Below are 288,358 nucleotides of genomic sequence, written 5' to 3'. Positions count from 1 at the left end.
AACTCATCGCTCTTCATCTGTTGCATGCGATCAATGCTGGGTGAATTCAGGTGTGGAGCTGGTGCATTCCAGGCCGGTCTCTCATGGCCAACATTAGAACTCCAACAAGAAGCAAGAACCAACACCAAGTTGGTGCCAAGAACTCCAACATAAGCAAGCAGTAAGCCTGCCTACTTAAAACTGATGTCCATTAAATATCCAGCAACTTGTAGCAGGAGCAGTTTCCACCAAAAGAGTAAGAGGTAGCGTCAGGTTGTGTAACTTTTTGTGGGGGAAGGTATTTTTGCCAAAATCTTAAGTAAAGTTTTAAAATAGTGTGTCTGGCTGACCTCAAGAATGGCTCAGGATGCCAGTTCATCCCTGTCATCAGATCTAGTGCAGCACAATGGTTATTCTTCCTGGGAACAGCGGTTAAGGTCTTTGCCCAGGAACTGGTATCATCTTTTTGTGATTTTATTCTGGACACTTAATTTTGAAATCCTGTTTTAGACAGTTTCCTAGATATAATGTCAAATGTGACTGAAGGCAACAACTTGAAAGACCTGCATCACTGTTAACCCAGCACTCACAAGATGGTACAAACTGATAAATTCTATTGATATAATTGTCAGTTCTTAAGACATCTAGCCCGTTAAAACCACGTACAGGGTGCCTTCTGTGTGCATTTGTTCAAAGCAGGTGTCAAGACACTTCTATGTTCAATATCACCTGTTATTCAGGATTTATTAATTAAATTTTTTAAACAATGAAATACCTACCATCATGTCATCCGTTTACATGCAAATTATGGCAACTTTGGCTATGCATCAACTTGGTCTAGTGTCCTACTTGAAATCTTGTTATGTTTTTGTAGAAGGAATATTTCATTGGTAGTATTGCATCCTTAACCAAAGCATTTGGTAAGATGGCAACAGATCAAATAAAATGTTTTCTTTAAGTCAGCCAGAAAACCTGTTGTCTGAAACCTTGTACTGTTTCTTAGTGCCATTCCGTATAGAGCACACAGGCAAACAAAAGCCTTAAAAAAAAAAAAAAAAAGCTAGGATACTAGGATAGAGTACTTCTCTCATCAGATCACATTATTTCCTATAGTGCTATTGGGTTCTCAAAAAGTAATGTATCTCTATATATTAAAAAAAAACAGGCTGGTGTTTTTTGATTGTTTTTTTTTTAAAGCTTCTACTAATTTGCACCTTACAAGGCAGGAACTTCTGGGTCTAAATGAGATTTTTTTTTAACTCATTGAATGCCATAAAAAAACATGTTCATTGACTCTTACTAAAAATATGATGAGCCAAAAGCCAGGCACGTTTAAAGAATCTGATGAGGGGAGAAGGATGGAAAGAAATGAGACACAGAGAAACCTGCAATTATCAATAGGATGGATTTTCTTCCCTTTTTGACAGGGATAGAGTTACCAAACCTATTATTACATGGTCCTAATTACATATCTCTGCAATAGATCACTCAGTTAAGGAGAAATATCTACTGACTGGGAAACATCACTAATTGTTCCTTTTTTGTTGGCATACTATCTGATCGGAGTAATTATAGAGCTGCTTCCCCATTCTCTTTTGCTCTGAAGATTTTGAAGACATATTTCTTCAGAGATTGCATAGCATTAGCATCTTGAATCTCTTGATTTTGGCTTTTGTGTTCCTCTTTCCTACATTTTCTTCACTTAGAATATTGTTTATAGTGCTGTATGTGAAGAAACCTATTGCAACAATTTCAGCATCCCGTCATGCTATGCATTGTACATGCTACAGAAAGCCCTTGCTTTCAATTTTAATGACACTCTTCCACTAATTTTATAAAAGCTTTTCACTTCCAGAATTATCACACACAGAAGAGAGAAAAAAACCCCAAAACCCAGCCACCCCAAACCCAGAAATTTAGACCTATTAAGTGGCTTATCTCTTTAATATAAGTAGTTCACTAATTGGCTTTGATATACTGAAATAAAGTTTTGACTGTCTGGGAGATAACCATCTATGGCATGTCAGCAAATTATTCAACAAGAATGTGCAAACACAGCTATAGTTGCCATAGCGCACACTTTTAGATAGATCACACAGCAACACAAAAGCTAGTATAAAATCTCAATAAGAGCATACAGTAATATAATAAGGCCCTTTAATAGGCAGGACCTACAGATTTTTACTTATTCTTGTAAAGAGCCTCATAGCATTTGCCTTTCAAATAGAACTTAAAGAAAGACATTGCACCCTGACTGAAAGATCCAGAAGTGCTGAAGACCTGCAACCCCTTTTGATAGGTCTTTCCTACTTAACTTGACAGTTCTACATCCATCATTTATTGCCACCTTGAACTGAGATAAATTTAATCTTCTGACATATAAACTTTGCCAGCTGCAGCGCTTCTCACCCTGACTTGCACAGACCACACCGATCTTTACTGATACTCTTCAGGTCAAACCTTCTGCTCTCCTGCCATGATTTTTTGCTTTCCCTTCCCTGCTAAAAGAATTGAAATAGCAAGGAAAAGCTTTTTGCCAAACTTCCAGGTTTTCCTGTAGAAATGAATCAGAGTTAAAATCTCCAGCACTGTCAAGAGACTGTAATCTCCTGAATGGGTATCTCTGGAAGCTACCATTCCTCTGTACAATTAGATGCTTGAAGGGCAAGTACCCAAAGTTTGCTTTTACTGGCATGGGAGTTCATTTATTCCATGAAAAATCACCATGAGAAGCCGAAGTTCAGAAGCCCTCTGTTGTTCCCCTCATCCTGTACCATGGGCTTTAAAATGGATTAAAGATATTTTATTCATTCTATCCATCCCATGCAAAGTTTTCTCTCACCTGGGTCCTTCTATTCAGATATATACAAATGGAAGCAGCAGAAAAGAAATCCAAGTTTGGTTTTATTAAGCAGATCTTAAAACTAGATCCAAACCCCAGTCTAGTTAGAGGGAAGACTCCTTATAGCACACAGAGGCTGTGGCCAAGTCTCAAGTCTGGGACGATTTTGTTTGTTTACTCAACCTATCTCCTGTCTAACTAATGCTGTAAATTTTCCAAGCATCTATGTCACCTGATGACATGAAGTTCCTCTGTGAAGAGATGTGTTTCTTTGGAATAATGAATTTATCACGTGATTCAACTGTTGCCATGGTTACTACAGAAATTATTCAATAACAGAGCAAATTGGTATGTAAACAGTAACATTTATCTAACCTATTGGCACAAAAATAACCACTGACAAGTGCATTCCACACACTCCAAAGGCCCTGTCCAGCTCAAATGTACTTCCTTTTTCAGAGTCGTCCTTTATTCAGATCCTATTCCATATTTCGGTGAAGTACTTCTCAGCATCCTAAAAGACCCTGATAACACCAATATCAATAGTATTCAGCCACTAAAGGCATCTTTTTCCTTGGACTGGGGTTGAATGCCATCCAGACATCAAACACATGGAAATAATGTCCAAGTACTGCATCCCCTATCAATCTGATGTCAACAGTAGGCTATTCCTTATCAGATTAAATGCTAAACTGAGAAGACAATTGCTCAGAAGGTCAAATAACCTAAGCTTATTGACCCTCTTGGCTGGCATTTTTAATAAAGGATTCCTGGTGTTGAAAACAATGGTCAACAGAAACATAAATTCCTTCCCTCCTCCAGATAAGACTGGAAGCATCTCTACGTTAGAGGTCAGACCTTGTGTTCATAGAAATTCATATGGTCCCACTATGTTCAGATGGGTCACAGTCACTATAGCAAACAAGCATGTTCAGTTGTGAATGCTTGAAATTAATTTTCACAGGATAAATTATATAAGGCAACAACTATGCAGTTTAAGACCTGTCTTTTTCCACAGCTCACTGTGGAAACACCAGTGTGTGCTCTATAGCACTCTACATGCTGGATTGCTACCAGCCATTTCCATGCAATGCTGAAGGTGTGCGCACCTTGTTATTTCTTCTCAAATTACATGGATAGTTGGTTGTTTTGTTTGTTTTTTTTTTAAATTGTCTGCAAAAGCATGGCCAACTACTACCTTGGTAACTATCACATACATTACAAAGTTCTTTTTACCTTTAAGACTGCCTGTCCTTCCAGCAGAATTTATTAGCTTCTTTTTAAGAAATTATCCCTCAAAAAAATCCCAATTTTTTGTGTTTGTGCTGAGCTTCAACAGAAGACTGTAGAGTTTCATAAAGAAGCCTCTCTCAATTGCTCGAGCAGTGTTACATTTCAGAATACTATACCCAAATTCTTTGTTAACAGACTCCAAAAGACAAAGTTTTCTCAAAAATATACTTATCTGAATGCCCTGTTACCCTCCAACTTGGTCACTTCTGGGAACTTCCCTTCTACACTTCTTTCTTTTTAGGAAGGAGGATTATTCCTTTTTGTCCATTTCTCTCTAAGAACTTATATATGTAGGAACTAGTTTCCTAAAGAGCCAGAGAAGATAACACATTAACATTATGTCACGTTCTGTGATGCCTATACCAACCTGTACAAGGCGGGTGTAGCGCCAGCTAGCTGGAGTGGGATGGAACCATCTAGTCTTATGAACATGACATGACGTACCATACCAGGCAATGCTAAAGCCCATTTCAGCTGCTTTTCTATCCCTACTCCACTAAGAAGCCTGCATTTGATTACAAAACATCAAAGGTACCTAAAAAAGCATTGTGAAATTTTCCAGTGCAAGCTCCACAGAAAACCAAACCAAACCACCGTATGAAAATTTAACTGCTACAGGTATGTGTATATTCACAATAGGGATTTCTATAAATGACTGACTTGTAGCAGCCATTTCTGTGCAGTAACTTAAGTACACCTACAAGCTGGGTATACATGCAGTTGAGAATGTTATTTCTGTGTGTTGTGGTGGAAAAGGTAAAATTATTATGAAAGTGCAGGCCTTGACGGTGTTTTAACACCACTGTGCCTACCTGGCTGTTGCTGTCATTTTAAAATGAGATATCAAGAAAGTTACAATCTTTTTAATTTGTTGGAGGATTTAAGCAGCACTATAACAGAGCATGGCAGAGCTGATTAACTATTATCTTGTGCACATAAAGGTAGCACAGAAAATTTAAAGGTGAAGCCCAAGTTCAGACAAACTAAGATGTTTATTTCAACTGGATAAATTTAGACTGATGGGGTAATGAAAGGGGCATTGACAACCACTTGTGAGCTCCTTTAACATATCTATTTTCAGGAAATGTAACATCTGGTGTATACCACATCCATTATCCTATCTGTCCAACTTAAGTGCACACAAATAATATATGTGCATGACTGATTTCCCTGCTGATGTCTTTATTATTACTTTGAGCAGATGAAATCTAGACCAGTCTTTTACTGTTACATTTTGTTTTCTGCATTCCAATGTCAAATTGCTTAATTATGTGATATTTGGTCACACTCTGTACATGTTTCTTGCTGTAATTCTAGTGCCCGGTAGTTAGAACAACAAATAGAGAATCAAGACAAAGTGCAGAAACAAGAATTTTTTCAATTCAAAATTGTATCAGTTTGTAAACCACATTACTTACAAAAACCAGAAGCAAAATAATTCATGATTTGTCAGAGACACAGTAGCTAAAACTAGAAACTGCTTCCTGTGATTACTAGGCTAAGAGCAGGAAGGCCCATTCCTATCTCATAGCCCGACCACTTGCTCCCTCTGGGCCCTGGACTCCATCCCATCGTGTCTGCCTGGAGCCCATGATTTCTGGCTGCATTTTCACAACTCCTTTCAAAACCATCCAAACTTGATTAAGTAACTTCATTTGCCATAGAAACTACTCCAGCCCAGTGTGGCAGACTGCTCTGGTGATGCGATACCAGCATTGGTGAGCATAAACACTTTTACATCAACCTGGATCTATTAAGAAGTAGATGTTCCTGTAATTAGTAATAGAGAAAATCAGGGATCCTCACTTTGTCCTCGCAGATATTTTCCTGGATTGGAGAGAGAACAGTCTTAGACTACTGTTTTATCAAAACTGAAGGGAGCACTTGTTTGGCTTTATGGGACTTTATGCTCAGAGCATCTAAACTTCCATAGGACAGTGTTTCACATAGGAATAAGACCCTTAACATGAAAAAAACCCCACCAGCCCTAGGCTCATCTTGCCTTCTCCGGTAGCTACATGTTTGTATTTTGACAGGAAAACAGCACTTATAAGAAGCAACTGCTTTCAAATTTTCTCATGAAAACTGTGTTTGTCTCAAGTTTCTCAAGCTGGCAAAACTTACGTTTCACAGCAACCTTTATCACAATGGCACCTGAGGGCTCTCTTACTGCTCAACATGGGGGTGGGGGATGGGAAGCAGTTTTTAGAGTTGGTTAACCATGAGCAGCAGCATGCCGTCACCAGGATGCTCAGGACCCCGCTGCCCAGCAGGAAGGGAGAATGCAGCCTGTTGTTCCATCAACAGCACCTCCAGGCTGCAAACAGCATTTCTGAGCAGCACGTGAATATCACAGCCCAGCCCCTTGACAGCTTGCAGATGACACCGAGGTGCACACTGCGACTTGCTGTCTGCTCTGGCACCCCTAGAGACTCACATGGCAGCTCTGCTCCTCAAAAATCAGACTTGGAGATTAAGAACACTACTTTAAAAGTGCCCTGAAGGCCACACACAAACTTGGAAGCAGTACAATGCAAATTAAATGAGTGGGAGATGAAAGATTTTAATAAGCATTGAGAGTGGTATGATTGTGATTCAGTCACACCAGTCTTTTCCTGGCCATGGAACCGAGTGACAGAAAAAGAACAAGGAGCCTGAATCCTGGATGTCCATCAGACTCCCAGCATTTGAAAATAAATATCTGGAAGCAGAATATGGGGAAGTGAGCTGGTAAACAGCAGTGGTGAAAGTGTATGTGGACATAATTCAGGTGCCAAAGGGCTCCTGGATTTGAGTATTGCCATTTTTTTGGTAATCTTCACTCCCTGGACAATTGCTTCATCATAACTGTGGGTAGGAAAAGGGGAGAATGTATTGGGGGGAAGGAATGAAAACCTATAGGAGTCCTTACTAATGCTTCCCCTTTTGTTAGCAGGAAAAGGGGACCTACCCTTAAAGAAGCAGAGAGAGACTGGAGACAGAAAGGACGCAAGCAGTGAAAGAACACTGCATACTGAGCCTCTCCTTTGATAGATATGAGCATTGCCAAGGGACCAGAGGAAGCAGGACAAGAATTCTGGGCCATGTGTACACAGATACTTTAAAATTAAGACAAGGCAAACAGTCAATACCTAACACGATGTTCTAATGGGGTACCTAAAAGTACTCTGTCTTCCAAGCACTTAAGACATGGGAGCTCTGAGTCAGTTCATGGCAGCGTAATACAGGAGGACCACTAACACCTGGCCTGTTCTTACTGCAGGCTTATCAAAAGTTACTACTTCCAAAAGCCTTCTAAGACATTCCTTTCACTTATCGGCCATTGGGCTAAGAGTTACATACTCTATTTTGTTTTTCCTGAGACAAGCTATGAAAATCAGTCCTGAAACAAGATACACTTGATCTCTCAGGGTAGATACGTACCTGAAACCACATCTTTCTTGACAAGATTGAGAGAGTGAAGAAACAAGGCAGAAAATAAAAGAAAAAACCTGAAAACAATACCCACAGTGCTGCCCTAATTCATCCCTTCAAGCACACCTCAACACAGTGGGTATATTGCTCATATTCTACCATTGCAAATTGATGCTTTGGAACAGGATTCGGAAGCCCTGAAGGACAGGGCTGTCAGTCCTCTAGCTATAGCAGATTACAACAATAAACCTCCTTATGAGCTACCTACAAATGGTATGCATTTGCAGAATGGCAAGATGCAAATTTAATTCAAATTTCTGGGTTTTTTTCTCTCATTTTTTCATTCATTTCCTACCCATAAGACTTGACATCCTTGGCATCATAACTGCCCCCGTTTAATTTGGGACCAAGAGAAAGTATATCTCAATACAAAAAGGGAAAGCCCTTCTCAGAGCAAGAGCGAAAAACTCCTTCACCGCCAACAAATTGCACCACCATGGAATATGACATCACTAAGGAAGCATCAGAAACCTGGAATACATGTAGACAAAATATTGGAATTCTGGTTTTCAGAACGCCAAACAATGTCTTCCTCTCAGTCCTTCCTTCTTCACAAGCAGTTGTATTGACAATGCCCAAAAGCAAACTAACCCAGCTGACTGCGCCCGCAGGAGTGGAAAGACTTAGCATCATGTTGTAAACTTGACAGGTATCTTAAATCTATTTTTCTAGTTTCTCCTAAAAATCGGGTCTGTGTTACCTTAACTTGAGGAATTTGGAAACTTCAGTGAAGATATATTAATGTTTTGGACTATCGTAAGTCCTCTTTATGAACTCATATAGCATAATGTTAACTTTATGAACTATTTTTATCATCTATTTAAACCATTAAAATGGTTGGTTTGTGTGTTATATGACAAGAATAAAACAAAAGACTGGCTTCTGAAAATGGATCACAAATGTCCAGGTCACATGGTATTCCTCAAAATGTTTTTTTTTCATTTTAAAATAGTCTGAAAAGTGCCTTTGGAACAGTGTCACCTCTGCATAGGTGAAATGGCATTGAAAGAAGAAATCAAAAAAAATCAACATGCGCTGAATGTTGTAAGAAATCATGAGGACAGAAGGTTTCAAAACAGCAAACACTGGCCAAATACTTAAACAAATGTACTTGTATGTCATTACCAAAGCATCTAGTATAGATGCACAGCAAGCAAGAAGTCAGCTAAGTCTCCCCCACCTCCTTAATTAGTAATATGCATGGAATGTCGTTTTGTCTACCTCAATGAGATGAAGGGCAGCATGTGCAGAGATGCTATTCTGTGAACAAAGATGCTCCCAGCTCTGTGCTTCCAAACCCTAAATCAAAGAATGACCTGTATTAAAGTACAAGCACATACACAACAGTTGGAATTTTACACTGATGCAACATCCCCCATTTCCTTACTTGATACGGAAGCCAAAACAAATGTGGAGGATGAACATTAATATTTCAAGACGCACACAGAAACACAAAAACACACCAAATGAGCATGTTGAACACTGCTCTCAAGAAACCATTCAACTCTGTCCCACCCCCAATCACTCTTTCCGTATGAAGTTGCTATGGTGATGATAATTATTCTTGATCAGCAGGATACGGTAATTATTGCAATAAAAATCACATAAAGCTTGTCACTACATGTGTGAGACAGGGATTGTCTCTTCAATTATGCACCCTTCTCTGCCCTCCCCCACCTTTTAAGGTAGGGTGTTGGGGTATTTTTTGTTGCAATTATGAAGTGAAAGATATGAAATTCAATTACTTCTTGCTAATATCAACTTTGGCTGAGATGACAGGCAGTTGCTAGCAGGTGTTTGGATGATTCCACTAAGGCAGTCTCTGATCATTTCCACAACAAAGGAGGCAAACAGGATTTGGTTTGAGAGAATTTATCGCAAAAATGAAATGGCTTAGTATTTTGAAACATATGCTGATGGGTTTTAAATAGTGGCCTAAAGGTTAGCAACCAGCAAAGTCCCTCACTTCTGTTTGATGTTTAGTTCATGGATGCAGTAACTCAAACTCAGCAGAAGAGTCCCTGAAGTTCCCACTCACATACTGGCTACAGTTTCCTGCTGGATGCATTTGCAGTCTGGGTGGTGCCAATACAGCAGAAACCCTGGTTCTAGAGCAGCACAATGGACCCAGACTTAACAGTGGTTGTTCTTACCTCATCAGCTCTACAGCAACTTCCCCTAGGTCTTGTTTACCCCCTATTTGTCATTTTAATAGGTAGACCTTCATTTTCAAAGTAGTTGCAAAAATGATATGATTGATGGAGAGAGTAACATGATATCAATATTCTGAAGGCATCCATCATGAATACTAATCTTATATATAACTATACATTGAAGCCTTTCTAGAAATCAATCTTCTCTTTTGTGTGCCTAAGTGCACATAAAATGTTAACATATACATTTATACAAAAACACTTTGCTTTAGGATATCTGTTGTATGTTGAGCTGAAATAACCACAGATCAGCTGAGTAATTCGTGACTAGCTTTTGAGTATTTGGTGCTTTGGATATTGCTTACAAACTGTGTCAGACATATTGCCCAAATGTTTCTGTCTCCCCTGAGACCATAAACCGTGTCACTTTCATTACCCATGGATCAGGCAGAATCTATCTAAATTGCATTTTACAATATCTTGTTTCATCTCTGCATTTTGTAACTACTTCAAAAAAAGTAGAGGGAAAACAATATCACACAATATTTTCAGAAGGTCATACATTGGACAATAGCATAGCAAAAATCAATCAGCATTTCAGTAATGCAAACGTTTTAAAGAACAGAAAAAGTTGTTTGTGCTAGTGTAAGATCTGCTGAACCAACAGGTTTTTAAACACTGCCTTAGGAAGGTAACCGTGGTTGTTTTAGTACCTATATGACACAATCTTTTGTTATACTTCTATATGACATAATGTTCTGTAGTCATTAATATGGGGCTAATCTTACAGGCATCTCATCTGCTCTCAATGGCATGGGCACGGGGCCAGATTCTTAAGTATGCAAAAATCCAAGAAAAAGATTTATTTGTCTATCAACATGTATTCATTACACTAAAATTATTATTTGCTCACTATCAGAGTAACCAGCACTTCACAATGTATAGAAATTACACAGAATATCAAATAGGCATGGCAGGTTTAGAGGGGAAAAGAAGAATTCTGCCTCCCTTGAAAGTAAGTCAGGATGGACAAGCGAGCAGTCTAGGGTCTGTACAGGGAATGCAGCCGTGTTTTTTTTCCCATATTATAGGAGACAACAGAAAGGGATGTTTTGGTTTTTTTTTAAATTTTTTTTTAATTGCCTGCAAATGCTTTTGACAGGTCTGTTTGGTTCGTACATTTGGCCAGCTGCAATTTTGAAGTATGATAATTACAAGTCTCTTTCAAAGCAATGTATACTGGCATTTTAGATGCGGATCCTGGATCCAGGATTCATGGTCTACTGCCCACTTACCATGAGCTTTCCCGATTACCTTGACTGTACCTCTCAGGCTTAAATTTAAAGTCCAGTAATTTGAAGGGTTTCAATTTTGGGAGGCTTTGACAAGACCCCAGACCTTACTGCTGACACCCAAATGTCAACTGAAACCATGTCTGTGTCTTTCTTGACACATCACACATCTTACACATACAAACTACCCAAATGTTCATAAAATACTTCGGAATCACTTAATATACAAACTATCACAGCGTGAGTTCAGCATCATCTGAACAAATAAATGACTTTTGGGCAGGCTGACCACTAGGTGTTTCTGCTGTGTCTTCAAATGACATTTCCCAATTAGTTAACAAAATCTAAACTCATACGCACAGCACGTTTCCAGAATAAAGCCAAATACCACCTGAAGCTGAAGCCTTTCCATCACTTTGTTGTTTGTTGCCATCTGAAGTTACACTCAGAATGTTCTGTTTTCTGATAGCCTATTTCAAGAAAAATAATGTTTTTCTTGTCAAAGAAATCTACATATCTTTTGCGCACACATATGCAGATACCCTACACACTCACAAGCATACCCTAGGACTGGCTGGCCAAATAATTAACAGCTGCTTGGATAATATGCGTGTTGTTTTTTTTTTTTTTCTTCCCGTAGCACATCTTATTTTCCAAATTTTCCATCCAACACACCATACAGAAGGCGATCAGTGTTTTCCTTTCTATGTGAAGTATGCAGACCTCTCTGTCCCAACAAGACAATGTTTCACTTGTTCACCTTCCAAAAGGGATGGCTGGAAGATGCACCAGCCTTCCGCAAGGAGATCAAAGAGCTGCCAAGACATGCTGGTCAAGTATTTCCCTTTCATCTGAATATATTGTTTGTGACCGTATGCCATTCTTAAAGGGTGAAGAAGGTTTCTAATCATTGCAGGAAGAGCACTCAGAGATGACAGCAAGAGAAAAGGAAAGATTAAGAATTGCTTATAAGCAGGCTACTATACGGGAATAGCAGGTTACATATTTGGAGTAAACTGGATATAGGCTTGAGCAGCAACAAAAAATTAGAAATTCATGGAACATAAAAGAAATAATCGTTAAGCATTGATACTTTAAGATGTTACAGAGGTTGCTTTATTCCCAGTAGAAGTATTATATTGTTAGTTATGCAATTTGTTTTGCATTTCCAAGAATTAACACTGCACTACAATAAAAAGGACTTAAATTATTTGCAATACACTTAATAATTCTGCAGAACCAGAGAATCACCAAATTCATAAAGCAAAGTACTGCAAGAAAATTCACCTATGTTCTGACAAATTATATTAGAAAGAAATTGTACATGAGACACAATTTTCTAAACTGCAAAAAAGCCAGACTGCAGAAATTAAATTTATTGTAGTACAGCTTTTCTTTTACTTCAGCAATTCAGTTTTGAAACACTGAACTAAAATGTATCCAGATTTTACTTTGTTGTTAAATCACCTCTCATAACAAGGTGGGTCAAGCTCAACCTACAACTCATTTACCTTAAGGATGTGTCCTTTATCCCTAGAAGGGATCTAATAAGATTTCTGTAATTAAAACCATCAAAAGGGATAAGGATTTTTTTATTTCTAATTTTTTACACTGTGGCAGTAGTGAAGGAACAACCAGTGAGGAGCAGTCACTTAGCCAGAGCTTGGAAAAACTGCCAGCAATACCCTCTCACTGTGGCATGAGTGGAGTGAATAGTGAAGAACACGAGCAAGCCCCAGCAGAGCTGGTTGCAGCACAAGGATCCAAGAGCCTAAACCAACCACTGCCACTTCAGTACCCATTTTGTGTTGCCCAGCAGGTGATTGCAGAGGTGTGCGACATCGCAAGGTATCTGTGCTGAAATATGTTTGACCTCCAAGAATTCAAGCTCATTCAAATCCGCCAAGTGGTTTAAGTGCAACAAATGTACCGAATGAGGGCTAAGAGCAAGGGCTGCCGCATGCCTGACCTCCCCAGAAAGGAAAGAGGTAAAATCCTTGCGGTCTCACAGGTCCCCTGAGGCCAACCCCTTCCCAGAGCAACACTGTGTCAGTAGCCTACAGCTACAAGCTCCTCTAGGTTGTTGCTATTAGCGAAGTTCTACAGTGAATAATCAGTGAAACATGTTAAATCTCAAGAAGCAGATGGACCTGCTATGTGTAGGTGAGCTGCATCATATTTCTGTCCTGGTCTATTTTAATAGTAATATTTTTACTAGAACAAAATGAAAATAATCAGTATTAAGTACAAGTATCTCCTGTATAAATATTTATCTAAGGAAGAAAAAGTGTCCTTGTGTGCAACCGCAGGTGCACAGACAAACACTCAACACCAAATTCCGTAAAATAGCCTTTGGACAAAAAGCTGAGCAGTGTTTGGACAGATGGTTAGTTTTTCTATAAATGCTTCATTTTACTTATATTGTTTTTTTCGGGGCAAGGTGCTGTACTGAAAAAAAAAAATAATCTATAGCACCCTTTTCATTGAGTACTTCCCATGAATTGTACAAATAAGTTTACCACAGTCCGTGAATAAATTGCAAGGTCACTAAAACATTCAAGGTATGCCTTTCCACAGAATATATATAGCACTAAGCACAAGCTGTGGGAGTCCTGCTTGCAAAGAAGCAACTAGGAAAGTTGAAAGCCTCAGGGGTCCAAAACTGAAAGACTAGAAAGTCCCATAAAAACTGAGAGGCACATTTAAGAAAAAAAAAAAAAAAAAAAAGCTTCAGTGAAAAGTGTCAGTGAAATCTGAAATAAAGGAAAAAATTCTTTCAACTACTGTAGCTAGCTGAGGCAAGTTCCTTGGTATTTCTTAACTAGGAAGATTCTTCCCTTTGGCTATATAGCAACTCATACCTACAAGAGAGGAGAAAGCTGATAACTAGGATTAGGTGAACTGGTCTAGATAAAGAACTCACTTGAACCTCTGCCCAAGGTTTGAACCCAAGGCTTGCTTTTAAAATCAATATTAGGAGGTATTTTTTCTCCTTTCTTTTTTTTTTTTTTTTCTTGCTCCCCTTTCTCCACAACCTGCTCTTTTCAATTCCTGGTGAAATCAGAACTTGTGCTAGGATCTCACATCCTCAGTTTGACAGTCCTGTACATCCTGTAACTCCTTTCCAGCCTCCCAGTTTTCCAGATTTGAGAGATCTGCCTGAGAACAGAGCTCAATCACATTAATTGAAATTGCTGGTCTCACATCACACCACCACCTCTATCTCATCTTCTGCTTCTTCTGTAGCCAGCTAATGACACTTCAGACTTTATCACCAAGAAATCTTTGGATTAGAAGATTTACATAGAAGGTATCCAAGATATTCTTTGGCTAAGAAGTAGGAATAAAAGAAAGGTTTCCTAAACATATTAAGTAGAAGATCCAGGCAATATCAGATAAGAATTCATTTTGACATCAGCTACAGCACACACAGCACCACTGCCCTTGCTCTCTATAGGCAAGACACTGTGACAAACAAGCCAGCTAAGGGATGACTTTTTCCTCTTGCCACACAGTTGCTGTTGCCAGCCAAAGGTTTTTGTTCTTTTTTTAAAAAACTCTCTCCTTCCAGTTTTCAGTACAAGCTGCCCATCCTTTAAGAAGCAAAATGTTTATAAATGCGAAAAGTCCAACTACCACCAGTTTTGTGATATTAAAGCCCACACTTTTGACAAAGTGATAATGACATTTTTCAGTACTTAAACTGTGTAATTGTTCTCAGAATAGCAAGAACATTCATCAGGATATTTTTGTCCCAGTGACTTAGGAAAGCATCATATTTTTGCTGCAAATCTGTTCTCTCAGCTAACGCAGTGCCACCGATGGACAAAGCGGATCAGTCTCTCCTCATATCCCCATTACTTTCTGACTGTACTTCATCACACTGTAGCTCCATGTAGCACAACAGTCAGTCTCTGAAAGCAGCCAGAAGCAGGTGTTAAGCGGTTCTAGGAGGGGACATACTAGGAGCAAACAATTCATTTAGATTGTTATCTAGCAGATCCTCATCACTGGAACTCATATTTTTGTGATGCCCTGTGTCAAAAGTGTCATCTGTATTGCCCTGTTACTACCCAAAGTGGAAACACCATTCAGGAGTTCATCTATCAACTCTTTCAATTCTGCTCCCAATCTTCCCAAGACATGTCACCCAGCGGTTAGAAAAATACTATTCTATCTTTATCATCTCAGATTTTCTACGTTGCAAGCAAGTCCATTGTACAGGCTCTCCAGTGTTCTCCTGCTCCTTATCCCCTTGGCCAGACAAGACAGGACATGGGCGGCACTGCCATGCAACTCAAGTAGGGTTGTGGGACAAGAAAAGCAGTAGCTTTTAGAGCTGCCTGCATAAGTTGATCAAGCTGATGACAGTGGTGAAAAATCACCAGTGGGGGATGTCACCATGAATGCTAAATATTTTCCCATGAGGAAAGAACTAATAATAACCCATTAAATGGGAAAATTATAATTATGTGTGCTGATTTTCAAAGGTTTAGATCTCTGTTTTCCATCTTGGCTCAGAGTCATTACAGTAAAATGATGTTTTATGGTTTCTTGAAAGGTATTTGTTGAAATATTTCAAGCATCGGCAAAGAAACAATCCACTAACAGGCTAAGTCATTTCCAACAGGATTTTGTCTGATATGTCCAGGAAAACAACAGCCACCTCACCCTAGCATTGCTTTATTTGAAAAAACCCACCATGCCTGTAAAAAGAAAATCACTACATTTGGTGAAGTTTCCCTTCTAATTCACCTAGTTTTATTTGGCTACTTTATAATGGATGATATTAGCAAGACAGAGCTGCTTTCTCTAAAGCTTTGGGAATGAAAGTTCAGCACTAATGCAAGAAGAGCGATTCCTTAAAAACATTTATAATGCATACACTAATTTTGAAATATGAGGGTTAAAGATGGATGAATGTTAAAGAAATTTAGGTAGGAAAAAGGTACAACTGGAAGTCCTTGGCACAGTAAAGCATTTCTCTGGAAAATGTACTATCACTGATCTCGGAAAGATTAAGGAACCAAATGGGAGTGCCAAATGCCGTTGACAGGAATTTGTTTGGGCACCTGAAGTCTCCACAAGCAGTTTGGATACTTTGCAGATACACAAAACAGTTCAGCAATATGGGAGTATGAAAGCTGGTCCTATATCACAGGCATGCTGATCTTCATGTCAACTTTGGAAGCAATCTGCAGCTTGTACTGTGGCTCTCTCAATGCTCTAAATCCTAAAACCTCTGAAGAGGTTCTGGCATTCAAAGATCCTTAAATCATGGGATCATGATGGTAGGCTTCTTCAAAAAAATTGTAAGTAATCTGACATTTTTAGGGGCTTCTGTAGCTACAACATTCTCTGAACTGTATGTAGACTACATATCAATCGAATGCATGAAGCTATTGCATGTTTAAAAGCTTTCTTGAAAACATTTCACCAAATAGCCCAAGTACTGCTGATGGCCTCCAAAAATCACATGCTGAATGCAGTTTAAGAAAGCTGTTTCCTAAAGCTGCACTGGGTGGATATTGAGAAGAGAGAAACTTAGTATGTGAATGTACACTTAGAAAAATTTATAATATGCCAGTCAGACATCAAATATCTATCTGAAGATAGCCTCTTTTCTAAAGCCAAGCAGGTGGTATCAATAAAAAAAAAATATATATTTGTAAATGAAGTAGCCGTTCCTGCTCAATTCTTTAAATATTTAGCCAGTTTAGGAGAAAGGCGAGATTGAAATGCAGGATAATTAATACAAGCTAGCCCAAGGCTTACATTTTATCTGCCTTTTTGCCATTTCTCTTCCAAAATATAAGAAGATGATGAAATAGGCTTTAAAATTGAGCATACTTAATATACACTCAAACAGCTGAAACAAGCTCTTCAGCCCATTCTTTTAAAACGCAACTAATGTGTAATCTTTGTAACACTTAACATTCATTTGAATATGAAAAGACTTCAGGCTAGAGGTGCTAATAAGAACATCCCACACTTCAGATTTAGACAGACATGGCAATTTGTGTTTCAATAAGAAGAAAAAAAATCACTCTTCAGTCTTGAGGAAAGAAATACCTTCACTCTTACACTGCATCGTTCACAGCACTTACATGCACACATTTTAGCATCACTAATGCAAACCATGCTTCAGGAAGACAATTTAAATTGCCCTTCAAAAGGCAGAAAAAGAAACATATCATTAGCATGACACCTCTACTCCTGTTAAATGCATGAAAGGTTGGTTGTGCTACATAAAATTACAGGTAGGTGTAAATGAAAAAATACGTTCTGTACTTGGCGATAAGGAAAATGTGGAAGCAGACATGCCAGTGCGACAGATTGTCTTCTGCTTTTTCTCACTCTTGAGATCTGACAGCTTCAAACTGAAGCTCCATTGTAATAAGGTTGGAATCCTTTACCTGTTGGGAATGTAGTACACATATTTGCTGGTGACTTAAGGAAAAAAAACCTCAAACTATTTCATCACCAGCACTGCATCTTGTTCTTTCACTTCTTGTGAGCCACATCAACATTTTCTGTCATGTCAAAGAAAATTTTAAATGCTACAGGATGCAAAATGTTATGATGCTACCTTTATTTTAGCCAGATCTAACTTCATTTCCTATAGATAGAAGAAGGTACTGTAAGAAACCTGAATAAGTTTTGAAAACAAAATCCTCAAGAAAATCCAGTTTTAACTGTCTTGATTTTTTTATCTTATTGAATTATTACCTGAGTTTACCTAGAAGTCAGTAGGAAATCCAAGTAGAACACGTATTCACTTTTTTTATGAACTGCTTCTCTCATTTTTAACTCATCCAATCTCCAGTTTAATTGACAAATAGCTACTTCTAATAGCATACTAACAAAGTCGTCCCAGCAAAATCGCATGTCTGCAGTACATATGAACATTTGCTTTAAATACTAGAAATTCTCACTATGAGATACTGGAAACTTGGGGAAAAAAGTCAAGAGCATAAATTGCAATGAACATATCAGCATTACTCATTTTTCTCATGAGGTAACACAATTGATCTATCTTAATTGTTTTAGATTTGGTCATTGTAGATTCAGGGCACATTTTTGCTGACACTGTTCTTGGAAGTCAGACATCCCATTGGTGTTCTTAGGAAAAGAGGATAATATTTGCTGTATGAAAATCAGTGTAGGCTGTTATGGGAACACCTTAAGCAATTTCATGGAAAACCTTCTGAGCTGCCAAGCCAAGTTTTAGGCTACAAAGGGGAATGATAAAGATTAGGAGTTCTGAAAATAAGCTGTGGAAACAAAACTGCACAATAAACTCTGTGCTTCTTTCTATGAGCTAAAATAAGGAAAAACTGAAGCTTGTAAACAGTTCCTAATATTAGGTTTGCTGATACAAGGTACACGAGTTGCTAAAATCTTCCCTCTCTTCCTCATGCATGCATACTGATTTGATTACCTCCACAAACCTGGGTCTGAGATGTAAGAGTCTGCTGTTTCTTTCCTTTTTTTTGTGTGCAATTTTTTTTTTTTTCCCCAGCGACTTTTATGCTTTTGCCACTGTTCAAAAATATCTTCTAAAATCTGATATAATAAAGACAGAATTACATCCCTAGGCCCTCAGAAAAAATCAATAAGTAAGTTAATTTCCTGAGTGGCTATGCAGCTCCTGGTTTGTAAGAGAGGAAAAAGGACTAAAGGGCACAGAAATATGGGCCTAGAGAGAGACAGCTCCAGCAGCACATCTGATTCCCTGCAAATATAGACACCTGTGATTCTCAGGCTGAGTCAAGTCCCTTCTTTCACACTGAGACATATACGCATCTCTCAGAAGTAAGAAGCTTGTCCCATTCCTGGGGTAGCACCTTCTGGGACCTACAGTGGGGAGGAGGGGGAAGAGGAGAGAAGGACAGCAAGGGAGGAATAGACATCTGTGAGATGCCTCCTGCCTCCCCATAGTGTGGCCTAGTGCAACACAACCACACCTGCACCATAGAGCAGCCACATACCTCCTGTTCAGACTGACTACTACTGCCCTCACGGATGCTTATTTTGAGTGCCACGGAGAAAACAAAACTAAGCATAACTAAAGGGAAAGATGACCCTGGTGAGCAGTCACTCCACTATCCTCATTCCTGACCACAAGCAGGTAAGCACACCAGAAAAGGGGAGGATCACCAAATCCTCTTTATGAAGATATTCCTGAGCTTTCCCACACCTGCAAGACCAGCTCCTTTCCTCTATCCTCAGCTAAAAGCCTGCTTATGCAGCCTTCAGATGACAGACTCCAGCTGGGTCCTCTTCACTTGGGAACTGGACTAAGGTCACTGCAGAGAGCAGCCAGCACATCCCCGCTTTGATCTCAGTGCTGTTCTCAAACAGAAGCAAACACCACCACTTGCGTGGCTCACCAGTACCTCCTGCCTATCAGTTCTGTGACCCTCTTGACTCAGGGGAGGGCAGCCCTACCTGCGTTATTACAGATTTCTATGGCTGCACAAAAAGCTGAAGTGCTTTACTCAGTTTTCAACCTATCTACGCTGTTCTGCTAGCCAAGCGCGGTACTTGCATACACAGCTATCACCAGATAGAAGGCATCGGTTGCATCACTGCTGCTGTGGCTAATGGAGGTCTCACTGTTCCATTTAATCAGCAAGCTTCCCATAAGAATTTCAGTTTCATGTTCAATAAAAGATAAAATGTCAAGACAACAATATTTTCTTCAAAATTGTATAATATGGGGAACCTAATGCAACCACCGGCAAACTGTCAGCTACTTTCACAGTTAGAGGCTCAGTCTCAAATTGGTTCAGGTGGCTCCCAGCAACCGGTTCTATCCTCTGCATCAAACATTTCTCAGAGTCATGCCTTTTTTTTCTAGATTAGTGACAAAAAACAAGGTAGCACATGTCAAGTCTAGTAGGATTGCTTTGGAAACCCATTCATTCAATGATTACTTCCTAGTTTATAGTGAGGTCTCATCTGAGCAAATTTTAATTCATCTTGAATGCACAAACTCCTTCCTTGTTCCAATTTAACCCAGGAACACCCTACCCAAAAGGAAATGGTATTTCCTACTAGATACCTGGTTAACGAAGCTTGTTATGGCATACAAAGCTTATACCTCGGGCTATTTTCCTTAAAGCCACACTGATTGGCTGACACAGAAACATTCATCTATTCAAACACATAAATAATGTCTTCTGTTTGTGACATGCTCCATCTAGCAGGTCTACAGTTTCTTTTGTCATTCAGTTTGTGTATTGTTCGTATAAAGTCCTGGTGCAACTCCAGAACTTCCCAGTTTTCCCAGAGCTGGGGAGTGTGTGAGAATCAGGAAACTGCATCCCTTTTCCCAATAAGAACAGTTCAGGCTTCCTCGCTTAAGTCTTTGAAGGCTTTTGGAAATCTGGCATCTAAAGACACTATGTCATACTTGCTTTCTAGCACCTTGCTGTTTCCTGTTAAAAAAGTCAGTACTCCAGTGCCTCCCTACACATAAACATCTATTCTTCCAGCTGGGACTTATGACCTACCTGTCTGGATTGTCAATGATTCGATAATAATACTATAGTATAAGACTAAAATATAATCATAATTAATTTTGTTCATATTGCTCTCAGGAAAAAGGGATCTAACTTTACTTTCACTGGCCCCATATTGCTCCTCACTTCCTTTTGCTGCCCCCGGCAGTCATCCGGAGAGTATTCACTAACATCAGCCTCTTTGCAGCCACTTTCATTTCCCTTTCAGCTCAGGATTCCTCTTCACTTTAAAGGGAAAAACCAGCTCATCACAGTCTTTTCTCTCAACAACTTACTTGCTTTGTAAACGTCAGTTGAAGTATGGTTAAACAACTCCCTACTATCAGTTGTTTTTTTGTGTCAAATGCTTGCTTTCTCCCAGCGGATTTGGTTTACAGTTACTACTTTTCATTTTGTGGAGTCAACCCCATTAAAGTTTTTGATGCAGGAGGGAAAATAGAAGACTAAGGCTGTAGGTAAGCGAGAAAAATACTGGGATTGACAATGCAAGCACCTAACACAAGAGAACTTTAATTTTGTCTTGTTTGTAAAAAGGAGGCACCGGGACTGTTTCCCCCTAGACTGGTACCCTGCGGTATTGCAGCAAGAAAGGGGTTGTGGGGAAGTGAAGTGTTAGTAAAGAAAAGTTACTCACACTTGTGGCTGCTGGATATTAAGAAGGTTCATTTTTCCTGCACTGCAGTCACTAAAACTGGACACTCAGATAAAGAGTATTTTTCCAGGCTTCACGTAGCTTGCAGAACACCCAGAACCTATGAGACAGATACTGGCATGGAAAAGTGGAAAAGTCTTGTCTGTTGGTAGTTACTGCACACCTAGTCTTATCAAAACCCAGTTTAACTTGAGAACTGTCTGGAGCACCCAGCAGTTAAAGTTTATCATATTTGTCTGTGGAAGCGAGAATTCTAGAAATTGCCATCTGTGTACTTTTCAAGCAGGGAGCCTAATGAATGCTGAAAAAGCCCCATAATGTTAAATTTAAGGTAACACATACAGCTTCTGCACTGTTGCCTTATTTTTTTTTCAGTTTTCAAGGATCAAGTGTAGTATGTCAAAAGTTCTAAAAGTAATCGAATCCACTTTAATGGGTCTTTAGTATAAAGGATAACATGTATAAGCTTTCCTAAGCAGCCTAAAAAAAGTTTACATTCAAAGGTGTAACAGATACACAACTATGCTCAAATATTTTTATTTGTCTAACATATGAAATAAAACAAGTTACAGCAAAGCATGAAATCTGATGAGGATTCTACCTTAAGGAAAAAAAAATTTTCTTTTGTAATAACAAATAGTTGGAAACAGCGCATTGCTTCAGCGACATTGTTCCCTTCAAGACAAGTCTAAACTGTTCAACGTTATGAAAACTCTGCCTATTGCTTTGTACCAGAAAATTTATTACCCCCAAATCATTTACAACAGACAGCATGCATTCCAAAACTGATTTGTTACTTTAGGCCACAACAACTCACTTTCAAAGCTTAAAGAATCCATTATACTCTGCAAAGGAAAGAGCATGAACAAGATACGTATTAGAGAAGAGTTTAAATGGAATTCCATTAAAAAGTTTAGATTGAGGAAGCCTACAAAAATGGCCATACAATTAATTTAAAGCATTTTTGGTGCAGTGGGTTGGGGTAAAAGATTTAGTACAATTTTTATTTCATGAAGTGTGCAAGCATTTGTCACAATTTCAACAACCTGCTTTCTTGGTTGGGAGAAGGAAGCAAGCCAGTTAGAGAAGTCAAATATGATTAACACAGAAACTCTTCTGTTGGGGAGATGTTATTACCTTCTTACACTGTATGTGTCATTTATTTCACTTTGCTGTGGTGTAGGACATAGTACGTGTGTTCAGCAGTACTCTGTTTCTGTTATTCTACTATAAGCAACAACAGGCACTTGGGTCAGTGGGAGATATTCGACTGAAATGCCTTATATGTTTTCCAGCTATGGAGGCCACTGAAATTTAGCAACTAATTGCCTGGTCTAATCATTTTCCTAAGATCAGAGAGAGTAGCACAACTTGGGAGGCCAAACCAGCTCAAAGACGGTGGTAAGCCACTGAAGCCACAGAGAACCCGACCCTGCACCAGCCAGGCTGCCCAAGCCCGGCTTGAAGGGGCTGCAGGAGGCTGGTGCAGGTGCGCAGGGCAGAGGGTGCAGGGCACGGAACTGACGTACCAAAGGTGACACAGGGGCTCAGGTGTCAACTAACACTGGACTCCACTGTGGCACTGGGCTGAACATCTGCATTTAAAGATCAAAGGACTTACGTAGAAAGCCAAGATGTAGAAAGTTACCTACCTGCTTTATTTATAGCTTCTTTAATCACAAGAGACAATTCTTGGCATTCTTTTTTTGTAAATCACTGCAAATTCACATCATTAAGAGTCTTTTTCTACTGTTATCACAAAATTTGACAGTTAGCATAGAAACAGCATATAGAAATGATCCGTATTTGGTTAGCATTTTAAAGTGCTGTATTTCTTTGAGCTGCAGCATACCCAGACAGCTCAACCTAAAAATTGTGTGTAATTCTATATGACCAAAATACAGGCAAGTGCTTTGAAAACAAAACAAAACCATACAGCACAACTGTGAGGAATGGACTGTAGGCGCTTGGCTGCCTGCTGGGGTTAGCCCACAACAGCAGGTAACTGAGTTCTTTGCAGGTGACACTGTTGTTCTGAGTTTAAAGACATGGCTGTTTGCAACTTACTTTTCTATTCAAAGTCATAGGAAAAAGGAGCCCCAGCATCACAGCCTGGCTTGGTGCTCAAGCAGAGAAACCTCTCATAACCTGCTCAGGGACTGATCAAGCTAAAAACTGTGTTTCTTTATCCACTGTCACTCTCTCTGCCTGGAGTCACATCACATTCTAGTGACCCAGTTCTGTAATTCCTACTGCTGGAAATTCATTATTTCTTTTTTTTAAGCTGTTAAACATCTGTTCTTCCTTTAGCTTAAGCAATTCTTTTTTATTTTATTCAGAACTCACACCTTTGTTTTTCCTCCTCCCCCCCCCCCCTTCCCCCCCTGTCTCACTTGAAATATTGATTGTAAAAAACCTTAAAGTGGTCAAAACCAATCCATGCTATTCTGAGTATACTGACTGCAGAATGAAGCAGAGTATCATTATAGAACATTTAAACAATTTCCTTAAAGCTACCATTTAAGACCTGGGTCTTCTATGATCTTTATCCAAGAAGAATCAGCAGTGACCTTAATGAGATTTATTTAGGCAGGCAGATTACAGCATGAAGGTAACAGGGGATTTTATAATACATGGAACCAACTCTGTTACAGGTGAGCATTTACATTCATTAACAGCCAAAGGGGCTTTTGAACGAGCTTGTATCCAGCTGATTTTTTCTTTCCTAAAGTAACACCACTTAGTGAAGATAAAACATCCTCTAAGAAAATGCCTTGTTTTTTCATAATAACACGTTTGTATTTTTGTGTCTAGGTGAACATGTGCCCTATATATGTTTTATAACATGCCCATGTGTTATAAAAAAAAACATTTCTAGACAAGGGCAAGTAATGAACTGTAAATTGACTTAGAAACAGGAAAGCAGGCTGAGTCTAGTTCCAGAACACCAATTCCCTGAGTTTTGGGAATCCAAACACTGTGATTCAAGCACATGCAGCAACACAAAATACTACTAGAAAGCATCCAAACCCAAGGTAGTATACACCCCTGACTCCTGCTTTCCAGCCAATCTCTGCATAAAACCCTCCATGAGGTCAGATAAGGAAAATGCAGCAATGCTTCCAATAGAAATACAGCTTCCCGTTCTTACTTGCAATTTGTAGTGTCAAGTGTTCCGCATACCCCCTTTAACTCCATGACTAATGCTAAGCTGCAGTTTGTAAACCAAGAGTCAAAAGAGCATGTTTCTAGTTTCAAAAACAAACAAGTATGTAGAGAGCTTTTTTGCTTTTTAATAAGCAGGAGGCTGCTGACGGGTAGGCGGAGATCAGCACCACACAGTGCGATAGCACAAGGATCAGTCATCAGTCTTTGTTGCACCAAAGCCTTGCTAAAGCTAGGTGTTGAAAATACGGGTTAAAAAGGGCAACTTTTAAAGACCTGAATGGTGGTTCCCCCCCCCCCCCCCCCCCGATTTTTCTTCACATTTCTGGTCACTTAAGTGCTGTAGCAGAATAATGAAACCAAGAAGTTTTGATTACTCCCTTGGAGAAACCGTTTAATGAGACAAAAAAACCCTTCATAGTTCATCACAGTCACCTCTGGGTACCAAAAACTCTTGTATAGCTGGCTGTCTTGGTCCTCTGTGGTAGTTTAGGGCCACATCCTCATTAAATACATATGCACAAAGCAAAACTTTCAACTGCATGTACATGTGAGCACTATGGTAATAGAAGGGACCAATTTAGAGGATGCTGAAATGTAATTACATCATATACCCATTAGAAGGATGGTCTGCAGCTCCTAGAGAACTTGGCAGAGCATTAAAAGGCTGTCAAGGTTGACCACACAGTAACTGAAGGGGAGGAACAAAAAAAAAAACAAAACACTGCAAAAAAACTGAGAAAGGATTTCTAGTGTGCTTTTGCATTTTTCTTTGATCTAAAATAGAAGTAGTATTCTGGAAATATGCCTAAGACAAAAGAGTGAGAAAGTACCCAGCATACCTCCATCCCCACTTTGCTCACCCTGAAAAAAAGAGGGGTTCTTGGCAGAATCCTTTCCTCTCCGAGGACATCCCTATCATTCATGTTTCACCGGAAGGTGGGAGGCAGAGGTTCAAGATCCAGGAGTGGAAAAGCTCTTGCAGAACTGCTCCTGAAACCTTTTCCATTGAGAAGTCCCAACTAAGCATCCATCTTCATTTTAAATCTGCAAGTTGTTTTGAACTTCTGTTCAGAGATTCTTTTAGGTACAGAAAAGGTCATCCTTCTGACCAGCTTTAATTGCAATATAATAAATACAGATTTTGATCAACTCATACCCACATTGAGAGATTGTAGAAGTAAAGAAAAGCATCTTGCTCTCCTCTTCCAATTCCCATCTCTCAGTAGTATCCAGGCCAGTTTCAGAAACACAAGCTCAGATTTGGAAACTAAATTTGATATTTCCTTTGAGGATGCATATAGTAACTTGCTCAAACTTGTTAAGAGAAGCTCCTCTCCTGTTCAACTCTATCATTACTAAGAGGTTTGCCCATCTTCATGCAGTCCCTTTACAATGGTCTCCATTTACAGGACAGGTTTGTTTGGGATATTGCTGTTCTGGAAATTAAGAGGCTTATTTTGTGTGTCAAGTTCCCTTTCTCTTCAGTAAGGTGTCCCAGTTTCTGCTCAGAGAGCTTGCCTTCTGCTTTTCTCAATACCATCCCTCCTGTTTTCCTGGTACAAGAAATTTATGTTGGAGGAATAGATAGAGAGTAAAGAGAAAGTTTAAATCTAGAGCTACCTGACATTTATAAGTTCTAGAGGTTTTTTGGTTTGATTTCCTACATGGAAGTACAAGTTTGGTTAGATTTGAGGTTTATAGCTTAATAAATGGGACATGACTCTCATGCTGGAAAGCTAAGCCTTTCTGCTCAAGTTTTAATGGTGTTAGTCTGATTCTTCAGCTAACTTGGAACAAACCAGGTTCATGCCAGCATGGGCTCCAGCTTATACTTTGTGCTTTTACTGAAGTTTATTCTGAGCCTTCATCATCATGTTTGACTTGGAGAATACTCTGACACTTTTTTCAACCCTTATGGCTCTGTGCTGTACTTGAATAGATTTGATTTTCTAATCCCCTCCATTGATTTCTAGGCATGTTTTTTTAAACGTTAAATGATTTAGATCCTTCATTTGGAACAAAGGACCTGGCACAGGGCCTTCTCACAGTACAACCAAGCTACTGCAGAGTAGACTGAAAGAAAGTTGCAATGGTTATATCAAATCCATGAACTAAAAAAGATGTCTCGATAGCAGTATCCACCAGCCAGAGAGATAGGCTGACAACCAAACGCGTTTGTGGCTGAAGCTTACAGTTGTTTAACAAGTTACCAAGGCTTCTCAGCTAGCTTTTATAAGGGTCTCCAGGGACAGGGGAGTTAGAGTAAGGCCTGTTCTAAGGAACATTTATTTTTCTGCATCTTTTTGCCTGAAAAGAGTTTATGAAATCTAATTTTGCTGTCAGTCTCTGGGACTTTTGTGTGTGCAGGCAGCTACCCTTAGAAGAACAGAAGTCCTTAAAGAACTCAAAACTAGCTTTGAGATATTAATGAATGTTTTGTCATAAGCATCAGAGGGAGGAGGGCCAGATACTAAATGTGTCATGCCTGTAGATGACACAATTAACCACTTCTGTTTCTATTCCTTGATTTTACATGTTGATTCTTTATAGTATTTACTTAGAAGTGCCAATGTCAACTATATCCAGTACTTACTGGAATTTTCCTATAAAGACTGCATCTCCAACAAGCATCTTTTTCAAGCACAGAGGCAAGTTTTATTTTTAAATACACTTTTGAACAGGAATTATTTAATGATGGTTCACTGTCTTATTATTATTTAAAGCATTCATTGCCAGATAAGCTGGTCCAAAGGCTGCCCTCAAAAAACATACAGCCATCTCAATGTCATGATATACCTTGGAACACAGAAAACATACAGCATATATGAAATAAAAGAGATTCCCTGAAGTCTCTCCATTGCTGTCACAGAATGAAAGCCCAAAGCTGCAGAGTTATTCTGTCTGTAATAGTTCTTTTTCTGCAAGAGTGGAAAGGAAAGAATACCAGCCACTGCCTCTCTGTTCTTGTTGTAGACAGGATCAGAGAAGAGCCAATTTGGATCTGGAATACCAAATATTCTGGATGAAAAATAATAAATTAATATATCTGTTGGTAACTCCCCTGCTTTCTGTAAAGTAGGGGTTTATCCCAAGTATTACCACAGCTTTGTTACAGAACTGGCTTTCTTAAACATGAACAAGTATCCAAAAGAAACATGCATTAACAGCAATGCATTTTGAATTTTGTCTCAATACAAGATATCTCAGCTTTTTTGTGACAACACAACATAGAAATGTCGAGCAAGTTCCTCTCTGCATTAGTCTTAAAAATATAACAAATACAAAACAATGCTAAACCCCCCCAAAACTCAAAGTAAAAACTTCCAAACCACCCCATCCAAACACAGGTCTGTTCACCCACTGCATCTTCCAGCTGAGGAAATTGGTTTTCTGCCTCTGAGAAGCAATAAAAGACAAAGCCAGAACATTCAGTCTTTCTCACTGAAAGCTGGTATGGGTTCTGATCCAGATACTGCTGCATGTTCCTGATCCCCGTCCCCTACAGAAACAAAACCCCACAAACGTACATATCATTTTGCAGACACCAGCAATCTTTATAGAACCAAGATAATTAGCATGCTGTTAAATTAAAATAAAAACCAGCAAATGCACAACCAAGATGTCTTCATTACCTTACTAATTTTGTATTAGAACTGAAGTCGATTGGTATTGCACCGGAAAAGTAAACAAGACAACAAGATGCTTTGAATAAGTTTTGTATCAGCGTTTCGGAAGCAGAGGTGTTAGCAGGGATACTGAAACGTAACCGGCTCCACTAGATGGCAACAGGCAGCGTCAGCGTTCCCTGACCTCAGCACTAATACTGTGCATTTCTGACTCTTTCCCTGCTTCTGCTTACTGTCAAACGAATATTGATCTTTTAGGTGAAAAATAAAAAAAGACTTATTTAACTTATGTGCTTTTCATAACTAAAAACGTTGCCTAAAGTGACGTGGTATTCTGATCTCACCATGCTCCGTTTCTGCGGTTCTGCTTCCACTCAGAGGTTCACTCAACTCTCTCATGCAAATGGTCAAAAGGGTGAGAAAGACCCTTACATTAAATAGGGAAAGACCCGTATATTAATCAAGGGAAATACTTATATACTGATATATAAGCACTAGTAATATATGCTAATGTAAAGACTTCCATACAAATACTACTAATATACTAATAGTGTATTAAGTAGGTAATTGCACAAGAGTGGGTGTAGGTACAAAGCAAAAAAATCTATCACAGAAAGGTTGCCATATTCACACTCATCATGCATTGCTTCAGGAACAATCATTTTCCATACCCCAGTAACGCCAAAGCAGTACTATCTCACCCCTTAAATCAGTATTTTAATCTCCTTGCACTCACAACATGTAAACTCGCCTCAATGTGCCAGCTACAGTGCGAGTCAGCCGTGAAGGCTATCGCCAACAATAAAACTCATAACGAAGTTCTGATTCTTAACAATGCAAGAATCTCAGCCATATTCTGGGACGTTGCTGTAGTAAAATCTCCATCAAAAGTTTCAAAGCCAACTCTTCTTAGAACTGCAATCCATTTCCCTCCCATCACCACTTTAGAAAATCCAAAAATTAGGTTGGGTTATACTTCTAACATACTGACAATAATTTAATGTAATTCAATAAAGCTGCCTTCTTTTATTGCAAACCAGTATGTTCTACATTCAGGCAGAACTGCTTTATAGATTGTACTGCTTTTGATGTCATCTTTGATCAGACTTACTCCTTAACTTCAATAGAGCTATTTCAGAGCAGCACCTGCCCAGATGACATCAGAATCAAGACCAACACATTAACATTTTTTTAATTTGTGCATTGACCGAGAATATTTGTTCCTGATTGCAACAACCGTAAATGAGCAGATAAATGTCTTCCTAAAAATAGGCAAAGTGCAGCATTAGCAGCACATCCTTCCCACAAACTGAACTTTCGCTTGTTAAAAATTTATGATGTACAAAACTCACCCAGCATTGCACAAGACAAAACAGGACCCAGTCTCTGCCCCGAAGAGCTACCTCACAAGGTCTTTTGCAAGCAGTTATCTATGAACATTCAGCTCATGTGCTCCATTTCCCTGTCATAGGAAGACAAGCTGAGAAGAATTAACGGACACACAGAGAGATGAAATACCCATATGGATCATACGATCAGCAGAATAAGGAAGAGAACCAACCATTTTCGTTACCATGCTCCAGGACTAGCCTTGTGATCTCCTACGGGATGTAATTTAGACAGTGTCACTCCCACAGAAAGTGACAGTCTTGATCTGAACTGTTTTGTATATGTAAATACTTGCCTTTCGCTTTCAAAAGACCATCTTGACCATGGTCCCAGGAGCATACAGGATCATGACAGAAACTCACCCAGTACAACTGTGATTTCCAAGCATACATTCAAACTATCTCCTTTAAACTGCAACTTCAATGCAAACTATCACCAATCAACTATGATTATGTGCCAACAACATGCTGTCGAACATTTATTTTAATACAAAACTTTCCTTTTCTTTTTTTTGTGTGCTGTTCTAAGGAGGTTTACAATGACCAAAGGATGAAACAATTAAGTTGACGTAACAGATCTAGGAGTAGAAACCAGAATTAATCTGGCAGAGTTCCTAATGTCATCAACTCCAGGATTTCTTGCAAGCTTTTAGTCTGGGGTTGCACTGCCATAAGCAGTGTCGTTTCCTTTGCCACTACCACTCAGTCCTGCAGAGTGCAAGTTTATTAAGGGCTGCATTTTGACTAATGGTACATCATATAACGTTAAAAACATTTTCTGGTTTTGCAATATTTTTAAGAGAAGCAAGAGAATGCATTACAATCCAGGCCCCTCTGGTCATTACACTTTTGGTCTCTTCACAGTTCCAGTAGACTAGAAAATTAATACAGCTGATAAAAGACTGGCGTTAACTACCAAAGCTAGAAGGAATTTTTGATTTTTAAATCAAATTTCCTTGTGCCAGTAAACCTTCTGTTGGTTATCTCTCTCTCTCTTTTCCAGACAAATTCAACCTTAGCTGTCTTAGGCAGAGCTGGGTCTATGATCAGAATTCATTAGCAAGAAAAAAAGATTGTGTAGCATAGACTGATATTTCTTGAGTCAGAAAAGATTAGCTACATACAAGATGAGACTAGGAAAAAAGCAAATCCAAGAAAATTCCATAACCCCCAATGTATTCTTCAGTGATAGACTTTCTCAGAGGGGTACAAAACATCACACAAAAACCCAGCAAGCAATGTGCTTGGCAACTGAATAAATCTGCTGCTTTATTCCTCGATGCCTGAGAGAGATTTTTAGCTGGTGGTAGATTGTCATCTGCTGGCAAAGGAGAACAGGGATGCTCAGAACCTCAGCATGCCATTTTGCTTCACTACCATCCAAATCCCCTGTGAAGAACTGGACTTCAAGCGAAACAAAACCACAATTGTCTTAATATTTGCAGTGGAAGATTTGTAAAATGTAAAGCAAATTCTCCAAAGCTGGTAGGCAACATCATGATGAGATATGCTGTTAAAGCCTGCAGAAGACATATGGTAGAAAAAATGGTGTAACTCTTCAACATATCCAGATGAAGGAGGTGGGCAGATAGACACCCTTTACATAGCAGTTTCTGAACTATTCTTCAAAACAAGGTGTAGGGGAAGGGGCGAGGTTTTTGTCTATATGGGTGACAGCACCTTTTCAGTTTAATCCACTTGTACAGGAAAAGCAAATAACTTTTTTCACCACAAGAGTCTGCTTTTCCTGTCTCTTATTTTTCTAAACCTCTTTTGCTCCTATTATATCTGTAGGTGCACCTGGCACTTCTGTACACAGTGCCCTGAAAGCCCCTCAAACAGATTTGTTTTATCATTTGGAGAAGGACAGAATGAAAGACTTCTGCAATTTCTAGGTAAGAAGAAATTAATCTGTTTGCAGAATGACTCCATGGACATGTAATAACCTGAGGCATGACCAGGAAACACTGAGGCAGGATTTTGTCTTGTGGCAGAACCTCCACTAAAGAGCTGCCAGATAAAAGACTATCTTGAAAGGGAGAAAGAATGGGAGGAAGATTAATTAAAAAAAAAAAAAAAAAAAAAAAAAAAAAAAAGGTAAAATCCAGGAAACCATATTTATGGCTAAATGGAAAAGAAACACCTGATTTTGCCTTATTTTTACAATGGAGTGATGATACGGAAAAGACCAAGACCTGCTACTGGTTAAGTGAAGGATCAGGAGATCCAGACAGAGAAACTGGGAGGAAACACTCCACAGCTATCCTCTCTGGAGGCAGCAAAATAGCGATAAACCCGTCTTTACACATATCCTGATTATGTCCATCTAAACCCACAGTGTTTAGAGTGAGAAACTTGCCAGAGGTAAGTGTTCTGACCGGGAAGGCATTGGTGTGCCTCTGCCTGTGCACGTACAGTGCTGGACTGACGAGCGAGAATGCCACAGGACAGCACGCAATGCAGCTGGCACATCATTACTTCAACGCATGTGCAGGGAGGTGATAAACCATTTAGAGCTTCAGGGATTAGGGACTCCTGCCAAACCCTCAAAAATGCCTGAAACTTGATAAGAAAGAAACAAAGAAAAAGCCAATACTATGTAAGCTCTATTTCTCTAACTTGGGCCATATTAAATAATACTAACAAAAAATATCAGAGTATTTTATACCATTTAGCCCATGCTTCATTATTGTGCACAATCTGGAAAAAGACTGAATAAGACTGATATTAAATCCCAAGTTTGTGCATCCAATTATTTTATTGAAATGAGATGGTTTATATGCAGAAGTTGCCCTTTATGATTTTCCTGCTATCATGACAAGGGAAATGGGATGCTTGTTACATAATCTTGACACCAATTCTAATTCCATTAAGATAATTTTCAAACTGCTTTCAAAATTGAAATAAACAAGGACTCCTGAACTGGCCAAAGCAGCAACAACTTGTTTTGCTAGAAAAGCTCCATTTTTTTTTTCTACCGAAGCCGAAGAGTTATGTTAGGGGATACCTGAGCAAACCAGCTTACCGCTGGTCACATTCGCGCTATTCTGTTCAGTTAGCAGGAACGCTCTTGTCCCTCATCTGCAATCTTCTAGTATAGCTTATACAATTCAGTGTGAACTCCCTGTTTGGCATCTGTTAAAACTCGATGTTCAGGTATATAGACAAGTCCTGTTTAGCCATATGCTTGACTGACACTATAACATGTAAGTAATATTGCAGTGCTTGTAAGTCACAGTTTCACTTGCTGGCAGGCAAAACCACAAAAATTCAGGCTCAAGCTTGGCAGTCAGAGCCCCTAAACAAGGTGTGAAATGCCCGGTGGTTCTGGCCAAGGTTCTGTTTAGTTTGGTATTATCTCTCCAACTGTGGCAAAAGGAAGCGTTACCTAGACAAAACATGCAAGCCCAGCCGCCCAGCCACTTTCTACAGGCTGTTCCCCTTGTACATCCCTGACATCCACAACCGTTGTGTTGAAGCTGTTAAGCAGCCATCTCTGCCATGTCCCCAGTGGCTTGTCCATGAATTTGTCTTTGCAAAATAGCTGATGCTGTTTGTCTCCGCTATTGCTTTGGGCAGCCAGTTCCAGCAGGTCGCTACCTGCTGCGTAGAGAAGCAGTCTCCCTTTCAGTTGTTTTAAGTTGGTCTTACCGCATTTTCATCAGGTGTTTCCTAGCACTAGTGCTGCAAGATTTGGTGAACAGTTCCACACTTGAATCATCCACCACAATTCAGGATGTCCTTCTGGGATGAGAAATCTCTTCACAAAAGAATCCATGGAAAGCACAGCAGAACATGCAAGTGACAGGAGCTCCTATGATCCTTGCCCAAGTCATATACAATATTAATTCCATAAGACATTCCAGCTCAGGAAATAAACATATTTAAGTTCTTCTGTGTCTGCTAACATGCAGTGGAAGCTGTGATCACAATCTACTGATATTTGGCCAAGAGGTCAGCTCCCAAAAGTCATTGTTGAGGATTATTTACACACAAGAAACACAAGAAAAATTCAGTTCCAAAAGAAGTACCCAACATGTAGTTTTATATATTCTAGCATTAAAGAAAATGAAGTCCATGACTGCTGCAGCAGCTTTTGACAAAAATTGCACTCTGTTATGCAGTGTAAAGAGCTATCCTCTCACATGTAAAATACACATGCCTTCCATGAACACTTGAATTAGAGAGTCAAGCTTTCCAGAGCCCTACTATGCATAACAGCCTACCTTAGCCATGCAGTCTGGTACTTGCCAGCACATCAAGCAACCTGACAGAGGGACTTGTCACACTGCTGAAAACCTTGTCCTGCCCGCATGTCTGTGGAGAAACTGCTGCATCTTTTCAAAGTAATTATTTGCCCCATCCCATAAAAGCAAAAAGAAAGTGAAGATAAAAAATAGATTTAAAAAGTGGAAATTAAAACTGTAGTAAAGCAATTAGAAAGCATGACGTTGCTTAAGGCATAGGAACAAAGCGGCAAATCCTATCTGGATCACTAGCAAAACCAAGGTAATGTTGCAGCTCTGCACCTATGAAACAGCTGCCTGGCAAGTAAAGAATGCAAACACCACTGCTACAGTCTGCTGGTCTTTTGAATAGAAGGCACACGAGGCTTTAGGTTCTGCCATAAAATGTCTTTATAACTCCCTTGATTTCCAATCCCAAACCAACTTCAGAGGCCAGAGCCCTGACTCACAGTGATAATTTGTTCTGCTACTAAGAGATTTTGTTTTTTCTGCTCTTTCCACACCCACACATGTACTCTTTAGGCTGACTCATTTGAGGCTGGTAACTAAGCGCTATCTGGACTCTGCACTGGCCACATACAGTTGAGTGACCACATATCTTTATTCCATTTAATCTAATAAAACCCCAAATTCCTTAGATTTCCTTCAACATCCTCTTCCTTAGAAGAGCACACTTCAGCAGCCAAGACACTAAAGCAGAGGTCTGTTTAGCCTCAGGAAAGCGCGTACAATACCTGCCTGCCTCCCAACTTGCTTGAGCTTGTGCTGTTTTCCTCTGTGGTCATGAAATAAAATTAAAGATCAATTTAACCGCCTGGAAGAAACAAACCTATAAATAAGTAGTCATAAAACCTAGAAGACAAGACAGGAAGAAACAAAATCTAACGAACAAGAATAGAGGCTGAAAATTTAATTCCAGAACTAACTGAAGAAAAAGCAAACTTACTATTGAATAGTTCTGGGAAAAAAAAAAAAAAAAAAAAGTAATTTACAGTTTTTTCCTGGAAGCACTTGTCAGTTATACATATACCCTGAAAAAGGCAGATTCATTTTTCTTAGGCTCTGATTTGTTCACTTCTATGAAAACTAGGAGTCCCTTCCCTGAAGAGTTTACAGTCTAAGGATGCGTTCATACTGCTGTCATCGATGTGACACTTTCTGGTACAGACTTCTAAAGAAACAATATTTCATTAGTCAACATCTACATACATAATTAAACATTCTCCAAAAACTCCTGAGGATAACATGGCCCAATAAATTATGACACGAACTCCGTATTTGCAAAAACTTGCAAGTGCTAGAAGAAGTTCTTACTCAACCTGTTCTAATTCAGACTGTAAAACCATCATAGAAGAGGTACAAAGGAACTGACCTGTAACTCAAACGTTTTGGGGGAAAAATGCTGAATGGGATATACTTAAATATTTTTTTTCATTCTAGATTATAAGAAAACATACGTTGCCGAGCTAAAAGCATTGTTTCATTAAGTCAGTGACAAAGTTCCTATCAACTTCACTAGAACCAGGATTCATTCTCATGAAAGTAGCATAAGAAGCTTGCCCAAAATTCAGGTTATTAATAAACAGTAACGACTAATAAAGACAGAAAGGCAACTCACTGCTGCCAAAAAGAAAATATATAGTGGAACCCTACATGCATATCCTTCTTCAGGACAGCAATTACAGTCTTGCGATGGATTAAGCAATATGTTCAAAGGGTGAGGAAGAGGGAAATCACAATATTACTCAATTCTTCTGCAGAGCAACTTCTTTTCTCTAGTTCTCAATGTTTATTTTAGAGATTTAATATCAGACATTCCAAACTGCAGTTCTGGTGCTTCTTGAACTTCATGCATAACTTATTAATCAGCTAGATAGAAAATTTTTTAACCTCAAATAAAAAACTGGATTGGCTGATTTCTTGATTGGCTTACTGCCTGTATTTCAAGTCAAGCTAAACTTGTACGCATAGACCTTGAAGTGTCTACTCATTTTGGGTGGGGAATTCTCTCCAGAGTACATATCCCAAGGGGTAAACATTTGTTGCTGTTTTTACTGCTTGCTGAGTGAGTTTTCTTCATTGCTGATTTGCAACATGACAAAAAACAAAGAATAACTCAGAATAAGAAGTACCAAGACAGAAACAACTTCTGTCTCTTTCCTTAGGGTAACACCGTGTCTTGACTGTTCACTAAACACTGAGGCTGTAAAGCATCAAGATTTTATATAGATGCTTTGCTGATTCAAAAGAATCTTTTAATGTCACTTTCAAGTGACGCTCAAAATGCCTCTGTCTGATACACTGACGTTTATTTTTTTCTCACCAAGAAAAAATTAAATCCTTACAAATAGACCAGAATTTCTTCCTAAGTGTAATGTTTTGGCAAAAGAAAAAAAAAAAAGGGGGAGGGGGGAGAAGAGTAAAAAGGAAAGAAAATCGGGAATTTTTCTTCATCTTAAAGAGAATCCATACCCCCAGGTAGGTGGCACTGTGTGGTAGCAATAAGAAGAGACAATTTATTAGGATTCCTTCAGGACTGTTTCTTCAGATGTTTCACCTGATTAAAAAAAATAAAATAAAAAATGGCCCGCTCCTTCAAAGTTTGTCAAGCAGTGACTTTGTCTTTTGGCATTCTGTTATAAGATCCTAACAACTATGGGAAAAAATGAAATAACAAAAAGACTTTAAGTGCAAGAAGAAATAAATGTTTGTATGTGGTTCTTGTCCTGTCGCTTACTAGAGTTCAGCTATTGGTCACAAACAATAAGAAAAAGGAACTAGGAAACACAGTGCCATTGGAACTTTGCATTTAGATAATCCTGATCCCAGAAGACTCCTTCCATGCCAGGCTCCTAAGCCAGCACAGATACAACCTTATCCCACAGTATTTAGCTGTAAAAAAAGATAGAAAAGTCACAAGTGTATCACAAAACCCTTCTGTGCAAATGGGAGAAACGTCCTCAAAATAAGGTACCCCTGGTAAATGATCTAGGGAAAAATCTATGCACAGAAGAAAGAAACCAAATCTATGCATCTAATGCAGAAAACAGCAAAACCATCTTTTTGATTATGGGATGAACTGTCACTTCTGGTTGTCAGCTCTGAGCAACTTAGTCAACGTTTGAAATAAACAACAAATAATTATCAAAGGATTCATCCATAGACCATGGTACCTTAAAGTAGTTCTCAAATCATCATGTCTACAGATTCTTGTATTTGAAGTACCAAGAACCTGTTTTTATTCAAACACCAAACAAGTTTTGTCTTCGTAGAAAAATAACTTGGTTTGGTTTTTAAATTTTGTTCTTCCATCACACTCCAACACTCCCACCAGCCCTGCTGCATCTTCTCGCAACCTCCCCAGGGGTGCACACAGCTGAGCCACAAGAAGCCTGCAGACTCTACAAGGCTATTGAAGAAGAGGCATATCCCTGCTGCTGGACTTAGCAGTTCCTCAAACACTGATTCTTTGACCTGTGCAAAACTGCAATTTTATAAAGTCATCTTAAGACAGAACTTAAGTTACTTATAGACAGAATAGAACTTCTTTCAGAATATTTGTTCACCTATCTATCTATATTTATGAAAGCAGAGGTGAGACTAAGGAGGGGCAGGGGAACTTCAAAGCTCCAAACCACAGGTCTCTGAGATTTCTGCAAAAAACACCTGAGGAAATATGTCAAGCGGTGGGTGTTATGGAGTGATTTTTCATTAATTTTATTTACTGTCATTCTATAGGATAGTGAGCATCCTCAGTCTTTCGCCTCCAAATTGCACTGGGATTTATGCCAAATTTCTTCTCCCTCTTTGGTTCCCTCAAGCAGTATTTAGTAATGGAAGTGCTTTAACATGTTTAAATAAGAGTGTAAATGCCAAACACTTCTGAATGAGAAGGAACCTGTATCTTAAATGGCCTATGAAGCCTTATTCATAATTCTATAAACTAAAAACCTGGACTATTTGGGATCGAATAAAAGACTTGATCAGGCTTGAGAAGAGAGTAGATGGAATATCCACATTTAAAGAAAAGGAAAACAAAACAGAAAGCAACTCTAATTTTTCATAATTATTAGTAGTGCATACTGCAGCTGAAGGCAGAGACAAAACCCCACAATCAATTCCCTTGACAGTAGCTTATTGTTTTACTTTAAAATAATACAATATGGTATACATCAGATTTGCAATACAGGTAATACTACTACTACTAATAATAATAATTCTAATACTAATAATAGCAGTACTAGTATAGTCCTGGCTTCCTTAAGCCATGATGACTCCATATCCTATTCTCCTCTTACATCCCCCAAGAACCATATAAGATCTGCTTTTCAAACTCAGGTATCTTTATTGCACTGCTTATTTTCAGATAAATCAGTCTGACAGTGCAGAGCATTCACAATGACCTATGTTTGGAGCTAGCCAGACATGAGCCATGGCCAAACCAGAAGTAGCACAGCCATGTTAGCATGGTTTAGAACCCAGATTAGGTGCCTCCTAGAAGGTTAGTAAAAAAAACCCCACAAACAGTGAAAAAGAAACTGGCAAACCAGAAGTATCACCTTGGGAATGATCATTAATGTGTTGAGAACAAGATCTTACTGGTTTGTGAAGTAAAGTTTTCATTAAAGCATGAATGCTAACTGGGAAGCTGAGAGGCAGCAGCCCCAACACTTCAAATTTCCTATTCTGCCACTTGAATAGCAGCTGATGGGGCAGAGATGGCAATTCCATGTTAATTAGAAGCATCTCATGATAGCTGTGGTGTAGTTGCCAAAATAGAGATTTTCTTTTCCAAAAAGCATTTTTTGGTGAAGATTCAAATGAGGCTTTCATACAGGTTTGCTTCATCAAGCACTGCAAACAATTATTCCCCAACATAAAGCAGAGTCAGAATGTATGTTTCTCCATTACAGTCAGTTTACCTTCAGAGACATTCCCCACTTCTAACGAAGTCTAATGAACAAACATCCACTAGTTTTCCTTAGCTTTCCATAGTTAACCAAAAAGCAACTCACCATTTCCACCACCACCCCCAGTTTATATTCTTCCACACCCACAAGTGGAGCTCACCCACAAGCTCAGTCATTTTTCATGTTAACAAATGTCAGTAGAAAGGGAAATCCCTTCCACCCTCCACAAAAAAGCACCAGCTTGGGATCTTAGGTAAATGCACCTACATTATCTTCTCAAAGCTTTCCCAGTCCAAGGGAGCCCTTCATCTATACCTCTTAACTCCCTTTATAGAAAGACTCCAGAAAAACTGCCTGGCCCCAGGCTTGTTTGGCTCCACCTTCCCCAGTTCTCCTGTTCAATTTAGGCAAAAAGCAGTTGTGTCCAGACCCTGGGCTTTCACAACACCTTTTGCTCAACGTTTCCTACAAAAAGACTGAAGACCTCCCTCTCCATCTGAACAGGAGGGTTTGGTTTTCCTTTCTTTTTCTGGGGCATGTGTGCATGTCTCTGCATGTGTTTGGGGTTTGTGTGCATGCCCTGTCCCCCCAGCTGCAAAGTTCTCCCTGCATAACCACCAGCTCGAGGAAATCTGCCACTGGGTAATTAGACAGTCTCTTTGTGGTACCGTTTTCCTGCAGGTACTCAAAATCTCAGGGGACAGAAAGTGAAATGTTGGGAGCAAATGTGTGCTGGAGACTATGCAGGGACCTAAATTTAACAGATACATCCAAGGCCGAGTTACAACTAAATTACAGAACTAGCCTTCAGTGTTCAGAATGAAGATATTAGAAGTGATTTTCCCTTCACTCTCTAATATGAAGTTGGTTTTCACCTATAAAGTCTATCTCGTTGTCTTGAAAATAAGTTCAGTTATTTTAAATTCAGTTTAAATTCATTAACTAGGACTGTGTAGCGGAAGGAGTTAGTAAGCGCACAATACCAGTGTCATGGATACATTGTCCTTCCTTCTTACGCTGCCATTAGTACTTTAAATCACCCCAAATGGATTTGGCCCAAAATCTCCTTTGATTTCTGTCTGATTTAGAACAGTTATATCTAGCCAAACTCCACGATGTACCACATGGGTCTGTCACAGCTTCCAGGCTGCATGGTACATTGCAGCAAGGCCCTGGTTGCACATCTTTGAAGATGGAAGATAATAAGTTGATCAGGGTAGTTTATGGTAATCACAGAAAGGGAAAGCCAACAGAACAGGGGTCTGGGAAAAGCAATGAATGCTTTCATGCAGTGGAGCGCTGTCACTTCTGGTATTTAAATTGATATCTGATTTGAATTTCTGTCTTTAAATTGAAATCCCATCCAAAGACAGAACTTATATTGCTTGGGGGTGGAAAAACCTCACAATTCAAAGCAACTGCAATCCTCACCCCCCACCTCCCATTTCAATCATAGCTTTATTTTTCATATTTTTGGCCAAAAAACAGTGGAAAATGAGTTGAAATGAATTTGTTTAAAATAAAAGTTCTGTGTTTGGTGTGTATGTGTAATGATTCCATTTAAAAAAAAAATCAGAGGGCTATTTTATTTTATAACAGAAACTATAACAACTAACCTGAAAAGTTTTGGAATTATTACTTTTTGACCCTTCTAAAGGTTTACTGGTGTCAGTTCTTGGATGAAATACTTGAAACTATTGAATCTAGCTGTGGTCTGTGTGTTGAAGTGTCCCTTTGGGATGCATTTAATTCTGGTCACACCAGAATTTCGGCTTTGTTACTTGCTAGGTCCGATTATGGTCTTCAAGAGTGACGCGTTTTTAACACCAAAAGGAAGGAAGATAATAGTATAATGAGGAACTGGAAATTCTTAAAGACATAGCCACAGAGTACAAGACATTCATGAAGATCTAGAGTGGCATACAATAGCAATGTGTCTGAGATATTAGATATAAAACAATGAAGTCTGCATTATAAAGAAACAGATCAGGACTTTTTAAGAGGGTACAGGAAGAACAGAAGTAACCTCTGTGTTCTCTTTGGGTCACATTTGATAATGCAGAAAGGAATTTTCTGTAGAGAGAGGTTACTTCACTATGCAAGCATTCCATATGATTATGTGGTAGTCAGTGTAATATTTAAATTGCACAAGCTGGACCTGAAATTTTTCTGTGTTTTTAAGTATTAAAAAGGTAATGCAGAAGCAGCACAGAGAATACCATTACCTTCCCCCATTCTTATGCTGTTCTCTTATTTTGTAACAGTTTCCACACAGATTCACAGATAAAACATTAATGAGAATTCTTCATATTCACTTTATCAACAGTATAAACTCTTGCACTAATGGGGAGCACAGAGTGTTTTTATACCAAGCTGTGGTGTTTGTTTACCTTTGCATGACACATTACAGCCCAACCTCCGAGAAATATAACAAGGTCACTCCTTTCCTGGTATTCTCTGTAGTTGTTTGGCACTGAGATTTGGACATGTGAAGAGATGCATCTTTCAGCATCAGCAGATTTAGAGAATACATGCTCTGCTTTGAAATATGGGAAAATTGATCCTGCAGGGCTGTTTACTTCATCAACACACCTTTAAGTGCTATCAGGGCACCTGCATGTTGCGTAATTGCTATTTCTTTCTCAACCAAACATCAGCAAAATTTGTAGTAAAGGTGTAATCACAGGGAGTGCTACAGCCAATTTTCACAGTTCATATTTTAAAAAAAAACAACCAAAACTAATTAGCAAGATCTGTTCTGGAGCCTACCTGCTCTCTTCCTTTATTACATGCCCTCTGAACCAAAATTATCTTTGGTAAGGTAGCTTATTTGAGCACACGTGATAAGCTGGTACATACATATATTTTCCTTAAGCTTTCACGCAAACACTCAGATTGAGAATTATTCAGAAATACTCAGTCTTCTCCACTATTTTGTGAAAGTTAGATTTGTCTGCATGGTTTTGGTACAGAAGAACAAAGCAAAGCAGTCCGAACCATAGTATGTTGCCCTTCATAATTTTTTTTTTTTATCCAGCTCTCCTAGCTCAGTTAATTAGGCCTTGAAGTTTCACAGCTGTTTAGAAAAAAAAAAAAAAACAAAAACCAAAACCAACAAAACACCTTCTCTTCCCACTGAAGGCAGCTTTGAGTTGAGTTTGTGACTATGCAGTTAAGCCAGTGACCAGGCAGTTAACTTATGCCCAGTCACCAGTGGTATCAAACAAGGATTAAAAACCACATCAGCCCTCATTAGTTGTCAGAAGATTGCAGATTACCTGCATTGAAGCAAAACAGTGTCAGGTCAACACACACCACCACCAGATAGAAAATGTTTCCTAGAAGTTACATATTTCATAAGGACTTAAGTTTTTTTAAAAAAGTAACAGTTAGTAGACCACCCTACATTCAAGATCACAGATCTTAGAAGAGGCATTAAGCATTGCTACCCCCATTTATGGCTAAGCAAATCCATAAAGCACAAACACATGGAAAGATTTATCTGTAGTCACCTTACTGACTCGCGATAGATTTTGAAATAGTACCAGGTCTTCAGCCTCACAGTTTAACTCAAAAGGCCTGAGCGACACTATGTCACTTGACACGGCCACTGAGGGTAGGTATTCAACAGACATGTACTCAATTTTATTTTCCTGAGCTCTTAAAATAGCTTTTTTAAGATTCATTTGATTTTACGTCCATGCCTCCAAAGTTTGACTGTGCTATTATATATGTTCTACTTCCTTGACTTTAACAAAGATATTCCTCTACTTACTGTGATCTACAAACAGATCCTTCCTATCGCCACAAGTTACAGGCTCATTTTCTCCAAGCAGGAGTCAAAGCTAGCACAGCAGCAGTCACTCTGCTAGGAACGCTTCCTTTGCATGAAATGCTATATTTTCACAGCATGATTAAACTCCACTGGCAAGACTTGAGCTTCCTTTGCTCTTTCAGCATGCCCATCACCTCTCACATTTCTTTGCAATGCCATGCCATGTTCTGTACTGTATTGATCTATACATAACGAAAACTAGTACAGCTCCTCTAGAAAGACAAATGCAGTAAGAGTTCATCGGGAAATTAATTTCTTCAATACATTTCCCCAAAAAAACTATGCAAACCTTATAATTCTTTGTTCAGAAGACTTCTCCCCTCTCACTTTTTGACTTACATTAATATAACTTCCTTGACCTGACCTTGTCCAACTGTTCTTTTTAAAACCCACTGTGGTAGAATACAACATGCAGCAGTGTTGTCTTTCCAAAAAAGACCCTGATCTTCATCTGTGGACAAGTTTATGCTGTGTTTTCTGTACCCATAAGACAAAAGCTTTAGGAAAAAAAAACATCAGAACATTACTCTGGAACAAGAATATAAGCCTACTTTTTTTGAAGGACCTCATAAATCTTTCCTTTCACTACTTCCTTCTACTCCTCATGAAATTATTAAAAAACCCCAAACAACAACAAACCAACCCAAACCTACAAAATAAACCCCAAATTCTGAAAAGATTGAGAACCAGCACAACTCCTCCTATCATCACACTCCAGGCTGAATGCTATGACCCAGTTTATCAGTCTCAGAATTTAGGCTCAGTGTCTGGCTTCAGGTGCATCTTCAATTGCACATAGATAAGATGCTGCCTAACTACTAAAATAATGAGCCATAGTTTAACACTATACATAATACAGCAGTGGAAAGTACATAGCACTTGCCAGAATGACTGTATGGATGAATAAGGATGCTTCAGGGTATGCAACATTAAATAGATATTTCTCATGTGACTGATCAGAGTGAAAACTATACTCCAGTTTATTACATAGCCTCCAGACATAAAATTGAATAGTGATTGTTTGAACTAGATTCAGCAATACCTACCACAATCCACTAATGAAAAAGACCTGTGTTGTCTTGCACTTTTGGATTAAGATTGTTGAATAGAGTGTATTTTTAGAACAGCAATAAGGATTTTTACACTGATCATGGAACACAAAAGTTTAACCAGGTAGAACAACTAGTCTGGCCAGTAAAGAACTACCACACAAGAAAAGCTGGGGGTAATTCAGCTTCTACATGGCACAAGAGAGAAGCCTGCAGTCTTAATTCAAGGCTGTTCTGAGTCAATAGAGGACTCGCACTGGTTTCACTGGATTTTAGTTGAGTCTATACTGAAGCCATTTAAGAAAATTACCAAATTAGTCTCTATGGAACAGTTTTGTGATTTTTTTTTTTTTAAACCTGGTCCTGCTTTCCCCTGGAAGTCCCTTTACAACAACAACTATTTCATATGGTTGTGTAACATATAAAAGAGCCAGATAAAAAAAATAGTACAGATTTCCACCTCATAAAATGTTTTGGGAATGACTATAGGAAATCCGTACAACCTTAACATCTAGCAAGAATGTATGCAAAGACTGGCAAACTTCTTCAGGAGTAACTGATGCAGAACAACACCTGATGAAGTCTCTGGCTTCACAATCTGCTATTAACACCAAAGCACAAGAACGTAAGCATGACGGCCAACACACATCAACTTTATTATCTAGGTAAAGCAGAACATGCATTTATCATGGGCAGCACTGACACATCAAAGTACTGATTATATGCTACTGTAGGCTACCCAAACTTAATTGCTCCATGGTTGTTCAACATCAATATTGCAAAAATGTTGCAGACAGACCTCTGTTGCTTCAAAGAAAAAGACATAGCTTGTTACATCAATGATGAGGCTGCTGGACCAGAGAGAAAAAAGCAAGCAAGCAGTACCAGGAAAACAAACAAACAAATTACCTCAGCAGTTTTAACTTCTTCCCTGCCTATTCTGTGCAGGTCTTGTTCTTACTAGCAAATAATGCCTTAAAGAAAGTGGGGAGCAAAGCAAATGGACAGTACAGGGAAGGCACTAGAGTGTCACTGTGGACTAGTTCTGGTTACACCCAAATCATGCTGAAGAAGAAAAAGCAGGAGCAGGATAGAAAGATCTGAGCTACCCTATCATGCTGAAGGTTGCTCAGTTTTCTTTTAACAGTTACCATTCATATCACTCATTAAGATTAATTATGTTTCAGAAGGAAATAAATAAAGGAAAATCCCAAACAACAAGTGTCATGCATTGATTTATCACTTCCCAGCCACCAAACCCACAGCACATATCCAGAAACCAGACAAAGAGGCAACATTAGCCAGGAAGAAACCTCCAAAACAACAACCAACCACCACCACCAAAAAATCCACAAAAAAAGCAAGGTAGTATGGAAAAGTGAACTCTTTTATGGCTATAGCACTTCAGAAATTATGCAGGCCTCCATAACTGTATGGCAGATAAGTAAAGAACAGTATTATAGTCTTCACATTACTTATTTCCTAAGCATCATTATTTGATGCAAAATCACAATCATAAGAAAAGACTCAGTGCGGAGAAACCTCTCCCTTCCCACATACTGTAATACATACATAATACTTGGAACCTTAGCCATGAACCTCAACAACTGCTGTTTTTCCCCCTCTTGAAGGACAGGAATAATTGGAGGTTTTAATACAGTCAGAACAGAAAGCTTCCCTGAACTACAGCTGGCTAACAGAACTGCAAAAATAACCCCATAACACTGAATAACCCAATACCTTCACTTTATTTCCACTCTCAACAGGTTCAGGTTTAAGTGTCAGTTAACAGATGGGCTTACTCACAGCTGTGGGTAAATAAGGGTAGGGTAGACCACAGAAAGGGTGAGCAACCTTTTCTAACCCCAAAGAATGTCTGGCAGTCAAGGCTCTTTCTCTAAAACACACAACAGCAGCTCAAAACCAGAGAAACCAACTGCAGGACATTCTTGCTCTACCACCACCACCATGATGAGTGGACCACAGGAAGGCATGAGGTTGCTGGGATGAGCCTGCCTTGAGCATGGGAGGTGCCTGCCCTGCCCTGGTAACCCCCATTTTGAAGGACAGCCGAGGCAGGGATGAAGCACTAATTTTCACTTGCACCCAGCAGCACCTGTGCCAAGAGTCCACCACAGCCCCAGGCCTCTCCAGGTGCTTTATGTATTTACATCCTCTTGGCTTTCTTTTAAGGAGGCTGACAGAAATGTTTTTCTCACAACAATAACAAAGAAGTAAAAGTAAGGGAGTGTAATAAAATATCATGTGCAGAGGCATATTTTTTTTCTCTCCCTATACCTAGTGGCTTCATTAAAGTCACTCTTCACTTAACATGAGAGCAGCGGGGTTCTTATTGAAAGTACTAAGAAATATTTTGTCTTAAAACCAAAACTGATACACAGCTCAAGGCTGCTTACTACTAGGCCTCGGAGCCCTTGCAAACTATACACTTTTGTGAGACATGGAAAGAACATAAGTGACCATTTTTCAAATAGTTTTTTTTGGTTTTTATAGTTCAGTTGGGATTCTGGACTGAACTACAATTTAGATTCTGCTCAAATTCTTGCATCTGTAAATGTACAAGATCTGACAGGGAATGCCTAACATCTGAGTGAGCCAATTATTTTTAGAAGCAGCATTGCTAGGAATTAATATGCATAGTTATTTTCTAAAGGAAAAGATGCACTCGGATCTATCACTTTATTGTCACTTACACATAGCTTGTAGCATGGCATGAGCTGCAGAGTAAAATTCAGTGAGGGGAGGAGAGTAACGACAATATGATAACAACAGAATATGGAGTGTAACTGAGTGCTCTCCTTTCTTACACAACTTATTCTGTACCTTACGAGCTCCTTTCCCAGCAAAGGCGAATTCACGCTAACAGATTTATTTTTTTTTTTTTTTTTTGTAGGAGCCAAATAACAGATTCACATACTGTCAGGAGTATCTGTCAGCCACATTTGACCCAGTGGATGTGGTTGCTGCCTGTAAGGAATTCTTGGCAAAATCCAGGAGTGTGTGGCTGTCCCCGGATGGGTTTGTATTTCCTGGATTTAAGGGCAGCAAATCTCAGATGCCTGAGCACCTGAGCGGTATCATATTGTGCAGTATCCTTACACAGTACAACACAACACTGCGCTTGAGGCATAACATCGTGCTAAGGTTTTACCTCTTTGTTATGGCTCCCGAGATGGAGCAGGAACTACTCTCTGTAGTACGTTTATTGTGGTTACAAACACCAATGAAATGCTTAAAGAAAGTCTTATTACTTTACACAATAAGTCTATGTAAAATACGTAAATGATGTATTTCTAGTTCCAAAAGTCAGATCAATCATGAGATTAATTAGGCAAGGCTTGATTATTCAAAGCTTTAGTATCCAATGCTATAAACCTTTTTACTGAAGTCCAAGACTGACACCAATGAAGTCCTTGATAAGATTACCACAGCAGCAGTCATAGGGTTTAGCTGTGACTGTTTTCATGTTCATGCCTAATAAAATGGGATTAGGATGACTGATAATGAATCATGGCATTTGAAATATTTTGTTGGCTATTGATTACACACTATTTAGTCTTCCAGTGTGTTTTGGGAGAAATCCATTATCCCTGTACTTTTGCAATGGTCAAGGAACATTTTACAAACTAGTTGCCTTTCCAAATTTGTTTGTAACACCTTGTAAGTGCCCCAGAATGATATTTTCCACTCTGTTGAAGAGCTGCTTTCCCTTTCTCACTCATTGGTGACACATTTCCGAGTGATTTACTTGTTGGCAACCCCTGCACTGATGAGGTGCAGCAGAAAAACAACAAAGGTGTTTTGCTACTGAGTCAAAGGTATAAATTTGAGCTTTGCAATAAACTGGTTCAAAAAGTCATACCCAGGCAAGTCCAGTCCTTATCAGCACAGGACTATTACGTCCGGGAGTCCAGGCTGCCAAATACACCCTTGGCTGCATTAGATCCTTGCATTAAAGTAGATAAAAAACCTGGTGTCTCTAAATTAAGTTAACCTTGTGGACCACCAGGTGCTTGACCCTGATCAATAACATCATCTCTCCAAGTTTAATAACACATGGTTAACTTTTCAGGTGCTACAATTCTACTATGTTTTGTAGCACAAACAGAAGCCTTTGGTATTTTCAAAGTGAAAATACTTCAGGTTTGGGTGGTTTTTGTAGAAACTTTTGTTCATAGAGGGAAATAAGATCATAAAGCAACAGGTATGATGCAAAATACATGGTTTGGGCAATTTTCTACACAAGAAATGTGTCAATAAGAACACATTCTCAGTCACACACCCAGGACAGATATATATCTTACTAAGCTCAGGACATGGACAAAAAGTCTCCAGCAAAGGATCTGTTCATTTGCATTGACAATGATAAGTACTTATGCAGCAGTATTCTCTCAACTTTCTCCAAGTTATTTAGACCATAAAGAGATTCAGGAGCAGAGAACAAGAAAAACTCCAGTGAGTAGAATTGTAGTAGCTTGAAAATTGCCTTGTCAGCTTGTATTCTTCAGCACCATTGCCTGGAGAAGCAGCACTTGTAGTGCATCAGGGAGAGCAGCTGAAGCCAGAATGTCACTACAATCTGGTGTGTGACCATTGCATGCAGATTAGCTATAGAAACGGGTGTCTGCAGCCACCACATCACTGAAGTCAACCTCCCACAAGTATGCTAGGATTTGACTGGGTCTCTGAATTTTGCGATGTAGTAAGGAACACTTACATTTTCTATTTACAAGAGCTGGACTAGTCAGCTCTGTTTAGCAAAAAATTGATGGAAAACATGGAGTTGAAATGTAATTTCTGAACTGATTGCTTTCCTATAAGACTTTCATTCAGGGTACCTGTGCTTTAATTTTGGAGGGTTCCCCCCCCCGTTTCATTAGGTGCCTCTTAATTGCAAACACTGTGTCAAATCTATGGGGCTCAACAGAACTGATGTTGTTTGCATCAGTGCTTGAGAGCAGTATCCACCTGAGACCTCACATAACAGTAGTAACAGTTGCTAAGAGATCTCAAAGGGAAAACACCCTTTTGATTGCAGTGGGGGTTGTGGGGAAGCTGACGAGCAGATGAAGAAGGCTGAGAAGGAAACATTGAAGATGATATGGCTATGAAAAAGAGGTTCCCATTCCTTTAGCACATTCAAACTTGCAATCGTATCTCACTTAATTTGTAGGAAGCTGGAGAGCTACACGCCCTGTTATAAACATGGACATGAAACTTCCAGTGACATTGCATCAGAAGACATTTGTCAGTGGAAACAGGAGCCTTTCCTAAGGACAAGGGAATCTGGAGTCTATTGCAAAAGACTGGCTGCAGACTGGAAAGAGAACTCTGGAGTATGGGAGAGGTGGGCTGTCATGCCACTATGTTAAACTGCTGTCTTTAGGAATGCAATTCCTAGCATTCTGATTCTCCCCGCCCCCCCCCCCCCCCCCCCCCCCCCCCCCCCCCCCGTTAATCCAGGTCTGTTATCAAGGAAGAAAAATATATACTGACTCTTTTTTTTCTTTTGTTTGTTCTGGCTCTTGTACCTCCATGCCAGTGCCTGTCTCCTGTGTTAAACATGCTGCTCCTCCCTACGCAGCAATGCTCTTTGTTGCTACCTTTTCACTTGTTCCTGGCACTTGTGCTAATGTAATCACACTCCAAACAAAGCAAGGGCGACACTGGGACACCCCTACCTAGTTTTCAAACAGACAAACTCCCAACCAGGTCTAGGAACTTGCAGATTGCTAGCAGCATCATGCCAGCGGCAGCAGGAGGAAAACACCCCCGATTTGCCCTGGTAGCAGGGGGAGGAGTGAAGCCAATACCAGCAGTGTCCCACACGTGCAAGGTCTGGATAACCACAGGGCTCTCTCAGGCTTACACACAGAACTGCCTCCCACAGTCCAGCTGAGGACATTTTCTGCAGTAAAGTAGGAAGTGGGCAATAGAACAAAACATGGGGTGATCCAGGTTACTTGCCCTTGAGGCTTTGTGACTCATTTTGCGTACGGCTTAGAGAAAAGTTTGCTGCCATTCAGCTTCTCCATCTATAAGCCAGGTATAGTGATATTCATCTCTGTAGCAAGCAACGAGGGGCGTATTTTCATAATCTGCACTGGAATTTTCACAAGAGGGCTGTTAGTACATCAGCTACATTCCATTTACATCTGGTTGTGAAGGGAGATACAGGAAAAATTAAAAAAAAGTGTTAATCAAGTGCAAATCTTGCTGCTAATTATTTTAGCTGCCTACATTTGGAATTTCTGTATATGTTTCTTTAACTTTCCTTCTCTAAATGGGAGTAAAATGTAAAAAAGGGCAGGTATTTCCTCCTTTCTGGTCCTACTCCACCTATTTATTGGGCCATACTACATGCCTGAGAGTTTCATAATGGGAATTGGAAATGGAATTAAAGAAAAGGAAATTGCTACAAATGAAGCAATTTCCTGGGTGTAAACAGTGCTTGTAATTTTGAAGAACAGATTTAACATGAAAACATACTTTGTTCTGTCAAACAAGCGTGATGATTTGTTGTTAGATACTATTTAGCTGAGCGCGCTAACAAATAACCTGATTATGATTGCTGATGACATAAAAGACCAAGGGCTGAACACTGAAGTCCTACTGTGGGCAAAACTCCAGAACATCAATGGTACTTTTGCCTAAGTAATCACATTGTGATCTGGTGTTGGCAGGTTCTAACCCTAATGGATAACAATACATCCTGGACTAACTTTTACAAACTTTGGTAACTTGCTTTAAAAAAATAAATTTAAACTGGAGGAGGTAAATCCCAGTGATTTCTACCAGAAGTAAAACTTAGTGAGTTGTTTTATGACACCATTTAGACACCTGACTGTTTGCACTAAGTATTTCCTAGGATCTCAAACGCATGGCTTTGATAAGTACTTGGCATCTGCCTCATCCAGTTTCTGTGAAAGTCCCACTCTGGCTGCATCACCTTTCAAGACAGACTGATTGTGGTCTTTAGGCCACAGGCACCATCTTGCTGCAGCCATGCCCTTCCAAGAGCTCCTATTCCCGTGGGAGCTTCAGAAAGCCTTGAAGAATGGTGCCTCCTGGTGAAGTGGCCGGCCACATGTGCCAATCATTGTGAGTCTAGTTACCCAAATCACTTTGAAAATTCATCCCCCGTTTTTTCAGAAATAGCGATTTAGGCTTCTACTCAAACTTCTAACAATTCCTGTCCTGCTTCTTTGGGGGCTGGATGTTGAGAATTGGTCTTTGGATCTGTGAGAGGCTTTGAACGTAAAATATTCAGTTAATTTGTCAAAACTAAAAGAGACTTCTGGAAGTAGCTTGGATGAATTAATACTTTCTGAACATCTTAGTAGATAACCCTACTGAGCAGCCTACAGGCAGGTGTGTTGATAGTTACAGTGGCTTGAACAGTTAGGGCTGATTTCAGTCTTCTGAGAAGTCCACTGAAGTTACTTGGCTGCTATGAAGAATGAATTTGGTGATGTTTATATTTTTTGCATATTCTACAACTGAAAAGAGTAGAAGTATTACATCTGCAAACACTGTCTCTTGCCAGTATGCATAGTTCTTTTTTTGGAAACCCTTTGAAGATTTTGGATCAGATTTAAAGGTATTAAATTCCATTTTAGCCTTTGCTCTTCCAAGTCATGTGGCCTGGTGAATACGTACATGATACAGGCATAAAACATCAATGTCAAAAAACATCAGAGAACATATTCGCTGCAATGTGTGAAATGAATTTCCGCACCACAGACTGATACATCACTAAGGCATAACATTTGGTTAGTTGTCTATCACGGCAGCAAAAGTAAATCATACTTCAGCAATCCTGGACACACTAGAGGTAAGAAAATCATTCATCCAAGAATAATCAACTTCTGGAAATCATTCACAGCTGCTATAACTAAGCACAATGCACCAGCAATTAGTTGTGCATCATTGCTTTCAAATTGCACAAAGCTGACTGCAGTGGGGGTGGTGAACATTAGTTAAACTAGGTTTTATGTGAAATAAGAGATAACCTGGAGGAGGAATATTACTGGAATCTACATTTCAGGCCATATCTGGAAATTTAGATTTCAGTTGCAGAATGTCTCCATTTGGCTTTCACAACTAATGATGTCATAGATCAAAGATACTGAGTATCTTAGAAAGCCCTGCTGAAGAGATACAATGAATAATTCAACATTTGCAGACCAGCTCCTACTCTTATTTGTAAGGGATTAATAAGAAGTGATTCCATTGAAACCAAAAGAAAATTTGATTGCAGTGTGAGGGATGTCAAAATGAGAGAAACAGGCTGCACCCATGGTTTTACTGCCTTCACAGGGGGTGTCAGGCCCAGAATCAGTCCACCCAGGTTAAATGAAATACCTAAGCTTTAAAGCAGTCTTCTGCAGTCCATGAAGACAGAGGCACTTTAAGAGGGAAGATGACTGCAAACTATACAGGTTAAGGCAGCCAAACTCCCAGCTCAAGAATGTCATTAAAATGTTTGATGACACACCAGATGAATTTACTACATACACAATAAAAACATTGAAAACATAGATCTGAACAGTAAGAAAGTGCCTGCATCTCGATGAAGTACAAACGAGAGCACTACTCTTTTTTTATGAACATTTCATAATAGCAAGAGGAACCAAGCCTAGTATAGTGCTTTGTAATAGATTTCTGTATATTGCTAGGGAAAAAAAAACAACAAACAAACAAACCCATGAAGAAGTATGTATTAAAGGCCCAGCTACAGTCTCATAAAATCTGTAGTTGGATTGTACCAAGCATTGCCATTTGGCGCTCTCCAAAGTGTGTACACAAACTCCACGCTTAGATGAACGTGTCAGTCATTACTGCCAAACCCATCAACCACTGTGTTTTTCTACTATATTTGGCTTAAGTCCCATAAGAAAGTTTCCACTTGATGCCCTTTCCATGCTTTCCCAGTCAGATTTGTCTCATGAGTTTACTGAAGAAGGCACAAAAGAGTCAGCAGAATGTAAAAAACCACCAGATGAAATCCCTGTCTAGCACGGTGTCTTGTTACATACAGAAGTCTGTATCTTCTAATATCAGAACTCTGGTTACTTATTTCATACAAGCCAAAATAAATTTTTTGTTATTTTTTTTAAAGAGGGATTCAGACGTGACAATTCATGTTTGTATGAACATCGTCATGTGCAAACACTAAATAATTTCATCAGTCCAGCCAGGGATTGCATACATTTTACATCAAGAAGCTTGAATTACTAAAGAACGGTCAATGGTGCCATTTTGTACAACAGAATAAATCATATTGGGGCATGGTAGGCCAAAGTACCTCAATTAAATATTTTCTGTTGTAAAATTGGAAGCCTCTTGGAAACATGTTTACACAAGTACACAACTCAAATGTAAAGTAATCATAATAATTGCTTTTTTTTTTTCCAAATAAGTCAAAACATGGACAAAATTATTAGAAATGTCAAATGGCACTATTTGCTGCTCAAATCTTGGAGTACATCTTCAACATTTGGATTTATGACCCCAGAGAAAACAACAGGAGCATCCATTACAGCAGACAATAATCTGAGGGAATACACAATGACCAAAATTAACGGAGTAGGAAATGACTAAAAGAGTATAATCCTTAAACACAGCAAAATAAGGAAGCCTGAGGAAGAACAGCTCTTTCCACACGACCACTAAAGCATAAAAAGTAGCATGCCATGCAGAACTTGAAAGATGGTAGAAAGATATTTTTTTCTGGAGACTCTCTTTTCTGACATTTCTTTTTTTCTGATAAACAGAAAGAACTGGTCACAATAAAAATGAAAATCTAAATTAAGTATATGACAAAGTCTCAGTTACAGCATACCACTGTGGACAGCATTTTTGGTTCAAAAAGAAGCTTTAAGGTGCTCTACATTATACTTCCTGCTCTGGTTCTGTGCCATGATTTGGGAAAACTGAAGCGTGACAATCAACTTCTCATGCAACCTGAACAAGATGTAACTGATGACTTCATAAAAATACAAAGTTTATACAAAACAGTTTCTGTTAACAGCTGAGAAAGAAAAAGTACATGGTTACTCTCCCAGCCTGAAGTGATTTGTGTCTTAACACTTAGTTCCTTTATGCTGGTATTCTCTCTGTAACTTTCCTTTTAGAGTCTCCTATTCTCGTCTTCACTTCCTCCTGTATTCTACTACCCATCCTAGAGAAAACCTCCCCAGTCTTGAAGCCTCAGATGATTTCTGGCTTTTCATTTCAATCCCTCCTTCAAATACCTTACTTCCCTGAAGTTATCCAAGAACGCTTTACTGTAACTCCTGCAACCACACTGCAATGATTCCCACCCTTGGTCTGCTGTTTGGTATGTTGCTTGTATGAATGGCATATTCTTTTTTCTTAGGAAATTTTGCAGCAGTCTCTATATCACTTTATGCTGCTGTGCAGGAGCTATTTCACTGAACTGCACAATTGAGCAATACATCTGGGTAAAGCATGTAATACACCTCGGTAAGTTAATAGAAAACCCCCAGATGACAGCAGACCATTCAGTAAAAGCAATAATAAGGAGCAATAAATACCATTATCATTTACAATTAGAATATATACATGACCCACCAGTCTGGCAGTTCAAAAGCAAGTTAAGAACTACATCAGTAGGCTGTTTTGTTTTGAATAATTGGTTTTATAAGAGAACATTGATCAAAGGCATTAGTAGCAAGTTTAGTGAAGTGTTCATCATGTACAAAGTCACTGGAAAATTGCTCAGACCTGAACTCAACTCCGCCAAAATCAGGTAAACCATAAATAATTGGGGTTAAAGATGAACTGTCAGATCTGAACAAAGGAATTCCACAGACAGGAAAGCATGACTACAGTCTCGGCAGCAATGGATGGTTTTTAATGAGGACCCGTGCACAACTTCAGAACTTAACTATCAAAGTAGTGGCACAGTAGTATCATATGTGCTCTGAACCGTCGCTTACCTCTTGGCTGCGGTGACTAGTAGATGTGCTGTAAAAAACGTCGATCATGCTACTTCTTCATACAACAAAATAATTTTCAAGGGAGGGAGAGCAGGTCACCTGTGTGAAAGCTTTCCAGTGCCACAAGAAACCTATAATGAGAGAAACGCAAAGTTTCTTGATGTCATCTGGATTAATGGAAAGACTGAAATATTTGAGATATGGGGGAAAGTTCATTACATTTTGTTGTGAACAGAGAAAACAATTCAGGCTTCCTGGAAGAAGTTCTTTTCTGCTCATCCTGCTGAAACATGGGGCAAGGTCTCATCTATTGCTCAAACAGCTTACTGCAGAAACTGAAGTTTAGTAAACAGTTGTCTTTATATTTTTTGCATGTTTACAGCTAGCTATAAAAGGTTCCCCTAAAGTGATCAAAACCATTAATATTTCTCCTATGAAATATGTGTTTGTGAAAAAACAGTCACAAGAAGCCTTTCTGTTCTCCAGAATTGCTGGCAAAATATCCATTTAGGACAATTTGTGATAATGGTGCATACTATGTAGATGTATATGGTAAGGAAGTAGACTGTAAGCACTAGCACCTGTCAGAGATCAGTAATTTTTGATCCTCACCCATTGGACTGAAAGTAAAGAGATTGTAACCCCCTGTCAAACCTAAAAGCCACGCTGTCTCATATGCAGTACTGGATAGTTTTAACCTTCTAGAACAGTTTATTTAATTACACATAGTAGTTTATAGCCAATATTTCTCGTACTCCTAATTAGATAGAGATAACTAGTTTTCCAAGTACATAAGACGTACAGAAATAAACTCAAAATTTCAAGTAATCCAATGTGCAACTGCTGAAGTCACTGTAAATATATTAATTCCTTATTCCTTTTCCTGGGGATCAGGGAGGGAACCACATGTGATAACATTAAAAATGTTCTCTACCAAATTGTGGTTCTAATGATATAATGGACAAAAGTAAATTAAAGGAGGGCAAACTGCTTGAATTAGTCTCTAGTCCTTAGGAACAGGTAAAGTAAAGCTCCTTCAAGCAATGAAACAAACGCTAGCATTAGTCCTCATGCTCTTTTAATGCCACCATCAATATACTGGGTAGTATTTGTCACTAGGAAAAAGTTACACTTTCTCATTCCTTGGTTGAAGTTCATATTCAAGACAAAACTCCAAGGAACTGAATTTGACCTTGAACCGATTCCAAAAATTTGGCTTGTGCACTCCCAGTTGAAAGAAAAATCAGGGATCCTGGCTCAAGGGTGAAATGGAAGCCTTGTTTGAACTACAAAATTAGTGCAGTTTGAGAAAAATGACTGTATAGTACAGGAACATAAATTAAAGGTAAATCATGGAAACAATGAAGTTTTTTAAAAAAATAAAATCACTTTCCGTTAAAAGTCAATTATTTTGCTGGAAGGTCAAATATATTTTCAGTAATAACACTGTTCACTAGTAGACCATGAAGACCTGTACACGTCTGAAATATGTAGATGTTTTAATATGCACAACAGAAACTGGATGTTGGAACTGTGTCAAACAGTCTCTGCAAAATTACAATGCAAGTCGGACCACATGAAGTAATCAAAGTCTCAGTTTATTAAAATGTGTTATTTATGACTTACAGAAAATATTTCTTGTCTGTAGAAGAGAAATGAGTTGAGAATTAACCCTTTTAATATTAAAGATGTTTATTTTTTCCATTAAACTTACAAATACCGAATTATATTCATGAAGCATGCAAAACAGAGATGCCAGGTCTCCCATATTATCATCTACTGGATTCATTCTCTATCTAATAAATCTTCTGATTCACGTATTCCTTTTACAGAATCATAACATCTAACCCTGCTGGCTAGGGTTGCTGACATCTTCTACGTAAAGATTGCCTTGGCTGCTGGCACTGTACCATAACTGCAACTAAGTAAACAGTGATTTGAAGGGTTACTTTAAAATGGCTAATGGTCGTCTCAGACCAATGGTTGTCAAGATATGTTGTCAAAAGCAAGATAAAACAGATAGGGTCCTCCTGGATCAATCTAGTCAGCACGAACACTTGCTTTTCTTGAGAGAGAGAAAAAAAAAAAAAAAAAAAGCAGCAGCTTTGACAATCTGATTTTGTCTATTTTAGAGTCTAGTCTTTCTGTTCACAGCTATATCTTAGCCAAAAGGACCAGTATGACACTCCCTGTGCCTGACGTTCCCTATATTTGGTTGGATGCAAAACAATCTGAAAAGTTCGGATTCATCTCATCTGACTTGAGAAATTGGTAGCCAAACCCCATCCCCACAAACATTACAGCCTGCACCAGCTGCTGTGGCAGCTTAATATCACAGCCTGAAGACAGAACTGGGCTTTCTAGATATACCCCTTAGTCTTCCATGGCTGCTTGATCAACACAGACGAGAAATCAAGCAAAAGTCAGTCATCTCTTGACACAGCTCTGCTGTCATGGACACTAATCCTTGAGGGAGCATCAGGATATGGCACTGCTGCATGGCAACGACTCAAGGAAGATATTTACACCTCTCATGCGTGGATACACTCCCACTTTATTTCAGATTTGATGTATCATAGTTTCTAAGATTACTTAGATTTTGATGCAGAATGTTAGTATTCTATGTGTATTTTGAATGGTTGCCCTCTTCAGGCAATTTTGTGGTTTGCCATTTATTCCAACTTCAGGTTTGCTGCTAAAGTTGAAAAAAAATATTATTTATTTTAGATTTTTTTTTACACAAAATGGAGAAAAATCGTATTTTGACTTAAATCACAGTGCAAGTCATTACAGTTAATGATTTCCTAGGGTTTCCTACTTAGGACTCCTTGGTTTAATATCTCCTGACTAGCTCAGGTGACAACTGCATTAATATGATCAGCAAGTCCCAAGTCCATCCAGAACAAATGTGGAAGACGCAGGAGGTATCCACTGCTCTCTGCATTTGTGTACTAAATATACTGCTGTCAGAGGTATAATCCCGAATTGAATATAACAAGCCCAGAAGTAAAGATTAACTTGTTATGTTCTAATACAATGGCAATTTTAAACAATTTTCCTGTTCTTGCCCATGTTACCCATGTTAACTAAGTACATATTTGAAAAGGGGAAGTCTCATTTCAGGGAAAAAAAAAAAAAAAAAAAAAAAAAGACATATCAACAGGCTTTACTGGTCTTAGTACAGCTGCGTCAACCTGACAACACCAACAGTATGAACAAACAAGACGTAGCACCTGGCCACAGTTGTACATAATTTTAAAAAGTGTCTTAAGTCAGACTTCTGTGTGGTTATATTAAAGGGTTACATAAAATATACAAATAGTCAAAGATTTAGCCTTGGTCTAGTGATTTTTTTTGTTAGAATACAGAAAAATGCCTTAAATAACAGTTACTTGCACTGTATCTCTTCAGTGAGGCTTCATTGCTTTTTTTAAAAGTCACAATATTGAAATGATAGTGGGTTTAACACTTTCCAAATGCTTTTATGTCTGAATACTTCAGACCTGAAGTAAGTCTTCCCTTAGGGATTTAATGTATTTAATTATCTCTGAAGTTTTATCCATCATAATAGCTAAGTGAAATCATTGCTCTTGTATAGAACAAAGGCAAGTCAAACATATAAATCAATATTTGATTTTTTAAATTTATTTACTGGAGTAATGCATGACAGACACTGAAACAGCAAAAAACTTACCAATAATTATTTTTTTGCAAAAAAATGAACAAAAGGGTATTTTAAAACAAGAAAACTCAAGGCTAATTACTCCAGAGAGATGGAAATGTACTCAGCAGCATGGCGGGAGAGACAGTAAGATCAACAATGAAGACTTAATTACTTTTGCATTAATTCCAACTACAGGGTCAGGTAGGACTTGACTGGTTGCTGCTTTTGAAGTTGCCTCAAGTTAAAAAAGACTTTCACAAAAACCCAGGGTACCTAAAATATTTTATGAGTACTGTTCCACTAGGAACTTCATACTTCTTGTTTTCTTTGTGGTCACATACTAATGCAATCTCTGGAGTTTTGAAAGGACATGGGGATATCAATTGTTCTCCAGTTCTACTACTTCAGCCAGTCATAGTCTTCCACCACCAAGATGCACAGAGTTATAGGTCCCAATGCAAGCAGAGTCTGAAACCACAGTTAGAATCAGGTCCCGTCTTTTCGCAAAAGTGGGACTTTTCTTATTATTTTCCCTATCAGTGTAGAGGAAAAAGTCTGGAATCATTTCCCAAAATTGTAATGTGGTCTGGAGCCAGCCACTCTTGCATGGCCCAGTCCTATGCTCTCTACCTCCTGCTCTCCTATCTAAAACTCTGGTCTCTCTCCAAGCCAGGATCCCAGACCAGGTTTCTGTATTTTCTGCTTCTCCATCACACTTGTGCACATCTTGCAAGGCACACATACATACATACACACACCCCAGGTGTCATCCTCTATCAACTCTATGGCCTGAACATCATGAAACTTGTAGCCTTTTCCCATGATCTCTGTGTATCATCACCCTCTACTTTAAACGACAAATACCCTGGCTGCAGCCTTCTTCCCCTCCCCCTGAAAAACTTCCTGCGTGTCCCTATCTGTCTCCCCACCTTATGAGACTTCTTGTGACCTCCTGACCTCTGTATGGCCTGACATAGCCTGTCACCTCCTGACACATCAGATAAGATCAAATGAGAGAGGGCTGGGGCATGCTAAGCTGCAACTTGCTATCTGTCATTTGGCCACCCCTGCCTTACATACATAAAACGTGTGAGGATAGCTTAATTCAGCCAGTCTATTTTTTTTGCATTCCAATTCAGCACACAAACACTGTATCATATCTCATTAAACTGTGCACTACCACATCCACAATTTCTATAACATTTGAATGAAAATTGTGAACTGAAAATCCATATGATATTTAGGGGATTACATAAAGGTTGCAGAACATGTCCATTTACTCATTATTTATATTCCTAAACTTTTATTTTACAATATATATATTTCCTATCCTATCTCTAAATCTGCAATCTACAAGGGATGTAATTTGAATCATTTCCCAACCAGGCATAAAAAAAATGGATTAATTCACAAGTACATTAGTCAATGCTTTGCCTCTTGGCATTAATTCCTCATTCCCCTGCACTGAGCGGTGTTGCTCTGAGCTAGCTGTCACTGATTGCCAGCTGTACTGCCACTGAAGCCGAGAGCTGGAGCAGCAGTCGGAAAGGAAACTATCATATCAGCATTACCATGCTGACACGCCATTACTAGAGTCAATACTGGCATAAAAGTTGAGTGACAAAGTGGAGAATGAGAATCTGAATTCTGCCTAAAACTTGCATCCCTCCTGCAATACCTGCAACTCATTCCCCCCAGGATTTGAGACACTGGGAAGTTAGCAGGGCCGCACCCTGCTCAGGGAGACAAAGGCAATGCCACTCCTCTGATAAGGAAATTCAAAGCATTTCCTTGGATTTATCAACTCCCAGTGTTTCCTGGCCCATGCAATTTTTGCCCATGTAGGGTATGATCTGGCTCTCATCTCCCGTGCTATTGCAAAAGACACAAGGGTAAATGCATTATTCTACAAATACAATATGAAGAGAATTTATAGAAATTAGCAATCAGTATTTTATTCTGCTAGAAAGTACTATTGCTGACAATAGTGAAATAACAACTTTATAGAGAAGATCCATACGGACTCCCAATTTACAAACAAGAGAAATGAAGCATATGGAAGGAAACAACTTCAGAAAGGGAACCAGGACTCCTTGGGGAATAGAACCCAGGAGTCCATGTCACAAAATCACTGTTAGATGTCATATATTTGGTAAACATCATGGTCAATAATAAATGGTAAACATAATCTATTTCAGGTATGCACTGGGAAACATCCCGATAAGCATTCTTGTTATTTACTGTGAAGAAGATGCAGTGAAGGGCCATAAAACCATGCCAAATATCGCAGGATCAATTCCAGATTAGATTTGGAAGAAGTAGAAACATAAGCACAAATAGACTGAGAAACAGGATGTTATGCACATTTACCACCAACACCTGGAGAGAATTCAATTGAAGTAAAATAAATTATCCCAACCAGATTGTTAGAAAGTGAGTTACTGGGCTGTTTTGGTTTTTTGTTTAAAGGTAACCCTGCAGCAATTAGATACCAATCACATCACCACCACAAAGTTACAAACAGGAAAGGAGCTACAGTCCAACATATGCACCCAGGTTTCTTTAATCCTTTTTCCTTTCAGGCAAATTCCAGACTATTCCCACCTGACTGCTGTACCCTTGCTGATCGATTATCCTGTTGAACTGAAAGTGAACCTGCTACAAAGGGTTAAGGAGGCTGCACTGTCACAGAGTCAATCACACATGAAAAAAAAAAAGAAAAAAAAGATGTATAAAACTCTCCAGAGAAGAAAGAACAGTAGTAATAATACTAATGTCCAGCTTAGCAGGTGTCTAACATGGACAATTAGTTTTGTTTCATTAAATAAAGAAATCATGATGTTAAAAAGTATAATACTACAGTAGTTTTAAAAAGGATTGAGGTGTTTCAATCCAAAAACTTTAAATTTTGAAAGACTACTTATCTCTTTAACAAGCCCTAAAACTATCAACAAGGGTGCCATGGGCGCAATACCTTCCCGAGGCATCAAGGCTTATCAATTTAGGGGAAAACAATGCCTACCTCACAGAAAACATAACCCCTTTTTGGTTTAATAAAACCCTTGAAATGTGAAGCTCGTTCGCCATATACCCTTAGATGGGGACATCAAAGACACGAGGAAAGGTAAAGTTTACCAAGCAGAATTTTGGTTCTCCTGACACTGAACTGTAAATTCCACACTGTGCAGGCCACCACTCACTCCTCAGGAATTATTGTCTATTTGGCTGCTTTGTTAATGACGTCAGTAAAAAGGACATTTAATAATAACAGTAACAGTTATATTAGGACATCTATGCTCTACAAACAGCATTCAGAATGATCTGCCTTACAGAGCTCATTAAACTTCCTTTAAAACTTAAAAATCTGCTGTTACTACCAACCTGGACACATTTTGAATTGGCGGTCTGCTTTTATATATGGCCCATTTTTCTACCTGGATATGCAGGTTAGGACACTGCATAATTGATATGCAAAATTTTGCCTGTTATACTTTGTATTCAGGCTCTCTCCTCCGATTTAAATTTTATAGTCTGTTCTCTCCTGCAACCCACTCCCTGCCTTAAAAAAAATAATAAAAATGTTTCCAGAATAAGATTAGGCTATATTTTTGCCAAAGCTCTTTGTTTTCAAGAATCCTGTCACTGGAATTTGTAAGGATTATCTTGATCTGGAAAAGATTCCCCCTTCCTTCATTCATACCTTGGGCACGTACTAACAAGTCATGGTATTTAATGAATGTCAGAGAACAAATCTTAGCAGCATGCTGACAGAGTACTGACATACAGTGGTGACGTGTTATTTTCTGGGCCAGACTTATGTGCCATATGATTACGCATGCCATCCTATACCAACTCAATCTGAAAATGGCAACAGAAAATGTTAACACTCATGATCTCATGAGAAAATGAACCTGCCATTTCACAACAAAGGAAAGCACTAACAAGTATTTGCACTGTCCTAGCTATAAACCTAAAAATTCTTTTCAACAGATATGATTAATTTGTTGCTTTTGTGGTATTGTCAACCCCTCACACTTTTGAAAGTCATGAGTCAATCCCCAAAAGCTCATCAGACAGATTTTAAATGGGTATCTCTCTCTTCATATATAAATATAGGTATATCTATAAACACACATATAGAATACTTTTGGATATTGAATCTTGAGGACTGAGGAATAATTTCCAAATTTTCAAAATGTTGCTGCAACTAAGGGAACTTAAGTAGCTATTTTCAATAAGAAGATGAAATTATAACATGAAAGATTACATTCAGGAACTAACTCATCTTTAAAATAGAAAACAGTATGTTCTGTAGTACAATATAATTTGATAAAACCATCTAAGACACTATATAATGCAAATTCTGTGACATTTCTGGATGGTAAATTTTAAAGGGGCAGATTCAGAAGTTCTGGTTTTCAGTGGCAAGGTCACAGCTGAGATCAAAATCAGGCTCCTTTAGGCAGGAAGTTAAACTGCCTGGTCAGTCAGGAATTATCTGAAAAATCTGCTGGATTATAATTATAGTCCATGTTTTCCATTTAAAAGATATCAATTCTTATTATAAATATGAATTCTTATATAAATTCTTATTATAAATATACATAACTGAAATTCAAATAATGGGCCAGTGGGGATCATTGTGAATTAAGTAAAACATGTACATTTCTTTAATTTTCTTTACAAAGAATGATCAGTTTGCCTTGATGAACAGTTTGCTTAGTGTGGAGTCTAAACAAAGACTGTTCTAATGAAAGGGTGTCTGATCATCTTTATTATTGAATTAGTAAGTTAAAAGTTTCCAGAAGCCTCAGAGAATGATTTTGAATTCAGTGTCTAACTTGTTTAAGAACATCCTACTCTCAACAGAGCAGTAATCAGCCTGGAAATTTCCTTTAAGTCAGACCCTCTGGAAATATGGAGTACTTCCTCATTTTGTCTATGGCAAAATATAGTACTGGAATGGTTTTCTAAAGAAACTTTTTTTAGTTTTAATATTTTTCAGTAAACCAAGATATCAATAATCAAAAGAATTAATGTAAACCTCAAACCTAATTGAAATACCTCTGAAGTCAAGGGATTTTTTTACTGATTTTAACCATATCCCAGATGATGTTGGACAGACAGCACTCCGCATGGCCACGCTCAGTTTCTGCAGTGTTTGTACAGATAGACCTGTCATAGTATGTGCTTGATTTGAATTGGTATTTTTCCAAAGCTCTCTTGGGAAGAAAATTACTATTTTGCACTGGGATATTGCATCATCAATCAGAGATTTTTAGAGAGAGAGAGAGAGAAATAATATTTTCAGTTTTCAGTAGTTACAATCTCTAACTTATGTAGTGGCCAACATTACTGATCTGTCTGTCTATGCTGAAAGTGAGACGTGGAGGTCAAGTGATTTTCCAGGATATTTGAATCATCCTCTCAGCTCTGCACAAAGCAAAGACAGAACTAGAAGCTGGTACCCTCATTTCAGAGGACTTCAGTGCTCTTCCCAGTGGAAATGAGCTCCTAGAGGACACACAGCGAAGTAAGTAGCATTAAATTGAATTAGTGGTTTTGAGTATATTTTTTACACTTTCTAAAGTGCAACGAATGCCTCGTTGATTCTCTGTTTCAGTAGTAAAAAGGTGTTAATTCTGTACAGGTGCCAATTCTGCTCATGGAATATAGACTTTGAATGTGATTTTTCTTTGAGTTTCCCAGCTTGAACAAGCCATCAGTTAACTTCAGATTTTTAAGGTACTGAGTGCTCTTATCTCCCCTGAATTTGATATAGTCTCCCTTTTCAATGGACACTGAGGGTACTCATCACCCTTTCCAGATTCATTTGATGTCTTACAAAATCAAGACGATATTGTTCAGATTCATGCAGTTTAGCATAGCAGCAAACAGCCACTACTGTTCCATTAATAGGTAATGTGCAGCAATATGTATTGACACTGACACTCCGAAAAGTAACCCAGGTGCTGCTTTTTCTTTTTTCCTTCCACGTGTCTATAATGTGCTTCATTTTTCTTGGGGCCAAAAACCTCTCATTTACAGTGCCACATTTGCACAGGAGACACAGGGATTTCCTACACTCATTGTGCATAATAGAGATTCTGGCACTAGAGCATGCAACTCCCACGCTACTACTATATTTGTCTAAAACAAGCACAGGCAGATCATAGAGACAACAAACTATGATAATAGTACATTATGAATGTGCAATACAGCTTCCAAGTGTTTGGAAATGCTCTCCCACAGCATCTTAGCAACTGTACCAGAAATGTTGCTTTTTGGACTCATGGGATTGATCCTCCATGTCAAATTCTGCAGTGTCATATACATCTGAATAAAGGGGAACAAAGAAAATTAAACAACTGACCCAGTTACAAAAATCACTATTATAAACAGGGAACGCTCAGTGAGAATCAAAGAGGAATGCCATGGGCCTCTTTGCAGTACAGACAAATCAGAGAAATAACTTTCCATAAAGAGGCAAGCAGCAGGGGAAACAAATGAACACAGATTTACTTGATAGTAGTTAGGCATAAGAAGTATTCCCCTAGAACATTAATTCCATATGCATGCTTTTCTTTTATATTAAAAAAAATAAAATCACAAAACTGTCATCAGTCTGTAATAACTTTTGTTCACTGCTGTATAGGACTACGTACAGAAACTAGCCTAGAAATAATGGGCTCTGTGACTGTAAGGAACCGGTTATTCTCTTAATTTTTCCTTGATCGGAACAGAATGATGAATTTGCTGTTGCATTTTTGTGTTTGCTAGTGAAATCACTAGATTTATGCATTAAGATGACACAAGAGCTTCATGTTTTGATTCTTATTTTGATAAGATTTATCGGAATAGATGAAACAACTTCAGCAGCACACCTAATGGAGTTTGATTGCTGGTTCATGTTTTGACTTTGCAGTTTCAAAATATGAATCTTTTCCTGCAGCTGGGGCATTCAGAATGTTTTTCACCTGTCTGTCTAGTAAGGGTTCACCCTCAGATACTGCCTTTTCCAATACTAGCAAAGTCTCTTATATTTGACCAAGGTATTTTTGTGAAACTTGAAGGAACTTTGAAAGTTGCTCCTTGAGCAAATCTAACTGGAAATCAGTTCAGTATCAGAGACTGGTGGGAGAATACCACTAGTCCCTTAGAAAATAAGCTAAAAAGTTAAAGGCTGAAGAAACGAGGAAAATGACAACAAAAAGCTTTTCTCAGCTATTAAACCTAACAGTCTACATACAGTTTAATTGCTTACTCTGTTTTCAGTTTTGAACATATGCTGTTGTAATCATCAAGTAAAAACAGGGTTTAGGTATGCAAGATAAGTTTGTGGATAATGTGAAAGAAAAAACGTTGAGGCATACTATACCTTGAATATTTACATTCCTGTTTTTATAATTATCGTAATTAAACAGTAATTATTTCACCTACAGATAGTCTTATCTTTAACATGAAACTACCTGTCTACTATAATAAAAAATTGAAAAACCTCAAAATTGCATTTTTTACTGTTTTTAATAGCTGTTCTATACTTTAAATGCTGTCTTCACCACCAGGAAAATACATTGTTATACTCCATTGGTATTCATAGTTTGTAAAAAGCAGTCAGGTTGCTAGTAATGGAAGCAGGATTTCCAGAAGCACAGAATTAATTGGCTAACAAAAATATGTTGTCACCTTATGTGAAATAAAAGACAAAATCATGAACTGCTAAACACAGGGTTACTCATGAAATTTAAGACCAGCCAACAGTAAAATGAGGACTCACAGTCAAAAATATGTGAGCTTCCTTCTGCTGACTGGCTTTCTCTGTTGCTGCTTTGTGCCTGGGGAGAGCACCCAAACAGACCAAGCCTCGGGCCTCCACCTGGGAGATCCTGGAACGCGGAGCCAGGTGCAGGCAGCTGTGGTGTTCCTGCAGCTGATTTCAGCTATCAAGCAAGCATATCAAGTTATCTTTTTGGCTGGCATCTGTGCTCCAGATTCCCTTTACAAGACAGAACCAGATCTCCCAAGACCCTTCATAACAGCTGTCCTGTGACATAAAGGAGTGCTTCTATTTGTAGATAAACAAAACCAGGCAAGTAAGACAGAGGATATGTACAGGATATGTGTTTTCACTAGGAGTGACCGTCTTCCAGCCACTTGACACCTCACCTGCATTAAGCACTAGATCAAAGTGGAACAAAATAGTGGAACAACCTCATAGAAGTCGCTGGGTTACATTCTGCATGGAGAACTGGCAGGAAAGTAGGTGAGACTTTAAAATAAGTCAGTTCACAAAAATTAACTCACGTATTTTAAATACAGCCTAGAACACGAATTAAGCAAGGTCTTAAAAAGCTGTCAGAAGCCACAGTCAGCCTTAGTTACCACTCCCTGGGACCAAGGGAAGTACTCACCAGCAGGACCATCATTGTCTCTAATTCTCTAATGTAGGTGCTGTTTAATAGATGTTATTTAACTCATCAGATAAGGGAAACCCCATATTTCTATACTGCCTAAATAAGAAGTGAGGTTAGAAGATGCCTTTTTTTTTTTTAAGATAGGTAAATGATGCACTCATTATTATCCAGACTTTTTCCTGCTTAGCTGAGCCTAAGCTTGTTTCTACTTCAATCAAAATAACATGGGAGCAAGTAAAGAAACTGGACTTCTAACAAAGCTGTGCTTGCTGGCACCAGCTGTTTTATTGCTTGCTGAGAAGATGAGGCACTGCATATTAATATTAACAGCTTTTCTACTCACTGCTGTACATTGCAGGCTGACCAACATCTACTGTTTTATGTGTCACAGCGGAAGGCACTGCATCTGTGGCATTAAACCAAAACAAAACACACAAAAAGAAGCTATAATGCATCACAAGAAATGTGGAAATCCCTGTGACTGGTGCAAAGCAGGATGCAGAGGACTGGCTTTTCCTTCCTGAGGAATGACAGGCACAACACTGAATTAGTAGCACTTCAGTAATCTAAGACATGCCCTCTGAACGCTAACCCACTTCACCTCCACTGCTCCTGTCCATTTCACTACAAGGCCCTATAAGTATAGTACGTACTCTTCAAAGGCTACTCTTTCTACAAGTAATTTTTGGGGTGGGGATCAATAACATATGTTAAGGATACTCATTTATACTAGCAACCAACTCGTTACAGTTATATGAACATTCACCAGTTTGGGTCATTTTATGTTGACAGACTGAGAGTGCTAGCAAGGTTTTCCTGAATGCTGTTAACCGTGTCACTGCTACTGAACAGAATATATTTCCCTTAAAAAAAACCCCACCAAACAAAAAAAGAACCAAGCCAGAACCCACCCCCCAGCAACCCACAAAAATCACTTCAATACAGCACCTAAACCTTTTTACTTTTAAATAACTGGAACAAGACAGAAAACACACCAAATACATTGAGACTATAGAGTTCCTACAGCTGTATTGGAACAGCTTTATCAAAGATACGAAATGATTGATATTTATAGCAAGATATATAATAGTGTTTTATTTATGCAAATAGAGAAATTAATGAATTTGCCCAGCTTATATGTTTTCCCAAAATAAAGTGGATTTCCAAACCAGACACTTAGTTTTAACCACCAAAATTTGTCTGTGATGACACCATTCAGCTGAAGCCTATGCATATACTGCTGTCAAATTGATACTTTTTTTTTTTTAAATTTCGGAGTCGTTTCTTCTCCAGCACGTTTTGCAATATAACCTGGGTGATCAAGGAGGCTTGTTCCATCAGACTTACCAAAAGAACATGCTAAATATTGGCAAAAAGTATAGATTCTTAATTCAAAACAACTGAGTTTTCCTCTAATGATCTGTGCCAAGATTTCACTGTACAAGGCCTTCCTTAATCACAAGGACTAGAAATGGAGCTGCAAAATACTGAAAATAAATGTCCTGCATGCATAAATCTCTGCCACACGCAGAAAGTCCTGTTCGGAGAACAGGTTTCCTTTGTCTCGATTCTGCCCTCCAGTGGTTTAACAACGGGACAGGTCAAGGCAGATCAAAACAAAAAGCACCAACAAAAACATACTAGACTATTTCTTCATCTAGCTAACGTACTGGTGGATGCGAGAAACAGGACAGGTCAAATGCTGAAATTATCATATTTTAAAAAGACGAAAAAAATAAGATCTTTTTTTGTCTGATGAAGTAATAAACCATCAATAAAACAGAGCTCCCAAGAAAAATGCTTCTCAACCCTGATTAAGCTCGTTAAGAAGTAAAATCACTTTGCAAGTATAATTTTCAAAGCCTCATGCAGAAGACAGATTTTAATTGAATCTTTCTGAATTATATCGGAGATGAACATGCCCACCAACACAGTTAATTAACTGCTGATGCCAAAGGAACTACAGCTTTTGGTCATGGTCTGTTCTTATAAAATACAACCTGCTCTTATTGAAAGAAAATTCTACTCTTACCTAAGCCCTTTCAAAGTTATTGTAAAACAGCATTTTACCAAAGTGGTTTTGTCTTCTACTCTGTATTTTGGAATGTGCTTGGTGTTATTTGCTATGGCATCACAATCCATTGAACAGAGGGTGGCAGCAGGGGTCTGTATGTGTGATGCACACCCTGTCAACATACTTCAAAAGCATTACTGGCACATTTTTACTTAGAATAAAAATTCTGCTTTCTCTCAACAGTCTTTTTTCCTCTGCAAGAGGTATGGCTTAGAAAACAGAAAGCAAGTTCAGTTTTTAACCAGATGCTGATGTTTTGTGGCCAGTGTGAAGGCCTGTGCCTGACCATTATCACTACATGGTGTGGTGCCTGCCCACTGGATTTTATGCTGTGAGCACACAGATGGTAAATATTACCATTAGCAGAAGAGACCAGAGTGAAGGAAATCCTCCTCTCCTGGCTCGTACCACTGGGGCTTTAGCTGCAGAGCTGACCTCGGGGACAAGAGTCTCACACTCCTGAACTCTGCATGGGCATTGTGTTCCCCTCAGTTTGCCCTTAGTCTGCTGTCTGTTGCCAATGTAACACCATACAGAGCCAAGACTTGCTTGTTTTCTTCTCTCTGAGGCTACCTGATACAGGTGGGGTTTGTTCAGGATTTCTTCTGACACTCCCAGATGCTGTTTTTCAACCCGTGGTTTGACCTTCTGATGTATTTTTCCCCCCGTGGCAATTGTTCTTTCTAATTCCACCTTGTTACAACGTTCCCTGTTTTCTCTGGCTCTGTCACACACACCCCTCTCCGGGCTTTTACATCCTAACTATGTGGAAGGAGAGGTCCCATACCACACATCTTCCCTTACTGTTGGTTACTGGCTGAAGAAATATTTCTCTGTGAAAGAACTGGGAACATGGCACTGTGTAGGACCCGTCACAGAGTGGTACACAGACAGTCACAGCTAAATTGCGAGGAAAGTGCTCAACACTGCAGCAGCTTTTGAGGCATTATAACACCACAGTTCAGCAGCAAATCACGGAGTGGCAGAAGACTATTTTCACAAACCCTGGGCTGAGGAACAGCCCTGCAGTCTCCTACTTCCACAATTCAGGTAATAGATTAGAATCACTGAGATTTTAAAATAATACCTCTTCAACTTTTTTTCATCACTCCTGCTTTTGAGGCTTTAAACTTTTCTTGAAAACCAGGAAAGCCACTACCTTCTAAGTGTAAACTGAGATCCTCACTTAGTAGTGGGAAACCATCCTCAGAAAATAATGTATCTAGAAATTTTCAGCAAGATCTGTGATTTTTCTTCCTAAGCCCAGGAAAGTTTGTATTTAAACAGCAACCATACTGCTTTGCCATATAGCTCTGCTGTGAGAGCTTATTATGAGCCTTAATCAGTCAGCATGTTAGGTCCCCCTGAGTCTAGAAATCTGTCAGGGTATGGAGACAGTGCTCCTGCCCATACCACCAGTTTCAAAATTAATGAGTCAAACCTTCTTCCCATGTCCCTGTCATTAACCTACATCATAAATCCATGAGTTCATTTCTAAATAATAAAGATAGGTGACTTCAAATACTCCATCATTTCTTAAACCTCTAAATCACATTTTCAAGTCTTTAGAACACCATGGGATCTCTAATTCTCAAAATACCCTATTTCTCATGATTAAAAAAATGCAGATGCAAAGAAAGCAGTCCCTGTTTGTTTGTTCCTTGACATTATGGATACTTTACCTGCTGAAAGGGGGTTTAAAAAAGAAAAAAACTGCATAATTCCTCAGCCACAGCAAGGAGATGAATAGTAATTATTTCTACACCAGTAGTATGGGACTTTTGTTCTACTTCAACAAAGCCTAGGAGAGTACTAACTTTTATCTGCAGAACAATGAGGGTGGAAGAGAGTGGTATTCATTAGAAACTTGTGAGTTTATTGCTCATGCTACCCAGCACTGTGCAGCGTGGTGAACAATAAAATGCCATGGTAGCACTCAGCCCACATCAGTCCTTAATAGGATGTGGGTACAAACTGTTACTCTACCGACCAGGTTGGCATTTGACACACTCCACATCCATATGTTCCTACTTAGTGCACAAAAGAAACTTAGTGTGGAGACTCCGTTCCTTGGTTTTTCTTCCAGGTTCTGCTGCTCCCTTTCCATTACAAGCCTAAGCAAATATCTTAGTGGAGTTTTAGTATCTAAGGCTAAAATTATGAACCATTCCTTTCCCCTGCATATCAGCTGCCTCCATTCCACAGCTACTGCATTTTTTAATGCTAAAGCTCTCCGGCGGTTTTTACCCCTGCACACACCCAGAATCAACCCTGCACTGAGGCTCACACGTAATCAAGATCTAAACCCAATCTGTTTCACTGCCTGTGCCCTGCAAGAGGCTTGTGATACCAGGTATTATTAAAGAATGCATAACACGCAGAGACGAGACTGCACTCCTTACAAAAAAAGTACCAAATTCTGTCAAGTTCTGATAAGCAGTAGTGGATATTACTTTTACAGTAGCCTGATTTTAAGAAGTGGGAGATATAAGCTCAGCTGTCTCCCAGAGAGGGGGTGAAGGCCATATTCCTCACCTTCCCAACAGAATGGGTTATTCAGCTGCTGTTCAGCCTGTAGAAGATGCATTGAGTGGTAGGTAATTCAAGATTCGCAGGTGGACAAGCTCTTTTTAGCATACACACTTTGGAGAGGTTAGGGTCATTGACTAAGCGTGGCTGGACTAAGTTCTGGTCCCAGCTCCCGTATTTGCTTACACGTTTCGGATTTTAGAAGTTAGCTGGTAAAAGCTGTAGTGACTACAATGAAGGGCTGAGACAGAGGCTCACAGCCTAAATGCAGAAAGAGGAGATGGGATGAAATTATAAGCCTGACTTTGAGAAGCAGACAGACACAAAAATTCTTGTGCCCAGAGCTTGTTCTAATGAAACAGGCTGTCACTTCTGCTCACTGTATGGAAAACAGATCTAATGAATGTTTTTGAACAGACAGTCTAGTTAATCCCAAACCCCATATTTCTGGTTCATAACACAGCTTTTCCCTTGCAAAGGGAATGACCAAAGCTTAGCCACCCCTGCCCAAGAAGTCACAACTTTATGAAATATGTTCACATTTGCACAGGTGAAAGCAGGGGTTTTGCACAGCAAACAGATACTTGGGGTGAGACTGATTTCACAGCTATAATTGATCCAATACAAACAAGGAAGCACAAAGCACACATGAAGCACGACAGAGGCATGGCAACGGATAACCAAAAAGGAGCCAGACTCCTATATAACTGCACAGTCCAGAGCACAACTGTTGATATGTGGAGGGCACTCCAACACCACAGTGATGGACAGTACTAAATAAAAATTAAAAATTAAAGTTGCAAAAGAGGTCAAAATTTGTTCTTGTTTCACCTTCTACCTCTGAATACTTCACTTTCAATGAATCGAATTACATTATTCAAGATTTCCTCCATAAGAGCACACAAAACTAGTCCAGTTGAAGTCTTGCTTAGGCCCACTTCATAAAGACTTGAAATCTATGAGCTAAGTTTTCCTCTCAGTGTCACCAGAGTAACTGGAATAGTAAAGGGAGTTTCTCTGATCTCACACAACTGACTATAAAGGGAGGGTAGCGTTTGGCTCTAGCTGAGAACATTAAAACATTTTGATTGATCCTTGTGAGCCTTTAGGAAATGCCATCAGTACCTGAGTACTGAAGCAATTGTTGTTTTGGGTAAACTTCTGTTGTGTCCGGAACCATGATTATACAATACACAATAAGAAACGGAGAACAGGGCACCAGCTTCCCATTCCTGTCCCACCACATGACACACTTTTTTCCAAAGGGAATGTCTAAACATTCTCTATTTAATGTTTAATCACAGATGTGCAGAAAAGGGGAAGGAAAAAAGGGAATTAATGATTATGCTGCTAATTATAATTATTTGCAAAATTCTTCCCTTCATTTACCATAATAAGTGGACATGGAGAGGGAGATTGGAGCCATCTTCAATAATTTTTAATAATAATCTCAATCATTATTATTACTATTAAAAACTTCAAAAAAGTTGTGCTGATGTTTAATATTAGCTCATCCAGACAATCAGAACACTGAAAAACCTATTATCTGTGCAGTTTTCACAAACTATAAGTATTCTGCTAGTGCTAACTACTGTACTGATTACTCTTTTCTAGTTCATTTGTGAATCTTCTCACCCATTTCAATCACAATGTCTCTGGTTCATTTCCCATCACTTGGTATTACGAAAAACAGCCTGGCATTTAGTCAAATTAGGACAGCTTTACTGATAAAGCCAGTGGGGGAAGCAAATAATTTGTCAAATCTCACTACTCCTAAACATAAAGAGCACTGCAAATCAATACACGGAAGTGTTCTCAGTTTGATTCCGACTGCAGAGAGGAAAGGGCAGCACCGTGTTCACTGTCTCCACACTAATTGAGTGAGAGTGCATTCTCCATCATATCTACTTCTTACCAGAAAGGAAATGTGCAAGATACTGTGTAAAACTCAAGGGGGGAAAAATGAAAATCAAGAAAAGACTTCTTGAATTGCACCTCCTTTAGGTGAGCACCCCTCCATGCTTGCTCTATTCCCACACAACTGACTGCGTATCATCTGATGAATGAAGAAGAATTCAGCAGTTTCTCATCAACAAATCCTAGCGAACTTAAATTTCATATCAAAGTATCTATAAATAGGCTAGGAAAACAAAAATCCATGGTGATAACTTTAGCTGCATTTATCTTTTCCATGTCATCATTCAACGTGGCTATTATTTTGTGACATCTATATTTTTGGGAAAAAGCCCTCAAACCATGCATGCAATCCACTTGCCAATTTACTATTCACACCCCAGATTTTTGCTACTGTCATTCATTTAAAAGTTTATTTTATTTTTGTGAAAAAATATTTGCATCTGTTACTATAACATCTGGCCTATCTGAACTTCAACCAACCTATGTGCTAACACTACAGCCTGGAATGTTTACCCACCTCCCCAAGTTGAAGTGGTCTATTAAAATATGCCCAAAGACCATGCCAAGAGCCCTCATCTTTCTGAGAGGACACTGAGAGAAGCAAGCTATTTGCTACTCAGTTAGTAGCGGATTGTCGCAAGTTCTTTAGGCTTGTTGGCAAGTCAGTAGGTAACCCAAAGGCTGCGATTTTGTTTCTCAGGAATAATAATGCTGAGAAGACTATTGCAATGTTATGACAGTCATATCCACATTTCTTTTCATCTAAAGCTACGCAGTTTTGTTCACTTTTCCTTCCCCTCAGTGTCTCAGGACTGATACTTATTATCAAAAAGGAACGCAAGTACATTCTTTAGCATGATGATGGCCTACAGAGAAAAGCAGCATATATTTTGCTCAACCACTTTGTATATCTTGCATGGATTTCACACTTTCCAGGCATGTACAAGTCCTGTGAACAGGGTCTCTGTCTGGCTAAAGATTTAAGATGCTCACGTCTCCTCTTTGTGATTGGTTAACCCTTATACCGAAGGCTTATTCCTCAACTGCTCCAGTTTGCCTCCCTCCCCTTAAACAGCTCAGTGTTACCCTCCTGTTTCTTTTCACCTTGGGTTGCTCCTAAGTTGTAGGAAAGCTGCCACCAGACTCTCCTGCTGGCCCCAGCATGGCTGAGGGCAGCATGCTGCATTCCCAGGACTCCATTCCCAGCAGAGCACGGCAGCTCGTACCACCAGGTACGTTTTGAAAGACAGAAGCGGGATTAGGCAGGCTCGTATTCCTTTTGCATTAGTTCACGCAGCCTACAGCCAGTTCTGTGGACGTGGTTATGTAACTGGAAATGGGCAGCCTGTCTGAACAAGACAGTGCTTATCCTGAAGATGCAGTATCTACACGATCTTTCAACGCTGAGAATAAGCCAAATTAACATAAGCCCTTTAACTTTCATGTTTGTGGACTCTTCTGTTACCCTAAAGCTTCAGCAATAACAGTGTTATGTTTGTATTTTTTAGTACATGTTGAAAACATTTACACAAGCCAGGAAAGCAGTGTGCATGTATAAAAAACATTTCACTGGTTCAAACATAAAAACTACTGTACAAACCACGATTTCTTTGCCCCAAATCCTTTGTTGTAGTAGTGTGCAATATATCAGAGTTTATCGCCTTTGACATGACAAAGAACCTCCTACTGCCAGCATTCTAAGCTCACAACCAGCCAATTAATTCTCATTCCACCATCAGAGCAAGTACTCCAGAGTTAATAACACACTAAGGAACACCTTCTTAAGGAAATTCTCCCTTTCTGGGATGTTTACATTCATATTCTGAGAGGGGAAAAAAACCTGAACACCCTTTTCTCTAATAGAAAGGGCATGAAATAATCAGAAGAATCAGAGACATACAGATTTGCTCTTTTTAAAGTGAACGTTAGGGATGTGAACTACAACAATTCTTCAAGGACCTGGATACCCTGGAGCTGGCTGAACATGAGCTTCTGTCTAGAAGATGTATAAGTGTACTAGTATAGCATGATGACCGAGCTAGTATGTCCCATATCTACACAGCTCTGTACCCAAGATGGCTGATCTTTGGTCTTTTTGAAGAGTCAAACCTCAGCTCTCTGCAGGTTCCTATATATACCATGAAAATTAAACACCTGTTCAGTTAAATTGGTTTTTACTATGTACTATGAGAATAAGAGACTGCAGATGAGTCTCTCTGGGACTAGAAATCACTTAACTGGGTGTAGAACTGTGCTTTCTTCAGAGTAGACACACAGCCCAACAGCAGCACTAGATTAAGCTAGAGCCAAAAAGGGTACAACAGTGCAGGAAGTTAGATCCCCAGAGCAAAAACTAAAACCCTAAGCTGGGCTCGTGGAGTCTGTGTGTGGGACAGGAGCTTAAAAATTCACTGTCCAAACTCAGCCAGCAATTGAGTGGGAAGCTGCTTAAAGTCATACTTGGTTTATAGTTACTGATAAACAGTGCAACAAAACTCATCTCAGCATGCCTTAAATCTCAGCTTTCCCACAACGTGTATGTAAGATTTACACTGAAGTGAGGGCATCCACTTAGAAACACAATCCAGAACTTTCTACGAGTAAACATGCCTACCCCTTCATTCTCAAAAACCTGAACGTGACACGTTGTTGAAAGTGGAGGTGAAAATGCAAGTGGTTAAACCATTCATGCCAGCAATGATTCTGCTCCAGCCTCCACTTCTTGTTCACAGCATTATGCCCTAACCACCACCTAGCAGCTTATTCTAAGTGGTCACACTCACCTCCCTTCTGCTGGAGCCAGAGCGTTATTCAACAACTTCACCAAGACAGCAAGGGAGTATGAGTACATAGTGCAGAGATTAGAGCACTTACCTGCAAGGGAAGAGTCCTGTGATGGGAACTCTCTTTCCACAGCTCCTGCTATATTTGATACACAACTCGGCACTGTAAAAGGACAGAACTAGTCCTGGGAGCAGGGAACTGAAATCTCTCCTCCTAAATGACTTCTCTAAGAGTAATGCTCACTCCTTCCTCTCTATCCGGCCTCACAAAAATTATTTACTACAGAGTTCAGCAGGAGTGGTGAGGATTCCCCATGCCCAGACTAGTCTGGCAGTTTAAGCACTCTCCTTTGAGGTGGGAGTTGAGGATGTTAATGCAACCAGACAGAGGAGGGAATTCTGTATCTCTTCTTGACAAATCCCTTAGGATGTTGAATAGCAGGTTGCAGAGCAACAAACTAAAAAATAAGATAAATACCCACAGCTCCTGCATTTCTGCAGGAAGCCTGATCCTGTCTGTGCCACAGGACATGTAAATTGCCCAGGTCTTGTTTCCTATTTAAGATGATAATTTCTCGAACGTAACAGTCACAGTGGCACTAACACTATAAATGCTGCTTTCTAAGGCAAAAATGGACTGCAAAATTATTTAAATCATAGCTGAAAATTATTTTTTGAACACAAAATCACTCAGTTTCAGCTTTGCAAGATTAACCTCTAAGACTGAATGTTGAGTGCCTTCAGTCTTGAGCCAAAGGAACTATTGTTGCAAAATTGTGTATTGGTGGAAATGTCTGATAGGTGGAACTGAGACATCTAATGGCTGTTTGGAGCAGCACAGAGGCACTGAACATGAAACTTAGATTGTAAGGTAAGGGGAAGAGAAGTAGTTTAGTGGGCACAGTGCAAATGAAGCTGCCAAAAAGCCATATTTAAAAGCACTTCATTAAATGTTTTTTCAGTGTTACCTTTCCTATATTAATTGCGTGGAAACATTTTGTATTCCAGATCGGTAATTCTTTTTCCCCAAGTTCATGTTCTCCCAAGACATAAGACTGGTAAGGTTTACACTAAAGTAGGAATGAGTGATGTGGAGCTAGATCACCAGATATAAGTTCCTAGAAATATATTTTTCAAAACCAAAATAGATCAATTGATATGAAGGTATTTACTACATCACTGTATTGATTTAACCAACATATAACAATATAGTGCAATATGGCATCAAGAGACATAACTTACATAAACGTGTCTTTTCCAAAGCAATATATAATATGGCATCCCAAGCAGAGACTCTGTAAAGAAAAATGATGGCCATTTACCTTGTGTCAGTAAAATTATTACCCATGTTATATTTAGCTAACAGACAAAAAATATATAGGGCGTGAACGGACTTCTGCAGGAACATCCTTTGGCAGCTGATTCACTGAGAGACATTGACTGTGGCCTTGGGAGGAGAAGGCTGCAAGATTAGCTTTTTCCTTCTGGTGGGAGGAAGGCCCATTGCCTTGCTGATTGCAACAGAGAGAATAAATGACGTTAGAAGAGGTTGGAGGGGCATTAATATATGCCAGGAAGTATCATATTCACATACGCCAGATGAAAATTGGGTAAGAGTCATGGATGGCTCCACATATCTCCTCAGAACTATAAATCACCTCTTTCCTGACTATTTGACATCTTCTGTCCTACTTTGCATCCAGGAAGTACTAACACACTTCATGCTCCCGTGCCCAGTGTGTGAAGGGTACACAGAAAGCGGCTTCTACAACTTTGCTCTGGCAGTGCAACTAAGACATAGTCCTCACTGTGAATGTTAACATTATCCGCACTACACACATACATCTGGGTTGAAATATACTGAGCAGAGGAGGGATGATATGCAAGATGTAAACAAATATCAATGAATTCAGCAGTCCTAATTATCCAACTAAAAGACACAATATTTTCCTATTCAGTTACAATCAAAGAGAAACTGTTCTTTGGGGGAAAAACTTGTCCTGGGCTTTTTAAAATTATTTTTAAAATAGAGAATTTAAAGGTGTCTCTCATGCTTTCAGATATTAGATTATTTCTAGCTAAGCATAATCACATCCAACTGCATTCCTATATGATAAAGTAAGATAAGATATCCACATCTCTAGTCATGTTTCTTTTTCTGGAGCACTGTAATGCAGCTCTTTGTCTTAATCGATAGATCACAAAGACACATCACAGTCCCACAGTTACTGAGGAATAACAGGTGACATTTTTCATCTCCAGTTTATGTATTCAAGAGAGGACTAAATGACGCACACAACAGGCCAGATTGACTAGCTGCTGTTGCACAGCATGTGCACAGACTGATTATAAAACTCTGATTCACGACCCTCTGCAGCACAGCCTTACAGAATACCTGCCAAAGAAGCACAAGTAGGCAACAAAAAGCAATCATTTAAATGAAAAGTAATCACTCCTTTGATCAGTATTTCACATAAGTGTGTGTGTGTGACCAGAGTAATGCACACACACAAATGTATACGCACACAGACTGAATTAGGGAAATACAATCATTTCTAAAATGAAGAAAATCAGCCTTGCTTCTGCAAAGCTATGTTGAAGTCCAACATTTGCAAGAAAACTCCCTTCCTGTCCTTTTACAATCAGCTGACAGAGTTGGTTTGCTGCTATTTCAGCTAGTGATAGCCATTCACAGGAGCACACAGCAGTCTTGGTCCTCTTCAAAAGGAATATTTTCTTAATAGCAAAAAGAAGTGCGTAACTTAGTCTTCCGCAAAAAAGTGAAAAAGTTCTCTCACCTGAGATCTGGACCTTCTGACACGTGGGTCGCTATCTTTGCTGTCAGGTTTAATGCTACACTGTAGGGCACTCTTAGGGAACCAGTTAGTCATGCCCCCAGGGATGTCTCTGGAGCCCTGAAAACAGATCAGGGTTAAGTAAAATGATTGGGCAACATCCCAGTAACAATATACTCAGCTTCCCTGGGAGCATTTGGTTCCCATTGTTCCCTAGCGGTATTTTCCATTTGGTTCCTAAGTGTTTACATCTCTTGTACCCAGTAGGCTCTTCAGGATACCCCAGTAACAGAGAACGCTCATCAGGAAGTCTCAGAGCATGGAAGGTGACAGACTACAATGGGTCTGAGAGACAAACTGGGCCAAGATATGCAGTGCCCAAAGCTCATAATCTGCCTGCAATTAAGATACTACCTAAGCAAATAAGCAAGTCCAGTCTGGAGAACTTGAGCCATAACTGCCTGAGAGGAGTTGCCATGACAGGGAACCTTAAAAAAAGATTTGGGATGCAACTGCTACAGGTGAACCTGTGCAGATGAGCAGCTGGAAAAGGCTCCTTTGTCTCACATTAAGCTACCCTGGATTAACATAGAGCCAGGTGCTTCCTTCACTGGTAGAGATTTACATCCCATGATGGAGCTGAACCCAGTGGTTTAATTTTTTTCTCCTACTTTTCTACACTTTCAGTGCAGCTGAAGAATTTATCAGAAAAGTCTGTACCTTTACTAGGTTTACAGCATATCTCTCATAAATACACACGGAGTATGCCTTCCTGTCCACACTTAGGTCAAGTGTTAACATTTGGGGAACTCCCTGGGGTCTGAGTTCATGGTCAAGACAGGGAAGGTTGAAGACTACACTTACAATAATTTTAAAAGAGATTCTGAAAACCATAAATGGAGCCACTAGTTCCAGTTCTCTAACTGCCATTTACCCTTCTGCAAGCTTTCCCCAGAGAAGATAAGGCTGCCCCTGAAAAAGTGGAGAATTCACAGCAGCAGTGTTGGACAGCAGCTTCCACCACCAAGTGAATGTGCTTCCAAGGGTGATGGCAGGGACCTGGGCAAAGGAAGGAAGCACTCACAACATAGCAGGTCTCCAAGAGTCCAGCAGATCTGGTTTCACAGGACAGGTATTCAAGGAAGTCAAATATACCCTGTCTTCTGCTGCCACTCTTGTCCCTCCCTGTTTGCATTACAGCAGTCAGGAAATAACACAACACAAATAAAATAGTAAGCAGCTAAAAGCTTTACCCCTGGTCAAACTACTGTTTCTCCATCCTCCAGAGGCCAGACCACACTCCTCCTTGACTCTGCTTCTCTCTGCTTCATCCAGGGCCTCCTCTCCCCCACTCCTCAGAGCTATTTAACCACTTTGCAGGGACAAGCTACAGCTGCACCTTGTCAAAGCAAGGCCACAGCTGCATATTATCAATGTCAATCAACCCACTGCCTTCATTCCCCTACACCTCCCGGTGTCACAAATTTGGAATTTGCCTCAGCAAGAGGATAAATGTTTGCTGATCTGATGATACTGTCTACCAGCTCATGTTAAACACATCTTATGTGCCAAATCAGCTGTAGAACAGAAAACCTTCATGAGAGAGTAGATAAGTCAAAATTTAAACCAGCACAGACTAGAGCGAATGGAATGGTATTTTTACTCAGGGACAGTGTGACAATGGGCAAGCGCCATCTGTAAAGCTGGCTTTGGCAATAAACAGATACCAGTGCTACTGTTTAAAAGGGAATGGTCTGCAGTGTATTATTTCCACTGAGAGAAAACAGAAGGGGATCTTCGGGGGAGGGGTAAACCAGTGTATTATGAAGAGGGAGTAAAACAATAATAGTATGGAAATGCATGGCAAAGAGAAATTAAATTACACTGTAATAAAGGAAATTGAATTAATTGTTTACAACTAGTTATGATTTATTTTTAATGATACAAAAGACAATGATCTTGAATAGAACATACAATCCCATATATATATCTCAGTGTCCAAGTTCTTTTCACACCCTTTCCTATATTTATAATTAAGAAGGAAGTCTTCTGATGACGTCCTTCAGGAAGAATGAAAAATTACTTAGGTAAGTTAAATAGCAGTTTCAAGTCCTTCTGGAAAATGAATTATGATCAGAGGTCACATTTGTCAGTAGGTCTGAACAAAATGAGATAAATTCTTTGGACATATTATCCATGTATAAATTAGCCATGGTTATGTGTAACCAACACACAGCATATAAATAGTAGGTGACAAGATGGTGGGTTTCCTATTAACCACTTTTACACAGACCGAGAATTTGTTTTTATGTCATGTCATGTTATTTTTGTTCCTTGATGAGCAGAGATCCTGAAACAAGCATATGGCTGCACAGAATGATGGCTTTGAGGGAGTCTTTAGGAACTGAATAGCATCTTCAAACATAAATAAAAAATTACTACTGGCCTGATGCTGGCCTGAGTGAGGTCAGCAGAACAACTGGAAGAATGTTGTATGCATGCAAATCTCCACCTGCTCTAAACACAACTGCAGTTATCTAGAAGCATCCTCCACGACTCATTAACATGAGACTCATGATTCCTCATTAACAAGATCTGAATATGGAATACGCACATAACTGTCACAGCTGTGTACACAGTGTAGGTAGGTAGAAGGCTAAATTGTCATTTAACTGAAACACTCTAAAGCACTTTAATGCTGTCATAGTGGCACCCAAACTTCACTGTCTCTGCTGCTGTGTGTGACTACAAGTCATTATAAGAAACTATATGATTAACTAGTCTGTTTTCATCTCTTAAGCTCATACAAAGACTTTGCAATCCAAACTCTTACAATCTGTTTTCATTTTACTTCTTGGATACTGAATCTTTTGCCTGTATGAAGAATTTTATTTGGTGCTCTTAATGCATGCTGAATTTTGTAAGCTACTTAAAGTATTCTTGAGGACTGCACTTTTCTGGATGAGAACAAAGCCACTGTGGGAAGCTTGCTTCCCCACATAATAAGTAGCTTTATTTCTCTAAAGGTGTACCATCTTGGAAAACATGACAAAAATGAATTTACCTTGACAGTGTGCATTCCTCACCTTCCCTTTTTCATACACAACACTAAAGATCCATTCACTTTTTTTTCTAGCCTCCGAGATCTGCCTCTCTCCTGCTGCCACAAACTAAATTATGGTACTATATACCGTAGGATATGGTATCTATACGATATGGTATCTATGGTTTCTACATATCATATAAATATTTGGTTCCATATTTGTCTAGAATTTTGTTCCTTATGTACTCAGCTTGCATGTATCCATAAAAGATAACCATTTCCCTTCTATAATAGGTCCTGTAAGTCTCACTGGTAAAAAAGGCAATAAGACAATAGTATTTTGACAATCCAACTGAAAGAGCAAACTCCTGGTAACAGGTGGGCCAGACCTCCCCTCTGTTTTTTCACCTACATTGTAAGGTACTGCTTTTGACTAGTCCAACCTAAAACAGCTTAGGACTGACCCACCTGAGTTACTGCTTTTCGCCTCATGGCTTGTTGCCACAGTTGCTGAACCCTTTGATTATAAAAAAGCAAGGAACGGGTGTACTTTGGGTAGACTCCAGGACACTGAAAGTAGTTCTTTATCTTGGCCCACTCAACTGAATTTGTTGCCCTGCTAGGCATACTAGGAACTAAAAGGTTTGAAGCAGGTCCAGTTCTGCTTCCCCCAAAGATCAAGAGAAAAAAGCCCTGAAGAGTTTTGAGTTGTCATCATTCACCCACTGCAACCCAGGCTTAACAATACCAATTTGTAAGATAAGCGCCAAGAGGGAAGGGCAGGCACTGGCAGGGTGGGTTCACGAAGCAGGGCACTGGCAGTCAGGAACTGAGCCCAGCACCTCTCCCAGGTCAATAGGCTACTCATAAGACTAAGATAGTGGTCATTAACAAACTGAACAGTACCAACGAGTTTCTGTTTGTGCATTATTGCTGAAATTGGCACTTCTGCATTTGAAACCTAGAATGGCTTTGAACTTGCACAATTTTAAACAGACAGATTTTTACCTGGTATGAATCTGAGTGAGTAAAATTGCATAAATGCTCAAATAATTGGGTACATGCAACTGGCTGGGTGTCACCAATGCTGCGCAGCGTGTCTGTGTTTGCCTGTCTCAGAGTGACTTCAGAAACCTCTGACGTGACTAGATGTAATCTGGCTCCTTCTGGTGATGCATGCTCATAGGTCACATCTTGTGCGTAACACAAGGTGACAGTTTTAAGGAAGCAGGACATATCAGTTATCCTGAATCAGCGGATTTAATTTTTAAAGTTTATAGTGAAAGTTTCCTTTAGAAAAGCCTCCTTTTCCCTTAACTATTTTCATTTGTTAGTGAAAAAAAGTATGTGCTAGGGTCAGCAGTGTACTTGGCACATGCCCATCCCAGGGAAAAGGATGAAGCAATTATACATGCAGCTTCACAGCATGGAAAGTACCAAATTAAAGCCCAATTCTAACAAGACTTGTGTGGCCATATTCCTCCGAGTCAAGCATCTCTATGCCCAGACTAATTTATGCCAAATTTACACTACCTATAGACAACACTATAGCTTTAAAAGCATGGCTAAGGTTGAAAAGCACTCCAGAAATACCAGATGCCTCAGTCCAAGTCAGTGCATTGTGGCAGCTATTGCACAAGCCAAGGGGAAGAGATCCCACCAGTCTTGGTGGGGTTTTGAGGCACTGGGTGGTGGGACAGCATATGACTTGTGCTGGCTTGGCCAGGTCCCATCAGGGTGGGACAGTACATGCCAGTACACCTTCCCTCAAATCTGTTAGCCTAGCAGCCGAGAGGAGCACACTGCCCTCCCCTGAGGGGGACCCCCCCACACTGAGGGGGGACCCCCCCACACTGAGGGGACCACACTGCCCTCCACTGAAGGGGACCCCCCCACACTGAGGGGGACCCCTCCACACTGAGGGGGACCCCCCCACACTGAGGGGAGCACACTGCCCTCCACTGAGGAGGGCCCCGCCACACCACACTGAGGGGAAGCACAGGGCCCCGCACCAAAGGCCCAGGCCTCACCTGCTCCACACCAGTGTAAGATGAATAGGATATTCTTTGTTCCTTCCTCTTAAAAATCTACAGTGGAATGTCGTGTGAGCGGTAGGCAGTTACCCGTCCTCATCACTAGTAGAGAATTACCGAGAGTACCCTTTAAGGACTTTAACGAATATGGCAGAAGATACAGAAAAAGCAACGCCAGACGCGTGCAATAAAACCAGAAACCACTAGATGTCACGGTCGATGCATTAAAAGCAAAAGATGCCCAGCTGCTATTTTGGCTGGAAACGCCTTTACTGTGTTAAAAAAGGTGACTTGCCCATAGGTGACATTACTAGAGACGAGTGGCTTGCTAAGGGCATTCTACACCAGCTGCTGCCACCTCTGCGGGACTGGGAGAGAAGGCAAAACACTTCTGAGTATTTCTGCACTGGCTTAGCTGAATGTGTTCTGGCAAGGCTGAAATTATCACTCAGACTCTAGACGGAGTCAGCATCAGGTAAAAAAGAAACCTGTCTTCCTGGGCTTTGAACTCCTAGGTCTCAAGTGCTTGAGAACAGGTTGCCTCCGCTTCCCTTGCCCGGGCCCAGTGCCACCTAACCCCATCCTGCCACGCCAGTAAAACATTTTTGTCATTTGTTTAAATGGGGGTAAGCTCATTTCCCCCCAGGGATATATATTACATCAGGGGTGCTGAGGAAATCCCTTTTGATTTCTTCTTTTCTGGAGTAAAGATAAGGAAGGGGACACTTGCTGACATAAGTTTTCAAAGAGAGGCCAAGACCAAATGGCACACCTGTGGCCCATGGAGCAGAGAAGAAAAAAGGCAAAAAAATATTCAGGGATGAAATGAGAGATGGATACTGCTGAGCAGAGGAGGCAGGTGAAGGAGCAATAGCAGACAAAGTAATACAGGCAACTCCTGTGATGTTCTGACATTGAAAGCAAGGATGAGGTGGCACTTGATGGACCCTATGACAGTGAAATGACCCAAGTAGTAAAGGCTGAGACTGGCATCTCAGTGGGGTAAGTATCTACCACCTGGGAGAGACACCTGCACCTTGAGGCTAGATATGCTTGGAAAGAGGAAAAGGAACAGGATGATTCCTCTATCTTTCTGATAAACAAGGTGGAAAAATGGAAGCAGTGGCACAGAAAGGCAGCAGCAGAACTTGTAGGGACAGACAACTTGTGGGAGACCAAAGCACAGACCACAGGTCCAAAGTAGAGAGAGTCTGGAGGAAGCACAGATCACCTCAGTATAGTCTACACAGAGAAAAAGAGGTGAGTCAAAATATGGTGATAAAAAAAGCAGGCAAGTACTTTCCTTCACATACTACCTACCAAGGAGTGGAAAACAGGAGATAGGCCCACAGATGGAGTGTTTTCCTGCACAACTAAAGTGTTCACAGTTACAAGTGTCCAAAACCCCAAAAGCTAAACTGGGACTGACAGGGAATATCTCCATCTAATAAAAGGCACAGTACCATTTGGGGTAACAGGTCTGCAGTTTCTACATAAGGTCCCAAACTGGTTTTAGTTCTCAAGCATGGGGGCATCCCTGAAGCAATGAACATCCATGGGCATTATCTGGAAGAGATTCTGTGAGTGGTTAAAGCAATGTAAATCTAGTAAGAACTCAAAGCAAAATATTCCTATTAATTCCAGAAAATATATTAAAATTCATGCTGCAGAAAGGGAGCAAAAACCATTTCTATATCTGTTTACACCAATAATTCACACAGGTGGAACTACACTGATATAAAACTTTCAAAGAGAGAACTGGCCTTCTATTTTGGCAGCTTTTTTCTTTAAGTTAGATTTTTATGGCTTGGCTAATTGTTCTGCTTCCTATTCTCCCCGACTGACTTCTTGTTAATTTGCTGAAAGCCAGAAGTCTAGTAAAAATGTAATTTTACCCTTGCAAACAGCTGGAGAACCAAAATCAATTTCAGCAGCTCACTGAGTAATGCAATTAAGAGGACTCACAACTGACAGAAACCTCACATGCCAGAGTTGAAGGGCAGTGCCATCACTTTTATTTAACCACCTGATGCAGGCACCCTTCAGACACAGCTCTGGCAGTGCAAGGCCTATCTTCTTAATCTTAAAGGACATTTCTATTTAAAAGAACATGTCATGGTAGATCACAGAAAGCCTGTTTGAGCTAAGTTATGAGCTACCACACAAAGGAAGATACTCAATAAGCTAGAATACCTTACATGTACATCAGCCATCTACACAGCTCACAGCTACAAGGTCTGGGAGTAGGAAAGGTTCACCGGCAGAGTTAGTTGTACTCACTAGTGTCAACTATTAACCTGGGAAGCTGCCAGAACCAAGTTAGCTGCTTTTAAAGCTAGTGTCTGCGTTTAATTTTTACCCAAACTGTTTTAGAAGATACTGGACAACCTGCATCACCATTAGCGAGAGTTCAGCTCTGTTGTACATCTTCCTGGAGGAACACCCAAAAGGATGCTCCTCTACAAGACAACTGACTTGAGTGAAACAATACACACAGTCACCTTCCAGCTGCCACTGAACTTCCCATTGCTGCTGACCTACTACCCTCCATAAAGCTCATGAGAAAAAATGCTGAATTTGCTATTCAGAAGTCATGCAGTTTGAAGTTAAGGATTTGTCTGCAGTCACCCAGGACTATAAACACAGAGGGTGAAACTAACCCACCAAGCAAAGACAGCTGTCTCCATCACCAATTAGAGCACCATTTTTAAAAAACAGACCTATGTTTTGCAGCTATTAGATTACTGATGTTGTTGCTACCGGGTATACTAATTCCTCTGAGAACAGAAAATATTGATATTTAAGCCTGTAATCTCCATTTTGCAAAACTGCAATTTTTTTTTTTTTTCAGGGCTCTTCAAATGTTACTGACTACAGTAAAATGTGATCTTCTAGTTGGCGACCTCTTGGGAAATAAGAAGGAATTGATGTTTTGTAAAAACTACGTAAAAAATGAAGTGATTTAAACGCAGAAAGGAATACTGAAAGATGATGGCTTTAATTACTTTTATTATTCTCCTGGTTGCATAGAGGGAAAGGTTCAAGGACTGGCTTAGAGATTAGAAAATCTCTTATTGGAAAGTGGCTGATAAATATTATTATTTTTTTAAAGCAGGTTCTGAATTTGAATTAGACTGCTTTATATGGCAGATTATTTGTCACCAGCATACAAGAACGTCCTTTTACATCACCAATTAGTGATGATGGCAAAGTATGTATTGGAAGACATGGAATGTTCCTTGCAGGATAAGCATGTTTATGGATTGGAAGAAATCCACTAGTCTGCCAGTGAGTATCTTCCAAACTGATGGGCACAGCAGCAATGTCAAGACATCTGATTTATGTGAGTATAGAACTGCTCATTATAATCCATAATATTTATTTGCAACATGCAGCTGGCAGGGATTCCCCAAGACCCAGTTCTGTCAGCAGGTATAGTTTTCTGTTGGGTTAAGAACTGCCTGTCATCATCAAGCTAAACCTAGTCATTTTTTCTTGCAACTTAAAGGCAGACAAGCAGTATCTTTATAGGGAGAAAAAAAGTATTTAAAAGCAATCTATGCAGCTATAAATGCCACACCACCATTCTCCCACCCCGTTCCTCATTATGGAGCTAAAAAACCAGCTTGGTTAGAAGCAAACTCCTGACTTAGTGTGCATACTTCAATATAACGTGGCCTGGGAAGACTTCAGAATGTGGCATCTACAGTGTAAGTACCCAAAAAAGCATTTCTAACAGAAACCCTACTCCTTGTTATATGCTGGCCCCACTAGTTCTCTTCTGCTTTTATTCCTCATAAGATATGTAAAATAAAGGCAAGGGCAACACCCAGACAGATGGTAATTACCTTAATGACATATCTGTATCTGAATTTCATTCAGGTCCTCACTTAACAGTATGCTACCTTGCTCCCTGTCCCTAATTCTTACCTAAATTATATGTTTTCCTCTTCTGCAGAACAAATGGATTCCTAAATCCTCTGAGCTCATCTCCTGGTGGTAGCGCACAAAAAGTGCACAGAACAGCAGGAGCTTTATGCTGCTGAGAGTATTGTGCTCCTCAGGGGTTCATTTTCCCCACAGAAAATAACTTCAGACACGATACACCTGAGGTTATACAAACAGACTCTGAGAGACTGCAGAATATGAGATTCAAACATCAGCTTTTCACTGTGGTGGAGAATCTGATTAAGGAAAAACTCCATGAGGTAGCACAACCCCTTCATCCCTGATGAGGGCATTGGAGACATCAGGATAGAGACTAGACTGCCTGGGGTCCTAACAGTCCTAACAGTGCATGCTGCTACATGGTGGCAATCAGAATGCAAACAAAGCTGATTTCTCTGTACGAAACAGCATGAATTTCTGTGCAGGCTCCAAAATCCTTCAAGGAATTTGTGAATACAAACATGTGTAACTGACCTGCATAGAGCTCCACCCTGCTCTGACTGCTCAAGCTACCCAATTTGAAGCTGGTTCAGGATTAGGTGCACACATGACAGTCACACTTTTGATTGCAATTTAGACTTCATTGAACTGTCCATACAGTGTTTAACATTACAAAGGCCCAGCGTTTGAACTCTTGAAATAAATACATTGCCAACAAGAACCTGCCATCATATAAAATAAGAGGATGAGCAGTTACAAAGAAAAGAACTTCATTCTTAAAGCTACTCACTGTCTCAGCCTCCATGCTTCTCTCCAGCCCCGTTCCTGCCTGTCTCCTTACTCCAACATTATCACTCCTGTCCTTTGCTTGCCCATATTTGTGGAAGAAGAACACTGCTCTCAGTTTATGCCACTAACAGCAGTCTCTTGGAGAAAGGCCTCTTGCTGTTCCTGGAGCTTGTCCTACTGTGGAGAGGAGATTCAAATGCAATCAAACAAAGAAAAGCACCTGGCCAGTGCACCTGGCCTGGTCTCACAGCCTGCCTCTACAGGAAGGAAAAAGGGGCTCTAAATGGAAAATGAGGTTTTAACCTAAGATAGAAAAGCACTTTCACCCTCAGTAAAAGCACTGAACTCTGTACAAAGCAAAATCCAACTTGAAAAACTCTGGCTTTAAAGAAAGCATAGTCATGCTACTTTCAACACTTAGTTTAAAACTATTACCAGGTGGTAGTTTACACTTGCATTAATTTCTTATGCCTGGAAGAACTAAAATACAGGTACTAAAAAGCGCTCTGAGGGGTATCAGAACAATATTGCCATGAGAACAATAGTGTTTCTGTCTCAATATCACCAACAAAACTCCTTGCCTTAAAGAAGGAACTCAGTCTCTGGGCCATTTCACACTACCACCACCACCACCCATCCCCCCCCCCAAAAAAAAAAAACCAACAACCCAAAAAACAAAAGCCAAACACCAAAACACCAAAACAAAAAACCACCGAAGAAATCCATGCCAACAACAACAAAATTAAACCAAAAAAGCCACCCACAAAAAAAAAAAATCCAAAACATACTCAAACCAAAACCCCCAAACAAAACAAAAAAACCAAAACCAAACACATCACACAAAAACCAAAACAGTGCACTCCCTCAAAAAAAAAAATCCAAAAAAGTACACCTTCCCCCCCACACCCCCAAAACAAAAACAGACAGTAGGACTGCACAGGTGAGCCACTTAAGGCTATGGGAAAAAAACCCAAGAGAATAGGGCAGAAATGAGAAATGAAATCACAAGAAGCTTGTAAGTGTTTATGACTTTTTAAATGGGTACAATGCACTCAAGAGATTTCCTTCAGACATACAACCACGCCCCTTGTTTATTTTAATGAAATTTTCATTCTTCGTAGGCAAGAACACCCTACAAAGTCTGGGACATTTTCCCAGTCTAATCCAAACCACCTCAGCATTTCTACTCTAAATGTGTTTTTTTTCAGGATTGATGCAGGTGTTGGGGGTTTTTTTAGCTTTAAAAAATATAATCATGTAGGTAGAAGCTTGACATTCTGGCTCTCAGCCCAGGAGATCTTAAAAAATGTTTTACAACAAGAATCTTTAGGTTGCAAGAGTGTACAAATAGAGAAATTTACAAATAAAAATAGAAATCCAAGAGGCCTTTCTTCCGCAAATTTTCTTCATTTTTTTTTCCTTTGCGGTAATGACCAAGTAACCAACTCCCTGAGTGGCACGGGCTTGTCCCCGAGGAGCTGGACTCAGATCACAGGCAGCTGAGCTCCCAAGGCAGAAAGCCACCTTTGCCTACTGCATCATTCTCCATTTTCTTTCCCAAACCTACAAATATATTCCACATCTATGCGTGCTAGGAGTTAGGGGGAAGGACATTTAGTATGAACTGACAGCTACTCTTCAGAATAATTTTAAGATCTGGAATACAAGGGCTCTGTGCAGGAAGAGGTGGGGAATATGGGGATCTGGGGGCACCTTAAGGCCTGCTAGGAGCAAGGCAAGGCAAGGCAGAGCTGTGCTGCAGTTAATAAATGTGAAAACTGACCTCTCTCTTGTGAATGAAGCATTTCTAAAGTGGTCCTTCCTTAAGGGCTGAATGAGTCTCTATCCTGCCTAACAGTGGAGATTCTCTTGGATGATTTCTTTTAGCAAAATGGCCTGCGGAGAAATATGGAGTAGCTTCTGGCATACAGCAAATACTCTTAGTTTTGAATTACTGTGGAGGTGAGCCTGCATAAGATTTACATACCTTGTAACTGTGGATTTATGGCAAACATAGGTTGTAAATGGGCATTATGGTTTTGTGAGCATGAATTTTATTTTCATTGTGATTTAAGCATGTTTTAATATGCATATTTGAAAAGTTTCCAAGAGGAAATGGGATTAATTTTGCTCCTCTGTGCAATGCTCACTCTAGCAGCCAATTTTTGCCAGATTTTAATCTGCCTAGGATTGTTAAAAATAAGTATTGAATAAATAACTCAATAGTCAGATTGGTTGGCTGATTAACCTGCCTAAACCATGAAGCAGAGTTGAAATTGCTGAGCTGCATTCTGTACTGGTCTGATCTCCCAGACCTAAGGAAACCTAACTCCCCTCAGTAAAATCTTTCAGCAATGAGATTCTTTTGCTGGCTCTTGTTTAATGAGTTAATGTAAATTCCTTGCCATCTAAGCATGGAAATAAGAGTGCCTTGCACTTTCTTGTGTCTCAGAGGAGCATGTATCTCAACCCATCCTCACTCTTTAAAATACACTTTCAGTTTAACTTTTCGTTGGAAAAAAAGTGCCCAGGAATGCATGTCTGCAGGTAGACCACACCCAATTCACACATCTGTTAGATAACTTACCTTGAAAGATAGTTAAATTGATAGAGATTTCAAATTCACAAACCAGGCTTTCATGTCTTGTTGTGCTATTGATTCACTATGGCCCTGTGCAAATCACCTCTATGGCAGTTTCCCATCAGACTCATCTAAATAGATCTGCATGTCTTTAGAACCAGGACAGTCTCTAACCATCTTTTAGAGATGGCTAATAACCTTGCCTAGTTATTAACAGGTTTTACTTGAGAACTAAGTTCTAATCCTAATAAAAAATTACCTTCTACTTGTTTCTAAGGGAAAAAAGCGCCTTTTCAAGCTGTGCTAAAGTATCTTAATAAAATATTTTCACTGAAGTCTGATTTCAGAAGCCTTTCATATCAATTTGTCAGCTTGTCAGCTTTGCAGCAGCTGAAGTCAATTCTGTTTTAGCAGTGCACTACAGTAAATCATAGCTTTCCTCTCTTCCCCTTCTCATTTTTCAGCACTAACAATACCTAGAGGATTACTAGACAGATAGTCCTTGCTAAACTGCTTCTGGCGTTAACATACCACTTGAAGTCAAAAACCATCCTCAGAGCCTGATTCTGCTTCAAGCTATGGAAATGACTACAAATACATAAGGAGGAGATATGAGCTTATGTTTCGTGCTACATGCATGCAGTCTGGGAGTGGCCGCTAGTCCCTAAATGAAACGGTCAGAGTGTTTTTATGCATACTGCTCAGGGCTAGCTTGCTTTAGGCCAGGTGTTTGTCCAAGTCTTCTCCGGGCTTCTCAGGATGATCATGTGGTCACAGGACATGACTATCATCTGTGTCTGGATTTGTTTTCTGTTGTGAGGATTTTTTTCCAAAGCATTTGAACCAACATGATACCTTTCTCACAGGCCATGGGGGTGACAGGTTTTTTAGAATGAATCCAAATGTGTGTACTGTGTGCCTTGCATTTGAAGGTGCAAGTCTTTCTGGGATAGCAAGGACTCTCCAGGACAGGGAAAGCCAGACCTGGCCTGGTCTCCCGCACTCTGCGGGGGGCTCCCATGGTAAGACAGCCCCAGGCCTGCACAGAGTCCATCCCAGAAAGAGCTGAACGGTTCACAACAAAAGCAGCCCCCAAGAGTGAATATATGCACAAAGGGATAAGGACCTCAAAAAAACCCAGAGGATTAAGATATTTCCCAAGGGGCAATATTAAGACATTCCCCAAGGTTTTCATGTTGATAGTCACAAAAGTACAGCACAAACATGCAGGAAGGTGCAGTATGGTTTCACTCTCAGCTTTTATAACCTCTGTTGCAGCAGTACTCACAGGTTTTGCACCATCTGTATTCAAACACCTAAAGGACTGATAAACATAAAAAAAAATAACACTTGTGAACAAAAAAACGTTATGGAAATACTACTTAGAGCACATTTCTATAGAGCTAAGTACAGATGTACTGATACATCATGAAAAACACCAACACATGTGCCCTTGCAGCTCTTAGGTCTCCTAAAATGCATGTAGAACTACTGCTGCATGGAGGACTAAATTTTTTTTCGTTACAATTCATCACGATCATATACAGCAAAACAAAGGAATTCCGTTCTAAGGACTAGAAATTTTGAAAAGCCTCACAGTAAAGGGAGACCATCTAAATTACCCTGTGCAAATACTGTGCCTTTCCGAAGGCAGCAGTGAAACAAAACTGTTCACTAGGTGGTGGTCATGAACCGCTACAGAACAGCGCAGCTACATGCTTGGTTAATGATGACCTCCAGAGCACAGTGGAGGAAAAAAAATGCTAAGTATTTAAAGTAGTAACATTTAGCTGGTGTGTGTAGAGGTTTATTTCAGAATTCATTATACATACTGTTAAGTTTGTCCTCCCCACACGCCTGTGCAGATACTACGCTCACTAGTGCCCACTCGTCTTCCACGCAGGAGGGAAGGTGGCTCAGAGATGCAGGGCTCTGCCAGGAGCCCTTGGGGCTGTTCAGCTGAGGAGGATCTCCAGGAGGGATTCCAGGCACAATCTGCAGTCGCCGTCTAGAAGAAGGGGAGGCATATGCTCTGTACGTCATCTTTAAGCTAGCAACTTTAAGCTCCTGAGTATCACAGCACCTCTGATAGCTGGGGGTGAGGGGAGGAAGGCAGAGCCTTCTCACTGCTTCATGGCTATTTGCACGCTGGACATGATGATGAACGAAATTCTGGCATGGTGTCTGCATCTGAAAAGGGTTTATGCAGGGTGAAACCCCTCCATCTCCCTCGACAACCGTACATAAGCTGCAGGTTAATGCTTTCCTAGAGGCCCTGGTTTAGGAGGGAATAGATTCAGATTTTCACTGGATCCAGCAGTCTTTTGTTCTGAGTAGCAAGCTACGCTTCTTTGTCAGGTAGAAAATTATTTTTCCACTGTTAGCTTTATCACACTGGAACTCTTTTTTTTTTTTTAAGACTGCCATATAATTCTTACATTCTTCACAGAAAAAAATTTCTAGGCCATTCTTGACAGCAAGCCCTTAAAAAAAACCCTCTAATGTCTTCCTATTTCTAGAAGCAATGTGTTTTTTTTTTTTAAAAAAATACTTCTCCCTAACTCCTTTGGGCAGTCAGTCCAAGATGAAAAAAATGAAGGTATAGGTGGGAGCAATGCAGTGAGATTGCAGCATGAAGTTAAATGACAAAAGGAATCTGTTTGGCTTGATTTAAATTTCAGTTCTCACGTTAGAGACTAGAATAGAGCTGAAGGTCAAGAGCTGTTAAGCAGTGTTGAAGGGCAGCCCGTACCCTGTCCATGACACAGCAGCAGGGTTAGAACAGCAAAGCGGTGTAGCAGCTGTACCACCCATCCCTATACCAGCTGGCCTGCTTTAGTAATGCCAGTAATAGAGACAGAAGCTGCACCAGAATGGGAGATTCAGGCACTATCCTGAGTCACCCACCATGGCCTATTTCAGCCTACTCCTTTTTTTATTTCCCTTCATGTAGGTGATGTATTGTCTTTCAGCCTTATTGACTGTGCCCCCCTCTGCAGAAACTTTTGCTGCCTAGCCATCTGCCCACTGAAGCCAGCTGAGAAGATGGCAGACATCTGGATGTCTCAAAGTCCAGCAAGTATTCTTAGCAAAACAGTTTTTCACACACTCCTAGACTGTCTTCTGATGAAAGGAATTCTGAAGCGGAGCCCATTTAATAGCAGGAGTAGTAATGGGAGTAACAGGGTAGTGCAGTGCTAACTGTTGCGCTTAGTGACTGTGACACTGTCTGACATTGATTGATTAAGAGGCTGAAACTCTGACTGTGGCACTGGGCTGTTAAGATTAAAACGAACTTTCACTTCTCATTCATACACATCCATCACTAGCAGACAAGTGTTAGCTTTTGTAGTAATGACTGCGGTTTCTTTTGTGAGAGAGAGATAGAAGTAAGAGATGTAAATGCAGTTTCTTCTGTGATTTCAAAAGCATTTTAATTCATCAATGTTTTTTGAAAAGATCTTTAAAGAAGAAATAAAACTATTTGGTAACACAGCTGGGTTTCAGCATGTTCAGCATCTCAGTTATCAAAGACTCTTCCTTGCTTGGCTGAGAGGCTGGCTAGAAATTTTGAAGCAAATGGCTGCCTGCTGTTGTTCCTTGAGGACGCAGCGGTTGGTCTGCCATGCAGGACAGCTGCCAGTGCCTACCAAAACGCCATAGTCTTGCCCGAGTCTTCAAAGTTAACAATACTCTGCACCCTGCCTTGAACAGAGGACACATACGGGTGCTATAAAGGGCACCTCTATGGGATAAGCTGGTGTGTTACAGGATCTTCTCATGTTTCTGTACTGTCCTATACATACACCTCCAGCTATTTTGGCTTCAGGATGGACTGTGATGGTAGCTGTGTGATTCAGGGCCTGGCTAATGTAAGTGAGAAAGGTCTCTGTAGTAAACATTGCCAGTTTAAAAAAAAAGATAGGAGGCTGCCCCTTTGGCTTCTGCCTTTGGCCTTAGGGGACCCTTAGGGTAGCAATTCTTCCTGTGACACTATCGGGGCTATAGGCAGTTGTGAGAAGATGCCTGAACAGAATCAATAGGATCAAGCCAAACCAAGCTTCTAGAATATGAGGATTACCACAAATTTCTGAAGAGGTGATTGTCCCTCAGCAGACACTTAGGAAGAAAATACTACAAAGTCATTTAGTACTGTGATTTGAAAGTGTCACTAAATACAGACAGTGAGTGTGAAAGCACAAAGATCAACTCAGCTAAATGTTTAAAGAAGCAAATAGTCATCAGTTTAACCACATACTGCCTAGATTGGCCTCATATGCAAGTGATTTGCTGAACCAAATCTCTCAGTGCTGTTGACATTGCCATGTAGGAACCATATTACAGTTTCCAGCACTGATCTCTCTTGTTGAGATCATAAAATGACTTGGCTTTTTGCAGATTAGTTTCACATTTCCCTCAGCTGTGTTTGGCTCCAATCTACTTCGGTCTCTCTCTCTTCCCCTGCTCTCTCCCCACATCCCACCGCCCCCATCCCAACATTGGCTTATCTTGAAAAAAATATGAATTTACATTATGGTCAAATTAAGGCACATTCAAACATCTGCCATTTTGAGATATAAGCTGATTTCCCTTTCCAAAAATAAAAAAACAACCTTCAACACAAGCTTTAGGAGAACTTCATCCATCCAGGATACTTCAATTGTTTCAAACATGACATTTCCAAACTCTGTCACCCTCCTCACCGTGCTACCGCAGCATCTGAGTAAGACGATGGCTATTGGGAAAAGGTATTTGAGGCTGTGAACAACTGCAACATCACTTGCTTAGTTCCCCGCTTCATCCTCCTCAGTTCCTTTTTCAATGTCTCATCCACTTACGGTACATAACCTATACTCCAGCTGCTTCACAAATGGACAGCCTGTCATATAATTTCATGTCATCCAATATTACAGTGCTCTAAAATTCCACAGCTGTACCAAAGAACACAGGATCTTCACTGCAAGTGAAAAATGGAAGCTCCCAAAGGTTAAACATTGTTTCATTCAGACCTTTTTTAGCCTCAGATCAAACACTATACAAATGTAGACATTAACTAAGAGCATTTGAACTAATAATTTATTTGCCAATTTTAATGTTGTACTAATGAGCTACCCAAACAGGTAACAGCAGCTTAGATTATTCCCAAAACACATGTGCTGCTTTAGTTCCCTAACAAGATGAGCATAACTTCTTATATTCTTGATCAATATAGACCTCAAAAGCAAAATTAAAAGTCACCATTTGCTGGTGTCCACACTTCCAAGTTAAAATTAACTGGCAGCAAGCATACCCACAGCAAAAAAAAACCCCCATAATGCCTATATGTTCATACAAGTGGAAAATACAAAGAGGGTGTAAGCATAGCCAAAGCTAATCCATTCAGAAAGCTGAACAGCTATCTGCAGAATGCTTTTTTGGAGTAGTCAGTCAGCACAGACAGCTACGATGCTTTCCTCTTCAAAGAATGCTGGCCTTTCATGTAGGCTGGCTTTGTGCATAAGGGAAGTATTTTTAGCAACTCATTGAATCATTTGACATTGAGAGAACTGAGGGACATTGTCAAACTGGGAAAACTGGATTGTTAGTACTTGTCTTGTACTGAAGGTTTTCTGGGCCTACAGAAGAGCTTGCTCCTCTGATTCCAGTCTGGAAGCATCCGTGGACACTACAGTTATATTTCTACATCATGTATTTAAAAGAAACCCCATGCTCTCATATTGCTGTCCAGTCTTCCCAGAGATTTCTAAAATACTCCTGCGCAGACATCCTTTGTTCTATTTCAAAATTCAGGATTTAGGTAGGCACAAGGTCAAAGATACTGGAATGGGAAGCTGGCCTGGTGCCTTACTGAGTATAAAACACAAATAGAACCAAATCTGTCTGCAAATATAACTCACTTCCCCAGGGAATACAGAGCCAGTGCCGTAGCTGCATGGTTGTGGCACTTACAGTCTCTGGAACCTAAGATTTCATGAGCGAAGGTGGTTTCCACAGAAAATCTCTGTTGCTTGGTCATCCCTATTGCAGGAAACAAACCTTTAGACCCATAGCATTGCGGCAATCTTGTCTAGTGTGGGCAAGAAAATGCCTCATCCCAGCAGCCATGTGATGGGGAATATATAAACGTGTGGCTGGAAGGTGCCCTTCCCTCATTGTCCCAGCTGAGCACAACTCACTTGTACCAGAGGTACTTAATCAGTGCCTTGAACCAAGCATAAGGATAACACTCCATGTTGAAAGATACCAGGTATGTGTAATTATAAAAATGTATTTTCACCTTCCCTAGCAAAGTTTTAGCTATCATATTAATATTCTCCCACTGCAAATCCTGAATTCCACACATAGGTATTTAGGAGCTGAGAGTTACCCATACCATATGAAACAGATCTGTGCCATTGCTTGCTATTACATGATGAAAACCTACAGTCCTTAAAAAAACCCCACAGCTCTTCAGAGCACAACATTCTTAATGTCTAACGGAAAAATAAAAGAGAACTAATCAATATGCACAGCCTTTCATGAACCAGAAGTCTTAAATTATGACTGGTATTAATTGTATATAATTGAAATTATAAACTCCCCAAGATAAATCATATCTCACTTGTAAATCTTACAAATATTTTTTCCTAGCATTTATAAATAAGTTCTCATTCATAAGCATTTACACATTAATGCAGAGCTATGAATGTAATTTCTTTGCAAATGAAGCTATGTCAATGTCACTGGTATTTATAAGTCTCTAGACACCCATTTTTTTAAATCAAGTGTAACAGGTTATGAATCAAGGCACTTTATTGTTTGGTGTGTCAGCCTTAAGAATCAGAAACAGGCTCTATAATCTAATTTCACCAGAGATTATGTAACAAAAGTGATAAACTTATAGTTAGTACAGCAATGTTTTTGACAGCTATAATTTTTTCCCCAGAAGAAAGTAATTTGAATTTAGATTAAGACACATCACTATAGCTTTCCTTATAAACTGTTGGATTAAGTTTCTTGATTGCTCTGTATGCACATTTGCCTGAGTGAACCAAAATGTGGAAATTAAAAATGTAGGAAGAGAGAAGCTTATGCATTCCATTGACCTTTATATTAGTTAAGCATTTGAATTTTAATATATGTATGATACATACTTTAATTAAAGTGTAAATCAGAACTCTGGATTTCTCAGATTTACGAGCCATGTATCACTGAAGCTTCATTCAAAAACCTTTCAGCCAGCAAGCTCCTTCCATCATAGAAGCACTGTTGCTGTATGACACACTGCTAGATGCCAATATTAAAAGAGCATGTAAGGTAAAGGTGAGAATTCCTGGCCAGTTCTCTTTATTTTTTTAATTTACATTTGAATATGAAGGCAATCAGAAGAAAAGATTAAAGAGAATAAAAATGCTAGCTGGCTGTGTAAATTAATAGTGACAGAGGAATAGAAGTCTTCTCCTTCTGCTTCTACCTAATAATTTTATAGTATATTCTGACTGTATTTTCCCCCAACCATAGGGTAATACATAGGTGCTCTTCTTCTTGATGTAGAGAGTTTACTCAGTTCTTAGTGTTACACTTAAGTATATTGAGATAACAGGAGGCCTGCTGGCTTCCCTGCTGCCGTGGAAAGGAAAGGCTGTATTCCTCCTGTTTTCAACACCATTTCATAGAAAGCTATTCAGAAACAGCCAACCAACCCTAAACACCCCCACCCCCCCACCCCACCAAAGCTCCCATCCCCAAACCAGAAAACACACCCTCAGCACAAACCACTGTGGAGTGTGTGAGGCTCAGAAACCTGCCTACGTACATTTTTTGATATAAGTGGAACACAACAAGCACATCTTTCGCAAATAACCACTCTGGAGGATGTGAAAAAAATAACAATTCCTCAGATTGGCTGTTTATTATTTTCCCTTGCAGATCTTTTACAGTAAATTGTATATTTATAGCAGCTGAAATACATTCATCACAATTACCATTACTCACTACAGTGTTTCCAGCATGTTCCTTTTCTCTCTTACCTTTTGCTGTACTGTAAAGCTGCACAATTCTAAAAGATGCTAAAAATTAATTCTGGTTGAGGAGATCTTGTTCAGCATTTCCAGTGACTTTCGTTAGGATACTCACATGAATACATGAGTTTTAGAACACCAGTTTGGTGGAAGATTTCCAACAAATTGGTTTCTTGTTTGGATTGTGCCTCTCAAGAGGGCATCCAGGCTTATGCAAAATAGACCACCCTTGTGACATTGCTGCTCCTGAAGAAACGGTTGCATGGCTTACATAGCCCTCCAAACCTGAAGTACCCTGACTTGAAAGCCCTGTGAGTAACTGTGTTGTGTTAGGAAAGCAGGAAATGAATCTCAGGTTAAAAAATTTCTGGAAGTTTACTTAGTTCTGAAAGAAACCCCTGAGGTGTGGGATTTGATACTGGTTGCACTTTTCTCTTCCTGGGCATGATGGTGGTACACATCATCTTTCCGACTATTTCTGCTGATGAATGTAATGTAGTGCTGTGAATTTTATCTAGTTTTAGATCAGCTGATGCTCCTTTTTAAGAAGAAGCCTTCATCCTCTGAAGCTAAGAAACAGGTCTTGCAACAATTTATCATGAATGACAAAATCTTTTAACAATACTGTTCTCATTCTGGTCTATCTATAATACTTAGATGTTGTTTCCACTCCAAACAATGTTATCTCAGAAATGCAGAATCATTTGGTTGTAGTGCTGTGAGTGCAGATATAGAAGCTGAGCCTCACAGCCTGTCTGCTACCTGAAGGCAGCGTGATTGTGCCTCTAAGGCCACAAGATGGGTGCAGGGAAGGGACAAAGGTCCAGAAGGCAGAATTTATGGAATGAGGGAAACACACAGAAATGAGAGGCTACCAGTAACCCTAGAGTTAAATGAAAACTAGTGATTTACACTGCCCATCATCTCTGAAAGCTATTTGTTGCCCCTTGTGCATCCTGTGATTTTTGCCTACTTGGTTCACAAAATAATATTGGCTCAGCACGTACCCTAACTTGCACGTTGCTCCACCTCAGCAGTTTCATGCCTTCTTTTGCAGCCAGGCTACGTTGGTAACATAAATTTATGCCATAACTGTAGGCAGTGGCCATTAGCCACACTTTAATTTTAACTTGCAAAAGCAAAAACATTTGCACAGCCAGAGGGAATGATGAAACCGAAAGGGGAACGACAGCTGTAATATAGCGTTCTCATATTATTGTGCAGTATGTGAAGCACACTGTGAGAACGTTGCTAACTGCCCACTAAAAACAAAGTCTACCTCAAATGTTAGTGCAGCATCAGTCAGTCTGCAGAGCCTGATTTAGCACCGATTTATGCAATACAGCGAGATAATTAAGCAAGGCCGTTGTGGGTATAACTCTGTAAAGATGGTGGATTACATCAGGAATGACTTGGGCTCAGTGTAAGTGGTATTGGCACGCTCCAAGCTTGGCTGACTAACTGACTGGGGCTGCAGCCAAAAAAGGTGAAGAGCTGCAGGTGTGGGATGCAGTTCCTGTGAAAGTGCTGCGGTAAGAGAACTGCTAATTAATTCAATACCAAAATACTTGCTTAGGTAGAAGGCCTAATCCATGCAGATTGAAACAGCCAAACTGCAGCTCTGATTTTGCTCTGAGGTTTGCAGTCTTTTCCTGAAAGACTCCGAGATGTGAATCTTAGCAAAAGAGTGAGACAACTGCAAATCAGCTCCTCTCAGCCATATGTGGTGGTACCCCCAGTCGGCCCACACAACAGAGTTCCCACTCCTGTCCTCACAGCTAATTTATATTTAGAAACTGTCCTGCTACCCATTTCCCTCCTCTGTCTCATTCATGAGAGCCCCTGCAGATTCCCAGTCATAAGAGAGCAGAAAGCATTATTTTCCCTCATGTATCTGTGGGTTAAAGAGCATATTGTTGGTGATTGATGCCAAGATCCTAGGAAAATAAAATAATTTGAGAAGCACTGGCATGCTCAAAGCCTTGGAGAAGTTGCATTTATTTTATATAACAGGTCTTAGTTGTCTCTGATAACTCCAGGGCTGAGTCCTCTTTTCCCCGAAGGCTTATTTCCTTGGGCAGGTCCATGCCCTCCCCCGCTACCCTGGTTTGTCCTTCCTTCTCACCCAGTCTGCTTTTCCTCCTCTGCTGGTGTCCCATGGTCTCATCTCCTTCCCAACTATGGCTGCCATTTCTTTCTTTCCAGTTACCGTAATCCACTTTTGTCCTGGAAAACATTGGGTAGACATAGCTGCACCCATCACCCCTGCAAGAGCTTAAACAAAACAAGAGGAGGGATTTCTTCCCAAGTCAGCTCTTATTTCCCTGTGTTACTGCAAAAGTCCAAGCGATGTTTTGAAAGGGTTCAACTCTGGCATACCGGTTATTCCTTCCATTTCAAACAGAACGGGAGAAACCCCAGGGTAGTGATGGTCCACTGGGCTCCCCGCACTCCAAGAAAAGAAAGCTGCAGCCTGGGGCTAGGCAGGAACTACGGACTGAAGCTCACCACCCCTGCTTTGCAGTACCAGCGAGCTGGGCTCAGAGTTACTACAGAATCGAAGTACTGAAACCCAGAAAACGCAGAAGACTTGTCAGTTTTCTGCTTTACTACCTATTAATGCTTTACTCAAAGATGAACTTGAGAGAAGTTAATGTAAAACATCTAGCAAGCACCAAATTTTTCCTGTGAGTTTTTGAAACCTATCTGATGTAGAGAATCCCTAAGGCTGTCATTTCAATCAATTAGTTTTGGTATACATTTTTATTGCTTATTACTATTAATTCCACTTCATTTCTATAGAAGATGGATAACAGAAGATTTGACTCTATGATCATTATATAATTCCCTAGCCTAACACATAGCCTGAATGTATTTCACAGCACTTGTACAAGGTGGAAGAGCGTTATTGTATTTCACTGTATGTCTGATATAGGTCTCTCAGCGTCACTGACAGGCAATGAACACTTTTTAGTCTAAATGTTTTATCTCATTGAGGTGGGAGGGGGGAATAAAAAGAAAGAAAGAAAGAAAGAATTAATCCATCTTGAAAATATTCTACAACCATAAGCTAGTTGCCTATGGTTAGACAGGATGTCTTCTGCAAGAAGGAATTAAACCCAGGTCTCCCAAACCTTGTGAGCATCTTGTAAACTATCTATCCTGACAATCCTCTAAGTAAAGAGCAAATAAACACACTGCCTTAGCAGTAACCGTACAGCTAAGGGACAACATTTAAAAGAGACAAAGAAAAAATAAGAGGCAATTGTGTTCTTTCCTTACTTATTCCTTGAAAGAAAAAAAGTAGCAGCTCTTTCACTGTCTTTTTGCCCATCTGTTTTGAAATCCCCCATGAAAGCTGCTACTTGTCCTTGATAGCATATAGGTATTTTTGGTTTCAGCTTAACACTACTCCATCAGTTACAGAGTGAGATCAGTGACCGCTCTAACTTCATTAATCTGAATATTGCATCTAACTGGGAGCAGCAAGCTTCACAGCAATGGCAGTGCTCTGCATAAACATATGAAGACAGTAGTGTTTACCATTTGTATTTGTGTTTTTACTTTCTAAATTCTTTCTAAAGATTCTGTATGTTTGTTACAGGAAAGACAAGTTATGCCAAAACTGCAGATGGCCAACATTGTCTCCAAGAAAATCCATATACCTTCTGCATTCCTCAGTGCTGCTGCCTGGGGAGACCATTAGAATAAAGCCCAGGATTCAGCAGAAACTGGAGGGAGGTGAGGGGCAACAATCCTAGAGTACCAGAAAAGTTAGCCTGACCCATTCGTCTTCTAATAAGACTCATCTTCCACCAGGAAACCAATGAAAGAAAAAACCAAGCATTCTTGTTCTTTGAATACATTACTCTGCATGATGATAAAGATGTGATAATAACGTGAGTTTCTCCATTTGCAATGTGATGTTACGCAGTGCAGCCCTAATCCTGTTCTACCAACAGCTTTGCTAGGACTGAAAGACAAAAGCAAAGCAGCGGGAGAAGGTTTGAACACAGAGCTCCTGCAAGGGTACCAGTTGCTTCAGCAACCTAACAGTACTCTTAAGACTCCATTTTTTTGCACAAACTTATTTAGCAAATTCCCAACACACTGCTTACGTTAAATGCTTCTATTTAAGTTTGAGCTTGAATGTTTTTCAATTCTTCTGCAAATAAATCATAAGATTGGTATCCATCATTTACCATCTTACCTCTGCCTGTCCTAATAAGCAACACATTGCATTTATCATCACCTTCTGTCATCATTTATCATGGTGTAGTTCATTACAATCCTTGGACAAACCTTTCCTCAGGACTGAGGAGCTTCAGGATTTGGCTCACTTTAAATTTAATAATGGAGACAAATTCTTTCTGAAGTCTTTCTGATGTAGTAACTCACTTGGTTTTATTTTTTTAGATTTGGGTTACTGCCTTTTATTTAAGACTCAGATAATTAAGTAGATTTATATTTATATTGCCATAATTATTTACTCATGGCTGTTACTTAAAACCTAATAACAATGATACTATTACTCAAGTACTTAGGATATCCATAATCTAAATTAAGATCCAGTACAAATGACTGCTTATTCTGACAATGGATAAATAAACATTCAGCAGTAAAAACAATGAGGACAGCAAATAAACCCTTACTCTCTCATCCTCTGCCAAGTGTCCAGGAGACACAGCATGCCTTAAAGGTGGACAAATGCAGACATCAATATCAAGTATGGGAAAGCAAGTTAGAAAGTCAAATCCTACTAGAGTAATTTTCGACATGAAGGTCTTGGGATACAAGCAAGACAAGGTTTAAGGGAAAAGAAAACTATTGCACATAAGTATAAACTGGTAAAAAAAAAAAAGCATTCAGTCTCAAAACGCTTTTTCATTTTGCATGCTCTAAAGCTTGTCTGTTTCTTCCAAGTATATCGTTATATTTCAGGAACTATGTTCTTTCTTCCTGCAGGCTTCATAGTGCTTAAAATGTCAACTCCACTTGAAGATGTCTGCTTTGGACCTTCCATCTGTTCCCAGAGATGAAGCTGCTGTCCATCACTGCTTCTCACCCCTCCCACAGCAATGTGGGAAAAGGTACATTTTTGTAGATTAGAGTTTCCAAATAAATCATGGCTTTTACATGAACATTAACCTCAATTCCATACCTAAAACTAGTAGCAGAGACCACAGAGCATGGGTATTATATGCTTGCCATATGACATTCTATTTATAGAACCCAGCTCTCAGACTAAACACAAGAAAAAGTTACCAGTTGTTTCAGTGCAGTGTACAGTAAAATCAGTCTAAAATCCTTAAGAAAAATCTTTTCCTAAAAAAAGAAAAAAAAAAAAAAAGAGTTAAGAGATAAAGAGCTGGTGAGTGTAGCAAATTCAGCTTCACTTTTTCCCAAAAGAAATAAGAAAAACTAAAGGAAACAGGAAATACCCTAAACTCATATTTTAAATGTTTAGGTAGCATTTACTTTTATTAGAACTCTCAGTTTGGAGAGGAAAGCAAGGTAGAGGGGAATTTAGCTGATTTGTCCAGACACATCACGTCTGTAGCAGCACAGGGAATTAAACATTGGTCACTTCTCAAGGAGATGCCCATACCACAGCTGGTCTCTGTCCTTTGGACAGAGCATCCCCATGAATGGCCAAAGCCAAAACAGTGCTCTCAGGTGAAGTTCCACCATGCTTTTACAGATGGCTGAAGGGAGAAGAGGCATTTCAACCAATGAGGCATCTTTTACTTGCGGCGAATGAAGAGACGGGACGCAGCTTGATGCAAGCAAATGTCAATTTATTGTACAGAAGCACGAGTTTCTATACTCTTTCAGAAGCTGCGCGTTTTAAACAGATTGGTTCTTGAAGCTAAGCCTTGCATACTAGGCAATCCCTGATTGGTGGTTAACTACCATCAATTAACAACAAGGTGTTACCTTTCCTTGGCGCCATCCGTCTCCCACTCCCCTGTGCTCTGCAAACATGCCTCATCATGTTAATTGCTGTCTAGACAAGCTCGAGCACATTCCCCTCAGCTAACTGATTGCCGCGCATGGTCCCAGTTTCCAGGCCGCTCCTGCATTTACTCTCAAAACATTTTGCATCATTCTGCTAGGGTACAGTGGCCTTACAGTGAAGATAGGTACAATTTATATCCACTGAAATTCATTTATACACTGCTAAGGCAGTGCACGGTAGCCTCAGCATCAATGCAAATGAGGCCCGAGAACTCAGTTGCCATGTTCTGGGCTGGGCTCCATTTTAGCAGCGTACAGGCAGTGCCACCATCCAAACATAAGGGAACAAGGTCACAGACCAGTATAGCAACACCTGCATTCCCATGAACGATCACCATCTTTCTGCCAGGCACAGATGGAAAAGATGCAGTCTCCTGGCCATGGCTGCTACCTGGGGCAGCCCAGTCTTTAGCAGCCCACCCGCACTGTGCACTCACAAATGCCAGCCACACTCACATACTGAGGAACGCCAGCGAGAAATTCACCCACTCTTCTGGCTCCTTTCTTCAACATTATGTCAGTCTGTTACAAACCATTAAAGCCAACTAGCTCCCTTGTCAAAGCCCTGCACTCATATAGTCAAAAATATTCCTCCCTTCTGTTCCTGCCAGCTTTCAGCAAGGGGGAGTCTTGCTTTGCTCCATTTTTTAAGCCAACCACATGCCACACTGTGATGACTTCATGCAAGTCTATAGACTAATCTTGCCAAGAACCCAGAACTAAACTGTATCCACTGAACCATGGTAAACTTCAGCACTTATGGTTTAAGGGATGTAATTCCTGGCAGTGATATCCTGAAACGGTGCTTTCCAGCTCTTCACAGTAGAAAGCCTCCAAAAGCATGTCTGTCCCAATACTCAGTCTCCAATGTGTATGCCACCACGCAAGGAGCTGGTGCTCACTCTGTGGTGAGCAGCTCATCCCTTCTGTCCATGGCTTTATTGATGTGCATTTCTCCTCTCTATGTCTGAGAAAACATGGGCATGGCAGAATGAATGGAAATGCCTGGAGGTGTGCTGCTTCCCTGACTGGTACTAATTAAATGTAAGTTTTGAACCATCCCATTTATTGTTTTAAGGTCCTTAAAATTTTACACTGTTAAGGCTAGTTTTAAACATTTATTATGCCTGCTAGCTGATCATTAGCTGACAGCATGGCTGGGATAACTGTAACTAGTTCAGTCATTGCTTTACCAACTGTACCTAAAAGAAAGCCTTAATTTTCCATGCATGACACTCCCTGTTTTTTTTTTCTTTTTATGTCATTCTTCCCTTTACTCTTTTATAATCACCCTCTGGCAAACTGATAATGTTCAGGTAAACCATTCCAGGGAGCAATTTTTCTTCCTCAGCCATTCTTCCATGCACCAAGGAAAGCCAGGTTCAAGTCTGCTCAGAGATCAAACCTATTCCCAGGTGTTTCTGCTTTTCCTCTTTTTAAAGTCGAAATGCTGCATTGATTTCATCCCTACATGAGTTTGTTGACTTCAACAGTAACGTATCAGACCTGAGTTTGGCCCTGTGCTTTCCCAGGATACCCAGAGGAATATTCTTGTTTCTACATGCAAATACAGATCACAGACTTGTATGCAGGGATGACTGTCAGCCTCTGAACCCCTGCTACTGTTTCCAGGGGAAGGTATAACTGTTGTTCAGGCCACGGCAAAACTGTACTGCAACACACCAAGGAATGCAGAAGCCAACCATAAGCGTGGGACAGGGCAGGCATAGAGAGTTACAGTAATACCAGCTGAAACTGAGTCAGACCATCAAAACTAACTTCCTCCATACTCAGAGAAAAACACTATGCCATCTTGAACCATTAAAACTGTTTAAATGTCTCCTTCTCTTCCAATATATATATATTAATACTTTCAAACACTTTCCCCCTTTTGGTCTGAGTAGAGTAGTTGCTCATTGTTTTTAAGATGACCCTTCAGTGCAAGAATGAAATACAGTAGTAATTTCCCCAGGAAGCTTGTAAAAATCCTCTTTTAGTTTATTCCAGAACACTGTTCCAAGAAATAAAGAGCAAATAAGAGCATCTCCCACATTTCTGGGAGTCTTTACATGTGTTACAGATCTTGAGATGATTAAATACCACGCAAGTGAACAGGGAGGTTTTGACCAATAAAGCCAAGCTTCGTTTGAAACGAAAAGTTATCTTTCATCTCGGCATCAAACTAAAATGTAAGAATTATCAAAGATGCCAGCATTGTTGTGAAAATGGTGTTTAAGGAGTGACAAGCAGAAAGTCTGCACTGGACATAGGCTACCCAACACCTTTAGTCAGAGTCTGTACTGCTGTACCAACCATCTCAGCCCAAACTTTCTCTGGGAATTTCAGCCCTCCAAGTGATTGTGGTGAGCTCCTGGCCCTTTGCCACTCAGGCGGGATATTCTTGGCAACAAGTGATAAGGGCGCTTGTTCCAAATAAGGAGAAATCTAGAAACTAGTTTGTCTCTGCAATCTTGGAGCCAAGAAAATCTGCCAAAACTCATGGAGCCGGACACAGGAGGCGGGCGGGGGCAACCCACAAACCCCCCCAAATGAAGCAACAAAGTGAACTTATGACTGTCTGTCTAGGCACTACCAGCAAAATGTCATTATAGAGCAATGATGATGAAATACATGGACAGTAAATGCAACAGATCTGATGAAAGACCTTGAAATGTTTACGCTAATACAAAGTTTCAGTTTCACATTCCATACAAGCTTTTCAAACAAGAACAGTGCCAGAAAACACAGAAGAATGATCTTATGCTTTACCTTTTATTAAAACAAAAACAAACCCCAAAACCAAACAAAAAAAACCCAAACCCCAAAACCCCTGCTCCCTGGTTTTTCATTACAGCCTGTGTAGTTTGCAGGACAGGTAAAAAAAGGCTTTCATAGTTGGAAAAAAATGCTTCAGCTTGTTTGCGAGACAAACCTGCGTTAGAGTTACACACTCCTTCAGGTTGCAGCATGGCCAAAACCTCGATTTAGAGTTTGCAGAAACAATGTGGTCCCAACAGACAGCACAGCTGCACAGGGTTTGTTTTACACCATGGAGCAACTACCCTACAACCTTTGCAATTACTACACATGTATTCACCAGCAAGACATACGTATGCAGAGGATGAATAATTTAGCACTTTGAAAACAAAACAAAAACCCCAAGAATGCTCTAATCCTGGTTCTACTCCAAACATCTATTATTTAGTCTGACTGCCCCCATTCTATTTCCTCCACTTTGATCAACTAATAGCCAAGAAAAGCAATTACTAGCAAAAGAAAAATATATTCTTGGTGTCTTTGAACTGTTGTGGCAAGTGCAAATGCATTACTTACTATGAGAACAGAGGAAATATTTCTTATGTGGCTAAGATGAGAAAAGGGGGGAAAGGTAGGAGGAGGCAGGGGAGAAACTATTATTTTATTAACTAATTAGATCAGTGTTGAATGAAAATGAGCCTGCCTGCAAATCTCTACATTACTGATTCTGAAGAGGAAGCTGTAGCATACAATGGAGATAATGAAACACTTTGATTTGCATTTGAAAATGGCTAGCCCTGCGTGGATAGGGGAATATGGCCATCTAGAAAATAATTTAGTTACTGTAAAGGGAGATGGGGGGAAATCACTGCCAACTAGCAGGTTTGTGAAAATAGTGACTGCAAGAAACAACTGGTCTTGGACTCTGTTCTTCAAAGTCTTCTGGTGTCAGCATGTGAAAGAAATGTCCCTGCCATTCCTTCAGTTTTTGTGACCATCTTGTGAACCAACTATTCCTATGCTACTGCTTCCCATGAATGTCCACACTTCCACAGTTCTAGACTGTCAGCTATACCACCACTAAATAAATGAGAATAAAACCAAGCAGGTCTGCAGTCACAATAGGCCCAAAACCAACTCATCTTCTTGAATACGAGCTGTGGGTTGGGCCAGACACGGCCACAGCAATGACCACCACTCTGCCCCAAGCTGTTTCACATGTTGGCCCATGGTGAAGGTGATGCTTAAGGAAATAAATTGTAAAATCCAATATCCTTCCTCTCAAAAAAAAACAAAAACCCAAAACAAAACCATGAAGAGCATATGGGAACAAAACCTTACTACAAAAGCACTCCAAGAAAGAATGAAACATAATGCCTTAAAAAAAACCAAACCAAGTGAAACCACCAACAAAAAAAAACAGAAACAAAAAACAAACCAATGGAATTCGGGAAAATATAAATCATCTTTTGTTAGTGATTTCCCAGGGTGCTCATTCAACAACACACTCTGCTAAGTCCCAGAAGTGCACGGAACAGCTGCCTTGCAAACCTGCGACACTGCATAGTTTAAAGCCATAGTGTAATTTAGAATAATATTATTCCTCAGATTCTGGGCTGGCAGCTCAGTGGTACTGCCAGCGGATTAGTGAGCTGCTAGCACTGGTACAGTCTCTAAGGCATCAATGAAAAAGGGTTGATGGATTTTTGGATGTTTCTCTTTTTGACCTGTGCCCTTTTAAAAGGGAGAGATGTGATGAAACAAAAACCTCCTGGCAATGGGGTAAAAGCAAGACAACCTACAGGAAGCAGCTACAGAAAAGGAGAGGTTACAAGTGGAATTCATAAAAGGAAGAGATGAAGATTGTTGCTGGGTTAAAGGAACCAAAGTTAACAAACATACTGTGAAAACCAAGGATTTCTAAGGAAGGGAAAGTAGTGAAGCAGGGCTGGTGGGCTTTCACAGTCCTGAGCAGGTCAATACTACCTGTAAAAAGCAACTCCGTGCCACATGCCAAAGGATTTAGAACTCTACCCGAGTGACTATGCCCAGATTACCTGCACAACATACGCATGGAAGAGATGTGAACACCCACTAACCCTTCTCTGGACACTCATCAATCCAAATTACTAAACACACAAACCAAACCCACCAAAGCCCAACCGCCACCATCACCCACCCCACCCCCCGCCATCTTCATACAGGGTGCAAGACTGACAGAAGGATGGGGTGGGGGGTGGGGGTTAGTCTCACAGTGCACAGTCCGACAGCTTTGATACTGTCAGTTAGCTTTTGAGTGACCTTTCCAACTGGAGGCCTGGCCTTCACTGTCTTCTGATTACTTGGTTTGCAAGCTGAAAGGTATGTTTTTGAACAATAGTATAGGAACCTATACGAAGTAATCATATTCCTAAATGGTGTTCATCATTATACATATCAGTCTTCCGGATGAGATTCAGACAACGTGACAACATTACAAGCATCCGTCATGGTGCCTTTGTTCCTCTACCCAGAGGAAAATTATGATTAAAGCTGTGTCTTCAGTTCACCCAGCCCATTTTCTTCAGTGGAGCTCTGCACCAACAACTGCTGGGAAACTGTAGAAAGCTCTTTCTTAAGAAAAGTAAGTATTTTTTCTTATGAAATAATTATTTTGAAGGTTACCGAGGTTGGGGTTTTTGTTATTTGGTAGGTTTGGGGGGTTTTTTAGTATTACCTGAGCTAGCAGAAGATGCCTAGTGGTACCCAGCACAGCCCACAACAGCTGTATGGTTCTGACACCTGAGAACACACTCAGCCTCACACCCTCCAGTCAACAATACCATCTCTGGTGCCTGGTATGGGACATCCTCAGGTGACAGGGAACAGTCAGTAGAAGTTATTCCAGCCTCTAATATGGTAGCAATAGATATACGACCACACTCTTAAAGGCTGAAGTAGAGGGTTTATTTTATAACTCTTATACTGGTTGCAAGAACACATAGAGGTTGTAAGCATGTGCACCACAATCACTTTGCACCCAGTTATCCTTTTGGACAGAGCCCAGAACAGACTCCAGCTCTTCCAAATCCCAGTTGAGTACTCAAGCTTTCCCAGTTAATGGGATTACTCACATCAATAACTGCTGCTTTTATATAAATGGAAAGTGCAGACTCTTGCTTATGCAAACAGGGAACTACAGGAGAGTCTGTCCGCTCTGGAAAAGTTTATGAATATCTGCATCTCCTGTTACAGACTCCCCTGGTCTGCAAATGTAAGGAGTGTTATGCTGACCTCAGGAATGCCTAGACTTTGTGACTAAAATCCACACTTGTGCCCTTCCAACTCCAGCAATAATCAAGCAGGAGTCATTACAGGACTATGTTTGCCTGTCATCAATACCACAGCATCTTCATGTCCATTTACATTGGGTTAAGCATTGCAATACGTTGGTATAATATTTCATACTTGCCCTAAATCTAAGTTAGACAGACACTTACAGTGCAGATTTCAGTTATTATGACATGTACCTGGTGATTACACTAATGGCTAGGCACAGTCCTTCCCCTACTCACAGTAACAATTCTACACTGTATTGTATAATGATAAAATAGTGATACTTCGGAATTAAACTTTTACATTAGCGAACCTGAAACTCTGTCCAAAATATTCCTGGTCAATGTGAAAGTTCTTTCTCCATGGTGCAACTGAAAGACAATAGGATTAACTCTAACAGACGTCTGCAACAGCTAAGATAAACTGGGATTACACTTATAAAGCTACTGTGAAGAACGTCCATAAGAGAAGAAAATGCTAATTTTACATTTCAATGGCTGTAGCACTAGTGTGGTACAAGCTGCTCCATCTTAACTACAGGACACTCTCAAGATTTCCAATGCCAGCATAGAGAGGCATATTCTTAACTACCCTGAAATGAGTTTGGGAGCTGGGTTTTACCATCCCAACACTAGAAGGTCAGTGGGCACCTCCTCCACTTTCAAGGTCATGTGAGCTGCATCCATTTGATATTCCAGCAACAGTCAGATGTGGGAAATGGCCTCATCAGTCTCCCAGCCACACCGAGGTCTTCTCATTACAACAATCTTTATCTGTTAGTCAGAGTGTTTGCTTTGCTACCACCACCAAACCCCCAACTTTTCATCATGGTGCGTTGCATTTAAAAGATCTCTTTATCAGTCCCATATCACTAGTTTACATAGTTTATTCAGACTCCAGAAATGGCAATGCTCCACTTCAGACTTAGGTCGTTAAAAATTATCAGTCTTGTTCCCCATACTGAAAGTATTCCACGAACATTTTTCTCCTGGCTATCAATGCCAAGGAGGATCTATCCTCTTGTATGGTGCATTTGGCTGCAATCACTAATTCTGTAATCACAGTGAGTCAAAAACCCTCTCTGGAGTGTAGCCTAGTGGAGTCTGTGTTGCTGTAAGACACCCACATCAACACAGCAAAAGGCATCTCCACCCTGCCATTCTCTCAATGAGTTTATGTCTCCATTTTTGGACGTATTTTCCTTAAATTCAATCAACTGGTGTCACTAACATGTTTTATAATTATCTTCTAGAAATGGTGGTACGGAGGAGAGTTTAGTACTCTGCACATTCGGCTATTATTCCAAAATAAAATTAGATTTTAGACACACGCACAGCCCATCTCACACCCTCAAGGACAGCATGCATCACTTGTTCTGCTGGGAACAATTTGTTAAAATTCTGACTCCTTCAGATAGCCTTTTCCATAACCAGTGTTCCTCTTCAGAAACTTGGTATTTGTCTGTGAGATTTGACTTAATGCTTTAGTTATAGACTATTACCAATTAAATAAATCGCCACAAACCCCGGACAGAGCTAATTTCCATCTGCCTTCTCATACACTGTATGTTGACTAACCTAGCCCTAGATCGCTTCTAAGTACAAGGTATCTCACCTGAGACCAGTTCTTTACCTGGAGTGAAACCAGGGTTACTTTCCCATTGGGCTGGTCTTGGTCTGTTAGATCACATTGCCCTTTTTGCCACAGCAGCTCCCCCAAAGCCCTGTATCACCAGTTCAGTTCTTCTAGCCCCCTGTTACCATTACACCATTCCAAGCTCCAAGCAATTAAAACATCCTGCCGTGAATTTATGCAGCCAGCACAATCCTCAGCTACCACGCAGAAGACTCACTAATGTACAAAGGATCTCCTCCCACCCCTCCTTCACAGTATGTAGGGCACCACAACGGCATCCTATCCAACCCCAGCTAAAAAGAGATAATCCACAGCAGATGACATAATTTTTAATTGCACCACAATGTGAGCCTCAGATCGTGGCAAGTCAGTGTCAGCATCTTCCATGAAAAAGCCCCCTTGGCCGTGGAAGCCTCTGCCCTGGGGTGCAGCTGGAAGAATCCACTCCTGCCACGCTGCCAGCAGCAGTGACAAGAGCCCACAGAGCATCCTCAGGACAAGAAGTGACACCGAGCTGGCCTGCTGCTGCCAGCCACCTCCTCCAGCAGCACGTGCCAGGGGACATCAGGCAGGAGCCCTTGAAAGCTGAGGTTTATCTAAAAGGCTCCAAAGCTCTGGAACAGTCCTACACATTGACTGCTATTTGTAGAGAATATGCAAGATAAAGAATTGTGGTTTAGAAGACAAAAGGCTCAAGTTTGTGACTTTAGTTCCACATCACTGAAAGTGGATATAATTAAATCCTGGTTTTCAATAGCTACTTCAAAATGAATGTCTCTGTGATGCAGAGACACTGAAAGCATGAAGATACTTTTTATTTAACCTCAAAATCTATTTTTACTCCAGAATGCTAATTCTCCCCGGCTGGAACTTTGTCTTCTTCCTGGCATGGGTGGGAGAAATAGAAAAATGAAGTGGGGGGAAAAAAAAAAAGAAAAAAAAAAAGAATGGGGGAAAAACAGTCAGGGCCTTTCACAAGAGCTATAGAGAATAAGGAGGGAGACAAAAAACATGCAACAGATTCTCTGTATCCTGCAAACCAGATGAAAGCAACTCCTCACCCTGCAAAGGTCTGAAGGGGAGGACAAAACTTATGCACCCACAAAGGACAAAAATTTTAATCACACACTCAAAGGCTTTACCCCAAGAACATGCAAAACCCCAAATTCAGCACCATAACCACCTCTCACAGTACCAGAGAACTGCAAAGTCTTACTTTGTTTTTGTTGTTTTATTTTATTGTTCTCCTTTGCTTTCCATCTTACAGTGCAGAGTTTTCAGTGCTACTTCTTCTGGCTAGACTGTGTAGAGCAGCTTTTTTCAAAGCACTACAGCCCCCAAGGCTGTGCAAGCGAGCAAAGATGCAAGCACAAGCAGTGAACCCGCAGGTGCAGAGCAGAAACGGCTTCTCACCTGGGGCCCAGCTCCACCCAAAAGCTGCCAGGTGCAAAGCTTCTTCAACATCCTACCAGCTGGGAGACAGGGAGGCAGCCTGTGAGCTTTGTAATGTCCCCCTGCTGCCCAGGGCTGAGGCAGGGGCTACAGGAAGGCAGCACACCCTGTGTTCCCCGTCCCCGGGAGGCAGAGGCACTTTGGGCTGGTTTGTGGGGTGCAGCGTGTCTGTGAGGGAGCAGCCTGCTCCAGCAAAACCTCACACCTAAGGGAAGGGGGATAAGCAGGAGGCGGCTCGGTTTTTCCCTTACTCTCAAGTACCAATAGCTGTGCTAAGAGGCATTTTGAACGAGACCTTTGCAAAGGAGACTGATGCTCTGATGTTAGAGCCATTATTGTAACATGTCCCTTGCTACAGCTTTAACATCAAAGGATGATCCAAACCATAAAAACCCTAAGTTTGAAATTTACTTCTGTCCTAAATCACTAGACTGAGTAATAACTGATATAAAGGGGAAGAAAGAAGTGCATGAAATTCTACTTGGGCATCTTACAGCAAATATAAGAATTTTGGCTCATTACAGTTAACAGCTTACCCTTCCGTGCCGGGTGAGCTGAGCTCTGGTACTCCATTGTGAGAAGGAGCAAGGTCCAAGCTGAGCAACCTGCTGCCTCTTCTCTGTATCAGGCTACCAGAGGAATCCTAGCACAGACTAGTCAGCACCTGCACTATTTTTTACATACGAAGAGACTGTGAAATATCTTCTGCCTGGTGCAGAAAGGAAACAAAAATATTAGGTAAAATCACCTTTCTCACCCATCTACTGCCATTTCCACTATGTGTTATGTAAATTCCAGTCAAAAGACAAGATGATGTTTCATCCTGTAATAGACAATTCAAATTTCTAGCAAACCCACAGATTTTAACTTCTTCTTCCTTCTAATGACAAATTTGATCTTCCTCAGTCTCTCGGATCACTGCATCTCCCAAGGAATACAACAGCCAGGTACAGAAAGGTCACATTTTACGGAGGCGGAAGTAAGCAACCTGCAAAGCTAAGTAGAACACACATTGTTCAGGCAGGTCACATAAAGGCCATTCCCAATTTGGGGAACACAGTAATAATAATAATATGAGGCTTTTACACATATATGATCATATGCCCCAAGTCTGCTACAATTGTTGTTTTCTGCATGAATTTATCAGCTTGCATAGATCTTGGGTAGCTGCTCTTAATTCCTCTCAACCAGACAAGCGGTGGGGGGCACAAAGAAACTGAGGGAACAAATAAAAGCTACTTAACTCACTTGTTAGAAATGGACAAATTAAAAAAAGAAAGAAAGAAAATCACTGCTGTTCAGGAGAGAATTCAGGAAAGCTATTGCTGTTTTAGGAAAGTACAAGAGGCCGTAAGGGTACAGCCCAGGCCTGAACTCTTTTCACTGAGACCTCTTTTTGTGTACGTGGATACGTGCTTTCATTCTCCATCCAGGTTACCCAGGCAAAGAAAGGGGAAGGAATGCTACCGAAGGTGGGAACTGGGCCTTCTAGCAGGTAGACTGGTTGAAGGAGACTAAAATTCCAGCCCAAAGCCATTGTGACCTTGTGAGAACACATCCTCACCTGTCAGTGGGTCTTTGGTGGATGTATCTGTTCAAGTTCAATCATGAGCACTGTCCTAAGAAAAAGCAAAGGGTGCAGTTATAACTGTCCATTGCAGCTGCTACTAACACTGACAGGGCATACGCTTTGGGTTAGTAAGAGGTAAAAAGATTCCTCTGGTTATTTGGGGAACAGAAGATTGTGAAATGATCTACTGTAAGCCACTCCTTTGCTTTGACCAGTTGCATCAAACAGCGATTTCTACCCTTTTTGAATGCCTACTGGACACAGTGCTGATGGAGACAATTTTTTATAACAGTATTTTTCTTCTAATAGTATGCAAAGCCTTTCCTAAAACTTTATCAATTACCTGCCTAGAAAATGAAAAGTAGCTGTTAAAAACTGCCAGATCCTTAATGTGATTGACTATGGCTGGTTTTAGTCAGCAAAAGGTCTCCAAGTAACAAATGACTTGTCCATTCGTTCTCTGACAAGAAAGACCGGCCAGGCTTGAATATCATTTACGCTCAATCAAATACTAATGCTGATGGAAAACTCTGGGGTTTGGTGACTCTCAATGTGCCCCACTGGGGCATGGAGAAATGTATCGCCACTTAACATGTATACTGCGTAATGGATCTGAAAGGCTCTTCCAGTCATCACTGCGGCTGCCTCTTTATCTTGCCAGGCCTGTAGCTGTAAGATATGCATTAATTGAAATGACAAATTGCATAAACATGCGTTTCTCAGTTGGCACTTCCCTGCTAAATGCTTATGAAACTGTTAACTACAGAAAACAAAAGATGGATGGAAGAAGATCACTTTTACAAAATTATTTTTATAGAAAAAACAGAAAAGTTTGATGTATGCAAACTCACAGGCATCCCATATTTCACAGCTGGGGAAGAGCAATAATTTTCCCCCGGTAATGGGTCTTTATTATGTCAGATACAGAAAGATTTGCACTTTATTACTGGTAAGAAAGTCCAAATTAAAGAAGTGACTTCATGTGGTAGAAACTGGCCTTGGGATATAGTGGATACAGGACATCTCCCCTCTCACCATATAGGTGATTACAAGATTTTAAGATGCAGTTCAAACAAATGTTTTACAATATAATAAAATCGTTGATTATGGCATAAAAAGCCATAAAATTTGATCTCTCCCTTTTTTTTTGTGTGTGTACACACTGGTCAAAATAAGATCAACTGTAAAAAAGAACAGATTATTGTTTTGCCAGGTTGGACCAGATGATCCTTGACGTCCCTTCCAACCTGGTATTCTATGATTCTATGATTATTAAACTGCAGTGTAGCAAACACCAATATATTGTACCTATGTGTTTCCTTTAAAACATTGTGCAGAATAATTATAGCTAGAACAAAGGAAGCTCAGAAAATTTGAACACTGGAGCTTTTTTTGGTTTTTGGGGAGGAAAAAAAAAACCACCAGCCATAAAGAAGTTCTGATATTCATTTCTAAATTCTAACAAATACTTCGATTATACTATGCTTTGCCACATCTGGCCTTCAGCTTTGGACCTCATCCAGTTTCCTGTAGAACAAGAGGAAATCGAGCTCAAAACTTTGGTTGTGCTATTTTCTAAATGGCATAATACAAACCATCAATTTAACTAGCATTTTCCTCTGCGTCATTTAGTAACACAACTGAATTAATTTTCCTGAAGAAAAGAAGCAACTCCCCTTTTTGTTTATTTAAAAAATTGCAACTGATTCCTCAGTGGCACACCCAAGCCTTAAATAAGAAGCAGTAACTAATTATTTCATTATTTCCATGTTCCCTTTCAGACATTCCTTTAAGAATTATAAAGCATCTAATCTGCACTTGTAGTTACCTAAATAAAATGCGTCTGTATAGAAAGGAATCCCAGCACCTATAAAGACAACTACTATAAATGCATTGTGAGTTTTTACTCTAAAGCACGACATTCTCTTAAGGCCTTGGTCTTGCACTTATTTAGCATATGAGTAGTCCTACTAAAGCAAGACTCATTCATAGGTTTTTTCACTGGTGGAGTTTTCTTTTATTTATATATATATTTTAGGCAACATATTATGAAAGTTGGAAGGAGGAAAATAAACCGGTAACATGAGGTGAGCTAACCATCAGTGTACATGTACAGCCTTTGACACAGCATCTCGACACAGAGAAATCGCAGCAAAGTCAGTGGCTAAGCCAAACCATAAGTTTGTGTAATAAAGAGAAATTGTTCAAGGTTTTTCCTTGAGTGGCAAAACCCAATACTCCCAAGTGAATATCTTTCCCCTCTAGTGCAATACCCTGCAGATGTGACTAAACCTAAAAATAATTTCTAAGAAAAGGTTCCAGCATTTAACACAATTTATGTACTGCCTTTCTAACCCTTCCTTCGTTCATTGTCAAATGATGATGTAAAGAATTTCATAAGTAAACAAAACAAAACAAGATAAAAATTAACTTAATTTACACAACCAATAAAAAAGTTTAAAGCAATGATAGAAAAATAATATAAAGGCTAGATACACTAAATGCCAGTTCAACTGTATTAAGCTTTGGTAGAACAGTTAAAGAGCATAGCACCAATAAAATCCAATGTCAATACATGCTTCAGTATGCATGAGCTGTGATGAAAATGTAAATTTTGGCAAGAAAAGTAGTGTATGTTCCCTGACGCCACAGTTTCATTTCAACATCTAACAAAAAGTCTTTAGGCTCTTTCACTTGTCGCTGAAGATAGACAATGCCCGTGTACGAGTTCAGCCTTCGAGTGCTGAAGTAGTTTTCTTCATTTCCCTTGTTGATAGTAAGGATTATGTTGTCTCCAGCATAGGCAGGCGATGGTCCAATACGGAAAATATGAGCTGGGACCACGATATTGGTCTGGAAGTTCAGCTGGTAATAGGTAATGCGCACCGGGGTATTTTGGCAGTCCAGATAATTAAAACAACTGATTCGTTCACACCTCCTAAGAGATGAGAAATGAAACACGTTCAGTGTCCATGTAATATCAGGTAAAACATATATTTCACAGTATTGCAGTATATCAGACAAACATGAGTCCCAAACTTCAGCTGGGTAATTATCAGCTGCTTGTTCTGCTTTTACAGTACCCATAAAGCATTTGTAAACAATATATACATCAGTGTACAACAGCGTAAGAAAAACATCATGGACATGGGGAGCTGTGTTGGGAAGCTCCACAACGAGGAAAGAGCCAGAGTCATGTTGCAAGCACAGAGCTTGGAAGAGGAATCTGTGATCCATCACCAACAGCACAAGCCTAGGACAGTACTCCAGGAAAACAAGAACAAAAGCACTTTAAAAGGCAGCTAATAGGAGACAAGCTTCTCATCCTGCAAAGCTGCACAGTTCTATACGGCAGGAGAAGTACGTTTTAAGTCTAACTTAAACCCAACTACATATGGCAACTGAATATGGTTTCCCAAAGCGCTGGCAGCCACTGAGGCAGGAAATGGGTCGGAGATTCTGGGGCTGCCAAGCCTCAGCTGCTGGGGAGCTGGGAGCAGTGGGGCTGTGCCATTCCCAGAACCGTGAAGCCTGGCAAGCTCACGATCCTGCTCCCCTTCAATGTTTCAACACTCTCCAAGGAACCGCAATCTGATTATTAAACAGGGAGCCCCCAAACCACTGCAAAAGTGGTGCATGGAGCAGGCGGGCAGCTACTGCAATAAGATCTATTTTTTAAAAAACTTAATTATAAACAGAGCCCTTTAAGAGCTGCAGCAAGTACAGCTGCAAGCTCTGATGACTGCTGTTATAGCAGCAGTTGGGGGGCAAAGCGGGGCTTCTAGGGCTTGGAAGAAGGAAGGGGCAAAAATGGACAGAAAATCTAGATGGGGGAGTATGTGCTCCAGGTACTGAAGCATCTTAGAGCCCTGAGTATTTACATCTGCCCACAGACAGAAGCACTACGTAACATCCACAGCCACTGGACTAGGCTGCTGGCTTTGTTGTGATGGTAATACTTACATGTCAGAAACTTTTCTGTAGTTGGAAGGGCACTCGAAGGACAGGCAGCGGAAACTGCCCTGGATGTTATAGCAAGTCTCTGCAGTGGAACAGTTATGGGTTCCTATTGCACATTCATCAATATCTAATAAGAAGAAACACAAGGGAAAAGACATGCTAAGTTCAAAAATAAGAAGTAATCACAATTTATGGACTGTAACATGCTTATGAGACGCTGTGTGCATAAGAAGCAAGAGCAGTCTGTGGGTCTGGCTCTGCAAGCTGAGAGTTACCTCTTCAGTACCTGTGCCTGCTGTCTGCAGACTAGGACTGTGAGAACCCTGGAGGAAACGCACGGGGTGTGAAATGCACATTCAGGTGAGGTGCGTCAGGTTCATCTCTGTGCATGGACAGACACTGGTTGGCATTTGGAGTGACGGGGTAAATCACATTGATTCCTATTCTGCTAAAGTTCATATGCCTTCTATGGAAAAAAATTTCCTTCCTTGACATTATCAGTTAAAAAGAGATGACAGTACCACTCAGCAGTGTGTGCAATGGACAAGGGATCCCACTCTTCCCTACAAGCAGTTTGTGATGCTGTGTAGTAGTCCTTCGCCTGCTTGGCAGAAAGTGTGGCCAGTTGCAGCCACCCAGCACATGGCCAGGGCCTTCTACCATGGGAGGAGTTTCTTTCTTTACCTGTACTTTGCAAACATTGGCACACCCCTGTGAATCCAGCTAGCCTCACTCCAAACACATCTGGTACAACACTGGGTTTAACTTCAGGGGAGAATAAACATGGGAGGGAAAATAATTTCTCAAAACCCAAGATCCTCCTGTCTTACTACTTCCCACTGCAATAGAAAGCAAACATGAACATGTTTGGTTCAAACCAGACTTGAACATCTAGACAGAATCGCTAGTGTTGCCATATTGTCCCTCGCTCCTGAGGTGTCAGAGATGTGTTGTAAGTGATACTATAGACCAGGTTGAAAGGAACCAGAATAAACTAACTAGATACCAGTAGTATAAGGCAGTGGAACCCTAAATTCTCAGACCAGCCAACCTGCCCATGCCCACAGCTGCTGTGTAAGCTTTCCACAGCTGTTCTGATTGAAAACAGTTTTAAAATAGTTTTCTGAAATGGATGGGCCAGTTTTTACAGCTCCACAGGCCAAAGGTACTCCCTGAAGCACAGTTTCATGCTCACAGCAAGGTGTTTCTAAACAAGCACGGTTCAGCACATGAGCACAGTGCACACACGATAAGCTCAATTGCTGTGGGAAGCACCTAACTGGTTTCAAACAGCAGAGCATGTGCACGGATTTCTGCACAGTGGAGACACTGCATGCAAGCACTGGAGTACAAGGGTCAGTCCCTGATGAAAGGTGGCCACTGCTATAAATTGCTCACACACTTCTTACACTATTTGTGATCACAACGGCTCCCTCTTCATGGACAAGGCTGTAAAATGTCCACATATCGCAAGCAAACAAACATTGCCCCGCCACCCAGTCTGCAAAGGGCCTTCCCCTCCCCAGAGCAAGCACACCTAACGGGTGGAGGGATACCCTACTGCTGCCTACACGTGAGCCATTCACAGCCTATTGTGACAAAATCTGTCTCTCAGGAATAAACAAATCCCATCAGAATAAAAGAACCCATCTTAAAAGCCAACAGGACCTTCTCCCCGACTTCCTGAGAACTGAGAAAGCTGGGCTATGTCAGAAGAAGAATTTCTCTATGCATGCAGGTTGCTCTGGATTAAAGCAGGGGGCAAATACAAAGCAAAGTAGCCAGTTCTATACAGCTGCATAATAAAGGAGATGTAAGCTCCACCAGACTGTTATGGCATATGGGAACTTAAGAACAACACTTTAGAACGAGGCGCACATTTTTGAAAATATAAGTTAAATATAAGTATCTTCCCGTAATGAGAAGTAATGTTGCAGAAGACATAAAAGAACATTTAAAGCTCAAAGACACTTTATGGCCTAGAACCTAGACGTGGTTACCTAAATAATATGTACGCACAAGCCGTGGGCCTTAAAATGCTGAAAACCAGATGCAATAACAAGGATCCAGCCTGAACAGAAAATATTGGCAAAGCTCTCACAGTCACATTGTGTACTCCCAAATGTCTAGACAACGCACGGAGGCTTTAAAATGAAATAAACGCTAACAGACAAACCATGTGGACTATGTAGGGCTCTGCAGTTCTGCCAATTGTCACAGAAGAGGGAGACTCTTAGAGGAAAACTATAACCTCCCCCTCCCTCCATTCCCCTGGGATGAGAACTGATTTCATACACTGAACTGACTGGTTTAAAAGTCTTGCAAAGAAAAGTATACAATAGGAAGTAGGAGAGAATCAAAGTAAATTAAATCCCTTGCTGATTCTCAGAAGTGCCCCTAGGTGAAAAGAGAATTTCTTCCATATTGCAATCATTGTCATGAAAGCACTCACTTCACCAGTTTGGCTGTGCTGCAAAATACCATAGGCAGTTTCTCCAAAAAGATCCATATGTTGAGATGTTATTACATGAGATACAACTCATCTGTTTGGAAAAAAAAAAGGTACAAAGAATGTACCACCAGTAACTCTTAAGAGCTGGTCAGATGACGAGCAACCGGCGCCAGATCTCTAGCTGGTAGAAACCAACAGAATCTTCTCAAGTTTAGTGCAGCTGGCATCAATTCAGACTGCTCTTCTGACCACGCCTTCAGAGACACCTCCGTATATAAGCCTTCCCAAACTTGTAACTATAAACTTGCAAAGCTCAAAAAAAGGGCACGTACTTGGGGGCTACTCCTAGTGCGTGACCAAACGCCAGCCTGCCCAGCCACACACACAGCTGCCACACGTGCTAAGTTCTGCCAGTAGACCAACGCCGCCCTTTAAGGAGGCTGCATGTACCAAGTGGCACAGGCACTCTGAAAAGCCTTTCCAAGTGTCACTGTACAGCTCGCTCAGTTAGCAAGGCTAGTCTATATAACTGGAACCCTCTCCCCTCAGGGTGAGCATGCACGGAGGATTTCACACCACACAAACACCGCAAGTGTGATCCATAGGTCTGTGTGGCAAACTGTCCTCCTCCACCTCCAGCACCTGCAGCGTGCTGGGTGCCTCTGCCTTGGGAGAGCTGTGCTGGCCAGTTAACGAAGTGGCTCACACTGTTAACTCTGGAAAATGTCCTCAGCTCAAATCTGACAGAGATGGCAACTAACAGGCAGAAAAATAATTAGGAAAAAAAAAAGTCTGAGGAGAGTTATAGCTGCAGTTTTCTAAAGGTGAGTTTTATGTAAGAATTTAAGTGCACATGGATATAATGGCATTCATACCGAAAACCACATTTTAACAAACTCCCAACTTTTAAAATCTTTAAGAAAGATTTTAAGCATCATTTAGCCTGTTTCCCTGCTCCAAAGTCAGGACCAAGTATGGTCATGCCGTTCATGACATACATAGTGTAAGGTCACTGCCAGTACCACGGAGAAGAGAACTTAAGCACAGGAGATAGGTAACCAAAAGTTATGTGAAGGGCTCCTGAAAAACTAAAGGCAGGAAATACCTGGTAGTTAGTGTAACCCACTGCAGGAACGCATGTAGAGTACATAAAGGTAACGAGATCTTCAATCATCATTATACAGTCAGTGCATCTTTTGGAAATGGGGGAGTTTTACTTCAAAAACAGACAGCTGTGCAGCAGATGAAAACCACCAGACACCCAGAAGACACTTCTATGATTCTGGAGAAAAAGTGTGTGTGTGTGTGTGTGTAGGATATAAATCATTTACACTAACATTTACTAACACCAACATAATTAAACTTAGGTGGCAGACTTCTGGATGTCCAAGTCCGCATTACAGCTCCTACATTCACTCTCAGTTTTCTGGGGCAGGAAAGTGCATCTCATAATGAAGCCACAGATTTCTGCATCTGGCACCTCTAAAAAAATGGATCGCTTACTGCTGTGCCAAGGTGCACATACAGCTCATGCAAGTAATCACGTGCTCCAATTTGAATGATGAGGTGGGCTCCCTTAGGAATTCATTTAAACAATTAGCTCACATTGACAGGAGAGTTGCCACAGTACTTTTTCTAGCAAAAGAAAGAGCTGACGCTGCACATACCAGTATTTGGCAACTTTGTCAAATACTGGCTTTTTAACAATGACTAATATCAAACAAGGAGTCTTGACTGAATAACTGTAATGGTTTAGATAATTTCAAGGATTAAAGTTTCATAATTAAAGTTTCAGTTCCTAAACTCCTCATTACCTCGACAGGTTCTTCCATTTGCTGCCATGGTATATCCCTGCTCAGGACAAGCACACTGATAACTACCAGGAACATTGACGCAGCGGAAAGTACAAAGGATGCCGGCACTCTGTGTGCACTCATCGATATCTGGGGGGGAAAAAAAACCACAATTACAAACATATGACAAAAAGAAAAACAGAAATCTGGAAAGGGACACTGTAAAAACACAAGAATTTTTTTATCTGGTGAATTTCTAATATACTCTTAAACATGAATGCAACCGTGAAAGTTTGACATTGCTCTAGGACTGTTGATGGTGCTTTCTGAAATGCTGCACACAAGATTGCTCCCAAAAATGCTGGTTGCAAGTAGTATGGACTCTCAGAAAAGTACAAGTCCTGGGCACATCTGAGTTTAAAAAACTCTCTCTTGTACCTCTGTAGTTCTTCTAGGATTGTTTTGGGGGCTTCCTTGCACTAGGAAGAATGTGGGTTTCTGCATCATTTCTTAATGGAGACTCTCCAAAGTGTCACTATTGGTAACTTCAAGAAAACAGGCAAAACCCTTCCTGTCTCCATCCTGATCACTCCTCATTCACCCACCAGCAGCAGAAGCAGGAGCAAGCCTTCATCCAACCATGGCTGAGAGGAGGCTTTAATTAATGTAATGGAGGTATAGATTTATCTTCCTTTTATTTTTTTTAATCATAATCTCTAGCCCCATGAAACAATAACCTCACCATTTCCACAGTCACATAAATGTATTCCAGCCCCCAGTAGGAGGCATGAAAATGAACTGCATTTTCCAGTAGCTGGTAGAGTTCCCTTTTGCAGCTTTTGCATCAGGGTGTCACTATCATCCTTAGCCATCACCTGCAGCACTAGGTGCTGCTGAGAGTCAGACAGCCCCAGCTGTTAAAGAGTATACGCATCTTTAACTTGCTCTGACAAAGCAGCAAGCCTTACCTTTACAAGAATGCCCGTCTTCTGCTAGCTGGAAACCTTGCCTGCAGTAACACTGATAGGAACCATAAACATTGGCACACTCCTGGCTGCAGGGACTAGTATCACATTCATTCACATCTGTATCCAAAAACAAACCCACAGACATTGCCACAATGGTTCAGAATGGTATCTTCCACTATATCTTGCCTCTCAGAATAGCTACCAGATCCTTCTCATCAGAGTGAGTAAGGATGGATTAATTTGTCCCAGGAAGACGCTTCTGCTCCCTAGACAGAATGCATGGGGATTCTCACGCAAGAAGTGTGAGATGTCTGTTGCACCTGACTTTTTTTTCTATATATGCCAATGCAAACACATACACATGCAACACGTGTTTCAGACCTTATATGTTATGGTTGATTAAAAATATGCAATCATTTCCTGAAAAAAGTAATGGTGAATTTACAAAGGTTCTATACAATTAAAAATAAATTTTCCCAAGTTTTGTCACTACCAAATTTCGTCTTTATTAAAATAAGAATGAAAGTCTCCGATTCTTTGTTATGTTCTCCTTTTCTCTCATCTGGAAGGAAAGGAAAAAGTATGTGAGGGAAAGGAAGAAAGAGAAGAAATTTGTCAGCTTTCATCTGACAGTTTGAGTGTTCAGCTGAATATCTGCAAATTTCAGCACACATAAATCATGGGTTTACTGTATTTATATTTCACCTCCACTTCTCTAAAGTCCCTTAATTCACACTGTAATTTCTTCTCCGTAGAAAAAATGTCTGGTACCTTCACAATGCTTCCCATCATAAGACAAGCGGAAACCAGAAGAACAAGTGCAATGGTAGGACCCAGGGGTGTTCTCACACGTGTGCTGACACAGGCGTCCAGGGTAATTCCAGCACTCGTTTATGTCTGCCAGCATAATAAAAAAAATGCAATCAACTTAGAAAAAAGAGCATCAAACCAGATGCAGGAGGATATTTTAAAAAGTGTCAGAGATTGTTTTGCGAAGCATGGAACACTGCAACCTCAGGTTTTATGCAGTCTGACTTTATGCTCTAATTGGTGTACAGTAGTGAGAAAATACAAAATGCTGTATCATAATCTCTTATGAAGAAAGTTGTGAAATCTTCAGAAAGATAAATTTCTACAGCTGTAGAAGTGTAACCCCTAGGAAAGCACTTTGCAGATTACTTTAATTGATAACCTCCAGCTCAACCAAACCAAGGACACCCAGTCTGAAATCACAGCATGGAGTGGCAGAGTTCTAAATAGCCAGTCGCACTGAACAACAACTGCTTTGGAGGTGATTCCATTATCTTTTGAGGCACTGCATTGCAGAACTAATAACTGCACACTAGGATGGTGCTAAATACTGCCTTCAGGTCCAAGGCTCAATCAATCAGTCGTTTCATCTCATCTTGTGCCTTACATACCAATGCAGCTTCTGCTGAATGCATCGTACTGATATCCCATCTTGCAGTCACAGCGATAAGCCCCAGGAAGATTATGACAAATCTGCCCTTCGCCACAACGGTGTACCCCAGTCTGACACTCATCCACATCTGCAGAACCAGAGAAAGCAATTAGTTTAAACACAGTTTGCTGAAAATCAATGTTTACAAAGGGGGTGGGGGTGGCAGCACAAAATACTTAATTAAATATCAGGAATAGAAACTGTTAGGGTTGTCCCCTGGCCCACTGTGCTCTTCTCAAAGTCAGCTTTACGTAAGTAAAAGATTTGAAAAGCAATACGTTATCTTAAAAGTGAAAATGGTAACTGTAACTGCAGTGGAGCTTTCCCAGCATATTCTGCATTGCAATGTAAACATATTTTGATTTTGATCAAACCATGACATTTAAACACCCTATTCTGATGTTCTGCCATTACATGAGTCACGACAAGCAATTTAAAGCAAAACAAGCACTAGCCAGAAATTCTGATCATCTCTTCAATTAAAGCAATTGCTATTTTCATCTGCAGTTGCCCTTTCAATCTTGCTTCTGCTATCTACCTTTTGCTCTTTCCCTATGTTGATCTTTTTTCTTTTATCAGTCAACTCACATTTTGATATTCCTCATGGCCTCTCATCAAAATTCCAATACCAACAAATTAGCTGATTCTCCACTCACATGCATCACTTCCAATCTCATTTTAAAAATCCTCAGATGAAGATGAGAGTTTTCAATACATGCTGATTTACAAGACTTGCAACATGACTAAATAGCTCATCAGTATCTAACAAATCCCCATTACCATCTGTGACAAGAAGCATCAAAAAGTCTGATTAACCCTCAAAAACTTGTGTTTCTTCAAGTATTCTGAGTTCTGCCATCAGATCCTGCTTCCTTCCTATTATTCACATCTTCAACGACTTTTAAAACCCAAATCACTGTACATGTAATATTAATTAGGATGGTAGTCTAAGGCTGGAGGTTCTCCATACTGCCCTATTTGAAGTCATAAATTTGAGCACTATGACATTTCAAAGGGTTCCTGGGCAGTTCTCCATCAAACAACAGCCCTGGAGAATGCTCCAGAGAGCATTCACTTGCTGAGAAAATGACGGGGAAATGAGAGCAAGTTACAGAAACTTGGATTTGGAAAAGTGGAGATTATATCAACCCTGATGAGAGGTGCTAGCAAATACTTTGTTCAATATTTCAGCACAGGCTCCCACCTACACGGTCCCTGCTAGCACCAGGGTTAGGGAAGGCAGGGAATGCCACTTGCCAAGCAAGGAATTCCTGATGGGCTCATAGATTTCTGCTGAAACAGCCTCCTCACTTTCTCTTAAGATCAGATGTAGCATCAAACCAACAAAGTTTCTAATGCAGACACTAATTTGTAAAGTAGGAGTTTTATTTACAATGAATTCATGTGTGCGACCATTTCATTAGTTTGTCCATAATTATATATTCCATCACGTTCACACTTTAATTACTTCTAGTGCATTATACCATCAGAAGTGTGCCATATTTCACCAGTTACAGTAGTTTTCAGTTAAATATAAGAGGTATTTTTTAATAACTCATTTACTCAATCGGAAAGTATCAACAGTTTGAGGAGAAATGAATCCTGTGAACAGAGAAGATGACCACACAAGTGTAGTTCTGCTGGAGAAACATGTGCAGATGATGTATTTACTACTGTGAATATATCTGAATCAGGAATTGAATTAGCTATTGTAATGCCTTAAAGAAAATAAGTCTTTATCATAGAGAAGAGAAATTAGGACCATATGCTTTTCTTTGTTCTTCTCCATGCTCTCTGCCTACTTAAAGAAAGCCATATATAAAAAAAAACAAAACCAAAACAGCCAAAAGATAGAGACTGCAAATGGAGACTGAGCACAGAGAGCAAAGACAGAGAATTAATACTAAACATTTGTTTACCAAAATCAAACTAGAGAAGCTTCTTTATACCTGCTCCTTAAAAATATCGTCAATCATGTAAAGTAGAGACGAAGTGTCATCAGTAATTACAATGTATTGTGTTATCTCATCATGCTCTAAAGAGACCAATGCTGTATTGGTAATGGCAATTTCATCCTCTGTCACGTATTTACACACAGTCACTCTCTTTTAGGAACAAGTGGGGAAAAAAGCTGGATTCTTCCTATAAATCATCAGTTTGAAATTTAAGAACGTAATTTGCCCTAGCCATGATTAGGGCTTGAAAACGAAGACTGTTAGCACTACAGCCAGGACTTCTGAGCTGCTCAGTGAGGACTGCTGAATTGCGACAAAAATGAGACATTCATGGAGCTGCTGGCATGGTGGTAACCCTCAAATCAATTTCAGGGTCACCACACTTTACCTGGTGCAAACACATCTATCCCAGCTGACTGCTGAAACAGAACCAATCGAAACCAGCTGAAGAACTGGGTCTTTACAGCAACGGAGACATACAGGACTTTTGGCCCTTCCCTTTGTAACAACTGAAGCATTTCAGGCTGCTGTGTAATAGGGCAGCGAATGACACTGCACTACTTTGCCCTGAATTTACACAACACAACCTCCTAGAGCTGTGTTAGGAAGCCTTTTAAATGTCCTCATTTATAGGCATAAACTGTCTCCCGTCTTCTGCTACTTCCAAATCTTCCTCACCGTCTGACTGGCCAGTCACCTTCTACATGGTCAGGGTAGTCCTGGACGTAAAATTGGGAAGGAAGATAGAGCCTAATGAAGAGCAAAAAGGAGAATGCAGAAATTTCTGTGGAAATGGGGTCTATCTATACCACTGTTTTTCACAAGTTGCCAGTCACGACCAAATTAATAGCTGCCAGTATGGCTTCCACCCACCTGTAACATCGCACATTGTGTTTATTTTTCATCCTTCCTTTTATTTAAAGGGAGCACAAGTAGAAATCATTAGGATATCATCACTAACCAAAATGCTGATTTGTCATTTTTTTATTTTTCCCCTGCTGTTGTTTTAGGATTTCCTACCTCATGTAACAGCACGTAGGGTGTTAAAAAACACATAGGCAGCCTTGCCTTGGGCACCCAGGACCAAGCTTTCAGTTCCTTTGTGCCTACTGTGCTCATTTACAGAACAAATGCTAATAAATGATGAAATCTGCTATTCTGAGTCAGTAACTCCATAAACACATTGGAACAAATACAAATCAGTATCAAGCTGTGTGCCAGCCTACATGAATATTTCATTCTTTCCACAAAGAAAGTAAGAATTTATTCTAAACATACACACAACTGGATGCAAATGGGGAGCACCATTTGCTACAAAGTGGTGCTACAAAGAGCATCCACTTAGTACTGCTCTTGTGAGTCCACAAACGCAGCGTTTCTCATTTGCCGCATCCCATGGCTTCAGATCATATCACTTACAGTGGGATACTGTAAAAAAAAATAGCAAAGGATCATGGTGTTGACTGACAGCAGGAGTTTAAAAACGAACTAAATAATATTCACTCCAGAATGGAAGCCAGCAAATCCCATATGCAGTCGAAACCAGCGCCACCCGGCATACCTCCGTGCAGCAGTCAGACATCAGTGCAGAATCCTGTAGTCCAAACAAATCATTGCACTGCTTGGACAGCAAATTCCCGTTCCTCAAATCCATTTAGGAATCTGGCAGTAACTCAAACCCTCTTTTTGGAACTGAAATGTACTTTTTCCTCTGAGAGGGCACCTGGCTGGACACTGGAGTCTGACCTTACCGATGCATCGGGTCCCCTCCTCATTGGAGTGGTAGCCTCTGCTGCATGTCAGCATGTTCCTCTGGCAGGTGTAAGACCCAACGGTATTTATGCAGTTGAATCCTGGTTTACATGGCTCGGGGAGAGATGTGCATTCATTAATATCTGGTGAAGAAAATGAATTAGAATAGTCACAGAAGCTATTTAACCTTTCTGGTCTGTTTTCTTCCAGCTGTCACTTCTTTCCTTCATTTCAATTTATTGTGCCACAAAGATAAGGCTGATGAAGGTCTGCTGTGGTAACATGTTCAAATTCAATATGCAAGCGTGCATATCTTTAAAAGGACAGCAATGTTTAAATTAAATTCACAGCAGGATTTGAAGAAAACTACATGTGGTCAATAGACACCCCTTGGACAGGCTAAAAGGAACAGGAGTTGGCCAGTGCTGCTGCACATATTACAAAAATATTGCTGATCACACTTACCAACACAGTTTCCCTCAGGGTCTTGTAAAAACCCATCCATGCAGCGCTGCTTTGACTCGCAGTAGAATGATCCTTCCGTATTCTGACAAATGAAGTTTACTTTGCAACTATGAGTTCCTCTCTCGCATTCATCAATATCTGTAAATCAGATCAAAACACCAAATTGTGACTAGTCAAGCTGTAATTTTCAGTAGCCTTCACGACGAGTTAACTCCTCAGAAAGGAAGTTAGGAAGCATCATTTAAACCAGACATCCAGTGTTGACTATGGGAAATCTGATGCTTAGGAGTCTCTTGGACATCCACTTCAGCACAGGCTTCAGAATTTGTTAGGTCCTGCAGCAAATTTGATTTAGGTCCCTACTGCTTTTTTCACAGCGTCCCTTGTACATCACAAATACTGGAATATCTGAAGTTTTAAAGTCATAAAGACCCAAATTACAACCAGGAATAACCAACACACAATAAAAGGTGTACCACACTCTTCCAAAAGCAAAATGGTCTCTTATTCCTTGTATATCTCAGGGATTCTAGGTAGAAACCTTCCTCCACTGAATTTGATACTATTGGGGCACCTCATTTGAACAGGGATAGGATTTCACTATGTACACAGGCACGTGTGTGTGTATATATATATATGTACTTACATACACAGAACAAACATTTACCCAACTCTGAAAATTATTCTGAAAAAAATCTGAATGAGAGGTAGTAATATTAGTAACAAGTTTTGCTTTTTTTTCCTACTTTGCAGCCAGAGCTCAACACAGCTTTTTTTTTTTTTATTATGTATATGACATTATTTATCAAATTATGTTCACCAACTTAATGTTTGCTTTCTAGGCACATTGAAAACCCTTCCTGCAATTTTCAAACTTAGAAATTTACATGCAGCTGATCTGTGTTGAGTAACTGCAGGTATCAGCTGGTACAGTGGCAGTGCTAACATTTTCCAGTTGAAGAAAACCCACCTAGGAACAGACTTCAGTTATAAACATGTTTGAAATTCAATTCCGTTCAATATTTTCAAATGCTGCTTTAACATACACTGGCTCCTGAGAACACTCCCTATGATGAACATCTTTACTAGAAGGTAAAGACAAACGGAGGAAACTCCACAGCTGAGGAGACCCTGCTCCTCCAGGCAGACAATGGGAGAACTGCTGGCATTTCTCTTTCTGTTCTAACTCCTCAGATAAATGTTAAGGTCACAGGGGAACATCGGAAGTCTCACAGAAGGTACTATATTAGTAGTCTTCCTATCGTATTTACAGACTGACGCAAAAATGTGGAACTGAGGATTTCATAAACTTCTGCAAATTCAATAGTTATCCACAGGCAATTTTACACATAGTCCTGAAACTTTAGTCTTTCTTATAAGTCATTAATTTAAAGGCCAGTTTAAAACAAATTAAAAACATTTGTAAACTTTAGTCTGTTATAATGTACAGACTAGAAAGCCATCCAGATTAGCAATAAATGTTAGAAATGCTACAGAGTCAGACAACAGAACGAGACATTCACAAACAGCCTCTTTAAGTAAACCAACTCAAGTAAAACTACTTATGGCAGCTGTATATAAAGCGAGATTTCTGATCATTTTTATTTTATAACTTATGTTGTATGTCAAGAGCTAAGTTATTTCCTCAGGCATCTCTTACTCCAGCTGTCAGGAAACTCTTTGTGCAAAAATTTTAGGAGTAAATAACACTGACTTCTGCCCTGGAAGGCAGGGTCCGTATGTCTCTTGCATGCTCCTGTGCTGCAGAGCAACTTCTGCTGTGCTACGACCACTGATGTTAGCTTCTCCGTTAAACCTCTACAGAGACCAAGAAGGGGGAGATGGAGAATAACTTCTTAACCTCATGACCATTCCAAATGTAAATAAATGCAGACAGACCTCCTAAACACAGGAAGGACCAGGCTGAGGCAGTGTTCAACACCAAACAGTATCAGTCCCTTCAGAGAAAAGCAGAGCTAGGCACAGGAGCATAATGGGGATTCCTCCATCAGTGAGATCTACCTCTAATGCTTTAAAAACAGGGTAAATCCTAATTCATAAGGTTTCATGCAGTTTTCAAATAATTTATTGTTATTGCTGGAAACTATTTCAAATAAGAAAATGTTCAGAAGGAGTCTATGAAGCCAAACATCTCCCTGATGATGAGCCTTTTTTAGTCACAACCCTGGTATCACAGACCAGTAACAATAAAAAGGTTTGCAACCCTTTTCCTTTTTCGTAACAGCAACTGCATCAACTGAAAAACACTTGTCTTACCAACACATTCTCCATCCTTAAGTTCATAACCTGGCTGACAGCTCAGTTCCTGGAGACATTTGAATGAACCCATCGTGTTGACACAGTGCTCTCTCCGCTGGCAGGTGTGCGCGTCTGTTACACATTCATTAATGTCTACGAGAAACAGTTAAACAATTCAGTGCCACATATTTATCAAGTGATCTGCTTCTTCCTGCACTTTTGGAAGGAGTCAAAAGCTCAAGTGAAACCATTTCTTCCAAAAGACAGTCTATATAGGCCTTGCTACAGTGTTCTGATGCAAGACTTTTTTTACTCCAGGCTCTTTTGTTAACACAGAGTAACTCAAGAGACACAAATCGCAGGGAGATCTCCTCCCCTCTTCCCGAATGATGGCGTAGGCACTGAGGACAAGGGATGGACAGAATGGATTAAATGCAGGGTGAGCAGAGGATCGATAACCAGCTTCTGGTTTACTGACAGAAACCTCCTGGACAACTGAATGAGAAGTGATTAATGCTTATTGCTCATTACCAGCTTTTCATATCTCAGGCAATGCATCAGTCCTGCTGCTTCATGCCAGATAGGCAGGAGCTGCTGGTGTGGAACCGTTACAAGAGATTGGTACTGAAACTGCCTGCCTCGCCGAATGTGGCATCACTCATTTCCTAAGGAATGCGTCATTAGAGCTGGATACACGAGAAAATATGGAGAGAGGGATCCTGAAGGCTCAATCAAGTCTGTAAATTCACATTTAAATCTTTAAAGAGATCTGATTTCACCAGGTGGAGTAGTAGAAAAGTTATTTTTTAAAAATCACTTAAATAACAAGATTGCAGAATGCATTGGAATACGTTGGAATGTATTTCCAATTTGGAAAGGAATACGCCACGCCTTTAAAATGATACATTTTGATAGGCATGGATGAAATAATCTCAAATTCATGCTTTGCTTATTTTAATAGTGAAAGCTAGGAATAGCATGATGAGCAGATACTTATAAACCACAAAAAGGGGTAGAGACTGGGAAGAGAAACTTGCCATTCTCCACAAAATCTTACACGTTCACTGTTCTATATAAAGCAAAGAAGTATTTCTAGAACTAACAAAAGCCAAATGTGACCAGAACCATTACGAATCATCAGGCTTCTCTGAGCATGAAGCTGTTTTCATACTAAACAATATAGCAAGTATTGTTTAAATCAGAGTTCCATTTTGGCTGTAGAACCTCTTCCTCAACAAAGTACACCACCAGATATACTTCCCTTTGTGGAGCATGAAAACAAGAAAAGCCATTTTAAAAGCTTTTTGTCTTAGAAAATGTGTCAGTTTGTTTTCTACCAAATAGATGAGGACCAAGCACCAAGAAATTTCGGTTCCTGCTGAAGTCAGCTAACTGGTGATGTGTGCCAAGTTGTGCAAGACCAGTATGTTAGCTTGTTGCCATTTCACTTATTATTTGTGTTTTCCTTTTGTTGCTATTCTTCACATGCTGCATACTCGCTTTCCAAAGCCAGCTGATTAATCCTCAGCAAGGTCACTACCACCAGCTGGATATCCTTCTGCCTGTCCCACATGATGTTGCAGTACTTCCACAGAGTGGCAGGTATTTGACTACTCCAAAGATTTTACAGGGTTAATGCTAATGCTGGTACAGTTTCCCAGTTCCTACACACTAAAATGAAAAGTAAGGAGCAAAATTCTCATATGTGGTCTCGGGGCAGTGGGAGTGACCATACCCAAAACTGAAGCCCCCCTCCCAATGCTGAGAGAAGAATATGAACTGCTGTGGTAGACCTCTCCCACCTATCTACACTTGGTTCTTAAATAAATTTGAGATCTTTTAATTTATTATTTTTTTTTAATTTTAGAGAAAAATGGTTCTGGATAGCCACTTAACAGTATCCAAACCAGGGCAAGACTTTCTACTAGCTATACAACAGATCTCCAATTATCTTTTCTTGCAAACCACAAAAAGCCTTCTCATATAAACAAATCATCAGCACTACACTGCATCATATGAACTGAAGTCAGTTCAGCACGATGTCAGAAGAGCCACTAGGAGGAAAGCATGTTTGTCTGAAATACTACCCAAATAAAGTGGGAAGCATTCCACCTGATTAGCAGGTGTAAATAGGTAAAAAGAAGGTTCAGAATTCCAAGAGAAAAAGAAATCTAATATAATTTCATGTTTTGTTTATCTTTTTTGATTCAATTTTCAAATTTCTAAGTACTCGTGCAAATAAGCAGAACCGGCCGGAATGCATTTGAGGAAATTAAAATTATGGAAACTGGAAGCTTACGTACAGAATTTCTGCTTTCAATGAAAGTTTTGTGCACAAGTGACACACTGATGATCTCTAAAGCCTAATGATTGTGACTTGGGCTGAGATGGGAGCCTTAAACTATTAGCCATGCAGTATGCAAAGCTCCACTCTTTCCTCCATCTCTGGTATCAGGCCAGTTGCCAGTCCACCAAAGTTCCTTTTTCATTTCATTAAACAGGCATGCCCTTTTTTGTTCCTTTTTCTAAATGGTCATGCCCCAGAATGAGATCTCAGAAGACTTGCAGCATCTTTCTCATGAGTTCCCATCTGTCCACGACATCACAGAACAGTGTCCCTCAGCATGAGCGTGAGGTGGGAGAAGGCATTGTTGGGAATATGGTCCCAGCCTGTGCTGGGGCAGCACACAAGCTCTCCTGTGCTGGCTCTCTTCAGCCCAGGCTGCACCTAGTGTCATTTTTCTCAACCATTATGGCACAAGGTAGAGGGGAGTGAGGACTGAAAACATGTTTATAAAACAGGACACTCTCTCTTATTTTCTTCCCTGTTCATTATCCATAAAATCAAGAGTGCCCATAACCTATCTCTCTTCAGTACTGCAAAACAACTGAACTAGTCAGTACGATGCTTGACAGAGCACTAGGAAAAACATGAGTTATGTTTTCACTTTGAAACAAAGTTAATTCCCAACATCAGACCAGCTGTAGTCTTCATACAACACAATTACGGTTGTGAGGTAGGGCAAGATTATATTTAAAAAAAAAAAACAGGAATAAGAGGAAAAATAATTCAGTAGTACATTAAAAAAAAACCTCACGCAGTTCATTTTTGAGAAATCTACTAGGTCTATGTGTGTGGCAACAACATTACTCACTTTATGTCAGTAAAAACCAAAATGAAATGTAATTGTGTAATAGCTCTTCTTTCCCTGGAATTGTTGAAAACAGCAACATATATGTGACCCCTGAGCATATCTGTTGTATCTAAGAAGTTGACATTTTTGCAAAGAAATATCAACATTTACCTAGTACTATTTTTTCCAATACGTACTTCAACATTAAAAAATAATCTTTATACATGTTTTATAAAAATGTGAAATACAAACTTTTTTTTCCTCTGCATCTGTCGTTTCTCATGGGTTTTTTTTCCTCTCCAAATTACTTCAGCTCAATTTGTTTCATGGAATACATCTGTTTAATTTAGACCTGTTGTTATTTTTCAACCATCCATCTCATGCTCACACACAGTCCCTATGGTTCAGCAATAAAATGACCATTTATGGCTCACCCTGGCAGGAGGGAAAATGTAGATGGGAGTAGCAAAGAAAGTAGCAAAGCATTCCCCCATCAGTGTGCATGTGGGTGGTGGTAATGACTTTGCCTGAAAGTCACCAGGAAAAGCAATCCACATTAAAAACCTCCAACCTGGCTCTTATCTCTGGAGAACATGGAGTTTTCAAGCCTAGACATTTTAATATCTGTTCACAAAGTTATACAAAGCTGGTGTGTGCAAGCTATTTAAACAGCTGGTGACTCTTCATTGTGCATGGTTGGCTTCCAGGAATTCTGGATATCTGCTCTTGAATGCACCTGGAATGATAATTTTCCACAGTTTGACTAAAGGAAATTCAACAGATAAAAGGTTATCAGCTGTTTTGTTGCTGTGCAAAGATTGCATATTTTAGGGATGGGAGGAACAAAGAGCAACATCATTAAAACAATAACTTGCAAACAAATTACGAAAGCTTTCCTCATGGCGTTTGAGATAGCTCATGATGGAGCACACAAGCAGTTAAGCTGGAAAAGGATACCTTAGGCAAATAAGGCTGCAATGAGGCAGTTGAACAAAACAGAAACCACAGTATGCTTGTGGCTTTCCTCTGACTAGAAAAGTAGGAAAAATGTGAAATACAGCAAAGTTCTCCAGGCACCACACAGAGCAGAGCTGTATAAGAGTACAGAGCGCACAGGGTATATCTATCAAAAAAGAAAGAGAAACTTTAAAGTTTTCTAGATTATTTACAAGGACACCTGTAAAAACCTGACTTACATTACAGAAATACAGAGGTTTGTTATTTAGTGAGGGAGAAGAGGATCTTCTAGCTTTACAAATGAGAGTTGTATCTTTCATTTTATTAGCAATGCCTGAGGTTTCTCTTGCATCAGTCACAATAAAATTCTGTTATAATGTCATGGGGTAGAGGACAGGAGAGGAAAATAGTGAATAAAAGGAAGCACTTAGCATCTTCTGTAGCACCTTCTGCCAAAGTTGCTAACAAACATGCATTAATTTAGTTTCAAAACACTCCTGGGAGATGTAAAAAAGGACAGGTACATCCATACTGCACAGTCCAGGCAAAACATCAAGGGATTAAATGGCAAGATTTTCAGAAGCAGAATGCAAGGTGAGGCAGTTCCTTCAGCTGCTCACTTACCAGACCTTCTATTCAGAAGTGTGGCACATGCAGCAGGCTCTGTGAAAGCCATGAAACACACCATGCAGACTGTGGCCAGCTACAAATACCATCTTCCACCTCACAGTCTGGTATGTTGTCTGTAAAGGCATTCTTCCTTCCAGTGGTGTTCTGTCAGCCATTTAATTTGAACTAGATAATTTCATTAGTTTTCTATGCTTACCAGTATCTCTGATTTCAAAATAAAATAGTATTTTTTTTTTAAAAATATCCAATTTTGACAATTACAGAAGATGGTACATCACATTTCTGCTCTAAACTACGACACTGTCCAAACTTTCCTGCTCATGCCCTCATGCCATATGATGGTCATTAATAAGAGGAGATCATAGAGCTTTAAAAGACAGAAACAAAACCAAAGCTGTGATGGCCACAAAAACAATGTTATAAACATAGGGAGAAAGACAGGGATGGAGAATGTGAATGTATTCACACATGACATTATAGTCATAGGCACTGCTGCTTCCATTAACGACTAGAGGTCTCCATTTTTCCAGGCATTTCCACTGAGCACTGCTGCAGCTCAGGTACCTCCTAAACCCGCCTGAGAAAAATTCAGACCTCATCTTTTCGAAGCAAATTAAGTCCTCATAAATATACTTGTAAAAATAGAGTGGTTTCTTATATGAACTTAAATAGCAGGGACGATACAGCAGAATTATGGTGAATCTTTGACGGTTACACAAAGAGGTTTGTGCCAGAATCAACAAAGGACTAATCTGAATTTTAAAATTCCATCACTTTCGAATGGATCTTTTCCACTTCCCAGATTTATACAGATTTCTTGAGCTCTATTTATGAAGTTTTGTTGTTTCATGATGTCTGGGGACTTGGCAGTATTGACATTGTCCAGAGGGATCAACTGCTATGTTTTCTTAGTTTAATAGTCATCAGTACTGCTGTGGTCATCATACCTATGGACTTTTATGACTTTTGCACAAAGTTATATGTATCCTGAGAATGTACTGCTAGGGAAAAAGCCAAATGGCATACAACTCATGATGTTAAGTGGCTGAGCAAATGGTGCACATGTGTTTTTACTAACTCATATTTAAATGTCATATGCAAAGATGGCCAGAGAGCCTTTTTGCACAAATGGTTTAAATGCATTGCGGAGCATGAAGAATTATGATGCTGTGGTAAATGGCTTATACCTATCATCTTACCAACACATTTTCTATGCCTGTTGAGTATAAAGCCCTCTGCACAGATCACTCTGTGGCTGACACAGTAGAATGATCCCAGTGTGTTCACACATAATTGGCCTCTGGAACAAGCGTGAGCACCTGTGAGGCACTCATCCAAATCTATATCAACATGTTGCAACCAAAAGGGAAAAATAGAATTCTATTAGAACAATTTCTGAAATGAAACAACACTTCTTTCAGGCTGGAGATGCCTAAATGAAGTGTGTTGGAGCTACTATATCAGCACCATGCTACAATACATACAGTGTTACGCTGAAAACAGGGCTGGAATAAACCCTCGGCGATCATCTCGTCCTTGCTCACACCCCTACACTTTTTGTCATTCCAGAAAGAGCCATTCTTAAAAACAGGCAGTCACACAGAGGCAACACACACTTCTTGGCAGGAAATGTGTTCCAGCAAACCACCACCCTTACCATCAAATACTTACTTTAGCGTAGATTATAAATGTCCCTTGCTACAATTTAAACTCACTATTTCCACTGACACTTCTGAATTTTTTCACCTCCTGTTGGAAGACGATTGCCTTGAAATGCCCATTTTGATTCTGACATTAATTAATCAAATTAGCTTCCACCACACTTGAGTAAGCAATGCACAGTGAATATATTATCTGGTGATATTAAATTCCAATTTTCTTCATGGACTATCTGGAATTTCATGAAAATTATTTGTTATTCAATAAGATCTGAGATTAAGAGGGATGTGGATCACTTGTGAGCAATTCCGAGTATCAGAAGCTTCTACTTGCATTTCGCTGCTGGCTGTTATTGCTCCCATACTTATAGATTTATAATTAAAGTATGTCACAGGGCATTGCTTCTGACCTCCAAAATCTTTCCCTAGCAAGCATACCCTTTGTCACTACCCAGACTTGTCCCTAAAAATGTATATAATGTGAACGATCATGATGCAGCTTTGGAATTTACTGTTTGTCACTGTGCAGGCCTGAGCTTCAGTGTCAAGTGAAACACATGGAGCTGGACCAGCTCACAGAGAAGCCTCATTGAATCCAGGTTTTCAAGGCAAGCAGAAATCAAAACAAAGAAAACAGGTGACAAGGCACAGCTGTAGCTCCAAGGGCGTTCTGCAGGTCAGCAAATGTGCCTGTGTCCTACGAGCTGCTCCTGTTCTCAGGAGGAAAAGCTGCGTGTCCATAGCTGTGTAGGCAGACACTTGGGAGGAATAGTAGTGGGAACAGAAACCAAGAGGGCTGAAAAAAAGCCTGGAACATCAGAGGAAAAGAGCACAAATCCAGGCCTGCCTTCACCTGAAGTCCCCAGGTAACAGGCACATTGGATAGACACGCTTCAGGAGTTATCTGTGAAGCAGATCTGGTATTCCTTCTGCCAAATAGCCTCTGTATTGCCACTTGCAATTCACAGTAGAGAAGGAACCCTCAGAGAAACACCTATGGGTATGAGATATAAAACTGTTTTAAACCCTGTCTCTGTGGTGAACTGAACCACTTACCTTCACAAGAAAACCTATCAGCCATGATCGTATATCCAGACAAACAAGAGCATACAACATTTCCTTCCACAATATTGCAGATGTGCTTGCAGGGGCTGTTATCTATACAAAGCAAAATTGCATCATACATTAGCATTCTCAACACAGATCAGCTGAAGTAACAAACCTCTGAGTCATCCAAATAAAATCCCAATTTAGGCAACAGGGAATGCAGTTTATAAACAATCTGTCCAGGCAGCTCTAATCACTATTTACAACCCTCCTATTACACAGAAACACACCTGTGCCCCTCCTACCTGTATTGCTTGTGTTATGCTGCACTGCTTACTTTAAACTAAATAGCAGGTGTGTAACAACCCTGAAGCCAGAGTACAGCCTCAAATTACTTCCTCAGGTCTCCCCTGACAGTTCCTCAGCCTTATGCCAGAGGTAACCGATTAAGGATGTGCACTGAAATCAGATTGGTGAAAGGATGCATGAAATTTTATTCTGGCTCTCTAAACATTCCTCACTTGTCTGCATCTGCAGTTTACACCTCCAACATACCTTTACACTTATCCTGCCCTTCTTGTAAGGACATGATGAGAAGAGGCTGAGAAGGAGAGGCTGCTGGAGGGATGGTGGCTTCTGCTTCCAGCCTCTCCACCTGTCCTCTGTCAGGATCTGTAAGGCAAGGGAGGCAGAGATGGATCACAGACAGCATCATCTCCGCCAGACACCCCATGGCAAGGGTCCTGGTCCATCCCATCCATCCCACTCCCTCACGATTTGTAGGAGGAAACATTTTGGTGTCCTGGACAACTGTCTATGTGTGGGGTGAACAGTTGCTTTTGGAAGCTGCCATCTGATATGAACAACTGCCCGACAGCTCTCTCTCTCTCTGAGATGCTCACAAACATCATGGATAATTTCTGTAAAATATTGCAACACCTAATGAATAAACCAGAAAGTGCTAATTCTACTTTTAAAAATATTGCTATATTGTAAATACAGTGGCTGTCTTTCATTCAGTGTATGATGAAGGAAAAAGCCAAACCCACGCCAAGTCTTTAAACATATTCTGTACATGCTGTTTCAACACAGATGAAGAGCAGACGCTCACCTTTACAAGCATGGGATACTCTGGAATGACTTTTACACAGCCAAGTGGAAAATATGACAGCTGCTATCTGTCATGAAGATTTTCAACAGAGTAATGGTAAAGGTATCAGAATAGTTAAAGAAAGAAGCAGCTCTGTTACATCAATAAGAATAATCCAGTTTATCAATATCAACAAACTAGAAGCCTAAATCTGTAAGGCAGAATTGTTCTTTAAGAGGGATGTGTCCTTTTCCCATTGATTTGGGTTCAAGTGTCACCTGGAGCACAGTGTGAGCCACCATGCAATGACATTAAATGATTGTGTGACTGCAATACAGGTTTGGGGTACAGGAAGAGCAATTTCACTTGAAACCAAAATGAAATCACAGGCATACAATGGGCTGTGACACACAGGCAATTGAAAGTCACCTGCTTGTGGTATAGCTTGAATGATTTCCCCAGAGAGAGCAGAGAAGCAAGAAGCAGCTTTTGAAGTTTCATCAACGTATGCTTTCTCCCTGCCTCACAGACCCACTGCAAGAACATCACTACTTCCAAGCCTTGTGAAAAAGTGTGACATGTTTTAAAAAACAAAAATTAAATACAAAAACATTCTCAGTCCAGCAAAAAGCTGGAAATGTACTGGGACAGGTACAAATACAAAAGCTAACAAATACAAATACAAAATACTAACCACAGTAGTAAAAATTCCCCAGCGGTATGAGATTCAAAACTGTCTGGGGTCTCCATGCACAGGCCACACCACAGAGATGGGCACATACACAGAGGATAAATGAGAAATAAAAGGCTGCTGTGCCACATTGCCAGGTAGAGCACATGTGGATTGGCCAAGCGTAGCAAGCATGGTGCCCTGCCCTGCCCCCTCCCTCAGCCAGCCTTTAACCTGGCCCAGGATTCCAGGATGACAGCAGCAACTCTTCCTCGCTTCGCTCCTCCTCTGTGTCTCAGATGTCTTGCTCACAGTCTCCTACCCTCGTCACAATCCTCCACCTCAGCTGAGCTCTGTAAATCCTCTACATGTCTTGGCACAGCCATAAGCACTGCAGTCTTGCAGATCTGCCAAGATGACTGACTATCCTGATACTAGATTTATTAACCCAAATCTGCACTTCAACAGAGTTTGTAGTGGGAGAAGCAAAGCAAAGCAAAGCAAAGCGGAACAAAACCACACATACACTCCAGGTGAACAATCAAGCCAAATTTTGCAGTGCTAAAGTAAGAACCATTTTCTTTGCTTCTTTTGGATTAGATTCCTTCCCCAGAATTTTAGTACAAACAACAGGGCAGACAGCTGCCGCAGACACACTGTCAAACATGTTATTGATGTAAGTGTTGTAACATCATGTTGAAAAGAATGACATAATGAATGCTCATTGTTTGGCTTGGGCAGAAACTATTTGAAGTCTACGGAATTTTGTCATTGGATGGCAACGCTTGTTTTGCTTGTTAAATAACTGAAAGCACTTGTAACTAATATAAGGTTTCAACTTTTCGAGTTATCTGATCTGAAATCTTGCCATTGGAGAACTCCAGACATCAAAACAATTACAACACAATAGACTCGCTTTTCAAGACTTCCACCACACTAGATATATTTAGATTTTGTATCACTGAAAGATGTTAATGATTTTAGATAAAAATCAAAGTTCAGGAAGCAATGCTGTCTGTTTGAACTGAGTAAAGTTTATTTAAAGGAAAGCTAACTGTGAAATACAAAATTACTCTAAGAAGAAAAGGTATTTCATTAAGAATATTCACAAATCCTCTTCTGAAAAGCAAAAAGAGTTGATCTGAAGATATTAAATACCACCTGATCTCATGCCACTGATATACAAAAATAAGGTATAATTAAGTTTCCTAAATGGTTTTTTTTCCTTACATTATTAACCTGTCCAATTTCTATGGAAAATGTCCATGCATCAAAACCCATAAAAAAATCTCACAGAAACTACAGAGAAAGTAAAGAAAAGTTTGGTAGATCAATGCAGGTGGCACAAAGACCATCATTCATGGTGTTTCCTGCCCATTTTCTCACCTGGAGAGCAGCTAGTCCCATCATCTTGCAAAGTGAATTCTGGAAAACATGAACACTTGTAGGACCCCACGGTGTTTATACACAAATGCTGACAGAGTTCCCCACCATAGATAAGACATTCATCCAGGTCATCTCCAGGCAGGTTATTTGACAGTTCAGCTTCATTGCTGATGGACAAAGCTTCATTGTGATCTTCCATCTCTGAAACTACAAGAGGACACCGCTTGCTGGTTCTCTAATACGTGCTTTAGCATTAGCGCCATACAGTATGGAGTGTTCGGTCACACAAACTCCAGACACAGTCAAATCTACCCAGAACACTTAGCCCAAGGACAAGAGAGAATGAACCCAACCTGAAGGTAAGACCATGGTGCTGAAGGTCCACCACCTCCTTCCATAACAGGCTGGAGGGACAGACATTTTACAGGAGTCACTGAGAAATATGTGGGAGATGTGACCCTGGGAGGTTACAACCTCACCTTTCACACTGACTACTAACACCATTGCTATCGTTTTTTGAACTAAGATATCACACTGAAGCCCCATCTGAAATTGGCCCCACTAAAGAACTACACCGAATTTCAAATTTCAGGAAAAAAACTTACCCAGTTGGTTTGGAAACTCTTTTCAACACCACTATTAATTTATGGGCTACTTCTGTAACTAGCATTACAAAAATTCCGGGACCACTTAACAGTGACAGGGCTACCCTACCTACTCCTTTTAAACACTGGCAAAAGCACTATCCTTTCCATTTCCTGACCAAGTTTGACAAGACTTTCTGAGACACTAAAATTAATTGTTCAGCGAGTTTCTCAGTCGGCTTTTCTGAAACACATACAACGCAAACTTTCTTGCCCAGTGAGGTCTCAGCTAGGTTGAAATAAACCCTTACATTTGTTGGCAAGAGAAAATACACATTTAATTTATGAGAAAAGAATGCACAAAACTTGAACCCTAGCGTATGCAGGAGGTTACCATGCAACTCGTGCACGACAGGTGGCTACAGAGTGATGCTGGAAGGAGTGTGGCATTGGGCTGAGGGAGGAAGCATAACTGTCCAAGCTCCAGATCTGTCATGCCTCTCTGCCTGCAGGGATTTGACTTGGCTCCTCAGCATCACTATGCTCATATGTTGGAAGAGTGAAAACAAACGGCAGTGCTCTGGGGCTTCTCCAGAGTGTGCTGTGAGAAAGCTGCTGTGATGTTCACCAAAACAAGAGGAAATCTATTCCCAGGACGTTTCATTGGTATCATAATCCACGGGACTACTTTGTCTGGAAAAAACTTGTAATTTGCTTTGCACAGACTCTTTCAGGATTTCTTCTGCTAATAATACAATGACCAGCTTCAACTTTGCTTCTTACCAAGAGCTTCTTACTAGTGGCAGGTTCCTGTACTGTGTGACTCAGAGGGGAAAAACAAACAACCCCCCGAAGTACTAAAGAAGGCATGTTTTAAGGATCAGAAACACCTACATATTTTTTTTTTCCTTTTTCAGAACTGCTTTAAGAACAAGGAAGTCTATACTTGATCTGAGAGAGAAGGCAACTCTGCTCCTGTGGCGTTACTCCTTCTAGCATCTCCCCATGTGACCACATGAGACAGAGACCTTATCTGCAATGTCTTCAAATACATAAATGGACACTTACCTTTCTCAGGTGTCACTGTTGGCAAAGGTTCAGGATGCCTTTTTATTTCTGGATGGATAAAGTGATCTCCTCCTTCACAGCAGGACAGCATCACATGACTGCAGGGGTAGCCCAGATTTATGTTGGACTCACAGGTTTTCCCCTCGCTCCTTAATCGCAGGCCCAGGTTACAGCAATCGCAGCATTGCTGCAAAAGGAGGAGACTATCAGCAACAAGAATTTAACAGTCTGTTTCAGGGATAAGACCACACACACACCTGGAACTGATCTGTGCTTCCTTTAACAGTGGAGCATCTGGAAAAGCACTTTGGGTTTAGACAGTTGCAAACATCAAAGCTTTACTTGTGCTGGTTTTTGCCCTCCTGCACAAACAGGTCAAATGCAACCAGGCTAAACACAAAGCCTGTGACAATGGTTTCAGCAACGTGCATGCAAGGAAGTAGTGGTGCCACAGATCACCTCTTCCTAGCTAGCTCTTGCACACAGCCATTGCTTTGAATATAGTAGATTATAGACAATACAGATCTATACCTCCCTGCGTTAGATCTCAAAAAAATGGTTAGTTGCTTGAAGCAACGTGAAAGGGTTCATAAATATCTTGCATGGGCATGAGGATCATCATCAGCATCTGAGCTCTGTCAGTATGTCAGTAAAGACTTTCCCCTATGCACCACTGCCCTGCAGACCTGCTATGACCTTTAGTTACGTGACTGTCCTGGACAGCATCCCGCTGAGACAGTGGCTAGAGAAAGGCCAGGGTGTGTGTTATGAGCTGTCTGCCTTCCTTTTCTTTCCTGAGCATAGCTAAGCAGCAGCTTCACTGACAGGTTGATGCAGCAGGGCATCCCTGAAATGTGGCCTCTCATGCATTTTCCTCTGCTGCAAGTGGCAGACAAAAACTGTATCACGCTTTACTCGGTCACATACAAATCTATTGCACAGTCAGGCCACAGAAATGCATCAGATAAATTATATCAAATTCAAAAAGTCCACACTATGCGTATGCATAGTGGATACCAAATCAAGCAAGGAAGTGGAGGAGCTGTAAGTCTCTGCTACAGGTTATATGTGAATTGGAGATGCCTGTCTGGATTTAAATCTAAGCATCCTGACTTCCCTAATATATACATTTAGATGCTTTCACTGACAGTATAGTTGTAAAATGCAGAGCCTCCTTCCCTCTGCAACAACTTTGACAGTCAAGACATCCAGCCCAGCAGCGGTCATTTGTCGTCTGCAGCCACACTGCAATAGTCTCTGAACCAGGAGAAGCAATTTCAGTCTACTCAAATATTCAGTCTATGAACAAGCGTCAGACACATAAAACGAAGGTTGTAATTCAAACTGGCACCAGTTAGCTATGTCAACAGAAAGTCCAAGGACGGAAGAGAAGAAAACTGAACTAAGCTCCCTCTTCCCAGGAGAGAGATCTGTGACCTGAGGCAATCAAATAAGAGAAGCAGTGTTGTAAGGGTTGGACACAGTATGGAAATGGGAAGGAATCACTTTTCATGATTAGCAAACTTAGACGGGCATTCACATTAAAACAGAGTCTGTCTCCACTTGGGAGACAGGGAAACTTGTCCACCAGCAGCTCAGTCTGCAGAAACTCTTCTGCTGAGTCACTTTATTCAAGATTCAAACACTGTAGCTTTAGGGTTTCTTGAGCATTTCACACGCAGTACGTACCCCTTGCATGTTCGACCCAGTACCTATGACTACAGCTCATGTTTTATGGCCCTGCTTCCTGATCTGAAAAATCCCCAAACGTCACAACCAGTAGACATTATTCACATTTGCAAATATGCACAGCCAGGAAGAGTTGCCCTTACGTGCCCAAATACATGTTTGTAAAAAATTTACAGTACAGGTCCTGAAGATGCTGCATGGTTTTTTTAATATACTAAATGGGCTAAATCATCTTTGCAAAAGAAGTATTTTAAAAAAATTATGATCCAGCTATAATGGATGGTGGTCATGCTAGAAAAGAGAAAAATCCTGTTTTCATCCTTCCCAAATCCAGAATCCCCAAATTAAAAGAAAATTCTACCTTCTATAAATATTTTTAATTTTGGTACAATTTTTGCAGCTTCAGTATGCAAAATAGAAGAAGTTAAGGACAATACATGTTTTTACTCAAGTATTGTAAAATGTTGGAATATTTGCCTTGAAGAACATGGCTTTTTTCAGTCATAGTTTTGATTCACAATTTAGCCCATGTGCAGGCATCACAGAGGGTATTAAGTCAGTCATACACTTCTGGGTTTACATATTTTCCAGATGAATACAAGTGTCTCATTTTCCAGTGGAAAAAATTGTTCGTTGGAAAGTTCCTACTAAAATGCAAAAACTTGAATATCTTGATCTCCTATTAGCTACCTTTTGAACTTACCAGAATTCTACAACTGATTTAATAACAACGAAAATTATTTTTACATTGCAATCAAGAAACACACCCTGAGAACTACTGTTTGATTCACAACTTTCTATGTTCTTCTCAAAAATATCTTTGCTAGAATCCAGCATGACTGGATTTACCATGGTGGTGTCTTCATCTACTAGGAAGAAGTCCCTAAACACGTGCTTTTTGTATTAGAGTAAATAACAATTAAAAGCAGCCTAAGATGAAGTTGTATCGAACAGAAGCTGAATGCTTCGATCTAAAGAACTGGCACTGCTGCATTCATCTTGAAGCAAAAATAAAGACCCCACATCAAAGATGCCTGAAGAAGACCTACACACATTAGTTACCTGGAAGAAAACCCCTGGCTTTTAGCAGGACAGCGTAAACACTTTTTACAAAGTCTTTGGGGAAACAAACTTATCTTTCCACATTCCAGACAACCTTTTTGATTTACAACACCCAGACACAGCAGTCACTAATAGCAGAGCGGATCAGGGGAAACACTGTGATGCACTGTCAGCGCTTTCTGTGAGGTCACCTCTGAAAGAATGTTTAACTATAACAACATTAGAAAGCCTTTCTTAAAGTCTCAACAGTCCCAGTATTTCATTTTTTTTCCAAGCAGTAGCTGCAATGACTAAATAGCTAAAGGAGCTAAAAAGGAAGGCAAAGCTATCCCTTCAATAATTTTACCATTTCAGATGGTTACTCTTGAAGGAAAACATTACATTGGAACTGGCACGAGGAGCTAGTCCATGAGAGTATTTTGTAACTTTTTTCAGTTCAGACAGGAATGATGAAGTTTTCCCACTCTACTTCTTTCTAAGGAATGGCATGTGTGATAAGACTTACTCTACGGCTTGTGCTCTGTCTGGCATGCAAAAGAACCATGGTGAAAACCTAAGAATAATAATTCTGTCTCACTTCAGAAATATTAATGTCTTCTCCCAAATGCACAAATTCTTTTTATTCTAATGGTGGACTCCAGACCAAAGTAAATAGTAGTTCTGGAAATGACAAATCGGCATAGCTAATTAAACTTTAAAATCCACAGTAGATGTCCACGTATCTTGCTTTTCCAGTGAACAATTATCCGCAAGAATCGCCGATGTATAAGAAGAGACAGAACTAATCAGTTTCCTGCTGAGACAGCGGAAGCTGCTATTAAGCTTAGATATAGCTATGTAAATTATTATCAGAGTGAAATGAATTCTGAAATGCACCCTTCTGTTAAAAACAAGGCAAGTAAGCAAGCAAGATGCTGAATCTTCAAACTCGTTTAAATTGGTTTGGCTTCACTGATTCTCATAAAGCAAATCTCATTTATATAAGCTGAGGCTGTGGGTCAGGATTTGTGATTTGAACCATTTGTTAATGATCTGCCTTTATTTATGAACAAGAGCTTCCATCATCATCTAAAATGCTTGTTCCTCTCATCCATCGTTTTATTCGACTGAGAAATGAGGCTGCAATTCAACACTGTAGCTAAGCAAACTGTTCAGTAATGGGTTTTGCATTATATCTTCAATTAAGTTTTGCCCTATCATTTTCTAAGTTCTTCCACACCATAGATATAAAAACAGAAATGGTCTTTTCAGATACTTCCAAAGCGAGAAGGCAAAAGTAATACAGCAAGTTAAATCTTAAAAATGGAGATGGAAATAATTCAAAACAACATTACTGTGAAGTTTCAAAAGGGGTTGCATCACCAGGCAGTTGAAACCTAAATACCAACAGTGTAATTTCCCTGCCACATTCCTGCGACTTTATAATTTTCTGTGCTCCATAATAATATATGAAGAAATTACTGCTAAATGCAGGAAATGAGGACACCTTCAATATTCAGAACAAAACCTATAAAAGCATCAGAGTAACCTACCTTATACGAAGATCCTCCACAGGGGTCACTTTCCTCTGGTCCACACACATCTCCTTCCTTTGCAGCAATCATGCCAGCCAGGCAACTGTTCTCCTTTACGGTGGAGACACAACACTGCTTCTGAGCAATTCTGCAAAGGATCACAGAGGTCATGTCTTCACTGACATTGAGAAGACATTGGGATGGGGTGCCAAAAAGCCAGACCTATTGGATTCACAGTATGTTCCACAGATGTGGTCTCTCTTTGACATAGGTGTCAATACTAGTATAATACAGATACTACCACCAACCTTTGCTGGATATATTTTTTTCCTCATTTCTAACAAAAATATGTACCGATAAATGCTCAAGGAGTCTTGTGTTTAGGTCACTATCTGGTCACCAATACCCCTTACAGCTCATCTGTGTTTGTGCAACAGTCCTCTTCCCCATGTTTTGCTTCTCAGAAGTCTTCCGAAGATTTCAGAAACAGAAAACAGACAGAAACCTTCTTCCCTGGAAAACACTTGTACACACTTACTTCTTCACCAGTCAGAGGACTGAAGCTCTGGACAGGACTTAAGGAAAGTGTCACATCACAAACCCGCTATAAACTCTCCTTTATAGCCCTGCAGATTGTTACGCACAATTTAAGCTTTCCTCTAACTTCAGTTATGAAAGAGAAAGTTATGGGTGACTTGATCACTGTATATGAAGTACTTGGGGAACGTAAATTTCCTATATATGGCTCTTCAAATCAAACATTTTAACAAGATTCACTGAAGGTTGAAATGAAACAGATTAAAAATCTAAATGGCAAATCCCTAAAAGAAATGTAATAGACGTTCACTGAAATAATAAAATAAGCTTCCCTACTATTTTAAAGTCTATACTGTGTTCCCCCCCCCGTCCCTTTGAAGAGGTATGTGCTTCTTTCATTCACATACAAAAGGGCAGCGAAAATGACACAGTCCCTTTGGTTTCACTCCATGACCCAGTCTCTCAATCCACGCAGCATGGGACCAGCAGCACTCTGGGCTGGGGGGGGAAGGGCCCCTGTGATGGGGAAGGGTGAGGACTGAGAGCTGCAGGCCACAAGAATTATCCTGAGGGGGTTATGTTGAGTACGTGACCTGTGGAATGGGCCTATGTGACACAGATGAACATGTTAAAACTCAGATGAAATAACGTATTATGTTATGAGTAAGGGTAGATTTCTGTCCTGGACAGATTTGGTGGCATGAAGGACTTAAGGAAAGTTTTTCTTTTTCCAAGAATAACCTTGGTGTCTAAGTATCTCTTGCTGATGCGCTGTTGCAGGGCACACTGCTTTCTGGGGTACCCTGGTAATGGTGAGTGGGAGGTTGATGCATTTTAACAGCCAGTGCATCATAGCAAAGCAATTCTCCTGCAACAGAAATACTTGCAAACAAATAACTTTTGTCAGTCAGATACCATTATTACTGCAATAAAATACAGTTATCCTAGGAAAAAAAACCTTCTTTTTTCTGGGAAGAATATATTTCCAACTCACAGTTTTCATCTTAATGCTTGAATTAAAATAATAATAAATAAAAAAAGGTGGGGGGTAGGAAAAGGAAAGGGATGTCTCTTTTTCCAGTAGAAACCAGCCAGTGACAGCCACTTTGCTACTTTTGCTGATAGCAATGGACTGCTGTGCCAGCTTTACGTTAATATTTTTATGCTGGATAGCGTAAGAGATGTGTAACCAAAAAGCATTGGTTTGAGTTTGACTACAGGAAGGGGATTACCACCTCCCCGTGCTTCTTTTTCAAGGAGGTTAGTTTTCTAATCCAGTATTAATTGCCAACTGGAGAAATACAATTTTTTGAGAAATGAATTGTTATTATCCAAATATAATAAAGTACCAGTAATTTAGCTATTATTGTTTACATAAGACATCCAAGCTTTCATTTAAAAAAAACCCTAGCTGAAAGTTATTATCGTTTGCAGAAATAACAAAATGCTATTAGAAGTATTTTTATATGTGGAAATTGTTTACCATATTAAAACACTGACATCTCTATAGATTCATGTTCTTCTGCAACGTGACATTTAGCCATGAGAAATTCCTTTCATGTACGAAATAAAGAGTAGAAACAGTATTGCCTGGAGCACTGGAGTATCACTGGCCGGTTTTTATTTCAGTATTTAACTATCACCACTGCTGTTTCAGCTACTCCATTACCAGAAACTTATTTGGGAACACACAGTGTTAACCACATTCTCTTGTTTTTTCTTCACAAACCTACTCTTCACAGACCAGATAAATGAGTTGTTGGTTCAAAGAAGATTCAAAATATTTCTGCTTTAGGGAAAGAGTAAATGGTTAAGATCAGTGAGATGACATCCATGTATTAAACTGATGTGAGTCTCTAACTGGGACACAGTGTCAGCAAAAAGCAGGATTCATACTTGTACAGCTGATGTAAATGCCACCCAGATAAACACTGCTCTGTTACGATAAAACACGTATCAGTTATGAAAAACACTTATCAATTATGAGATAAAAACTGCTATACTGGCCAGATGAGATTTCATCTAGCCTAACATCCTATTTCTGATACAGCCAGTGGTTCAAGCTCTGGGAGTATTTTTACATCTGGCTATCGACTGGCTATCTAAGGATTTTCTGTAACTTGCTTTATTCATCTAGTTACTACACCTGACCTCTTTTAGGTAGTTCCAGTTCCCATCCTGCAGTTAGTGTTGTTGGTCACTACACAGAGATAGGCCAAGCTCGTACATCAATGTTCAGACATCAAATTACATCAACAAGGAGCTTTAACATTTAAGGTTTTGCCACTTGAAAATCCCAAAATGGCACCTGGAAACAAGAAATCTCAATCTCCAACCTCTGTATAAACAACCTACAGCCTCAGCAGACAGACACATGGGTGGCTTCACTTATTTGCCTCAGCTGAAAAAAAATCAGTTCTTCAGTGCAGTGGTTCTATAAAGACCCAAGGCTTTATAGAGAACTATCCTGGCAGAAGAGTCACTAATTATTGCAATTAATATCTATTTTCTACTTTTAAAAATCTTTAGATACCAAATTGAGTTAGTGTCAGACTCTTGGGAGCTTGCATGGCTTCCAGGCATTCTGGCACACAATGTGGTGGCACGGTGGCCAGCTCTGCACACTGGCACACCTCCCAGTGGGAGCAGGAAGGTTCTGTCTATGCTTTCAAGGTTCTGAGGCCATAGATTTGAATACTTTTTTTTACAGGAAATGTTCTATTTACACAGAATAATTTACAGGTGGTTTTAAATCTTTAAAACAGGGATGCAACTGCAATTTTGAAAGTAAAACAACTGAACTCCTGATCTCTTATTCTTTTAAATCCCAATAGATTCACGAATATCACATGAATTCACAACTTGTAGAGAGATTCACAACTGAAGTATTTAGGATCTGCCTTTTTCATCTAACCCCAGCTTCAGATGTGTAGGTGCAACTCAGTAATTTATTGGATTTGCACCTACTTAGGCCAAGGCTGGAATTTTTTAATCTGTCTTTACTTCATAGACAGCTGGCATATGTCAGTTATGTCATGCCAGATCCTGGGGGGGGGGGCATTTTAATCTCCCAGTAACTTCAGAAAGGTGCAATGATATTAACTTCGATAAAACTGATTATGCCAAATTTTTTTAATGCTGCAAATGTTGGGATCACTATTAGAGAAATCCATCTGGCTTATGTTGCACCGTGTGAGTCTCAGATAACTTTGCCTTCATCCCCCGCCCTAGGGACTGTTTCAGACTGGGGTGGAGGAGGGAGATACGGGATGGCCTGCAGCTAGTGTAATATATTGTCCATGTCACTCTGCACCCATTATTCTTTTCTTGCTGTGCAGTTTGAATCTGGCACCCTCACTCAGACCAGATGCTGCTGATACCATCAGTGTTACTGAGGCATATGGTCCTCCCTCCAGGTGAACACAGACATCAGAACCAGCAGCCATTCATATTGGACAACAAACACATCATTTAATGATATGGATAATCATGGCATTTAGCACTTGTCAAATGGAAAACAAGCTCTGCCCTTCCATTTATATGCTACTCCATAGATGCACATAAAACTGGGAAACAAAAATTTGTTCTCTGCTCACGTGAGAGAGGAAAAGAAACCTTAAAAGGCTTTTGTTTAGATTAGATTTTGGGGAAAGGAAGGGGAAATGCTTCTTTCTAATCTGCCATGACATATTGCCAGTCTACCATTAATTTATACAATGAAACAGTTCCCAGTCTCTTGGACACCCTGAAAATTGTACAATCATTTGGCTTCTTCTAAAAGGCTGTTCTCTACATTAATCTAAAATGCTTGGTTTTGCCTTACGTACCTGCAAATATCACCATCCATTCCACTTACAGGGATTTCTGTGCACTCCCCATTGTCTATAGCCCACTGTTGCCCAGCTCCACAGCAGCTCTCAATCAATTCCTTTGTGGAACCTGTATAAAACATACACCCAGAATTTTTGGTATGAAATGGATTCATTTTAGTTCTACTTTCTTAATAGAGAAGATCTTTAAAATAAGAATAGTTCAGCTTTTTCTTCTTTTTTTTTTTTTTCTTTTTCTTTCTACATTTCATTTGGTCATATGCAAAAAATGAAAGAGGCAACTGATACCTGCAGCATCTGGACATAACTTGATCACCTGGTAATCTCCTTCATGGAGGAACAGCAGAAGAAATTTCAAGTTTTAATTACAATAAAAGACAAGATGGGTTTGAAGATGACTCCACTGTTGACATCTCTGAACACAAAACCCCTGAAAACCCATACTTGGCTACTTAATGCAAGTTGATTTAATGAGTCATTGTGCTATTGTAACACGCCTTCACTAGCGCTAGCTAGGCTAGCATGAAGGTGTTCAAGTGAAGTTCACAACAAAATACAGTACACAGAGTGTACACAAGCTTAGCATATGGCACACACAAGCCTCAGTAGTTCTCTTATACCAAGTTGTAAATAGAGTTTCACTGATGAGTAACAACCAACCGAAACCCATTCCTTGTCATAGTCCCTTAAGGTTCTTAGTACTTAGCAAGGGTGGTTTTAGTAGGTTTGACATATGTAGCATTAAGAAATTGTTTCCATAAGACAGATTAAGAAAAACTACAGAATTACCTAAAGTAGATATACCTAGAGCGCCCAATGGCTGAATTTGAAAGTTCAGCTGGTTTAACAGCATAATGAAAAGGGTCTGAGAGACATAACTGACTCTGCTGATGAGCTCCGGTGAAACACTGGCATTAAGATGTAGTAAAAGAGACAGACACGTAGCATGCTGCTGTAGCTTTTGCATCTTTCCCTGTGGATTTCAACTTAAGATGTGAATTTTCAGGTTCCAGTGAAATACAACTTAAACTGGCAGATTTGCAATATACTACATATCTACTGTATAGAACAGACCTAGATACATCAGACTGGGCAGAAACAGTATTTTTTGGAGTCTGTACAGAAGTTTACTTCTTGATGGGACACTCGCCATGCTACTGGGGTGCAAACACCAAAGAAACAGTAACCCAGGCCAACTAAACTGATGCTGGAGTGCACCGCACCTGCTCCATGGCAGCAGCTGGCAGGCACTGTACTGTGTCATTAGGAAGATTTTTCCTCTAGCTGCTCACACGGTGGATGGGCTCCATTGCACAAAGCACGTGGTCTCCCCCTTAGCACCTAACAGGTCTGCAGCAGGAGCCGCCTGCTTTGGGAACAGTTACACAGATAGCAGGTAATAAAATGATTAAGAGATGCCTTTCAGAGAGACATGAGGTGCATTACAAATGCTTGGGGGCTGTGAATTCACAGTATCGATATACATGTCAATACACATAACAGAGATGATGTATCAGACCGCAGGGCTCTGCTTTCTCCACAGTCAACAGCCCTGTGCTGATGAGTTGAAGCAGCACCTGCTGTCTCCATTGGCTCATCAGAGGTGTTCCAGTTTAAAGCCATCTATATGGATAGACGGAACATTTTGTGCATTTTATCCATACTTCCAGGCCAGTGTCTGGCATGATTTGGTGTTACCGTTAAGAGGAAACAAAGACAAAATCACCACAAAGTTGTGCTGTAGATGTGTGGGTGCAATGGACCTGGGGGAGCTCCACATCTGAGCATTCCTTGACCAACACCCAGCAACCCACACTGCAGAACAACGTCTTTTCAAGAACTCTCAGCCAGCTTTTAGATAAATGCCTCCTGAATCAGCAGGGGGGGGAGCCTGTTTCTTTACAAGGATTTTTAGGATAAATGCCATTGCTGCAGAATGGCTCTGCTGAAGGTGCAGCACTCTCATGTCAACACTCAGCAACAAAGCTCAGCATTTGGAAGCCAGCCTCTGCTGGACTGGCCTCACACAAATGTGATGTGTCAGGGAATTGTGTTCGGATCGATAGGAGGGACTCTGAGTCATCTGGTTTGAACGGATTAACAGCAGCATTAGACGGCAGCTTCTCCAATAGGCCAGCTTTGATGAAACAGAATCTTTTATTTTGTCTCCATTTGCTATATGGTATGAAGTAAAAAAAATTTTCTCTGTAAAACTGTAACATTTAACCATAAGTGAGTTTGGAAATGGCTACGATTCAAAACATTGGGGTATCCACGCTGCACAATTCAAGAAGAAACAGAGACAGCCTACATTATAAGCAGGTTTCTGCTGTCATGTGTTTACAGCAGTTACTATACGTTTCAAACAACAGTAGAAAAAGTTTACAGTGTCTTGTAAAGCTAAGGAGTAATTAGATATAAGTGTAGTGCTATCTTCAATGCTAAAAAATAGTGGCACTTACACAGATAATACAACCCCTCTCAGCAGAAGAATATTCCTTTATACTTATTACAGTTAATTTAGGAGATAATATTAAATTTTGGAAACTGGAAAGTTCTCACCACCAGTACGGCTTGCTTTATAAACAGCAACTAGAAAAACTAAACACACACATAATACAGTGCTTGCGATTATGATTTGTCTGCTCATGAGAAAACAACTTTAAGAAACTCTATCTAACAAGGGAAAAAGAGGTGCAGAAAGAAAGAACACGTCTGATTACTGACCAAGATCTCACGGGAGACAAATTACCAAATTCCATTTCCTTCTGTGTCCCTTGCTTCCTGACAGGGTTCATTTCACACCTTCTATGGCAGTGCCTCAGCAGACCTGCGTTTGATTTGGCTGAGCAGTGTTGACCGCTCCAGTAGCCAGATGAAATACAGTATTGGAAAACTATCCCCCAAGCAGCAAAGGCATGGCACAAGGCTAGGTAGGATGGATGGCCCCTGCTCCTCCTGCGGGTAAGCCTGGGGCCAAGCCTGAGCCCGCTGTGGAGGTGAGGGGGGTCCGCAGGGGCTGCTGCCTCACACTCCTACTCCTGGCTGCACAGTGGTACCGCAGCCACTGCGTTTCCAACACAGAGCCCATACACTCATGGGCAGATGGGAATGCTGAGCATTTCCCAATCACACTTCTCGGTGAAAATATTTCAACGCTTTAACTACATTTTTCGCTGAAAAGAGAAAATAATCTGTGAAAAAATACCTTCTTTGCCACTAACTCGGATGGGTGGGTGAGGAGAGATTGCAGCAAGTGAGAAGACCCAGCTCCCCACAGCTGCAGCCACGTGTGCTCAAACCAGCAGCAACCTTGTGGCCCAGAGCATCAGACCCTGCAGCACCTGCCCCAGTGCTTCCGCAATTTTTGTTAGTGCATCAATCACCAGTAACTCCAAGGAGTAGTAACAGCTTTGGCAGTTGAGACTAAGAGGGGGAGTCGGGCTTCCAGGACAAAACCCACCCTTTCTGTACTCACAAACCCCAGTTATGCGAAACTGTTAGCTTACAAGGAGAAGGGGAGAGGTGTTATGGCAAGTCAACGCCACAGAAAAATCACATGCCCCGTCAGGACTGCAGAGGAGACTGTGGCACAGAGAACTGCAACTCTACACTAAGTCCTTATTTATAGGTTGAAAAAACCAGAAAGGAGTGAGGGGGGAAAGAGGAGGCACTTCGCACCTTCGTAAATTGTACTTTGTTCTCTTTAAGGTGTCAGGGAGAGACCATCCAAACCAGACATCGCACCCTCACCCTGTACAGCTGCGGAGGGGCTGTCAGGACTGATGCCATTTCTGTCCTCCCACACTGCCACATCCATGCTCACACACAAGGGCACAGCACCGTAACAAACTGCAACTGGACTTCAGGCTATGCAATGCTTTCATTTTATGCAGCATTATTAACAATGTTCAAAATATACTTGAGTCTCAAAAGCTGTATTATGTATAAGAGTTGCTATACAATATGAGAGTGATGATATGTGTGGCGGGAAATACACCTGGTACCAGATAACTATGAAACATTGCTATAAACCAGTTTGTCAATGAAATTTTAATTCAGTCCCTTGGTGAAAACTCCATTCATTTTACCAAGTGCTGAAACACATCTGTTGCTGCGGTATTGCTAGGTTTAAAACACAAGAATATAGCACAATCTACTAATCTATATTGCAGTGATCTACATGATTTATAATTCAAATAAAAATTAATTACTCACTCCTCACTAAAGATTCAATATCAGATTGCAGTACTGAAGTGCCATACTATTAAGCAGTCATATTTACAAAATATATTGCCTTTTGTTATGATCTTATGAATAATTAAATCTAGAATGCAGTTATAATGAAATGAACAAACTAGTGCATTTTATCTCAGTTGGGAATTATAAAATGGAATAATTCATAATAGGACTCAGTCATTAGCATGGATTTATGGTATTTTGATTATACATTAGCAAGAACAAATATATACAACAAGATATATGCACAAGACTGAAGATCACATAGCTTCTAAGCTGGATGAAGACATTAAGCTATATGTATAGCAGACTTTGAAAAACATCCCAACAGAACTTTGTTTATTCGGGGCTTTCACAATATTAGCAGATATAGAAGAAGAGCTGCATCTGCTCACGGAAAATAATCTTGAATATTTGTTATACTGTGTGCATTTTTGATACTTTGTAGAGTCATTTAAAAAGACACCTGTTAATAGCTAATTTCCTACTTCGGAATTTCTTCACTAGGAAAAAAAAAAGAATTTATTTCAGGCTTTACTATGAAACAGCATGGTGTCTCCTCACTTGTTTTAGATTTAGCAGCTTATCTCCTACAATTATCACTCTACATCACTCTGAAGGTACGAACTGAAGCACATTTTGGCCTAATCTCGAAATTTTGCACACTGTTTTTCAGAGACATTTAGAATTTATTTCAAATATTTAGAGAAACACCTCTCTTCACACCACCCCCCTACCCCCCCACCCCCCCAATTTTACTTCATTCTTGACTATGCCTTAAAACATCATGTTGTCTTAATGCCTGGTCCAAACCTGCCTAGTGTTGGAATGGCCTCCTGCTGATTCAGGGTCACACCAAGGTTTTCCATAGCCAGATAATATCCATGCAGCTTTTACATGCTGCTACCCAGGATTTTCATCTTTCAGCTAAAAAAATATGTTAGGGGGTGTGGGTGTGTGTTTAAAAAGTTTAGCTAAAGCTCAAACATTACACTGAGGAAAACACACATTTAAATGTTAATAAATTTTTCCCCCCACTCACACAGTGAACCGTCAGTTTGTTAGAATAGGAATGGAGAGAAAATGGATTTTCAAAAACCCTCCTCCCCCTTTTTCCCCCCCAATGCTAACAAATTACATTTTGAGAGGGATAAAACATCATCCAACTCTGTGACTGGTCAAGAATATTTCAGTTTCTTGCCAGAGTTTTTTTGATGCTGATGTTTCACTGATTTCAGCTTCACCTGAATTTCCACTCACAACATTTAAGCAGTTTAACGCCTCTGATTTCATTGCTTACTTCCATTCTCACTTTAGTTTTACAGCTCTGCAGAACGTTCACATCAACTGACTAACTCCTATTGTGCTAATATCCATTCTTTGGCAAATGGATTGACTCACTGCCTGAGTTATTGGGCATGTTTTAGCCACCATTCTCCTGTTCTAGAAGTTTATTTTGTCTAAGCAGAATACAGACAGACAAACCTTAAGACTTCAACACTTCCTCACATAATGCGAGCAGTGAGCACTGACCCGTCACACTATGCAATCCACCCAAACCTCTCACCACCACTAGCAAGTGATGGGTTTAGCTTTAACAGCACCATGTTTTCATTCAGATAAAATAAAAAATTATTTTCCTTTCTGCTAAAATTATTATAGGAGCCATGACGCATTAGAGTCTTAATAGCAATTTTTATCTACAGCGATACTCATGTACGCAGATATAGTGCAGGGGCTTGGATATAACCATTTGATCCAAGACGTAGGTAAAGTTCAAAACTGTTATTGTTCCCCAGAAAGATCATGTATTAGCCAGGGCAAGTCAGTGCACTGTGTTCCAGATGAAGCATGAATCACCGGGAGGACTGGCATTTCAGGGGCAGCATGATGTTGTCAGCCCCAAGCAGCTACATCGCCTCACTGCAGCCTTTAATTTAAGCTGTTAATTGCTGGAGCAGCACTTAACATGTGAAAGAGGAATGTTCATCCCTCTGCAACTGAGTTGAGCTTTTGTTCTTACGATGAAGCATGCTATTCAGTTCCTATACTGGAGGACAATACTTTACCTTCCCCCAAACTACAGTACTTAGTCTTTGAGTTGGGGGGCAACTAAAACCCAATAAACAACACAGGATCTTGCAAGGATACAAGTTTGTGCACTAAGACTAATTTTGACGTGGAACATTCTAGAAATGAGGCACTCAATTAAGACACATCTTCATTTGGAGGAAATAATTGCTCATCCACACATGAAGCTGACAGCCATGACACTCAAGCTAGAACATAATTTTGAAAAAAGCAACTGCACAAACTGCCCGAGCCCTGAGCTGGCATAAATCAGCCAGCGCCGCAGCGCTTGGTGGAGCAGCCTCACAGCCCGGCATCACCTGCGCGAAGGCAGCAGCCGCGGCAGCCTGCAACATGGCAGGTTAACAAACTGGCCTCTGAGAGCAGTTAATGAGTCCCTCCAGCACCACCCGGGGCAGATTATGACTTCCCAAGCAGCAAAGCATGAAGGCGGGCTCCCAAGGTACACAAGCACCTTTTCCCACCTTAAAAGAAAGCTGTTATTTGGTAGAAAAGCTGATCCAGCAGGATAGTTTGCTTTTACCTGCTGCAACCACCCTCACCCACCAGAAATGAGTGGAAAAAGGACAGAAATGGTGTAGAGCAGAACAGGAGCAGTTTCCATCACCTTTCCATGAGCACACACTGTTGAGGTGATCCAAGCAGAGCGCTGCTTTTCCTGTCTAGTCAGTACTCATGATTTGTTTCCCACCTCCTTATAAAAGAAACAAAAAGTACCATGAAAATATGTTTATTGGTTTATGTACGTCTATCTTTCCTTTCAAAGGAAGTTTCCTAGACCTGCAATGCATCCAGCACATACATTTCGTAAGAATTGCTTGCTCGCACCGGAGAAAAAGATTATGTATTTCCTTATCAAATAGCTGTCTGAGAACATAAAACCATCTATTATGCCAAATAATGACGAAGAACTTCACAGAACAATGATTAACTTGATGATGTTCTTAAAATACTGAAAAATACCTGTTTCCAGTGGGTCTTTTTATCGTTTCAACCTCTTCATCATTAAATAAATAAATAAAGTACTGTAGCTTTACCCCTTAACAGATTGTCATTTCTTATCTCACCAACAGTCTGAGAGGCTTTATTAAATTCCCTCATTGAATTTCACCATTTGGTTGTGCAGTGTAACATGTTCTTAACTTGATTTATCTGAAATGGCTAGGAAGACGTTTTAATGAGTAAAGGTAAAGAGGAGAAGAACATTTATCTTGGCAAAGATAGGGGAGGGGAGAGTGACAACACAGTCCCAAAGCCAGCTGCTTTCACTTGAAACTGAACTATCACTTACGTCATTACTGCTGGTTAAGCTTTCTTCAGGACCTGTTCCCAGATAAATCAGTGTGTAGTTTATTCTGTGCAGGTTACTACAGGCTCCTCAAAGTGCTTCAGTGTTCAGGAGCATATTTGACTCTAAATCTTACTGAAATGAGAGTAGTGCTCGAGTGTTTCCATGATCAAATCCTCAGTTAGCTCATTGCTCGGGAAGGGGCTTTAACCCACGTGCACTCATTAGACTTCTAGGCTCCTCTCATTGGAAATAATGAAAAAGCAGATTGCAGGAGAAATACAGGCTGAGCTGAGGTTCAACACACATCTCATGGCTTCAGTCCAGTACCTAATCCTTCTCTCCTCTTTTCCATCACCCTCTTCCATTCCTACTGGACTCAATTTGCGATACCATCACCACAGTAATGTAAGTGAGGTCCATCACACTTGCAGCAACCTGCCTTCATTTTAAACTTCATATGGCAAAGCATATTTTTTACGCTCTCCTACTTTCTCTGAAGTCACCTGCATCTCCTTAGAAACCCACCCCACCATTCATCCAGGACAAGTTCCTGTTATATTGCCTTCACTCCTTGGGAGGCATCTGCTTTCCATTTCAACCTGAAAACGCTCTGTTTCCTACATTATTCTTTTTTCATAAATTCCTTATGCTGGCTTGCTTGGCAAAATATAGTGAGTTGTGTCTGCCCAAAGGCACAATGAAAAACTGGATAAAACAAACTGAATGTTCTCATTTTACTATGCACTGTACAATGGAGACATACATCAACATAACCTCAGCCAGGATTGTTTGGCAGATTTTGTTCGAAGTGTGAATGAATAGCAACCTTATATTCCCTCTGGCTTTAGTTCTGGATAATCCTTGTAAGTCAAAACTCCTATTACCTGTGCCAGAGGTCAGATAATTTAGATGATGTTTGGTCTTTAACGTTTCCATGACAGCACCCTTTATTAGCTCCAGGTTGAATGAAAGGGGGGGGGGGGGGGGGGACGGGGGACGACACAACTAAACAAATTCTCTACCCTTCTTCACCAACTAAAAAACTTAAGCAATTTCTCTTCCTGCCTTTAAAAAATTTGGCTCATTTCTATCTATCCTTCTGTCACTGGGTTTAAAGTGAAACAGTTCATACACAATCCTCCTCTTATTAGCTACAATAATAACTCAAAGTAGGCATAATGTTTCTTGCCTTCAGCACAGTCTTGGCTGTATTTTCCTCCTCAACTTTCCTTCCCCAGATATTGCACAGACTATATTTATGCTGTCTATTAACTTTCAAAAGAGCTGAGGCTTTGGAAAGCCTGGTTCTGATTATCCTTGTAATTCCTGTCTAAAGAATTTTATCTTGGGGGAGAGCATACTCTTTGCATGCCTCTTTTTGTGGCTAGGTAGGCTCCTTTCTTCAAAGCCAGCATTTCCACCAGCCCTGTTTAATTTTAATATTAAAATTAAAAGGCATAGTGTTTATCAGGGGATGTAGTTAGGGACTGTCTGTCAGAGCACTTGGGAAATTTAGGCAGGACCACTGAATCTCCTGCAACTCAAGCATTTAGCAACACAAGCACTTTCAGTATGTTCTTAACCAGTTACAAACTGAGAGGTTGTAGTGGTAATAAAATTACCGCAATAATATTCCTTTTTGGTTTTTTCCTTAAAAAAACACCCCAAACATAAAGAGGCAAATGGATGTGTGTGTAAGGCCTTACTTTAGCTTATGTGCTCTCCCAGCTTCTGTGTGTTTATCTACGGAAAAATAATTCATTAGTTTCACCACATAAATATTCAAACCCACACACTACAATACTAGGGACAGCCATCCATCAAGACATGTCGCTGCTTTAAATTTTTAGTGTAGCAGTGAAAAAGGTCTTTGTTTTAGACTGTGAATGCTGATCAAGGACAAGCCAAGCTATAGTGCTTAGCAATGCTAGACACACCTTAATCATGCAAACCACAGAAATACACGATTTGATTTCATACCAATCACAGTAGAAACTGTACTTTTGTTTAAAGTCACAAAGGAGGATTGTACGCTTATATCTGAATCGGGACACAGATGACAGGTTACACTGCGCACGCATACAGGCAGAGTTAACACATGACAACGAAATGGTTTTGAACAGCCCTATGAAGCCAACCCTGAAGTTCACTCTTCCAGGTTGCAGTTGCGAGCTTTCAGGTTTTTGAGTTTTGTGACTTTGGTAACTGAAAAAAAATCTCAAGCAAATGACCAGTGCTTGATCCGCTTTGATCAGTAGAGCCACACGCAGCACAGACTAAAAATATTCACCCTTAGCTGCACTCTAGGAGAGCCCATCCAGAAATTGTTCACAGAGAAACTCTTGAATCATTTGGGGGGAAAAAAGGCCAAGATTTTCTTTCTCTTCGTGGCCAATTCATGCAAAGTAAAAAACCAGTAAAATTAATCAGAGAAGTTATTCACTGTGAATTGAATGCTCATTGCTATTCAAAGCATTACTGAAACAAACTGGGAAGATTTACGCACTGACTCATCCCCAGCTGCTGGTGTCAGTTTGTTTTCTCTGCTACATTTTTCAACACAACTTTCAAAGTAACCTAATAGAGCACGTTAACAGAAACAGCAGCCCTAGCCAGTCTTGCACACCTTGAAAAGGTAAGAAAAAAAAAAAAAGATGAAACAATAGCATCAGTCAGTGACCCGCTACATGCCTCAGGAGCCTGACACGTTCCTGATGAAGTACGTGCCCTCCAGCTCTGTTTGGACAGGGCACAGGACTGTTGACCAAAAAATCCTGAACATCACAGGAAGGAAACCTCTGAATTTCACTGAATTTCTAATTACTGTGTAGGGATACTTAAACTGAATAGCAAAGTTGTTGTAGGGCTCCAGCTCTCCTTATCTGGGTATCCTACTCTACTCCTTGCTAGTCCCTGTCAGGTTTATAATTGTAAATTACATTGTTTATTTATTTTATGATGTTCTGAAGAGCTCTCTCATTTCCTTTGGCTTTTCTTTATGAAGTTCTGCAATCAGTGTTTGTACAAGAATTTCAGCAATAATGATTGTGGCCCAGGGCATTTCCTGGATTAATGACAGCCTGGAAGAGTTGATGGCCCACGGTTCTGCCTTGATCCATTAACCCCAAGGAGGTTTAAATTCTCCAGGAAGCATCCACTGCCAGAGCAGTTATTGTGAAGGAAATTCAGTGGAATGCTTTAGTCAACAGCAACAAAACAAACTTCCTTTTATCCCTCACAAATGTAGGAGGAAATATTATTAATTTGAATGGCCTGATAATGATGTTTAAGGTGTTTCAGGGGAATTTAGCAACCCCTAGCAGGAAGCACAGCAGGAAATTTCTGTTTTGCCATGCAGTATGCATCAGAACCAGAGCTGTCTGGAAATAAGGTTTTTCAATTCCCTAAGAAATTAAGGACTTGGGGTAGAATTTGGGAAAATTGAGATTTTAAACGAAGCACCTTATTTGATACTGTTACTGTGGTTTCACACAGGAGTGACTCATTTTGCTCATTTCCACTTCAGACTACCTCCAGCTCAAATGATCTGGTCCCCCAGGCACAGCTCAGTGTAACCCCACTGGAGCTTTTGGCCATGATACACCAAGAGAAATACAATGACATGAACTATTTTAATTTCCTAATTCCTCCCTGTCAAAAATCTATACCACTCAGATCACACACAGAATTCATACGTTTTGTTTCAACTCCGTGTTCCTAACTAGAAGTAGCAAGTCATGCTTGTATGTCTTCATACTACCGCATATTTACAAGCACTGTTACTGAAGTCACCTTCAAATAAGGCAACTGTCTGCACATTATTGTAAACTACAGCAGAAGTGGATGTTTTCACCTAAAGCTAAGGTTTGAACCAGTGCCTGCGGAAGCCTACAGGCCTTTTCTGCTCCTTTACTAAAAATTAAAGCACAAAGACCCTGAACATGTGAAATAACTACAAACATGTTTAAATTTAAGCAAGTCCTCAGTTCAGCAGCACTGATGAAACTTGGACATGTGCTGAAGTCCTTTGCTGACTCAAGTCCTGTATGAGGCACAGGGAGATCGTGTACGGCAGTGTTTCCTACAGGGATCATTCAACAAGTAACATCTGTCTCCTACAAAGTATGAAAAAAAAAATGAAAGTAAGGATGTTGTGAATAGTATTTCATTAGCTGACAGCTTGCATCCCTCTCTACAGAAGATATTTTTTCGGCAATCTCAGCATTTTATGCTTTTTGTAAGCTGCAGAGATAGTTGCAATACTTTTCCTTCTCAAACTCTTACATATACACCACTTGAAACAAGCACAAATATGACTGGAAAGACAGAGCCGTGGTCCAGCTTAGCCGCGTGCTCCCTGCACAGCTAGGAAGGAGATTTCTCTTTGTGATCCCCACCAGCCAGAGGACAATGACTTTGGGCCACAGCAGCACTGGGGCACGCTCCGCCACCCCGCGTGCAGCACCTGAGACAGGCACAAGTTAAATCTCCGCTGGAATTCTATCTCCTGCAGTGGACTCTGGCTACACTTCCTACTTGGAAACTAGAGACCGCAGCCAAATTTAAAGGAATTTACGTTCCTGAACATATTCTACTTTGGAACCAGAGGCGAAGAGAGAGAAAAGGGACTGACTTGTGAAAAGCTTGAGCTCTGTGATTTAAATGTATTTTGAAGCATCTGGGACAAAGGTGGCAAATTCTAATGAAGGGTGGAGGAGTCTCTTCATCTTTCCCACAAAGGCTCATTACAGTTACTTACTGCAGATGACATCTGAAACATAGTAAAAGAAAATAGTAAAAGAGGCAGAACTTTACATACTACTTCATCAATACATTTCCATAAACCAGGGTTTATTATTTCTATGTCAATAAGTAGAGAGTCCACTGGTCATTTTCTTTCTTTTTTAATAATCAAGCAATGTTCGTTCACACACAGCACCTGTTCAGGCTGAAGAAACAGAAGCTAGACAAGGGAGGAGATGACGGAGAATAGAAGTAACCGAAAAACACAGCAGAGAAGTGGTTTTAGCGCTCTGTGTTTAAAGATCAAATTATAATTGGATGATGAAAGTGTCGGGAAAGTTCAATTTTGAAATTTGTTATCCAGATTTCTCGTTCAAGTCAGCCTCCTAATACCTGGTGATGGGCATACAGTCTTAGTTCTGTACTAGAAGCTGTTGATAACAAGATCCACTTTATGATGATAGAGACCTCTTGAGGGAGCACATAAGAAAGGAACCAAGTGCCTATATACTTAAAGCCAGAAAAATCTGGACATAGCGGCAAAAAGACAGCAACTTGCTGAATCATCATCTATGAAGTAGGGATCCAAGCGGTTGAAACACCAGGCTCTTAGCAGCTGAGAGGTTCTGAGGCATCACCAAATTGTACAGGCCCACAGAGACAAGTGCAATGTTTAGTATGGCCAAGGTCCTTTACATCATTCTCTGATTTTTAGTTACAGAATCAGAATGGTTTGGGTTGGAAGGGACCTTAACGATCATCTAGTTCAACCCCCCCCTGCTATGGGCAGGGCCACCTCCCCCCAGCCCAGGTTGCTCCCAGCCCCGTCCAGCCTGGCCTTGGGCACTGCCAGGGATGGGGCACCCACAGCTGCTCTGGGCAGCCTGGGCCAGTGTCAGCTTAACGCCGTTCCAATGGTTAGCTTAACAACTGTGGTCCACTTGCTGAGTTAACCAGTAGCTTTACATGGGACAGTGTTTGTTATAGTCTTAGGCTACAAAATGCTGATGCACAGTCAAGCTTTTTAATGTTTATATGTGTCTAAAATAAAAGCTTTTCTCTCACCGCTCCTGAGTCCTCAGTGGCCTATTAATTTCTAAGGGAAATGAGCACAACCCTTGCATCTTCACTAAGGGATCTGCCCATTTTTTCTGGAGAAAGCAAAAATACATTCACAGCCCAATAAAGCATAAATTTTATCTTCACGTATGAGGTAATTACTTCATACAGAGATGCTTGCATGCTGAAGTGCTACAAACACAAGCACCGTTCCTGTAACTACTGACACATCATTAAAAGCATTGTTTACATCCTCTGCATTCAGTCTAGGGGTGGCTTCACAGCCTGAACTCTGTCTGAAATGTGTGGTTACCACCTCAACTGTGTTTCAATAATCCAGCTGCAATTTCACCCTTGAAATCAAAGGGATATATTTATATCCTTCACAGAGATCAAAATCACTATGCAGCTATTTTTTCAGTGCTTTTTTCCTTTCTGTGTCAGTATAGCTCATGAAAAACAGATTCTTTAAATAAGGTCAGAGAGCACTGAGAACACAACTGAAAGATAAACTCACCCCTTCTTGTTTTTTCTGTAGATCCAGGCCAAGAGGGGAAGTATCTTAGTGCATATTGCCTGTACTACTTATAAACACTGACATCATTCTGTAAAAGAGACTGTAATGTAGATTTTTAATTCTGTAGCTAATTTATTTTGTGATTTATGTACACAAAGGTAAATCAGCACAAAGTAGGTCTTTTATAAACTACTCCATAGAAGCAGGACTCTGCATAGTATTTGGTCTCTCCAGCAATTTAAAAATTTTGACTTCTCACTGAGAACCAATTTGGTTTAATTTGGATTTGCCAATTATACCTTTCTATGCTGTATCTGCAGTCTCAAATGGATGCTTAAAAGCAAAATACAACAACAGGGAGCATCCACAGGCAACCGATAGATCTCGGTAAAGTGCCAGTGACATCCCCTCATTTTCTTCATCAGATGCAATTTCTTCCTATTCATCTCCAAAAAAGCCTCTCTTCCTCAGAAAGGCCTCTGACAAACCAAGCAGCATATCCTGCACATCCCCAGTGGGATCCTGGAGGCAAGAAAGGAGGCAAGTTCATTTGGGAAGGACCCTCCTTGCCTCCACCAGCTCCAGGACACATCTAAACTCACTGACTAGTACCCTCAATACCTAACCCATGTGAGGGGAAATCCTCTCAGTGCTAAAATTCCAACATTTTAAGACTTCAAAGATAAAACCTGACATCATGCAGACAACCTCCAGAATAATGTCCTTTCCAATGAAACCTATGAGGCGAGAGCTTCTGCGCCCAGCACTAGCTGCACTTCTGCAAGGTCCAGAAGCTGCTACACTGCTTTCCACCTCCGATTGCCCCCATCACTGATAAACTGATCTGGGCCTCAGTGGGAAGAAGAAAATAAGCAACGTGCAGGACACCACAGAACAGTACAGCGTGTTCTTGGCAGTGGCTGAGCACCAGCCAGATCGCTCCCCCAGTAAGGAATGCATCTTTCTTAATCAAGGGAGAGGTTCAACTCTGAACTTGCTGCTTCTCCGACTCAACAAACACCCTTTGTTAACTGCCAGCTCTTTCCTAATCACCGCTAGACATCAGCTTTCACATAGGACAAGGGCCATGCAGGGTTGAGAGACAAAGAATTGTTCTCATCTACCACACAGTTGGAAATATGGGGTCAGACTCTGACTTTCGGTGCAGCTTTGCCACTCTGTATAAACCCACAATGAAGAGCTGTGGAGGGAAGATGGAATATACACAACTATAGCAGAGTATCAGCACGTATCTTCACAGTGTCTACAAACCAAAATGAAAGCTAGAAATTCTTATCACATCCGAGGGATGAGTCCTTACAAAAATTTGAAGAAAAACATACCTGCTTCCAACACAGGAGTGCTCTGGAAGGCCACTGACCCAACTATTCCAAGCTGCAAGTATCTGAGATGCCTTTTCATTTGAAGGATTTTCTAGTCGTTTCCACAGATGAGACAGACAGCTTTCTGAGCCCTAACTCTGTCCCTATGGCTCTGCTGTTCAGTACAAGGGCATGGGAGAAGGCTCTTCTGTAAGGGCAGCACAACTAAAGGGCAAAGTTGTCATGCCAGGGGGAGCTCCAAAGCTGCTGGGAGAAGGACCTGCTCCGAGCTGTGCTCCCTTCAGCAAGGGTTAGGACCACCAACAGAGTTCACTGGCTAGTTCACTAGCTTTTAGGGAGGAGTTGTTTGTTTCTAAATTCAAGTTAAATGCACTGCAACCACATCGTAATGAATGATTGGCTATCTGGCAAAAGACAATATAAAACCTCCTGGGATCACAGGCTTTCTAGGCAATTTGTTACAAAAACTTCTATGTAAAATATGAATATTCAGCTTTCAACAACAGAAAAGTGCCACCTACATGCTCCAGGTTAGGACCACTCTCTCTCTTGTCTTGCCTAAATAACACCAGGTAAAGGCAGTGCTGTGCATGCAGCTGTGACCATGAGCCGAGCCTGCTGCTCATGTGGCACTGTCCCATACTGATAAAAGCATCTGTAATCCAGCTGCTGGGGCTGACAAAAGTAATCTCAGAAGCAACAACCCCTTACAACACTAAGCAGTGTCATCTGTATCCAGCTGGCTTTCTGTAACTCTTACCCTGGAAGGTTTCTCTGTTTCACTACTGGTTTTCATTCCTGGATCCCTTAATCTTCTCCCTATGCTACCTGCATACATTACTCCTATTTTTCTTGAGCCTTTTTCCTTATCTCCCCCCAAATGCTATCTCTTTTCCCAGGTATTTTTAGAAACTCTCCAACAGAAAAAACCCAGTCCTTTCCCTCTATGTCAGGACACAAAACAACCATCCAGCAAGCCCACAATTACTGATGCTACATTTACTGGCCACCACACTGCTCATACCGTCCAAGTGTTTCCCCTAGCCCTTTATCAGTCTTAAACGGTTTTGCACATTTGCTCACTGACTCAGCAAAGCTTCTGATTTCAGTCAGGACTCCCAGTGCTTGGTGTATTCAAAGTGCTTTTGAAAGTGCTATTAGCCCTGAGCTCATATTCAGCAGGTATTAAAGGTCTGAGAAGAGGAGATCCATCATACTGTTGGCAGCACCAGCACATACTGTGTCTGTGCTGCACCACCCCACTGCACAATTCCTGTTTGCAACCACCTCAAGCCAATGGAAGCAATATGGTACTCGCATTGAATTCGTACAATTGGAAAAGATTTTTATTCCTGTGCAGCAGTTCACTGACTTTTATATGACTTTTAATCTCCAGTGTCTGCACGTGAACTGACTAGTCCTATAACCAAATGAATAATATTTCAAGAACTTGAAAGAACATGGAAACCTGAGTTAATAGTTTCATGAATTCATAATGATATTAAGATCACTTATATTTACAGCATATGAAGTACAAAGCAAAACTGCACAGCATAGCATAACAATCTGTTATTGATGGCTTACTACTTTTCTACATCATCACCTATTAAAGTAATGATTAGGGCAACTCTCTGCACTTGATTTGTGGATTAAAGTTATTTAGTGAGGAAGTAACATTTAACATGAAATGAGTGAAAAGAAGTCTTCTAAATACAATTTTGCTTTCCACATTCTCTTCCTCTCTACAAATTTTCCTATATTATAGTTGCTTAATTGCCTAGGAGTGGGGAAACTCTTACACCACTTCCAGCTTTCCAAAGCTTTACGTGAAATTACATCTATGACACAAAAAAGTTTAAATGTATCAATTGTCACTGAGAATCAGTGATAAAGTTATTTTACAGGCATCTCTACAGTGGGGCTGGTACATAAAAACCAACTGCAGGTAAGAAAATACATTGGCCTTTAAAGACAGAAGGTTACATTAGTTCTCAAGAACCAACATCTGGCTTTAAACAAAATCAGCCCAAGACCAGCAAAAGCCCGAATTTCCCAGTTCTCTGCCAGCAACATACAGATCCAGCTCAAACAGAAACACTACCGACAGGTAAGACTTTCTAAATGCCATTTCCATGGAATAGCTCCAAAACACTTCATATGTTTAAGAAGTTGATTAAATTTGATATGTTTGCTTGACATCCAGTGATATTTGGTAAAGACTCAACATTTTTAACTCTTGATGTAATATTTTCACAGTCCAGTCCAGTATAAGAAAACAAGGTGAACTTATAAACTACGTACCCAGCACCATCCATTACCAACTCCGCTGAAGGAAAGCAAGTGATCTGAAACTTTACAAAGACATACCTAAAATCAGCAATTAAAAAAAATTATTATTGATTGTAACTACAACCACAGCTCCAAAAATGCTCAGCCACTCATGATTTTTTCCCATTGCAATGCATCCACTTTTTTAGCAACTGTTTTATTACTTTAAATTCTGAGGACAGACTGACCTGACACTAATTAAAATGACTTCAAGCTGAGGATACTTTCCCTTCAATATGGCCATAAATTTAAGTCCCAGCGGTCTAACTCACAATAATCTCTCGTTATGCATATCTTGAAATGGCTTAAGAACCGTTTTGGCTGCTGGCATGAGGAATTGTTCCCATCTATAAAGTTATGTACAGCATGGCTGAGATCATCTTCATTTCATACAGATCTCTCACTCAGATGACTTTTCCCTGTCTTTGTCACCTCAGATAAACAAATGGATTCATCACACATCACCTATACAGAATGATTTTTTTTTTTAAAGTAGGACCCAAGGTAGCATACAGGGGTTTTTTCTTTATATATATATGTGTGTACATATAAATAACCACCTTATCAAGGTACTTTAACAGTAGTAATCTTCAGTTATCAGAGCTGGTGCAACACAAATCCCCCTCCCAATCCTTCTTCCCCCCTTAAAAAAAAAAAAAAAAAAAAAAAAAAAAAAAAAAAGGAAAGAAGTAATAGTTCATGTTTTATGGAAAAAAAACCCACATTCATTTTCTTTTTGTAACTGGCAGGATTTGAGGAAACTAGGGTACAGGGATAACAGCAACAGATAAAAACACGGTGGGGCTGAAGTCCCCTGAGCTCCTGACAACAGCAGGGAGGGACAGGCTCCTCCAGACAACAAGGCAAAACATTTAAATTGGATTCCTGCTCCACGTCACTCTCTCAAGTGAAAGTTGCCAATTCCTGTGCCAAAAGCCTCCACAGGTGCCAAGTCACATCAGCTGCTGAGCCAAAGGGAGGGGAGGCTGCAGGCATGGCTCCTGCACAGGGGGTGCCAGCAAATTCCCTCGAGCTGGACAGACGGTCAGGCACGCCGGGGTCCTGGGATGACCCCTAGCCCTGGACGGGAGCCCTGTGTGCTGCTCCCGTGGGGCAGGACCCCAGCTGCTGGTGCCTGGCTATAGCCACCGCGGCAGAGCCCTGCACCAGCCCAGAGCTGGGGGGGCTCCAGGGCCACTGGCCAGCTCTGCTCTAGAGCTGCCCACATTCCTCTTTCACCTGGGGAAGAGCCAACAGATCAGCCTCCCTAGGCCGAAGTTATCCTTTGGGAGCGATCCCCAGCTCTGCTGACACTGCAGAGTTCATGCAAACTGTGTGCATTGTTCGCTTGATTTACTACAACTGTGTAAGGCATTCCCTCTACCCCCCACCTCCCTGGGAGACATGGCTTAACTTCCTCCAGCTCACAGGTATGAGCATGATGTTAGTTATGATTTACTTCCACAGTTACAAGTTTATTTCATCAGGGAAAAAAAAAAAGGAAGGTGGAGGGAAGGAAAAAAAAGAAGACAAGGAAAAAGAAAAGAGGCCAGCCATATGTCCTATCAGATCCAGAGGACAACACTTTCTACAGCTTAATCTGACATTGCAAAAAATGAAGATCCACCTTGTCTCATAGCATGTGGCTTTTGAATGACGTTCCCAAGGATTATATTTGTAAAGAAATCATAACTGGAGTAAACTAAAGGACATGAGTCAAAAAGTGTGATGCCCTGGCAGGAAAGCCAACAAAAAGAACTAAATTTACTGCTAAGTTCCTTTCTGATTTCCTTAAAAATGGATGTTCACCAAAAATCCCCCACACTTCACTTACTGTTCTGTGTTTCTTTAAAAATATCTGAAAATTTGCAGTGCCAAATATATCCACGTCTGTGAAACAGAGATGAAGCTGCAATTGCTTACCTATTTCTATTACCCTGACACAATACTCCTTTGTTTTCTTTCTCTTTTCTTCATAGATTTCACAAACTGAAAATTACAGAAGTGGACTTTTTACCTGTAGGGATTGAGGCTGCTTATCATAACACAGTACCCAAAGGTAAGTAATTCTGTGTACATTAATTGTTCATAGGAAGACCAGCCTTAAAACTGCAATGACAGCTGAAGTAAGGGATGCTGCGTACACCTTCAGCCACCCCGACCTCTATTCTGTGAGCCTCATGACAGCTTCAAGCCCTGTGTGATGCAAAGCCATTTGCTTTGCCAGACTTTAAGATGGTTAGCTTCATCTTTTTCTTCCCCGACTGAAGAGCCTGGGTGAATGACTTTACATCTGGCCATGCCGGAGTGCAAGCAGTCCACAGAGCCCTGCGCAGGACTCCTTTTACTCATCGCTCCCCCAGCCTACATGTCACCTACAAGCTTCATCAGCAGTGACTTTTAATTTAAAATTTCTGATTAGAAAAAGCAAAAGAAAATCCCTAAACACTGTTATGGGACCCCACTGGAACAGCATGCAGATTCTCCTCTGCTCTTTTGGCTTCTTCATTTTCATACCTCATGTCAAAGAGAAATGCCCCACAGAACTGCATGTTATAGGTCTCTATAACAATTTCCAGCCTCAGACATTTTTTAAGTTGTTAGCCAGACCTCCAGTTAAAGTTGCCAGAAAGATAGCGATATCAAAGACTGCTGGGAACGCTTTGAGTCTGGCTGCCCCAGGTGGAACCAGGCAGCCCGGTGGCGGTGCCCCAGGGACGACCAGCTTAAGGCCAGGCAGGACCTCTCTCCTGGCACACAAAAACCCTCTCTAGAGGATTTTTTGAAGTACCTTCTCTCCCGAGACTCAGCTTGTACAACCACTATTTAGGGCGACTAACACCGTATTTAAGTGCAAGATAGGCTTTGATCTTTTCAAAATGGGTAGATCCACACCTTCTCTCACACATGCACACATCCTTTTCAATTTAAAGACTGGAAGAGGAAAGGCAGCTTTGCTAGAGTCTGAAATCCCCTCCCCTAGAACAGTTTCCAAGCTCTGAGGAGAGGAATGGTTCAACTCAGCATGCTGGGCCAGAATGGAGACGATACCCTCTGGATCTGCAGCAGAACCTGCAAGCGCCCCGCACTGATTCAGGGCTCGGTGAGGCCAGGCACCGAGCGCCCAGCCCTTCCATTCAGCTGCAGGTCAGTTCAGCTCCCTTCCTTCCTTTCAGAACACTTCAGCTGCACATGCAACTTGTTTCAGCAGCATTAAGCTAAATCACAGCTAGTTCATTAATTAACTAAAACTATTTTTATTTTCCACATAAGACACACCACATTGCTCATCCTCCGTTTCAGTCGCCAAAATCCTTATCACATAGGAAATATCTCCATCTGCCTTGGCCCTCCCAAAACCCAAAACAGGTATTAAAATGTCACAAGCCATCCTTTCCTCTCCTACCAGTGCCAGGATTTTTCTGTCAAACCTCTCTCAGGCTGGAAGAAGCCCAGGGCAGTCACTCCTGCACATCAGTGGAGCCAACCTCACGTAAATCCTTCTTTCCTTGGGCACAGATGCAGTACAGCCACAAAACTTTCATGTCACTTAGCAAAGCAGCACCATATTTACTTACTTCATATTTCTCTCAACACACTCTCAAGTGTTCTTTCTGATCATGACATGTCACTGTTGATGCTGCAGGACCACGTGGAATCACACTACACTGGAGCTCTGCAGCGCGAGAGGGTTACTGGAACCACAGACTGCTGCTCAAGTTGTAAATACAGGTCCAGTAATGAACAAGTTCAAAATCATTACGATAAATGTAACTGCTTCAAAAATAAAGATATTTTGAGATTTTCTTGCATGACTGTTTCTGCAAATGGCAAAAATAGAAGACAAAAATACAGGTATTCACAGAGCTGGAAATCATTAGGGGTTCATTCTGGCTGTACCAATTCCATAAAGTATCAAATATACAGTAAAAGAAATATCTCTGAAGTAAACCAGAAAGTTTCTTATTCTTCTTTTAGCTAATGGGTATATTTAAAAATGAAGCTCCATTAAAACCAACAAAAACTACCACAACAGCCTACTAACTATCCAGGAGACAAAAATTTCCATTTGTAAAAACACAGCCCTGAAGTGACAACTCAGAGTTTCAGAGTGATAGAGAAACCTGCTTATCTGCTCATTAAAAGACAATTAAAAAATAAATTTCTCATTCTGTTGAATCAAATTACTAGCAAACAGATAGCTATTAAAAGCTACTAAATAAATCTCTGCAAGCCTCAGGCTCTTTATTTCTTGACTGTATGCGTAATAAATACCAAGAGCTTGAGGTAATACAATACGCAAGAGGACTGAATCATTTTTTGGCCATACAAAGAGGAGATAATTTAAAAACTTTACATAATCTTAACAGACTGACAGGTCTGAGGTAACTACCTCAAGTGACAGATATATCTAAAGAACCATATGAAGCATGACACTATCCCAAATCTCCTCTCTGTCATCATTCATTGAGTGAAAGCTATTGTCAGCATGCCACTTTTAATACCAGACTCCTTTCTTAGCATGGAAAGAAAACCTTTACCCACATATGATCTAAGAAACTTAAATAACTGTCAATAATACAAAGAGTGGAAAAGTCGATTAAAAGTAAAGATGACCTACTATCATGAACTGCATGTACATTTTGCAGTACCAGTGACAGATGGGTAACTCCAAGTGGTACAATGGCAGTGCCAATTCAAAGTGTGTAACTTAAGTAATGAAAGCCCTAGAAAAGTGTAACAAATTACACATGCACTGCACTCATATTAAACACTGGGTACCATTTTGCTTATAGGGGGGTGACTTAAAAAAGGAAAAGATAGCTTACCTGTACACCTCACCGTTACTTACGAGTTGGACAATGAACCTCCTGTCCAGTAACCCAGACCAACGTGCAGAAGAAATACTGAGAGGAAGGAGAGACTCCTCTCTGCAAGAGGCCTCACCTTTCTCTTTGCACACATCCCCATCACCCACAGGACTCCTGGCAGGAACTTTTGTTGTTGCTTCAGAACCAAAAATTTATTGTAGCCTTAAAGTAACAGCAGAGATAAGCCTTAAACGCGTATTTACAGCCAGGTGATTCTAACAGGAGTTATACCCTTATGACACCCGCACCTTCCACTCCTTTAGTCCAAATTGCAAAGTGAGTCATAACAGGTTCTGCTTTACACCCCGAAGCCGACAATCATGGCACACCAGCAATACAAACATCAGCACAGACTTGCCCGCAGCTGTACCACAGCTCTGAGAGCTCTGAACTTAAACGTGCTGAAACACAGTGCATAAAGGCATAGAGCACTTCAGAGCACTGCAGCCCTCTAAGCCGTATATTCCACAAGGATTGCTTTGAATCCTGTGGTTTTGTTGGTTAGTTCACCGTCCACCAATTGGTTTTCTTCAAACTTCATATTTACCTATAAACTTCAGTAACAGAACCTCAGATCTGGTCACAAAAGTCACAGCTGACATATAGAACTCTGTCTAGACCCATGCACCACCCATCTCTTTTAACCCCTCAAAGTAAAGTTTAGTTGAAGCTATAGGATGCACAGATCACATTTGGAATTTATTATACCAGCAACCCACTCACAGAAAATCTGACAGGAAAAAAGATTCATTCCAATTTATTCGTTTGCAGTCTGGACTTCTCAGCTGCATATTCAAGACTTTGAGACAACCCGAAAACATGAAATGTGAATTTTTAACCTAAAACTTTCTTAAAACTTGAGTTAAATTTAAAAGCATAGACAGCAGTGCCAGTCATTTTTAAGCTGGAAGGAGAAGTCCTTAGTGAGGCATACATTTTCACAGCACAATAGCAACAAGAGAAGATGCTGATGATAAAGAAGCTGAGTCAGATCGGGAATAGACAGCTTGAGAGCATCTGCAAAGCAGAATGCATGAGAACTCTGCTGTGATGAGTCACCAGAGATACGCAGGAAATGAGGATTACTCAAAACAGGAACAATTATCAGAGCAACATAATGTTTTTTAATGGGAAATTGATGTTTTATTCAAGTGATGTTTGCTAGATATAATTCCTTGTACTCAAGCAAGCCTAGGAATCCAGCTCCACCTTTAAGACTTGGAACGGATTTTCTGCTCAGTTACAAACTCACACAATTGCACAAGCCTCTTTGAACGACAGGCTGCCTTTTCACAAGCTGGAAAGCCAAATGGTATAACTTCAATTTATCATACATAACATGATGTAGACATGGATGAATGGTTTGGGGTTATTTTTAACAGATAAAAGCTCTTTGGGAACAAACGTCTACCCCAGTATGTGATATAAAAGATAAACAAGCTCTGTAAAGTCTTCTATAGATTTTGAAAAAGACTGAACCACAAAGAACATTCAGCTCCAGCCTTACCCAGAAATGTAAACAGTTTAAGGGGGCTGGTTGCTGTCCACAGCCTGCAAGTAATTAAGCACTAATTCTCTACCACCTACTGAGCAAGAAATTGGAGAGGAAATATGACACAATGTTAAGTATGCACTTTGCAGGCCAGACTCAACTGTTACGTTCTGTGCATCTCCATCATCTTCATCAGACCAATACTGATTTGCCCACTCCATCTAAAAATGGACAGATGCAACTAGAAATCTCTAAGGGCAGAAAAACAAATTTTTATCTCAAAGTGAGGGATTTCCCATGTAAGCTGAAATAGTCCCAATACATCATCCAATGCCACCCACAAAGCAGAAGGATAGGGCAAAACATTTCCAATTCTCTGAAGTGATCTCATTTGTGATAACTGAATCCTTGAAGAGATCTTCACACATTTCACCAAAACATTTTCTACTTTATTTGCAGATTCTTTTTCACTGAAAGAAGATGAAAGGTTTAGTTGTCTTATCTGTAATTAGAGACACATTTGCCATACATTCCCGGGACAAATAAACTGAATTTACCTTAATAGGATGCTTTCATCCAGCTAAACTACTTTAAATTGCTGCTGCTTTGTTGCACAGTAACATCTAAAAAATAAAAATCAAACCCAGTCGCAGGAAAGCAGCATTCCATGGCATGTTTCTGAGCTCTATAGACCTCCTGGGGCAAAAAAAGGAGGAAAACGTTTGAAGCATGAAGGATTTTTCCCTTCCCAGAGGCTCCAGGCCTATGTGAACCCTTGCTGGAGACGCTTGGTGACGTCAAACACATCCACGTCCTCTGTGGCACAGCTGAATCACTGACTGTGGCAACGCAAGCTTCAGCATGACTCCTCAAACCCACTCAGGTTTCATCACTCAGGTCCAAGTTTTGCTTTGGCGGACAGACTAAAAGCTTGGTCCAGACTTCTATTTTCAATTTAGGCAAGTATCTATGGCAACTCCGACACTATTTTAAACCGTTCCTATTCAGCCACCTCCAGGTTGAAAGTAAAATAGTAAAAATACCAAGCCCCCCCATCACCCACACCTCTAACGAAGTGTGACAAAGTAGGACATACCTGTCTGTTCATCTTCCTTCCCTCACTGAAAATTTCAGCGAGGCTCCTTTTTCCCTCTTCAGTGATTTCTGTGGGGCTCGGCAAGAAAACTGACTTAATTTGGCTCTCACCCTCTGAATTTGCCTGGTCCCTCTTTCGTTCTTCCTTGCTACTGTGACCTGGCTATGAATGTGCTCCAGGTGCACGCAAGCAGAGGTGCTCCGAGATGCCCCCCCCCAGCTCACAGCCCCCCCAAGGGCCCCTGCCAGCCTACCCGGCCACAGCGCGCGATGGCTGCAGAAGAGCCGCAACAGAGAAACATGTCCATGCTTGAATTCTTTTAATTTGCTCTCTGTTTACAAGGTGGGGTGGGTTTTGTTTGGTTGGTTTTAAACACTGGAGATTTAGTTTTTCTCTTCAAGACAGACTGTGCGTCTCTCCTATTTCTCTCCTACTTGTTTTCTTAAATCTTTTAAATGGAAGATGATGGTTTTGGGCAGCCACATCACTCCAGGAGATGGAACCTTACAAATAACCTCAAATATCAGATTATTTGAAACATGTTGTAGGATTTGGCACTCGCTTCCTTAATTTTGTAGGTGATGTCCAAAGCATACATTTCCATGCTGGAAAGTGTTTATCAGACTCCCTTACGTGTGGCACAACACTTGAAGAGAACTTTACCACATACATTTTCACTCTTCCTTGCTCAGAAGGTGACTTGCCACAAAAGGCAGAAATTTGTCAAATTAATCAATTTGCATAACTGGCTGTTATGGAAGAAAAAGAGAGGTAAGTCTGAGCTGCAAGAAATGTTGCAGTTAAATCTGAAACCAGGTCTCAAGCTGCAGTTAGAAATGCATTTGCTGTGTTGTGTTGGTTTTGCAAACTAGCACCTACTTTGCATTACTCTGAGGATTTTCTGACCCTTGCAGCTCAACTCAGTCACCCAAGCAAAGGCTCCATGTTTCATTAGGTAGACCTCGCAGCATGGTATGACCTCCAGTTACCAAACACACAGGGCTCTCTGCAGCACTTTTAAGGGACATGAATACAGTTTCCATCTCTCTATATGCTAAGTCTCTACATTGAGCTAGCGACCATTCCTACAGCACCACACAAACCTGTGGAGTAATTCTGACACTTATTAACTCCTGCTTACAAAACCTGTATTTTCACGACAGAAATTGTGACAATGGCCATCACTACTGCAGAACCAAACTCTCCCCTGCTTGAGAGACTGATTCACAGAACGTTAGGAAGTATTTTGGTGTCAGACTGAGGTGGCGTGTTATTTTTTAAGTACACGCAAGTAATTAGAAGTTGCTCAGCAGTTTGAAAGTCGCTAGCCAAGTCTTATTACCAGGGAATAAGGAAAGAAGAGGGCAAAAAGATAAGGCATTTTCCAGTCTTATCACATAGCTCCCCAGCACACAGCTGCAAGTTACTTTGCATTTTTTTTCAAGACATTTAATATCCAGTCACACACAATCTGTACACCAGCGTTGGCCGTGTTTACACGTTCATCCTGCATGCCCTGTGTGTAACTGTGTGTAATGAACACCAACCAATTCTATACTATAGCTCACCCTGCACATCTATGCATGCAGGTACCAGCCGCCTCCTTACCCTCCACCAGCTGCACGCACAGACAAGCTCTGAAACGGGTCTGCAGTAGCGTCCTCTCCTAATAAGATCAGAATAGGGCATACATAAAGCCTGAACTTTACCTTTGCAGTCCCATGAGAGGCACTGCTGAACAAACCTGTGCTGTACCACTAGCACTACCAGATCAGCTGAGAGAAGGAGACCTGTTATGAAAGCAGATAATCTGCTTTTCACTCCTGGGAGGATGCACAGATAAGGCAACACATACCCACCGTACTGAGCATGCCATGGGCTATGACGCCAGAAATGCCAGTCCTCTTAACACCCGTTGCTTACTTGCATTCTCCTTGCACTGTACCAACACCTGATCCTTCTTATTTGTCATCAGCTTTGGCAATTTCCAGGTTCTGAAGTCTGGAGCAGATTCAAGGAGCAAAACAAAAATCTCAGCAAGGTGGCAGCAAACAGTCAGCCAAAACAAACAAGTCGGGTTTAGGAAACCTCTCTAGTTCATCTTTGAGAATAGAATGAATCACAATTTCAGCAACATGGTCCTCTGGCCTTCCAGGAAATGGACTGCTTCCTTAATCTTGCAGCATATATATATATATGTTTTTTTTCTTGCCATTAAAGAATATAAAATATGAAAGTGCTGTGAAGATTTCTTTGCTAGTACCAGGGCCTACCTGTGTTGCAATTTCACCAAATTAAGCCAAGATTTGCTCCAAGAACAGCAGTATTCTAACCTAGTATGAAGGCAGCACACAAGGACAATTCTCATATGAATGTATTTAGGAGATAGTGCAATTACTCTGGGTTTATAGAGTAGCAAAATTCATCTATAAAACCGACCATAATCCAGATACTTATGTTCAGGTGCATGATGAACTCCCTGGGGGAGCCTAGACTTTTTCCTGTAACATTTAAAACACAGCAGTGTGAATTTTCATTGTATTATATGGCATGGATGGAGGAAGCATATTCATCATGCAACACCAACTCTTTTTTTCTAAAGGAATGTGGTTAGTGATGCTGGAGCAGCAGGCATCAAGCCCTTTCCTGCCTGTCATGGGAAAAGGGGCTCATTCATGACCCTCAGTGCCATGTCATGCCATGGGCTCAGTCAGTGCTATCCACTGCATCTCCATAAACATCCATTACCCAGACATTCAATTTGTGGAATTTACAAACAAAAAGACAAAACGGCTATAAAAATGTATTTGTATAGTGATTGTACATTTTACGAGGTATTTGTTTACTATAAAATAACTGTGAGATCTGGGAAAGGAATTTGAGTCTCATCAAAAAAATATAACAGACAAAGTTTTTTGTAACTGCAAAGAAAGCCTGTGAAGTCAGACCAACTGTTGTATGTTCACGTGAGATGTAAGGAGTTCTTTCGTAAAGACAGCATTTAATTTTTAGAATTTCTAATGCTTAACAGTTGCACTTTACCATTTTAGAACAATATAGGAGGAAGCTAAAATGAGTGTACACCTTACTGAAACTAATGGGGTTAATAAGGCATTGACAGGACAGGATTTGACCTTCAAAGTATTTTTTCAAGAAATGTTACTGACTCCATTTAAAAGCTGAATAACACTGAGCCATCTCTCTGAAATATCAGGGTCAGATTTTAAGACTGTGTAAAGCTGTTCACCATAGCAGAATGGGATTTCAGTATTACCTAATAAAGGTCAGATCCCATAGTTTAAAAGGAGCGCAGATAAACAGCAGCGCTGATGAAGCGTTCCACTGTTAAAGTCACCGGTGTTACCTTACACACAAGCTGCTTGCTTTGCCAGGCCGTTCTGGCACTCTGCAAGGTCAGCACTCACCACGGTGAGAATGGGGACTCAGGACTGAAGACTAAAGGATGCTTAGTTTCAGCCCCAAAATGTTAAACTCGCTTAACCTTAGCATAGGACTGTGAGCATAAATAGTAAACGTATGCTGGCCTCTCTGCCACATGCCAGAATTTTTTAGCATACCAATTATTCACACTGAAAAGCAAATGTAACTGATTGATTCCAAAAGCTCCTATTCATTCTCCCTGGTTGGTTAAATTCCCGAGAATAAGAAAAACAGTAGTATAACTCAGTTTTCATCTGAATTGGATAGTTTCACCTAATACCAAGGCAGCAAGCATCCCTGCCTGTCCCACACATGGATTCTTGTTCATGCCACAGCACAAACCTGCTCCTCTTGTCCCTGGGGCCAAGTACAAAGGAGTAAAGAGTGCAGACACTACTGGGGAAATTGCTTCCCAGGGCCATAGGATATGCAAGGTAAAAGTCTGTTATTTCAAGAACGTGAAGTACATTTATTAGTTTAATGCAACAACCAAAACTTCTGAGATCAGTGCACAAGATTTTGGAAAGTCTCCATATTTATCTTCCAACTCATTTAAAGACACAAGCAAATCCATAATCTGCTTGTGACTACAGTCAATCCAAGCTGATTGAAATTAAACATTTATATAACTGTCTAATGTAAAAACTAGTAACTGGCTGATGTTTGCTATACTCTTATTTTGATTTCATGAGTTTATTTTGATTTTGCCATGAGTTAAGACAATGCTTATCAACTTTGATCCAGAACCAGTAAAAGTACAAATTTTATCATTATTACATGAGACATTACTTAAGTGCATGTTATCTTCAATGAAAACAGTTCCTCAGAGTAAATCTCTTACAAAATCCTTTGGCTAGAATACCGTAGTTATGAATCTGGAAAAAAAAAATACTAGGAGTTTCATGCAAGGCAATTCCAACACAAGGAAAATCAATCCCCATTGCAGAGGAAGAATTCTGGGATAAGAGGGAGAACTATCTTAATCTGCAGCTTCTTATAGACCATAAACAAGATGTTTTATCGAGGTAGCTGAAGAATTACAATTGGGTCTACTTGAGCTTTAGTGAGAAAAAGCCATCAGCTGAAAGCTTGATAGCCAAATACTGACAGCATTTGGCAGAGCTGTTGGGTGGGTGTAAGGCTTTCCATGCCACCAAGTAGATAGACTTAATACTCCTATCTAAAAGTCCTCCTCCTAGTGATTTCTCAGAATCGTTATATAAAAAAAAAACAACAACAAACCACGAATCCTTAAACACCATTAAACTAGCTTAAAGTTGCCCATTGTGCCTGTTCAATACAAAAGAGCTCTTTAACCTTACAGAGTCATAAGAAGTGGCCATTATACATAGTAAGCTTCATTTTCATTAAAGACATGTTTTCAGTAATGAACTTGAAATTTTTAATGACAAACTAGACAAGTTTGAACATAAGCCTTCTACAAAACCCATCCTCGCAAAATACAATGCCTGTATCAGGCACACAAGGCTACCTGCTTTCTCTGCTAAGCTAGCTGGAGCACATGACAGGCTTTTCATTTTAGTGTTTGCTTTTCAGGAAATTCTGTTCACTGCTGAAGCAAGGTTTGTACTTCTGGAATTTCTGTTGTGTATGCCACATGCTATCAGCACACATTAGGTTTGGTATTAAGTATAATAAATTCTATATTGCAAACCACTGACAGCAAAATATAATTGTTTCCTAAGTCCCTGTAAGATGTCTCAATCAGAATAAGAACACAAGAAGCAATGTTGATGCTTCAGTTCATCAAAGATGTATAATTATAATATTAATCAATTTAACTTGTGCTCATAAAATTATTCCAGTAAGTAGCACATGCAACGTCTTTCAAAACTCAGACAGAAACTAACATATAAATAGTGAGAGGTGAGAAGAAAAGGAAACTGAAGTATAGCCAGATGTCCATGTTGCAAGAGCTCATTCATTTTCTTCCCAATTCTGTTCCCTACACGAGCCAGATCCAGTCAGACTCAGCTCCACTGCTCCCAACACGACTGATGTTGTTGCTTGCCATGACTGTAAGGAGGAGGCGAGTGCTATTACACTCAGTGCCAGACTACAGTCCTCACACAGGGCTATGGAGCTTATTACTGAAAAAAAATACACCAAAAGCATCTCGGTGACATACTAGTACCTGAACACATTGCATAAAATTGGCTTAAAATTTCTTGGACTATGCATGATATTGATGGCAAATGCCATTTTTTCCTTATCTGGTACTCTTCTGTCCCTTCCTGACAGTGCTCCCTGATGATCCTGTACTGAGCATCTACTTGCCCTTTCACTTTATTTGGGTTTTGGTAACCTGTTGACTTACTTGACACCACTGGAGGCATGTGTTCCTCCATTTCTTTCCTGCAGCTTTCCCAGAAGAGTTCCTAGAGTGGTCCACAATGTCTGATGGCCAACACCAGGCTGCAAAGTCCCTGTGCTGGGCCACAAAGGTCCCATGCTGGGCTGCAGCCACCCACAGCCACTGCAGCAGTCAGGGGATGCCACTCCACCTCCTACCTGCAGCTATCAGCATGCCCCAGAGTGATGTCTTCAGGTGAAAGGAAACATTTCCTTAATTGCAAAGCCACAGAAGCTGGCTCCTAGAGGGCTATGGGCAGGGGAGGAGAAGCCACAGAGCAGACAAGGAGGGGGAAAGTGCACAATGAGGGTCAGTGGCAGCCAAAAAAGCAGGGCAGGTAAAGGTGCAGCACAGATGGCCAATGCAGGGCTGAAGATGCAAATTCTGATTCTTGAAACAGAGTGTCTACATAGTGACCTCATACAAAATAAAGCTTATCTTAAGCACTCACTTATCCTTGACACATACTCATGTGCCCAGTTCAAATAACCTTAGTGGAAAGGTGTAGGTGTACAACGCTGTATGCAAACCAATTACTTATGCAGTACCGGTCACCGCAGATGCAAATGGTAACTTGCCCTATAACTGGGAACTATAAGGCCACAAGGTTTCATTCAATGATTTTCATTATTTTTTAAGTTATGTATTATACACAGAGCAACAGTTCACAAAAACATCAATTTTCATAACATCTTTTAAGTTATTGATGCAAATCCTCCCCTTTCATGCAACTGTTTATACTATTAAAAGGTTTTAAACCCAGAGTTGTTGGAGCCATAAACATTTATTTCAGTACCTGGTAATTCAAAACGATGGTCAAACAACTCTGCTGCCTTCCAAATGCAATCAGCATCCTTATGGTTCACAACAGCAACACAAAAGCAATCAGCGCTTGTAGAAACAAGGGAGAAGGAATTGTTCTGTGTGTTTTACTAAATTGCTCCTCTTCTGGTTTAAGTTGCGTCCAGGATTGCACACAGCATGACCAGGCTGTAGAGGGGCAGGCCAGGCAGCTGTGCAGGCGTAGCCTCACATGCTTCCCATGCACCCCCATTAGCCCGAGACCCCCGTGCTCCACATGCTGTCTGCAGGGAGCAGCTGCCTCCCCGTAACACCCCAGAGCACCCACGTTAGCAACTGCCACCACCGAACTAGGTACTCCATCACCATCAGTGCATCCCAGCGATGGAGTAAAACCCAGTCATTCCACCAGGCAGTGAACAATTGCAGACCCAGAGGCTCTGTAATGTTGCTGCTTACGAATTCATTCCCTGCAACGTGCTTGGTGGGTCACAGCCACTCACATGTAGTGTCGGCGCAAAGACCAGTGGCTCCAGGGGAGCCAGGCAAAGGCAGGAAAGGAGAAAATGTGCACTGGAGGTTTGCTGGTCTTAAAGATAGCACAATTACTTTTACCCCTATCCCTTTCTCTCAGACTGTGACTTAGCACCAACGACACCAGTGCTCTGGAATGGCAGTTTAGGACTTTTTGGTGGCTTTGGAAGAGAAATGGTCATCTCAGGCACAGCACAGACAGACTGGGAATAGTCAATAAAACATAAAACCCACTCACACATAAGGGGATCTTTATAAAACTCCAATTACTGCTGGCTTGTTACCTAAGAATCCCTAAGAGGTAAGAGATATTGCTCACTGTGAGGCCCAGGGTAATGAAATTACAAATCCTTTCATGAGTAAGCATATGCTAGAAAGCTCCATTTATTTGGCCTACATATTTGAAACTGTTCAAAAGGTTATTGTTTCACAAAATTTGGATCAGGAATTACTACTTACACTTGCCTTTCTCTAACAAGGAGCTATATGCAGGGGTGTTTTTAATTCCTCAGTGATCAATTAGAATACAACAAACACTACTGCAAAGAAGTCTCATTTAAATTCTGTTTTCTGAAGAAGTATCAATCATGCATACAAAAAAAAAAATTGCTCTCAGATACATACTATAAATAACCAGCAAATGCAGTCCCCTTGAGAAACCTGGTGAGCCCAAACAGCCTTGTCTTTTCAAGTGGTTAATTAATTTGTACAAGAAAACTCCCATCTTATTTCCATAGTTTGTCTCCAGCATGTTTTAATTTCAGAACTGAGATCAACTGTTCTTGTCGCAAACCATGGATGGAGCTAACTTTTCACAAACACCGGTGTTTGCCTCTATGAAACAGGTGTATGGGATGGGTTTCCAAAAAAGATTATGATGACATCGTGAGTTAGGTGCTCAATTCCAGTTGAATTTATCATTTCAACACAGAAGATTTAAACTATCTTGGTAACTAAATCCCATGAAGTGAAGGATATCTGAAAACCCAAGTCTGTGTGCCGGGTCACTGCAGAAAACCTGTCCCACACAGGCACTGCTTTTTGGGCTTGTGCCAGCGCCAGCAGTGCTGCGCTCCTCCAGCACAGGATGGAACGCTGATACTGCCAATATAAATTTCCCAGCCAGGTGTGAATGTATGAAGAAGTGAAACAGGATGAAACATTCTCTGCACCTCCCCTTGGTGCCAACATTTAACACAATGAATTTCCTTATAATGAACAGTTCCAGCCAACTGCATAAGTAATAGTCCTTGTGCTGCAGGAAAAAGAAATTGGTGTATAAAACGCAGTATCAGCGGATGGGAAATCTGACTACACCACATCATCACACCAGATGCTGGGAAAAAGACCTTGCTCATCAGTGTGTATTTAACGAAGGCAAGACTTGCAAGATCTGAAGGAACATACATGTTTGTCCCATCTTGTACTGCAAGTTGTATCTGCTTGCCACAGTCCCCAGTGATTATCTGTAAGATCATGCTGAAGTGAGGAGCTATTTTCTTCATTTTAAGGGTAACTCAGGAAGACAGAGTGCTATCTACTCAAACATCTCTAAGTAGTTAGATTGGCAGGTACTAGGGTTTGAAGAGAAAAGACCTCAAGAACTGAGCATTTCTGTAAGCTCTTACAGATCTGCAAACATCTGACTATGACAGGTTGTGCAGACAGTAAAGCACGGTACTGAAATTTGGCATTTTGCATACCAGGATTGTGCTTGCACTTCACAGATCTTCATGTCTTTAAGCAAAGATCCTCTATAGAGAAACTATTTTCTCTACCTAAAAATCATGAACTTCTGGTTCATATACAGCTACCACGTAAAATACTCTGTAAGAGTTAAGGACCAAAACAGCCCCGTAAGTCAGACACAAAGTACTGCTAACCAGGAGCTTGTGACCTTTGATTAATATCTCCATTTTAGCAAGGAGATGTACTTGATGAATGGAATAAGGTCTGCAGTGAGGAGGGCTTGGGCTTACCAGGGGAATTCTTGCAAAGAAAGAATAATGCTCCAAATTCAGAGCCCACAGCTGTGAGAGGCACACTGAAACCCAGCCAGCTGGAAAACCAGCAGCAGTGGTCTGACCCACAGCAGTTCCCAAAACACAAAGGCAAGCAGCATTCATGCAGCAACATGTCCAGAGAGATCATCTAGACACAAACACCAAAACATCAACACTGACCCCAAAAGTATGCTCCTGGGTAGGGCATGTCTGGATACTCAAAATTCAGGTGCTGCCTACATGCCCAGGCTGGCAGGCTAGATCAGCCCTCCTGATCCATGCTCAAATTCTTCAAGCGGGACTATTCACAGTACTTGATAGAGGCTTAATGCTGCATCCACTGAAAGCAAGAACTTTGGAAACAGAGTGCCAGGCCACATCTGGCAGTCCAGTGCCTGGAGATTTGGTATTTTTTGGCTACTGTTTATTTCAGAGCCTGCAAACAATTAGCCTGAATACACTCCTCCACATCATTCGGGCAGGCTTCGGTTTTCCGTGCACCCTTTGCTCACAAATTCATGCCACAAGCAGTGTTTAGCACACACACACACTTGAAATTACAGGTCTTGTCAAAACGCAAAGCGCCAAGAGGGCCCATCCCAGCACAAGTGGCTCCCTTCATCTTGCTGCCCAACCTCAGCCCCTACTCACGCTTTTAAGTATTGAAAGGTAGAGAAATCAAAAGACAGGGAAACACAACTGCGGTGACTACTGCACCTCGGGCATGTTTCCTTCCAAACCGTGCGTGCAGGGGGCACACCTAGCTGTGCTTCATCCTGCAATGCTCCGCTCAACCACAAACTTGAAATGACAGGTCCACTGTCAGCAGGGCTGGTTGGCAGTGACCCAGCAGCCCAAATCTGCCAGCTGGTCCGAGAGACCTTCCTGCACACGCTGCTCATGGCTTCCCCACCAGCTGGGCCAGTGGAGCTGGATGAGGCGAGGGTGGCAGCCGCTGGCCATAGGTGCTGGGGGACAGCACTGAGGTGAGCAAGGGAAGAGGTCTAGGAGGAGATTGTGCACTAGAAGCCATGAGAGAATCAGCCCCCTGCTACCATACATGGTATTTTTTAATTAGGAAACAGCTGCATTTTTTTTTCCTCCTAAACTAGCATCTGACAACCAAATAAGGTATGAATGCCATTTTTGGCAGGACAGATAAGATATATTTTGCAGTTCTCTCTCAAAACACTTCTTAATTTTATAGCATTTTAGTCTTCCTCGTTCTGCAAGTATCTCAGCCTGCCTTAAACCCATTCACATTATCTTCCTCTATAATCTTACTATCTCAGAACTACTGAACAAACAACTGAACACTGTCACCTGGGGCTGTAATTCATGCTGATTCACACCTGCTGCCCAGAGGCTTTTTCTTCCCACACCTCACTCTCAAGGTTTATTTTTATTCCTCAGTTATCCTAGTTTGAGGGCTGAAAGCCGATTTCTTCCTGTTGCAGAGAGAACTGGGACAAAGCAGACAACACAGGATTAAGCCTGAGGTAATTCAAGTAAACGTGAAACAACACCTGACCTTATACCAAAAAATATGAAGTCACTGCATTTAGAATTTGTATTTCTGAAGCATGATCCATAGCATTCTCCCACCTCCAGTATGCTTTATGGTGGCAGTAGGAGGGAAAAGGGTCAGCGTGCTCAGGGAAACCCTCATTACAGGTCTGCTTTATGGACCTTGTTTCCTGTTTGTCCTCAGTTCAGAAATTCAAGGTACTCTTTCTTCATGAGCCTCAATATCAGCAAATGAGCAGTATATGAGTTGGTTGAAATCTCAACTACAACCTTAGAAGTTACAGGAGAGCCTCCCAGTACCTCTCACCTGATCAAGATCCACATGCAATGAATGTCATTCTCACATCCACTGATCTTGGCTTGCAAATTGGTGCAATGTATTTCAGTTGGACCGCAACTGTCCTCATCTCTAAAACCCACCATGATAAACTCATTCACAACTGGTGATTTTTTAAAGTGGAAAAATACTTCCATTCTGAAACACAATGGTTCCAGCTAGACAGAAACTGCTATTCAGCCTGCCAAAACCAGAATGCAAATCATAAAACATTCACAAGGAGGCTGTTTGCTACCTGAGCTACATTTATCCAAGAAACAGCACTCTACTGGCAGAGTGCAGGGAAATGGAAAAAAGTGGAAAACCATTACAAAACTTGACAGTAAGATCTTTATAGAGGTTTATTCAACCATCCCCTGTTCAGGGATTTTTTAGAATAAAGAAATACGAACTACAGAAATTAGAACTCCCCCGTTTGCTGCTCTTGCAGTAAGTGACAGGATAAGATCAATGTTTGGAAAGAGGCTGTATAAAGAGAATAGTCTCCATCAATCTCATCCCTTCCCTTGGTGAAAGTAGTTAATTTACACTTTCTAAACTGAGTAATTACCTCTACTTTACACTTGCAGTTCCTTTAGGAATGGAGTAATTAGCATTTGCCACAGAAACTTGACAGGGTCTGTATTTTGCTGAAGAAAGTTGCTCCTTGGTCTATAATCAGGGTCTATGACAAGTGCACTCACACACAGAGTACAAGACAAATGTTTCCACAGCAGGGAGCACTATGGGCTGGCATAGAGCACAGGGTGGTGAAACCCCCCCAGCAGCAGCAGCAGCTGGCCCCATAAGAGGCAGGAAAGCATCCACTGGGCTCACACAGCCCTGCAGAGCTGGTGCTCCACTTCCCACCTTGCAAATGGAGAAGGCAGCTCCCCAAAGTCACTGTTCTACCAGTGGGTTTTCAACAGGACCCATTTCTGTGACAGCAGCAACGCCCGCATCCTCCCTGGGGGCCATGAGTGCTGCTGCCACCCCAGAGAGCCACCACCAAGGGCCGGGCCTCACACAGCACCCAGATAGATAATCAGCAAAATGGCTGGTCCAGAAAAGCTCAGGGCAGCCAAAAAGGAGAGGGGAAAAAAAATCACCAAACAAACGGCAATTCACTGGCAACCATGAGTGAAGATGCTAAGTAGATCTTAGCTGGCTGACACAAAATACAGTGCAATATTACATCGTGTTGTATATGCTTGTGTCTAGCAACAGCAGCTTTTTTTTATATCTCTGTCCAAGGGCTCGGCAGAGCTCAGCACATACCCCAGGGCAGCTTTACTGGGGACGGCACCTCTCCCAGGGAGCAACCTGCATGTCAGCGAGAAGGGAAGCAGCACGTGCCAGCCTCACAGTCACATTGAAACACAGATGAAAAACAAAGCACAAAAGGAGAAAGAGAATCAAAACACAAAATTAACCTTTCCTGAACACCAAAGTATTCCATTTTGTTTCCACCATTAGATTACATATGAGCCATCAGAGATTTGGGAGATGAAAACTCAGCTACATATAAAACCAAAGTGAGATACATAAAATATAAGTAATGAAGCCAAGTTTTTAACCAAAGGCATCAGGGATCCAACCACAGCTGCATTCCGGTGCCAGGATACAGCTAATAGGAAGAACAAATGCAATAGCCATCTAACTTGGGCTGAATTTTTAGTGGCAGCAAATGTTTCAGTGAAGCCTCCTATATTCTTCTAAACTCTGGAGAAAAAGAAAGAAAGAAAAAAAAATCCAGCATCTAGAATGTCCATACAGTCACAAAAACGTATCTCTCAGTGACTCGGGAACCTAAATAAAATATGTTTCCAGAAAAAAAGCAATTAAGATGGAATGTTAATAACTGTATTGATGGTTTCAAAGAAGGAAAACCCCAAAATAAATAAAATCCATCTCCATACATAGACTGATGAGAAAACCAGGAAAATCCATTTAAGTGCAAAACCCCCGAACAATCCCCTAACCCAGCCCTCCTCCCTGAGGCAGTCACTGCTGGAAAGGCACAGCCACTTCCAGCCCCTTGGGCTGAATGCATCTTCCCCAAGTCCCACGAACCTCTGAAACCCCACAGCATTCACAGCAGCCAGAACAACCTCCCTGAGCTGTCAGCAAAGGTGTCTGCACCCCACAGCACCTGTCTGAGAGCTGCTCAAACAGAATCTACGCTCGCAGCTTCTGGGAGCCCATGTGAAGGGCTGGGTGCAGCCGGTGGCCTGGGACCCTCTACTTGTTTTGGGACACAAGTGACCATGCCTGCATGAGGGCTGGCTCACATGGCACCCCAAAGAGCTGGACAGGACCAAGGGAAAGCCCACCAGCACCCAGAGATGCGGCACCACCCCGCTGTGAGAGCAGTGGCCTCATCAGGGAACAGTGAAATGACCTCACAGGTTTTAAGAATTAGGGGATTGATGCAGTTTACAGGTTTTAAGAATTAGGGGATTGATGCAGTTTACATCATGCTGCTGATACTTGAGGGAAGACAAGAAGTTATTTGGCAATTCCAGTAGATCATTCCATTCTATAGTTAGAAATACATGCACAAAATTTATGTTTTCATTCTGTATCTGAAGGCAAAATTAATTTTTCTTTCAAGTCTGACTAATATCTTCACTCACCCTCTATCAGTGGCCCAGGAATCACCAAAGAGACAGAAGATGTATGTGTTTTATTACTTGAAACATATGGATCTACTCACACAAGTCATAACCACATCAACTAAAACAACAGAACAAGTGAAAATACAGCAGTCACTAGGCATAAGCCCTGGCGCTAGCTGTGTCAAGAGAGAGCTGAATTTTGGAGAAGGTTCTGTAGTTCCTTTACAGCCTGTACACATTTGCTTCCATCAACTGTTCCTAATGGGAATGGTGGAGCGGACAGGGGGCAGGGGCTGCCTGGCCAGGCCCCACTTACCAGCGGCTGCAGGGTGATGCACGTGGTGCAATGACACTGGTGCTCGCTCCCAGATGTGCAGCAGCTCCGTGGGCCAGAGAACCAGCAGACTCGGAGCTGCATCATCTATAGCCGGAGAGTGCGGTACTCCCAAGGGCTATTTATTTTCATTTCTACTTCTACAATATCTAAAGGAATTTTTATATATATAATCTAGAGCTCTGCTAAGGCAAAAATGGTTACAGTGATTTCCAAGCCTGCTTCTGTAGGCTAGACATTCACACCTGACAAGACATTCTTTTGCTCCTATCCAGCAGGCATCCCAACAAGACCTGTCTCAGCCAAGCAGTCTGCAGGAATCACAGACTGGAAATCACCCAAGGAGACTCTAACATGTAGTTACCTCTGCTGCTAAACACTTTCACCCCAAGAGGCTTCCTTAAAACCTGTCATTGAAAATTTCAGGATGGTCCACCCATCCTTCCTGAAAAAAAGACAACAATTTTAAATAGATTGTTTTAAAGTCACATCAGAAAACTCACTGTTTAATAGTTCTAACCCTGCCCCATGTACTATGCACAGCCTTGATGCACAGCTCAGATCTGATGTTGTGGTAGGCTGCAACAAATGTAAGGCAAGAGCTTTGCGCTTCAGATGCATGGCAATACTAAGCAGCATAAAATCTGACTACAGATGAACTAAGTGCACCATGTCGGCAGATGCTTTTTGCCGCTTGCATTTGCACAGAGCAGATGAAGGTTTATTCAGGTTACACAACCTGGAAGGCCGGAATCAGTTCACTACTCCCCTGGGAAAATCAGCCAGTCACTCCTGTTTGATTCATCTTTCACATAACAGAAGGAGCTACAAGTAAAATACTGCAGGCGTCTGTGATGAGAAGGTAGCATAGAGGTAAGGCTTGGAACACATAACTATCTATTAAATCACTTTTAAATGTCTACACTTCTTAATGGCATCCCTCTGGATGATGTGTGTGCTCAGCTCATGTTTTCTCATTCCAAGGCGCTGTGTTCAAACACTGCTGCCTGGTACACTCCTACTCCTATGATGCAGTGAGGTTCCTCAGGTAAGACTGGTTTCTAGAGCATTGTTTTGGTGAAATCAAGAAGTCAAGGTCTGACTCCGATAATAGCTATTTATCACTAACTGTGAGGTCAACATTTACAATAAAAACATAAGTGGAAATGAAAGAAAAAGAAAAAGGCTGCCATGTCTCCATTCATGGACCCCGTACATCTTTTGTTTGTTAAACAGTCATGAGGTGCTATTTGCGTTGGGACTTAAGAGTCTCAGCTCCAAACCTACCCTCTTCCTATCTCCCTGAAATTTCTAGAGCAGATGGACTAAGCAGCTCAAGGTATTTAGGGGCTACCTAGATAATCCAGGAAGAAATATTACTGTCTAGGGAGTAATCAGTATTCTCTACTCAGACTGCAAGTACTACACATCTGAGTCTCATGAGAACATTTTGTGCCGTATCTTGAAAAAGGAGATATTACTCTTGATTTGATGAAAAAGGAATTGGAAATATGAGCTGTATATGTACTAATTTACAGTGATGAAGTTCGCATTCATTACAGTAATAAGCACTGCATAAAGCATATAATCAACATTCACTGCAGATGTCAAGAGGAATCCAGAGGCAGAGAGGAGATACATACACTTGCCACAGTTGATCATAAACATAAAATTCCAGCCCCCCAAAAAACACAAAGCAAGAGGCTGTCCTTCTGCTCCCTACTAGTCCTCAGGAGTATTTGAGTGAATCTATCAAGTTCTTGTACTAACGAGCTTAGACAGCCTTTCAACCATAAGATAAATATTACAACAAGTGCCGTAAATATTTTCATTGTAGAAGCACAACTGTTTCACTTCCTCCCCAGCAAAAGACAAAAGCTACAAATGTGATTACATTCAGTTGGTAATGGGATGATTTAAGCAGGTAACTAATTAAATCCTTTTGGGTAGAGTAAGAGGTTTCTCTAACATCATATTAGAAATTAAAAGCAAATAATGGAAGGAAAAGGTCAGAGTTTAACAAATCGTCTGAAATAAAGTTAAAATACCAGAAAACACCATCCATGGTCTGCAAAATCAAAGCAAGGCAGGCAATAGTGAAATGGTATCTATTACGTCAAATGAAACACAAACCATCTCCTGAAAGAGATGAAAGAAGGTAACTGGAGGTTTGCTTGATTTCATGCCCATGTGGAGCAGTAAGAAGAAAAGAACAGTGGATATGCACCAAAGTTATTAGGAGTAAATGTTCTCTAGACATTTACACTGGAAGTAGTTCTTACCTTCTGGTAACCTGGGGTTAGCGTGGATAGAATTGGGGTCCCCATCTTCCTCGGGATGGTAACGATAAAGCGTCTGTGACTGCTTTTGGGATGACTGACTACGGTCTTCCTTTAGAGCAACAGGAGGAGAGGTTGTTGCACTGAACTTTACCTTGGGGAAAGCATTTCCCTCGTGCATTTCATGGGAAGATTTTGACCAACTTGGCTCTGTTAGATTCACCTCTTTCAAGCCTAGATACATGCTGTTCCCTGGGTCTTCTTTTCTGGCATGTTTTTTCATTTTAGAGTGGAGGGGTCTTTCTTGCTCATGCCTCTCTTTGTCCCCTTGCTTCCCCTTTGGTCTCCTCTCCAATTCCTCCAGGTGCTTGGGTGTCTCAGTGGTGGCTGTTGTGTGTTCCGAAGGAGCACTGGTGGTTATTGGTGCTTCTTTATGCGTCACTTGCTGGAGGGATGCTGCAGTGGTGCGGGGCACCCTCTTTCTCTCACTTCTTTCTGTGGCACTGCGCACTTCAGAGGGGACCTTAGGGACCAGCGTGGTGAGCGGCACAGCCGTTTCCTCAGTGTATGGATCAGCCAGAGCCAAAGCTGAAGGAGCAATGCTGGCTGGTAAGTAGTCATAATCCTCGCTTTGCTCTTGGCTGATGCTGTCTTGCTCTAAGTGGGACGAATAACTTCTGTATTTTTTTGGAGACTCCACCTGGGTGTTGTCCCCTTCTGGTGCCTCCTGGTCATAGCTGTACGGATCGTCGTAGTGCCTCTCTGGTTCACTGTCTTCAGCATCTATTGGACTTGCAGTGTTTAAGGCAAATGTGTTACAGTCTGGAAGCTGGTAGCACATCAGCTCACCACCGGCGTTCGGGCAATGGCAAACCTTGCAGGGGGGCATGTGGAAGGTGTGCCCGGCTACATACTTCTGGCCCTCATGGAGGCAACCTATTCTCCCACACTGAGGGCACCCGTCAGCTGGCACCACCGCATCAATGCAGTTCGGGGGCAGCTCTGGGCACAGCATGAACTGGCAGCTGATCTTGCCACCTCCCTTGGGGCATGAGCACTCAGTGCTTCCAAAGTCCACAAAGTAAGACTGTCCTTCGGGTACTTTGCCATTGATAAACCCCACATTGACGCAATCGTAGTACTGGTAGCCTTCACACGTGCAGCCGTGCTGCAGACATGTGGCACAGCACTCACCAGGCTCCAGTACGTCCTCGATGCAGTTGTCCAGGGGCTGGCACTCCGCACCCGTGCAGTCCCTCTGTGCATGCGAAATGCTGGTCCACAGCAGCACAAGGATGATGGCATTCAAACAGCTCTGCTGCCAGCTCTGGTACCTATCCATAGTCTTCCCAAACAAATACAGCTCCATTCCAAACTTGCACATTTAATGGTTTTTCTTTCTAGAAGGCTGTAGATTCAGCTCCGAATCTGCAGTATTTTCCCAAGTTACCTTTTCTCATAGATCCTAGAGTTATGAAAGAAAACTCTGTTAAAGACTATACTCAGCACGTACCCTGTTAAACATTAGAGGTCTTTAAAAGTTGGGACAAAAATCCAACATCTGGAAACCTAAGTACAAAATTAATCATAATGTCTTCCAAGCATTGTAGGCACTAAGTTTGGAGTTGCATGCTTCCCCCCCACCCCCATTTTGAAGAAAGAAAGAAAAAAAGGTCGTGATTATTTTCTTTTGAATCTGTTCACAAAATATATATATTTCAATAAAAAGGCCTTTATACTTCAATGCCTTTTTGTTAACCTTTCTAGCTAAAAAGAGAAAGATTTTTTGGCAGATAATAAGTAAATACACAGTTCTTCCTCTGCAGATCTAAGTTTAAGATAATTATTATTTACGTTTTAATTACAAAGACCCAAATCTTAAAGATCTTTCTTAGACAAAATTTAGCCTTGAGATGTGACAATTTGTCTGTACTCATGTTAACTCCAAATAAGGCAGGGTTTTTCTGCCTTCTTCCCCCACTTAACCATCTTTTGCACTTCAGTATTCGGCATTAACAGTTATTTTTTTGCCCCAGCAGAGCTAAAATAGAACTTCTTTGTATATTGCGGTTACTGTGTGGTTAAACATTATATTAGCTACCCTCAGCTCACAGAAGTTGGCACAGCTCCACAGCAGGCCTGTAGTGCAGAGGGGTCGATTCTGACTTTGCTAGTTACAACTGTATATGCAGTGGATTTTTACACCAGCTGAGGATATGCCACCATTGGCAACCACTTCTTTTATTTTTGACACCACCAGTAATACTTCAGAATTAATTACTATCCTACGAACAGAATATATAAAAATTAATTGGTTTTAAAATACTTTGTTAAAACGAGTTGAGGAAAAGTTGTTTGCTTTTTAATTACTAAACTCTTTGACGATAGAAAAGTTTTAAGAGTTAATCAGCTGTTGTCCTGAACATCAAAAGCATGTTCAAAAAGCTACACAATTAACATTGAAAAGTAATTATAACAGAAAAAAAATTTGCCTATAGAATTTTATAGAATTCGTGATCTGATTATTTTTCCAGAACTCCTCCCATCATCAAAAAAATAAAGACCCTGGAACATTTATCTATGGGGTAAAATGTAGTCACATCACCAAGAACAATAAACCACACACGCAACAGGAATCCTGCCAGAAAATCCATTCAGAAAGATTACTTCTCCCATTCAAACTGGGTTTCCACCAAGTCTGCTTCGACTCTGCTGGAAAGCGGCCAGGCTGTGGGAAAAGCGTGCCTGTTCTGATAAGATACGGACAAACTGTGCTAAGAATTTCCACAGTTCTGCCCTGGAATTTGAATTACTTCAATAGGTTGTACAGAGATGAAATTCTTACAGATGTAGGTTTTCTACTACTAATTTGAGTATATTAGTTGAGTGTGTTAAAAGATACTGACTGGAGGAAAAATAAAATTGATGAAAAGTATAATAATGGCTTGGAAGAATCACTTTTTCAGACCTGCTCTCAAAACTAGGGTATTTTTTATGAAGGAGAATTTTCAATATGTGGTGCTGAAATAATTATTCAGAATCCAGCCTAGGAAATAATGATTTATTCTACTTTCAGCAACTTTCCCAGGGAATCCAAATTTGTAATTATTACATAGCTTTAGCTGGGAAATAATGAATGGAAGGACAATTAAAGATAAGCTTCTTCTGTAAGGATCCCACAGCAGGTTTTTGTCATCATCCACCCCTGGGTTCAATGCTTCAGCAGATGCAAGCCCCTTGGTCAAGCACTGCTTGCCAGAGCACTGCTGGTGGCAGCTGAGCACAGCTCTGCCCTGGCCCATGAGCCCCCACCCCCCCAGTGCTTCCCAGGCTCAGAACGCCCCGGGACCCCGACGCGGGCCGTTTGGGTGTCACAGCCCCAGCTCTGGCCAGCCTCTGCGTGCACAAAGGTAGGGCACAGCGTTGCCTCCATAACCAGCACCCGTGGGCCACACAAAGGGCAAGCTTGTGTGCATCCCACTCTATATCCAAACAGCAACTGCTCACAGACACACACTGCTGTCCTGGTGCAGCACAGCTCGTCAGGTACATGTGACAATGGCTCAGGACACCCTGTGAATGGTTCCTGCCTGCACTGCTTGTGCATTCCGGTTTCCCAAAACAAGCGCTCACTTCCCAGGCATAAACTTGAACTCCCAACAAGAAACCCCCAAATTACCTTCTATCCTGAAGCAAGAAGCAGAAAGTCAGTCATCATTTGTATCTAGCATGCCGAGAAGTTCAAGCACAGCTGACAGTTTATCACGGGACAGTCCTGGTTTTGTGAAGGGAGCTGCTCAACTGCCCTCCCCCATACTGTTACCTCCTCCCCTCCTCATCTGCACCCCCTTTCTGTTCAAGGGTTGGTTGTTTGTCCAGGTTACCTCCAGTTTTTCCCCTGTTCCTCTCCCTGCTCCCTTGCCTCTCGCCCACAGAGAGGCCCTGCTCCCCGCCTCTCATGCTTTCTGCTCAATGCCTTATCCAGTCTCTGTGTACCCTTTCTCTTCTGATCATTTTCACATCCCTCAACATTTGGTTTCTCAAGCTACCAATCTCAAATTGATAAGACTGAAACCCTTACAAACCCTTTTTCTGCCCATACCACCACAATCTTCCTTATCCTCAGGCTCACTTTCCTTCACCAGAGGCTCCTTATTTCTGGTGTAACGATTCCAACAAAAGTATGCGTTTTTATTCCTTTAAACCATTGCGTTTTCCTTGTGCTTTCTCCATCTGTTGCCCACACCCATCGCTGCACACCCCACCCACCCCCAGCACCACCAACCCATAAACTTGCACATGAAAGAAACAGTCTCTACTTCAGGCACACAGAGAAGCAGCTCTGAGTGAAGCGCAGAGACACAACTCTTGAGCCCCACTGAGAAAGTGCATCCCTCCGAGGAAGGGCTGTGTGCTCTTGCCAGCCCACGCAGCTGATGTGTAACTGCCTCGGGATCTGTGCCCTTCCCCAGTGCTCCTGAGAGAGCAGCTAAGTACTTGGTAATGGCATCCAAAGCTGGAGCTGTGAAATAAAGGTGTCCGTACCAAGAGGATAAAAAATGCGCTACCTCTGGAGGACAGGGGAGTTTAATACCAGTAGATATTGTTGCAGTAATTTGTTTCCATTAACTATTTTAATGCTTTCTTTGCTGTCCTTTTACACAACTAGGACAATACACAAGGGCTTCATCTAAATGTGAATCGGATTTTTTTACTCTGAACTCTGTCCTTCGCTCACTCTTATCAATGTCATTGACTTTCACTGCTCAGCTGGGTGAGATGTCACAACAAATTAAGCCCTGCACACCTAAAATAAAAGTCTTTCAAAGCCTCTGTTGAAAGCTTTACAGAACTCCACAGCAAGGTAACCCAAGTGTTCATGCACTGCTTCGTGATCCAGGTGGCTTTAATTTACATCCTTTGTGGAGATTCCTACCCTGTTGTGCATATCCTGTTCTCCTTCGGTTCCAGGGGTAACCCTGTCGGCTTTAGTGGGGTCATACTGGGCCACTATTAAAGTAGCTGTTGCCAGTCCCACACACACCATGTCCTGAGAAAGCAGAGGTGCCCCTGCAAGGGAGGGCCAACGCTCTGGCTGGGACTAAGTCCCTCAAAGTCAACAGAAGTAAACCTGTGAGGTAAATCGGAAGTAAACAGAGGATGGTCAGACCACAAAGGAGTTCCTTATCTCTCAACTCCCCAGGCGAAGCAAAGATACTTTTTTTTTAAGCTGGTTTTCCATAAGGTAAGAGTCCAAATGAACATGAACTACAAGCACACCATGGAAAAGGAAATGAGTGTGCTTCACATTGCTGATTAAACCGGTATCTGTGTGGCAGGACAACCAAGGCTAACAGCAGCTACCATCAAAATTATAACTAGCACTGGCTGAAAAACATCATATTCCTGTCTCCTGGCAGGAGAACAAAACAAGATTTCAAAATGCTTACTTCAATTCAATTTGGGGCCAAAAGTTATAAATTCTGACATTTTTGCAAAACAATATACTCAGAGTGATTTACTTCAATCAAAGCCATAACATAAAGTCGAAAGGAAGAATGCTGACTTGATTAAAACAGTTCGGCTGTATTACTTGAAAATGTTGATGAAATCAGTGTGTTCCCACAGAAGATCTAGACATTTTAAATGTGCAACTTCTTCAAATTAAGAAGAGTATTTTATTGGGAGATTCTTGTTCCAGATGGTTTCATTTCAGTGCTGAACCAGAAAGCTTATTCTAGGTAAGCAGAGGTGACAGGAGGCACTCTCCTTCAAAGACTTCACACGAAAACCATCCTTCTGCATGAAGCTTGCTCCAGAGAGCAGAACAACTGCAGGCGTGCATGTGTGGAAGAGATACTGCATGACCAAGAACATTCTTTCAAGTGTTCACTGAATACAGAGAGGCAGCTTTTTATAAACAAAAGGCAATAAACCAAATAAATCCAGCCCACTGCAGAAGATAACACCTGCACGGGAACCCACTGACTTCCAGCTTTTAAGATGTACCTGCGATTTAACCAGCTGCAGATCCCTGCAAACAGGTTTAGATAGAACCATTATTTTCTCCATCCGACCTCTCAATTCCTCACTAAATTGTCCTTTTCAAGGATGGTAAAAACAGATGTTGTTTTGATATATTTCTTTTGAAGAGTGTGCAGGACCAGATACAAGCCTGACGTGAAAGCAAGAGGTGGCAGACATCTGTGTGATCCCCCCTGTGCCACATACTGGGAGCACACTCCCAGCTGGGTGCAACTGTCCAGGTCAGTCGCTTAGTTTGTCTATTCATCTCCATCCAGGTTTCATGTATACAAAGAAAGAAGTCTGTGCACTAAACTATGAGAAAGCAAATGCAGCAGCAGCACTCACCACCTGTGCACAAAGCAAGTTCAACAACCCATAGAGATGCTATGAACAGTCCTCCTGGTCTCCCAGTGCTACCCAGTCCAAACTGGCTCTCCAGGTTCAGGCTGTACGTGACCAGGTGCCAAACCCAGCCCCTGGTCTGCAATGTTGAACCTCTTCTCCATTGCACTGGTGAAAGCATTGCAAAAAGCACAGCAGTGGGCTGAAGCGCATGTGCACACCCACACTGAACAACAAGGCTAACGTATTTCACCAGTCTGTGTATTTTAGCACCTCTCCCCTGCCAGAACTCTCTGGTCTGCTGCAGCTGCCAGCAGCTCTTAAATGGCTGCGGTCATAGTGTAGACTAAGGGAGGAAGAAGGGAGGGGACGGAAGGAAAAACCAATTTAAAAACAATCCCTTTTAAATGCAAGAGAAAATGGAAACCTGTGAGAGATCTTTCTTGTATGAAAACCAGAAAAAAAACATAAACCCGGTAACTCCTGCCTCGGCTGTGCCAGCCAGTGGATTAGCTCTTCCTTTCACACCCTCTCAATCCGGAAACTTGTGATCTCATCAAGTGCTGGAAGGGACTGCTGCTGGCTGCTCCCAGCCCATCTCGCTAGCAGAGGTAACTAAAGTGCTATTCACCAGTCGGATGAATGAAAAGTGAAGGGTTTCCTTTACTGCCCTTATGCAACATACAGCGCACAAAGCCTGTTGTTTTTGCCTGCTAATTAATGAAACGTGAGATGAACTGAAGCCAGCCTTCTCATTTGGGGCACCTGGGTTGGGGAGAAAAAGAAGAGGGATAGGATATACCCCAATTCAATGAGCAGCTTTTTCTTATCGAAAGTAAAGCGCAAGATGCTTAGTCACTTCAGTGTTGTCAACACTCCAGTTCTTGGCAAAATCAGCCTGTTTTTAAAAGAAGTCATAGCTTTTGCAGGCAGTTTTCCTCAGCTTTATTTTCAGTAAGAAATCAGTTACGGTTAACCCCCTTTTCATGGAAAACCTTAAAAAAATGGACATTTGGGAGCCTGGAGAATCATTACTTAATTCAACAGAGAACTCAACGAGCGGGACAAACAAGCAGCAAGCAGCGCAGGATCAAAACTCACGCAGTTTCCCAAAAGTGGCTCCGATAAGACCTCCCTTCCTAGCAGAAGCGCCCCTGGGCAGAGATGCTCCTGACACTCTCCAGGACATTCCCCATGCTCAAATCCAAACAGGAACTTGACACGCTGCAGTAATGGAAAAGCATCACTCAAGGTATTTCAGCTGAAGTAGCCAAGCATTAGCAATAGTGACCAGGCAGCTCTGGGATGCATTCTTCCAGAATGTGCAGCTTTTGAAGCCATTTTTGAAGTCCTGGAGAGTGAAGGGAGCCTTTTTCCAAGTGCATATCAGGGCAGAGCTGAGGAGGGGAGAATCATGTCTTGGGTCTATTGTGTCAGTGCTCCCCCTCACCCCAGCCCAGCCCAGAATAACAGGGCAGGTACTTGGCTCACTGAACAGTGAAATTCTGTGTCATTGGGAGTCGCCACTGCAGCAGATCCAAAGTGACTCAGTGGGAGCATGGCAGCTGCAGAGGACGGAGAGAGAAACGACTCACATGGGGAAAAGGAGGCAAACAGAAACCCTGTCCCGCCCAGTGCACGTGGCTGGTCCTCATCCTAGCTCTGACACGCTGGCAACAGAGGGCTCAGCAAAGGGGCTGTGCGTGGATGGGGGCACTGCAGCAGCTGGAACACGCCAAGCACGCTGCTGCGGAGCCTCTGACAAACCAAGGTTCAGCTTCTCTTAGGACAATGCAAGTGCAGTGCCCATGCACAGGAGGCTCAGCGGGTGCTTGCAGCTGAGCCAGGGTCATACAGCTTTGCTGCAGAAGGAGCCTAACTTTCTTTTTAGTGAAAATAAATGTGTTTGTTATTGATAAGCTTTTTTTTTTTTTTTAACACCACCAAGTTTCAGGTGAATATATATGCAGCTCGAAAACACGGTTAAATAATTCAGCTGTTTCCACGACAGCCAAAAAAATCTGGGAAAAGATTAAAGCAAACTCAGCAACAGCCACTCAAAAAACGTTTCCCAAGGCACGGCCAACAAAAACTTGTCAAAGCTCATAAGTTATGAACTAATTTGCACAGCGAGAGCTCTTTTGGCAGCAGGCAGGCAGAGTGCGTCCCTCAGCTCCACAGCACCTCAAGTAGCTGCATGCATGTGGAGACAGCCTCAGGAGATGTGGCAGCAAAGCCCCAGTGACAGTCCTGCCCCAGGTGCCATCACCAGTTCACTGCTCTGGGCTTAGGTGAACACTGTCAATACTGGTAGCTGCTCTGATAAGCAAAGGAAAGAATTTTTTCCCATTTAAAGAGCTGCACTCCTCCCTTCCCTCTCAGGAAGAAACAAACCCCCCGTTTCCACAATGCTCCCCATTATTTAGATACTTTTTGGTGAGAAACCGTAAGTAACTCAAGCAGAACATACCCCTGTACAGTCTCATAACCATGCTCCACAAAAAGCATCCTTTCAAGGTCCTGGATTACATTTCTCTCTCTTCTCCTTTCTTTCTCTAATCTTCCTCCAGGATACCCCAGTCCTCTACCCCTTCCCAATGTTCTACAGAGTTCACATATTTGCAGGGCTGCTGCTGACTCTCACGAAGGGGAAAAAAAAAAAAGCTGCAACCTCAAGGACAATGGCACGCAAAATCTGAGCATCTCATCTCCACTTCCTCTGTGATCCCCCCTCCCCTTTTCTTCTTTCCTCAATGAAATGACTACGATGGTACTTAGAACTTTCTGCAAGCAACAGATTTAAACTTTGGGTTTATTTGTATTCTTAATCCAAACTTCTACTGCGCACGAGTCCTGCCAGCACTTCAAACACCTCAGCAGCGACAGTAAGTAACACAGATCATCTCCTTTTGTGGGGAAACATGCCGGTTAAAGCATCTGGGCATTAAAGAGAAGCACATCTGGGTACTATCTATTTCAGGCAGCCTTGTTGGAACAGTTGAAAATGAAAATTCCCCCACCCCCACCTCAAAATACAAATTAGGCAAAAAGAAAGCCTACTATTTAACTGGCAGCTTAGCAAGTGGCCTTTACTGCCCTGTGCACTGCCATGTGCCAATCTGGAAATAAATAATGACTGTTTGCATGGAAGGAAGACTGAAGGGAATGGCTACACAGTTTTCCACAGCCTACCTGTGAGGCAAAGCTGCTCACCAGTCAGAGGAGGGGTGGTTCCTGTATCGCCTGAACTTCAACCTCAGGACTGAAGAATTTGACTTGAGGCTCTCCAGAGTAACTTGGAGGGGTTTGCTTCAGTCTGCCAATTAATTCCAAATGACTGTCAAAACAAAATGTCAATACAGTAAGTGTGTAGTAAATAATTTTTCAGTAAATGTGTCCTGACCTTGTCATTATCATGATTAATAGTGAAATTCTATCTGCTGACAGTGTGAAAATAACACGTATTGTGCAGTGAACATTTTATAGTATCTTACTAATTTGGTTCACAGTTCCTCCACGACTTTTATAGAGAGCTCTGTCAACGTACCTCTTTTGATCCACAACACACAGAGTTGCTCTCTACAATCAGGATTTCTCTAGGAGTACTGTGAATCTTGACATGTTCCCCTCAAAAGGCACAATGATTTTTCACAGTGTAGCAAAATCCCCAGAAGGACCCAAGATCAAACTCTTTTCCTTTATGACTCAACAGGATCCAAATCTGTCCCTCAAGAGAGTAAATGTGCTGTCAGCAACCAACTGTAGCAACAAACCAACTCCTTTCATTAGCTGTACTCTGCTCCACAGCTGAGAAAATACATGTTCCGCTCTCCCAGCTGCAGAATGCACCTAGCTGCAACTTGCACGACAGCAGGTGAACTTCTGCACACCCACTGTCCTGCCTGTGCTTTGGCTCTTAAACAAATTACACTTAGAGACAGCACACAAGGCCATCCCTGTCCTTATTCCATACAGAGACGGCATTCTCTGCCCTATTCTTCTGGATAAAGACCGGGGGTGGGGGTGGGGGTGGGGCGCGGAATGGAGAAGGAAGACTCCCTAGCTTATTATAACTGGTTGATAAAATGCTAGCTCACATTTATCCATCTCAAGCACACCACAGTGTGATCCTTCTCAGGTTTTGGAGGTATCATTGCTGTCGTCTTCACCTCCACCTCACACTGAGGAAATATCTCTGTCTTGAGTCACTGGGATTATATTTTCTCCGTTACAGTAACTGTTCTCAGAATTTTCTTATTTACAAAATTTTCAGCCCTCTGTGCAGCCCTGAGCACACTATTACTGCTGGAATCATCCCAGATTTGTTAGGTCTGTCCTCAGCAGTGATCCCAAGAGTTTGCTGGGCTCTTATCTGAACAGATTCTTTCTGTTAGAAGGAAGGAACAAGAATAAGCAGCACAAGAAGAAGCAACTGTCCTGACCACTACTTCTACCTGTAAAGCTTATCCAGAGTAAGGCTGGCACGAACTAAGATCTTCAAGCTTCACTGCAGGACAGGTTGCGTAGGACCTCTACTGCCAGAGGCCAGTCCGTGCCTGAACCTGCACACAAGAACCACGGATACAGGATGAAACAAAGGTGTGCAAAATACAATGGTGGCTGCATCTCCCAACAGAAACTGGTACCAGTGTCACTAAATAGTCATCTCTTTTGCTTTGCTGCTGCTCAGCCCCTCTTCTTGATTCTCCAATCCTATGGTTTTCTATAAGCCATAAAGGGAAGACAGGGTTTCTAAACTCTATTTAGATACATTTAGATACACAAAAACTCCACAAAGACAGACCTGTAATTTTGCACTGAAAATCGTTCAGCTAATTAATGTGGCTGAGTATCTGCCCAGATTTTTTTTTTGGTATGAAGGAACTCAGATTTATTTCAGCACTGACACACATGTCCTCTCTCCACCCACACCACGAGACAATGGACTGCAGACAAAAGCGTATCTGTAGAAAGTGGACTGCTTGTACCATGAGGCATATTGCCAATTATAAATTAATGAAGTCCAGAAAAGGCAACAATGATCATTCCTTAGGAACAGTTTCCTCTCATATGGTGACTAAAGAAATCCCATATCAGGGTTATTATATAAACCAATTAAATTCTTTAGCTAAAGCAAAAAATTATTATTTTAATGAAGGAAAAACTAGAACATTTGGCTAAAATGTTCTCACAGAAATGTTAATTACCACAGGCATTAAACAAATGGAAATCAAAGCCTACCATTTGTAGAGCACTTTCAAAAGTTTTAATGCAAAAAATGTGCTGGAAAGAAACCTTCAATTTTTCCTCATGAATGAAAGCAAATCCCTGTAAATGAAGCTACATCTATCATGCTGCTAATCAGTCAGCAGCCACAGATGTAATCCATCAATCAAAACTGTTCCTGCACAAACTTTCCATAGAAGATAATGGAATTAATTTGGTTTGTTGGATACCAAAATGCAAAAAGATGCCTGCTCTGCTATTTAATCTCAGAGCCTACCATTCAGAAACAACAATAAGGCCAGATGTAACTAATAGAAGTTATGCTTGCAATACCTCCCATCTTCCACCCTGTGTTTATTCTTCACTGATCCTCAAAGACTGGGAAGAGTTCTAAGAGAAGTTGAGAGTTGCTGTGTGACTCCCACTTCGGTAAAGTGAACTGTCCTCCACTTCACTGGCTGGGCATCAGGCTGAGGAAGGTTTTGCTCCTCAGTGGCCAGCGAGTCCTTGAAGTGATGGGACGAGCAGGATGGCATCCCATGCACCCAACACGCACACACTGCCTGGGACCTTTTATTGTATCTGCTGAAGCACAAAATTATATCAACTAAACATGATGCTGACCAGGAAGATTATCTAGATCCTACAAGACAAACAGGATCTGGATGTATAGTGCTTTCAGCCTTATTTATCCTTCAAGAGATGCCAAGGCCACTAATGCTACTTCATTTACTGAAGATTAAAATCTAGAGAAGTGTTTCAGAGGAGGCATCATACTAGATGTTGGAGAAAGTCTGGTTTGTTTCTTCAGTGATAAGACCTGTTCTCTTCCAATCAGAAAATTTAGTTACAATTAACCTGAAATAGATTTAAAGCTATTTAGAGGCCGTCATAAGATGAAAGCACTGACTGGTTCTTTGAAACTCATAAAAAGAAAATATCTAGTATTAATTCTTGCTGAAAGGTTTCAACATAAACAGACATCTAAACGTCGAAATAGGCATATTTCTGATGCTCCCCTGGCATGCTTTTGCTCACTTAGAAAGGTGCACAACCCTTTTGTCTCCGGCACATGTGGAACTTTTCCTGGATCCTGAACTTTTCCACTGATTTCAGTAGCTTTGGACCAGATCCAAATTGTCCAAGGTGTAACCTTAATTGGGAAGATAATTTCCTGGTAATAGGAGTACTGGTTTTTTCTGTATAGCATACAGAATCTCAAACTGTATGCCTAAATACATTTTAGACAACTTCTGCCCTCAGATGCACATCTGTAGTTCTTGTGTTCATAATGATTTGTGGTTCTGTACCATATTTACACTACAAACCAGAATGAATATTCGAAGAGCAAGTATTGTTTACTTTGTAAGTTATACATTACATTTTCTATTGCCACAGGAAGCTAGTATGATCTGCTGTGTAAATATGCAACCCATACTCCTGAATATTTTAAGTTACTGATCATCAACAGATACAAGTCACCCCATGATAACCTGCAACTAAAGGCAGAACATTCAAAATTAGAAATCTTGGCAATCGAGAAATGTTGATATTGCAAAATTTGGCTTTGTTTTAATGGGGAACAAAATTCAAGTTTTACTTTAACTATTGCCCAGAAGAGAACAGGTGTCACCACTGAAGACCAACCAGACTTCTCCAACATTTATAAGAAAAAGGCAGCTCCTTTCAAATATACTGAAACGTAAGCTAGCCTCCTATTTTTGTATAAATTTTTTGGGAAATGAAAACAGTGTTGTAAACTTTGCTTTTCACATCAGGCTGCACCCAGGTATTCCTCTGATGCTGGAGGGATAATCCAGAGCAATCAACTGAGAAGCATGCTATTTTGCATTGAATTATATACATGCAGGTATTCCCATTAACATAAAATGCTGATTGAATATTTTTATATTTTACCTTATAGAGGTGCATATAATTTAAACAACAAGAATATTTATTTTCCTTTCACAACATCTTGTTTTTGTTGAACATACTAACCAAACAGTAAATTGAATCTGATTTTTATTACAATGACCAATACTCCACTAAGGTGGTATTGACTAGTGCGGCCCCTTTGTTTGGTCTTGGTACATTAAAAGACATATATATATGTTTTGGTCAATTTTCTCCTGGAAATGGAGGAGAGGAAGTTATTTTATTTTCCAGCTGAATAAATACTACAACTGTAAAGTTGATTTAAGCAAGGGGAAAGAAATCATTAATATAACAGAAGAATGAGCTGATGCTCTCTCCTTCACACTAGTTATGCACAGTCCAGCACATAACTGGCAAGAAAAATTAAGATGACAAATTTACTAATACACTAAAGATGAAGTCTCCCAAAATCACAGAACTTTTAATATTAAAAACAAAACCAAAAACCCATGCAAAAATATGGCAAAAACCCCAAACACCAAGGGAAGTAAAGAAAGTGAAGTGAGAAGTATTCCAGCTTTCCAGTCTTCCCTTAAATTCTCCTCTTGGTGCTTCCACGAACGCAGTCTCCGAGGCTGGGCTAACGTGCAGCGGTGCGGCAGAAAGAGGCACCTGCAGAGAGCCTTCCTGTGGCATGACCTTGCCTCACCCCAGAATGATTTTAAACACTTTGGCAGCCCAGTCAGACATTCACACCCAGCTGACTGATTTTGGAGGCTGGGAGAGGGAAGATTTTCACCAGATTTCCAGTAATATAAAGGTAGTACAACTCTGCAGAGACCATTCTAAAAGCAAGTTGCTGATACAGTGATCTTGGGTATTCAAAGTACAAAGAGTAAGAGTAGAACAAAGGGGACCACGGATTTAAATTATCTGGAGATCACACATTCAGTTTAATTTCAGTTTTCCAGAAGTTACCTCCCTGATGAAGATTCCTCTACAGTCAATGGAGAGCTGGGTAAAACTTCAGAGGACAACTAATATCACCGATAATCTGTTTATGATGGATGGATTACCCCCTAGATGTGAGCTTGTCTTTATGCCCCATACGGGGACCTTACATGATTAATTACCTTGTTTTCAGGTAGATAAAGCTGAAGAGTCTGTCATTTTTTCAGTTTGCAAAGGAGAACTCTGCAGGGAATGCGAACAAAATTTATAGAATTGTAAGAAAGACAGACAAACTGAAGGGGATATTCCTTCACCAAGTGTGGACCACAAAAGTGCAGATGCCAGTGAGGAGAAAGCAATCGTTCCCTGAGAGGCCAACTGGAAGCATCACAGCAGAGCTCTGAAAAATGATGGATTCCATCATCCTAGCAGTTCCCGGTCATTTAGAGGAATGGAGAAGGAAAGTGGTGCAACTTCTCACAACTGTGCCAGTCCTCCTTGGTTTGACTTGTAAGATTAACTTTATGCAGGGTGCAAGATGTGTATCATGATGGAGATGTTCTGCTCAGCTCTGTAGGGTGAGCTACATTATACATTGACATGGTAAGGACCGTCAGGATTTGCTTTTTCAGTGCTTCCACACTATTCTCAGAGATCAAAAGCTCTATCAATTAAAGAAGACAGAACTTTATTGCATGGAGACAGGATGAAGACATAGCCAATCTATCTGATTATAAATGTACCATAGTCTTGTTATACAGAGACTACTGTCAGTATATACTGACCATATTATGTACTGACCGTTGTTTTCCAACTGCTGATATATAAGATTTCCTGTTTGGGATGTTTAACAACAGTAAGTGTGCAACTTCAAAATAATGTGACGAGAGAGCTTTCCACGTTACCTTCCAATACGTACTACCACCTCAGCCTACAGGCACTGTTTTCTCCTTCAGTAGAGGATTTCAAGTTGTTTGACTCTACCGTGTTTATTTACACAAATACTATTCCTTTCTTACAGATGGATATGATCCGTTGAAGACCTGGAACATTTTATCCCATAGCAAAAGTCATTCAAAAGTACCATCTGTTCTTCCTGCAGGGGCACAGTAATGCCAGAAACTGTTTAACGTTCCATAAATTAAGACCATATAATGGATAGCTCATTGTTAAAGTGAAGCAAGGAATCGTTTGGAACCTGATGACAGACATTTTGCTGGGATTTTGACTTAAAAATAGTATCCAGTGTATTATTTTTGCTTTGTTTCTTTAAAAACTTCACATTCAATATTAAACAGCAAAGGCGTGTCACAATCTAGACCATTTTAATGCCTGGCTTTATCCCCACTTCCATCAGTGTCAGCAGGGTCCTTTCTAATAACTTCAGGGGGAGGCTTGGACTGGGCCAATGGGTTAGAACAGATTCACTGAAAAACCAAATTCTGTTCTCATTTACCCTGGTATGCATCTGCTGTATCTGCATGATATACTTCCTAAGAGAACAGAATTCTGTCTACAAGTTTAAGAGCCATTAAAGTATGTCTTATTTTATAGATGTTACATTAATATATTACACTCACACACATACGCAAACAGCTCCTGACCCCGCCTTTCACTTACTGGTAAGAAACCCTAGCCAGAAGGGAACTTCCATTTGCTATTCCTTTCTACATCCAAATGCTAAGACATGCAGATGTTTAATCAACAAAAAGGCTGGACATAAAATCTTGCTTATGAGTATGTGTCATTTGAGTCAACATTAAAAGAGCTTTCATTCACCATTCATACAGAAAAAAACACAGATTAAAAGAAAAAAAAAGTCTACAACAAAAAAAAATATAAAACATGCACAAAAGAAATCAATAGCGCTTAATTGGAAAAAAATGGCACAATAAAATCCTCCACCCAAGAGTGGGACTCAAGTGGCACTCTGCCCGGTTCTCTGGGCTTCCCGGGGACAGGCAGTCCTCCCTAACATGCAACCCTTGTCACACGCGCCGGGAGCTGCGTGTGAGCTGTGCTCCAGAGGCTCAATGCAAAAGTTACACTTCTTAAATCAGAAAACTACTATATACTGGCGCATTTCAAAACCCGTTAGGGAAACAGAGAAGTAGATGACACTTACATGCTCTAAGCAATAAGAATTACAATCTAAAACCTGAGCTATTTAAGCACATAAAGTCATTATTTAAGACTATGTATGTAAACATATGCAATTATTATAATCTCTTTGTGAAGCTCTCACATTGCTATGATAAAATTCACAAAAGCATAGCACTGTTAGCCCAACCATTACTATTCCCAGAGACAATGCATATATTTTTCCATCACATCAGATCCTGGATGGTGGGGGAAGGGCAGAGTGGTGGGGAGGGGGGAAATGCAACTTGAGAAGTGGTAAGTGTGTCAAAATCTAAATTACTTGGAGATATTTTGCAGCACAATCATCCTTTATGCTTATGCAGCTCAGCTCATATGGCTCACATTCAGCCTGTCACAGTGAATCATTGCTACTTCTTGACTTACATTAACAAAAACAAACCTAACTTTCGCTTCAGTATGTGAGGTAAAATGCTCTCTGAATTCCCAGTCAAAAGGCCAGAAGCAGCATTAAAAATAATGGGTTTTGTAAGAAGCTCACTTCTGAGGAGAACATAAAAAAACAGTCCATGAAGATCTGACTAATAGCACAAACACATGTGTTGCTTATGGAGTATTTGCAAAAAAAAATATCCGTACTGCAAAAGCTTTGTCCACGAGCAGAGCAGACACAGCTTTAGCAGTCTAACTAACAAAGCAAATCCACCCCTATCTACTTAAGTCTATAAACTGCATCAAACAGAAGATATTTAACAAGAGTGATGAACAGTTAGAAAGCAAATCTGGAAAACAAAGTACAAAATCAAAGAGAAACACAGCCAGATACAATCTTTGCAACTAGCAGAACACAAGGCACAAAGCAAAGCCAGCACTAACTAAAACAAAGTTATTTTACACTTCTCCCAGCAAATTTGCAACAAATGTCCAGTTACGAAGGATTTCTGCTGACCTGTGGATATGCAGCAATGTAGATGCAGTGACTTTTCCTATCACCTTTTGTTCCCAGCCATGTCAGCTGTGCTCTGCTCCAAGTGCTGCTCACACTCCCAAATCCCCTTTTCCAGCTCTATCTTAGGAACTGCCCAGATTTTGTAGTGTAATCTGAGCAGGGAAGTACCATGTGCCTATGATATGGTTAATTCACTTTTTACCCCCTGCAATGTCTAAGGAAGCTGCTTCGCATTTCAAAGCCATGCCTACAGCCTCCTGACCAAGGTACAGCCAGAGCAGCACTGGGGCTGCCTCCTCCACCCAAATGGGGCTGTTAAACAACTCGTTCCCACCTACCAAACCTTGGGATGGGGGATTCACTGGCTGCTGAGGCCCTTTTCTCCCTTTCCCCAGGTGCCCAGTGCAGAGGGACCACAGCCCCCACATCAAATGGGCCAGCCCTCCTTGCTCAGGGCCACCACCACAGTGCTGGGGGCATCGCTCTCCCCATGGCCAATACCATGGCTGTCCACTGAGACAGCTCTGGTAAGGCCCAGTGTGACCCCTTGAGACCCAGCAAAGCCTGGGCATCTGGTCAGCGATCTTTGGGAGTGAAGGCGTTACATGGGTTTAGCTGCAAGACTCATCCATTCCTCTCTAGTGTTGCCATCAGCTAAGTAAGAAGCAATCGCAGTTTCTTCTGCTAACAGAGGAAAACTTTCTACTACTATGAAAAACATAAACTAAAAAGCCTCTAAACTGTCTTTAATTAATTCTTCTGTTAATACTCTTTTATAGTTATTAATCTATTTCTGGTTTGTATTTGCATCATCATCAAGCTTAATGATGAGAACACTGCACTTCCAAGAAGAAGGAAATGCCTCTTGCTCCCAAATACTGCACAGGGAAGCATTAACCCAGTTGCGAAGCTGACAAACATGCATGGTGCAAAGAAGAAGGGGTAGAGTAGTCCTCACGTTCTGTCACTCCTGCTCGTCCCACCCCAGCCCCATCATCTAAGTGCTGCACACCAAAGCCCAAGTGATTAACAACTAGCACCAATCTGGTGTAGGCTTTTCCTGAATGTTCAGGTCTTGAAAAGGGTAAAATGCAAGCTGTCAATGGTTGTGCTATTCCCCAAATTTCTTGAAAGCAAATTCCATGTAATCCCAATGTCAACATTGTCAAAGTCTCAAACACTGACAAATCAAATTACACAGGGAGGCGGAAGGAGCCCCACTTGGCAAAAAAAACAGGAGGTTGCTATTACTTTCTCTGCCAACCCTAGGCAGATGGGGGGGAACAGCTATAGCTGCTTTTAAACAGCTGGGAAGGGGCCCCTGAAAGAGATTAAAGGGGAGCAACAGTCAGGAATCGTGGAAAAGGAAGGACATAAGAAACAAAGATGGCAGAAAATAGAAAAGCTTTGGGGGAACTTCAACTCTTGGCCAGAAGGCGGCAAAGCAGTTCCATGTAAGGAACCTCCTTTTTAAATTCTTGGCTTTGTGAGTAACACCTGCAAATAACTTGGGTGGAATGTCTAACAGTTGCATTCTGCATCTGCGGAGTTTTCCTTTCTTCAGACTCCAAACCTTTACTCTGAAGCAAAGGTGCAAGTTGCATCTTCCTTGTTGCATAGCTTAATAAACTAGCTATGTTTGAAATCGACATGTAAGGTAACACTTAAAATAAGGTACTATATATGACTGTTTCAGAGAAAAAATATTTATTCTTCAATGGTGAATTGAAGATCTCAGCTCGGAAATTTGATCTTCACCAGTTATAATGATGATTGCTTACAAAAAGGAAGTGGAGTGATCTCAAAGGTTAGGAATCGCAGCCAAGAGACGTCTCTCTTGCTGGCTGGCTGCATTTATAGCCACAACCTGTACCTCTGCCAGGCACAGGCATCATCTCCACTGTGCCCTGGGCAGTGCTCCGCGGTCCTCACCCCATTAACATGGGACTCTATGCCTCCCACCCCTGATTCATGTCAGTGACCCCTCTGATTTCTGTGCGCCTCAAGCCCTCCGGTCAGGGCCAGGCGGCGAGGGCTGCACAGCTAGGGCAGGTCACAGCTAACTGCAGGAAGCCAGCTCTTCACTGCCTAATTTCATTAGCCTGTAGAACAGGCTATAATTTGCTGAAATGATGATTAATCAGATCTTATTTTTCTCTAACGCAGTTAATGAACAGCCAATTAAGTGTCTCAGTAATTCTGAAATAACAAAGGAGTACTCCTCAAGTGACAACTAGCAGCTACTTAACAGCCCAAGCTAGCATCCCAGCAATAGGCAGCCTGGCTGGAAGGGCAGAAGATAAGCGACTAGAATGTCCTTCCACGCACATCATCACAAAGCCACCATTTTTTCCTGCTTCCCTTAGAGCTCAGAGGCCCTGTACTGGGCACTCTGCAAGTACTAAGCATGCCCCACCACCCGCCTCCCCTCATTGCTTGCTCCCAGGGCTTTGCTTTTTTTTCTGTACAGCAGGGGGCTGCGGACACCCTCATTCCCAGCTGCAGCTCTGCAGAGGGAACCGACCACTGCCTCCAGCCCATCCCCTGTGTCCATTGCTGCTCCTCAGGCCTGCAAACGGTGAGGGGGGGCAGGGAGCACAGCCAGTGGACAGGTGACTCTGGCTGGGATGCCCAGGAGGGAGGGCAGTGCACTGCTATAGCAGCCCGACATCCAGCTGGAAGAGCTTGGGCATGCCCGGCCTGCCAGCTCAGTAGGGCAGCAACTGTGTATCCTGCAGTTCAGTTCATATCTTTTCCAGACTCCAAATAAATCCGTGAATGTTTAATTTTGATCATATAAATCAGGATAAGATTAAGATATATAAATACAGCTTAGTGCAGTACCCAAAAAGCAAGGAATGAGATTTTTAAAAGAATCCACAATCTTGTTTTTTTGAAGTATTTCTTCATTGGGAATTGTGCTGGAGCAAAGAATGCATAACTTAGAAGTTTCCAAGAGGGGGTCATGTGAAATTACTCTATTTCAAGATTTTCCAAATCACTAACATTTTGATTCTAAATGTATTTGCAAGAATCTGCCAACAAACCATTCTTCACCATCAAAATAGACAATTTTTTTGCAGTTTCTAACTGTCCTCCTTTTTTCCAGGTTTAAAAAAAAATATTTTTTTAGAGAACTTATACCATTTCTGTAGGAACTTCTGCAATCCACAATGACATTGCATATTTTTTCAAATAAAAAGCAACCTCCCCCCCCAGAAAAAAAAAGAACAAAGAACATCCTTTGTTTCAGACAAAGAATTTCAGGAGAAACCACAAAATATTCAAGCAAAACATTAAACATTTGATTTTCCACCCATTTTGCCAACAGTCTAAGTTTTCCCATAGTTCTAATATCAGGGTCAACAAGGAGGGGAGGGGAGGTAGGTCAGATGGATGACACTCTGCAACTTAAAATTTGTACTAATTGAATGAAGATGAAAACAGGATGTGATTTGCAGAAAGCATTTTTCTTCTTTAACTTAGCTTTTCTTTTAATGAGGAAACAAGACCTACTTAATTTACTCATCAGGAAAAAATGCCATTGAAAAACAAACAGTTGTGTTATTACACAAATCTGGGGGTGTGCTCCTGCCCAAGTGCCTGCCTGCGAACACCTAGCTCTGCACCCCATCCTAGGGACTAATATGAACGCCACGTGCTTTGCACTCTCAGGGCCAGGGCCCAAACATTAGCATGTTACTGATGGCAGATGTTACTTGGTCTCTCGAAGTTAGTTTTAGGAAAGCAGTCTTAAGAAATGGGAACATTTCATTTGAAACCCACTGGAGACTATTTTATTAACACAGACACATGCTTGCTTGATACACATGCTTGCTTGATACACCTCACCACCTATTGTAGGGTGGTTTTTTTCCAGTGGAAAGACTTATCACAAGTGGGCAGCACGTGGAACCTTGGTTGCATGTTTGAGCACTGCACTGCCCAGCACTGCACAAGCATGCAACAAAACACTGTTTCTAGCCTCAAGAGATAAGCAACCTCAAACTACAGAAATGTAACCTAGAATCAGAGTTAAATACATGCAACTGTCTGGTCTAGGGGTATGCTTCATCTTCTTGATAAACATCATAAAGTGCTAATTTATTTTTTCACGCTTTACAGGAGAGATTTCAGTAAATATATACCTGGGAGTTTCCTTTCTAATTATTAGCATCTTAGTTCATTTTATTTAAACCTGGGAATATAAGTGATGCACTCAAGTTAATCTATTTGCCCAGACTGAAAAGACACTATTACATGTTCTTGTTCTTTTACACATCCTAAAATATTCAGACACTTGCAGCACTCCAGGGTATAGTGTACTATGTCAACAATTTGAGAAGAATGCAAAAATCTTAATAAAAAATTAAGAGATTGCTAATCACGTGCACAGGACATACCCTTTTGGATATGCAAGCAGCTACGCCAGGAACCAAACAGCATGTCTGAAAGCAGATTGCATTTTTGGGTTTGCTCTAAAGGCAAACTAATGTTTCAGAGCATTCTTCAGTTCCTCTTACCGAGTGGATCCATTTACACTCTTTACCAGTTCAGAACTGAGGCGTAATCCCTCAAATCGATCTGCTTTGTACAGTGTCAGATGATATCCTTTCCAAGTAGCCACGCAAGTTTTATACATTAAATCACACCCAGTCTTTCAAGACCATCAGACAGGATGTTATACTGATTATATGACAGGGCACCACGCATGAGGCAGATTAGTTTAGAATAGGAAAAGATGACATGCTACCAAATGTAAGTGTCCTGGTTATGAAAATTAAATAAATAAAAAATATGCCTCGACAGACCTGGTAAAGCCACTGGGCAAGCCTCAGCAGCTCAGTAAGAAAGATGTTCTCCTCCAACAGTGACTGCATTAGGCTGTTAGTGTGCTGTGGTGACTATCCCCTCCTCGGCTGCAGCTGTGCTGGTGAGACCTCCAGCTGCCTGTCCTTACCACGAGCAGCAACAGCCCAGCTCCCTTCAGATGGGGCTGGTGGAGCAGCCTCTCACAGTCCTCTCTAATTCACTTCAGGAAGGAAAGAGACAAACCCAAAAGACAGCAGGATTATCTTCAATAGTCTAATTAGTGGCTTGAGATAATCCACTTGATTTTGCCTAAAGCAAATTAGGAAGTGCTCCTGTGAACTATGCAGCCAGCAGATAGGACTGCTACCTCCTGCCAAAAGGCAGTGACAGCAATGGGAGGCAGTGGCCTGGCACAGCCGTTACCAGAGGAAAAGGTCTGTCTGGTAGTGGTCCGAGAGGTTGGGTATCTGCACAGATGCCCACCCTTGACCCCAGTCTCAAGGTGTTTCAGAAGGTGCAAACCAAGTCCAATAACTCCGCCCAGGAGAGTTGCTAGCATCTTCTCTGCCAACTCGTTTAAATGCCAGCAATACATTCAGCACAGCAAAACTGTATTAAAAATAAAATAGAATTGGGCTTTGGTATCAAAAACAAAATCTGGCAGCCTGTTCCCATGCAAAATCCATCAAAAGTGATACATTTGTGGAGGACAGCTGGAACAAATCCATGACATTTAATGACATGGTAAAAGCAAACCTTGAACAAACAACTTTAAATCATTTGAAATACTACTGTGAATAGATGAAACTTTACAGTGCTCACATATTACAATAATTCATCACTTCTAAACAGTTGGGTTTAATTCTTAAAAAAAAAATCATCATTTGCAGAAGTGGTTGTTGGTTGGTTGGTTTTTTTTCCCATTCCAGACATATATTTAAAGTAGCATTCTCCTATGAAAAGGTTTCAGGCTACACAACACTTCAGAGTTTTAAATGCATTCCATCTCTCTCCTATCTAAAGACTCATGACACCAGCAAAACAGTACTTTTCCAGCTTCTCTCTTCTTTCTCCTTTTTTTAATAAGTAATCTGTCCTCCAAAGCCCAGTGCACAGTGCAGAACAGCTAAAGTCTCAGAAAGTTGTTTCTATAAAACACTTCAAATGGGATTGTCACAGAAACACAGACAACAGATTGCCTTTTAATTTAAATGGGAATTCAAATCCCATAGGCATCCTCTAAATCTCTGTCCATGCATGTATATCCAGCACCATCTTAAATGGTTCACAAATCCTCAGGTGAAAGAACAGGTCTGTCCCCCCATGGGTAAAAAAGCTGTTCAATCTGAACCACACAGACACCCTGAAGGAGTTCAGCTGGTCCCACTTGTGATGGCTGCTGCAGAGCACCAGTGACCTGTGAAATTTCCCAGAAAGAACTGTTAATGGGACCTGAGCTGGGGGATAAGGTACCAAGCTGAAATGATTTAGGACTGCATGAATGTGAGTGTAAGGGGCACATCTTAAGCTGATTCTGTCTGACAAACGTGGTTAAGTTGATATTGGACAAATAGCTCAGCTCTCATTTCAGTAAAGCCCGGGGGACACGCCAACAGTCTCTCCTGGACATGGCTATAGCAGGAGTTGGCAGAGGACCAGCAGCTGGCTGGTAGTCCCCCACCGCATGTCTGGCAGGAGGGACAGAGAGAACATTCACTGTGCTAGTGCAGACTCAGCTAATTTAAGTCAAAAACAAAGGTGGTTTGAGCTAACCTGGCTGACTTTGCAGCGAGGTAGATTAAGAACACCCGTAAGACCCTTTCTGCCAGCTCTGCTGGGGATATAATCTTTGCTGGTTTTATTTTCTATTTCCAAAAAGTCATGTATCCATGCCCCTGGCATTGCTTTTTCTCTCTCCCTCCACCACCAGTCTAGACAAAACTCCGTTAAGATCCTTTTTCAACTATACATGTACAGGTGTAAGGGGTTAGCAGTCGCTAGAAGGTTTCATCGATACAGGAAAAAATGAGCTCCTTGTCTCCCAGGTGTGTTCACTGAATAGAGTCAACTAAAACCAGAACTGAACTAAAAGAAGTTTCATGCTAAGGATAAAAAAAGAAAAATAAATTCCTACTGAAATAGGCAGTAAAGAGCCTGTGAGGTGAGAAGGGACACTTTTTAAGCCTTTACTTCACAAAAAGGAGCATGTGACACGCTTCTTCATGACTTCGTCTCTCCAGTGTCCCCTGAGCCCAGACCACCTCCAGACCGCAGAAGCAGGGTTGCTGTCCATCGTGCCTGAGGCAGGCCACGCAGTTGTACCACGGTGGGACCTCTGGCGCAGAAGCACTTCCCACGCTCCTGTCTCCACCCACGTCTCTACAATACCGGATTCCTGGCACTGGTTTGGACAGCTCGGCAGTCATTGCCTGCCTTCATTCATAAAAATGAGACCACACTGATGAAAGCCACAGGCTCTAGTGCACCCAGCTAAAAAAGTCAGTGACATCTCCCGGTCAAGCATTTACTTCCACAGCCTCCCCTACGCGGGAAGCTTGGAGGTCACATCTGGACAATGAAGTCAGGGAGAGCTGCATGTGTGGATCAGTGACAGTGCTTAAACTTCCCCGATTTTGGATTCAATCCACAGAGTTAATTAGCAAACAAGACAGACATGTATGTATGCCTTAAAGCAGACCAGGAGATGTAATTAACACAACTTCATTTTCATGAATAATATATTAGGTTTGTAACACACAAGAATTCAATGGTAACTCAAAGGGTCTGGTCTTGCTCTAATTATGTTCAACAGAAGAAGGAGTGGATCCAGGCCACAAGTGAGCTGCAATTTCTTCATATCCAAGTGGGATATATGTTTGTTTCAACAGTTTGATTTCTTGCACAAAGACTGCAATAATGTAAGCAGAAGAAAACAAGCCACTTTTTGGAAAGCTCCTTTCAGGAGTCTCTTCTTTTAGCTCCTGATCTATATGAACATGAAATTGGAAAAGGACCTCTTGGGATATTAAATCCAGACCCCTGTATTAAAGGCAATGTGTCACTCCCAGCAGAAAGGAAGGTTAATATTATGCCAATGAGCTGGAAGGAAATCCAAATTTCTAATGCAAGAGAATGAGGGGAAAAGCTAAACAAAAGCGAATGCATGATACCATATCTCTATATCAGAGCTTTATTTTAAACACACGGGCTGTTGGTACATCTAAGAGGAGACAAGAAGCAGAATAATTAAGAGTCAAGGTTCTTTCCACCACTAGGGATCTGCATGTAACTTAGAACTAGAAACACCTCAGTGCAGTTCAGCCCTGGGACAGAGGAGAAAGGGGAGCTCCCAGCAGGCGCAGCCCTTGCCTGGGGCAGCATAAGGCCACCTGAGATCATGGCTGTCCCAAGGTCAAAGGCTCATGGAAGAAAGAGACAAGCAGCCCCGGCACTGGTGAGCCAGCTAGCAGCAGTCTGGTTTCTTCTGCTGAAAAGCTAGAAGGCAGCTGTAGGAAAGCATGTGCCCCGCTGTAAGTCTTTCAGCACCCATAGAAATCTCTGGATAATTTAAGGGACACTTCTGGTTTTGCCAGAAGCAGTTAAATCCCACCTCTTACCCATAAACTAGGGGAAGAAACTCCCAGGCATGGAAAAATTTCCAAAGAACAGCTTGAAAGAGAAGACCAACATTGTAAACATTTGTCATCTCCCAGAATAAAGGAAAGAAGGCAGCTGTGAAAGGCGTGGTTGGCAGTAGGTTTGGTTTGGTTTACACAGGATGGAAAATCTAAAGGCGCAAGAATGATGAGGAAGGACAGTCACGGTACCCTCCATACCCGATAGTCTCCATGCAGGCTTTGAGAACTGAGAGGAGATACCAGACACTATAGCAATGAGAGCCACAGGAGTCCTTAGAGGTTCCAGCACACACACAAAAGGCGCAATAAGCATAATTTTTAACATGGAGTGAAAGAAGGTCACAGCTTGTAGATAGGATGTAATTACTCTTTGGTCCTGCAAATCCAGAGGAACAGGCACCTACAGGGCTGGAGTGGTCCTGACAGCATGGAAATCCCCCAGCACTGTCCCACTTGTTGAGGAACTGTCCAGCAAAACAAAATATTTCTGAGATATGTAATAACAGGCCTCAATACCAACCAGAGAGATAGCAGTTGAGCAGATGCCACTTCTCACTGCACTAGTGCTCTGTAGCAATCTACCACCAGAGCCAAAAGCCAGTCTGGGATGGCTGGTGGGCTTCATCTTGTGCATATGCAGGAGTAAAGCTACACTCATGCCACTGGTACAGACTCCTGCACGCTCAAGGGCCTTTTCCAGTGGGCCAACTGACCCTCACCTATGCTCACACAACCAGCCTCAGGTACGTGGGTTGTTGTTGCTCTCCCATGCTGCATGCCAGAGCAGGAGAGAAGGTGCTGATGGCACTGGAATGTCACCTTTATGCCACCAAGCACCGTGACTCACTGTCCATCATCACCCCTGAAAAGCTACCTACCACTTAGTGCACAGAACTGCATAAAGATTACTTCTTCCAGCTTCAAGTAGATCAGAAACATTTGGAAGTATACAATGCCAAATTACCACCTAATGCAACTGAAAAGGTGGTAAAATGGCTGGATGGAAGGAAAAGAGTGAGAGATCTCTCCAACCACTGGAATCAAATTGAATTATAAGAAAAACACTTTTCCTAGTACTTAAATATGCTGCAGGGCTAGTGTTTACCTATTATTTATCCCAGTAAAGCTTGAAAAGCATCTTACTGCAGTATGTTCAGACCAGTAGTCCCACAAAAGTGGGATCCCTGAGGAGCTACCAGGACCAATGGCCTCAGCTGCTTTGCCATCAGCTGCTTGTCTTTACTGGGGAAGGTAAAGCTCCAGCCAACACACTACATTGAATAAATCCTGCTTAGAGCCTTGCCTCTGAGACAAAATACATGGATACAATTAAACTAACATGTCTGTTGAAGAACAAGGCAGCAATTGCCAACACAGTAATGCCATTTAAGGGTGTGATTTTTAGATGATATTTTTACGCCAACACCAGCTCTATTAGTGCTGGTGTAACTGTCTTCAAAGTGATTTTGAAAGTCCAGCTGACTCCCTTTGCGAAAAGAAGCAGTTAAAAGACCCTTTTTGGCCTCTATAGGCCCCATTCTGCTATTAGGGAAAAATCTTTCATATCAAAAATGGTTTCATCCATTCCACTAATATGGGTGGTTTATGTCTAGAAAGCTGTATCTTTCTCAGATAACTTTACACCCATTGTCTGTATACCATAACCTGTAGCTTTTGTTATTAAATGACAGTTTAACCAAGTTATAAATACAGCCATGTTTATTTTAGGGGATGCGCCCATAGCTTCCCTCTGCAACCAAAAGGACAAGGATGCCTAAAACAGAGATGTCCCGTGAGGGGGAGCAGTAACGGAGAGAATTCAGGGGCTGATGATCTGTTAGAAAACCATAGGAACAGCTACACCCTCAAGTACCACCCTTCTACTCATCGCCAATCGGTGCAAAGAAACAAAACGCAGTACTGATACAACTCAGCAGTAACATCTTCTCTGTCAGTACCAAACGCTTAGAGAAAAAGCTCAATGCCAGTGTGGTACCAGTAAGCTCAAAGCACCTTCCTGCAGGTGGTACAGTCCCTGCACCCAACTTCACCTCCTCTGGCCTTGCTCCCCACGGGTGGCTCAGCTCTGAGCGGACAGACGGGCTCCAGCACAAGTCTCTGAGTAACAAGGGGAATAGATAAGGCGAGGGGAGGCGAGTGGGCAGAGGGCAGGCTGGCTCCCTCTCAAGCCCTCAGCACACCATGAGTGATTCTGCTGCCCGGGTGTGGACTTCTCCAGCAATCCTGCAAGACTAGTCCCCGAAATCTCTGACACAGCCCCCTGGTCCACTCTGCCAGGGAGGCAGCTGGTGAGTGTTTGCACCCATCGCTGCTCACTCCAGAAATCCAAGCTGCCCAGCAAAAGCAGGCAGAAAGCACTTTCCTTACTTATCCCATGTACTTTCTCCTCTTCCTTTCAAACTTCCCGTTGGTTTTCGCTTAAGCTCACACGAGGCGAGCAAGCCTGCACAACTTGGAGAACACGTTTATGGAACAGTTTTGCCAGATTTCCCCCCACCTCCAAACGACATTTGATTTGCAAACACTCCCACCGAACCGCAGGCTGCTCTTGCCTCCACCCAGGGAGTTGTTTTCAATAAAGCAACAGCTCTGAAACATCTACAGCAACTTTTTTCTTTGACAATGTGCCACTTTCAGGGAAAAGAAAAAAAAAAAAAAGAGAGAGAGAGAGAGAAATAAAAAAAGAAAAGGAGAGCGAGAAGAGGAACAACGTAAGGAAATATTTACATATTTGTCCCAGTAGCCGCGAAAGGGCTTTGGACCGTGTCACTGCACCGAGGGGCTGCAGCCGCCTCCGCTCCGCCCGGGACGGGCCGCCGTCCCGGGACCTACCGCTGGGCTCCGCGGGGCGGCTCAGCGCGTCACCTCCGCGGAACGGGGCGCAGGGGGCTGCTCTGCTCCCGCCCTCCCGCGCCGCTCCGCCGCCGCTGCACTTACCGCGCCACGCCGCGCTGCTCCGCTCCGCTCCGCGGGGGAAGGGGCAAGGGGACCCCGGGAGGCGGAGGGAGGGGCCGGAAAGCCGCGGCGGGGCTGACCGACGGCGCGGGGTGTTTGGCTAACCTGACACCGGGGGCTGCTGCGGCCCCGGCGCTCCGCACCCGCGCTCCGCACCGCGGCCAGCGGCAGCCCCGCGGGCCGGGCGGGAGGAGAGCGCCCGCCGCCCCGGGGAGCCCGAGGAGCGGGGCTGTACATACTGAAACAATGAGATCGGCTGTTTTATAACGCTCACGTGGAGGAGAAGAGCCTGCATCCTGTTTCCTGGGGTTTGCAACCAAAATTGCAATTGGGGGGGACAAAAAAGTGGGGGTGAAAACCGAGCCCTGTGCCCGCCGTGGGGCAGAGGTGCCTCCCCTCCCGGGTCTGCCTGTATTAAGCCCACTCAGACAATCAAAGGTGGCTTCAAAATCACATGAATTGCTTTTAATTTTCTTCTCACCCGACACTCCTGCTTCCTGAGATCCATGCGGCCCCCAGCTTACCTCCCAGTAAGCCGCCACTGAAGCATTTCATGATTTTGATCCTAATCTTTACATCGAGAGGGTCCAATATGACAACAGAGACTGTTTCTAGAAACTCATCCTGGTATAAATTAGAGGCAAGTCCCTGGGAAGAACAAAGTCACTGCAGCACTATGTCATCGAGAAAACATCCCTCAGAGGGTCTTAAGAATAACCCAGGGTGCCTTCTCCCCGCCCGGCAGCAGGGACATGCTTGCAAGCGCAGGAGGCTCGCTCCAGCGCCCCGGCTGGGTCCAGGCCAGCCTGCCTCGCCTTGGATGGGAGCTCTGGGCCCTCCTTTTGGGGCACCAGGCTCGGCTCCCCTCTGCGTTTCTGCCCCTTCAGCCCAAGCCATTTCCAGCCCTTAGCCAGCCTGTAGGGCCAGCCCTGAACCTCCCCAACAAGCCCCTGGGGCAGGCAGCACAGGGAGCCCCAGCTGGGGCTGTTTCCACACTGCAGAGCTCCTCCATCTTCTTGGGCATTGAGTTACAGGAGGAAGGGACCGACCAAAGACCCCCACACGCCCAGGCCTCACTGCTCATCCTGTCTGATGCCCACCAAAGCTGTCGGGAGAGGACAGCTCTGCCCAAGCCTGCCTGGGGAGGGCCACAAAAGCACGGCACTCTGCCCTGCCAAAGCTGCCAGATTTAGCCCTCAGCAAAAAGCTCCTGCCTGCCTCTAGCACAGGCAGTGCGGACAGCTGCCCAGAGCAACTGGCTCATGGATGTGGCAGAGCAGCCATGGTCTTGCTGCCAGCTTTGCCTCTCTGAGCAGCCAAGGGATGGAGTAGCATCTACTGCTGCAGTCAGAGATGGTGGCTCTCGGCAGTCCTCAGTCACCTTATTATGGAAAGATCATCTCCTGTCACTGCCACCCTGGAGGAGAGGTTCTTCATTGTGTCCTCCTCCTGCTGCACTCTCCTCCTTTCAGCAAACACAGCTCAGCCCAGTCTGACAGTAAAAATGCAACATTATAGAAGAAAAATTGTGGACTGCTCTGGTGCTCAGCAGCTCCCATTCACAGGCAAGTTTGAAATCTGCACAGACAAAATGTGCATACAATTATGGGGAAGTAGCAGTGTAAAAAATTCCATTTCTGAATACTGTGGTTATCTCTGACACAACCAAAGCTTGGGGAAGTGGGACTGTCTTATTGTGTGATGTTGCAGTCTGTGTGGGGAGAGGATTTGCTGTCAGTCACTGCTGGACACCCTCAGGGCTAAAGCAACTATATAAAATTCTTGTGTAACTTTAGCCAGAGAGAAAAATGCTCTTTATTGTGTGAGGAGACAATTAACCCTTGAAAAATGATTCTACAGAGTCTTGAATTTCATCTGAAGAAAAAAAGAAAGCATAGAAAGCAGAGGACTGATGTCTCTCTGCCTGTGAAGATGCAATGTGAGCGCTGCTGCTCTGAAGGTGGAGTTTACAGTCTCCTTAAATCATCTGGTGACAGCCCGTGAGTGCCACTTGCTGTCACCCAGCTGTGCCACGAGCAGATGGGAAGCAGCAGAGCCAGATGTGATGCTTCATCTGGGCTTTGTACTGGGCTTGTGGCTGAGCTGGGAGTGAGCCCACATCTGCCAGCTCCACACCCCGGGGTAGTCACATGTGTTTGAGAAAGACCAGGAGAAGTCAACAGAGTCAGCCCCAGGACTGTGATAAAACCAAAACAGGAATTAGAGGAGACTCCTGTAATCACTCCAGCAGGTTTTACTGTTAAAGCCATGACAGTCTCACAAGACAAAGCCTGTGGGTAGGGATAAAATCCCTCATTACCTAAATTGATGCACATGGAAAATACTTGAGAAGCTTTCAGGTACACAAATCCTTCCTCAGATCTAAGAGGGGAGTGCAAGCTGCACCCCCAAGTTAGATCTTCAACATGAGGTTTCCTCTGCCTGAAACACCCAGTAACTGTTATCACCAGTTTTGCTCCACCAACACAACCAACACAGGCAGAGGCAGCAGGAGGTCCTGACAGACCCATTAAAGACAGAAGTGAAAAATCCTTCTTAATGGTCATACAACAGCATTTCCAATGCCCTTGCTATGCCCAGAGCTGAACGTGTAGCGGTGGGGAGAGACTTCAGGCAGAAACATGACCACAGACTCAGTATTTGTTGGTGCACCTTTACAGGGGGAGAGGTGTGGGGAAGTCATACACAGCATCTCAGTCTTGTGTCCAGCAACTGAGGTTTGAGCTGAACAAGAGCAACGGCACTGTCAGGGTGGGCAACTGTGGCACAGGGAGCAGCTGTACCCTGCTCTGCCAATGAACTCCTGAAGTACTAGTAGGACAAACCAATTCATTCTTCTATGTATTAGTGTAAAAAAAGCAGTAACGGACACAACAGAGCTCCATAGGATCTTACTGTAGAGTATAGAAACTCCTCAGAAAAACAGCTGTTAACCTGCCAGCTCAGCTCTGCTGCACCTCACCACACCACCACTCACCTGGATAAACCCAGGAAGTCCTAAACCTAAGTTGAAAGTTGGAGTCATGCTGGTGGCCTGTCCTCAGGCAGTGCTTTCACGCAATTTGTCTGAGTAGAAATATGGCTCAGAAACAGGGTAATATTAACATCATAACATCACTTCAAATACTTTGCTTTGAATTCAAGTGACACTGAAGAACTAATACATCCAAGATTTCAGGAAGTGAGGCTAAATGGAAATATCCATCATTTCTGAATGAAAGAAAACTGACAAAAAAAGTTGTTTGGGAACTGAAAGGATAAGGCAGGTCGTGTGAATCCACACAAGGATACAGAGCAGCCATCGTCGTTGGTGGGATTAGCACATACCCACTCGGGGACTAGCTTTGGAAAGCAAAACTAACTCTTTGGAAGTCTGACTTAAGGAAGAAAAACGTTCTTTTGGACTTTAATTCAGCCATATTTTTTTTATTATTATTTTTAGCATCTCCAGCACTCCTGAAACTCTGAGCTCTGCATTGGGCACCAAAGGGGAAAGGCATAGCACTGCCTGCTCCCAAGAGGCAGGCAGGAAACCAGAACACATAGAGAAGCCTCTGTACCTTCTGTAGTTAATCCTAGAGAACTTGACCCCCTTTGAAGCAACCGGAGCTTTTCAAAGTAAAAGCCGCAAAGAAAAGGAACCAAATCAGAGGAGAGAAGGTGCGACATTTTAAAAATCCAGAGCTAACACAAAAAAAAAAAAAAAAAAAAAAAAGTCTTTAGTGTTTCCTAAGCAATAATTTCCTGATTGCAGGCCAGCAGGAACCACACCACCAGTGTCCTCTCCCCCATTTTTCTGCCGCTGTAAATTGTAGCAACTCTTTCACCACATTTCTGTGACTCTTCTATATGGCTATAGCATTCCCACTTTAAAACAATGCTACTTTGGTTGAATAACCACAGAGCAGAGCTGAACAACTGTTCAAATGTGGGCAGACTCAGACTGAAATATTTCCTCATATGTCCTTATCCAACCATGTTTTTTTCAGAATTTGCAAAGGTGCCACAAAGCGTCAGAAAATAATGCCTACTTGCCCAAAGTCAGGCCATTGTTACTTACTTACTACATGCCTCTTACTGCAATGTACAGTTAAGAAACGTAAAAATGTACAGCTCATATAGGAAAAAGCTTTTAGCAGATGTTGCTGCTTTGAAATACCAGAGAGTCAATATTCTAACACATTTCAAATGAGAGACAAATTGCACAATTTATAGACTAGCCCAATCCAAACAAATCAATTGCAATGTATGTCTATGCTGAACCCAGTGGAGAAAAGCTCGTACTGTTCTAGAGATTTCTGATAACCAGGACTCACAACGATTTGCGGTGACCTGCATGGTTGAACGCTTAACATGCAAAGTTAAGGAAACAGCTTACAAGAGAAGATTCCTGCAGTGCTGGATGAATGCAGTGTGAGAATTACCTACTTGGACAGTTTAGGAGGAAAACAGCATCGCCCTTTCTTTATCATCAGCCAGTTTTTTCTGAACATATTTGGTCAAATGGAGTACTCTGCTGTACCCATTCAGTGCCCTTGGAGGAAATAAAGTTGCACATGTGAAACAGAGTAAAGCATAATTCTTTGAGTAAGAAGCAAATGTGCCTGACAGTGACTGTTAATTTAATGTACTGACAAACCAAGAGCACTTACAGGCTGCATTTCATAAGGTTTTCTTTCAGATTCTGACATTTTACTGCAGGTGCCTGAGAAATGTACCAAAATCTAAGATCAGAGGCCTCTTCAAGAAAAATGGCAGGAAAATTATCTTTATCTGGGAATCTGACTTGAAACTGTTCCTTGTTCTCAAGCTTTTTCACCATCAGTAAGTACATGATGGAAAGCATGGCTCTCAGAAATCAGTGCTCTGATGCCAGCAGATGTCACCTCACTGATGAACTTTCAGACTGCAAAGGTTACTGAGACATCCTCTGCCAAGGTGAGCTCTTCCTTTAACCCACAGCTGTAGCAACAGGTACAACATGCCCTCTTCCAGGGCTTGTTACCTTCATTTTTGTCACATGTAAAGTTCCCCAGAAACCCCTGCTGAGCATGTCAGACCCATTTTAGTTTGGACTGATTTCTGATAATGCTGAAATCTGACATCCATGCAGATGTGCAGTGAGCAGGTGGAGTTACAGTGTTCCCCGGTCACCTCTGTTGGCATCTCCCATTTCCTTCTGGCCATCCCAATTCCTCTCATGGGATCTTCTGTACCTGGACATTTTGAGAGAGAGGAAGTTGAGGATGCAGTTGAAACAACAAGTTGCTTTTTGTTGTTTTCTTTTTTGAAAGTGTTCAGTATTGACTTCAAAAGTTTTCAAAAAACAGATGAAGCTCCATCTCTTTTTGTGGTGGATGAGCTGACTAATGCTGACTGTTAAAATCCACTTCAGGTTTGCTGCAGCAAATTGCGTACAGGTTGTAAACAAAACAAGACAAACACCCAAGATAAGAATGTCCACCAACGTGCTGCATCATGTGAAGCTACCCACGAGTAATGCTTTGCGTTATGATTCTGAAACATGTTCTTAATTTGGAAAGGATAACAGTATTGAAAAGTCATTTCAGCAGAACATTACAAATATTTAAGGTTGCCAACTAGAACCCAGAGCCCACGGGTTCTTTCTGTGTGGGCTCTTTTTATGTGGGTTTTTGCACCCACATACAGCTCTGCTAACGTCAGCAGGGTTCTCTGTGGGTGCAGAGACCTGTCAGCACTGCACCCAGCCTTGCTGGATGTAGCAGTAGGTAGGATGGAGGAAAGCAACCGCTGGGAAAGCCAGGAGGCTACAGGTCACAAGAAGAAATTAAGCAAGGGGAAGCCTAGTAGCTGAACCGTGAGCAGGGCTGAAATGCCCCGCGAAGGTGTGCACACCCTCCGTTGCTGTTCCTGTAAAGAGCCACTTCAGTTTTCAAAGTCTAGAGTCCTCTTACAGTTTTATCCCCTATTGGTGCTTGGAACAAATAAATGTCACAAGACATTTTTGTCTAGAGAGGATTTACTGACAAGGCAAATAGGTGGCATGGCCCAGAGATATTCAGAGCAAAGGAAGAATTAAGGATTAGGGCATCTCCCAAGGGAGACTGAACAACTGACAGGCAGTAAAACCAGGAGAGGGACTGAGAGCAAAGGAAACAGAAGGCAGCAAAGGGCCCCTGTTTGCTGACATTGGACCATTGCTTCTCCAGGTCCAGTTAGGATTCAGGCACGGGACAGGGGCTCAGGGTGCTCCCAGGGTAGCAGGGCTGCCACAGGTCTGTGCTCAAAGCAGAACAATGAGGGGGAAGGAGAAGGAATGAAACTGGAGAGGCTGCAGGGACATGCATCCAGCCCCAGGCAGGGTGGTGGGGATATCTTTAAGCTCTCCCTTAAGTTTGTGTGGGCTTTTTTTTTAATCCCTTGCCCTTTCAGTGCAAGTAAGGACTTGCCAGGCATTTCAGCTGAAGTAAATTGTATCTTCTGTCATTCCTTTACTTAGATATTTAATTGACATACCTCCCAACTCCTGAATTTTACCTGCTCATCTTGTACTGCCAGGAGTTTTTCCCTTTAAATATTTCTGCTCACAGCAGTGTGGTGGCTCATATTTGTATGATCACCTAAAAATGAACAGTTCCTGCATTTGCATCCAAGATGAGCATGTATCCATCTCCTGCAGTGTCCTGTAGCTATCAGGAGTCAGTGTCTTTGCCCACACCACAGAACTCCCCCAAAATGCCACATATGTGTTTGCCATGGCATGAACAGCCCTGCAGGCATGTTCTTGTGCACTCATATTTCTGCTTTTGTGAAATCTGGGGTTCAGTGCCATGCCCATGATGTTAGTTCTTTGTGCTTTTCATATGTACCAGCCTATGTGAATTCCCCTCCTTTCCCTTCCAAGCTATAAAGTAATTTCCTAAAGATTTCATTCTGGACCTGAATATTCCCACCTAGATTTCAGTTGCAATCTCATCATCCCCATAGCACACTCCATTATCAACCCAAAATGGGAAGATTGTGTCTTCATCCTGAAACGGTATGGCAAGAAACAATTGCTTGCCATAATACCTTTCAGCGGCTATTACAAGCCATTATCATTAAAGCATGTGAAAACCTGCCCTAGTCTGGGTGTGGATCCAGCCACAAGGCTGGCAGAGCTGTGCCACCCTGCCTGGCTCTGCCCTCCAGTAACACACCAATGCAAGGGCAGATATGACAACGGCTTCTGGTTTTAACACTAAATCTGTCTCTTGATCCCACCAGGCAGTAGTGGCCACCACCAGAATACTAATTTTCTGCCCCTCCCCAAGCGGTTCTCTAGTAAAAGCATCAACCTCAGGCCTTCAACACCTTTTCCACTAGCCTTCTCTTAAAATAAACCAGTTGGGTTAGAAACTAACCTAGTGTTATTTAGTATGCAATTGTCGTTGCTGATTTCCTTGCTTGTTTTATAAATGCAAATGATTCAAGCAGGTAAAATTGTGTTTTGATTGCTCTAGGGAAATGGGTGACTGTCACCAAGTGCTAGCAGACAATATCTCTCCTCCAGCCAGGACCAAGGCCTCATATTAGAGGCTTCCCAAATTGGATAAGGTGTGGAGCTAATGAAAACTTGAATCAGCCTGGATACCTGATGATTGAATCTTGGAAAGCTGAAGGCCATGTGAGCTGGTTAGTACTGACTTCTACTGCCATGGATCTCCAACATGTGAAAGTTATCATCTAGTGAGGCAAAAAAATTCCTGTTGTTGGGCAACGCAGGCATGCGGCTAGCCAAGTTCTTAGCAAAACCATCTCATGAGCCCCACATGGATTATTTGGAGAAGTCATCCTGCACAAATATACCTAGTTCACACAAAATCATCTCAGTTCAAAGTTAAAAAGTAGTCCCAATGTTACCTGCTCTGGAAATCCAGCTGAGATGTTTCCTTTTCCTGTTTTTTCCACTGTAGCTGAAACTGCAGCTTTGGAGCTGGACCTGTGGAATAGGCATCCACATACAGCACATACTTCTTTGCTGAATTTATGGATGATACTGCATAGAAAAGTAACAAGGCTGTAATAGTATGTGGCCCTGGTTAGTTCACACTCAAAGGCCAGCTCATGATTGACTTGGACATAGTTCTCCTGTTACTACTGAAGGGAATAGATGACCCTATAAAACAAACAGCAGCAACGCCCCTTTCACAGCTGTCTCCAGTTTCTCTCCCGAAATTTGGCTGGGTGTTTTCTTCAAGATTCAGAACACAGATGTAAACTGTTTAGGGATATCCCTATATCCCTGTTTCTCCTTAACAATGCCAGAGAGAATGAAAAATGTGGCCCATTATTTTTATAACCATCAGAATAAAAAAAATAAATAGAAAAAACCCTCTCTACAGCGAAGGTCTGACCTGCAGCTGCCTGGTCTGTTTTTTCAACACATTATAGTTTGTGGGGAAGTGTTGCTATGAAGAAGTTTTCAGACAGCAGTGGGCTGTCTGCTGCCCAGCTGCCCACAGTTCCCACTCTGGTGCAGTGTAAGCCATGCACCTTTGCAGGGAAAAGGAAGGGTCACAGAAGAGAGGTTTTTTTGCCTCCTGTCTCCCCCCCCCCCCTTTTTTTTGTTTGGTTTTTTTTTTTTTTTTTTTGTTTGGTTTGTTGTTTTTTTTGTCGTTGTTAAGATGAGATCTGTAAACTGAAAACTGTGATTACCAAAGCACTGTGGTAGCTGCTCATCAGAAAGGTCCCACTCACCTGTGTTACCTGCTCGCCTCATGGCTTTTCTGAAACAGCTGGCCCATGCTTAGCCCTTGCACAGGTGAGAGGGAAAAAACTGCAGTCCACACCTGCAGCCTGTGGGAACCCTTGCCAATAAAGAAGGAGGATCTCAATTCTCCCCCACCCCTGATTTTAATACAAGCCAGGCATTAGGAGGAGCCAAAGGCCCTGTTGCACGATAATCAGGTGAGGCTTCAAGACACAGGGCACTTTCAGGAGTGCCTCTCCTTCCCCAGCACCTCTGCCTGTGGCCAGATGGGGACTGGGCTCCCTGTTGCCATCCCGTTTGTGTGGGTGGCCAACCCATGGGAGCAGGGTACCCGCTGAGATGTGCCTTGCTTCAGGGCAAGGGAGCAAGCAGCTCACTGACAAGGGAAAATGCAGAGGCTCAGCCTATGGCCGCCTGAGGAGGAGTGTTTGCCAGAAGCCAGCGAGCCTCTGGCCACAGAGGAGAGTTTCAGGCCAGGAAAAAAGCAGGGGCACAGTCTCCCAAGATGAAGGAGTTGCACTTACAACTCCTTCTGTATAAAATAACAGAAATAGAAGCAGGGGAAGCGTACCCCTGCTGTGGGGCGAGGGGCCGGGGGAGCCACAGCAGTCCTTCCTGCCTCCTGCCACTCACTGTTGCTCTATTTTTGAAACACCTTTGGAGCAGCACAGTGGCTTTCACTTATGGTTTATGTACACAAAAAAAACCCTTTTCCTTGTTTCTGCTTGTGTCCATATCAATGCTGGGGGGTGTCAGGGGCCTCCTTGAGGGGCCAGGCTACCCTGTGCTGGATGTGGCTGACAGCCCCTCAGGGAGGCCGCCAAGCCTCTGGGGAGAAGTTGTTAACAAAGGTTAAAATGCCACAGGGCCACGAGGAAAAAAAAGTGTTGGAAACACCCCAGTAACACCGAGGGGAGATGAGGAGGAGCAAGGTGGTCTAGATTTTTGTTTCTGACCATCTTTTTCAATCAGAAATAATTTTCCCCAAGCCTGCAACGCTGACTACTTCTATCATAAGCAGGAAGCACTTGTCACCTAGAAATAGGAAAAGATAATGAAGTTTTCCCTTTTAAGTGTCATTCACATAAAGCAGCACCAAATAAGATAGCTGGAAATTATTGCCATAAACAGAAAACCTTGTGACATTTGGGCCAAGAGCAGCTGCTGCTCCTCAGCACTTTGCACAGGCCAAGCTGGTGGCCAGTGCAGCGTGGGCAGCTCTGGCTCACCTTCAGCCATGCCACTGCTGAATTTCACCCTGAGGTGCTGCACGCAAGGTGCAGTCAATCCCTTATTTATCTTACTGGGGAGTTGTGATGTTTCACCAGTGCTTGGGTACAGTTCAGAAAGCCTCCAGAGCAAACCCTGTGGCACAGAAAGTCACATTTCCATCCTTGCGTCCAGGCATTGCCTCATATTTAGAAGTTTTCCAGAGAATTTTCTCTCTGCATGAAGTTCAGAAGGGCTAAATTTAAGCTTACTGTTATTTAAGATTTTTTTTTTTTTAACGAGGCATATCTGTGCGCAAAGCACTTTGCAGAAAGCATGTGTGGGTTTGAGGAGTGGGAGAAAACTGTGAATAGATTCAAGTTCTTCAGCAGTTATCAAAAGTCTGCTCGAGATCTAAATTCACCCTTAGCTCTTAGTAGCGAGATCTTAAAAAGATGTGGAGACCTGAGCTGATATTGTCTTTTTTTATTTTGTGTAGACCTTTATCTTCAAATAATAAACCGGTGCTTTGGGTTATGCAAAAGGCACTGCTGAAGAGAGAGAAAAAGTATCTTTTATATCCTACACTGTTATGTGGCATCACCACAGCATTTAATAAAAAGCATCTTGATATAATACGAGTTTAAAGTTTGTTTTCCAAACAAAACTGTTGTTTGCCCATAATAATGTAAATTTGCAGTTCTCCTTTATACTTCACAGATGAGAGAAAAAAATGTTAAGATCTCCCCAAAAGAGAGATATAACTGTAAAACAAAGCACCAAGTATGACATTTAGCTGAGATTGTAAAGGCTACAGTAATCAAAAAACACTAAAACATATGGTGCACTTCATGAGGATGGTTAATATGATCTCCCAAACTGAACATTTTTGGTTACTGAGAAGAAACAGGAAAAACAGCTCTTCTCAGTCTTGAACAAGAAGGAAGCCTTTGCTTTAGTCCTGGTGTATCTGGAATGGCATTTTCATTTACTAAACAAAATATGAGCTACAGTTGTGATCCCTTAATGCATTTACAATATGATGTAAGGGAAGGAAATTGTCAGCAGTGGCTTGTAATAGTCTGTCAGCTGATGCCAGCATATCATAGTGCCATGCTACAGCTGGAGGTGAAGCATCAGATAATCAACACTTAGGTTACACTTAGGGCACCTTCACTGATCACAAATGCTAGGTTATGTTTCAGTGACGTTATAGATCTAATATGGACCACAAGAAAACCTTTGTCAGCAGGCTTTTTGACAGGCTTCTAGCTGGAGATGTTGCAATGCAGTCAGCTCCCTTAACACTGGGCCTAGAAATTAAACAAAACCAAACCAAACCCACAACAACCACCACCTTGTGTAATCAGATAATATGTAGAAGCTGAAAGCCAAATCCTTACTGATACTAACTAGCACAGATCTAGTATATCTACACTCTTTCTCCATTCTGGGCTGAGTTCTTGTTATTTCAGTTTTTAAGCTCTACCTTCCCACTTCCAAGTGAAGAGAGAAAGACTAAAAACTTTCAGCTACCAGTTTGAAACTGTGTTTTGTGAAAATTTATGCCTCATTAAAACCCATAAATGTATTTTCCAAACATTTAGATCTTTTTCCACTGTGCATCAACTGGGCACACACATCTTGGTCTGGTAGTGTCCATTTCTGATAGTACGTCAGTACCTGCTGGCTATTTAAGCCTTCCATCTGAGAGACCACTAGCTCTCAGAGAGGCTAGAATAATCACATAGTCACAGCTTTTTGGCTTTCAGGGAGATGGTCCAAAAGGAAGCCAAGGAAAAAGGTGTATTGCTTCTTTCTGTTCCTTGAAAGGACGGTCAGAAAAATAAGAGTATCAGCAAAAGGCAAAAAATATATGTGTAATAAGCAGATAAGAAAACACATCTGACTGCCAAACAGTAGTTAGTATCACACCCTTGCCTCTATGAGCCAGGCATGTGACATAAGCCTGGTATGATACATAAATGTCACGATACAAAAAATGTATCGGAAGACTACCTGATGCTAGTTCCTGGTGCAATCCCTGGTATCACTGGGCAAGGTGGCTTCCATTACACAAGCATATGAATATAGCATTGACCAAGAACCCTCTTCCTCAGCCCAAGCAGCCACCACCACACAGAGATTCCTCCCTGATACCCTCTTTGAATTGGCCTCAAATTCACAATTCAGTCACTTTGCTCTTACTCATAAACTTTAGCACATGCTATAATAACCACAGTCAGCATAACAGCAAGCTCCATCCTCACATCTCAGCAGGTAGGAAAGCTGGTCCATCCCACATATATTAAGTTCATAGTACCATCAGTTCAAAGTAGCACCTTCAAAGGGAAGGAGAGGAATTTTAGCATATTTTCCCTGGAGGGTAGCCTGAAACTCATAGCCCTCTGCCAGCAGTATTTATAAGACATAATTTGCCCAGTCAAATGACATCACTGGCGGAGAAAGGTGGGCTGATTTGGCACACCTGCAAAACAATAAATGCCAGTGACAGCAGCAGCTAGAAGAGGAAGAGCTTAGCAATAAGTAGCCCAGACCTTCAGCAATGGAAGGAAAACTCTTCCCTGAAAAAGTAATGTCAATCTCATAAAAGCTAATGGGGGTAGTGGTGGTGGTGTTTTGGTTTGTTTTGGTTTTTTTTTTTCCTTCTTCTGTATAAGCAACATTGTAGTGAAACAGAATAAAAAAGATAATTTCTCTGGTATTAAAGTGTTTTCTGACTGCAACTATTTCTGAATTCCCAAAATCTCACATTTGCAGTTTTGTCCCAGGAGACAGTTGTGTGGCTTGCATTTTTAGGGAAAAAAATCTCAGATGAATTTGTGCAGATCTGGATATAAATTACTTTCAGGCTCAGCTTCCATCACAATAGCAAGTCTTGTGACTCCCCAACTGTCTGCAGTCTCCAGTAATTGTAGCAGCCTGTAGGTATTCTCTCAAGTTAGATTTGCTTCATTTGAGTGTGAGCTCAAAGGCAAAAATATGTTCTCTTCTACCAGATGCCTTATTTAGATGTGATTTACATAAGGGAAAAAAGTGTGAGAAATATCAATATTTGCATTTTAAACATGATTTCAGGATGTCTGTTGTGGTTCATTCATCGGCTTTTTGGCTCTTCAATATATTCACTTTTATTTGACTGCACAAGCATATGGGTCTCATTAGCTTAATGGTGTGCTTATTTATTCTTTATCCTTGCTTTTTTAACTGCAGGGTGGAGAGTTAGGTGAATGATGTTGATATTCAAAATACTCCGTATCATAGCTAACCTGATTGGTAACTCATTGATCCTGGCTAAATACCCAAGGAAACTTTAGGTGGTGACAATCTTGGTTTTCCTCTTTTCAGATAAGATGTGGTACCCTTCTGCTAAGCAGAGGCTTTGCAGAGGGCAGGCCCTCAAGGACAGCTGGAAGTGTTTCCTGAACCTGACTCAGGACTCATAGCCTCCAGTTCAGAGCAGGCTGTCTTGGGTCCAATGCTACCACGTAGAAACCAAGTATGAATATTCTTCCTGCAACCAGACAGTGACATTATGTCCTGCTTGAGCAACCAGGCAAAATGCTGGAGAGGAAAAGCACCCTCTGCAGGTGCTGGATGTCCCTGGCTTAACACGGCATTACATGGGCTGGCCACTGCCCCGGGTGACACTTCTGTGTTACGGATGCCTCCCTGGAGCCCAGGGCAACCTCCAGCACAGAGACAGAGCAGTTACTATGTAGGTCTGATGGCCACCTCTAGCTTCAGTTTCTCTAGCTTCAGTTTCAGTTTCATGACAGTTTTCCTTAGAAATTTCTGCAGACTACCTAATCCCCGGGGAAGTTCAACAGGAGGAGCATGCCTTTAACTTGAGCAGTGTCAGAATAGCAAATTTTTTACCTTTTTTCTTCCCTGAAGGAAAAGAGATACAAATACGTAAAATTATTAAAGGACTAAGTTCCTGGACGCAGAAACAACTGTGTGCTTAGTATTGTTCAACAGCCTCTGAGCCCCTCAGAGAGAAGGTGGGGAAGGAAGGAGTGCTGCTTGGAAAAGCTACTGAGAAAAATGAAGTAGCTGTCTTTGCTAAGGAAATACTGCAACAGCCATTTAACACTCCAAGCTCACATGTCTAGAAAATATGTGGGTAATTTACCACTTACCAAGTATTAGTGTTGCGTCAAGCCTAGCAGTTCATAACCACAGACCTGCTAGATATTTGCAAAAACACTCTGAGCGTGTCGCATTTTTCACTCTAATTCAACTGATAAAAATAATCAAGCAGTTTTGACCTCCCTTGTAAAATGTTTATGTTACTGCTTCCATTGCTGTTTGTATTTCTCTTTTCACCTTTCTTCCACCATGGGTGATGACTGACTGTTGCAGATCACAGGCTCCCTTCCAGCAGCAATCCTGCACCGCTTCGTGCCCGCTATCCTTTGCAGCTGCTTGATGCCTCGCTGCAGTTGATATCGCACTTAGACTTTTCTGTTCTTCATAGTGAGTCCTTGTGGTGGTAACTTGAAAGCATTAACACCCACCTGACATGCCAGAGAGGAGAAAAATGGTGAAAAACATAGCAATTGAATGTCTCAGCTTATCAAGTGGTGTTGAACAGCCTTCCCTCCCTTCAAATTTCACACAGAAGTCTCTCACTTTATCTTTCTGTTGTTCCATCAATGCTAACAAATTTTAAATGTGAAGTAGGTTGTAGCAATGCGGGCTTGTTTCAACGCTTCCCTAAAGCCCCTCCCATTTGGGCTTTCTAGCAGGGGTACTGAAAAGACAGAAAGTTTTGCTCACCTGCCTTTGTTGCACTTCCTTCCAGAGTTCACCTTATCAAATTCCATCTTTTATCCTGCCAAAAATATCTTAAATTTCTTAAATTTATCTTAAATATCTTAATATTTAAAATCTATCTTTTACATTATACCAAGAGCACAATTTCTGTAAAGAACTACTTTGCATATTATAGAAATAACACATGAGAAAGATTAAATAGAAAATTGTTTTTTTTTCAAGAAATCAGTTCCATGACAGAGAACTTTCACCTTCCAAAAGCAGATATATTGTTTCCTTTCAAATATCTGCATATAGCCAGCAGAAATATCTAAAGTAATTCCACTAAAACAGAAAAAAGAAAAAAAAAATCTCAAACCTACTCTTCAAAATAAAGTCTTCCGTACGAAAGAGCAAGTGAAGCTGAATAAAGTTTTACAGTGAAATTCACTCTGCTGCAGAAGGAATGTCCCTGGGGCCCAGGGATTACATGGTTTATCCAACCTGCCCTACTCCTTGCTCCCTCCTGCTTCTGCATCTTCCAAACCAGAGGCCCCATCAGAGCTCAGGGAGTTTGAGTTAGCAGGAGTTTGCATCTGACCCCTGCTGAGCAGTCCCATGGAAACTGGGGGGAAGCTCAAGAGACCAACTTCTGTTTAGCTCAGGAAGACAATGCAGAATTCTGGGCATTTCTTCACAGGGATGTTTAGGTTTGTATCAAGCAACGGCTAGATCCTAAGAGGATCCCAAAGGCCTAAGTGCCCCACTCTTCACAGGGGCCCAGTGGGAAGACAGGCAGTGTCTGGCAGGCCACACGGTACTGCAGACCTCCTTCCCCCATCCTAGGCATCACATTATTCATCTTTATCTGATTTCCCCTAATTGGATACATGGCACTTGTCATTTTTTTTAGCCTTCCATGTCCATCTTGGGCTGTAATTTAAAAGGTGTCTACCTACAAAGCATCTAATAAGGGGTCATTAATGGAGAAAGCCATGAAGTAATACACTCTTCTTACACAGAAATCATAGAGAATGAATTTGCTGTGGTAAGCCAGCTTGTTACCGAAAAGGTCACTCTGACAGCCAGGACTCCCAGGGGAGATTAAGAGCTCAGAGGCAACAGGATGGAGGGTTTGGAAATTGATAAAAAGGCAGAAGCGGTCTCTGGTTAGCTAGTTCCACCAGCTGTAACTGAATGAAAAGTGGCAACTGATGGAACTGTTGGGCATGGGGTGCCACCTCCTCCACTGCAAGCACAGAACTTCAGGGACTGTGGGAGGAAGCCTGAGGCAGTGGGAACCCATGCTGAGCTCGGATCTGCCGCTGCCTGGGGTCCATTCTTCTGTGATCTACCAATTCCATGCTCCATCTTAATAGACAACCTTAAAATGCAGGGGATAGCATCACCCACCCAGAAAAATAACTTAATAAAGCAGTTGGTTGCTGACATGCTCCAAACTTTTTCCAGTTACGAAGCATAATGCACAACTATCAGTTTCACAGGAGCTGGGACACAAGCAATAAAACAGTAGGTAACATCATTATGTACCAATACAGAGAAGAAGGGAAATGAGTCTCACATGAAATTCTGCTTGCGCTTCTGGCACAGCAGTAATGAATACAGTGAAAATGCCAGGGCAGCTCTAAGCCTGGAAAAAAGGAGAATCTCACTGGAATGGCAGAAACTAAAAACCAGAGCTAATGAATGCAGCTGCAGTCCCAATACCATTAGTACTGAGGCTGCATTCTCTTCAAACTCAGGCTTGCAGGCAGAGTTAGTAGTAGTTTTAGTTATATGAGGAATGCCGAATAAAGCATTACATTGGTCTGCTGTGACAAAAGAAAATCCTACACAGGAGTTAAGCAATGCAAGCATTAACAATTGGATACTGCAGTTCTGGACTAATAAAACATGTACACACCACAGTGCATAACAGAAAATCCAAAGCTCTCCATCTAAGACCAACAGTCTCACTTTGGTTTCCTACCTTATCTTGTGCGGTGGATCTACTTGGCTGATGGTGCATTTTGGTTTAAACTAAGCAAGCTGTTTCGTATGTCTTTAACGGAATACGGCCCAATATTAAGAAATGTTCCCTTAATATTTTGAGAATTAATGATGCATGAGTAATGCAGTAGTCTGATCCAAGAAATGTTCCAGTATACTTTCATATTATCAAATTTTTCCAAACACCTAATTTCACTAACTACCCACAGAATATTGGAAGTGACTAGTCACCATCTCAGGAAGCAGTGACTGCGGTTTTAGAAGTCGAAGCAGCCGAGGCCGCTTCAGTCCTTGCCAGGCGCACTGAAGGCGCAGGGGAGGGGGTCGTGAACAGGCATCTGTAACACACGCATGGCTGTACAGCTTCTGAAACTCACTTGAACAAATTATTTGCATTAATTTAGAATTTGCAAAGAAACTTTCCCGATGCAATCAGACAGAAGGCTGTATGTACACAGGCATACTCGCACCGGTTCTGCAGCAATAGCTCCACGCACCAGCTGACTGTGCAGTACACCTCCTCCTGCACTGCCTGAGAAGTTAACAGTCTTGTTTTCTTCTGCTTTGTCAAACCACAGGATTTCTTTTAACTAAAAGCCTCCTCCTCATCGGCATCTTTTGGAGTTGAAGAGTTTTTGGAACTCAGAAGATCATATGGGGTTACTTAATGAATTACATGTTTTGTCCTGCTTCTGCTAGTTGATTTTTCATAAGATAACTCTCACCAGTCTGCCTCTCTCAGTAGTGTTTGTCAGCTGTGCCGTACCCCTCACCAAGATATTAATGTGGCTGTGTTACAATATATGCAACTTCCATAAAGCCTGAAGTTTCTTACCAGAATGACAGCAGCTACTTGACTTTAAGAATCTGATGTACTGTCTTTGTTAAAATAACCAGAAAAAAAATCATTACTCAGCACGAGTTATCGCACAGATGGTCACTAATTGAATACTCTCCAGTTTAGCTGCATTTCAATTTTCCTTCACAACGATTACTGGCAGTTGCTAAATTTTGTGGTGAGGACACCAGGAGTGTTTGTATGAACTTGTATGCATATTTTCAAAAGAATGGATAATTTGGGCCTTTTCAAAGGTGTTGGTAATCTTCTAAGAAGTTTCTCATGCAATACTTAAAACTGATCTACCTGATGCTGCCCAGTAGCGGAGCTGTTGGTGACAGACACAAAGATGGGGCTGCACGGCCCCTGGTTTTGCAGAATTGGCCGTGTGCAGACCACACTGTCAAGGCCCTTTGTGCTGCTCTTCAGTTCAGTATGAACTCCTGCTAGTGACCTCTTTTTTCCAGTGCAATTCTACCCCGCAGTTTGACATTGGGAAGCTGGCCTGTTAGGGTTTCATAATGATCTGGAAATCCATGGGAAATGATAATGTGTGCACAGTTCACAGGATGATTTTTTATTATTATTATTTATTTTCTTTTCTAATTTACTGCTAAGACTACAAAACCAAATCTGGGATCTGAAAGGCAAGCTGGATTCCTTCCTTGTCATACCCTAGCAATAAAGATCTGTAGAAAAAACTCACTTAACCCTTCTGCCTAATGAAAACCATGCAGAGCTCTGTCTCCTGAAGCTCTTCATGCTCAGCAGTTGCGAGGGAGGAGAGAGCAGGGCAAGGGCAGGGCAACCAGCACTGACTGAGGTTGTACCGTCATTAAATTTGCACCTTCAAAAACCAGGCAGTGATTTAAATAAACCTAAATATTTTTTAATATACATTTTTTTCAGCAATGAAACTCAAATCTATTTCTAGTGAAAATTCAGGTGATTATTAGATTTTCAGCATCATTGTTAGATTCTTCACTGTTGTTTAAACTGACTGAATGAAAGGCTAAAGCTTTAACTGAGCAAAACCAGAGGCTTTGTTCGGTTCTCTCAGTTCCCTGCGTTAGTTCCAGTCTCACTTTCCAGTCTTTGCACCACTCTCTAATAAGTGGTCCTAGTAAGGATTTTATCAGTCACTGGCTGATCTGAATTTTTGTTTTTAGCTTTCTCTATTTCTACCCAAGTTCCCCTAGTAAGTCTGTCAGCGATTTATCACCCTGAGCCTCAGCTCTCTCTTCTTGACCTTCCAGTCTGTCTCCACCTGATTGCAAGGCATTTGATATATATAATCCTTTTTCAAAGCCTTACTATTTAACAATGGTAAATGTTATGGTTCTGCTACCACCTACCCTATTCCAACTGCCAGACTGTCAGAGCAGTAAATAGGCAAATATTTTGCTTGGCAGTACTGGTTGCAGTAGGAACATTGTTTTGCAAGCTGACTTTAATGTCCAGAGCATCATTTTCATAATGCAATACAAACCATAAAGGAAAGTATGCTTAGTTTTCTGTACCTACTATGGAAAGAATATGACTATAAACCCCATAAAAATATTAGATCAGAGTATCAGTTGGTGGCATTGCTCCTGTAAAATGATGAACATAATGGTAGCTGCAGTTTGAGTATATATGTATGAAAATCACACCTCATTATATTCATAAATAAGGAGATGAGATTACTCAAATAGATCCCTGAAGTGCAAAACAAAATTACCCCTTTCTTGTTGTAAGACAAAGATGACAAATCAGTAAAGAGTTGTATTTCAAAGAGGCGTGCCAAAAAAATGCTGAAGCTGCTGTTGTAACCTTGACAGACAGACAGAACCATGTCAACATTTCCCATAAATCCTTATGCGGTGTGAAAAATATATGTGGTTTATTCTGCTCCTGGAGAGCTAAATGAAAAATTGTTCCTTCTTTATCCCAGAGCAGCTCACCATGCTGTTGTGCAATGGAAAGACATTTCAGCACAGTGTAAACTTGGAACTGGATTTCAAAAATGTTGGGGTTTTTTTCCCTCATGGTTAATGCTCTCTTAGGCAAAAAAGAATAGTCTTTGCTGATACCAAATGCCTGTTGGCTTCAGAGCCCAGAGACCTTTGCAAGGAAAGATGTCATACAGTATTTGCTATCTTTTTCTCTCTCACACACCTTTTACCTTGCAGTTGGAGGTGAGGAGCAGTTCTTGGGAGACCTTTTAAGTGGGAACTTAGCATGGAGACATGGATGATCATGCTACAGAACTGCTCTCCATGTACATAAATAATTACTAGCCAGAAGTGCCCCATTTTATCAGGGCAGTTAAGCACATGCAGCCATCCACACCTGCTCTCAGCATTGGTGCAGAGACCCTCCTGCTCCTGCCAAGCTGTGGAGGTCCTGCTGGGAGTGAGATTCAAAGGCACAATCCTCCTCTTACCTGCATTAGTGTAAGAATATTTTCTGCAGCACTGTTAATACCAATGAGTTTTCCCAAGTGGCAGTGGTGTCCATCCTGTCTATCCTTTGCTCTAACCAGTCACAAGGAGTCAAAAAGCCAATTTAGAGTTGAAGGCAGTTTAGCAAACAGATTAGTAACTTATAATAATAAATAATAAATAAAATACTAATACTAATATTACTACTACTACTAATGACATTTTTCATTCCTTCATAGAGGTGTTTATTAACCTCTATGAGTTGCATTTCACCAGAATACTCACAGCTTCAATTAACTCCAGGGCTATCAGGTCTAGTTCCCATTTCCAAGTAACCAGCTCTCTGTAAGAATTCAGAAACCAGATTGCTGCTGGGAGCAAACTAGAGAGGAGAGGTTTTTGTGAAGCAAAGAACAAGCTGGTGGCAATTGGTTCAATAATCTCATTCCCATAGCCTCCTCCTGCAATCTCATCCCAACACTGTAACACTAGCTGTGTTCCTTGCCCCAACATCTCTATGCTCAGCTGAGAAGTGCTGCTCAGGGAGCCCTTCCAGTCCCCCAGGAGAGTTCCATTTCTCATTTCCTCAAAATCTCTCTCCTCCTCCTCCTTTTGTGCCCTTTACCTTATTCTCTACTGCCCTCGACAAAAGTACAAATGAAGCTTATCCGTACCAGCTTATCCGTACCAGCTTGATGGCCTGTCTGCAGCCACCCAGAATGGCTAGCCAGTCCCTTTGATCTCCTTTTCTTGCATTTGGGCTCCAGCCCTGTGTGAGGTGGTGGCATTTCATTAGACTTGCAGCCTCTTGGGCTTCATTTTGCACCTACCTTTCCTCGCTGCTCAACTCTTCAGAGAAATTCTGCATGACTGACTCATCAGAACAAGCACTTTTAAAATGTCCTTGGGGTACACAGGGAGCTTATCCCTATGCCTCCCTGCAAATCCTGGGCACATTCATCTTCCCATGTTTTTCTTGCTGCAGGTTGATTGTATGGTGGCCACCTTTGCAAGCTGGCCTCCAGACTGGGCAGTACTGGAGAAACATGGTCACCACTGTCACCACTAGCAGCTGAAGCAGCCTGTGGCACCACCACAGCCATATAAATTATGAGTGTCTCCTTATTTTGTTCATGCAGCTACGGGAAATGTTTTGTGGCTGCAAAAGATTTAATACAACTTGACTGAGGGACTTTGGGCCTGGTTTTGCTTGCTTCTTCATGTGGTATATGGAGGAGTATGATGTCTGGGGGAATGAGGTGGCTACAGAAAAAGTTTTACCATACAGCTGGTTCTGGATTCAGATAGTTTCTGGAGGCAGGAGAAAGCTGAGGCTGTGCATACAGCATGCTCTGAAATTCTTCTTTATCACATTCACATTCCCCACTAACAACAGAGGCATTTCTGATGCAGCAGTGGCCAACTGGCAGGCGCACGCGGAGATCAAAGGCTTTCCTGCGGCTCGTGGCTCTCCAGTGGATCACTCTCTGCAGGTCAGGCCAATGCTTTGTGCTGTGAATTGTGTGACCCTCATGAACCTGCTGAATCAGGACCGAAAAAATGTTTGTCCCATCCTTGCATCTATAAAGTCTACAAACAGCAAAGCTATTTTTCATTAATTGTTAACTATTCCTCTCGGCAAGCTAGTTTTCCTCCCACTTTTATTCACTTGGAAAGAAATTCGCAAGAGCCCATTTACTCCAACACTACAATGGGGCTGATAGTATATCCCGAGCTTCTCTTCCAGATTCCCATGTTGGCACATAACAACAATCAATCCAGCCTATCATCTACTTAAAATCTGAGATAACTATATTTTTCAAGATATCATTTAAGTGATGCTTAGCAGTGAGTCAAAAGCAGTACCGTGCCTCAAAGAGAGAGCTGCAAGCCCTGCCACAGCCAGACACAGGGAGGAAAAGCAGTTAAACCCATCTTCCACTTAAAGCAAGAGGATACTGTTTCTGTGATGACAGCACAGCCATTGTCAGGGGGACAGGATTTTGCAAGCTGGCTTTAGGTAGCCATGTTTGCATCTGGGACTTTCCAGGTCACCTGGCTCTGAGGCAGCTGTATGTTGTGGACTGCTTCTGACCTGAGGCTACTGCAGCCCCCTGCATCACCAGCTTCAAACTCCCATTGTTTCTGACCCCTGTTTTCCACCAGACAGGACAGGATAGACGGGAAACCCACAGCTGAGAAACACTGGCACTGTGTTCCAATGGAAACCCAATCCTGGTACCCACATCTTCCTTCACAGTTTTAAAAATTAAATGCTTTGGGTGTCTCTGGTATTTTCCTGCCAACGCAGAAATATAAAAAACTCTGCTAATTGCTCCAAAACTGAATTAGAGATCTGCAGCCTCCCCAGCAGTGAAAGTGCTGAATTCTGATCAGTTTTCATCACAGCCTGATATGTCAGTCTGTGAATATGTTTCTGATACAAAATGTAGATTTCCTCTTTCCTTAATCTCATGCTAATTTGCCTTTTTACATTACATAATTACTTTCTTCTCACTTATATTTACGAATTTAAAATATTTGTTCCTTTTTAGTCATCCTTAAATATCTGGTTTGTCTTTAGTGAGAGTGGAGAGCAGCACAGCCATTTCCTTGTTGCCTGGGAAACTCAGCTAAGAGTTATCATCAAATTAATGTGTCATCAAGGTCCTCTTTTAGACATTACCCCAAAATAACTGAGGATAGCAACAGACCAACAGCACCTGTCTGAAATTCACCCTCCCCACTTCACAGGAGCAAAGGTTACAATGAGTCCATGAGACAAGTGATGCACTCACTGGAGAGGAGGGAGACGGGAGAGATGCTCAAAGAAAGGTCCATATTGTGGTATAACTATCTAAGCAGTCTTCAGGACATTCTAACCCACAATATCTTGCAGGTGATTTTTTTCCCCCCATCCTCTTCCACAAGATTGAAATCATAGCAGGCAAGACGATTTGGATACAACAGAAGCTGTGCCTCCTGAGCCTCCCTAGGCCTTAAAAAGTGAGGGTTATGCAGTTTCACTGCACCCCATACAGCTCAAGTGCTTGGTTTTAACTGATTTCTCTTTATTTCTTGAGACAGAATCACAGAATAATTTTGGTTAGAAAAGACCTTTAAGATTGTCTAGCCCAACTGTTAGCCCAGCACTGCCAAGGCCACCACTGAACCACATCCCTAAATACCACATCTACACATCCTTTAAATACCTTCAGGGGTGGTGACTCCACCACTTCCCTGGGCAGCCTGACAACCCTTTTGGTGAATAAGTTTTTCCTAATATCCAATTTAAACCTCTCCTGGTGCAACTTGAGGCCGTTTCCTCTTCTCCTGTCACTCGGTACTTGGGAGAGCAACAGCCACCTTTCAGGGTGTGTTGGCTCTGCAGCCCCCTGTCAGGCAGTTGTAGAGGGCAATAAGGTCCCCCCTCAGCCTCCTTTTCTCCAGACTAAACAACCCCAGTTCCTTCAGTTGCTCCTCATCAGAATCGTGCCCCAGCCCCTTCCCTAGCTCTGTTGCCCATCTCTGGACACGCTCCAGCCCCTCTACATCCCTCTTGTAGTGAGGGGCCCAAAACCAAACACAGGATTTGAGGTGCGACCTCACCAGTGCCAAGTACAGGGGGACAATCACTGTCCTCATCCTGCTGACCACACTATTTCTGATACAAGCCAGGATGCTGTTGGCTTTCTTGGCCCCCTGGGCAAGTATCTTCCACTTCTCAAATAATTGCATGTACTTACAGTATAGATGGTTGAGTGGTTGTTTTCTTCTCCCGCATTCACAAGTTGTCTCTGGATCACAGAGTTCTTTGCACAGTGAACACCATCTTCAAACCTGACAGAACAGAACTTCCTTTCTCCCAGGAATTGGAGTTTAAGTGTTGATCCGGATTTGGTAAATTTTGGAGATACATTCCTATTTAAACTTAAAAAAAAATGAGGAAAAAAACCCAACAAATTTAATTAATAATTGCATAACCTGATCTCCTTATAAAGAACCTGGTAAATGTGTCCTCACCAAGGTAAGCAGATTGGCAAAGATAACTGTCAGCTCTTTCTGGGTAGCTGACTGCTCTTTTCTCTGGTTTGTTGATTCAAATAAAGGTCTTTAAAAAGCAGTGACCCAGGATAAACACATAATTAGAAATGCTGTCTGTTTATGAAATGTCATTTGATATTCCTGAGACACAGACTCAAAATAATCTTTTTTATACACCCATTGATTTTGTCACTGACTAGTAACATTGGCACAGTGATAAATTCATGTGTCATATATAATATTATATTAGGAACCATTAGAAAGATCAAAACTGCTCTAAAATTTTTAAGACCACTGTAAAATGAATTTCTTCAGTATGTTAATTTAATGATTAAAGCTGGAATTGGAGATAACATAGAGAATACATTAAAGATTTAATGCAAAACCAGTGTTACTACATATGGCAAAACCATAGCAAACAATTTGTAAGGGCGTATTGTCTATATGTGTACTAGTCTAACCTACAAATCTTTGGGGACAAAAAGGCATCTACAAGAGCACAGGAAAGTATTTCATCACTAGCCACCACCTTTGGGCAATATTCCATGTTTTTGTCAGGTTTTATATTAAATATATCATACCTAGGGGATGAGAAAATTGTAAGAGAAAAATCTTGCCAATTAAAAAAAAATTATGTACTTCTTTTGTGTTAGTAGTTCATGAAATGCCTTCAAGGCCTCAACTTCAATTTTGTGATACAATACTGGAAATTCATGCAGCTAACATCCCATACAGCCACAAGTGGTGTTGGAGATCCCAAGGCAGTGTTTACTAGACAAGAGTGGGTTTGGCCTTCCTTTTTTTTTTTTCTTCATTTTTTTATTTTTCTTTCTTTTTCTTCCCCTTATAGATATAAGACTCTGCACTCCTCAGATCATCTGTCTGACCTATACTTGCCCCAGGGCATACAGGAGCTACAGGATGCACAATCAGCTGATCCCCTTCTTACTGTAGCTGAAGTATGTGAACTGCTGCAGCAGTGCTGGCAGAAGCATGGGTCTGTTTTTGCAAGGAGGAACATGGGAATTCCTTTAGAGCCTGACCAATCATTCATCTAAAAAAAAATATTAAAAAATATCAGCAACCAGATCTTCTGTAGCTATTGATCAGACTTACAAAGAGACTTGGGAGGTAAGGTTCACTCCAAGCACCTCTCAGTGAAACAGCAGGTATCAGCAGGAAAATATTTTACAGGGAGCAGCGTTTGCCCTGACTATTAGAAGTCTCAGAGGAGTTTTTCCCCTGCAGGTTGTTTTGGCTGCTGGGGTACGCAGAACTGCCAGGGAACTGCTGCAGTGACCACCAGCAACAGTCAATGCATATGGAAAAACACATCCAGGATGATGCACAACTCATCTCTGCTCCTGCTACCTAAGGGTCCTCCATAGGTATAAACCAAAAGGTTTTGTTCTTTAATTGGGCTGTTACTTCTTTGCAATCATCTCCAACCAAGTTACCTAATTAAACTGAATTTAGATAATACTGGAAGCATATGTTTCTGCTTTGTTTTACAAATCGTGTTTGGCCCTTTTTTTTCTCACCTAACTTCCCCATTGCGTCCTGCATATGCTTCTAGTGAGTTTCAAGTGGTGTATTGCATCAATGCAGAGCTTTAAGTCCTGTTCACTCTTCATATACCTTTGAAGTGGTTATGGTGCTGTGGCTGTACTCAGAACAAAGACATTCTCATCCCCTGACACACTGCACCACCAAGGAATTTAGTCTACCAGATGGACTGCAAAGTGAAGAATCGCCACAGACAAGATATAATTTATGGTTTCCATTAAATCCTGCCATCAACCATACTAACTGGCATTTATCAGCAATAAATGTATGAACAATTAGTCACAGGAATAAAAATGAGGGAGTTGACCCTTGAAATGAAAAGAGGATTATTACTGTTTAAAAAAACAAAAATTATATTGGCTCCTTTTTAAGTGATTAGGTGCAGAATTTGTAGGCAACTATGTGGAATGCTCAAATGTGAACCAACTTAACTGTGGAAAAAGAGTCTGTGGGTACTGTCAAACTACTGCTGGTACAAGAAATTCTTCTAAAATTTAAGCAATGAGGATTAATTGCCTTCAACCCTTATTGCCAAATTGTCATTAATTTGTACAGTTCTTACTAGTGGGAATTTCAATTAAGAGGAAGATGAAATCCAGCTTTGGGAGCAGCACTGTCCTTCCCGTGTTTCCAAATAGCCAAGGTTCCCACGGTTTTCCTTCAGAAAAGGGTGTGCTCCAGTTCTGCTGCACTCGAAAGCACTGCGACATTGCCCCATAGAGCAAAGTGTTTATTTTAGACCACTAAGCCCATGCAAACCCCAGCTGATGTCAGTGTCCCCCACCTCTGTACTGCCCAGACAATGTCCCAGGGGCTCTGCAGAGCTGGGCACACACGTTTGTTTATCCCAAAAGTTCTGGTGATTTCCACAAATTGTACTCAAAGCACAGCACTTCCAGGTTAAAAGATTGTATCTATAAAAAAGTTGATATGAGAGAAATATTCCCTGTGGGTTTTTAAAGAATTACAGAGTCTTTCCCTGAACTATGGTTTATATCGCTTTCTTAATGGAATGCAACTGGCTTAATAAATAGAAATATTCAAAAATAATTTATTCAATGACTGATGGGGGGAAATATCCCAAATAATTTATTTATGTTCTATGAAACCATTATATTAATGAAGGCATTTATTCATAAGAAATATGTTCAACAATGATGGTGAAAATTAATCAAACATGTTATTAGCAATTATTATTCCACCATTTCTAATTGAGAGATAAAATGTCCTTTAGCTATAGTTTCTATACAAAGTGCACAGTGAAATAATTATTCAGGTATGCACGCCAGAAATAGTTCAGCAGATTTCAGGGGCAATGGGTGCATCAAACAATATCAATTAAACCCATTCTGGCTAAAAATTGCAATGTTCTCCTTAGGGTTTCTGCTACTTTCTAGTTATTTTGCATTATTAATTTGGAGTAATGCTTACACAGAATACCAACAGGAATTAGACAGGAAATTAATGTAGAGACTCCCCCCAGAGATCTTAGATGTTGCTAAGCCCATTTTTCCTTACCCAGAGTTAATGAATAATCATCTCCTTGGCAATGGTTCCTGGAGTAGAAACTTGTACTTTGGTTCCTGTTAAATATAGAAAAATAAAGTGTCAGATAACGTAGGCATCAGGGGGATTTATCTAAAGAAACTTAGTCAGTAAATATCCTCCAATGCAGTGAGTCATTTACTTGCTCCAAACTTTTAGGAATATTAATATAGCTAACCAGTTTTAAAGAAAGTTTTATATACAAGTAATATTTATTACTGTTCATTCTAAAGATATCTTGATGTCTCTGCCACATCCAAAGGCAGCACTCTCTCCTCCCTCAGCCCTACAACTGATTCATAAATCCAGGAATTTCTTTCATTCTTTCTTTCTCAAGTTGCAGGGCAACTTCTTTCATAGGTGCTTATTTTGGTATTTCAGCACTTCATTTATTGCAGGCACAAAGGTGAGCGCTGGAAGTCATTTTCCTGTTGCTCTTGTGCTAACGAGAATCTGACCTCTGGGGCAGTCTCACTGGGAGCAAGATTTCCTTGAAAAACCAGAAACTCTGTGTTAGAGCATAACACCCTTCAGAAAATTGATTAAATTACCCCCACTTGCTGAATGCTGCAGAACGGGGACTGCTGCGGCTCCAGGAGCAAGCTCAGCTTTTCCCTCCTGGATACGCAACTTCCCCAGTACTGGCATGTTTTGCAGGCCAGGCTGGGCTTTCTGTCACATTCCTGCTATCTGAGCTTGTCAGTGGCTTCGTGCAGGATGGTGAGACCAAGAGCGAATGCAGGCCACAGTGGGAACACCGACCTCCATCCCCCCCAGTGCATTGCAGTGGAACCGTAAGGGCACAAGAGCCATTTCCAGGATCAGAGCAACCTTCACAAGTTGATCCATAACATCCACTCCAAGGAGAGACACAATTACAGTGTTTTGTCCCAAAGTAGATAATATTGTCTTCTCCAGAGTATATTTTTCATCCATGAAGTGCCATCAGCTGCTGCCCCAGTCCCTCTCATGGTGCACTGCTCGTGGGCTGTTCGCAAGGTATGGACCCACTCCCAAAGATTTTATAAAAGCCAATTGCAAGGTCCAGCAATAAGCTGATGTCAAATCAGCTACTGCTTATAAATATGAGCAAAACCAGCATCAGGGACTGGCCTATGGACACACTTATGTATAGCAATGAGCTCCTAGATCCAGCTCCCACAGCCAGTTTGTAACTATTGGGATAACATGCTCCTGCCATCCTCTCAAGTTAGAAACATGCCCTCACTTGAAGGCACTTGAAGGAAGCTCTCCTGGCCCTGCCATTCTGCGCTGCGGGGCACCCGATGGGTGTCACCAGCTGGTGGTAGCAGTCACCTGGACTTGCCCAACACGTCCTTCTGCTGGGTGCAGGGAAGTGCTGTGCCTGCTTACCCCCTTGGACCACAGGATGAAAATAATTTAAACGTAAAGCAGGAAACATTCAACACAAACCTTAAAGAAACAAGAGGGAAGGACAGGGGAGAAGGTGTACCCTGTACACGTGTGGTTGGCACAACAGGAACTTCGTGCGCCCATCTTGAGCTGGGCAGCTTTTCATTCCAGCAGCCAAAATATGTAGCAAGAAGGTAACTAATGTTCCACAAAATGGTTGATATTAAGACCCAAGCTCCAGAATAGCTATCAAACTCCCCCCGTCTCTGAACATCTCTCTAAACACCAGTGCCAAATTAGATTCAAAATGAAATCTTTTTTGCTCCTCAGCTACCTCCAATAAATCCCTTTTCCCTTTAGCCAGACCTTCAAGGAGAGCTGGAAAAGGAAGAAGAGGATGCTCGGGACCTTGTGTGGTAGGAGACCAGCTAAAACATAACTTAACTATCACTAAGCATGAGAAGTGCTAAATGCATAAAATATAAAAATGGCAGGTGTGTGCCCATGGTGGAGAGGACATGCCAAGCTGTGTCCCTGCCACCCCTCTGATTGCTGCAGGGCACCATGTGGCCATGCCACCAGTCACCCTGGAACACCTCAGCCCACTTCACCTGGTGCACTCAGACCCACGTCAGCGTGGCTTGGCTCAGCACATCCAACATGGACATATTACAAAAAACAAATGCTTTTCCATGACTTTCCCACATGCACCTCAATATAAGAATGTAGGTAAACTAGATCAAATCTTATATAAACCTTTTGCATAGACTAGCAATGATCTAGGATAATTTTTCATTTTTATATGTACTAAAGGATGGGATATGCTAAACCCCTTGAAATCCTTGTATTTTTTAATGCACAACATACATGCTTTTTCTAAATAATCACTTAGAATGATAGTGCTATCATACAGAAAATTCTATTTAAAAGTCCCATCTCTATGCCCTGAAATGCACCATACTCAAAATGATCAGTTTGAATAAGGACTGCAGCAGCAGCAAGTCCCAGAAAACACTATAGAAAGCAAAATTCAAATCAGGAATAAAAAAAATAAAATTTATACACAGCTTAAAATGTAGATCCAGATCTGAAAAGATAATCTTACACATATGGAAATGGACTTCTATCATTAGTGCCCCAAGGAGGCAATTCACTTGCATTCATTTCTACCCTGTCCATGAATGCACACAGGGGGAAGGGCCAGGCACCAGCCCCTCAGGACTTGGAGTGATGCAGTGATGTGGCTGCTGTGTGATAGCTCTAGTGGAGCTGGTTACTAAGGCCTGGGGTTTCTAGAGGCAAGATTAGAAGTAGGCACTAGAAGCCATTTTGCAATATTTCTCTTGCATGGATTATGAGTTTTTCCACTTTGAGAGGGTTTATTTTACTTATTCCCCTCTCCTTTTTAAAAACAATGTTCTATAGTTGCATTTTGATTTACTTTTATAACTAACAAATGAACTGGTAGAGTCCTTTTTATCTGGTCTATGTCTATACATCCCTCTTTAAGTAACCCTTTCAAGAACCACTTATGTTAGAACCGTTCTTTAAACCACTTCAAGGTAAAATTATTTTATAAAAAAGGCAAAAAAAGTATAAGTCTCTGTCCTGCCAAGCCTTCAGATTAGCTTTATCCACTTTCTGAACCATGCTGGGCTCTGTCACCTGAGCTTGCGAGAGGAACCTGGCAGAATTAGCCCAAAGAGGTTAATGATAGTCTAGAAAATTAACTGCAAGTACAGGAGAGGAAGGGGCAGAGACTCAAACCTGTGCTTTAAGCCCTGCTGGTGGACTACACCTGCCTCAGGGAATGTCCTGGGGAAGAGCAGGGGATGAGGGCCAGGGCCATGGAGACATACTGGCCATGGCATCCCCAAACCAGGGCTCCTCCATGATGCCCCATGAAGGGGCTGAGAGGGGCCCCCAAACAGGGCTCAGCTCTCCATCCTGCTGTTTGATATCTGACCCTGAAGAACTGGCTTCACCTCTCTGTGCCTCTGCTTTCCCACCTGAGGGTACCACGTGCTCGATGCTGGTATGGACTGGAAGTGAGCAGGGGACAGAAGAAGAAGAAATAGCAAAGGCAGACAGTGCACAGCAAACGCTCTTGCCAACACACACTGCCTTTTTGTAGGGTGAGAAAGAACAAATGTGGTTTTGAAGTTCAGCCTTCCTCCAAACACAGCTGTACCTACAAATTCAGGCCTCTAATCATGAACAGCAAAGGCAAAAGAAATCAATCCATCCAGCCCACTGGGGACAAGTAATCAGCTGTGGGCACTACCCTGTATTTGATAAGCTCTCATTGACATCACTAAGTCCAGGTTTCTGTTTGGGAAGTTCAGTCTCCTCAAACAAACCCAAAATCAAATAGAAATGTAAATGTACAAAAGGATCTAGCTTATCCTGAGGTCTCTGGTGGGCACCAAAGACCTCTGGATAATTCAGAGGGTAGCCTTCCTCTGCCATCTGCATTCAGCTTTCTTCTTCCTGGGCACAGTCATCTTTGCAATAACTTCAGAAACTACTCTGAATTTGTGCAATTTTTCTACTGTTTCTCAGACTCCTTTGCAAATATGAGCAAGCTCAGAGCCAAAACAGCGATTTTTTGCAAGGACTGCAAAAGGTTGGCAGAGCTTGCTGAAATGTGGGAGAGAAGATCCAAATTAAAATTACTCCCTTTGAGGTAGCTCCAACGTGCAAACAAGGGCAGTGTTAAACCAATGCCTATCCATCCCCCCTGCAAGAACATTTATCACTAGAAAAAGCAATTTTTTTTCTAAAATAATTTGGGAAAATCATGTCTGTAGAGCCACTTTTCCAACGGTGGGATTTTTCAGGAGACATCAGTGTATCTTCCAGCAAGGGTAGGTGCCTTCCTGAGCAGAAAGCTGGCTGCTGCCCATGCCTGCCATACAGTTCATCGAAGAAGGAATACAAAAAAGCCTACAGAGCCAGTTTATTCTGCAGCAGAGAAAGTCAAGATTTTGGCTTCAGGAAGTTGGTGAGCTGTTCCAGTTTAGGATTTGACTACACTTGGATGCCTGCTCTGCCCTACCTTGCAGGGGCAACACAGGCAAGCTGCTTGAGCTGTGCCCATACACTTGGTGCAGAGCACTGACCACAGAACTGATAGCAGTTTGTCAAAAAAGAAGAAAAGCTGTTCTGACCACAAGACAGGCGGGGGGCCTTGAGCGGAGAGGAGTTTGAGTGAGTTGTAGGAGCTAATCACCGTGATTGCCCCATCAGCAATCACTTCAGACCCGATGGAGAGAGTAGTCACTGGAAGCTTAAAAAGAGAGATACTCATATGTTGTAGTACAATGATCACTTCATTTGGGTGTTTCATTCTGTTATCACCATCCTTCTGCTAAAGCAGTCTGGGGAATTAGAAGTCTCTGAATGTACAGAAAGTGCTCTCAAGTAGGTACGTGTCTGAATATGGATCATTCCTCTTTGGTTAGGTGGAAACAAAGATATTTTAAATAATATTTGCATCTTGTAATGGCTCCCTCAATACTTATGCAGATCAGGGCAGCAAATGGAGACTTTGAAAAGAGCAGTAGGTACTTAAAAGCGGTGTTGGGAAAGCAGGAGGTAGAAAAGTATAGGCAAAAGCAGAGTGTGTATATGATGTAAAATTACAGTATTGTTTAATTGATATACTGCAGGATATTGTTCTAATGGCATGAGGAAAAGAAATAATGATCAGTTAACTCATTATTAATGTTCATTTTCTTTTCCAGAATTGCCAGCGGGTTGAGTTAATTATTAAGCATGACAGTTGGGCTTTAATATATCAGCTATAGATTCCAGTCACAGCAGTCTAGTTCAATAATTGGGTTTCTTTCTGCTTCATTTTGACTAATGGCATACTTAGAGCAATTATTAAAATTAATCATAGCACAAAAACAGGCCATTTGAAACCTCACAAAAAATGGCAGCACAGCAGACCTCTTGTTATTTGGTAGCGAATTCAAAACAGCTACCTGGAAAACACTGAGCAGCTTCTCTGATAACTTTTCAACAGTCACAACATGAACATGGACATTCAGTGCAAACCAACAGTACTTCAGGTGAGCCTATGCAGTGTCAAATAGGCTGCTGTCACTAAGAAACTGCATTTAGACTTTACAGGAAAATAAACTTCCCTCTGAAAATGCAAATTCATACGTGATTCTTTAGCTACAGGTAGTTCAGCCAGACTATAGAAGATTACTAACATTTGTGGAAGGACAGATGTTTTAACTCTCTGTCATCAGACTGTTAATTGAGCCTTGATAGTCTCCCTTTGAATGGCTGTAGGTGCCAAATGGCCACAGCTTTTGCCATGAGGAGCTTCAAGACCTCATTGCTGATCTTACAGACTCTTTAAAGAAGTTCAGTTTCCAATATGAGCACAGCTCTGCATAAACACCCTAAACTTAAGAACTACCAGTACCACAGCACGCAGCAGAAATCCTGCACATTCCCACCACGCCAGAGAGGGATGGAGCTTAGACCAGAACTGACAATTAGGCAATGTTTCAAGTAGTGAAAAATATAATTAATTATAAAAATATAGACTGAACATAGAAAACTTGAGAAAAATCAGATGTTTATAGCCACTGGTAAAAGGATCAAAGGACTGCAAGCTGTGTACTCACCATCTCTTCCCACAAGTCCACCAAACGGATGGTGAACGTTTTGAACAGCCACATGGTATGATACAGACATCGAAACCATTGTAGACTTGAAATCTGTTCACAAGTGAAAATAAGGACAGAATAATCAAGTAGCTGATTACACAGAGACTAGTAAATGCCTCGCTACTACAGTAGGCTGCAATAAATGTGTGCTCTAAACATGACCCACATAAACCATCACAGGTTCCTCTTGCACATATAAACTGGGCTCCGCTCAGGCAACAGCCCTCAAAACAAGTCCAGCAGCCACTCCTGCTGCCAGGGTGGAACTGGGAAAGGGTTGTGTCCTGGCCACAGGCTGGCAGCTTCACTACCAGTGCAAGGAGAGTGCATTTCTGCAAGAGTGCTTGGTGTCACTACAGACCAATCCGAAGAGTAGGGAGAAAATTTCTCTTTGCACCTTGTTTGCATCTGAACAGTACTTTCCCCCACACCTAAATTATCTAAAAGTAAAAGCAGAAGACTTCATATCAATCAACCCTCAGGTTAATATTTGAGAAAAACTGAAGACTGGAATGATACCAAAGACTGACTTCACAAGATCGTTCAGTGACACATTGCTTGAGAACTGAAGATAAAACAGGTAACAAATCACCTCATCCTCCTGCCATTATTTAAGAGTCAGTAGGAAAAGATGATGGAAGTGAGAAAACACCAGTCTGTTAGAAGTTTTGCTCTAAATCAAAACTCCCTTGGCAAAGGAGCATCGAGCTTTCACACACAGTGCTTTATCATCTATGATATTATTAAAAGCCTTGCTCAACTGCTGCATAGTCCATCATTTGGCTGAGCAGGCTGAGGTTTGGAACATTAGAGAATATTATTAGAGCAATGGAAATGATGCTATAATTGTTGGTTTGCAAAGTTATCTGGTTAAATGATCATCTGGGAAAAGAAAAACTGTATGCATAATTAATCTATTTAGATTTTTATGTAAAGTAATCATATTGGTTATTAAAAATATTCCCTAATCTCATGTTAAGAAACAAAATAATTCCTCATTATTTTCATTCTGATCTTACTAGAAATTATGAAGGTGGACCAGGGGTAGATGATCAAGTTAGAAGTGTAAGTATTACCAAAGGAAGGATGCCACGGCCGTAAAAGTCAACGGGCCAATAATGCTCAAGAGTCTTGCATGAACACCAAAGCAGGGCGGAGGGGAGAAGGAGGCAATGGACACATCAAATAGGCAGGGAAGTCAACAGTACAAAAATATTTTTAAAAAAGAGGGAAGGCAAATTATTCTAGACCAGTCAAGTAGCTATGGAAGGAAACGGGGACATATTCTGGGAGGAAAAAAAAAAATCAAAATTAAAGCAGAAAATCAAAGATTAAGCCAGCTCCCTAATAGCACCACATCTCTGAACAGCGTGTGAGGGTCTCTAACCAGTGAAGACTGATAGACTCAGCAAGTAACAGGCAGTGGCTGAGACCACTGGGCAAGACTGTGACACAGTCAGAGGCAGATCAGAGAGAATGAGATCCCATCACCTCCAACCTTAGGTATTTTTGCTAATAGAAATACTGTCAGAAAGCTTCAGGGCTTTACTGTAAAATATTTAAGTCACTGTTTTGAAAAATTCATAGGCTATCAAAATCTGTGACATATCTCAATCTCTCCCCTTGCATTTCTCCTTTACATAAACAACTGATCCACAGTGGGCAAGGAAGGCTCTCTGCGATGCTCACAACTCGTGAGTGCAGACCTTCCAAAAAACTCTTCACACCTTTTATCTAACACATCTCCTCACTCCTTCATCACAATTGCTACTTGTTTCATTTAGGTGTCTTGAAGAAAAACATAAACGCAATCTGAAACAGTTGCCGCAATTTTCTTTTGTTTCTCTGTTTCAACCTTTTAGACTACTCATTCCACTACAATAGCCAACGGTTTGGAAAATATCAGAAAAACAGTTTGATTACCTGGTACACAGCAGATACTGCTTTGGTGTTTGCTATGATGGCAAGTGACTAAGCTGAAATGCTGCTTATGGCAAACTCAGAGTGGCTCTACACTGTGTAGCAGTGCGAAGAGACAGTGTGGACCCACCAGCCCAAAAGCCCTCAGCACTGTGAGAAACTTCTGCTCATCTTCTGCACGTGCCCAGCCTACCAGTGTGCTGCACAGAAACATGAATACCAACACAAAAAAATGGTTGGAGTGTACAGCATTAACTATCCTTGACTGAACATCTTAAGATAGCATCGCCATCCCTTCTCAAAACTCAGTCCCACACTTAAAGCATGGAAACAGGTGTATGTTCTTCAAAATGCCATCAAAGCACTTGCTGGCACCGGCACCTTTCTCTAATTAGCTGTTTGCATTCCCTTTGCAAATTTCTGTTTAAAAAAAAAAAAAGAAAGAAATTTGTTGAATTAAAAGAACAGTAATAAATTATTCATTAATCTACCCAGGCAATTTCATACCTTGCCATTCTAATTAACAGTAACAATTAGAAAATAATAAATTTGATTTGTGTAGTACTCCCATCTTGGCTGACTAATACGTAACTTTTAAACAAAGTTTACAGGTGCTCCTTGTCTTTAATATTAAAACATCAAAGAATTGAAATTCTTATACCCAAGGCCAAAATACTGCTGGTATTGTTGCCCATTTCCCACCCAGTTGTGTTACATGTCTGGTTTTCACCAGCTCATATGAACATCAGAGAAACGATGGACAGCGTTAAAAACCATGGAGGTTTTAAAAAAACATGTATTTTGTTCATGTTTCGAATCTGGGCTCCATTTCCTATTCTCACCCTATAGACTACATATGTGAAGTCTTTAAAAATGACCATTTACTCTTGATTTTCTGGGATATCCAGTTCCTATAGAGCCACAAGTCTCTGGTAATATAATTTTGGTGCCAGGGATGCCTGAGTTCTTAATTTCTTTGGAATTTCTTTGGTCACATTTTTAGATAAATTAGGTGCTCATTCCTAGGCGCTCATCGATCTGCTGGATGTAGTAACTGTTTATTTGTGGGTTTGTGGTGTGAACAATCTATGTAGCACAGAGATACCCTGTAGAATTAAGTGTAGATATATAATTGAAGCTGCTGATTTGCTCACACTGGCATATGAGCCAGGGTTTGTGAATCAATCATTTCAGATCACCAAGTAACTGAAAAATATTGGTATGCAGGCCCTCACCCAGATTTCTCAGTCTGTGGTATGTGCAATAGAAAAAAAAATATTTTTTTTTTAAAGCATTGTTGGTTCTTTTCTAGGGCAATTATGGAATCAAGTGCTGTAACACAAAGGCATTTTTTCAGCGTTTCTGGAATAGCACCTCACCTTTACAGATTCTGCAATGCAAATTTGTTGCTGAATGCCACCTATTCGTGAAGTAGTGACCAATTAGCCAAAATATCTCTCTCCTCACTAACCCATCTTTAACTATTACTCTGCACATTCAGAAATTATGTGATAATGGAAGCTCTTATACTCTTAATGCAAGATGGTAGCAGACACAGTTTTACATTTTAATTAAAGCCTGGTCCCCAGAGATGCTCCAGAGTTACTCGACTGTTCAGAGGAGTCCCAGCTTCCTCAAACATGACCACACCGGCCAGGGACATGTCATTATGTGGCCCATGGCAGCAGAAAACAACTGCTACAAGGCTCTGATGCCAGCGGTCCATGCTATAAACAGAGCGGATACTCGTCTCTTCCTTTACTACTGATTTTCTTTGACAGGGGTGGAGGAATAGATCCAACTATTGAACTTACCTGAAGCTGATCAATAGCAACACCTATGAAATTGGTTTTATTGTCTCTACTTCAGGTCTAAGGAGAAGAGAAACCTGCAAGTTTCTCAGAGGTCACATTCTGCTCTTGGGTGAATGTGCTCTCTATGGGAAGCCCCCATCCATCTGTGCAGCAGAGCTCCTGCCAACAGTTGCCTTAACCTGTTTCAGCTCATGTCATCATCCCTTCAGCAGGTCCCAGGTCTGCCACTTGAGAACACCTCCAACACCATGGCTGCCACCAGGCACCCTGCAGCCACCCAGCCCCCTTGCTGGAAGGGTCCCAGCCAGGTACTGCTGGCTCTGCCAGTGCTGGGGAAGTCACCTCCTATATACACACCCCATAGAAGCATTAAAAACCACTGGCATTACAGTGGTGTATTTGCATTACTATAAAGTTATGTCACTGCTTCCATAATAAAACTATTTCAGCAGGTTGTAAGTCAGGTGTGAAAACTCACTTTGGGCTGAAACTTGGCATGTGCACGCACACAAACACACACACAGAGGCTGATTTCTGGGAAGGGAAGAAATGGGGAGAGATTTTGCATTACTTTTTAATCCTGTGCAGAAACAGAAGATTTTCTGTGGGATATTTTCCCCCCAGAGCTCCTGCAAGGGCAGTGGGGAAGGCAGGGACTGCTGGAGGTGGGACAGAGACAAAAGGGCCCTGCACTACCATTCCCAGTCCCCTTCTTCCTACTTCTCAGCTCTGGAAATGAAAGGGGAAGGTAACTGTCTGTCTGATGTTAAGGTCCCTTAGGTGACGGATATGTCTTTTCCAAGCTCAGACTAAAACTATGAGAGTATAGGGACACTTCAGACTCCCCTGACTATACCACAGTCCCCCTGTGGCATTTTAAAGGAGGATTTCTTGGAAGCTCACAGAGACTAAACCAATCCTTGGAACAAACTTTGCTTCAGATTAGTTTGGATGCACCTGAATGTTACTGCAAACTGCAGAAGAGAAATGCCTTTCTATAACCAGGGCTTTACTCGGATACGACTACAAAGTGTGCAAACCCCACTGCTTACAGAGATCCCTCCTGCAGGGGCCCTGCAATTTCAGCGCTAGTATTGGAAGAAGAAATCATGCAACTGGAAGCCGCGCCCAAGAGTGCTTGTATGGGACATTTAGCGGGAACATGGAGGAGTTTATAAGAAGCATAAAGAGAAAGGGAGCCTCTTACTATCTCTTGAAACCTCACCAGGTCCTCGTTTCAGAGCTAGGGCCCTCCTACCAGAAAAGAATAGGGCATAGACTGACTGTAACTGCAGCATCCTTTAGATCACTTGCAGTTGAAGGTATTTACTATATTTGACCTTTTGCAATACTACAATAAGTACATTTTTCTTCACACTTACTTCACAGCCTACAAGTCTATTAAAAAATAGACCAAACTTTAAGCAGTCATTTGCTGTGACATTTTGTTCCCTGAATAACACAATGCTCCACCTTTATGTCAGTTTTCCTGTGGTTTGCTGGGTCAAAAATCCATGTCTAGCCCGTGGGAGGTGAGTCATTTCTCCATGTGCTTCCATTCCTGCTGCAGCTGCAGCCATTCTAGAGTCTAGATGATAAACATATATAAAGAAGAAACTATAATAATATATTACCATACTATCTGGTAATAAAAAAGGGAATGTGGTTAACAATAAGGGTATTCTTATTTAATCCCATACAACCATATTTAGTGATATTAGTGGTTTGAGCATTACTATCCATCATCCCAACTAGAAATTATCTGACTTTCTGGTTACACACATAATTTGAACTCAGGAACACATCACAGCTACATCTTTTCACAGTATATGCAGCACTAGGATCTCAGTGACTTTCACAGAACAGACCCGGAGCACAGCAGTTTGCTCCAGCTTCATGCACAGGGTCATCCCTGCCTAAAAACTTCTGAAGGATGAATTATTAAGAGTATTGTTACAGCAGGAACTCTGATGGTTATCATGAGATAATCATCAGACATCTGTATTTATAAGACACAGGGCATAGTCTGGTGCTTTCTATTCCCACGTGACATGATCTCATAACCACACACCCCTGGAGCTGTACCGTAGCTGCTCTTAACAGAGTGCTTTATGGTGGGGGAAGTATGCATTTCTGTGCTGGAAGAACATTAAATTGGCAGCTCATAGTTGTAGTTTACACAAAACTGTTTGTTTCTTGTAAACAGATGTACTTTCCTTCAGTGGTAGGGACCCAGGAGACACACTGTACAGCAGCATAACAGACAGCATCTTCTTACAGAGCAGTAGCGGGGGAAGGATGGACCTTCCGGCACGGGCAGAGTGCTCCCATGATGATTTTTTTAAATGAAGAGGTGTAGTGAATAAGTAAGGCTAGATCAGGTCAGAAAATCTTTTGCTGTATGAATGAACTCCCTATTGTTTGTGTTGCAGAGGTTTCAGGCACCCTGCTGTAGGGCTGAACTCGTAATTCTTCCCAAATGGAACTGGTGCCACGTTACTCATTCCCTAGGACAGTCTATAACTATCTGGTCGTTCCTCACAAGCTACAGCTCTGGCCTAGTCCTCTGCCTTCTGATCAGTAGCAAGCAAGGTTAAAATGGCCTTTGCACTCCACCCAGAGAGATCTACTGACTCGTACCCACACAAACTGTGGAAAATGCCCATATCCAAACCATCCAACTGATATGTCTTCAGCTGATGCACACTCCCCATGTCAGCCCCCAAAGTAAAGCAGGAAGGAGAACTCTGCGGCGGCTGAGGATCAGCACTGAAACTCAAAGTCTCTCAGGGCTCCTATCACCTCAGGCGGATGCGGGGCATCTCTCCACCCAGCCTGCCCCACTGCTGCTCATCAGTGAGGAAGAACAGTGCCCACTCACCACCCACACTGATGAGCTGATGAGGCAGCTGGAGCTTGCACATATGTACTGCAGCTCCCTCTGATCCAGGTTGGTGCCTGGGAACAGCATAACCACAGCCACAGTGCTCAGTTTGGGCTGCAAAACCTGCTGGAAACATACAGCAATATTTAGGTAGTTTTCTATGCTAACCTCCAGTTTTCTTTATGCTGTTCCTGGTATCTGTGCTGGGTGAACCCAGGCTGTGGATGCCCTTTCAGCAGATGAACCCTTGGGGCTGGATGCCTAATGGCAAGGAGGTGCCAAACTCTTCAGAGTTACTGGTGAACTCTGCCTGCCCTGCAATTAATAGCCACTAAACATTTATTGCCCTTCTTATTTCTTCTCCCAGGTCCCTCAGCCACTACATCAGCTCCTCAGCCCTTTTTTCTGTTTCTCATCTCCTCTGGAAGTCACAGGATCTTCTGGCCCCTTCCTGGAGAAAGCACAGTGGGCTCCTTCCCCAGTCTTCTTACTTGGTTTATTCCTTCCATGTGCTGGGAGATACATTGGAGAATAGAGATGGAGAAAATAGTGGAGAATGGATCAAGCCATTTATACAGGAGAGAAATTAAGAGTGTGCTTAGATATTAGCCTTTTTTTTTTATTATTCCTGTTTTTCCTCCTTTTCTTTCTCCAGCAGCTGAGGGAGTGCTGTAGAGGCTGCCTGACCCCTTTTCCTTTCTCCCATGCAAAGCTCCTACAAGCTCCTGAGAGAAGAAAGGAGATCTCTGACCCAGGCTCCAGCATGCCCGATCCTCCTCCTCCCACAGCAAAACTGCTCACAGTGGGATTTTTCCTCAAAGCAATGGTGCAGCTCCCTCGGTGCGAGGTCTTCCCGCAGCATCTCCTGCTGCACCTGGACCTGGCTAAACGTGATCATTAGCAGTGCCACTGAGAAATCTGGCAGCTGTGGGAGCTGCCCCACAGAGCGCTGGTCTCACACACTGCCACGTACCTGTTGCTCTGTTCTGCTTGTATTTCCACCCCAGGAGATGGCAGCCTGCCTGGTTTGTCCAGTGTCTTCAGCCATATCCAACCTTTCCTCCACCTCTTGTACTTGGCTACACGTATCAGGAGTGTTTGATGAATGGGGCTGGGGAATCTGGGGAGAGGAAATCCCTCTGACATGATAGAGGAATTTATGGTGATATGGAAGGAAAAGGGAATTTGAACAGTAATTTGCCTTTTAGGGAAAAGAAAAAAAGCAGCTCTGGAGTGAATGTGCTAATTTTTCACCCCAAGGCTCAAATATTTCAAGCAACCTGATTATTTCTTGCAGTCATAATTATTTACTATAAGCAAATCAGGAAAGAGAGAGAAACACACAAAAATGTATTGGGAAAAGTTATGCACCCACCTTACTCTGCTTGTGACCTGGTCAGCTCAGAGGAGCCTGGCCCAGATCGTGGGGTGAGTCTTTTTATCCCCAGCAGCAAGGGCTTGCTGCACTTCTGCAGCCAATGCCCTCCCACCGAGGATGCGCTGATGAGCAATGGCACGAAGGTTATTTAGCAGAGTACAGTCCTGAGTGGAGAAAAACCATCACCACCAGAGAAGGGCAGAGAGACTCACATCACAGAACACAAAAAACACACTTGGTACACTGGAGCTGAACATGAAGTTCATTAACAGCACTATGCTCTTCACAGTGTAAAGATTTAAATGCCACTTACTTACATTTACAAAGCCAGGGTTATGTTATCACTGGGTTGTTTGATTTCCTTCAGGGGAACCAACAAATCCGGTTTACACGTTTTTAAAAGATTGCCTAGGATGCCCAGCACCCTGGGTGGTCACTCTTATTACAGTCACTAAAAACCAGAAAACAAACAAAAATACACCCAGCAGCTTTGCGTGGTGTGTCATGCTAAAAGAGGGCTCATTCCAGACTCCAGTGGCATACACACCGGTACCGATTTTCATCTGGGAAAGCGACTGTGAATTTATTATGCAGCTTTTGCAGCTGAAATAATACACTGACCTGTGTGAACCAAATCTTCACAGTGGGCACATTTTTTTCTCCTACTGTTTCCAAAAAAAAAAAAAAAAAAAACAAACCACCAAACATAAATAGTAAGAAATCAGCCCATCTTTAGTAATAAATGGCAGCATGAGAACATCAGCAATGTTTTAAGTGAAAACCTTTCTGGTGCACTAAATTAGGCTTTTCCTGGAGTGGTGCAAGAACCTTTGTGCTTGAAAAACTCACTTTCCAGTAAATCCATAAGCTATAGGGAGAAGCAGCTCTTTTCTTTTTTTTAATCCTTACTGTTTTTCATTTAGCCTTCCATACCTCTCAATTACCAAATACACTGTTAAATTAAGAACCTGGTTCCAAACACTTAAATGAATCATTCTGTCAGCAAGAAGACATGAGACTGAAGTGTCAGCTTATTGCATGACTTTATTACTGGCCGCAGCTGGTGCTCTCTGGAGCAGCTCTCTCCCCTCCTCTGTTCGCCCTCTTCCCTCCCTGCCCTCTCCCACAACTGGCATGAGCAGAACAGCAGCAGGAGGAAGGGGCTGCAGGAAACCGCCACCCTGCTCCTTTCCTGGGACAGGTGTGACATGGTTTAAGTAGCACCGCTATGCATCTTCATAGGAGAAGGGGATTTGAAAAGAAAACTCAGTGCAAAGGCAGATGTGAAGGGGGAAATGCAAAGGGGGCAATAAGCCACACGGAGCAGGTAAATTGCAAAGAAATTGTTTGAGGCCATATCACTCCCCCGCAAAGAGGGGGTCCAGCTGGGCTCTGGCTAGTCCCCAGGTCCCGTGGGCACCCAGGGAAAGATAAGACCCAGTGCACCCCAAAGGGCAGAGAGGTGTCCAGTGCCTCCTGCACACCTCTGGCCAAAGCACATCTAAGCAGCGTGGAAAAAGTCATCATACGGAAAAGTGAACTTCACCCACTGACAGGATGGGCTGCAAAGTTCAGCCCAGTGAGAGTTTCCTCCCAGGCTGCTCCCCAGGGAAGCGCCTCTGCTGGAGCCGCTCCTGCAGGCGAGTACTCTGCCGGGCAGTCCCACCGCTGAGCTCCACTTCCCCGACCACTGCAGGTCTGCAGGGACCACAACCACAGGCCCTTGTGCCACACTGGAGCTGGACAAGAGGGACTGGTGCCCAAGTCCCCTCAGCCATGGCTGGGAGGAAGAGCCATCCTGGTCTGGTACTTGGAGCAAAAGGGTTCCCCAAGTGGGCATTACAGGGGGAAGCAAAAAAACCTAAGGATCAAAGGAACTGTTGCATGGACACAGAGGTTGTTTGTGTAAAAACCCCAAGGATTATGTTGTTGAATCAAAAATAAGCCAGAAAAACAGTAGAACGTTTTCATTCACCAATGCCTTTGAAATTAATCCACACTCTCCCCAAATTTTCTTGATTTGCAATATATGTATACATAATACTGTAAACATATCTATGCAGTATATGCATGCAGTATTTCACCCCTCACTGCACTGCCTGCCTACCTGCCATGGCTGGTGCCTCTGCCAAGCCATGACCTGCTGCTCTGTGCACTCTGGGAGGCTGCAGGACCACCCACGGGCCGGGGCTGTCAGTGCATGGGGGCTGTTCTCCTGCCCAGCCTTCCCTCCGGATCCCTTGCAAGGCAATGGCTGTGACTCAGGCCATCCAGCGGCATGAAGCCTGTGGACATTCAGCACATTTAGGAGCCGACTGTGTCTTGGTGCAAATTCAGTGACTCATCTCTTACCAGGACATGCTTCCAAATGCAGAGGAACTCATTGACCATAAGGGCTTTCCATAGAAACAGGAGGACCTGGACCAGCAGGACTGCCAAAGCACAGCAGAGAGGATGTCCAGGCAGGCTGTCAATTGGCCAAGGCTGGAGCTATGGAAAATCCAGTGGGAAGGAAACAACAGAGCATCTGCTACTTTGAAATGTTGCTACAGTTTTCCTGTGCACTCTGGTTATAAGTTGCTAGCAACAGGCTGAGAAATTCCTGTGCTAAGCTGATGTCCCTCTCACCTGGGCATACAGCATGCCTGGGGCTGAGCCATGGTCTGCAACTCAGGGAGGAGACCTGGGAGACATCCTGGAGTCAGCTGGGTCCCTCAGGTCATCTGGGGTCTGCCAGGGCAGAGCAGAGTCCTGCTGTGGGGATCCCACTCCCTCAAATGCAAAATCAGAAGGTTGTTCAGGAGATGGCTCCCCACCCAGACAGATGCTGCAGAGGTGTTTGTGCAAAGGAACATTCAGCAATGAAGCCCCTAGTGGGGGGCAGATATCAGAGAGGCAATCAGCTGCCTGCAGCAAAGCTCACCTTTCAGTAAGCTGAGCAACAAAGGTATTTTGTCCCAGGCAGCCACGTGCTCTGAGCCAGCCCTGCTTGGGACAGACCAGAAGGAGCCAGAGAGCACAAAATGGTTTCTGCCAGAAAGAAAAGAGGCCCAAAAGCAGGTATTTCAGCAGCAATAGCAACACTGCTTGCTGCCAGCCAGGCACCTTTCCTGGAAGGTCTCTCTGCCATCTGCACTGGGAGTGGGGCAAGGGTGCAAAGTGCAATCGCCTCTGGGCAATGGCTGGGGAGCAGCTGCCTGCGGGGGGGGGGCGGGCAGGGCAGCGGGGCCCGGGACGTCACAGACCCTCCTGTGCCACTGCAGCCAAGCAACAGGAAAAGAAAGCAAAGAGCAGTGGAGCAGGGTATTTTCTTTCCATTAAAAGGCCAGCAGGATGGCAAGCTGTTGTTTGTGTATGAAAACGTAAGTACAGAGACAGAGGAGTAAACTAATGGTAACATCTGCTCAGAGAAGCCCTTTGCAGAGTGACCGTGTGCGCAGGGGCTGCAGCCAGCCTGCAATTCAGGGGGACAGCAAGGTGGGAGGAAAGGAAAAGAAGGTCACATTCGGCATCCTCGCAGTCCTCCGCAGCAGCACCTGCAAGCAAGGAGGAGTGAGAAGTGACGTGGGAGCAATCATCTGTCCCTCTGCAGCCTCCAGTAACTCCAAACAGGGAAAAGCACAACAATATGAAAACAACCTAGGAAATATTTTGTCTCCATGCCAAGGAGCTAAGCAGGGAATATGCTGGTGGAGAACATGTGCAGTCCCTCATGCATGAAGGGCAGACGATCCAGCCTGGGATCCATACTTTGCCTGGTAAATAGCTGCAGAGTTGGACATGGGTCCCCACCACTGGCCAAGCCTCCAGCTCAGGGCTAAGTTTATGTAGGTAAGCCACAACTGCCGATGAGACTAGCCCACGCAGAGAGGCTTCACAGGTCTCACCACCACAAACCTGAGTGTCGCATCTGACAAACAACACGCTCAGCCTCACAAACACTTGGGAAAAGTCTTCTCTGGACCTGATGCCTTATTTTGCTATTCTGCTCTATCCCCTCTCCCCGTAGTGCACAGCCGCAGTGAGATGAGCCCTCCAGGGCTGGGGATGTGCAGGCAGCTGGACCACATGCTGCTGCCTGAATTACTGGACACCCAGACCCCACTGGCCAGCACCTGCAGGTAATCCATCATGCTACCCACCACTTCCACCTTGCAATGCCTGGCAGGAGACAAACAGAAGTACTGAAACAGTAGAAGGCAAAATCCCAACTGTTACACTCAAAATATCTCTGAACACTACACCACTCTTCTTAAGGTTCCTGTTACTGTGCATCAGCGAGAGGTGCTCACACCTCTGTGCAAGTGGCTGTAGAAGACTGAATGAACAGTGAAAGGCATGAGAAGATTCCAAGAAAATCTCCAGAGCCACAGTGAAAAGGAACAAAACCAATTTTTTGCTCAGAGGTCAAGACTGCATTTCTTCTAAAGGCTGTCTTTTGCTCCCCAGAAAATTTCTAGACTAAAAAAAAAGATCTCTGACAGAATAAGAGTTTTAATAAACAAGAAAAGATAAATTTGTATCAGGAGATACATGAACAGATAAAAGCAGATAAAAGCAAGTATCAGCCATAAAATCAATTCACATACTGAAAAAAGAAGACATAAAAGGCACTCTCTGACAAGCTCTTTTTCCACAAGAAGAAAGTATTTTTCCCCTCAAAAATGAATTACATTTAGGAATAACTCCCAAATACAAAGAAATACAACAGGAAAAAAAAAGTCTCTGCAATATTACCTGGGAACCTCAGACTTAGACCAGCGCCCAACACACACAAGGGATGCATATTGCATACAATAATTACAGATAAACAGCATGATCAACACTTTTGGTTTATTAAAATTATAAAGTACTTGGGGTTGGAAGGGACCTTTACAGGTCATTGAGTCCAACCCCCTGCAACGAGCAGAGCCACCTTCAACGGGATCACTTTGCTCAGCTGAGCTTGAATGTTTCCAGGGATGGGGCATCCACCACCTCTCTGGGCAACCTGTTCCAGTGTTTCACCACCCTCAGCATAAAAAAAACCCACCTGCTGTCCTTGTGTCTAGTCTTAACCTGCCCACTTCCAGCTTCAAACCATTGCCCCTTCTCCCTAGGGCTGCAGGCCCTGCCCAAATCTCTGTCCCCGTCTCTCTGATAAGCGCCCATTGAGTATTGGAAGACCAGAATCAGGTCTCCCCAGAGCCTTCTCTTTGCCAGGCTGAACAACCCCACCTCTCTCTGCCTTTTTTTCAGAGCAGAGGAGTTCCATCCCTTCGATCATTTTGGTGGCTTCTTTTGATGCAGCCCAGGACACGGTTGGCTTTCTGGCCTGCGAGCGCACATTGCTGGTTCATGCCCAGCTGTTCATCCACCAGTACCCCCAAGTCCTTCCTGGCAGGGCGGCTCTCAGTGGTACCGGGCGTTGCCCTGAGCCTGGTGCAGGACCTTGCACGTGGCCTTCTTGAGCCTCATGAGGTTCACATGGGCCGCTTCTCCAGCTTGTTCAGGTCCCTCTGGACAGCAGCCCATCGCTCAGGCGCATCAGCTGCACCACTCAGCTTGGTGTCATCTGCAAACTTGCTGAGGGTGCACCCGATCCCACTGTCTTATGTCATTGATGAAGCTATTAAACAGTACTGCTCCCAAGAGGGGCCCCAGATGGACACCACTCGTCACCAGTCTCCGTCCGCACACTGAGCTGTTCACCACTCCGTCAGGATGGCACTGTCCAGCCAATTCCTTATCCACCAAGCAGTCCACGCATCAGATCCACATTTCTCCAATTGATGGAGAAGGATGTTGTGAGAGACAATATCAAAGGCCAAAGAAGCCTGGAGAGATGACACCTGTAGCTCTTCCCTTGCCCACCGAGGTACTCACCCTACCACTGAAGGCCACTGGGTTGTTCAGGGAACATACACCCACCGTGTGCTCTCTCAAGGTTTCCTTTTGCACGTCAAATACTTTAAGAGAATATTTTTTCTGTTTTATTGACTGACTTTGCCCTTTGAGGACCCCAACAGAAAGTATTCCCTTAAGTTTCACGTGAAGGAGAAAGGGAAGAGTGAAGGCTTCATCTTTCCCGTCAAACAAACGTGACTTGTTAGCCCTGGGGTCCCCCAAGGCACCAAACCGGGCTCCAGCCGGGAAGCTGCCCACAGGAGGGGATCTGGCACTTGTCTTGAGGCTGAAATCATTCACTCCTCAGCCTCGTGAGCTGTTGCTAACAGCACCTGAGGAGGTCAGAAAGGCCCTGGCTGCGCTCCCCAGGTCATCTGGGGCACTGTGAGCTCCGCGCTGCCCCTGTGACAGTGCCCGGAAAAGAGGGCAGAGCTGCGGGCTCAGCCCCAGGTGGGACCGTGTGCCAGCCCTTGGACGGAGCTGCCCGACGGGGCGTGCTCCCCAGCCTGGGAGGGCAGCTGCCCCGGCTGTGCTCCAGCGGCTCTCCCCCTGAGCACCGTTGCCACGCGGCCTGGGCCGGCCGTGAGGTCACAGTGGGGCTGTGAGGTCACGGAGCTCCACGGCGATGCACCAGCTACAAGTACCCATGCCTCAGCCCCCAGCCGCAACTGCACCAGATGCAGCAGCAGCGGTGACAGCAGCACAGGATCATGTGGCTGAAGGGAGCCATGGCCCTCATTCAGCACTGCCTCCTCCTCCTCCTCCTCCTGGAGGCCCTACCTGCCAGGGCTGCACCTTGGCAAGAGCAGGAAGCAGGTAAGCACTCGGCACACTTGCGACCTTTCACGGGCCAGCGGGCTCCTCTCCCCGAGAAGCGTGGATGTGGCTTTTCCCTCGAGCGCTTTAGCGAGGGCTTCCCCTGCGTGTGTGAGAGCTGTGCGGGTACGAAAGCCCCCAGGGGCCCTATGTTGGCCCACGCGCTCCCTGAGGGGTCTTGTTCATGGCATGGCTTGAAGAGCGTGTTAGAGAGCTGCCAGGTGCCGGCCAAGAGGTCACCAGGCCCCTCTGCAGCGCTGGCAATCTCCCCTGGGTCTGGCTCCCACGCTGTTACCTGAGCCCCGTCCGGTGCCTGCGGTTCACTAAGGCAGAAGTGGATGCCAACAGGCAATGGCAACATTTCCCCTCTGTGCTTGCTTCTCGGTGAGGATGTTGCCAAAGTTTATCGAGATGCATGGCAGGCTGTTGGTTTGGAGCCCTTGGGGCATCCTGGAGGTAAGCGCTCAATGTCCCTTTCCTTGAAAGAAGAAACAGTGCCAATGTGACAAGAGCTGACTCATGTGCAATTCTCCTGAAGAGCCTCCCAAGGGTTACACCATCCCGAATTCGTAGCCTGTTGCTGTCCTCGAGCCTGAGAGCCATCCCACGGGTAAATCAGTGGGAGGAAGCTGCATCTACCTTCTAGGCTTCTTTCCGCCTGAAGAGCAAGTTGCTCCGTCCGTGGCCCATGCGCAGACATGGAGGAGAGCAGAGAGGGAACGGGCTGGGCTCAGAGATGCGCCCTGTGGAGCTTTGCCTTGCAAAGCTGTCTGCTGTCCCTGGGAGTCATCTGAGTTCTTAAGGCAGATGTTGGAGGAACAGGAGAGAGGACACAGTGGGCACATTTCACTCTGCCTTAGCTGTGAAATTTGGCAGCTGAGCCACAGAGATGGTGCAGAGCCTCTGCTGCCAGTTGTGCTTCAAGCGGAGGGCCAGGGGCGGCTGCTGCCCCAGTTTTGCCGTTACGGCTCGGAGCTGGTTTGTGCAGGCGTCTGCTGGCAGGCAGATTTGAGGGCCTGGCGAGCGCTGAACTTGTGTTCAGCTCACGGGCAGCACTGCTTGCCCACTGGCCCAGTTCCAGGCAGGAGCGAGGTCCCAGGCGACGCCGGCTGCCCTTTCCTCATGCTGGAGGTCGGTGGGGATGCTGGTTCGGCAGGCTTCTTGGGCTGTGCTGCATCTCCCGTCTACCGACCGATAGCTGGGATGGGGCAACCGTGACCGTTGCTGGTGCTTACAGGGAAGGGCGGAGGAGCCCTTCTCGAAAGGGCTGTTTCCCTGGCCGGACTGGCTGCAGCTTCTTCCCGTCCTCTTTGAAGGAAGGCATTTTGCATCGCTTTACGCGCTGCCAAAAGTGCAATGCAAACCAAAAGATGGCCTGCAATTTCCTGGTCCCCCAGCAGGTCAGGCGTGGCTGTTGCTTGGAGTAGGAACCAGGCGCAGGCTCCTCCCCCAGTGCCCACTCTGGCAAGTCACAGCAGCAGCCAAAGCTGAAAGTGTTTTGGGTTCCAGACATCGGGACCAGTTCCGCAGATATGGGAAATGTGCCAAATGTCCCTCCCGCCCTAGCTGCATCCCCGAGCTTGCTGTGACCGCCGAGAGGCACAGGAGCAGCACAGAGCGGGATCCCTCCCTGAGCCGAGGTCCACAGCGATGCCCTGACTCCCAGACTAGGCAGAGGCTTAGGGGGAACCTCCCCGTCCTCCTGTGTCCTCTGTGCCTGAGACTCGCTGAGGCTTTACCTGCCCTCTCTGCTTTTTGGCAGTGCCGTCAAAGCCTGGAGAAGACCAGCACAGCAAGATAAATCAGGCTCATGAACGGGGCTCAGGTACGGAGCAGTCTTGCTGGGGTCCCCAAGTGGGAGACACATCCTGAAACCTGGGAGGTGCTGCAGGCGGTGCCTGTGCTGGAGCAAAGGCACTAGGGGGAGGGCAAGGCTTCAGTGCCACTTGAGAAGGCCTGAGTCTGTCCCCTCGGGGTGTGGGAACTGTCTCACGGGGAGGGAGAGCTGGGGTGGCACTGCCTGCTGCAGGGACGGTTTCTGTCCGTGTCCCTCGAAGGGTCAAGCAGCTGCGCCCCCCCTGTGCTCCCCTTCTGGCCTTCTGGGTTTGGTTGGGTGGGACACCCTGCCCCAAAGGGTGGGAACGTGCCTCCAGGCACCAGTACTGGGGGGAAACAGAGAATGTCCTGGCCGGATCAATCGTGCTGCACGCTTACCAGTGGCGCGCAGGACGGGCTAACGTTCCTAATTGCTCCTGCAGATGATGTCACCGAGAGACCCACAGAGCTTTACAATCCACTGAGCCCCCCAGCTGTTTCCGGTCCCAGAGATCCTGGAAAGTTGTACACTATAGCTGCAGTAGCAGCTGTCGTTTTTCTGCAAGTTGCAATTGTGTTGGGCTGTGTCGTGGTCTGGTGGCGAAGGAAGGAGAAAGCGTGAGTACATTTCCCTCCCTCCTCTTCCTCTGATGGCAGCTCAGAGCCACGAAGCATTTCTAGTCAGGCTGCTGCGGAGTGGCAGCCTGGTGGCTGCCCAAAAGCAAGGGCAGGACGAGAAAGAGCGGGGCAAGAGATTGCCCCAGCCAGGGAGGCGCCCAGTAGCGCTGGCTGATGGCCACCGAACCTGCCCTGAGGAGTCCCCCTGCTCGGGGCTGCCATGCGGTGCGGGTGTCCACGTCGGCCAAGGCGTGCCAGCGGCTCTGCCCGTGCTGGGGAGCCTTGCCAGCTCTGGGCCGTGCTGTGGGGGACAGTCCGTGCGCCCCCTCTGCAGCTGAGCGCCTCAGCGGCCTCCTCTCTCCACAGGCCCGGCGCTGGCGCTTCAAGACTCCAGCATATAAAGAGCTGCTTCTACCAGTGCCTGAGCAGTCAGAGCAGGTGCCCCCGCACCTCTGAGATCTGGATCCCACGCCAGCAGATGCCAGTGCCACCTGAAACACCAAACTACTCGCCTTGCTCAAGCCCGTACCCAGGTACCATGATGCAGAGGAGCCAGGAGAGTATCTACGAACCGCAGGAGCCTCCACAGCCCCAGAGCCCCGCATCGCTCCCCAGCCCTCCAAGGACCTCAACCCCCAAGGATTTCAAGCCCTCTGAGCCTCCTGACGACTCCCACACACCCCTGAGCTCACTGCTCCAGCCGCACAGCAGGGTAGGAGTTGGGGGCGCACTGACAGAGCCCCAGCCGACAGCTTCGGGGCTCAGCCGCTGCCCGCCAAAGACAGTGTGACACAGGGCTGTCACACAAGTGTCCAGGGGGTACCAACAGCAAACCAAGCGAGGCACCAGCACCGTCTGGGCTCCACGCCTGGGCGCAGCCGTGGATGCCCACTATGTCGGCAGGCAGGAGCTGGGCACGGGCGCGTGGGGAAAGCCCCAATGTGTTTTACCCCCCTCAGCATAAAAAAATAAACTGCTGTCCTCATGTCTAGTCTCAGTGTGCCCTCTTTTAGATGAAAACCCGATGTGCTATTACCACAGCAGGGTCTACTACAAGGCCCTAGCTTTACTTGCTGCTGCTGAGGTTTAGAAAAGCATGACAGCCACGTGGGCTACAACAAGCTGAGGAGGTACATGAAGGTGTCTCAGAGTGAGCTACAGTAGCAAGGCGACTTTCACTACACTGTGAAACTCTGCAGCCAACCCGTGGCTCTTCCTATATATTTATTCCAGCAGGAACCCACGGTTTCTTCTTCTAAGAGGAAAACAGAAACTGGGTATACTTGAGTAATACCAAGTATCAGTAGGCATGGCATGGGAGGGCAGCGGCAGCCTTGTACCTTTTCTCAGCACTTTTTTGCTCAGCTCAGGTCCCCATCACTGATGGCAGGCTGTCTCTACTACCTACACCAGAGCTGGAAGCATCAACATTAGCGCAGAGGTCGCTGTGATGCAGTTACTGTGAGACAGAAGGTGTGAAAGCCAGCGTCGCTGCAGCGAGGCTCCAATCCATCCCTTCCCGCTTTGTAGGCTACAGCGTGGCCAGACGTGCATCTAAAACCTCTGGCTGCCGCGTCTCATGGCTAAGGCAGAGTGAAATACGGGATCATGGAATGTTTGGGGTTGGAAGGGACCTTTACAGGTCATTGAGTCCAACCCCCCTGCAATGAGCGGAGCCATCTTCAATGGGATCACTTGTTGGGGTCTGCAGCAGGTCTACAGACAAATTAGTTGACTTCAAAGGCTTAGTCGTGTACCTTGAAGACAGCCACAAATTGCCAGGTACGTAAACAGGATGTGAAGAACCGTAACTCAGAACCACAGCACACGGGCACCTACAGCAACAGCAAATAGCAAGCAAGAAGAAGAACACAAAAACCTTTCAGGGTCTGACACATGTACTGTCTAAGATATATAAATAATTTGTATAAGCAATAAAGGCCATTTTGTCCGATCCCAGCCATGCAGCCATAGTGTTTTTTCAGTCCGCCTCGACCTGGATCACCACAATCACTTTGCTCAGCTGAGCTTGAATGTTTCCAGGGATGGGGCATCCACCACCTCTCTGGGCAACTTGTTCCAGTGTTTCACCACCCTCAGCATAAAAAAACCCCACCTGCTGTCCTTGTGTCTAGTCTTAACCTGCCCACTTCCAGCTTCAAACCATTGCCCCTTCTCCCTAGGGCTGCAGGCCCTGCCCAAATCTCTGTCCCCGTCTCTCTGATAAGCGCCCATTGAGTATTGGAAGACCAGAATCAGGTCTCCCCAGAGCCTTCTCTTTGCCAGGCTGAACAACCCCACCTCTCTCTGCCTTTTTTTCAGAGCAGAGGAGTTCCATCCCTTCGATCATTTTGGTGGCTTCTTTTGATGCAGCCCAGGACACGGTTGGCTTTCTGGCCTGCGAGCGCACATTGCTGGTTCATGCCCAGCTGTTCATCCACCAGTACCCCCAAGTCCTTCCTGGCAGGGCGGCTCTCAGTGGTACCGGGCGTTGCCCTGAGCCTGGTGCAGGACCTTGCACGTGGCCTTCTTGAGCCTCATGAGGTTCACATGGGCCGCTTCTCCAGCTTGTTCAGGTCCCTCTGGACAGCAGCCCATCGCTCAGGCGCATCAGCTGCACCACTCAGCTTGGTGTCATCTGCAAACTTGCTGAGGGTGCACCCGATCCCACTGTCTTATGTCATTGATGAAGCTATTAAACAGTACTGCTCCCAAGAGGGGCCCCTGAGGGACACCACTCGTCACCAGTCTCCGTCCACACACTGAGCTGTTCACCACTCCGTCAGGATGGCACTGTCCAGCCAATTCCTTATCCACCAAGCAGTCCACGCATCAGATCCACATTTCTCCAATTGATGGAGAAGGATGTTGTGAGAGACAATATCAAAGGCCAAAGAAGCCTGGAGAGATGACACCTGTAGCTCTTCCCTTGCCCACCGAGGTACTCACCCTACCACTGAAGGCCACTGGGTTGTTCAGGGAACATACACCCACCGTGTGCTCTCTCAAGGTTTCCTTTTGCATGTCAAATACTTTAAGAGAATATTTTTTCTGTTTTATTGACTGACTTTGCCCTTTGAGGACCCCAACAGAAAGTATTCCCTTAAGTTTCACGTGAAGGAGAAAGGGAAGAGTGAAGGCTTCATCTTTCCCGTCAAACAAACGTGACCTGTTAGCCCTGGGGTCCCCCAAGGCACCAAACCGGGCTCCAGCCGGGAAGCTGCCCACAGGAGGGGATCTGGCACTTGTCTTGAGGCTGAAATCATTCACTCCTCAGCCTCGTGAGCTGTTGCTAACAGCACCTGAGGAGGTCAGAAAGGCCCTGGCTGCGCTCCCCAGGTCATCTGGGGCACTGTGAGCTCCGCGCTGCCCCTGTGACAGTGCCCGGAAAAGAGGGCAGAGCTGCGGGCTCAGCCCCAGGTGGGACCGTGTGCCAGCCCTTGGACGGAGCTGCCCGACGGGGCGTGCTCCCCAGCCTGGGAGGGCAGCTGCCCCGGCTGTGCTCCAGCGGCTCTCCCCCTGAGCACCGTTGCCACGCGGCCTGGGCCGGCCGTGAGGTCACAGTGGGGCTGTGAGGTCACGGAGCTCCACGGCGATGCACCAGCTACAAGTACCCATGCCTCAGCCCCCAGCCGCAACTGCACCAGATGCAGCAGCAGCGGTGACAGCAGCACAGGATCATGTGGCTGAAGGGAGCCATGGCCCTCATTCAGCACTGCCTCCTCCTCCTCCTCCTCCTGGAGGCCCTACCTGCCAGGGCTGCACCTTGGCAAGAGCAGGAAGCAGGTAAGCACTCGGCACACTTGCGACCTTTCACGGGCCAGCGGGCTCCTCTCCCCGAGAAGCGTGGATGTGGCTTTTCCCTCGAGCGCTTTAGCGAGGGCTTCCCCTGCGTGTGTGAGAGCTGTGCGGGTACGAAAGCCCCCAGGGGCCCTATGTTGGCCCACGCGCTCCCTGAGGGGTCTTGTTCATGGCATGGCTTGAAGAGCGTGTTAGAGAGCTGCCAGGTGCCGGCCAAGAGGTCACCAGGCCCCTCTGCAGCGCTGGCAATCTCCCCTGGGTCTGGCTCCCACGCTGTTACCTGAGCCCCGTCCGGTGCCTGTGGTTCACTAAGGCAGAAGTGGATGCCAACAGGCAATGGCAACATTTCCCCTCTGTGCTTGCTTCTCGGTGAGGATGTTGCCAAAGTTTATCGAGATGCATGGCAGGCTGTTGGTTTGGAGCCCTTGGGGCATCCTGGAGGTAAGCGCTCAATGTCCCTTTCCTTGAAAGAAGAAACAGTGCCAATGTGACAAGAGCTGACTCATGTGCAATTCTCCTGAAGAGCCTCCCAAGGGTTACACCATCCCGAATTCGTAGCCTGTTGCTGACCTCGAGCCTGAGAGCCATCCCACGGGTAAATCAGTGGGAGGAAGCTGCATCTACCTTCTAGGCTTCTTTCCGCCTGAAGAGCAAGTTGCTCCGTCCGTGGCCCATGCGCAGACATGGAGGAGAGCAGAGAGGGAACGGGCCGGGCTCAGAGATGCGCCCTGTGGAGCTTTGCCTTGCAAAGCTGTCTGCTGTCCCTGGGAGTCATCTGAGTTCTTAAGGCAGATGTTGGAGGAACAGGAGAGAGGACACAGTGGGCACATTTCACTCTGCCTTAGCTGTGAAATTTGGCAGCTGAGCCACAGAGATGGTGCAGAGCCTCTGCTGCCAGTTGTGCTTCAAGCGGAGGGCCAGGGGCGGCTGCTGCCCCAGTTTTGCCGTTACGGCTCGGAGCTGGTTTGTGCAGGCGTCTGCTGGCAGGCAGATTTGAGGGCCTGGCGAGCGCTGAACTTGTGTTCAGCTCACGGGCAGCACTGCTTGCCCACTGGCCCAGTTCCAGGCAGGAGCGAGGTCCCAGGCGACGCCGGCTGCCCTTTCCTCATGCTGGAGGTCGGTGGGGATGCTGGTTCGGCAGGCTTCTTGGGCTGTGCTGCATCTCCCGTCTACCGACCGATAGCTGGGATGGGGCAACCGTGACCGTTGCTGGTGCTTACAGGGAAGGGCGGAGGAGCCCTTCTCGAAAGGGCTGTTTCCCTGGCCGGACTGGCTGCAGCTTCTTCCCGTCCTCTTTGAAGGAAGGCATTTTGCATCGCTTTACGCGCTGCCAAAAGTGCAATGCAAACCAAAAGATGGCCTGCAATTTCCTGGTCCCCCAGCAGGTCAGGCGTGGCTGTTGCTTGGAGTAGGAACCAGGCGCAGGCTCCTCCCCCAGTGCCCACTCTGGCAAGTCACAGCAGCAGCCAAAGCTGAAAGTGTTTTGGGTTCCAGACATCGGGACCAGTTCCGCAGATATGGGAAATGTGCCAAATGTCCCTCCCGCCCTAGCTGCATCCCCGAGCTTGCTGTGACCGCCGAGAGGCACAGGAGCAGCACAGAGCGGGATCCCTCCCTGAGCCGAGGTCCACAGCGATGCCCTGACTCCCAGACTAGGCAGAGGCTTAGGGGGAACCTCCCCGTCCTCCTGTGTCCTCTGTGCCTGAGACTCGCTGAGGCTTTACCTGCCCTCTCTGCTTTTTGGCAGTGCCGTCAAAGCCTGGAGAAGACCAGCACAGCAAGATAAATCAGGCTCATGAACCGGGCTCAGGTACGGAGCAGTCTTGCTGGGGTCCCCAAGTGGGAGACACATCCTGAAACCTGGGAGGTGCTGCAGGCGGTGCCTGTGCTGGAGCAAAGGCACTAGGGGGAGGGCAAGGCTTCAGTGCCACTTGAGAAGGCCTGAGTCTGTCCCCTCGGGGTGTGGGAACTGTCTCACGGGGAGGGAGAGCTGGGGTGGCACTGCCTGCTGCAGGGACGGTTTCTGTCCGTGTCCCTCGAAGGGTCAAGCAGCTGCGCCCCCCCTGTGCTCCCCTTCTGGCCTTCTGGGTTTGGTTGGGTGGGACACCCTGCCCCAAAGGGTGGGAACGTGCCTCCAGGCACCAGTACTGGGGGGAAACAGAGAATGTCCTGGCCGGATCAATCGTGCTGCACGCTTACCAGTGGCGCGCAGGACGGGCTAACGTTCCTAATTGCTCCTGCAGATGATGTCACCGAGAGACCCACAGAGCTTTACAATCCACTGAGCCCCCCAGCTGTTTCCGGTCCCAGAGATCCTGGAAAGTTGTACACTATAGCTGCAGTAGCAGCTGTCGTTTTTCTGCAAGTTGCAATTGTGTTGGGCTGTGTCGTGGTCTGGTGGCGAAGGAAGGAGAAAGCGTGAGTACATTTCCCTCCCTCCTCTTCCTCTGATGGCAGCTCAGAGCCACGAAGCATTTCTAGTCAGGCTGCTGCGGAGTGGCAGCCTGGTGGCTGCCCAAAAGCAAGGGCAGGACGAGAAAGAGCGGGGCAAGAGATTGCCCCAGCCAGGGAGGCGCCCAGTAGCGCTGGCTGATGGCCACCGAACCTGCCCTGAGGAGTCCCCCTGCTCGGGGCTGCCATGCGGTGCGGGTGTCCACGTTGGCCAAGGCGTGCCAGCGGCTCTGCCCGTGCTGGGGAGCCTTGCCAGCTCTGGGCCGTGCTGTGGGGGACAGTCCGTGCGCCCCCTCTGCAGCTGAGCGCCTCAGCGGCCTCCTCTCTCCACAGGCCCGGCGCTGGCGCTTCTAGACTCCAGCATATAAAGAGCTGCTTCTACCAGTGCCTGAGCAGTCAGAGCAGGTGCCCCCGCACCTCTGAGATCTGGATCCCACGCCAGCAGATGCCAGTGCCACCTGAAACACCAAACTACTCGCCTTGCTCAAGCCCGTACCCAGGTACCATGATGCAGAGGAGCCAGGAGAGTATCTACGAACCGCAGGAGCCTCCACAGCCCCAGAGCCCCGCATCGCTCCCCAGCCCTCCAAGGACCTCAACCCCCAAGGATTTCAAGCCCTCTGAGCCTCCTGACGACTCCCACACACCCCTGAGCTCACTGCTCCAGCCGCACAGCAGGGTAGGAGTTGGGGGCGCACTGACAGAGCCCCAGCCGACAGCTTCGGGGCTCAGCCGCTGCCCGCCAAAGACAGTGTGACACAGGGCTGTCACACAAGTGTCCAGGGGGTACCAACAGCAAACCAAGCGAGGCACCAGCACCGTCTGGGCTCCACGCCTGGGCGCAGCCGTGGATGCCCGCTATGTCGGCAGGCAGGAGCTGGGCACGGGCGCGTGGGGAAAGCCCCAATGTGTTTTACCCCCCTCAGCATAAAAAAATAAACTGCTGTCCTCATGTCTAGTCTCAGTGTGCCCTCTTTTAGATGAAAACCCGATGTGCTATTACCACAGCAGGGTCTACTACAAGGCCCTAGCTTTACTTGCTGCTGCTGAGGTTTAGAAAAGCATGACAGCCACGTGGGCTACAACAAGCTGAGGAGGTACATGAAGGTGTCTCAGAGTGAGCTACAGTAGCAAGGCGACTTTCACTACACTGTGAAACTCTGCAGCCAACCCGTGGCTCTTCCTATATATTTATTCCAGCAGGAACCCACGGTTTCTTCTTCTAAGAGGAAAACAGAAACTGGGTATACTTGAGTAATACCAAGTATCAGTAGGCATGGCATGGGAGGGCAGCGGCAGCCTTGTACCTTTTCTCAGCACTTTTTTGCTCAGCTCAGGTCCCCATCACTGATGGCAGGCTGTCTCTACTACCTACACCAGAGCTGGAAGCATCAACATTAGCGCAGAGGTCGCTGTGATGCAGTTACTGTGAGACAGAAGGTGTGAAAGCCAGCGTCGCTGCAGCGAGGCTCCAATCCATCCCTTCCCGCTTTGTAGGCTACAGCGTGGCCAGACGTGCATCTAAAACCTCTGGCTGCCGCGTCTCATGGCTAAGGCAGAGTGAAATACGGGATCATGGAATGTTTGGGGTTGGAAGGGACCTTTACAGGTCATTGAGTCCAACCCCCCTGCAATGAGCGGAGCCATCTTCAATGGGATCACTTGTTGGGGTCTGCAGCGGGTCTACAGACAAATTAGTTGACTTCAAAGGCTTAGTCGTGTACCTTGAAGACAGCCACAAATTGCCAGGTACGTAAACAGGATGTGAAGAACCGTAACTCAGAACCACAGCACACGGGCACCTACAGCAACAGCAAATAGCAAGCAAGAAGAAGAACACAAAAACCTTTCAGGGTCTGACACATGTACTGTCTAAGATATATAAATAATTTGTATAAGCAATAAAGGCCATTTTGTCCGATCCCAGCCATGCAGCCATAGTGTTTTTTCAGTCCGCCTCGACCTGGATCACCACAATCACTTTGCTCAGCTGAGCTTGAATGTTTCCAGGGATGGGGCATCCACCACCTCTCTGGGCAACTTGTTCCAGTGTTTCACCACCCTCAGCATAAAAAAACCCCACCTGCTGTCCTTGTGTCTAGTCTTAACCTGCCCACTTCCAGCTTCAAACCATTGCCCCTTCTCCCTAGGGCTGCAGGCCCTGCCCAAATCTCTGTCCCCGTCTCTCTGATAAGCGCCCATTGAGTATTGGAAGACCAGAATCAGGTCTCCCCAGAGCCTTCTCTTTGCCAGGCTGAACAACCCCACCTCTCTCTGCCTTTTTTTCAGAGCAGAGGAGTTCCATCCCTTCGATCATTTTGGTGGCTTCTTTTGATGCAGCCCAGGACACGGTTGGCTTTCTGGCCTGCGAGCGCACATTGCTGGTTCATGCCCAGCTGTTCATCCACCAGTACCCCCAAGTCCTTCCTGGCAGGGCGGCTCTCAGTGGTACCGGGCGTTGCCCTGAGCCTGGTGCAGGACCTTGCACGTGGCCTTCTTGAGCCTCATGAGGTTCACATGGGCCGCTTCTCCAGCCTGTCCAGGTCCCTCTGGACAGCAGCCCATCGCTCAGGCGCATCAGCTGCACCACTCAGCTTCGTGTCATCTGCAAACTTGCTGAGGGTGCACCCGATCCCACTGTCTTATGTCATTGATGAAGCTATTAAACAGTACTGCTCCCAAGAGGGGCCCCTGAGGGACACACTCGTCCCCAGTCTCCGTCCGCACACTGAGCTGTTCACCACTGCCGTCAGGATGGCACTGTCCAGCCAATTCCTTATCCACCAAGCAGTCCACGCATCAGATCCACATTTCTCCAATTGATGGAGAAGGATGTTGTGAGAGACAATATCAAAGGCCAAAGAAGCCTGGAGAGATGACACCTGTAGCTCTTCCCTTGCCCACCGAGGTACTCACCCTACCACTGAAGGCCACTGGGTTGTTCAGGGAACATACACCCACCGTGTGCTCTCTCAAGGTTTCCTTTTGCACGTCAAATACTTTAAGAGAATATTTTTTCTGTTTTATTGACTGACTTTGCCCTTTGAGGACCCCAACAGAAAGTATTCCCTTAAGTTTCACGTGAAGGAGAAAGGGAAGAGTGAAGGCTTCATCTTTCCCGTCAAACAAACGTGACCTGTTAGCCCTGGGGTCCCCCAAGGCACCAAACCGGGCTCCAGCCGGGAAGCTGCCCACAGGAGGGGATCTGGCACTTGTCTTGAGGCTGAAATCATTCACTCCTCAGCCTCGTGAGCTGTTGCTAACAGCACCTGAGGAGGTCAGAAAGGCCCTGGCTGCGCTCCCCAGGTCATCTGGGGCACTGTGAGCTCCGCGCTGCCCCTGTGAAAGTGCCCGGAAAAGAGGGCAGAGCTGCGGGCTCAGCCCCAGGTGGGACCGTGTGCCAGCCCTTGGACGGAGCTGCCCGACGGGGCGTGCTCCCCAGCCTGGGAGGGCAGCTGCCCCGGCTGTGCTCCAGCGGCTCTCCCCCTGAGCACCGTTGCCACGCGGCCTGGGCCGGCCGTGAGGTCACAGTGGGGCTGTGAGGTCACGGAGCTCCACGGCGATGCACCAGCTACAAGTACCCATGCCTCAGCCCCCAGCCGCAACTGCACCAGATGCAGCAGCAGCGGTGACAGCAGCACAGGATCATGTGGCTGAAGGGAGCCATGGCCCTCATTCAGCACTGCCTCCTCCTCCTCCTCCTCCTGGAGGCCCTACCTGCCAGGGCTGCACCTTGGCAAGAGCAGGAAGCAGGTAAGCACTCGGCACACTTGCGACCTTTCACGGGCCAGCGGGCTCCTCTCCCCGAGAAGCGTGGATGTGGCTTTTCCCTCGAGCGCTTTAGCGAGGGCTTCCCCTGCGTGTGTGAGAGCTGTGCGGGTACGAAAGCCCCCAGGGGCCCTATGTTGGCCCACGCGCTCCCTGAGGGGTCTTGTTCATGGCATGGCTTGAAGAGCGTGTTAGAGAGCTGCCAGGTGCCGGCCAAGAGGTCACCAGGCCCCTCTGCAGCGCTGGCAATCTCCCCTGGGTCTGGCTCCCACGCTGTTACCTGAGCCCCGTCCGGTGCCTGCGGTTCACTAAGGCAGAAGTGGATGCCAACAGGCAATGGCAACATTTCCCCTCTGTGCTTGCTTCTCGGTGAGGATGTTGCCAAAGTTTATCGAGATGCATGGCAGGCTGTTGGTTTGGAGCCCTTGGGGCATCCTGGAGGTAAGCGCTCAATGTCCCTTTCCTTGAAAGAAGAAACAGTGCCAATGTGACAAGAGCTGACTCATGTGCAATTCTCCTGAAGAGCCTCCCAAGGGTTACACCATCCCGAATTCGTAGCCTGTTGCTGACCTCGAGCCTGAGAGCCATCCCACGGGTAAATCAGTGGGAGGAAGCTGCATCTACCTTCTAGGCTTCTTTCCGCCTGAAGAGCAAGTTGCTCCGTCCGTGGCCCATGCGCAGACATGGAGGAGAGCAGAGAGGGAACGGGCTGGGCTCAGAGATGCGCCCTGTGGAGCTTTGCCTTGCAAAGCTGTCTGCTGTCCCTGGGAGTCATCTGAGTTCTTAAGGCAGATGTTGGAGGAACAGGAGAGAGGACACAGTGGGCACATTTCACTCTGCCTTAGCTGTGAAATTTGGCAGCTGAGCCACAGAGATGGTGCAGAGCCTCTGCTGCCAGTTGTGCTTCAAGCGGAGGGCCAGGGGCGGCTGCTGCCCCAGTTTTGCCGTTACGGCTCGGAGCTGGTTTGTGCAGGCGTCTGCTGGCAGGCAGATTTGAGGGCCTGGCGAGCGCTGAACTTGTGTTCAGCTCACGGGCAGCACTGCTTGCCCACTGGCCCAGTTCCAGGCAGGAGCGAGGTCCCAGGCGACGCCGGCTGCCCTTTCCTCATGCTGGAGGTCGGTGGGGATGCTGGTTCGGCAGGCTTCTTGGGCTGTGCTGCATCTCCCGTCTACCGACCGATAGCTGGGATGGGGCAACCGTGACCGTTGCTGGTGCTTACAGGGAAGGGCGGAGGAGCCCTTCTCGAAAGGGCTGTTTCCCTGGCCGGACTGGCTGCAGCTTCTTCCCGTCCTCTTTGAAGGAAGGCATTTTGCATCGCTTTACGCGCTGCCAAAAGTGCAATGCAAACCAAAAGATGGCCTGCAATTTCCTGGTCCCCCAGCAGGTCAGGCGTGGCTGTTGCTTGGAGTAGGAACCAGGCGCAGGCTCCTCCCCCAGTGCCCACTCTGGCAAGTCACAGCAGCAGCCAAAGCTGAAAGTGTTTTGGGTTCCAGGCATCGGGACCATGTTCCGCAGATATGGGAAATGTGCCAAATGTCCCTCCCGCCCTAGCTGCATCCCCGAGCTTGCTGTGACCGCCGAGAGGCACAGGAGCAGCACAGAGCGGGATCCCTCCCTGAGCCGAGGTCCACAGCGATGCCCTGACTCCCAGACTAGGCAGAGGCTTAGGGGGAACCTCCCCGTCCTCCTGTGTCCTCTGTGCCTGAGACTCGCTGAGGCTTTACCTGCCCTCTCTGCTTTTTGGCAGTGCCGTCAAAGCCTGGAGAAGACCAGCACAGCAAGATAAATCAGGCTCATGAACCGGGCTCAGGTACGGAGCAGTCTTGCTGGGGTCCCCAAGTGGGAGACACATCCTGAAACCTGGGAGGTGCTGCAGGCGGTGCCTGTGCTGGAGCAAAGGCACTAGGGGGAGGGCAAGGCTTCAGTGCCACTTGAGAAGGCCTGAGTCTGTCCCCTCGGGGTGTGGGAACTGTCTCACGGGGAGGGAGAGCTGGGGTGGCACTGCCTGCTGCAGGGACGGTTTCTGTCCGTGTCCCTCGAAGGGTCAAGCAGCTGCGCCCCCCCTGTGCTCCCCTTCTGGCCTTCTGGGTTTGGTTGGGTGGGACACCCTGCCCCAAAGGGTGGGAACGTGCCTCCAGGCACCAGTACTGGGGGGAAACAGAGAATGTCCTGGCCGGATCAATCGTGCTGCACGCTTACCAGTGGCGCGCAGGACGGGCTAACGTTCCTAATTGCTCCTGCAGATGATGTCACCGAGAGACCCACAGAGCTTTACAATCCACTGAGCCCCCCAGCTGTTTCCGGTCCCAGAGATCCTGGAAAGTTGTACACTATAGCTGCAGTAGCAGCTGTCGTTTTTCTGCAAGTTGCAATTGTGTTGGGCTGTGTCGTGGTCTGGTGGCGAAGGAAGGAGAAAGCGTGAGTACATTTCCCTCCCTCCTCTTCCTCTGATGGCAGCTCAGAGCCACGAAGCATTTCTAGTCAGGCTGCTGCGGAGTGGCAGCCTGGTGGCTGCCCAAAAGCAAGGGCAGGACGAGAAAGAGCGGGGCAAGAGATTGCCCCAGCCAGGGAGGCGCCCAGTAGCGCTGGCTGATGGCCACCGAACCTGCCCTGAGGAGTCCCCCTGCTCGGGGCTGCCATGCGGTGCGGGTGTCCACGTTGGCCAAGGCGTGCCAGCGGCTCTGCCCGTGCTGGGGAGCCTTGCCAGCTCTGGGCCGTGCTGTGGGGGACAGTCCGTGCGCCCCCTCTGCAGCTGAGCGCCTCAGCGGCCTCCTCTCTCCACAGGCCCGGCGCTGGCGCTTCAAGACGCCAGCATATAAAGAGCTGCTTCTACCAGTGCCTGAGCAGTCAGAGCAGGTGCCCCCGCACCTCTGAGATCTGGATCCCACGCCAGCAGATGCCAGTGCCACCTGAAACACCAAACTACTCGCCTTGCTCAAGCCCATACCCAGGTACCATGATGCAGAGGAGCCAGGAGAGTATCTACGAACCGCAGGAGCCTCCACAGCCCCAGAGCCCCGCATCGCTCCCCAGCCCTCCAAGGACCTCAACCCCCAAGGATTTCAAGCCCTCTGAGCCTCCTGACGACTCCCACACACCCCTGAGCTCACTGCTCCAGCCGCACAGCAGGGTAGGAGTTGGGGGCGCACTGACAGAGCCCCAGCCGACAGCTTCGGGGCTCAGCCGCTGCCCGCCAAAGACAGTGTGACACAGGGCTGTCACACAAGTGTCCAGGGGGTACCAACAGCAAACCAAGCGAGGCACCAGCACCGTCTGGGCTCCACGCCTGGGCGCAGCCGTGGATGCCCACTATGTCGGCAGGCAGGAGCTGGGCACGGGCGCGTGGGGAAAGCCCCAATGTGTTTTACCCCCCTCAGCATAAAAAAATAAACTGCTGTCCTCATGTCTAGTCTCAGTGTGCCCTCTTTTAGATGAAAACCCGATGTGCTATTACCACAGCAGGGTCTACTACAAGGCCCTAGCTTTACTTGCTGCTGCTGAGGTTTAGAAAAGCATGACAGCCACGTGGGCTACAACAAGCTGAGGAGGTACATGAAGGTGTCTCAGAGTGAGCTACAGTAGCAAGGCGACTTTCACTACACTGTGAAACTCTGCAGCCAACCCGTGGCTCTTCCTATATATTTATTCCAGCAGGAACCCACGGTTTCTTCTTCTAAGAGGAAAACAGAAACTGGGTATACTTGAGTAATACCAAGTATCAGTAGGCATGGCATGGGAGGGCAGCGGCAGCCTTGTACCTTTTCTCAGCACTTTTTTGCTCAGCTCAGGTCCCCATCACTGATGGCAGGCTGTCTCTACTACCTACACCAGAGCTGGAAGCATCAACATTAGCGCAGAGGTCGCTGTGATGCAGTTACTGTGAGACAGAAGGTGTGAAAGCCAGCGTCGCTGCAGCGAGGCTCCAATCCATCCCTTCCCGCTTTGTAGGCTACAGCGTGGCCAGACGTGCATCTAAAACCTCTGGCTGCCGCGTCTCATGGCTAAGGCAGAGTGAAATACGGGATCATGGAATGTTTGGGGTTGGAAGGGACCTTTACAGGTCATTGAGTCCAACCCCCCTGCAATGAGCGGAGCCATCTTCAATGGGATCACTTGTTGGGGTCTGCAGCAGGTCTACAGACAAATTAGTTGACTTCAAAGGCTTAGTCGTGTACCTTGAAGA

At 42.5% G+C, this 288,358-nt stretch overlaps 2 protein-coding genes and 1 long non-coding RNA gene across 14 annotated transcripts in view; 2 read left to right on the top strand and 1 right to left on the bottom strand.

The window, feature by feature from the left end:
- Positions 1 to 109,045: 109,045 nt before the first annotated feature.
- On the bottom strand, positions 109,046 to 231,036 carry FBLN2 (fibulin 2). Of its 11 annotated transcripts, XM_080387087.1 has the most exons (19): positions 212,367 to 213,172; positions 209,500 to 209,560; positions 204,458 to 204,602; positions 194,900 to 196,361; positions 153,597 to 153,708; positions 149,251 to 149,380; positions 144,968 to 145,154; positions 143,316 to 143,522; positions 140,725 to 140,841; positions 140,179 to 140,280; positions 132,762 to 132,896; positions 130,485 to 130,622; positions 130,019 to 130,162; positions 126,272 to 126,400; positions 125,622 to 125,747; positions 124,851 to 124,967; positions 123,904 to 124,032; positions 119,641 to 119,764; positions 109,046 to 118,615 (listed from the first exon to the last, which is right to left on the bottom strand). In XM_080387087.1, the coding sequence occupies exons 4-19, from the start codon at positions 196,278 to 196,280 to the stop codon at positions 118,258 to 118,260; spliced, it is 3,636 nt and encodes a 1,211-aa protein (XP_080243213.1). In that variant the 5' UTR covers positions 196,281 to 196,361; positions 204,458 to 204,602; positions 209,500 to 209,560; positions 212,367 to 213,172; the 3' UTR covers positions 109,046 to 118,257. The 11 variants fall into 11 exon arrangements, with proteins under 11 accessions (XP_080243213.1, XP_080243211.1, XP_080243214.1 ...); XM_080387085.1 differs by lacking the exons at positions 209,500 to 209,560; positions 212,367 to 213,172 and adding an exon at positions 224,317 to 231,036; XM_080387088.1 differs by lacking the exons at positions 209,500 to 209,560; positions 212,367 to 213,172 and adding an exon at positions 223,898 to 224,265.
- Positions 231,037 to 279,466: 48,430 nt separating this feature from the next.
- On the top strand, positions 279,467 to 286,820 carry LOC308062953. Its single transcript, XR_013927764.1, has 3 exons — positions 279,467 to 280,373; positions 280,740 to 285,985; positions 286,419 to 286,820. It is a non-coding gene; the product is annotated as an uncharacterized lncRNA (long non-coding RNA).
- A 482-nt stretch (positions 286,821 to 287,302) lies between these two features.
- LOC308062952 (uncharacterized protein) overlaps positions 287,303 to 288,358 on the top strand; it is a 7,466-nt gene continuing 6,410 nt past the window's right edge. For both annotated transcript variants that reach the window (XR_013927763.1, XM_080385266.1), the window contains exon 1: positions 287,303 to 288,358. This exon is cut by the window's right edge. The gene's annotated coding sequence lies outside the window, so the exon portion shown is untranslated.

The sequence above is a fragment of the Falco punctatus genome (assembly GCF_963210335.1).
Source record: "Falco punctatus genome assembly, chromosome: 4".
In the NCBI taxonomy this organism is placed as follows: domain Eukaryota; kingdom Metazoa; phylum Chordata; class Aves; order Falconiformes; family Falconidae; genus Falco; species Falco punctatus.
Note: the sequence above shows the minus strand (reverse complement) of the source record. Positions and strands in the feature narration are given on the sequence as shown.

Excerpts from the sequence above, each read along its gene's own strand:
- FBLN2 (XM_080387085.1), bottom strand. The coding sequence starts at position 196,280 with ATGTGCAAGTTTGGAATGGAGCTGTATTTGTTTGGGAAGACTATGGAT. Across the intron at positions 153,709-194,899 it reads TAACCCCAGGTTACCAGAAG|GTTCCACAAAGGAATTGATT; the intron begins GTAAGAACTACT and ends TGTTTTATACAG. Across the intron at positions 126,401-130,018 it reads GGAGGGGACCCGATGCATCG|ATGTGGATGAGTGTCAGACT; the intron begins GTAAGGTCAGAC and ends CTGGTTCTGCAG.